Below are 288,358 nucleotides of genomic sequence, written 5' to 3' on the forward strand. Positions count from 1 at the left end.
CTGTCAAAGGTTTCAGGTAAAGTCGGCTGACCACAACCATCTTTCATTGTGCCAGATACAACTGCACCCTACTCCCTATTAACTTCAGTTTTGCTGGGACTATTAAATGCCATACTCGGTCAGATACTGCCTCGTCTTATCTCACCTCTTCTCAGCTCACTGCTGGAATTCAGCTCTTTTGTCCATTCATGCAACAAGGCTCAATTGAAGTTTGGAACCAAGTGATCCTGGTGCAACTGAACATCATTGTGAAGGTTACTTGTGGGCAAGTGCTGCATGATAGCACTATTGACAGCTCCTTTCATCATTGATGAGTTTAGTGTAAGCTGATCGAACAGGAATTAGCAAGATTGAATTTGGTGGATAGGACATGACTGAGCAATTTTCCATTTGTTGGATAGATGCACCTGAATTTAAATAGCCTGGCTGCAATGATGCACCTTGTTCTGGAGCACAGGCCTTCAGTACAATAGCTAGAATGTAGTCAGGATGTCTGGACGTTAGTCTGGGTGTTTCATTAAATATCCCCGTTGTTTATGGTGTGATGATAAACAATGTGGGGGTGTGGAGTGGAACACATTTCATGCAGTTACAGCATTTTCCCCTGAGTAGCATTTATTGTCCAGAGCTCACCACTACACAGGAGTGCTCTGAGGAGGCAGATTGGTAGACCCCCAGTTTGGTGTTCTCAATTGGGTCGCTGTTCTACATTCTCTTCCTCAGCTTGGACAGAACAGCGGCAGATTTTGCAATATTGTATTGATTTCAGCATCCAGAGGGAAGCTCCAGAGGGAAAGCAGCTTCAGTATGCTACAGTGTAGATGGTATGCTTGAACCCTTGAGGGTTTATTATTACCAGAATTTAAGGTAATATGATGATTTTAATTTAGCAGCTCCAAGAGAAATGCCATGGATTAAGGGGACCACATTGATCTCACCAAAGTTCCGACTATTTGAGCGTCGGCAGCCTATTTAAGTTGCTGAAGAAAGCTGCTGGCAGAAGCTGCTCTGTGTGACCTTCTCTTTCTATGGCATTATGTTTGGTAAGTTTAGCTATGATAGGGCAACATTAGAACTTTGCGATCCGCAGTTGGGCCTAACAAGGTTGTGTTCTACCACCGACATATTCTTCTCTTTGCTCTTGTCATATGCATTCAGGTCAGCGACATGTCTGCTTGCATACCAGAACTGGCAGAACATTGTTCAGCCTTGATCAAGATTCAAGACAAAAGTCTGCCCAGCCCTCCTCACAGAGTTGCTCTACACTGAGTATGCCGCACTAACATTCCATCATGAGGTACACCTTCAGTGGAATATGGACAGACTCTCAAGCCTGTAAAGAGTTTTGTTTGACCGTCAGCATCAGGAAGACAAATTTCATGGTTCAGGGTGTTGTCATATTGCCATCTATCAGCAATGACAATGTGACACCGGAGGTTGTTGATAGCTTCCCATATCTAGGCTCTACGATCTACAAAAAGCTGCTGCCGTTGTGTCCAAGCTGAGTAAGAGTGTTAGAAGAAAAGCATCCTGACTGAGAAAATAAAACTGTGAGTCTATCAAGTTTCCATCCTTAGAGCACTCCTCTACAGTGGTGAGCCCTAGACAGCGAATGCTATTCAGGAGAAGAAGTTGAACAGTTTCCAGCTTTGCTGTAGATCATATATCATAGAATTTACAGTTTCATTCGGCCCATCGAGTCTGCAACGACCCTTGGAAAAAGCACCCTACCTCTACCCTACCCCCGTAACCCAGTAACCTATCTAACATTTTTGGACACTAAGGGCAATTTAGCATGGCCAATCCACCTAACCTGCACATCTTTGGACTGTGGAGAGAAATTGGAACACCCGGAGAAAATCCACGCAGACACGGGGAGAACGTGCAGACTCCGTACAGACAATTACTCAGGCCTGGGACCCTGGAGCTGTGAAGCAGCAATGCTAACCACTGTGCTATCATGTCTTAGAAGTATCCTTGGCATCTCTTGGCAGGACAAGGTCAGCAACTCAGAGGTCCTGTGTTAATTCCATCAGCATCCACACATTACTAAGCTAACAATATCTAAACAGGCTCAGTTATGTTCATTGGACGGATGACGGTCGTACACCCAAAGGCCGTCCATACAATGAACTGGCCACTGGGCCATGACTTGCTAGGCCTCTGTTACAAGTACACCCTGAAGCCAGAGATGAGAATGGAAGACATTGACACTGATAACTAAGAGACAGTTTCCATATGACCTCTGAAGGCTGACCGTCTGGCGAGGCATTGGAAGTTGTGAGATAAACGGAAAGCTCAGCTGACCGAGAAGAGGACCCAGAGAAAACAGAGGCCAGTCAATCCTTCACTTGCCCAGCGCACTGCCGTCTTCAGCAGCAAATGCAGCACAAAACATCGTGGCAGAGTGGGATTTTTGAGCCACGCCAGGCAATGCTTAACAGAGTTGGCCACCACGGCCCAAACTATTTTCTTACAAAATGGAAGACAGCCCAATGTCACAGTGAAAGGTTTATTTATTGAGCATACAATACTGTCCTAAAGACCAAATTCAATTTGGTTTGTGGAAAAGCCGACAGATTGCTTGAAAAGGCTGGTAAACTGCTGCATTGCAGAGATTGAAGATGCTGAAATCTGTAAATTGGATATTGCAATCTGTGTCCCTGTAACTCTGGATTGCCTGAGGAACCACACGCTCAGGAAAAGGTCAGACTCATGGCAGGTAGAATGCAAGGTGCATAAACTGATCCCACTGCGATGAGGTCCCCAGTTGTAGATGCCGCTACCTGGACTTGACTGAAATGAATTAGGAAACTTGGTATTTAAGTAGTGATAGGTCTGAAGTCTGTTATTTGCCACAGAGTACCAGCTCTTGTAGCCACAGTATTTATCTGGTTGGTCAAGTTAAGCTTCTGGTTTGATGATAACCCCCATGATGTCGATGGTATCCAATTAAGGATAGGGTACCCTCTGGATAATGATCTACAAACAAGATGAGTGTTCAAATCAAGGCCAATGCATTCATGTCATTCATTTCTTGGTGTTGAATGTTGTCAGCATGATTCCTGCTATCAAGACCTGAGACTGTTGTGACTGGTGCTGACTGATTTCTGACACTCTATTAGCACTTGCACACAGATGCTTGATGGACCAGATGCAGAGTTGCCTTGAAAGACAGCTGTCTTATCCGTTTCCACTAGACATGCCCTTGCTGCTTATCACTCCCCTCAGCATGTCACATAATCTGTGAACAGCACTGAGGTTGTTGAATCCTGCCTGAAGGCTAATTGTGGTCTTGCTTCATAGAAAAGAGCAGGGCAGTGGCAATTACTGGATTGTTCTTCAAAAGAGCTGGTGCAGACTTGATTGGCAGAATGGCCTCCTTTGGTGCTGCACTATTCTGTAATTTTATGATGAAACTGACCAAGAAAGCATCTTCACAATGTCAGCTTGAAGTCTTGTAATACAGTACCAGCATTTAAGAGAAATGTTCCCGTTGTGTCAGTTGTCGAACGCAATGTGATGCATTTCAGCGTGTTTCTATAATGGCAGGTTCAGTGCTGTAGCTCTCCATACTCCTCAGCGGAACTTGCAACATATTTTTAAAGACACAGATAACCTGTAGGTTCTCTTCAGCAAGTACGTTGGCTTGTGACATCCGCATACTAGTTGCTGCAACTGATCAAGGAACAATGCTGAATGCCCAGTGAGCAAGAGCCTGGTCCAGATAGCCACCATCACACACTGCCCCTCAGCTGAACACTGTAATCCGACTGGTGCTGCTTTCTCAACAGGGCGGCACGGTGCCATAGTGGTCAGCACTGCTGCTTCACAGTGTCGGTGTGGAGTTTGCACTTTCTCCCCGTGTCTGCGTGGGTTTCCTCCCACAGTCCAAAGATGTGCAGGTTAGGTGGATGAGCTATGCTAAATTTCCCTTAGTGTCCAGGATAACTGGAGTTACCAGGATAGGACCGGAGTGTGGGCCTAGGTAGGGTGCTCTTTCAGAGAGGCAGTGATGGGCTGAATGGCCTCCTTCTGCACTGTAGGGATTCCATTGATTATCTTGACTTACTGTCTCCATTTTTCCACATTGTTGCTTGCAGAGACGGCAATAGTAGTAGCTTACTGAGGGACACTTGCTCCTGTTCTTCTTGGTGATAGGGAATTTTCCAATCAGAATGTGGGTTCCCTGGCGAGGCCAAAACTCAACCAATGAATAGCGTCAGCCTGTCATGGCCACAGACAAATGGGCTAGGCCTCAATTATTAAAGTTAATCCCCAGGCAACCCTGTGAAGAGATTGTCCCGCCCCAATGAGGTCAATGAGGTTAACTGTGGTCACTATTATTTTCATATTTTGAAGATTCTTCAGAGGGTGCCCCTATCCCCTCACTTTCTCCTACCTCCATACCTTTCACTGCTGGAGGGTCTTCTATTGGCCCTCCAGCCTCAGGAGTCTGTACCCTATCCTTAATTGGATACCATCGACATCTTGGGAGTTATCATCGACCAGAAACTTAACTTGACCAACCAGGTAAATACTGTGGCTACGAGAGCTAATGCCCTGTGGAAAATAACTCATCTCCTGACTCCACAAAGCCTGTCTGCCAGCGTGAGATCAGGTGTAATGCCTGGATATGGTATATCGCTATTGTGGGGGACCATGAATTGGATTCAATTGAATTGGTTTTTGGAGCAGGCAAGGAGCTGGATTAGGGGTTTGTCCCTGTCCATACTCTGAGCTCTGGCTTTGTAACTCTGATAAAGTAATAAAAAAATACTAATTGTAAATGGAACGACAATTTATACTGTATAAGAGAATGCGGATTGGATGGAAAGTGGACTCAGATTGGTCAGGACCCACATTGTCCCAGTGTCTGTGTGGGCCTCATGCCCACAACCTAAAGAGTTGCAGGATAGGTGGATTGGCCACACTATATTGCCCCTTAATTGGAAAAACTAAACCAAAAAAATTAAAAATGATTGGTCAGGGCCTTGCCCTGGAAAATGCACCAGTTGATAGTGACTGACAGCCAGGCACAGTTTGAATTTAAACTAAGAAGTTTGATTTTGATTGGTCAAGACATTGCCGTGAGGAATGAACCAGCGACTTACTCTCATTCAGTTTGCTTTGATGGCCCCAACAATATTTCTGCTTAATTTCCACCCCACCTCACTGACAGTGCCACACCACACATTTTATGTCAGGGAGGAGTCAGGACTGAGTCATCGCTGCCAAAATGTTACCTGCCATCTCTCTTCGCTCCAGCTCACATGAGCCACTAATTATAATTGCAATTTCTAATAGCCAACATAACACAGATTATAATTAAATATGATTTCCTTCCAAAATCAAATTTCATGTTTGTTTTTAGAAAAATGAATTCAAAATTAGAAAGAGGAAATCATCTCTCTTTGTAGACACACACAGACACACATCAATCCCTGTTTTTACAATAACATTCAAATTAAACTTGACCTGAATAAGACTTCAGATGCTGTTCCAGATAAATACTAGTTTTTATTAATTTTCTCTGGATTTACCCAGTTTCTAGGGTTACATTTTGGATTCTAAAAGTGACTGAATAATACCAGGGCCCATTACTTCCTCAGAGTGACAATCTCCAGAGGATTGTTACTCTCGACGGACTTTCCACATCGATATTCCAGAGTCCCTGTCCCATCCAATTTGCTGTCCCAGGCTGGGTGAGACAGGAGCAGCGAAACGCACTCCCAGCTGCATCGGTGTGGAGTAACTGGGGTGCAGAGAGGTAAGGAATGCCCCCTTTGTATGGTACTATTGCCAGCTGCCATAAAGGGAATGTTTAAGGACACGATTAAATGGTAAATTTTTCAGACAACAGGAGTGGGTGGTGAGTAGGGTCGGATGGGAGAGCACGGGGGGCAATTGGGTTGGACCAGATATGGAGAGATCAGGTCCGGCCAGAGTGGGGTGGTTTTAACAGAGAACATGTGGGGAGGGGAAGTGCGGGGGAGGGGGTGTGTCGGGTGGGACCAGAGAGAGAGGGGTGGAGTCATCGGATTGGACTGGGGAAGGGGAGTTGGGTTAGTCTGGGGGGGGGGGGGGGGTGTTGGGACAGATTGGAGAGCAGGAGTTGGATCAGACCAGAAGGAGGTGGAGGGGGTGGGGATTGGGACCAACTGGAAAGGAGGGTTGATTTGGACTGGGGGGAGGCAGTTGAATTGAACCTGAGGGGGAAGGTTGGGTCAGACCGAAGGTGGGTATTCCGACATGGAGGGGGTTCAATCCAGGAGGAGAGGGGTCAGTCTGGGAAAGGGGTAGTGTCAGCCCGGGATTGGGGGGATTTCAGTCCAGACCGGGGGTGGGGTGGGGGGGAGGGGAGGGGGGGGGGGGGGGGGGGGGGGGGCTCAGTTCGTTAGGGGGATGTCAGTCTGGAAGAGAAGGCGATCGTAGAAACATAGAAAATAAGGGCAGCGGGTGGCCTGCTCCGCTATTCATTATGACCATGGCTGATCATGAAACTCAGTAGCCTAATCCCACTTTTCCCCCATATCCTCTGATCCCTTTCGCCCTAAATGCTATATCTAACTGCTTCTTAAAAACATGCAATGCTTTGGCCTCAGTTACTTCCTGTGGTATCGAATTCCACAGGCTCAGCACTCTGTGTGAAGAGATTTCTCCTCATCTCTGTTCTAAATGGTCTGCCCTGTATCCTCAGAAGGTGACCCATGGAGTCACCTGAGGAAGGAGCAGTGCTCCGAAAGCTAATGATTTGAAACAAGGGGCAGCACGGTGGCCAAGTGGTTAGCATAACCGCCTCACGGCGCTGAGGTCCCAGGTTCGATCCCGGCTCTGGGTCACTGTCTGTGTGGAGTTTGCACATTCTCCCCGTGTCTGCGTGGGTTTCGCCCCCACAACCCAAAAATGTGCAGAGTAGGTGGATTGGCCACGCTAAATTGCCCCTTAATTGGAAAAAATAATTGGGTAATCTAAATTTATAAAAAAAAAAAAATGATTTGAAACAATTCTGTTGGACTTTAATCTGGTGTTGTAAGACTTCTTACTGTGCTCACCCCAATCCAATGCCGGCATCTCCACATCATCTCAGAATGTGACCCATGGTTCTGGACTCCTCTGCCAATGGGAACATCCTTCCTGCACCTACCATGTCTAGTCCTGTTAGAATTTTATAGGTTTCAGTGAGATTCCCCCTGTGATCAGTCTGGGAGAGGGGGCGGTCAATCTGGAAGGGGGTGGTGTCAAACTGGGAGGGGGGGGTCAGTCTGGGAAAGGGGGCAGTCAGTCTGGGAGAGGGGACAGTCAGTCTGAAAAGGGGTGGTGTCAGCCCGCAAGGGTGGGGTTTCAGTCCGAGAGGGGGTCAGACCAGGTTGCACCGAGAGGGAGGATTGGACCAGTCTGCATCGGGAGAGGGGGCTGAGTCGGGCCGTGAGGGAATTGGGTCAGGGTTTTGGGTGGTGTGATGGGCCCCTGGGGCGCCATGTATGTGTGGGGTGGCCCATGCACGACTAGGTCTCTGTTTTGTAAATCGCTAGTCAAGCGTTAGAAGTTATTTTTTTCCTCTAACTCTTTCAGAGTAACGATCAGGGTAAAACTGGTGGAACCATCTGACGTTAACGACTTAAATCATTTCTGGGTTCCCAGCCCAGTGCAATTGTCCAGAGGAAGTTAGCACTTCCGGGCAAACCCTTACCGGGTAAACCCTGACCTGGGAACTTGGATTTTGTGAGGACCACAAACAGTCTAACAGGAGTTTGTGAGTCAAATGAAACTTAATTTAATTTACATTAATATTTACACAGCACCAGTACTTCACTCCTGGGCCCTGATTCTCCTCTACCCGGTGGGGCGGGGGGTCCCGGCGTAGCGGAATGGCGCCAACCACTCTGGCGTCGGGCCTCCCCAAAGGTGCGGTATTCTCTGCACCGTTAGGGGCTAGGCCCGCGCCGGAGTGGTTTCCGCCACGCCGACTGGCACCAAAACCGGCACCAACGGCCTTTGGCGCCTGACGCCTGGTGTCGGGGCTGGCCGAAAGGCCTTCGCCGGTCCGCGCATGCGCTGGTGCGTCAGCGGCTGCTGGGGGGGTCTCTTCCGCCTCCGCCATGGTGGAGGCCGTGGCGGCGGCGGAAGAAAAAGAGTGCCCCCACGGCACAGGCCCGCCCGCCGATCGGTGGGCCCCGATCGCGGGCCAGGTCACCGTGGGGGCACCCCCCGGGGTCCGATCGCCCCGCCAATCCCGCCGGCACCAGAGGTGCTCCAATTCCCGCCGGTGGGAGAGGCCTGTCAGAGGCGGGTCTTCGGCCCATCGCGGGCCGGAGAATTGCCGCGGGGGGCATGCCAATCAGCGTGGGGGGCACGCCGATCGGCGGGGCGTGATTCCCGCTCCCGCCAATTCCCGGGTGGCGGAGAATTCCGGCCACGGCGGGGGCGGGATTTACGCCGACCCAGGGCGATTCCCCGACCCTGCGGGGGGTTGGAGAATTCCGCCCCTGGTCTCTCTAGCCAGTATCTAACTAGCCAGCTCTATTTATACAACAGAAAGGTTAACAATTGTCCTACCCCCTTATTGAAGGAGCTCATATTCCCGAGATCCATGGGGTAACAAATTGCCACTATCCAATAGGACCTGTGCAGGTTATAACATTGAGATACCCTCCAAATGCGACGTTTTGGGCTCAGGATTTAAATTTGCAATAGAACTGACTGGCAAATCATTTTTGAACACATTGAATACAAAAAGATATATAAAATAATACCACACCAAAGGAGGTCATTTGCTCCATTATGCCTGTGCTAATTTTGGAACAGTTATCCAATTAGTCCTTGTGATTTACAGTACCTTATTGTTTGTGGTTTGACCAGGCCAATTAAGATTCCATCTGATATTCCAGATTTGTTTTGTGGAGGTTGGTGGGAGGTGGTGGATGGATAAATTCTACACTATTATCACAACAGAATTAAGTCTGCTTTCAGAATTTTCTCTCTTTTCACTTGTCCACCCTTCCTGCCAAGAAAGAGCTTGGAAAGTCGAGAACGTGCTTTGCACAACTTTCAGACCAATTAAAATGATCGGGATACATTTTCATCTCCAATTCATGGACAGTAATCTGGTGTGTGGGTCACAAAGCTCTCATAGAAATTGGTCTATTCGCTTGCTATTAAATCAAAATCGGGCGGGTTTTGCAAAGATTGGGTGTTTTTTTCCTGTCAGATTATCACCCATGTGGTGAAAATGAACATTTACCTCATGTTTTTGAAAAAAGTGAGTAGAATTTGCAATGTGTTCTCGGCAGGCAAGGCTCCATACTGGGAATACAATTTCATAAATGACCCTTTAATGTTGGATGGAAATTTTGGAAATCTGAATCAGTAGCAGCATGCCAGCTGCATAAAGACAGATTTTATGTTCAGTTTGTCTCATGCAGAGGTCTTGGATAAATGATAGCAACAAAAATAGAATATTTGCTTCAATGGGATTTGGGTTTCAAAAGGCAATAGAAAAATGGCTTCCAACATGGATGTTATAAAAAATCGGGATTTTATCCAATCTTTTTTGAGTGCGACTGCTGATTTTGGTAAATGCACAAACATGCCCTACAATTTTCTGTTTCACTTAGGTCATGTTTAAAAACCAAAGTACTGGCCACATCGCTTAGTAACTGATGTACCATCAATTCGACTCAAGACACATTTAGGATCCGAACTGTGGCTTTAATCAGCTAGTTGTTAGCCCGGTGGTCGACTACAGAGAATGGCCAACCGCCGGGAACTCTGGGTACTTATACCCCACCTCGGAGGCTTGCCTCTCGACCAATTGGAGAGCAGTCACATGATTAGTCCCAACCAATCGGACAAGAGGCACATGACCAGCCAGAGCCAATGGGAAGCCAGTGCTCTGCACCAATGGCAATGCTCATATCCATACCACCACATTCACCCCTTGTGGAGAAAGAAGGGGGTAAGTGGGAGAGGGGGGGGGGGGTCCGAGGACTGGTGGTATGAGCAGCGAAAATCGATAGCGGTGAGCTGCCCACTGGCTCGTGGCAAAACAATACTACTACCACTAATAACAACAGAATAACACAAAATGTCCCAAAAAAATGGCAAAACAATACTACTACTAATAACAACAGAATAACACGAAATGTCCAAAAAAAATCCCATGGCCGCATTAGATGGAGACGATCAGCCTGTCGGGTGCCCGTGGTGTTCTGGTGGACCGTCACAGTGGAGCCGGTGACGTCGGGCCGATGGTCGTCTTTGCCTCCGGGAGCGTCGGTCGTAGATGTGTCTCCCTACCCCGGGCCGGTGGTGGAGACGCTGTAATCGGGGGAGAGGGGGCATGTGCGCTGGGTCGTGGGGGCGAGTGGGGCGCTGGGGGGAATTGGGGTTGGGGGGGGAAGTGTTGGTGTAGGGGAAGAATGCCGCACGCCGGCGGGTGCCAGGTCCCGGAGTGAGACCGTATCCTGCCGACCGTCGGGATACTCCACGTACGCATATTGCGGGTTGGCGTGGAGTAACTGGACTCGCTCAACCAACGGGTCGGACTTGTGCACCCGCACATGCTTCCGGAGCAAGGTGGGCCCGGGGTTGGCCAGCCAGGTCGGGAGAGGGGATCCTGAGGACGACTTCCTGGGGATGACAAGAAGACGTTCATGAGGTGTTTGATTAGTGGTAGTACAGAGGAGAGACCGGATTGAATGCAGGGCGTCTGGAATGACTTTTTGCCAACGGGGAATAGGGAGATCTCTGGACCGTAGGGCCAGCAGGATGGTCTTCCAAATGGTGCCATTCTCCCGCTCGACCTGACCGTTACCCCGGGGGTTATAACTGGTCGTCCTGCTAGAGGCTATGCCCCTGCTGAGCAGGAACTGACGCAGTTCGTCACTCATAAAGGAGGACCCCCGGTCGCTGTGGATGTACCCGGGGTAACCGAACAGGGACAAGATGGATAGGAGGGCCTTTATGACAGTTGTTGTGGTCATGTTGGGACAGGGAATGGCGAAAGGTAATCGAGAGTATTCGTCGATAACACTCAAGAAATATGTGTTACGGTTGTTGGAGGGGAGGGGACCCTTGAAGTCTATACTGAGACGTTCAAAGGGACGGGATGCCTTGATCAGATGCGCTTGTTCGGGGCGGTAAAAGTGCGGTTTGCACTCGGCGCAGAGGTGGTAGTCCCTAGTGACAGTCCTGACTTCTTCAACAGAGTAGGGCAGGTTGCGGGTCTTAATAAAACGGTAGAAACGGGTGACCCCTGGATGGCAGAGGTCCATGTGGAGGGAGCGGAGGCGGTCAATCTGTGCGCTGGCGCAGGTACCATGGGATAGGGCATCGGAAGGCTCGTTGATCTTCCCAGGACGATACAAGATATCATAGTTGTACGTGGACAACTCGATCCGCCACCGCAAGATCTTGTCGTTCTTGATCTTGCCCCTCTGTGCATTGTCGAACATGAAAGCTACTGACCGTTGATCTGTGAGGAGGGTAAACCTCCTGCCGGCCAGATAGTGCCTCCAGTATCGCACAACTTCGACTATGGCCTGTGCCTCCTTTTCCACCGAGGAATGGCGGATTTCGGAAGCGTGGAGGGTCCGGGAGAAAAAGGCCACGGGTCTTGGTTCAGGGTGGCCGCCAGAGCTGCGTCAGACGCGTCGCTCTCGACCTGGAATGGGAGGGACTCATCGATAGCATGCATCGTGGCCTTAGCGATATCCGCTTTGATGCGGCTAAAGGCCTGGCGGGCCTCCATCGACAGGGGAAAGGAGGTGGACTGGATGAGGGGGCAGGCTTTGTCGGCGTAGTTGGGGACCCACTGGGCGTAGTATGAGAAGAAGCCCAGGCAGCGTTTGAGGGATACGGTGGAGGTGTGGACCTTGGGTAGGGTGCTCTTTCCAAGAGCCGGTGCAGACTCGCTGGGCCGAATGGCCTCCTTCTGCACTGTAGATTCTATGACAAGCTCTATGACTATATGCTGGAGCAAGTGCTGGCATGAGGCCTCTTTCAGATGAGGTGCTCAGCGTTTCACACACTTGCCTGCCTATAAAGTTGTTTAATGGCACAAAGAATCATTATGTGAAGACTGCATCATAGGGTCTGTACAGTTTGTAGAATTGGTGGATGATGCTACCAGGCACAGCACGGTGGCACAGTTGTTAGCACTGCTGCCTCACAGCACCAGGGACTTGGGTTCAATTGGGTGACTGTGTGGAGTTTGCATGTTCGCCACGTGTAACCGTGGGTTTCCTCTGGGTGCTCCTGGTTCCTCCCACAGTCCAAAGATGTGCAGGTTGGGTGGATTGGCCATTTTAAATTGCCCCTTTGAGTCCAGGGATGTGCAGGTTAGGTTATGAGGTTGCGAGGATAGGGCAGGGTGGGCAAATGAGTGGACCTGGGTAGAATGCTCTTTCAGAGGGTCAGCGCAGACTTGGTGGGCTGAGTTGCCTCCTTCTGCACTGTAGGGATTCCATGATTCTATGAACCAACAGCTATTCATTTCTATACGCCAAGCAGCAGCTTGGGCAAGGATCCGTTAGTCTGGAGACCATGAAAAACTAAGTGCAAGTAAGCAAGAAAATATGTAAATGAAATTGCCAGAAACACTGTATGCTGGAGCAAGAGCTGTGTACAATGGCATGCTGGGCAGATAGTCTTGCTGATCTACAGACCATAATAGAAAACGTGGTCACACCAGGACTCTCTGTGGCAGGAAGTTTTGTGACTGAGGTTCTAAGCTTAGGCTTTGATGTTCTTTACAATGCCTAAGCTCTTTTGGAGATTCTGAGCTTTAGTCTGTCGCAGACTGCGTCCTCTGGATTAACCATGTTGGAGAATAAAAATTAAGACAGTCATAATAGCGGACTTTAATTACCCATTTTTGCCCAGAGGTCTGCCTTTACATTGATATCTGGCTGTCTGATTTCCAGGGGTTGCAATGGATAATGGAGTTGTCTCTTGGGGTAATAGTTTATGGGTGAGTTTGGAATGTGCTAACTCAAATTACCACTTCAGCAGTAGTTGTGATGCCATCACTTTCATGCCTTCCAGGTACCACTGATGCATCACAGCCATCAATGCCCCTTCCTCCTCCCATGGTGGGGGAATTTGGAAGTTCACCTCCAAGCCACTCACCATTCTGACTTGGAAATATATTGCTGTTCCTTCACTGTCGTGGAGTCAAACTTCCCGGAACTCCCTCCCTAACAGCACTGTGGGTGTGCCTGCACCTCAGTGAAGGCAGTGGTTCAAGAAGGTTTGTAGTAATCCACGGGAGGCAGGAGTTCCGTCACCACACCAATATTTATGTACAGTAACAATATTACAGGAGCAGCTACAAACAGTGCTGCGAGCAGTCCAGTCAACTTAAGACTGGCTCACAAAGCCTACAGAGGTGATTATATGGGCCCCCTCAATGAGCTATCATTGAGGGAGCTCATACTCCAATTGGCCAACCAATAAAGCCAATTGGAGTTCATTACAAGGTTCATCACCACCTTCTCAAGGGCAATTAGGCAATTAGCAATAAATGCTGGTCTAGCCAGTGAAGCCCACATCCCGTGAATGAATTTGTTTTAAACCCACCAAGTTAGGCTGCATAAGGTGTACTGCAAAAAGCACTGAATGCATTATACATTGCAAGGCTTAATCATTTTTATTTGTTCTGAGACCAAGTCATGCTGGAGAAATGAGGTTGCAATTGTGGATGCTGATGAACTGTGAGAGCCAATGGAGGGAAGGCATTTTTATGCAAGGGGTTTGAGCACATTATCAAATGTTATGCACTGCTGGAAAAGATCATTATTAAAATGTTTGTGCTATTAAATCATGTCCAATGATTGCAACAGATTTTGCAGCTCATCCAGCCAGAAATTCTGTTCTCTCACACTCAGTCTATATTTTTTTGCCAGCACCTTGCTGCCTTTATTTTCTTAGCTTTTCCATCATTAGCATTTTTTACATTCCAACAGTGACTACATTTCACAATATTTTATTTTCTGTAAAGTGCCTTGGGATGTTTGTGAAATGTGCCATATAATTAGACCCTTTTCCAGGTCAAATTTTGGAGCACACAGCAGATGGGCTATATTGAAGAAATGGGCTATAATGCAGAAATCTCTGGTCACTTCAACAATGTAGCTTTTAAAGGAGACCCAAGGTTCAACAATGAGTCTGGTGGATGCACAGCAATATTTCACTTCCCTTGCACTCCAATACCACAATAATGTCATGAGCTTTGGCAGCAAAGTTTTATTCCTCCAAAAGCCATCCCTTAGAATCTTCTTGACTATTCAAATAAGAATGACAGAGCTGATGGCTGCAGATTGAAGGAATGTTGGAAACATAAATTAAGTTGTAATTACAGACCACGGGCTGGATTCTTCGATTGTGAGGCCATGTCCTCACGCCAGCGTGGGATCTTGAACGCTGAAAATCTGGCGCAAAACGACCACCAATTCTCTGTCGCTGGGGGTTAGCATGACGGCAGCATACAGTACCCGGCTCTAGCTGCTGATATGGCCTGGAGAATTGCTGGGTCCGTGGCCGCGCATGCGCACGATGGCAACCTGCAGCAGCCGTGCTGTGCAACATTTCGCTGGCCTTGGGCGGACCCAGCCAGCAAAATAGTGATCCCCGATGGCCGGCTGGCATGCCCTGGACCACCCCCCAACAGTGCCCGCAGCCCCTGATAAAGTTCGCCCTGCCCGCGGACCGACCCTCCCCCGACTGTGGCAGTGCTGGACTGAGTCCCCGGCCGCCACGCCAAGTGCCCGACGGATGAAATCACACGCAACCGATGCCATCGGGAACTCGACCAGTCGGGGGAGGAGCATTGGGGGATGTGCCTCAGGCAATGTCCTGAGGCCGTCAGTACTACTCCTCTTTAAGTAAGCCACTTTGGAGGGAGCGGAGCGTCGCAAAAGAGGCACCGCCACCGATTTGGTCATGAACGGGGATTTTCCGGCCGATCGGCAAACGTGATTTCAGCGTCGTCGACCGGAGAATCCCGCCACATGTATCAACATGGAATGGTAAGTCTTTCTTATTCATGAATGGTTCAGGGTTGGCCTGACAGCCACATCTGTGCAGTTAATAATAACCTTAGAAGGAATCTTTCATTCTGAATTCAAAGTTTGGTTGCGAGTGATTTCTACTGTATTACTGCACCCTGGGCTAGTGCACGGTCAATTGCAGCCCCACAGACACCAGAGTTCCAGCATAAGTGAATTAACCAATAATTCATACAAAGTTTCTTGACTGCTCCAATTACTTACAGGCACCAGATTTGTAAGTGAAACACAACAACTGTTTATTTATAAACAACTGTTTATTTACCGTGGGCAGCACGGTAGCACAAGTGGATAGCACTGTGGCTTCACAGCGCCAGGGTCCCAGGTTCGATTCCCTAATGGGTCATTGTCTGTGTGTTGTCTGCACGTTCTCCCTGTGTGTGTGTGGGTTTCCTCCAGGCGCTCTCGTTTCCTCCCACAGTCCAAAAACGTGCAGGTTAGGTGGATTGGCCATGATAAATTGCCCTTAGTGACCAAAAAGGTTAGGAGGGGTTATTGGGTTTCAGGGATAGGGTGGAAGTGAGGGCTTAAGTGGGTCGATGCAGACTCGATGTGCCGAATGGGCTCTTTCTGCACTGTATGTTCTATGTTCTATAACAAAAATATAGATAAGCAATAGAGATAAAAATAGAGGCAATACTTCATCGAATAATGACCAGATTATCTATTGCTCCCTATTTTACTGTCCCACCCTCTACTCAAACACACACAAGACAGACACACAAGGAGGGAGGGGGAGGGTAAAAATAATAAGAGGATTAATATGGAATGGAAGATGAGTGCCCTTGCTTTGGATGTTGATGTCGGTGAAGCTGTCTTCCCAGGAAAGTGGAGTGATTGGAACTACCGGTTTGATCTCTAACGAGTATCTTCAGTCAAAACTTCAGTCAGAACTCCCAGGATATAGTATTTCCTCTGAAGAGTCACTTTAATTTTTATTACCCTGGGCCTTCACTCAAAATAACAGCCTCAGACCTGTGTAATTCTTATTTGTTTCCACCTCCACGAGAATGACCAACTGATGAATGAAAATCGCTTATTGTCACAAGTAGGCTTCAAATGAAGTTACTGTGAAAAGCCCCTAGTCGCCACATTGTGGCGCCTGTTCGGAGAGGCTGGTACGGGAATTAAAAGGGTTTTTAAACTACTGACTCTGCTTTAAGCTGGTGGCTTGACTGGATTCCCTTAAGATTTATTTGTCTCCCCTCAAACCACTGACAGCTGTCTCAGCCTGAGTCTTATTCTTACTTGGTTTCCAGTCTCACTCGAATGTCCTCCAGCTGTGCTGAGGAGAAAACAGTCTCCAACCGTGGGTCTGAGAGAGGTTTACCCCTTCAGGAAGAGAGAAACTCAAAATAACCTCCTTCAGCTCTGAGTTCAAACAAAACTAACCAAGATGAAGCCTTTCTGCCTTTGCAGAACATTCCAGATTGGTCAGCACCAATCAGCGTAGATTATCAGCTGAGCCCCGGCAATTGTAAAACAGGGTACGTGTACAGGAGGGGCAGCTTCCTGTATCCCTGGGGAGGTTGCCACTCTGTGTGTGGGGGACAGGGGGGTGAGGATGAGGCAGGCTCCCTGCATCCCTGGTGGGGTTACCCTGGTGCATGTGGGGTGGGGAGTTTTCCATATCCATAGGGGTGGGTGTTGCCCGGTGCTTGTGAGGGGCGGGGGTTCCCCCTGTCCATGGAGGATGAGTGAATGCATTTTCTTAAGATCTGGGCATCTCTTATCTGTGGAGCCGGCATTGCCAGCTCTATCAGGCCCCGCCCCACCAAATCGGTTTTCTTACCTCAGTCAGCACTCTGTGCACTGAGTGGAAAATTCCACCTGAAGTGTGTGAGTGCACAGGAATGTCCCACAGGGTCAAAGAACTCACAAGCAGATGGGACATCTGCACTGAGTGTATGCCAGCCACTTTATGATCTCAATCTTGTATCAATTTCAGGACAGCCCACTTTAATCATTTCATGGGAAGGACTCAGCAGCTGCCAGAGACATGCATGTTCCTGAACAACTCATGCAACCATTGAGATGATAATCAATCCTTCTGTCTTTCTGCAGGACAACGAATTTCTGCCCATAACAAATGCCAGACCGGAGGACCGATTCCTAATCCCTTTCAGGGCCTGACCGTAGAGATAGCCGGAGAGGAGAGGAACCATGCTGTGCTGAGTGTGAGAAAAGGCTCCCCAGGCAGCTAGTGACGGTGCCTCCAATCTGCAGTTATCAGCTGTGTGAACTGACATTATGTTAATTAAGGAGGCAGTTTAGTCAATTATTAACTCTTTCTTTTCTCCATTCCAGTTATCAACAGGAAGTGGGAGAGGCAAGCAATCTGGGCCAACGACAGGCCCAGCCCCATCTCTGAAGCGGTTGACTCAGAGTCCTCGAGGATGATTCAGAGTCCTCGAGGATGCGCCAACACGGCATTCACCTGCATCCTCCACCAGCACAGGCACATTCACTTGGGTGATTTCGACTTCTAGAGTTGGCGTAGGGTGATAATCTGGGAAGTACATCACTGACATGGGTTCACAGCTGGTAGAGGAAATGACAGCCAATGTCTCTGACACTTGGAGGAATTGCTGGAGACCAGGACCCTGCTGAGCCCCATGCAGTTGACAAATGTCTGGACTTGGCCCAAAGAAACCTGATGGAGATGCAGAGACAGGCAGGTGAACAGCACACAGAAATGCTCGAGTCCATGCACAGACTGGAAGAATTCATCAATATTTTGTCTGATGCCATGGCTCTGGCACATGAGTGCTTGGCCACCTCCATAGAAAAGGCGGTAGCTGCCTCGGCGACCCAGGTTCAGCAGAATGCAGTGGCTGCTGGATATGTGCACTGATGCCCACAGTCAACAGGGCAAGCAGGCAGCAAGATACCTCCACCTCAGCTGCAGATGTTGGGGCTGTGCCTCGATATAGTGGCAGGCAACGAAAGATTAAGAAGCACTGAAGGTGCATAGGTGGCATGGCTGTGCAATCATTGTATAGACTTTTGACACCTATAAATAGATTTTAACTTGCACTGTTTGGAAGTCTTATCGATCCATCTTGCTGCTGGTTGCTTCAATGTCCGCGGCCATTTAAGAGTCTGGAAGGTGGGCCCCATTAGCGTCTGATCATGAAATTCCACAGATTCCGTTCTCCCATATTATCAACGTAGTGATAACTCAATAATCCCACATGTGCACGATTGAACAGTGGTCATAAATTGTGAGAGTTCTGCCTTGCCAGGCAATATGCAAGCCATTACCTGTAGCTCACCGTGTTCTAATCTCTGGAAATGAGTCAATCAAGATCATTGCAACTCCTGCTGCTGTTGCCCTGATGCGAGGTGTGGCTGGATGCCACAAATGCTCAAGGGGAGTTTAATCTGCTCTGAAAAATGAAAAAAAAAAAATTAAAAATCGGATATTGTCACAAGTAGGCTTCAAATGAAGTTACTGTGAAAAGCCCCTAGTCGCCACATTCCGGTACCTGTTCGGGGAGGCTGGTACGGGAATTGAACTCACACTGCTGGCCTGCCTTGGTCTGCTTTAAAAGCCAGCTACTTAGCCCTGTGAGTGGTAAGGGACACTAGAGATGAAGTTTTAGGGCTGAGAGAGTGAAGCTCTCCACTGTCTTCTTAACAGTAGAACAGCAGAGGCTGCCCCACATGCCTGGAGGAAGCTGTAGTGGGCATGTTCAATCATTAATGGCCTTCCTTCGTGACACATCACTTTGAGCTGAGATGCAGATGAAGGTAGCAAGGAGGTAAGGGATACATTAGTCTTGACTGTAAAAGGGATTTGAGTGTAGGATTTTAAGACCTGTGTACAGCTGCATGAATGCTTTGTCAGACCTCACCTGGAGATTTGTTTGGTCTGCTCATCTCCTTATCAAGGGTGGCAGCAGATATCATAGGTGAAATCTTACCAGAATTTGACAAAATGCCAGGCTCGGACAAAAAAAGCGGTTTGTGACTCTCCAGGTGCACGGACCTGTTTTCTCACGAACCTTAAGCCGAAGCGAAATGAGTAGGCGTAGTTTACACTGTCACTCTGGCAGGAGAGGGCCTCATAAAGCTTGGAACTAGCTCCAAACAGATCAGGCCACAATCTTTAAAGGTCGCCCCGATCGGCGCTGCAGCCTAATGGCCTCCAGTCCCCATCACGGATGTATCAGGGGTCCCTCCACCTCCCCACAATCTTCAACGGCGTTCCCCTCCCTCCACACCCACCCCCCATCACATCCATCATTGGCATTGAATTCCCCCCACCTTGGAATCATAGACAGCGCTACCCTGCACCACACATCTGTGCCCACCCCCCGCCCCCTATAGGACTCCCACTGGGCCCAACCTGGCAATGCTCCCCGGCATTATGCTCCAGGACTAGCCCTCCCATACCCAAGCTGTTCCAGTACTGCTACAACATTGGCGTCTACCTGGCAATGTGGAAAATTGCATAGATATGTCCTGCCCAAAGAAAGCAGGACAAATCCGGTGGTGATATGCCTGTGCACAGTTCTGGAAAAGTGTGCAATGCGACCTCCAACCAGCTGATGGTGCTAGAGGTCAATCACGTGACTCAAGACACCCACCAGTTGGTAGCAAGTCGTACAAGAAGATAGTCGCACTTAGAGTAGCTCCAGGAGAATTCACTGAATTTTTTTAGTAGCCATCGTCTGTATTATAGTTTGTTAGTTATCTTTCCACATGTTTGGCCAGAGGTCATCAGGGAGAACCTAGCAGATGTGAGCAACCATATTTCAGGACATCTGAAGGTGCCTCCAGCATCGCCTTTCTTTGATCTGCAGATAACTGTGATACACCCATGCTCAGGTTTGCACTGGACCCTGGTCCCGTGCCGGCCTCCCCGAATAGGCACTGGAATGTGGCGACTAGGGGCTTTTCACAGTAACTTCATTGAAGCCTACTTGTGACAATAAGCGATTATTACTATGTATTATTGTCAGCATCCTGACCTTCTTGAGGCCCTGCTACCTCTTGCTGCTCAAATTGTTGCTCCTCCTGGCCCTGTGCCAACCTATGAGGGTCCTCCATTCTCCTGACCTGGATGAGACTCGGTACAAAAGCAATATTGCCTGTTGCCCGTATCATATGGGCTTCAGTAGATCTGTGAATGAATTGAAATCATATATCGAGTGAGCATATTCTTTACAGAGTCACAGAGTCAGCAAGCATGCACTAAGTCTGGCCTCCATCTAGACATGGCATTCCCACCCCATCCCTTCCATGTGAAGGACATCCTGGAGGAGATAGATGTTCCCCCTGTTAATATATGATTGCACGTGAAGACATTGCTCTTTGACTAGGGTGATGAGAGGAGTGTGTAAGAAGTCTCTCTTTGATGCTATTCTGCATGCCTCCACTACCCTCGAGATTGTATAGAGCACGGGTTTTCAAACTCAAAGGTCGCAACCAGCGGTTGGGTCGGGGGGAGGTTTCGGGAGGGTCGCGGTGCTCAGTCGCGGCATTCCCAATCGCGGGAGGAACGTCCAACTGCCGCACCAATCTGTCCAACTTCCCAATCTGTCCAACTGTCACAAGTAGGCTTACATTAACACTGCAACGAAGTTACTGTGAAAAGCCCCTAGTCACCACATTCCGGCGCCTGTTCGGGTACACAGAGGGAGAATTCAGAATGTCCAAATGACCTAATAACACATCTTACGGGACTTGCGGGAGGAAACCGGAGCGTCCGGAGGAAACCCACGCAGACACGAGGACAATGTGCAGACTCCGCACAGACAGTGACTCAAGCCAGGAATCGAACCTGGGATCCTGGAGCTGTGAAGCAACAGTGCTAACCACTGTGCTAGGGTAGAGTGGACGTATCTGTTTGCGTTTTGCAGTGGTTCGAGATTTGACCCAACTTTGTGTCATGGGTGAGACTGTTACACAAGGAAACCAAGGACTGGATTCTCCGATTTTGAGGCTGTGCCCGGAGCATGTGTCGAGTCTTACGACTATAAAGTCAGTGGCGCCCCCGCTTATCCCTTGGGGAGCTAGCAGCCGTGCCACATAAAGCCCCCTTTACCTGCAGATACTGACGGAGAACTGCTGGGTCCATGGCCGCGCATGCGCACGGTGGCAACCTGCAGCGGTCTCGCTGTACAGCATCGCGCCAGCCGCGTGCGGTCCCGGGCTGTCAGATATTTCCCCCCCCCGTCAAACACCTGGCCACCCCTGAACCACCCCCCACCGGTCCCCTCAGCCCCTGCCAAAGCCACCCCGGCCAGAGGAACGGCTCCCCCCCCCCCAACTATGACAGCGATGGACACAGTCTGCAACTGCCACGCAAAGTTGACGAAACCTCAGACCACAAGTGTTCCTTGTGGTCAGGAGTTGGCCCTTTGGGGGTGGAGCATCGGGTGAGGGCCTTCAGATGACGTCCTGAGGCCGTCCCAATGGTGTGCAGCGTACTCACCGATGACACTGTTTTGGAGGGGGTGGAGTATCCGAAAAACAGTGCCGCCCCCCGATTTCAGCGTCAAAAGTGAATCTCTGGCCAATTGCCGAATGCGATTTCACCGTCGGCAATCGGTAATTCCCGCCCTGAGGCTAATGTTCGCATGAATAAAATGATTTCAAGGTATTTTAAGCTGTACAGAGGAACTAGGGCTCTCTGTGTCCCGGCTCTTATTTGCGTTGGCAATAGAGCCTCTGGCAGTCAAAATTAGGAATTTGGGTGAGTGGGGGGGATAGTAAGGGCAGGAGGGATGGAACGTAGAAGGCTGGATTCTCAACTGTCGGAATTCTCTGTTGCGCCTGCAGCGCACCCACGCCCGGGATTTCCAGACCCAGAGGAAACCCACGCAGACACGGGGAGAACGTGCAAACTCTGGACAGACAGTGAACCAAGCTAGGAATCAAAGCTGGGACCATGGCGCTGTGAAGCTATAGTGCTAACCACTATGCTACCGTCCTGCCCCGAAGATGAACTTAATTCTGGCAAGGTAGCCTTTTAATTAGCGTGCTTGGGATTCTAATGTGCAAAGTGCTTCCCGACATTGTTCATCAAGAAGCTCAATCTTCCTTTCACTCATCTTTAAAGTCTGGAGATTCAAATTCCGGCAGTCCATTTCAATGGGAAACTGATTTTTGGCTTCTTGCCAAATTGAGTTCTCCTCCTGCTGAACCTACTGTTGTTGGTGGGAGCAGATGATTCCATCCGTAGAGCAGCTGATGATCGTTACCACAGATGGTGCAGGTGGAAATCAGAGGACCAGGTGATATGGATTCCTCAAGACTGATATGCCTTCCTGTTTGCATTTTTTTCCTCATTCAAACAGCTCCCTTTTAAACCTGCTCCTGTCCTGGCAAAACTTGCCATTAACGGGGCCAGGCAGCAGGCGATCGAGGGCAGCATGGTAGCACAGTGGTTAGCACTGCTGCTTCACAGTGCCAGGGACCCCGTTTCAACTCTGGCCTTGGGTCACTGTCTGTGCGGAGTCTGCACGTTGTCCCCGTGAGTGCCTGGGTTTCCTCCGGATGCTCCAGTTTCCTCCCACAGTCCAAAGATGTGCAGGTGAGGTGGATTGGCCATGAGGTAAATTGCCCCTTAGTGTCCACGGAATTTGAAGGCTAGGTTATGGGGATAGGGCGGCGTGGACATGGATAAAGTAAACCAATTAAACTAAATAAATTGAGGGACAAATTAAAAGGGGCCGCTCTTTAAAGGACACTGCCCGACACAAAAACAAAGAGCAGATGAAACTTAAGAAACACCGAATCAGAAGGTGATTAAAAGGGTAGATAAAGCACTGCTAACCCTGTGGTGGATGCCCACCAGGCATGGAAGGCCTTGGCGGTGCCCATAGATACCGCATCCTCCCTCTCCAGGGACACAAGTCTGTGAATGAAGCTGTGAATGAAGCCGTGGAAGAGGACCAGATAGTCGGGCTGGGCAACTCACGCAATCATAGAATTTACAGTGCAGAAGGAGGCCATTTGGCCCATCGAGTCTGCACCGGCCCTTGGAAAGAGCACCTTACAGAAGCCCACACCTCCAGCCTATCCCCTTAACCCAATAACCCCACCTTTTTGGACACTTAAGGGCAATTTAGCATGGACAATCCACCTAACCTGCACATCTTTGGACTGTGTGTTCAGGATGCATATTTGGTAGAACGGAAAGTTAGTGCTCAGTATTACCCCACACATTCTTTGATTGCCACCTCGTTGAGGTGGAAAGGTTTGAACATTCTATTGATCTTTAGAGCAATACTATCAGGAGTTTGAAACTCCTGGCAGGATCAAGTATGGCAGGAACGTCAGAGGGGAGAAACCATACAAAGTGCAATCCAAAACAAGTCCTCAATGGTGGATCAGGCTGAAGGTACTCTTATGGTAACAACAGCTGTAATGGTGGATGAAGACTGCAACAGTAGAGATCTCCAGTCATCGAGGTTCCTTGCCACAGGAACTGGACCAACCCTCTGTTTAGGACCATTAGCCGCATTCCCTGTTCCTGAGACTAAGTGTTGATGCCAGGGCTGGATTTGTGGAGTTTTGCGACAGCAAAACCTAGACCAATTCAACACCCGTTATGGGGCTAGCACCGGCACCTCGTGGAACACAATTGATTCCAATGAGAAACGGTGCCGGATTCACCGGGTTCGAGATTGACACTCATGAAGCTGACAAGCTGCAGCCGCATACACACACTCCACTCCCCACACACACCATCCCAGCCAACAAATGGCAGTGCGGAGTGCAGCCCCAAGGTTCACCGTGCTGTGGAGGAGAGGTGGGCGACCCTGTACCCCAGGGTGGCAAGGGGGCTGCCAGCCACCACCGTTTGCCGAAACTGGATGCAGGCAGCAGAGCTGGCCAGTGCCATGGGAAAAACCATCTGGATCGGCCAGCATTGCCGGAAGAAATTTCACAATCTCTTCATGGCTGCCAGGGTGAGTAGGCAGCACTGTGGCCCTGGAACTAACCCCATTTCCACAAACCCGTAACCCCACCCCACCACGACCTGATGGGCAGCCGAACCCCCACCCTGCACCCGGTACCCATACCGGTCGCCATGGCCGGATGCCCTGGCCACTGAAGCCACCAGCTACCCACCCCATCGGACTGTCTAATGCTCTGCGTTTTCTGATCCCCCCCCACCCCCCACCTTCTGGAGAAGGCCAAGCACAACTGCCAGGAGTGGATTCCATAACATGCGTCTTGTCTTGTGTCTTGCAAGAGATGCTTGTGATGGGGCGGGCCCTTCTGGTGTCCGCAACCCCAGGCACAGTCAGAACCTGATCTGTCAACCAGCGACGAGGACGAGACCGACATGGACAGCAGCCATCGACCTGAATCCAAGATAACCCAGAGCACAAATCCCGGGTTGATACTGACTTACCGTCACAGCTGTCACCAACGCCCTCCACCATCCCAGCGGCACTCATCTTGGTTGGGCACTTTAGTGAAGAGTCTTTTGGGACATTATTGGTGTACACCACACACATGCTCCGGTACAGCAGGTGGAGGTACGAACTCATGAGGGGGCGGAAGATCGGAGGGGGGGCCGACCCCAGGGCCTAGCTGCTGTCCAGATGGGTTTCGGACTTCTGGACTGGACGGTCCCATCAATTGTGGAGATGCAGTCACAGAGCCAGGGACTATATGAGGGATTGCCGGCAAGCATCCAGCACTGCAGATGCAGTTGGAGGAGTCCAACCGTGTGCAGGAGCAGGAGGTGGTGCGGACCATGTGTGCCACTCAGGCCAACACCGTACGGGTGGTGTGCGTGGTGGAGGCCTTGGGGCAAAGTTTTCGGCCATGGGTCAAGAGGTCCAAGGCCTGGGGCAGTCTTTGCAGACAGTGGCCATGGCCCAGGACAGGGTTGCCCTCTCACAGGCAGTCATGTACCAGGGCCACATGGACATTGCAGCTCCTGAGCATAGCCCAGTCACAGTGGGCCATGGCTGAGATCATCAACAGCATTGGCCAGGTGCTTGTCGACATGACAGAGATCCAGAGGGAGGTGGCCCAGTCACCGGCTGATGTGACACAAACCCAGAAGGTGGTGGCACAGATGCTGCGGGACGTGGCGCAGTCCCAGGCGGAGGTGGTTCAGACAGACCCTGGCTGGGACGAGAACGAGCCTCCAGAAATGGCAGTGGCAGGTGGTGGGGGAGCCTCAGGGGTTGGCTCCACTTGCACCCACGTCCCATGGAGTAGCCCTGGGGTCATCGGGCATCGGGCACCCTGAGGGAGGAGGAGGTGATGGGGCCCGTGCCGGTGACTCTTGTAGGTGAGGTGCCGGAACAGCGCAGCACCTCGGACTCCTCCTCCCCCCCCCACCCCACCCCCTTGACCCATGGCGCATCACATGGGCAATGGGTAGAACAGAGCAGCGCCACGCAGCCTGGGACACCTGAACAGCAGCCAGGCCCACCCAGGCCCGGTCACCCAAAATGCAGCTGCCAAAAGGTTCCAGGTCACAGGAAGGGAATCACAGCTGGCCACCTCCACTCCTAATGTTCCATCTGGGGATCCATCTAGATGCAGTGTTAGGGCCCATAAGGCCAGATAACTAGACACCAGTTAAGTTGGCATGAGTGCAGGGCATAGTGTAGCGTTAGGGGCTAGGGCACAAACCTGCATAATGTTCTATGCAGAACATTACAACCTGCCTTGGTGCTCTGTCGGAAGGGTATGATTGGTGGACTGCTCTGGGCTGACCGCTGAGGGGGCATGGGGGGTGGGGTGCGTATGGGCAGGGGTTGATGATAGGCCTGGCCCAGGGACCACAGTTCCACCAGCGCTCAGCACTCTGTTGTCCCACCCTCTCCAACGTCATCACCTCTGCCACCCCAGGGATTTGATGGCACCATGGTGATGGAATGGCCAGCTCACATGCAGGGATCACCCAGGTGGACAGTGATAAGTGCTACCGTGGGCAGGAGGCAGATGTTACTGAATGATGCAGAGCACCAGAGCTCATCCAGGAGTGGGTTGTTATCATCCTCCATCCCATGGGCCTGACCCGCTGTTACTGCCAACCCAGGGCCCTCACCCCGTGGTGAGGCAGGTAGGTATCATGTTTGCAAGCGGACGAGTGAGCGGGGAGCAGGTGGAATGCAGTATCTGTGCCCCTCCTCCAGCACGTCGCCCCTCTGCTGCGTGATGTTGTGGAGGGTGCAGCAGGTCACCACGATGGGGGTGACCCTCTCAGCATCATATCGGAGGGCCCCTCCAGAATGGTCCCGACATCTGAACCGCATCTTTAGAATGCCAAAGCACCGCTCGATCACACCCCTGGTCGCTGCATAGGTGTTGTAGCGGATCTCTGTATTGGTCGGCGGCCTCCGGATAGGTGTTATCACCGCAGTTGATAATCCCTGTCACCCAGGTGCCAACCCCGCAACCGGGGGTGTGCCTCAAAGAGGCCAGGAACTGTAGAGTGTGCCAGGATGAAGGTTTCAAGCACACTGCCCGCGTATCGTGCGCAGACGTGTATGATGCGCAGCTATACGTTTATCGAGTGGAACCCCTTTTGGTTTGTGTAGAGAGGCCTGTCATCTGCAGGTGCTCGTAGGGTGACATGCATCCCTTCGATCATCCCCTGGACCTGGGGCATCTCAGCGATGGTGGCGAACCCCATTTCCTAGGCACACTGGTGGGCTCAGTCCACTTTACAACTGGCAAAACAACATAACCAGCAAGGCGAAGAGGAGACCTTATTAATCAACCAAGGCAAAGGTACAAAGAAGAACTGGGGAAATCAAGAACAAATGGGGGACTGAGAAAACTAAGGAGCTTCAATTCCTCACCGACAAGCACAACACCCGGTCTTCTTCAGTGCCAGCAAGGCAATATATGGACCCCACACCCTGGGCCTCAAATGGTACAGAGTAAGGATGGAAACCTCTTGAGAGAAAGAGAAAACATTGGCCTTCGATGGAGAGAACACTTCAAAGAACTTCTAACAATGATACAATCATAGATGAGGACATGTTTGAGGAAATCTCCCAAATCCCATCAAAGATGAACTTGGACTCCCACCAAGCATAGATGAAATCGAAGCCACCATTAAGCGGGTGAAGGATGGAAAAGCCGCAGGAGTGGATGGGATCCCAGCGGAGATTTTCAAACTTGGAGAGGAAGATGTTCACCCATTATCTCCATCAGCTGTTCCTGAAAATCTGGGACAGAGAAGAAATTCCTGCTGACCTCATGTTGCTATTATCACCACCATCTTAAATAAAGGAGACAATGTGGAGTGTGGGAAGCAACAAGGAATTGTCTGTGTGGAGTCTGCACGTCCGGCCCATATCTGTGTGGGTTTCCTCCGGGTGCTCCGGTTTTCTCCCACAGTCCAAAGATGTGCAGGTTAGGTGGATTGGCCATGGTAAATTGCCCTTAGTGTCCAAAAAAAAGGTTAAGTAGGGTTACAGGGATAGGGTGGAGGTGTGAGCTTGAGTAGGTGCTCTTTCCAAGGGCCGGTGCAGACTCGATGGGCTGAATGGCCTCCTTCTGCACTGTAAATTCTATGATTCTATGAATCTCCCGACTCTCAATCACCAGGAAGATCAACACCCGAATCCTCACTTGCCGCCATAATCTAGTCTCTGAAGAAGTCCTTCTAGAAAGCCAGTGTGACTTCCAATCAAACTGTCGGACAATGGGTATGATTTGCACTACTCAGCAACTTCAAGAGAAATGCTAGAAGTAACATCAACCACTCTACATAGCCTTCATCGATCTGACCAAGGCTTTTGACTCAGTCAATCAGGAAGTGCTTTGGAAGATCCTGTCAAAGATTGACTATCCAGAGCAATTCATCAATATCCTCCCACTCCTCCATGATAAGATATCGGTGACATTCCTCACCGATGGAAATAAGACAGACACCTTTAAGGTCAAGACTGGAGTCAAGCAGAGATGTGTCACTGCCCCCACCTTTTTCCTCCATCTTCATTGCCATCACCCTTCACATTGTCAAGAGCAAGCTTCCCAGTGGAGTAAAAGTCGTCTACAGGATGGCATCCGTGCTGACGCTAAGATCCACTTGCACAAGACCTCCCAACTTTTCTACATGGCTCAGAAATTTGGATGACGTACAGATGCCACCTCAAGGCCCTGGAGAGGTACCATCAACACTGATGGATTCTCCACATCACCATAATAACATCAGCGTCTTTGAAGGAGCCAAGAGCACCAGTACCGAGGCCATGATCATCCAAAACCAACTCTGTTGGGTCGACTACATGCTTAGGATGCCAGAGCCATGACTACCAAAGCAAAGCTTCTTCGCCCAGTTCAAGGAAAGCTCCCCAAACAAGAGGAGGACAAAGGAAGTGCTTCAAAGACACCCTAAAGGCTCACCTCAAGAGATGCAACATAGACGTCAATGCCTGGGAGCCCCTTGCTCAGGAGAGACCTACTTGAAGGAACCTCCTGTTTGAAGGGACACAATTCTTCGAGGACACCAGTTGACAACAGAAGGTCCAAAAATCCAAGGACCGATCCCACCTCCCGGAAACATCTTCCAAGTGTGCGGTCGAAGATGCAGTTCTAGAATCAGGCTCATTGGCCATGCAAGGACTCACTGAATCCAAGACCAGTAAATGGAGTTTCTTAGTTAGACAAACATACTCGTTAATGAGTGGATGCCGAAGAAGAAGAGTGGATTGCAAATGTAATTGCTGTCTTTCAATGCAAAAGCTTAACTCATGATCTAGAAAGAGGTACCATTGATCCTAGATTGAAAAACGTAGATACAGCTTGTTGCATGGTGTTAGTTTCCTTAGGTTCTGCAGAATAGAAACAAGTCATCCTTGATCCTGAGCCACTGCCCAATAAGAAAAAAGTGTTAAATATCAAAATTTCATGTGCACCCAATATACCATGATCACTCTCTTCTTTAAACTGATGATTAGTTGAAATTCATTGCACGATAATGAATTGCAGTTTGCAGAATTGTGTAAGTTTCACTTCACAGTACAAGCACTGCATTGTCAGCCAAAAAAAGTTTGTACTAATTGATGTATAATTTTACTTTTTTGCTCTTGAGGTTTGCAATAATAGAGATTTTCATTTCACTCTTATCAAGTAATTTATCTTTGTCACTAGATCAGAAATTATAACAATGTAGCAGAGAGAAGAATATACCAGTGCTTGTGCCAAAACAGATTCTATAGATTTCAAAACTGTAAGACTGGTTCCCATTGTGCTGGATTATATCGTTCAAGCTATCATTGGATGGATTGAATCAGCTGAAGAGGACTGGGGGTGTCAACCAATTTTGCTTCAGCAACTGTAAAACGGTTATTTCTGTTGATCAAGTCAAGAGCCTTTGTTTGATCTATAAAGGCTTTCCCTGTTACTGATAATGTATTAGTGCAAAGGCTATGTTGATAGTGATCATCCAACACAGAAGCCTCACTGACATTGTGTAAACATTAAAAGAGGTTACTTCCAATTTTATAAGGATGATCTATTGAATGGCCTCCCCAGCAACCGTCTCATTGATTCAGGTTAAACACATACCATCCTTTCAGTCTACCCTCTGTCGTGATATGCAAGGAAACCACCTGCTAATTACCACGTACCGGCCACCATCAGCTGATGAATCAGTACTCCTCCATGTTGAACACCACTTGGAGGAAGCACTGAGGATGGCAAGGTCACAGAATATGCTATGGGTGGGGTGCTTCAATGTCCATCACCAAGAGTGGCTAAGTAGTACCACCACAGACCGAGCTGGTGGGGCCCTAAAGGACAGAGCTGCTAGACTCAGACTGCAGCAATTGGTGAGGGAACCAACATAGAACATAGAACATAGAACGATACAGCGCAGTACAGGCCCTTCGGCCCTCGATGTTGCACCGACATGGAAAAAAAAAACACTAAAGGCCATCTAACCTACACTATGCCCTTATCATCCATATGCTTATCCAATAAATTTTTAAATGCCCTCAATGTTGGCGAGTTCACTACTGTTGCAGGTAGGGCATTCCACGGCCTCACCACTCTTTGCGTAAAAAACCCACCTCTGACCTCTGTCCTATATCTATTACCCCTCAATTTAAGGCTATGTCCCCTCGTGCTAGCCACCTCCATCCGCGGGAGAAGGCTCTCGCTGTCCACCCTATCTAACCCTCTGATCATTTTGTATGCCTCTATTAAGTCACCTCTTAACCTTCTTCTCTCTAACGAAAACAACCTCAAGTCCATCAGCCTTTCCTCATAAGATTTTCCCTCCATACCAGGCAACATCCTGGTAAATCTCCTCTGCACCCGTTCCAAAGCTTCCACGTCCTTCCTATAATGAGGCGACCAGAACTGTACGCAATACTCCAAATGCGGCCGTACCAGAGTTTGGTACAGCTGCATCATGACCTCATGGCTCCGGAACTCAATCCCTCTACCAATAAAGGCCAACACACCATAGGCCTTCTTCACAACCCTATCAACCTGGGTGGCAACTTTCAGGGATCTATGTACATGGACACCGAGATCCCTCTGCTCATCCACACTACCAAGAATTTTACCATTAGCCAAATATTCCGCATTCCTGTTATTCTTTCCAAAGTGAATCACCTCACACTTCTCCACATTAAACTCCATTTGCCACCTCTCAGCCCAGCTCTGCAGCTTATCTATGTCCCTCTGTAACCTGCAACATCCTTCCGCACTGTCTACAACTCCACCGACTTTAGTGTCGTCTGCAAATTTACTCACCCATCCTTCTGCGCCCTCCTCTAGGTCATTTATAAAAATGACAAACAGCAACGGCCCCAGAACAGATCCTTGTGGTACGCCACTCGTAACTGAACTCCATTCTGAACATTTCCCATCAACTACCACTCTCTGTCTTCTTTCAACTAGCCAATTTCTGATCCACATCTCTAAATCACCCTCAATCCCCAGCCTCCGTATTTTCTGCAATAGCCGACCGTGGGGAACCTTATCAAACGCTTTACTGAAATCCATATACACCACATCAACTGCTCTACCCTCGTCTACCTGTTCAGTCACCTTCTCAAAGAACTCGATAAGGTTTGTGAGGCATGACCTACCCTTCACAAAACCATGCTGACTATCCCTAATCATATTATTCCTATCTAGATGATTATAAATCGTATCTTTTATAATCCTCTCCAAGACTTTACCCACCACAGACGTTAGGCTCACCGGCCTATAGTTACCGGGGTTATCTCTACTCCCCTTCTTGAACAAAGGGACCACATTTGCTATCCTCCAGTCCTCTGGCACTATTCCTGTAGCCAATGATGACCTAAAAATCAAAGCCAAAGGCTCAGCAATCTCTTCCCTGGCTTCCCAGAGAATCCTAGGATAAATCCCATCCGGCCCCGGGGACTTATCTATTTTCACCTTGTCCAGAATTGCCAACACTTCTTCCCTACGCACCTCAATGCCATCTATTCTAATAGCCTGGGTCTCAGCATGCTCCTCCACAATATTATCTTTTTCTTGAGTGAATACTGACGAAAAGTATTCATTTAGTATCTCGCTTATCTCCTCAGCCTCCACACACAACTTCCCACCACTGTCCTTGACTGGCCCAACTCTTACCCTAGTCATTCTTTTATTCCTGACATACCTATAGAAAGCTTTTGGGTTTTCCTTGATCCTACCTGCCAAAGACTTCTCATGTCCCCTCCTTGCTCGTCTCAGCTCTCTCTTTAGATCCTTCCTCGCTTCCTTGTAACTATCAAGCGCCCCAACTGAAACTTCACGCCTCATCTTCACATAGGCCTCCTTCTTCCTCTTAACAAGAGATTCCACTTCTTTGGTAAACCACGGTTCCCTCGCTCGACCCCTTCCTCCCTGCCTGACTGGTACGTACTTATCAAGAACATGCAATAGCTGTTCCTTGAACAAGCTCCACATATCCAGTGTGCCCAACCCTTGCAGCCTACTTCTCCAACCAACACATCCTAAGTCATGTCTAATGGCATCATAATTGCCCTTCCCCCAGCTATAACTCTTGCTCTGCGGGGTATACTTATCCCTTTCCATCACTAACGTAAAGGTCACCGAATTGTGGTCACTGTCTCCAAAGTGTTCACCTACCTCCAGATCTAACACCTGGCCTGGTTCATTACCCAACACCAAATCCAAAGTGGCCTCACCTCTTGTTGGCCTGTCAACATATTGTGTCAGAAAACCCTCCTGCACACATTGTACAAAGAACGACCCATCCAATGTACTCGAACTATATCTTTTCCAGTCAATATTAGGAAAGTTAAAGTCTCCCATAACAACTACCCTGTTACTTTCGCTCTTTTCCAGAATCATCTTCGCCATCCTTTCCTCTACATCTCTAGAACTATTAGGTGGCCTATAGAAAACTCCCAACAGGGTGACCTCTCCTTTCCTGTTTCTAACCTCAGCCCATACTACCTCGGAAGAAGAGTCCCCATCTTGCATCCTTTCTACCACCGTAATACTGTCCTTGACTAGCAGCGCCACACCTCCCCCTCTTTTGCCCCCTTCTCTGACCTTACTAAAGCACCTAAACCCCGGAACCTGCAACAACCATTCCTGTCCCTGCTCTATCCATGTCTCTGAAATGGCCACAACATCGAAGTCCCAGGTACCAACCCATGCTGCCAGTTCCCCTACCTTATTTCGTATACTCCTGGCATTGAAATAGACACACTTCAAACCACAGACCTGAACACTGCCGCCCTCCTGCGAAGTCAAAACTGTGCTCCTGACCTCTCTACTCTCAATCTCTCGCACCCCAAAACTACAATCCAGGTTCCCATGCCCCTGCTGAATTAGTTTAAACCCCCCCAAAGAGTACTAACAAATCTCCCCCCCAGGATATTGGTGCCCCTCAGGTTCAGATGTAGACCATCCTGTCTATAGAGGTCCCACCTTCCCCAGAAAGAGCCCCAGTTATCCAGAAATCTGAATCCCTCCCGCCTGCACCATCCCTGTAGCCACGTGTTTAATTGCTCTCTCTCCCTATTCCTCATCTCACTATCACGTGGCACGGGCAACAACCCAGAGATAACAACTCTGTTTGTTCTCGCTCTGAGCTTCCATCCTAGCTCCCTAAAGGCCTGCCTGACATCCTTGTCCCCTTTCCTACCTATGTCGTTAGTGCCAATGTGGACTACGACTTGGGGCTGCTCCCCCTCCCCCTTAAGGACCCGGAAAACACGATCCGAGACATCACGTACCCTTGCACCTGGGAGGCAACATACCAAACGTGAGTCTCTCTCGCTCCCACAAACTAGAGGGAAAAACATACTTGACCTCATCCTCACCAACCTGCCAGCTGCAGATGCATCTGTCCATGACAGTATCGGTAGAAGTGACCACCGCCAGTCCTGTTTTCACATTGAGGATACCCTCCATCGTATTGCGTGGCACTACCACTGTGCTAAATGGGATGGACTTCAAACCGATCTAGCAGTTCAAGACTGGACATCCATGAGGCGCTGTGGGGCCATCATCAGCAGCAAAGTTATATTCAACCACAATTTGCAACCTCATGGCCTGGCATATCCCCCACTCTACAACACCACCAAGCCAGGGGATCAACCCTGGTTCAATGAGAGCCAGGAGAAACATCAGGTATACCGAAGAATGAGGTGTCAACCTGGTGAAGCTACAACACAGAACTACTTGTGCATAAGCAGTAAGTAATAGACTCAGCTTAGCGATTACACAATGAACACATCAGATCTAAGCTCTGTAGTTCTGCCACATCCAGTCGTGAATGGTGGTGAACAATTAAACAACTCACCGTAGGAGGAGGCTCCACAAATATCCCCATCCTCAATGATGGAGGAGCCCAGCACATATGTGCAAAGGATAAGACTGAGGCATTCGCAACAATCTTCAGCCAGAAGTGCCAAGTGGATAATCCATCTGAGTCTCCGCCGGAGGTCCCCAGCATCACAGATGTCAGTCTTCAGCCAATACGATTGACTCCACGTGATATCAAGTAACGGCTGAAGGCACTGGATACTGTAAAGGCTGTGGGCCCTGACAATATACCGGCAATAGTACTGAAGACTTATGCTTCAGAACTTGCCACACCCCTAGCCATGCTGCTCCAGTACAGCTACAACGCTGGCATCGATCCAGCAATGTGGAAAAAGTACAATGAAAAGTATTTTTCTGCGACCAAGCGAATGTACACAGTACATACATAGCAGACAAAAGAATAATCAACAGAGTACATTGACAAATGGTACATCAACAAATAGTGATTGAAGAGCATCATAGGGCGTCGTGAATAGTGTTCTTACAGGGAGCAGATCAGTCCGAGGGAGAGTCGTTGAGGAGTCCAGTACCTGTGGGGAAGAAGCTGTTCCTATGTCAGGATGTGTGAGTCTTCAGACTTCTGTATCTTCTGCCTGATGGAAGGGCCTGAAGGAGGTCAAAGCCTGGGTGTGAGGGGTTTCTGACAATGCTTTCTGCCTTCCTGAGGCAGTGGGAGGTGTTGACAGAATCAATGGGAGGATAGCAAGCTTGTAGAAGAAGTTGTAGTGTTTGTGATTGTTCCAGTTTGTTGGTATTAGTTTCCAACACACAGTTTGTTGTACAATAATAAATTTGACTAGTCTAGAACTAGATATTCTTTGGTGCATTGACTCAATCATTGTCCATGCACTAGACATAACATGGTACCAGAAGTGGCAATCTACAAACTGAAGATCTGAAGTGTAAACATTTGAAAGACACAGGGCTGGATTCTCCATTATCGGGACTACGTCCCCACGCCGGCGTCAAAACTATGGAACATTACTCCTGAAAATCCTGGAAAAAAGGGACGCAAATTCATAGCCCTGCAGGGGGCCAGCAGGGACCCAGAGTAAATCTCGCGGCTTTTGCTGCAGATACGGGCCCCCGCTCTTCCGGGTCAGAGGCTGCGCATGCGCAAGGTGGCGTCTCTAGCGGTCGTGCCATGCTCCATGGCGGACTCGGACCGTGGAGCCAGACCGAAGAAAGAGACCGTCCGATCGGCCGCGCGCCCGAACATCAAACCCTGCACAAACATTCCCCGGCCGCCTATAAGGCCCCCCCCCCCCCCCCGTCCCCGGCCTTCGATCGGCCCACCCCCGACCAGGGCAGCCGCGGACTGAGTCCGCAGTCGCCACGCGAGTATCCTGACCGGCAATACCAGGTTAGTTCCACGCCGTCAGGAACTCGGCCAGTCGGGCGTGGAGAATGTCGGAGCAGGCTCTGGCAATGGCTCCCGATGGCACCCGTGCTCCCCGGTGACACCACTTTTCGGTGCCTGGAGAATTGCCGAACCGGCACCGGGCCCGATTTTGCCGTCAAACTGTATTCTCCGCTCCGGCACCGGCCGTGATTTCGCCATCGGAGTGCAGAGAATCCAGCCCACAGTTTTCAAATTCGGAAACGATGCTACAAGAAAAAAGACAAATGGGGAACATCGAAAGAAATCTCTCAGAATGCTAAACCGGCAACAGAAGAAGATGGAAAGTTTAAAAATGCCTCAGTATCTTTGAGTAACTGGTAAGGTAGATGGCAATTGGTGCGCATTTAAACAACAGTTCATGTTGTATATGACAGCCTTAGGATTACAACCGCAGCCTGATGAATAAAAAATAACGTTATTGCTAACTGTAGCAGACCCCCAGGCGAAAGAGATTTACAACACATTTGTTTTTGACGGGCAAAAGATGGTAAAAGCTTTGATGCCATCATGAAGAAATTTGATAAGCATTGAACATCGAAAAAGAACAAAACTTTCGGGCAGTACATATTTATAACGCGCATACAGAAGACAGGTGAGTCCTTTGATAGCTTTCTTATCGACCTCAAGTTGAAAGTACAAACTTGTAACTTCACGACATTAAAATCCTCGATGATTCGAAATCAGATTGTCTTCAGAATTAATAATGATAAGGTGCGTGAACGTCTATTACGTGGAATGAGTTTCAGTTAGAAGACGCAATTAAAATTTGCCATGCGAGTGAAGTAGCTGCGCAGCATTTAAACACATTGAATGCACGGAATTTTGGCGAGAAAATTGGGAACGATGCCTACGCCATTGATGTTGTGACGCACTCGAAAGTAAAACGTGGTCTCAGCAACAGTGGCCATTTTAAACACTTGCCAGAAGCAGCCATTATGTGTAAAACGATGTGGAAACAGTCACCGACCGAGGCAATGTCCAGCATATGGAAAAATGTGCACGAAGTGCAAAGGCAAAAGCCATTTTGCCAAACAATGTTTTACAAACAAGAAAGTTAATCTAGAAAAGTCTATCGATACTATTGATGTGATTAACTTAGAGAGCACATTTTTCATCCATATAGTCTCGAATGAAGATAGGGCCAACAAAGGCAAACAGAGTAAACTGTCACCTATAGATTCAAAAAGTTATAAAAATGATATTACAACAGTAACAAAAGATAACTGGACAATTTTGTTAATAAATAAATCACTCAATGTTGAACTAGACACAGGAGCAAGACAAAATCTCATCAGCATCAATGATATTGAAGTTATGAAACTAAAACCCAGAATATTAAACAAGCCAGTCTTCTTGAAGGACTATAATGGTCAAAAAATTGACACATTAGGCATGTGTGAACTCAAAGTCCAAGTAAAAGATAAAGTTTGCAAAGTCAAATTCTCCATAGTAGCTAAAGATCATGAGTTGCTGCTAGGTATTGAAGCATGTGAAGCACTGGAACTGGTTAAAAGCACTGACTGTGTACTGAGCACACACAGCGGATTGGTGGAATCCATTGTGCAGGCTTTTCCAGAAATTATCCCGGGTTTTGGTGTTTTGCCTTTCACCTGCAAGATTCAACTCAAGAATGATGCTCAACCAGTGATATATACTCCGAGAAGAGGTCCAACACCATTATGTGACCATCTAAAAGCTGAATGAGACAGAATGATACATCTTGGTGTGATCAAAAGGATCAAAGAGCTGACAGATTGGGTCAATTCGATGGTGCGTGTTAAAAAATGAAATAATCTTCCGGTGGCGGCGATGTCCGAGTGAGCCGCACATTCGGCGGGCTCTAATTCCGGTGGGCGTTTAGGGGCTGATTCCCCGTGATAGCGGGCCACGGAACTGAAGGAAGGCGGCAGTGAAAATGCTGAGGAGCGGGCTGCGGCACATGGCACAGCGGGAGTCCAGGAGGCAGAAGAAAAGAGAGAAAAAGGGACAAAGACAAGGAGCTGAAGAAACTTACCTGGAACCTAAGATGGCGGACACACGGACCTCGTACTCAGCAATCCAGCAGGCGCTGGATAACATGCTCCAGGTAATGAAATCCAGTTTTGAGTCGCTGAAGCGGGACAGCTTGGACCCACTCCAGAAGGCAGTGGATCAGCTGAACCAGAGGCTGGATGCGCAAGATGTTAAAGTTAAGGAGCTGGGAGAGGCGGATGCGCAGATGGTCGCAGCGCTAGAAGTTGACGGGCTGAAGGAGCGGCAAAGAAGACTGCTAGACTGGGTAGAGGAGCTGGAGAATAGAGGCCGCTGGAACAACCTGAGGATGGTCGGCCTCCCGGAGGGGGCAGAGGGAGCTGATGCCGCAGCGTTTGTAGCAGACCTATTGATGCAGCTGATGGGGGCCGAAGCCTTTCCGTGACCGCCGGAGCTGGAGGGGGCATACAGAGTGCAGGCGAGGCAGGGACGGCCAGGCGGACCCCCCCCCCCCCCCGCCCGATGGTGATTAGGTTCCACAGGTTCGTGGACAAGGAGCGGGTGCTGCGGTGGGCAAAGAGCGCCAGGAGCAGCGCGTGGAACAACAGTGTCCTCCGCATTTACCAGGACCTAAGCCAGGAGGTGGCTCGGTGGCGAGTAGTCTTTAAAAAAAGTCAAGGAGGTGCTGTTCAAGAAGCACGTGAAGTTTGGTTTGCTGTTCCCGGTTCGTCTATGGGTCACGCACCAGGGTCAACACCACTACTTCTCCGAGCCTGAAGAAGCGATGGACTTTACGAGGGATTGGGGCTGGTCCCGAAAAGAGGCCCCACGGACGTGAATTAGGGCCCGAGGACTACCGTGGGAAGGTACGCCGAATGGGCCTGGACTGCTGTTCAATGGTTTGCTAGGTCAAAGGTGCCAAACGGAACATTTGGGACTCTTTCCTTTGTTCATGGACACTGGTTTGGTTTTTGTTTTTTTTCTCTTATGTTTTTGTTTTTTCCTCTTTTTTCTGTTTTTTCCTTTTCGGGCGGATTTGCACTTTTTGTGCGGCTCGCAGAGGGCACTGGAGCCGGCACAGTAACGAAGGGGGGCCGGTCAGCAAGGGGGGCCAAGGACGTGGGTTGGGGGGTTTTTGTTTTGTTGATGTCCATGCCTTCCTGTGCCAGTGAGTTTGCTCCAGTGAGTTGAAGAGGGGAATGGGGCGCCGGGGAGTGGGGATGAGGACGGGGAAACAATGGGAATGAGACAGGAGGGTGCCGGAGTGATGAGTCACCGGGCTAGCAGATTGGCTAGTCAAGGGAGTCAGGTGGGGGGGGGGGGAGATCACAGCCAGTGGATGGCAGGGGTGGTGGTATCGGGGGATGTTGTTGGGGGGGGGTTGTTCTGCTGACGTGGGAGGGACTTGAAATAGGCACTGGAAAGTAGGTCGAGGGTGGAGGCAGCAAAGAGGCGGGCCAGGAATGGCGCGGCGCACGGGCCGGGGGCCTGCCCCAGAAAGGCTATGGCTGACCGGGGGAGGGGGGGGGGGGTGTGCCCCCCGACCAGGCTGATCACCTGGAACGTCAAGGGACTGAATGGGCCGGTTAAGAGGGCGCGGGTGTTCGCGCCCTTGCGGGCTCTGAGGGCGGACGTAATTATGTTGCAGGAGACACATCTGAAAGTGTCTTACCAGACCAGGCTTAGGAAGGGCTGGATTAGCCAGGTCTTCCACTCGGACTTGGACTCGAAGTCCAGGGGGGTGGCAATCATGATCAACAAGCGGGTGCAATTTGAGGCGGAGGGCATAGCCGCAGACAGGGGGGCAGATACCTGATGGTACGGGGCAGACTGGAGGGGAGAACAGTGGTGCTGGTGAATATATATGCCCCGAACTGGGATGACGTGGACTTCATTAAAAGAGTGCTGGGAAAGATCCCGGACCTGGACTCTCGCAGGCTAATAATGGGGGGGGACTTTAACATGGTCCTTGACCCGGCTTTGGATCGGTCGTGTCCCAGAATGGGTAGACTCCCAGCAATGGCAAGGGAGCTGAAAGGGTTTATGGAGCAAATGGGGGCAGTGGACCCCTGGAGAGCCTGACAGCTGACAGGAAGGGGCTACTCGTTTTACTCGCACGTCCATAAAGTATATTCTTGGATAGATTTCTTTGTACTAAGCAGGGATTGTATAGGGGAGGTAAAGAACACGGAATATTCGGCAATTACTATCTCAGACCATGCCCCGCACTGGGTAGACCTGCAGATCGGGGGGGCGAACTACCAACGCCTGCAATGGAGGCTAGACGTGGGACTGCTGTCGGAGGAGGGAATCTGTGAGAGGCTTCGGAGGTGTATGCAAAATTACTTGCAGGTGAATGACATGGGGGAGGTCTCAGCGGCGACCCTGTGGGAGGCGCTAAAGGCAGTAGTGCGGGGGGGAGCTGATCTCAATTGGGTCCCACAGAGCCAAGGCAGACAGGGCAGAGATGGATAGATTGGTCAGGGAAATGGGCCGGATAGATGAAGAGCACGCGGAGTCCCCGGGGGAGGTTTTACTCAGGGAGAGGCAGGAACTGGGGGCAATATCCACGAGTAGGGCCATGGAACAGCTTAGGAAGGCGAGGGGCGTGGTGTACGAGCATGGGGAAAAGGCTAGCAGACTGTTAGCGCAGCAACTCAGGAAGAGGGAGGCGGCCAGGGAAATAAGTAGAGTGATGGATGGGGAGGGGCGCAAAGTGGAGGACCCGGCAGGATTGAATAAGGTATTCCGGGACTTCTATCACAAGCTGTATACTTCGGAGCCGCCGGAAGAACCGGAGGAGATGAAAAGGATTCTGGACGGGTTAACATTCCCAACAGTAGGTGGGGGGGCGAGTGGATGAGCTGGGGGCCCCGATTATAGTGGAGGAGGTATTGGGGGGCCTAAAGGCCATGCAGTCGGGGAAAGCCCCCGGGCCGGATTGATACCCAGTAGATTTCTATAGGAAGTTCTCTGAGCAGGTGGGCCCGGTCTTGGCGAGGGTTTACAATGACGCAAGGGACAGAGGGACCCTGCCGCCGACAATGTCGCAAGCCACTATATCACTGATATTGAAGCGGGGTAAAGACCCGGAGGCGTGCGGGTCCTATAGGCCAATCTTCCTGATTAATGTTGACGCCAAGCTCCTGGCAAAGGTACTGGCGGTTAGAATGGTAGACTGCGTACCGCAGGTGATTGGGGAGGACCAAACTGGGTTCGTGAAAGGTAGGCAGCTGGCGGCCAACCTGAGAAGATTACTTAATGTGATAATGATGCCCCCGGCGGGCAGGGAGGTGGAGGTAGTGGTGGCGATGGACGCCGAGAAGGCCTTTGACTGGGTGGAGTAGGACTGTCTATGGGAGGTGCTCGGACGGTTTGGGTTCAGGGGGGGACTGGTGAATTGGATCAGATTATTATATCAGGCCCCAAAGGCCAGCGTCAGGACGAACAGAGAAGTGTCGGAGTACTTTAGGCTGTAGCGAGGGACCAGACAGGGCTGCCCGCTCTCCCTTCTGCTGTTTGCGCTGGCCATAGAGCCGCTGGCGATTGCGCTGAGAGCCGCAGAGGGATGGAAGGGGATGGTGAGGGGCGGGGTAGAACATAGGGTCTCTCTTTATGCAGACAACCTGCTCCTGTACGTGTCGGACCCAATGGCCGGGATGGGAAATATACTGGGAATGTTGAGGAAATTCAGCCAGTTTTCAGGATACAAATTAAATATGGCCAAGAGTGAAATGTTTGTGGTCCAGGCAAGGGGCCAGGAGAACAGATTGAGAGGGCTACCATTTAGGCTGGTTGAGGAAAATTTCCGGTACTTGGGAATCCAGGTGGCGCGAGACTGGGACAGGCTGCACAAGTTAAATTTGGCCAGGGTGGTGGAGCAAATGAAGGGAGAGTTTCGGAGATGGGATGCACTCCGGCTGTCGCTGGCAGGGAGGGTGCAGACTGTAAAGATGACAATCTTCCCTAGATTTCTGTTTGTTTTTCAGTGCCTCCCGATCTTTGTCCCACAGTCCTTCTTCAAAAGAGTTAACAGAATGATCATGAGCTTTGTCTGGGCAGGAAAATCCCCGCGGGTGAAGAAGGCGATGCTGGAGAGGAACCGCAGCGAGGGAGGGCTGGCTTTGCCGCGTCTGATTAATTATTACTGGGCGGCCAACATCGCTATGATAAGGAAGTGGATGGTGGGTACGGGGTCTATTTGGGAGCGGGTGGAGGCGGCTTCCTGCAGGGTCTCCAGCTTGGCAGCCCTGGTCACGGCTCCTCTACCGCTGCCGCCTGCCAGGTACTCCACCAGCCCGGTAGTGGGGGCGACCCTGCGGATATGGGGCCAATGGAGGAGGCATGTAGGGGAGATGGGGGCGTCGGTTTGGGCGCCAATCTGCGACTACCATCGGTTTTCCCCCGGGAGTATGGATGGGGAGTTTCGAGCATGGCGGCGGGCAGGGGTGGGAAGGGTGGGCGATATGTTCCTGGAAGGGAGCTTTGCGTGTTTGAGGAGCTTGGAGGAGAAATTTGGTCTGGTAACGGGAGATGATTTTAGGTACCTACAGATGCGGGACTTTGTCCATAGACAGGTCCCATCCTTCCCACGCCTCCCACCAATGGGGATCCAGGACAGAATAGTCTCTAGGGGGGAAGAAGGGGAGGGTAGAGTCTCTGATATTTATAATGTGCTCATGAGGAGGAAGGGTCCCAGACGGAGGAACTGAAACTCAAATGGGAGGAGGAGCTAGGCGGGGAAATGGAGGACGGGCTGTGGGCAGAGGCCCTGAGTAGGGTAAATTCGACCGCAACATGTGCCAGGCTCGGCCTGATTCAATTTAAGGTCGTTGACCGGGCCCACATGACGGTGGCTCGGATGAGCAAATTTTTCGGGATAGAGGACAAATGCGCTAGGTGCGCGGGAGGACCAGCGAACCACATTCACATGTTTTGGGCATGCCCTAAGCTTAGGGGGTACTGGGAGGGATTTGCGGGCATCATGTCCCGGGTGCTAAAAACAAGGGTGGCGATGGGTCCAGGGGTGGCAATTTTTGGGGTTTCAGAAGACCCGGGAGTCCAGGGGAAGAAAGAGGCCGATGTTTTGGCCTTTGCTTCCCTGATAGCCCGGCGACGAATACTATTGGCATGGAGGGACTCAAAGCCCCCGAAGACTGAGTTGTGGCTTGCGGACATGTCGAGTTTCCTGGGTATGGAAAAAATTAAGTTCGCCTTGAGGGGATCTGTACAGGGGTGTGCCCGAAGGTGGCAACCATTTATTGACTTCTTTGCGGGAGAGTGAGCGTCAGCAGGGGGAGGGGATGGGGGGGGGGGGTAGAGTAGAGTAGAGTAGGAGGGATAAATTGGCGGGTAGTACCGGTGGGAGAGGAGCAGTCTTGTGCAGTATGTTACGATTGAAATATTGAATGTACATGGATGTTTGCACATTTTTGCCTTTTTTGCTTTCTTTCTGTTGATGTCCGTAACTGTTTACAAAGCCAAAAACTACCTCAATAAATTGATTCATTTTATAGGTCAATTTATTCCAAACCTCTCAGCATGTTTTTGAGAAGTTCCAAAAAAGTGAAGAACTTCACTTGGCCAGACAAACATGAGCAAAACTGGATCACATTGAAAACAGCTCCAAGAGTAACTCCAGTTATAAAATTTTTCGAACCAACCAAGAACACCAAAATTCCAGCAGATGCATCGAAGGATGTTTAAGGTGCAGTTGTGCTGCTAAAGGAAAATGGTAGTGATTGGAAGCCAGTAGCATATGCATCCAGATCAATGACAGAGTCTGAGTGTCGCTATGCTCCAATTGAAAAAAAATGTCTAGGATTAGTCAATAGATTAGAGAAATTCCACACTTACATGTATGGTCTACCTACTTTCATTGTAGAGACAGATCACAGACCATTAGTACCCATCGCCAAGAAAACCCTTCGTGAAATGTCACCTCACATCCAAAGGATGACGATGATGAAACTTCAGAGGTATGACTTTGAATTGATCTATACACCGGGCAAGCACATTGTAATAGCTGATGCGCTAGCCAGAGCTACAGCAGCACTGGGTGACAATTCCATGGGAGAGGATGTGCAAGTGTATGTGGTTATGATCGCAGAGACACTACCAATGTCAGATGCAAAGTCAAAACTGATTATTGCAGAAACGGAAAATGTTGAAGTTCTGTAAATGGAGATAAATAATCTCAACAGTGGATGGCCAAAAGGTTCATACTCCAAGTATCATAATATACAATCAGAGCTAAGTGTAGCAAATGGTTTGTTGCTAAGACGACAGAGAATCATTATTCCACAGTCTCTGCGCAACAAAATACTACAAAAGATTCATGAGGGTCATCTTGGAATCATAAAATGCAAGAGAAGAGCGTGAGAAACGGTATATTGGCCAGGAATAAATAAAGATATACAGCAATGGTGGAAAAGTGTACCACTTGTCAACGATCCCAAGATCGACAAGGAAAGGAACCGATGGATATGGTCGAAATTGTATCAGTTCCTTGGCAAAAGATGGGGATTGACTTATTCTACCTTGAAGGTAAAGAATATTTGCTAATAGTCGACTACAATTAAAACTATCTTGAAGTGGCACAGTTGTCAAGCTCATCAGCCAATTGTGTTATTATGCACAGAAAAGCAATTTTTGTACGTCATGGCATTCCTCAGGTCGTCAGAAGTGACAATGGCCTGTGTTTCAATTGTAACAAATGGAAGGCATTTGCACTGCATTATGACTTCAGATATGGAACATCGAGTCCATTGTATCCTCAGTATAATGGAAAGGACAAAAAAGGTGCGCAGATAGTTTTTAAAAAAAAATAATTTTTATTGAAAAATTTTGAATTTGTACAACAACATCGAACCATAATAAAACACCAACAATAAGAATAATGATAGCAATCATAAACATTCGCCCCTCCTCAATGAACAACACAACATATCAGTTTTTTGAGAAGGTGACCAAACAGGTGGATCAGGGTAAAGCTGTTGATGTGGTGTATATGGATTTCAGTCAGGCGTTTGACAAGGTTCCCCACGGTAGGCTATTGCAGAAAATAAGGAAGTATGGGATTGAAGGTGATTTAGCGGTTTGGATCAGTAATTGGCTAGCTGAAAGAAGACAGAGGGTGGTGGTTGATGGCAAATGTTCATCCTGGAGTTCAGTTACTAGTGGTGTACCGCAAGGATCTGTTTTGGGGCCACTGCTGTTTGTCATTTTTATAAATGAACTGGAAGAGCGTGTAGAAGGATGGGTTAGTAAATTTGCAGATGACACGAAGGTCGGTAGAGTTGTGGATAGTGCTGAAGGATGTTATAGAATACAGAGGGACATAGATAAGCTGCAGAGCTGGGCTGAGAGATGGCAGATGGAGTTTAATACGGAAAAGTGTGAGGTGGTTCACTTTGGAAGGAGTAACAGGAATGCAGAGTACTGGGCTAATGGCAAGATTCTTGGTAGTGTAGATGAACAGAGAGATCTCGGCATCCAGGTACATAAATCCCAGAAAGTTGCCACCCAGGTACCTCCGCACTCCAATCCTGGTAGATCCGTACTACCCCATTCTCCCAGTTGCTGCTCTTCACCTTCTTGGCCCAGCGCAGCACACACTCCCGATCACTGAACCGGTGGAACCTCACCAGCACCGCACGCGGGGGTTCATTCTCCTTAGGTCTCCTGGCCAGTACCCTGTGGGCTCCCTCCAGCTCCAGGGGCAGATGGAAAGATCCGGCCCCCACTAGCGAGTTCAGCATCGTGGCCACGTAGGTTGTCAGATCCGACCCCTCCAGCCCTTCCGCAAGGCCCAAAATCCGCAGATTTTTCCGCCTCATGCGGTGATCAAGCTCCTCGAAGCGGTCCTGCCACTTCTTGTGGAGTGCCTCGTGCCCCTCCACCTTACTCACGAGGACCACGGTCTCCTCCTCTCGTTCAGTGGCCTGCGTCTGCAACGCCCTGATGGCAGCACCCTGGGTCGTCTGAATCTCCGAGAGCCTTTTGTTCGTTTCCTGCAGAGAGCTCAGTACCTCTCTTGCTGCTCCTGGGCCCACTGCTTCCACTCCTCTGGTGCTCCGCCGGCCGCCATCTTGGATTCCTTCCCCCGTTTTTTCTGGGGAGCTGCTGCCGTTTTTTCCCCCTTTCCACTCCGAGTTCGAGTCATGAAATGCGGAGAAAGTCGATCAGCACACCTTCTCCCATCGGGAGACGTCGAAAAAATTCCGTTTTGGGCTCTAAAAAGAGCCGAAAAGTCCGTTTGAAATGGGAGCTCCCAAATGTGCGGCTTCCTACATCATCGCCGCCACCGGAAGTCCATCAGGTGCGCAGATAGTTAAACAACTACTGGAAAAATCCAAGGACAGTCAATATGACCCATGTCTAGCATTGTTCAGCTATCGGGCATCACCTTTAAGTAGTGGTTTGATGCCATCGGAACTGTTAATGAGTTGAAAGTTAAGAACAACTCTGCCATGCCATACCAAACAGCAAGTAAATCACAAGATAAGGAATTAGATGCACTCTCAAAAGAAGAAGCAGAAGAGTTACGATGACAAGTCAACCCTGAAACCTTTAAATCTGAATGATGAGGGTCCTGCTGGCTGGTCAAAATGTGCAACAGTATTACAGAAAATAGGCCTGAGATCTTACACTGTAATCACGGAGCAAGGACAGGTACTAAGGATAAACAGACGGGCACTCCTAAAAGGTAAACAACCTGTTATTCAACTGCAAATGGATGATGTCTATGAATACTTATATTCTTCAGAACCAATACAACCAGAGGACGAATCAAATCACATTGTACAGTCTGAAGTTCCGGAAAGTGATGTGGCCATTAAAGTTGCACCTACAGAAATGCAAGACTGTCAAGCAGATTCATTAGATCTACTGAAACTAAGAAGATCAATAAGGCATAGAAAGAAACCTAAAAAACTAAATCTGTAATTGGACAATATTACATGATATAAATTATTCTGCTATGCATACCATATATAATATTTATTGAAATGATGTATGTATGTTTTGTTCAAAATCTCATGGAAAGAGGATGTAGTGATATGCATAAGCAATTGTACATGTAAATATGTTTGACCTCCGACCACTAGGTGGCTGACAAGTTACACCATGTGACACTGCATCTTAGGGGGAGACTGTGGAAGAAGTCCTCGTGCTTAATTGTGTTTCTGATTGTTCCAGTTTGTTAGTATTAGTTTCCAACCCACAGCTTGTTAGACAATAATAAATTTGACTAGTCTTGAACTTGAACCAGGGTCAGCACGGTAGCACAGTTGTTAGCACTATGGCTTCATAACACCAGAGCCCCAGGTTCGATTCCCGGCTTGGATCACTGTCTGTGCGGAGTCTGCACGTTCTCCCCGTATCTGCGTGGGTTTCCTCCAGGTGCTCCGGTTTTCTCCCACAAGTCCTGAAAGACCAGCTATTAGGTAATAGGGACATTCTGAATTCTCCTCTGTGTACCGGAACAGGCGCCGGAATGTGGCGACTAGGGGCTTTTCACAGTAACTTCATTGCAGTGTTAATGTGAGCCTACTTGTTACAATAAAGATTATTATTATTATTACTAGCTGTTCTGTGGTGCAGACTCAATCATTGTCCATGCACTAGAACATAACAGTCTCCATTTCGAATAGCCAATTATTTTTTTCCAATTAAGGGGCAATTTAGCATGGCCAATCCACCTACCCTATGCAACATTAGACTGTGGGGTGAGACCCATGCAGACACGGGGAGAATGTGCAAACTCCACACGAACAGTCACCCAGGATTGAACCCGGGTGCTCGCCACCATGAGGCAGCAGTGCTAACCACTGCACCATTGTGCCGCCCTGAATAGTCTATTTCTACCTAAAATGAGTAAATCAATGTCTTCCAGATTATTTTTAAATATTGAATGTAATTATTGTGCTGTATGACATTTATCTATATTCTTCTGTAAATCATGTATTTAATTGTAATTTCCATAAGCAACTGTAGTCTGAACAAAGTCGGTTTAGCTTTCTGGATTGCTGAAACGGTTAACTGTTAGCCGTGTGTCATTGCCAACTCAGTACAAAAGCAGGTAATAGATGCAGGCTTCAGATTATTTTAAAAATGGAGTGCATTCGCAGAAACTGTTATCAGACTGTATGAGTGAGAAACCGGCATTGGAAAAAGATTGAAGCATCTGCTAACGATTCAATGCCACTGGGAGGAACAGTAAAGAAAGCACATGTATTAATGTATTCCCTGATGTCATTGGAATTGTTTGACATTATGTTATTTAAATATAAGGAACAGTATATACATTCTTACCCACTGGATACAACCATGACAGACAACAAAACATTGTTGATCGATGTCTGTATTGTAGATTCTATCCAATTAAATATTTTTAAAAAAGTAAATGAGTAAGTTTTCCAGCAGTGTCAGATCAAAAAGTTGCTTTGTGCATAATTTGAAATAAACAAATATCCATGAGTTGGCAACATTTGGGCAGCACGGTAGCACAGTGGTTAGCACTGTTACTTCACAGCGCCAGGGACCCGGGTTCAGTTCCTGGCTTGGGTCACTGTCTATGTGAAGTTTGCACGTTCTCCCCGTATCGGCGTGGGTTTCCTCCGGGTGCTCCGGTTTCCTCCCACAGTCCAAAGATGTGCGGGTTAGGTGGATTGGTCACGCTAAATTGCCCCTTAGTGTCCAAAAAGGTAGGTGGGGCTGCTGGGAATAGAGTGGAGGTGTGGGCTTAGGTAAGGTGCTCTTTCAGGGGCCAGTGTAGACTCGATGGGCCGAATGGCCTCCTTCTGCACTGTAAATTCTATGATTTCTACGATTTGATTTTTCAGTTGGTTCAAAGACATTGCACAGTGCAGGCATCCCTTCATTAGAACATAGAACATAGAACAGTACAGCACAGAACAGGCCCTTCGGCCCTCAATGTTGTGCCGAGCCATGATCACCCTACTCAAACCCACGTATCCACCCTATACCCGTAACCCTACAACCCCTCCCCCCATACCTTACTTTTATTACAGTAAGAAGTCTTACAACACCAGGTTAAAGTCCAACAGGTTTGTTTCAAACACGAGCTTTCGGAGCACGGCTCCTTCTTCAGGTGAATGGAAAGGCTTGTTCCAGAAATGTTTATATAGACACAGTCAGAGATGCCCCGGAATGCGAGCACCTGCAGGCAATCAAATCATCAAAGATGCAGAGAGAGAGGTAACTCCAGGTTAAAGAGGTGTGAATTGTCCCAAGCCAGTTCAGTCGGTAGGCCTCTGCAAGTCCAGGCTTGTTGGTGGGGGCCGAATGTAATGCGACATGAATCCCAGATCCCGGTTGAGTCCGCATTCATGCGTGCGGAACTTAGCTATAAGTTTTTGCTCAGCAATTTTGCGTTGTCGCGTCTCCTGAAGGCCTCCTTGTAGAATGCTGACCCGGAGATCAGAGGCTGAATGCCCTTGACTGCTGAAGTGTTCCCCAACTGGAAGGGAACAGTCCTGCCTGTTGATAGTCGCACGATGCCCGTTTATTCGTTGTCGCAGTGTCTGCATGGTCTCGCCAATGTACCACGTTTCGGGACATCCTTTCCTGCAGCGTATGAGGTAGACTACATTGGTCGAGTCGCACGAGTATGCACCTCTTTAACCTGGAGTTACCTCTCTCTCTGCATCTTTGATGATTTGATTGCCTGCAGGTGCTCGCATTCCGGGGCATCTCTGACGGTGTCTATATAAACATTTCTGGAACAAGCCTTTCCATTCACCTGAAGAAGGAGCCGTGCTCCGAAAGCTCGTGTTTGAAACAAACCTGTTGGACTTTAACCTGGTGTTGTAAGACTTCTTACTGTGCTCACCCCAGTCCAACGCCGGCATCTCCACATCATTACTTTTATTAGGACACTACGGGCAATTTAGCATGGCCAATCCACCTAACCCGCACATCTTTGGACTGTGGGAGGAAACCGGAGCACCCGGAGGAAACCCACGCACACAGGGGGTCACTGATCAGGGTGCAGACTCCACACAGACAGTGACCCAGCCGGGAATCGAACCTGGGACCCTGGAGCTGTGAAGCATTTATGCTAACCACCATGCTACCCTGCTGCCCTATCGTTAATCAGCAATGAGAGAAAAAACATGCTGAGAAACTCATTGTTGAGGCCTGCTCAAAGGCTGCTTGCAAGTGTTTCCTCATTTTGCTCAGAATCTTTTGTAGAACATCGTATTATAGCCAAATAACCATATTATCTTGTATTCCTTTACCAATTTCCGGCTGACCTGTCAGTTCACGAGGATATGTAGTTTTAAAAGAATCCAGCAGAAGCTTCCAATTCTCTGAGTGTGTGTGTGCCATGTATGTATGTGAGGAAAAAGCATTGAAGCCTAGATTCATTGGCAGGCGGCATGATTTAATAGGTGCTTTAAACTATGAAGGGATTTAATAGAATAAATAAGAAAACACTGATCCTACTGGAGGGATGTTGGTAACCAGGGTACATAGATAGAAAATAATTAACAAAATAATCAGTGAACTGATGAGGAATATTCTATTCTATGCAACACGTTTTAAACCTGGAATTCACTGGCCGAAAGGACGGCGAAAGCAGATTCAAACTTTCAATAGGGAATTTAATATTTTTGGAAGAGGAAGATTTGCAGGGCTATGGGGAAAAGAGTGAGGCACAGGAATGATGGGCTGAATGGATACTTGTAATGCTGTATATGATTCAGTGAATTTCTAATGGTTTAGTAAGGGACACCCTTCTGATAGTATAGTGAGAACACATTCAATTTTTGATTTATTTTGGTAAAAGAAATATCCATTTCAACATGGGAAATTAACCCTCTGGAAACTGTTCAACCATTAAGTGAGATTATGGCTAATCTGCAACCTAACTCCATACATATGTATTTATCTCATATCCATTAATACCTCTGGTTAACAAAAATGTATCAATTTCAGATTTAAAATTGACAATTCAGCTGGCTATTTGTGAAAGGGAGATCCAAACATCTACCATTTGTGTATATAACTGTTTCCAAATTTCACTCCTGAAAGGTCTGGATTTAATTTTCAGATGATGCTCTCTCGTGCACTTCAACCAGCTGAAATGGTTTCTGTTTCGCTATACAATCTGGCCATGTTAATTTCAAACAAATCATCCCTTAAACTTCTAAATTCCAAGGAAACAGACCTAACTTCTCTTTGTAATTAACCCTTGGAATTTGGTATTATTCTAGTATATCTACACTGCGCTCCCTCCAAGACCATTATACCTTTCTCAGGTGTGATGTCCTGAATTGCTCACAGTGCTCCAGGTGTGTAAAGATGAAACAAGTGGGTCAGTGCAGACTCGATGGGCCAAATGGCCGCCTTCTGTACTGTATGTTCTATGTACTACTCTGTCCTATTCTAGCCCTCTAGATATAAAGGCCAACATCCCATTATCAATTTTGATTATTTTCTGGATTGGATTTGTTTATTGTCACGTGTACCGAGGTACAGTGAAAAGTATTTTTCTGCAAGCAGCTCAACAGATCATTCAGTACATGGGAAGAAAAGGGAATTGAACAGAATTCAAGAAAATACATGAGAATACATAATAGGGCAACACAAGATATACAATGTAACTACATAAGCATTGGCATCGGATGAAGCAGACAGGGTGTAGTGTTAATGAGGACAGTCCATAAAAGGGTCATTTAGGAGTCTGGTGACAGTGGGGAAGAAGCTGTTTTTGAGTCTGTTCGTCCGTGTTCTCAGACTTCTGAATCTCCTGCCCGATGGAAGAAGTTGGAAAAGTGAGTAAGCCGGGTGGGAGGGATCCTTGATTATGCTGCCTGCTTTCCCCCGGCAGCGGGAGGTGTAGATGGAATCAATGGATGGGAGGCAGGTTCATGTGATGGACTGGGCGGTATTCACGACTCTCTGAGGTTCCTTGCGGTCCTGGGCCGAGCAGTTGCCATACCAGGCTGTGATGCAGCCCGAGAGGATGCTCTCTATAGTGCATCTGTAAAAGTTGGTAAGGGTTAATGTGGACATGCCAAATTTCCTTAGTTTCCTGAGGAAGTAAAGGCGCTGTTGTGCTTTCTTGGTGATAGCGTCGACATGAGTGGACCAGGATAGATTTTTGGTGATGTGCACCCCTAGGAATTTGAAACTGCTCACCATCTCTACCTCGGCTCCGTTGATGCTGACAGGGGTGTGTACAGTACTATGCTTCCTGAAGTCGATGACCAGCTCTTTAGTTTTGCTGGCATTAAGGGAGAGATTGTTGTCATTGCACCACTCCACTAAGTTCTCTATCTCCCTCCTGTATTCAGACTCGTCGTTGTTCGAGATCCGGCTCACTATGGTCGTATCGTCAGCAAACTTGTAGATGGAGTTGGAACCAAGTTTTGCCATGCAGTCATGTGTGTACAGGGAGTAGAGTAGGGGGCTAAGTACGCAGCCTTGCGGGGCACCGGTGTTGAGGACTATTGTGGAGGAGGTGTTGGTGTTCATTCTTACTGACTGTGGTCTGTTGGTCAGAAAGTCAAGGATCCAGTTGCAGAGTGGAGAGCCAAGTCCTAGGTTTTGGAGCTTTGATATGAGCTTGGCTGGGATTATGGTGTTGAAGGCGGAGCTGTAGTCAATAAATAAGAGTCTGATGTAGGAGTCCTTGTTTTTGAGATGCTCTAGGGATGAGTGTAGGGCCAGGGAAATGGCGTCTGATGTGGACCGGTTGCGACGGTATGCGAATTGAAGTGGGTCAAGGCGTTCCGGGAGTATGGAGGTGATGCGCTTCATAATCAGCCTATCAAAGCACTTCATTACAACTGACGTCAGGGCCACCGGGCGGTAGTCATTGAGGCACGTTGCCTGGTTCTTCTTTGGTACCGGTATGATGGTGGTCTTCTTGAAGCAGGTGGGGACCTCGGAGTGGAGTAGGGATAGGTTAAAGATGTCTGTGAAAACCTCTGCCAGCTGGTCCGCGCAGGTTCTGAGTGCACGACCAGGGATCCCGTCCGGGCCCATCGCCTTCTGTGGGTTCACTTTCAGGAAGGCCGATCTGACTTCGGAAACTGTGATGGTGGGTATGGGTGAATTATGGGTTGCTGGGGCACTCGATAGCGGGTTGTTGGTTACCTGCTCAAACCGAGCATAGAATGCGTTAAGTTCATCGGGGAGGGGTGCACTGCTGCCAGAGATACTGCTCGGCTTCGCTTTGTAGCCCGTTATGTTGCTTAGTCCTTGCCACAACCGCCGAGAGTCTGTCTGTGACTCTAGCTTAGTTTGATATTCTCTCTTGGCATCTCGGATGGCTTTGCGGAGGTCGTACCTGGATTTCTTGTATAGGACAGGGTCGTCTGCCTTGAACGCCTCAGATCTGTCCTTCAGTAGGGAGTCAATCTCGCGGTTGAGCCATGGTTTCCGGTTGGGGAACGTACGTACTGCTTTCTTTGGCACGCAGTCGTCCACACATTTGCTGATGAAGTCTGTGACGGTGGTGACATACTCATTTAAGTTAGTCGCTGAGTTCTTAAATATGGACCAGTCCACTGTCTCCAAGCAGTCACGTAAGTGTACTTGTTCATGACATTTTAATGATCTATGTACCTGAACCCCTCCTTTTCGACTGCCAATGTTTCTGTTTTTTTCCCTTTTTAGAAAATACCATGGTCAATCCATTTTGGGTCTAATGTTAATGACCTTACATTTGCTTATTATGAAATCTGCTTGCCACAGCTTTGCCCATTCGCATAATCTGTAATCTCTTTGTAATGCTATGCTTCCATCCACACTGCTTACCAAACCACCTAACATTGTGCCATTAGCAAATTTGGATAAGTGACTTTCTATCCCATCAACTAAGCTATTGATAAATACAGATGTAGTTGAGATCTCAACACAGATCCTTGTGGGCATCAATAATCATCATGCCATTGTCCCTACTCGTTATCTCCAGCCACTCAGCCTAATTCCAAAATGGTTCAATAATTTGCCTTTAATTCCATAGGTTACATCTTAAGTTGACAGGGACTTTATTAAATACCTTATTAAATACATTGTGATGAATGTGGGAATTTCACATATATATTGTATTATATGTATTTGGTGCAGTCAGGGTTAAAAGCCTGAGTTAGTGGATGTATGATTGCTGCGGTAAGGGCTTTTTAAAAGTCCTGGTTTACAAGACCAGCAGAAATATTGGCTATAAAGATGCAATTAAAGCATCATAAAAGTAAGACCATAATTCATTCCAACCATGTATATTGTTTCCCTGAAATTGAGCTGATGGAATTTTGTTTATATACAGAAGATTCCTTGGGGAGTAGATAATTAAATACTATGGGTGTGATACAATGGCTGTGTCACACTGGACATGACTCCGAATGAGCTTGTTAGATCACAGAGAGTTCATAATCAGGAATCGTGCCGGGCACCAATCGGTTTTCGATCCAATTGGCCCGCCCCAATTGGAGAGATCCGGACCCTGCCTCTGCAGGGCGAGAAAGCAATAATGATCAATTGAACCCAATCGCCATACATTAATGTGAAGGAGCCCCTATCTAAGGGCCTCATGTGATCAAACTGGCTCCCCAGCAAGCGGTCATGTGGGCACCCTTTAGCACACCTATGTAAAAACATGAAGCCAGCGAAATGGCTGCTGTGGGGACTTCTAGTGTTGGGGATGTGCTGAGCTGGCACACATCAGGTGGCTCTCATCCAGAACACAGCAAAATAGGCACTTTTGGCCAAATGTAGCCAAGAAAATCGGATACATTCATCCCCTCACCCACAAAGACAACAGACAGGAAAAGAATGCCAGGAAGCAATAGTCCGGGAGGCCACAGGGAAGCCAGAAACTGCAAAAAAGGGCAGCAAACGTGAGTAAGCGTGTTGGCGGACCCACAAGGCAAGGGTTCAAAGCCACCCCTGAGAGAGGGAGACTGGTGACCCGGACAGCGGGCTCCCACCCCTCCACCTGGAGATGATTGGAAGACATTTCTAACTAAGGATCTGACAGCAATGAAGGACGATATCAAGGCAGGGATCCAAATAATGGTCAAGGTGGCGGCAGCACTGGGCACAATGCAGGTAGTGCTCGATGGGAAGGGAAGGAAGCTGATAGCCCAAGAACTCTAAAAGGCATCAACGGACCAGAGCAACCGAATCGTTGCCCTGGAGAATGAGATAAAGAGGCTGGGGATGACCCAAGGGAGCCTTGCAGGAAAGGTCAAGGACCAAGAGAACTGATCCAAGTGACATAATATTCGAATAGTGGGCCTGCCAGAGGGAATTGAAGGCAGAGACCCAGTCGACTACGTGGCCCAGATGCTGGAAAACATAGTTGGAAAGGACAGCTTCCTCAAGCCACCAGAGATCGACAGGACCCCAGATCACTCTGACCAAAGCCCAAGGCTGGCGAGCAGCAGAAGGTGATGATAGCCAAAATGCACAGATGCAGGATGGAGAGAAAATCCTGAGATCCCAAATATGGAATGGGTGAGGAAGGAGGATCGACCCTCCGAGCCTGTTAGACGTTTAGCTGCTGCTGTATAAAGAGTCAAAGGTTCTGCTCCTTTTCCGCAAACACCTTTAATTTACTTCAACAGACTCTGCACAAAACTCCAACATCACATCATATGGCCCAAAGGCCACCTGAAGCCCCTTTACATATCAGTGTCAATTATTGGATGCTTAGCATAAATGAGATAACTAATTGGAATGTCTCTTAACCCATTACTTAACAGTCTCCCCTTCCTTGGAAAAAAAAAATAATTAGATGAAAACAAAATTACAAGAAACCCAGAAACACACATGCAATTCCCCCCTTCTTTTTTCCATTTTTGGAAAAAAAGCAGTCACAGAATCAGGTGCCCTTCATGAACAATATCCAAAAGTTTCTGTGAGCGAGCCCCTCTTTTTCTAAAACAGTCTGACAATTGATAGCTTCTGTCAACCCAATTAATTTTTGATCTTTCCCCTCTGCCCAACATCTGCTTCAAACCTGCGATGTCTATCCTTAACCTTTTTTCATTGACACTTTTTGTAGAGTGCACATTTTCCCACAGGGATTTATTGTCAATGTGACATTAAATAGGTATCTTAATAAAATCCCCTAATCCCAAAATTTCTGTCAATATCTGAGATATATCAAAGGCCATATCCACCGCCTTTACAAGGCTTAGCGTCTCAGTGGCCAAAGTGCTTTTGACCACTCTCCTTATTTTCTTTGTTTCCCATACAAGAGGGCAACATTTACCATTGTTCCCCAAAAGGAAAATTATAAAACCTCCTGCGCTTGAAACCCCATCACATAAATTTGCATGAGATACATCACTATAAACTATGAGTTTCAAGTGCCTAAGGTCACCTAAAACAGGGAACCTCAAAACACACTCCTGCATTTTTAGTTCGATCAACGCTTTATTTGCTCTTATTATGTCTTCCACGTTGGGATCATTCATTTTTGTACTCAACTCTAAGACATCAAAACTCACATCCGGTCTAGCCTGTCTCCCTAACCAATTCAGTTACCCAATTAAACTTCAATGTTGCTCTTTTTCCATCTTTGAAACCATTGCGTCTTTTTGTGAAACCCGGCCATGGCTAATTGCTATTGGGATGATGCCTTCCAAATAAGATTGCTGATGTAAAGTTGCCCCTAACTTAGTCTGTCCGATTTCCAATCCAATATATTTAAATGCACCGGAAGCCTGACTTCCAACCCTGAATTCTTTCCTCAAACCAGAGATTACAGTAGTTTTGAAATCACTAGTCCCACCCCACAAAAAATCATCGACATGCATCATAAAGATGCCAGAAAGATTTCCTTTATAGTGCCAGTAAAACATTGCCGGATCTGCTTTCAACTGGCAACAGCCTAACTTTAACAAAACTGACCTTACCGAAAAATACCAGACTCTAGACACATCATTTAATCCATATACAAATTTGGTCAACTTCCAGAGTACCCCTTCTGTGTTAGCTGCCTCTTTAGGAGGATGGAGAAAATGTCTCTCTGGAGCTGATGCCCCTGCAAGAAGGCAGATTTTATATCTATAGATTTGCATTCCCATGCCTTTGTGGCTAATAGAGCCAAGAAGATTTTTAAAATAACCTTTCCTGCCATAGGTGAATCGATCCTTAAATCCTGATCTTTTAAGTTTTCTTCAAATCCCCTTGCCACAAGCCTGGCCTTGCCTTATAAGTTCCATCCGGAAGAACCTTTTCCGTACAAATCCATCTGTGGGATAGAGCTCTTTGTCCCCTATCCGGTACCCGTGTATACCCCAAATTTACTCCAACTATGCAGTTCTTGCTGTTTGGCACCTTTGATAACTTTTTCATCGAATGTATTGGAAGCCACCAAAATCTCACGTGCATATGGGCTTCTACTCTTATTAGCATTCGTAGTCTTACTCATGTTCCGAGACCTTGATAAACTACGTCCCCTCTCCCGCCTGGTATCTCGTTCTGTACTGCTACTGCTTGATCTTTCCCTTCTGCTGTGGGATGTCCTTTCATGACCCTAATGACTCTGACTCCACGGAGACACGGGGAGAACATGCAGACTCTGCACAAACAGTGACCCAGCGGGGAATCAAACCTGGGACCCTGGCACTGTGAAGCCACAGTGCTATCCACTTTTGCTACCATGCTGCCCAGGGAATAGGGAAATCCCTGGAAATTACAGACCCATCAGTCTTATGTCTGTGGTGAGCAAAATATTGGAAAGGATTCTGAGAGATAGGATTTATGATTATTTAGAAAACATAGTTTGATTAAAGATAGTCAGCATGGCTTTGAGAGGGGCAGGTAATGCCTCACAAGCCTCATTGAATTCTTTGAGGATGTGACGAGACACATTGATGAAGGTTGGGCAGTGGATGCGGTGTATATGAATTTCAGTAAGGTATTTGATAAGGTTCCCCCGGTAGGCTCATTCAGAAAGTTAGGGGGCCATGTGATATAGGGACATTTGGCTGTCTGGATACTGAATTGGCTGGCCGAAAGAAGAGAGCGAGTGGTAGTAGATGGAAACTATTCCGCCTGGAGGTCGGTGACCAGTGGTGTCCCGCAGGGATCTGTTCTGGGACCTCTGCTCTTTGTGGTTTTTATAAATGGCTTGGATGAGGAAGTGTAAGGGTGGGTTAGTTTGCCGATGACACGAAGGTTGGTGGAGTTCTAGATAGTGTTGAGGGTTGTTGCAGGTTACAACAGGACATTGACAGGATGCAGAGCTGGGCCGAGAAGTGGAAGATGGAGTTCAACCTTGATAAATGTGAAGTCATTCATTTTGGAAGGTCAAATTTGAATGCTGAATACAGAGTTAAAGGCAGGATTCTTGGAAATGTGGAGGAACAGAGGGATCTTGGGGTCCACGTACATAGATCTCTCAATGTTGCCACCCAGGTTGATAGGGTTGTTAAGAAGGCGTATGGTGTGTTGGCTTTCATTAACAGAGGGATTGAGATTAAGAGTCGGGAGGATTTTCTGCAGCTTTAGAAAACTGTAGTTAGCCACACTTGGAATATTGTGTCCAGTTCTGGTTGCCTCATTATAGGAAGGATGTGGATGCTTTGGAGAGCGTACAGAGGAGATTTACCAGGATGCTGCCTGGACTGGAGGGCATGTCTTATGAAGAAAGGTTGAGGGAGCTAGGGCTTTTCTCACTGGAGCAAAGAAGGCAGACAGGTGATTTGATAGAGGTGTACAAGGTGATGAGAGGCATGGATAGAGTGGATAGCCAGAGACTTTTCCCCAGGGTGGAAATGGCTGTCAAGAGGGGACATAATTTTAAGGTGTTTGAAGGAAGGTATAGGGGAGATGTCAGAGGTAGGTTCTTTACACAGAGAGTGGTGGGTGTGTGGAATGCACTGCCAGCAGAGGTGGTGGAGTCAGAGTCATTAGGGACATTTAAGCGACTCTTAGACAGGCACATAGACAGCAGTAAATTGAAGGGTCTCGGTTAGATTGATCTTAGATTAGGATAAATGGTCGGCACAACATTGTGGGCTGAAGGGCCTGTACTGTGCTGTATTGTTCTATGTTCTATGTTCTATGGTAAGGTAGATGACTGAGGGCAATGATTAACACACAGGAGTATGATATTATTGCTGTCACAGAGACATGGTGGGGGGGGGGGGGGGGGGGGGGGGGGGGGGGGGGCAGGACTGGCATCTCAATATTCTCGGGTATAGAATCTTTAGGCGAGACAGGGCGGGGTGTAGAAGAGGAGATGGTGTAGAAATATTGATCAAGGAGTCAGTTACTGCAGTGAGGAAGGTGTTATCTTCACACACTCCTCAATTGAGGCCATATCGGTGGAACATAAAACAATAAGGGGGCAGTCACGTGTTGGGACTGTACTGTAGGCCCCAAAACAGTCAAGTGGAGACAGAAGAACAGATATGTAGACAAATCTCAGAAATGTAAAAACAGTAGGACAATCATAGTAGAGAATTTCATCCTCAATCTGAATTGGGATCGGTAATGTGTGAAAGGCTTAGATGGATAGAATTCCAGGAGACCGTTTTGAGCCAGCACGTAGAAAGTCTGAAAAGAGAAGGGGGCGATACTTGACCTAATTTTAAGATATGAAGATAGGCAGATGGTAGAAATGTCAATGGGGAAGGAAGCTTTTTGGTGATAGTGACCATAACTCAGTAAGGTTTAAGGTAGTTATGGAAAAGGACAAAGATGGACCAGAAATAAAGTTTCTAAATTGGGGGAAGGCCAATTTTAATAGGATAACACATGATTTCGCCAAAGTGGACTGGGAGCAGAACCTTGTAGGAAAATCCACATCAGAGCAGTGGGAGTCATTCAAAAAGGAAAGAGAGAAAATAGAGTGCCAACATGTTCCTGTAAAAGTAAAGGGTGGGACCAAACCATCCAGAGAACCCTGGATGGCAGGGGATATACAGGATTGGATAATGGGGAAAAACGAAGACGTCTGGCAGGTACCGGGGGCTCAAAACAGTGGATCCTCTCAAGCAGCATTGAAGGTGCAGGAGTTACTTAAAAAAGAAATTAGGAGAGTGAAAACAGGCATGAAAAACATGTGGAGAATTGTTACGGGCCAGCATGTTTGCAGATGACACGACAGTTGGTGGTGTGGTAAACAGCAAGGAGGAAAGTATTAGATTAGACGATGATATAGACAGACTGGTCAGATGGGCAGAGCAGTGGCAATTGGAACTTAACCCTGGAAAGTGTGAGGTGATGCATTTTGGGAGGATTAACAAGGCTAGGGAATGCACAATGAACTGTAGGACTCTTAGATGTACAGACGATCAGAGGGACTGTGGGATGTGTGTCCAAAGATCCCTGAAGGCAGAAGGACAGGTAGATTAAGAAGCATATGGGGTACTTCCTTTATTAGTCTAGAAGAGGCATAGTATATAAGAGCAGGGAGGTTATGATGGAGCTGAATAAAATGCTGTTAGGCCACTAGCAACTGTGTACAGTTCTGGTTGCTACACTATAGGGAAGGTGTGATTTCACTCGAAAGGGTGCAGAGAAGATTCACCAGGATATTGTCTGGGCTGACGAGTTTCAGCTGTTTTGTTATGCTCTTGACGTAGCATAAGCTGCTTCCTTGATGTGCACTCTGACAAAGGAAGGTTCAGACTTGGAGATAACTTTAACACATTTATTAAACTGTTAACAATTCTCCTACATGGATTTGACTCTCCTGTTAATCCTGCTATAGCTACTCAGACTGACGAACCAGTCTGCTACAATCCACGTGGTGGGTATGATGTGTTTCAAATCAACCTGTGTACTCACTGAGAGTCTCCACAGGAAAGAAGAAGATCATATGTGCTGTATCCTTTTATATGGGTTGGTGTAATGCCCCCCCTGTGGTAGTGTCACCTCTGTGTGTGTCGTGAATGCCCATTGGTCGTGTCCTATCTTACTGACCTATTGGTTGAATGTCTGTGTGTCATGTCTCTGGTGCTCCCTCTAGTGTCTATCTAGTCTACGTGTACTTACATTAACCCCTTGTGTATTTACAGTGATGCATATCACAACATCAGCTACCATGAGAGACTGGTTCGTGTGGGTTGTTTTCCTTCAAGCAGAGAAGGCTGAGAATGGTGGAAATCTGGAACTCACTGCCTGAAAGGGTGGTAAAGGCAGGAACCCTCATAACATTTATTTTTGATTTGATTTATTATTGTCACATGTATTAGTATACATGAAAAGTATTGTTTCTTGCATGCTGTACAAACAATGCATACCGCACATAGGGAAGGAAGGAGAGACTGCAGAATATAATGTTACAGTTATAGCAAGGTGTAGAGAAAAGATCAACGTAATACGAGGCAAAAGTCTGATGGCAGTAGGGAAGAAGCTGTTCTTGAGTCGGTTGGTGTGTTACCTCAAACTTTTGGATCTTTTTCCTGACGGAAGAAGGTGGAAGAGAGTATGTCCGGGGTGCGTGGTGTCCTTAATTATGCTGGTTGCCTTTCTGAGGCAGCGGGAATTGTAGACAGAGTCGATGGATGGGAGGCTGGTTTGCGTGATAGACTGGGCTACATTCATGACCTTTTGTAATTTCATGCTGTCTTGGGCAGAGCAGGATCCAAACCAAGCTGTGATACAACCAGAAAGAATGCTTTCTATGGTGCACCTGTAAAATTTGGTGAGAGTCGTATTGACATGCCAGATTTCCTTAGTTTTCTGAGAAAGTAGAATCATTGGTGGGCTTTCTTAACTATATTCTCAGCATGGGGGGGACCAAGACAGGCTGTTGGTAATCTGGACACCAAAAAACTTCAAGATCTTGACCCTTTGTACTTCATTCCCATTGATGTAGAAAAGGCATGTTCCCCACTAAGCTTCCTGAAGTCAATGACAATCTTCTTTGTTTTGTTGACATTGAGGGAGAGATTATTGTTGTCGCACCAGTTCACCAGATTCTCTATCTCATTCCTGTATTCTGTCTCGTCGTTGTTTGAAATCTGACCAACTTAAGTGATGTCACCAGCAAATTTGAAAATCGCGTTGGAGGGGACTTCGGCCACACAGTCATAGGTGTACAAGGAGTATAGTAGGGGGTTGAGAACACAGCTTTTTGGGGCACGGGTGTTGAGGATGATCGTGGAGGAGGTGTTGTCACCTATCCTTACTGATTGTGGCCTGTGGGTTAGGAAGTTCAGGATCCAGTCGCAGAGGGAGGAGCCAAGGCCCAGGCCACGGAGTTTGGAGATGAGTTTCGTAGGAATGATGGTATTAGTCAATAAATGGGAGTCTGACATAGGTGTCTTTGTTATCAAGGTGTTCCAGGGTTGAGTGCAAGGCCAGGGAGATGGCGTCTGATGTGGACCTGTTGCAGCGGTAGGCGAACTGTAGTGGATCAAGGCAATCCGGGAGGCTCGAGCTGATTCATGCAATGACTAACCTTTAAGAAGAATTTAAATGACCACTTGAAATACCACAGAACATAATAATACAGATTAATGAGATTTGGATAGAATCACAGAATCTCTACAGTGCAGAAGGAGGCCATTCGGCCCATCGAGGGTAATGGTCAACAGTTGCTTTTGTGACTGGAAGCCTGTGTCCAGTCTGCAGCAACCCTCCAATAGAGCACGCTACCCATGTCCACTGCTTCGCCCACCTGACCCTGTCCCCATAACCTAACCTGCACATCTCTCGGTATTAAGGGGCAATTTAGCATGGCCAATCCACCTAACCTGCATATCCAGTCCATGAGCACTGGGAGGAAAACCACACAGTCAGAGGGAGAACATGCAAACCCAACACAGTCATCCAATGCTGGAATTGAACCCGGAATTAAATAGATAGGTTCTTGGTGGCTGGCACAAACACAATGGCTGAAGGGCCTCTAGCTGTGCTGTAATTTCTATGACTCGACCTTCTATGATATATAGCAAGGCAAAGAATAAACAAATCCTCAGCTAAATTTGATTAGGGCAGCACGGTAGCATTGTGGATAGCACAATCGCTTCACAGCTCCAGGGTCCCAGGTTCGATTCCGGCTTGGGTCACTGTCTGTGCGGAGTCTGCACATCCTCCCCGTGTGTGCGTGGATTTCCTCCGGGTGCTCCGGTTTCCTCCCACATTCCAAAGATGTGCAAGTTAGGTGGACTGGCCATGATAAATTGCCCTTAGTGTCCAAAATTGCCCTTAGTGTTGGGTGGGGTTACTGGGTTGTGGGGATAGGGCAGAGGTGTTGACCTTGGGTGGGGTGCCCTTTCCAGGAGCCGGTGCAGACTCGATGGGCCGAATGGCCTCCTTCTGCACTGTAAATTATATGCTCTATGATGAAGTTTTGAAATAATTTGATGCATATTTTACCCTGAGAAGCAATAATATTTTAGAGAGAGTGAAGTACAACAGATGTGTTCAACAGCCAGGAGAATGGATTGACTCTTTTATTGGCAAAAAAATACAGATTGCCTGAAGACTGTGACTATGGCGACCTTAAGTCAGTCCTGCAGGCAAATAGAATAGAAGATACCGCACTAGAAACCTGCCACAGTTATACAAAGGGGTCAGGGTGTAAATCAGAGACCTTGGATAAGAGGGCCACATTGACCAGAGAGATGATTACCAGCCAAGGTTATACTTCATCCATACTGGGTAAGTACCGTCCACAATGTGGTGTAGAGAAACACTCTCTGTTTTAGACCAGACAGAAACCTGTTTGGAAGCAAGTATGGAGTTACCTCCGAGCTTGGACTATAACCTCTATATATGTATACGCTTTTGTGTTAGCGATGAACAGATAATATTCAATCTTATAAGCCTTATTGAATATATATCACTTACTTTCTTTAAAACCGTTGAATGGAAACAAAACCTTTAAATGGAAACTATCTGCTCCAAGGGACTTGTCACTATTGCTATTACTTTCTTCATTTCTGTTGTTTTGCTTGTGCTAATTTTTGTGAGTTGCCGATTCTACTTAAATATTAGGTGTGATGGGATTTCTGGCATGCTAATCTTTTTCTCAATTGTAACTATTTGTGTAAATCATTATTTAACAACTCTGCCATTTCATATTTTAATTGCCAACATCACCGCTATCTGTTTTTATATGATCCCATATTGCTCCTCTCCTTCTTAATATAATTGGAAAAATATTTGTGTTGATTTTGAAATTAATGCAAGTTTATTTTCATATTCCCCTTTGTAACACTTGCTAATTGTTTAGTCATCCTTTTATGAAAAATATTTCATTCAAGGCATTTTCATATAAACAAACAAAAACAGAAGAACAACCACAGGACATTATGAACAGGCCATCCCCATTGATCGCCTCTCTCATCCCTGCGCGCTGCTCTGGTGCCGAAAGGTGGCCCTGCATGGCCGGCGTGTGTCTGCGTATGCACACGGTGACCGACTCCCCATCAGCGATTGCGCGTGGTGGGCGTCTCCACATCGGTGCGCGGTGGCCGTCTCCGCGCTGGCGCCGAGCAACATGGCGGAGACCATGGTAGCCCCCGATCGCGGGCCTGGGCGCCGTGGAGGCCCGTCCTCGAGTCAGATCCCCCAACCCCCCCCCAGGATGGCCCCCACAGCCCCGACCGGCGGCACGATTGGCGCCGATTCTCCGGTCACCAGAGAATCGCGTCCCGGTGTTGGAGCGGCGTGGCGGGAATTTCCCGCGTCACTGGTGATTCTCCGACCCGGTGCGGGCTCGGAATATCCCGGCCAGACGTCCGCAAACCCCTGCCAGAACCCTTCAGCCTTAGACATGCCCAAAACATGTGGACGTGATTCGTGGGCATCCCCGCACATTTGCCACATCTATCCTCTACCCCCTCAAAGAACCTACTCCTCCTTGCTACCGTCATATGCGCCCTATGTATTACTTTAAACTGGATGAGGCTTATTCCTCGTGTGATGTTCTCTGTTGAGTCCCACAAGATGGCTAAAAGTCGTAGTGCTGACAAAGAACATCCAGCTCTGTATTTCAAACAAAGCTAGTTTATTTACACTACTTTAAAATGATTCACACACCTCACTAAGTAATAGCTAAGAAAATAACAGTATTAAATCTATGCTACAGGAATCTATAATATCTAACTATGCTGTCTAATCTCTCTCTAATACAATGAGCACCCTATCTTAACCTGCCACTAACACCTTCTCCCAGAATCCCAGGAGTCACAGTATAATTGTATGACTACTCTGTGGTGCCATCTAGTGTTGAGATACATGAATATCATCTTGTTAACGCTTTACATTCCCTACAGTATACAAATCACTACACCTTGCACACGGCGAGGACTCATTCAACCTCCGCAATGCCTCTGCCCACGTCTCGGCCTCCACCTCCCCTCCCAGCTCCTCCTTCCACTTGTGCTTTGTGCACTCCACCAGGGCCCCCTCAAAATCCATCAACTCCTTATAGACATCGGAGGCCTTCCCCTCCCCTATCTCGCATCTTGTCTTGCAACCCCAGCTGAGGCAGCCCAGGAAAGGACAGCACCTTTCTCCTTACAAAATCCTGGACCTGCAGGTACCTAAAACTGTTCCCCCTGGGCAACTCGTACTCTTTCTCCAGGTCACAGTTTTGCCCCCTATGAACAGATCACCAAATTGCTCAGCGCCTGCCTGCCACCACCCCCAAAACCTTGCATCCAACCCCTCCGGCACAAACCTATGGTCGCAGATAGATAACCACACTGAAATAAAAGCGACTGTTTGACCGGCCATTCAGCCCTCTCATGTTCCTCGTGACTAGCCTGGTCAGGGGGCTCCCTGTCCCCTCCCCTGCTGATCAGCCTTGTCCCTTTTTGAGCCAGTCCCCGGCCCATGTCACGTGACCCCCCAGGCCCGCCCTCGGATGTCCACCATCATCGATCCCTTCCCAACTGCACCAAACCAACCACACCCTTGTTAGTAACACTCCCCCCACTCCCGCCCCACCCTCAAACAAAGAACCATCCCAATCCCCACCCCTGTGCTTGACCCCTGGGAACCCCCTCCCCCACTTCACTCCCATTAACTCGCCGCCCAGCTCGCATGGCCCAAGGCCTCCAATCTCCCTACCTCCCCTAGTTCCCCTCCCCCACAACCACACATTCCTAAAGAACAAAAAAAGGTGCACACATCATTGTTCCCCCATGGATTAAACCTGCTCTCTAAACAACCCACCATCTAAAACTTTAAAGAATACACAAACTCCTCCAAAGTTCAATGTCCTCACACTCCTCCAAGTCCATTGTCCCTCATAATACTCTCGCTTCTAGCAAGTCCCCCAAAGGCAGGTAGGGTACAATACTCAAAACTTCATCCCCTTTTTAAAGAGGGCAGCCTTAACCCGGTTAAACCCAGCCCTCCTCTTCACCAATTCTGCCTCCAAGTCTTGGTACACCCGGAGCTTCAACAAAGGGTCATCTGGACTCAAAATGTCAGTTCTTTTCTCTCCCTACAGATACTGCCAGACTTGCTGAGATTTTCCAGCATTTTCTTTTTTGGTTTCAGTTTGTTCCCTTCCCAGATACATTTCCTGGTCTGCCTCGCCCATCGAAGAATCTTCTCCTTGTCCAGAAAGTGGTGCAACCACTGCCTGCTGCAGCCTCTTCATCAGCACCCTGTGTGCTTGGTTGACACCTAGGGTACGGTCAAAGGTCCCCTCCCTCTTCAATTTCTGAAGCACCTTTGCCACGTACACTGGCCTCCGGACCTTCGATATCTTTGGGCATCCCAACTATTCTGAGGTTTAGCCTTCTGGAGCGATTCTCCAGATCCTCTACCTTCTTCCTCAGCCTCTTCTGGGTCCCCGCATCACTCCCATCTCAGCCACCAACATGGCCAACTGCTCCTCATGCTCCCCCACCACCTCCTCCACTTTCTGGATCGCCAGGCCCTGTGTCTCCAGTCTCGACTCTGCTCTCTCGATCCCCGACTTAATCAGTTCCACCACCTTGGCTAGGTCTTCTAGGGCCTCTTTCCTCTGCTGCCAAAACTTATAATTGAGGAACTCTATTAACTGCTCCATCAACCACTGGGCAGGCAGAACAGCTCTCTTGCCATCCACATCTTACCCTGTGGCACACCACAGAGACTCTCCTGCTCCAGCAGCTCTTTCCTTCTTGCACCACTCCTAGTCCGTGAATCCATCCACCAGTCACACCAGAGGAGCAAAACATTCCCGAGGCACTCCTGCAATTCTTGCTCTCAAATGCTTCGCCCTTTGGGTGGGGAAAAGACTGAAAAACTCCACCTTGAGTGGGAGCCAACAAATTTGCGCCCGCTCACTCTATGGCCACCACGAGAAGTCCCTGTTTGTCATCCTTTGCTGTATTTCTTTTTATTCATTCATGGTGTATGAATATTTATGGCAAGACCATAATATCTGGCCCTTGGTCTGTACTGAGTGCTGTCTTGTTGCATACAAATGTAACTGGCATTTGGTAAACCATGGAGTTAGGTGAAAGGGGGAGGAGCGGAGACAGTCAGACCTGCGAGGCACACCTCTACTGAGGCAGAGGATAAATACAGCGCAAGGCTCAGGGCCTTCACTTACCTTCCGGGGAGCAGAGTCAGCTGGGCCTGCGAGGGACAGCTCTACTTGGGCCAGAAGCGGAGACCACTTGACCTGCAAGTGACACCTCTACTCGGCAGAAGATAAATACAGCATGAGGCTCGAGGCCTTCCCTTACCTGCTGGGGAATGGAGAGTACCTGACCTGTGAGTTACACCTCTACTTAGCAGAGGATGAATACAGCATGAGACTTGGGGCCTTCACTTACCTTCTGGGGAATGGAGAGGAGCCGGACCTGCGAGGGACATCTTTACTCGGGTAGCGGGCTGAGTTTGAAAGCCAATCCAAGAGTAATGTCACAGGAAAACGGTAAGTTCATTGATCGGCATTACCTATTCTAAATTGTTTTCCAATTACAGGTAAAAAGGAGAAATGTTTTACAAACGACAAGGTTCGCATTCATCTCCCGGATGGTGGCTGGTCTGCACCTGCTGTTGTCCTTAGGCAGGTGGCCCCCCGTTCCTTCCTGGTTAGGTTACCAGACGGATCCATTCGGCACCGCAATCGCCGTGCCCTTCGCCTTGTTCCACACTCGTCACGGGATCCTCCGGATCGCTCCTCTGCTGACCCTGCCATGGACTGTGCAGAGCTTCCGGTCACTCTGCCTCCCCCTGACTGTGTTACAGCCCACCCAGCCCCTCTGCTGACCCTGCCATGGACTGTGCAGAGCTTCCGGTCACTCTGCCTCCCCCTGACTGTGTTACAGCCCACCCAGCCCCTCTGCTGGCCCTGCCATGGACTGTGCAGAGCTTCCTGTCACTCTGCCTCCTCCTGACTGTGTTGCAGCCCACCAAGCTCCTGACCTGGCGCCTATTGACCCACCCTTGAGGCGGTCAACCAGTGTTCGTCGCCCACCTCAGAGACTGAATTTATGAACTTTGCAAATTTATGGACTCTCCGAGATGTTTCCTTGCTTGTTTAATCGTTTTCTATTGGTTTGTATGTAGCACTGTTCTTGTTCAATTTGTCTCATACTACTTATCTGCACCAGGCACCTTCCCTTGTGTATAGCTTTGTTTCCTGTATATAGATTTGTACATATGTCTTCGCACCTCACATGTCGTTAGGAACATTCTTCACACACCCACACTATTTATTGTCACACATTCACATCAAATTTTTTTTAAAAAGGGGGGATGTTATAATATACACCAGTATATCGTGGTGCAGACACATACTGATGGACATACACTAGGACCAATCAACATGCACAAAAACCGCAGCCAATCACCAGCTAGAACACACGCACTATAAAGGCAGAGGGCATCACTTTTCCCACGGATTCTGGATGCTGCCTCTCAGAAGCACAAGAGCTCATCAAGTATAGTACAGACTCTCACCACGTGCTGAGAGATTCAACTGGTTCGGACAGGCGCAGGTCTCTAGCTAAACTAGCATTGTGTAAACCCACAGTTATAGTATGTCTATTATTTTGTAAGAGTTAATAAAATAGTGTTGAACCGTCTTCAGTGTTGGTGGCATATATCTGCTTCACAAGTCCACGGTGCCCAACACTTCATGCATGACTCATTCAACTTGGCAAACTTGATGATCCACGACATGTTTGAGGGGCACCCTCACCCATTGTGTGATGCATTGGGCTAAATTCACCACACTCCGCAGTTTCTTGCGATCTTGGTTTGAGCAGTTACCATAACAGGCTGTGATGCAGCCGGATAGGATGCTCTCTGGGGCACCTCTGTCGAAGCTTGTGAGAGGCGATGCAGACATGCCAGATTTCTTTAGCTTCCATAGGTAGTAGAGACGTTGTTGGACTTTCATGACCTTTGCATTAACGTGAGTGGACCAGGACAGACTGTTGGTGATGGTGACCCCCAGGAACCTAAACCTATCGACCATCTCTACTTCGGAGCCATTTATATAGATATAGGTGTGTCGTACTATGCTTCCTGAAGTCGATGATTAGTTCCGTAGTTTTACTGACATTTAGAGGTTGATTTCGGTACACCATGCAACCAAGTGATCTATCTCCCTTCTGTAGTCTGACTCGTCTTTGGTTATAATTGGTGATAATATTCCAAAATTTCTTGGATGTGGGAAGGTTTCAGTGGATTTGAAAAATGCTGTTACAACTCCCTGGGTTAGTGCTTGGTCAATTCCAGTTCTACTTGACCCGGAGTCACAACACAATTGAAATTAATCAATATTTCTTTGAAAAATACCTGAAGTCTTTGGCCCTTGGCTACCCAATAACTATAGTCACCAGTTTTGTAAATACAAACATTGATGTTTATTAATAACAATAACTTTAATAAAATATTTTTATAATAAAAGATTCACCTGAGGAAGGAGCAATGCTCCAAAAGCTAGTGATTTGAAACAAACCTGTTGGACTTTAACCTGGTGTTGTAAGACTTCTTATTATAATAAAATATGCATCAAACATAACAGGTTAACTATTATCCAATTCCTAACCCCCCCTCCCGCCCCCCACCACTTAATGGTGCTTTTCACACTTGACAGTCTTCCCCCAGTCTCCCCTGAATCAACCCCCTGCTCTCCACTGAGACAACCCCCTGGTCTCTCCGAGTCAACCCCCAGTGGGCTGGAGTCCTCTCCTGGTACCCTGGAGTCTTCTCCCTAGTACTCTGGAGTCTTCCCTCTAGTCTCCACAAACTAGGCCACCGGTATGTTGGTGTCTTCTTACCCAATACCCTGGAGTCGACCTCCCTGGTACCCTGGATTCAACCCATTGGTGCCCATTCAGTGTTATCCTGCTATCCTTCCAGCATTGCTCCGGTTCCCTTCCAGTTTTGCCATCCTCCTCCAGTGTTACCCCGGTCTTCCTCCAATGTTACCCTGGAACTCTTCCAGTATTACCCTGGTTTCTCTACAGTATTACCCTAATCTCCCTGCAGTATTACCCTGGTGTCCCTGCAGTATTACCCATACACTGTGATCCTAGTCTCCCTCCAGTCATGATGTGGAGATGCCAGCGTTGGACTGGGGTGAGCACAGTACAACTTGTAAGACTTCTTACTGTGCTCCCTCCAGTCAGGCCAGGTTACCCCCGAGTCAAAGCCTCACCCCTCCCGAGGAAAGTCAGATCACCCTCAAGTGAGGAAGGTTGCCCCTGAATCAAAGTCTGGTCACTTCCATGTAGAGTCTGGTCACCACCGAGTCAAGTCTGTTCAACCCTGAGTCAAAAGCTTGACATCTACAAATCAGAGCCAGTGTCTCCGTGTTAAAGTCAGTAAACCTGAGTCAAAGGCTGGTCATCCTGAGTCAGAGCCTCTGCGAGTGCAGTGCTCACCTCTGTCCTCCCCTCAGAGGGGTCCTTGTCAGGTGCAGGCGTTTTGAAGCCAGTCATGATTCGCACTATTCTGTCATCACACCGCCATGAATGGATTTTTTCCAGGGGTATGATTTTGTCAAATGTGCTTTATAATGAGATGCAAATGTCTTTTAATTATGTCTCCGCCATTCAACACAGGATACGCAGCTCACCACTGACGGGGGAGGGGATGATTGCTGCAAACACGTAAAACACGACTTTGGACGTGCTGTAATTTTTTCCGTTCTTGTCATCAAACCTGCCCGACATTAACGGAAGCAAAAAATCCCAGCAATGGTTTCATGGAAGCATTTACATTATGATACTTAAAGCGGTAACATTTGATTCCTCCAAAACTTAGGATAGATTTTTGATTCATGCTGATCCAGTTAGGACTGTTACAAATGTTCTCCTGCAGCTGGAGTTCTCTCAGTTCTGATAGTCTGATCAGTGCTTCAAACAGATACTTGTGACGTCACAAATTTGCATTCTCCCTGAACTGCAGAATCATGTGCTTTTTCACACTCCCTGCCATTGTGACGACATTGCATTCACATTAGTAAAAATGGCCTGATTTAATATGAAATCTTTGCAAACCTTTTTCCTCAGAATGTGAAGACAGTTTCACTTGTCATCCCAGAATTTCAATAAAAACAAAGGCCAAACTATTGCAGGATCTTTATCACCTTAATACACATCCTTAACGCCAAGATACAAGACAGAGTCTGTTGGAGATAAGAAGCAACAGGTTGGCTCTCTGGTGCTGATCATAGAGAGAGATGACAATATCCATCCCAGCTCAGAAAGGCTTGTCTATGGTATTTCATTTTAAACTAAGTAAAAGGATCAGTAAGCAAATATTTATAGGCTATTTCAGGAGTGACAAGACGCACTATGTGGTAAATGCACTCTTCATGATATCCTTAATGTGAAAATCAACAACAGCTGTGCCACTGCCTCTTCAATTATTAATACGCATTGCCTAGATATTATCTGCATATTTGTCCCACACTGGTTATGATGACTTTGTTTAACCCTCCAATGACCTCACTATAAAGAGAATGAATAAAGTAATCAGCAGTGCCATCAGCATAATTGCATCTCATTAATAATAATGATTGTGGTACTCTTAAAGATTGAAAATATAATTTTGCCAATAGAATAATGGACAGTGGTTCTGAACAAGGGATGCTCATTGGATGCCAATCAGCTGGTGAGCAATGTAAAGTCTTTCCAACAAACCTTCCCCATTGCTCTGATTTAAGACAGAAAACTTGCCAATTACGGTGCTCACTTCACTTGCCATTTAAATGGTGAATATTTTGTTCAGTCTGTGGAGCCAGTAAAGCCTTGTAACGGTCCAATCTGTAAATACAAATTTACAAATTGAAATAAGGAGGTTTTAACGGTGGAGCCAACTTTGTGGTCATGTTGCAGGACTGTATTCTTCAAGTGATGTGTTATAAAGTGAGGTCAGTTAATTTGTATGACTTTGTAGCAACTGCAATGCACATTGGATAACGTACTGCGAGCACACTGCATCAACAAATGAGACTCTGCATCAGGAGTTCTTAAAGCCATTCTGCCACTGAAGAGGTAGAAATGGCCCCAGGAAAACTGTGGTACTGGCAGATCATCACAACTGACTGCTCGTGTTTTAAGTGATCAGATATCCGTCGTGTCAACACAACACAGAATGGTGTGGACTGAAGTCCCAGAAGTAAATACAGTGACAAGTTAAATGATCATGGGGGCAGATGAGAAAGAAATTTAACCACCATTGCAATATACTTCATAAGCTCGTCAATAGGATTTCAATATAAACCAGTGCAGCATATAAACATGGATTGCATTCTGACCAATGTTCGTCTTATTTCCAAATACACAAATGTATCCATGTTTCTGCAGTCGCATTTTGTTTTATGATGGGCGGCATGGTAGCACAGTGGTTAGCACTGTCGCTTCACAGCTCAAGGGTCCCAGATTGGATTCCCGGCCTGCCACTGTCTGTATGGAGTCTGTACATTCTCCCTGTGAATGTGTGGATTTCCTCCAGGTGCTCCTGTTTCCTCCCACAAGACCTGAAACACGTGCTGTTAATTGGACATTCTGAATTCTCCCTCCGTGCCCAAACAGGCGCCGGAATGTGGCGACTAGGGGCTTTTCACAGTAACTTCATTGCAGTGTTAATGTAAGCCTACTTGTGACAATAAAGATTATTACTATTAATTCAAGGGATGTGGCCATCGCTGGCGAGGCCACCATTTATTGGCCATTCCTAATTGCTGTGGCAAAGGTGGTGGTGAGCTGCCTTCTTAAACTGTTGTAGTCCATGTGGTGCAGGTACATTCACAGTGCCGATAGGGAGAGGGTTCCAGTATTTTGACCCAGCGACAGTGAAGGAATGATGGTGGGCACGATTCAGCGGACCAAAGTGTTTCATGACAGCCGCATTGGCGATATCATGGCCCATATCTAAAGGCACTTAGTGCCAAAAATGAAATTCTCAACATTACTGGACCCAGGCCATTGGATTCGCCCAATTCAGCAACTCACCACTAACAAGGGGAAACTGCTTTTAACCTCTCCCTCACCACTCACTCCCCATCAACACCCTAGCATGGCAGCGCACAGACCTGCTCCTTGCTTTGGGCATTCCCAATCTGGCCAGGCTTCTCAACACTGTGGATAAGAGGTGGGCCACCCAGTTCCCCAGAGGGGGGGTCAGAGGACCAGCAGCATGATCAGCAATGTCACCTGGGAGGCACTGGCAGCAACTGTCGGTGCGGGCAGCATGACAAGGAGGACCAGCGTCCAATGTCGAAAGAAGACCAATGACCTACAACAATCTGCAAGGGTAAGTTACCACCTCTCCCCTGGCATCAGTTCTGCCTGCCACCCTTTAAATTCCCAAAACCATCTCCTCCCCCCAAATAACTGGCTGACACCTCACACCCTCCCCACATCGATCTTCGTGCTTGTTCCTCAGAACCCTCGGGCACCCACCAGCACAACCACTTCATGTCCAGGTGTGATGCCCACACATGCCACCTGCTACAGACTCCCCGACCCATCAAGCATGCGGCTAACAATGCCCTCTCTTTGTCCCTGCAGAAGAAGACAGTCCATATTGAATGGAAAAGGGCCAAGATGGGGGCGCGGGGTCCCAGATATTTGAGTCCTCACCCCTATCTGGAACGGGCCCTGGAGATTGTGAGGTTACCCGAGGAGTGGGTAAATTGTTAGAAGGTATGTTGAGGGGACAGGTTTTGCAGGCATTTAGACAGGCAAGATTAGGGAAAGTCAGCATGGCTTTGTAAGGGGAAAGTCATGTCTAACCAAATTGATTGAGTTTTTTGAAGGGGTAACCAAGAAGGTAGATGAGGGCAGTGCCATCGACTTTGTCTACATGGATTTTAGCAAAGCCTTTGACAAGGTACCGCATGGTAGGATGTTGCAAAAGTTTAAATCTCACGGAATCCAGGGTGAGGTAGCCAATTGAATACAAAATTGGCTTGGCGACCGAAGCCAAAGGGTGGTTGTGGAGGGTTGTTTTTCAAACTGGAGGCTTGTGACCAGTGGTATGCCTCAGGGATCGGTGCTGGGTCCACTGTTATTTGTTATATATATATATTAATGACTTGGATGAGAATATAGGAGGCATGGTTAGTAGGTTTGCATGGTTATGTAGATGACACCAAGATTGGTGGCATGGTGGATAGTGAAGAAGGTTATATAAGATTGCAACAGGATCTTGATCAATTGGACCAGTGGGCCGATGAATGGCAGATGGAGTTTAATTTGGATAAATGTGTAGTATTGCATTTTGGTAGATCAAATCAGGGCAGGACCTACTCAGTTAATGGTAGTGAGTTGGGGAGAGTTACAAAAAAAGAGATCTAGGAGTACTGATTCATAGCTCCTTGAAGGTGGAGTTGCAGGTGAACAGGGTGGTGAAGAAGGCATTCAGCATGCTGGGTTTTATTGGTCAGAATAGTGAATACAGGAGTTGGGATGTCTTGTTGAGATACTGGTAAGACCACACATAGAATACTGGGTGGGATTCTCTCAGCCCGGGGCAAGGCCAGAGAATCGCTGCAACCGGCGCGAATCGCGCCACTCCGCCCCGACATGATTCTCCACAGAGAGAATCGATGCCATTGGCGCCAGCGTGGTCGGCGCAGCACCGGTAGAGCGGCCCCCCTGACAATTCTCGGCACGGGATGGACTGAGCGGCTGTCACAAAAAACCCAAGTCCCGCCGGTGCCATCCACGTGTGGTCTTACCCGGCGGGACCTCGACGTGGAAGGGTCCAAGGGTGGCCCGTTGGGGGGGGGTGTACTGGTCCAACCCCGGGGGGGCCTCCGCTGTGGCTTGGCCCGCAATCGGGGCCCACCAATTGGCGGGCCAGCCTCTCGGGCTGGGGGCCTCCTATCTTCGGCATCGGCCCCTACAGCACTACGTCATGTTGCATCAGAGCCGGCGCGGAGAAGGGAGCCACTGCGCATGCGCGCATTGGCGCCGGTACCACTGCACATGCGTGTGTTGCCGCCGGTGCCATTGCGCATACGCGGACCCCACGGTGCCCAGTTGACGCCAGGATCAGCAGCTGGAGCAGCGTGGGTCGCTCCAGTGCCTTGCGGCCCCCTGTAGGGGCCAGAATTGCTGATCCTGAGACCATGTTGACGCCGTCGAGAAACGCGACGGCATTTACAACGGCGTCAACACTGAGCCTCATGATCAGAGAACCCGCCAACTGTGTTCAGTTCTGGTCACCTTATTATAGGAAGGATATTGTAAACTAGAAAGAGAGTAGAAGAGCTTTCCGAGTATGCTACCAGGATTGTATTGGATTTTGTTTATTGTCACGTGTACCAAGGTACTGTGAAAAGTATTTTTCTGCGAGCAGCTCAACAAATCATTAAGTACATGTAAAGAAAGGGAAATAAAAGAAAATACATAATAGGGCAACACAAGGTACACAATGTAACTACATATGCACCGGCAATGGGTGAAGAATACAGGGGTGTAGAGTTAATCAGGTCAGTCCATAAGAGGGTTGTTTCGGAGTCTGGTGAAGAAGCTGTTTTTGAGTCTGTTTGTGCGTGTTCTCAGGCTTTTGTATCTCCTGCCCGATGAGAGAAGTTGGAAGAGTGAGTAAGCTGGGTGGGAGGAGTCTTTGATTATGCTGCCCACAATGGATGGGAGGCAGGTTTGTGTGATGGACTGCGCTGTGTTCACGACTCTTTATTGTGGTCTTGGGCCGAGCAGTTGCCATACCAGGCTGTGATGCAGCCAGATAGGATGCTTTCTATAGTGCATCTGTAAATGTTGGTAAGAGTTGACTTGGACATGCCGAATTTCCTTAGTTTCCTGAGGCAGTATAGGAGACGTGGGTGGGCCAGGACAGATTTTTGGAGATGTGTACTGCTAGGAATTTGAAACTGCTAACCATCTCCACCTCGGCCCCGTTGATGCTGACAGGGGAGTGTACAGTACTTTGCTTTCTGAAGTCAATGACCAGCTCTTTAGTTTTGCTGGCATTGAGGGATAGATTGTTGACGCTGCACCACTCAATCTCAATCTCCCTCCTGTATTCTGACTCGTCGTTATTCGAGATCCAGCCCACTATGGTTGTATTGTTAGCAAACTTGTAGATGGAGTTGGAACCAAGTTTTGCCATGCAGTCGTGTGTGTACAGGGAGTAGAGTAGGGGGCTAAGTACGCAGCCTTGCGGGGCCCCGGTATTGAGGACTATTGTGGAGAAGGTGTTGTTGTTTAATGGACTTGATGGTCTGAGCTATAAGGATAGGCTGGGAAATTTTTCCCTAGAGCGTAGGAGGCTTATGGGTGATATTATAGAGGTCTATAAAATAGAGGAGCATAGATGAGGTATATAGTCAACATCTTTTCCCAAAGATAGAGGAGTCTAGAACTAGCAGGCATAGGTTTAAGGTGAGAGAAGAGAGATACAAAAAGACCAGAGGGGAAATGATTTCACACAGAGGGTGGCGAGCATCTGGAACGAGCTGCCAGAGGCAGTGATCGAGGCGGGTACAATTTTTTCCTTTAAAAGGTAGGGTGGGTATAAAGGGATATGGACAAGTTGGACTAGCTTAGCCATCCGGAGCCATACCTTCCTGCAACCCAAGAAAGCACCTCAGAGAAGAACTCCGAGGAGGCCACCAGCAATGCGTTACAGCTGTAACCCGCATCTTCCATCAGTGCAGAGACACACGCTTTGGCGGGTAACATTAATGGGCAGGCTTCGGGCCCACAATCTGGTGAGCACCACACAGTTGCTGATGCACATCAGGTGGAGGGAGGAACATCTGAGGGAGACAACAGCCAGTGGTCTGCTGGATTTCAGGACACAGCTGCTGGATCCCAGCCAGATGTTGTGCTTCTGGACAAGGCTCTCCCTGAGCTGATGCAGATGATAGGCCAGAGCCATGAGATTCAGGAAGGGCTTTCAGTGACATTCCAGAGACTGCAAGGCTGATTGAAGGAGTCCCAAAGGCTTTGGGCGCAAGAGGTTGTGCCGACAATGCATGGCACCAAGGCCAACATGGCTAGGGTGGCAACCGCAATGGAAAATAACATCCAGGTCTTGAGTGGAGGTGTCCAAGGCACAGCACAGTTTGTGACAACCATGGCTGAAGGCCTCAACATTATTTCCCAGTCACTGAGGGACGTGTCCCAAATGCATGTGGGCATTGCCAAGACACTGCAGAGCTGGGCCCAGTCACTGATGAGTATTGCTGAGGGCTTTGACACCAGACATTGCAGACAATGGGGAGCCTCCAAGATTGGCAGTGCCAGACAACTGAGGCCTTAGAGCTCATTCTAGCTGCTCCTCCATCCCATGGAGTTCCCCAGGGAACTAAGGGCAGAGAGGAGAAAGCGCTGGAGGCCAACCTGGGGCCTACTACCAAGGAGACCACAGCGGCCTCCATTTCTTCCGAACCAAGCCGCCCCCCCCCCCCCCCCCCCCCCCCCTTCTGGACACCAGTGCATCACAAGGGCAGTGGGCAGAATAGGGTGGCGCAGCAACACCATGTGACACTGTTGGCCGAGGCCCCCAGCTCCAGGCCCTCCTGAGGTCTGCCAAGGGCATCAAATACCACAGGGCACAGAACTCCTCCTCTGATATGCATCCTGGGGGCACACCTAACGTAGCACTGGACCATCTGGTGGTGGAGGGTGTTGGAGACAGCTGTGATGGGAATTCAGTGCCATTCCCCAGTCTGTCCCTTGCCTCCTTGTTACTGGATTCTGCTTTGGGCTGGGGTCAGGGATGGGGAAACACTAGCAGGGCCCGCCTCGTCGCCAGGTGATCCTGCAACATCCAAGACATGGCGCATGATTGGATCACGAGTTGGGGTGGTGAGGAGCTGATGAGGGTGTGATGAGTGTGTGGCGTGGGGGTGGTGTGGTGTTGGTGAGGAAGGGTTGCCTGATGCCGACCTCCGCCTCAGCAACTGCCCTCTCTCCAGATCCACCGACCAGGTCCTATGCCTGCCACACTCTCGCTCTCGCTCTCTCTCTCTGGTTATGTGCCACCCTCTCCTCGGGGAGGGGGAGACAGAAAGCACACAGTGTTAGATTGTCGGAGGCGGGCAGCAGAGAGGGTGGGCAGCTGGTGGCCTTCGTGGCCAGGGCACCCAGCCATGGCGGCCAGTATGGATGCTGACATGTGGTGCAGGGTGGGAGCGAGCACACTGTCAATAGATGGGGTTTGGTCGCCCTCCGGGTTGGGGCCGGGGAGGGGATACAGGTGTGTCGGGGGCAGGGATTGGTGGGTTGGTGCCAGAGGCACAGTGCTGCCTACTCACAAAGGCCGCCCTGAGGTGGCTGTTTGCGACACTGCTGTCCGTTTCTGGCAAGTGGGGCCACGGTGCTCATGGACTCTGCCACCTAGGCCCAAGCCTGATGTATGGCAGTGGGTGGCAGCCTCCTTCCCACCCCAAGGAAACATGGTGGCCCACCTCTCCTCTGCGGCATCTAGCAGGGTCTCCAGTTCTACATCCGTAAACTGGGGTGCCGGTTCTTTTTAAATCCCCACCCCCATGATCAACTCGTGAGAGCCCAGGTACGGAATTGCCCCAGTAACCTCTTTATAAAACCAACATCATCCCAATTAGGTGTATACACACTTACCAACCAACAGCATGCCGTCTAACACCCCATTCACTATTACGTACCACCCACTATGGGTCCTGCACCTCCCTGGTCCCCTTAAACCCCGTTCTCTTGTTCAACAAAATGGCCACCCTCCTTGACTTCGAATAAAACCCTGAGTGAAACACTTGTCCCACCCATCCCTTCCTCAGCCTCATCTAATCTTTCATCCAGAGATGTGTCCAGGTTCTAATTCTTGCAGTCGACATACGCAAATGATTGGTGAGCTCGGAAGCAGACATGATATGCGCTTCTGGCCGTGATCGGACCTCAATCGCAATTTCACGCAATTAACTGCCAGCCAGCGTGAAATGCATGCAGTGAAACACTCATTGTTCACTTGACAACAAACCTAATAGCATCTCAACCCTCAAACATCTTATTTTATTTTATATCATCGCAGACTTTTTATCCCCACCCCGGAATGTATCTATTGTGAAAGCGTAAAGACCACCTGGCCGATTGGCCTGTCTGTCAACTGTAAAAGTGGACAGGCCACATAAAATTGCCATTGTTTGCCTCCTTAATGGACTTAATTTCCCCCTTAATTGTTGGTGGGTGTGTTTCAGACCCCTGCGTGTGCCCGCTAACCGTAATGTTGCATGCGAGCGTGATGACATTGGGACGCGTGCAAGTAGACATACTTGTGTAATTTCATCCGTTCCAGGATCAATGTAAAATTCAGACCCAGGAGACTTGCACATCGAAACTCGTTCGGCTTACAAAGCTGCTAACAAACTCATGCCATATCTGAGACTGTCCAGATGCATTCCAAAAGAAAACCAAAGGGACGCTCTTTGCATCTATCTGATACATTCACCTTGCTAGCAAAGTCAGTGGGTCTGTCTAGACAATGGCTTCCTGACACCAGACCCTCAATATGGATGGTAATTCTTTCAACATCAAACATCTGGGACACTGTCAGTCCTGCAAATCAAAGCCAGTTCCAGACACGGAAAAACATCCCATTCGGAAGTAATTGTGGAGCAAGAAGATCACTTGACTTGAGACCATTTTGGAATCGATATGCATTTGAGAATTGAGAAATCCTTAGTTTGGTGTTTTAACAACAACTGGAAAGGACTCTGGCTGCCTGCTTGAGCAAGCAATCGGTTACCAGCTCTCAGCTCTCAGCTTCTCCAGGCCTGTCTCTGCTGGAAGATTTTCTCTCATTGCCACAGACCAGTCGCTGTGTACCTATTTCATCTGCGATATCCATGCTCACTGCAAAGTGAATTCCACGACTCCTGTCTTCAGCTGAACTCAAACGCCTATGTGAAAGAAATCCTCATTGGCTCTGGAAATACCGTGAACTAATATTCATTTCTGTGCTCCTTCTACTGTTAATTTCTGTAATTGTATACCTCCTTTTTAAATTTCCACATACTCCCTTTACTGTGTGTGTGTGTAGTGGACAGGGAAGTTACTCACACTCCTCCCGTGGGTATTGAATGTGAAATAAACTAACCTTCTAAGTTAATCATAAGACAAATTTGCTGAGGTGTATTCTTAAATTGGGTCACACAAACCAAGGATTTGGGAAAACATGCCACTACACACTTTAAAAATAATTCAAAGCACCTTCTGCTTACGGACAGGCGGTGAGAGGAAATCAGTGCAGTTTGCCCATCTCTCTCCTGTTCGTAACACTAGAGTGCTACATGTGATTCTTCTGTGGTGCTGAGTCAAGCTAACAATGAAGTGACATAAAAATGCTTTGTAACACATTATTACTGAGGTAACATTGTTAAAATAGGCAAAGTGGTCTCACTTTCTAACCTTTCGGAAGCTCGAAAATGTAACTTCTCACACGATTGAAGCAGATGCAAGACTATTCATCCTTTCTGCAACCTCTAATCAAGCTGCTGGAGTTGCAGATTCGGACAGCATAGGAGGTAATTTGAAAGAGCCATGCAACATAGCCCCATATCAATTGTTTCCCCATCAAGTATACCTCCAATTCCCATTTGGAAGTTACTATTATGTCTGTTTCCACCTGTGCATTCAAGATCACTCATTATGCAAAAAATACCTTCTGGATATCCTGCCCATCGACTGCAGCACACTTCCAGTTGACAGCTCCATTGAGTTATGTGAGCTGACCATTCTTTGTAGGAGGGGTTCAGTGCTGCAGGTGCACATAGCCAAGTGCAGCAGTTATACTGCTACTACTACAGGACTGCATTATCCACACCACTGCTGATTCATTATTTTCTATAGATGGGCATAACAAAAGGCCTGCACAATCATTGACAAGCCCATTTTATTCCATTTTCCTATATCCATTTCAGACTGAATAACAGTAATAATGGACAAGAGGTTCAACTATTGTTTTCTGATGACCATCTCTATTATTTTCTTCAGATTTACACGCGGACATGTCTCTCAAACTATTTCCCACACGTCTTCAGTTGCCTGAAAAAACAACCTGTGTATTTATACTCATCATCAGGAAGCACCAGCTGTCGTCATGGCAACTTCCTCAGACTGACTGCCCCAAAGCATTCGGCAGCATTAACAGAGAAAATACTAATATACACTAAACATTTGACCCACAAAAATATGTTTACAATCACAAGATGTTCATACAAAACCCATATAAACACAACTGAACTAAAATTAATACCTCAAGCTTTCGAGACAGCACAAACAGGCAATCTTCCACTCTTTCACATTCCTATTAGTCAGCACACATAAGCTCATTCAGTGCCTCCTGTTCCTGATAGCTAGTGTCCAGTCATAGCTTCACTATCTCTTGTTCCTAATAGGTAACACACATGTACTCATTCACTGTCTCTTCATCTTAATTGCCAGTGTCCATACTCATTCCTCTCCGGTCTCCTGTTCCTATTAGTCAGCTGATGAGCTGATTCACTGTGTCCTGATCTTAATAGTCAGTGTCCATACTCATTCCCGCACTATATCCTGTTTCTAATAGGTAACAGGCATCAGCTCCTTTACTGCCTCCTTTTTATAATAGCTGATATTCACCCATACGTGTTTACTGTTTCCATTAGTCAGGAAGCTATCTTCTAGCACCAAACTCAGGGATTGAGGAAACAGAGTCGGACTAAACGGGACATTTTTGAAACAGCAGAGTGCAACAATTGGAGTACTGTAAGATCAGTGGTTGGGCTTCAGCTGTTTATAATCTTTACCAATTACTTAGATGAGGGGACTGAGTATAATATCTAAATTTGCTAATTATGCAAAGCAGGTGAGAAAGTAAGCTGCAAGCAGGACGCAAAGAGGCTCCATAGGACGCAAAGAGGCTCCATAGGACACAAAGAGGCTCCATAGGACACAAAGAGGCTCCATAGGATGCAAAGAGGTTCCAAAGACAGGTTAAGTCATTGAGAAAGAAGATAGCAGATGAAGTATAATGTGAGTTTAATAAAGGACAGGGGGAGTCCACAACAAGTCAAATAAAGAACAGAAAATCCCGCTGCCGGCAGGGGCGCACCACACCAGGAAACACGGCTGGCATACCGCAGAATCCCACCCACAATCCTTTAGCCTCAATTGCTTTCTGTGGTCGGGAATTCCACAGCCTCACCACTCTCTGGGTGAAGAAATGTATTCTCATTGTTGTGGCACCCTGGGCTAGTGCACTGTCAATACCAGCCCCACTGACGCGGAGTCACAACACACGTGAATTTACCAATAATTCTTAGACAAATACCCAAATCTTTGCCCCTTGGCTGCCCAATAATTAGTCGCCTTGTCAATGGAAACACAATTAATGTACATTTATAACAAGAACTATCATGAAATATGTAGCAAATAAAACTAGTTAACTATTATCTAATTTATAGTTCCCCACTTTAATTTGCCCCCACCCACACACACAAGACGAACACAGAGGGGTGAAAAGGGATAAAAATCATAAGTGAAAGGAAAAATTATTTGTTTCAGATGGTGATTTTTAGCAGACCTTCCTACCAGCAAGCTTACAGATTAAAGTCTCTGTTTGCAGCTTGTAATGGTCCTTTTTGTTAATTTTTTTATTCAGGTTATTTGCAAGTTTTGAAATACAGCAGCCACAGCCTTTCAGGAGAGAGAAAGCAGGTCTTGGTCTGGAGTGGCCTCCTGTAATGGTTTTCTTGTAGGTAGATTCATTCAGGTTCTCTGCAAGTTCAGAAATACAACACTCACACCTTTACTGGAGAAAGAGAGAGGTTTCTTGTCTTTGTGCTGCCAGGAGCACCTTGGGACTCTGAAAATCATTCCATTGGGATAGGGTCTAATCACCACCTGTTACCCGGCAGAGTATGTCCTTTTGGGCCAATTCATTGGCCACTAACCAATCAAGCCAGTTCATCCATCTCTCTCTCTCTGGTGCTGACAAGTCTGCAGCTCTTGTTCAAACCAGCAGAGACTAGCAGAGTGTTCCCTCCTGCAACTTCGGAATTCTGCTGCTTTCCTTAAAGATGCATGTCCATTAATCTTGCTTGACTTAAAGATACATATCCATTAATAATAATAATAATAATAATAATCACTTATTGTGACAAGTAGGCTTGAATGAAGTTATTGTGAAAAGCCCCTAGTTGCCACATTCCGGTGCCTGTTCGGGGAGGCCGGAATGGGAATTGAATCCGCGCTTCTGGCATTGTTTTGCATTACAAGGCAACTGTTTTGCCGACTGTGCTAAACCAGCCCCTGGTTTATCCATGGATTAAAATAATACATCATAAACCATAATCCATGTATTATAAAGAAGAACGGCAAAATAAAAGAAAGGGGAAATAAGAGAATAAACAGGAAGGACCCTTACATCAGCTCAGTCCTAAACGGCTTACTCCATTTCCTTATGCAGTGATCCCTGATTCTGAAATCCCCTGCCATCGGGACCATCCTCCCTGTCTAGTTCTGTTAAGATTTTATAGGTTTCTGTGAGATCTCTCCCTCAATCTTCTAAATTATAGCAAATATAATCAGATTGACTCAATCTCTCTTCATACTTCAGTGTCGCCAGGAATCAGTCTGGTAAAGTTTTGCTGCATTCCGTCCATAGTAAGAACATCCTTCCTTAAATAAGGAGACCAAAACTGCACACAAGGTGTGAACTCACCAAGGCCCTGTATAATTGCAGCAGGACATCCCTGCTTCTATATTCGAAACGTCTCACAATGAAGGCCATCATACCATTTGTCTTCTTCACTTCCTGCTGCATCAGCATGCTTACTTTCAGCGGCAAGTGTACAATGACACACAGGTCTTGTTGCACATTCCCCTCTCTCAATCTATAGCCATTCAGATAATAATCTGCCTTCTTGTTTTTGCTATCAAAGTGGATAACCTCACATTTATCCACATTATACCTCACGGTAGCTGGGGGCCTCACGGTAGCATGGTGGTTAGCATCAATGCGTCACAGCTCCAGGGTCCCAGGTTCGATTCCCGGCTGGGTCACTGTCTGTGTGGAGTCTGCACGTCCTCCCCGTGTGTGCGTGGGTTTCCTCCGGGTGCTCCGGTTTCCTCCCACAGTCCAAAGATGTGCGGGTTAGGTGGATTGGCCATGCTAAATTGCCCGTAGTGTAAGGTTAATGGGGGGATTGTTGGGTTACGGGTATACGGGTTACGTGGGTTTAAGTAGGGTGATCATTGCTCGGCACAACATCGAGGGCCGAAGGGCCTGTTCTGTGCTGTACTGTTCTATCTATCTTCTTCTATACCTCACTTGCCATGTATTTGCCCACTCAACTTGTCTAAATCACACTGAAGGATCTCTGCATCCTCCTCACAGCTCACCCTCACAGCTTTGTGCTATGTGCAAATTTAAAGATATTACATTTAATTCCCTCCTCTAAATCATTAAAATATTTTGTGAATAGCTGAGATCCTAGCACCGATCCCTGTAGTACCTCACAAATCACTGCCTGCACTTGGAAAAAGTCCCATTTATTCTTACTCTTTGCTTCTTGTCTGCCAACCAGTTTTCTATCCACCTCAGAACAGGACCCCAATTCAATACGATTTAATTGTACACGCTAATCCCTTATATGGGACCTTGTCGAAAGCCTTCTGAGTGTCCAAATAAACCACATCCACTGGCACCCTCGAATCAACTCCACTAGTTACATTCTCGAAGAAATCAAGTAGATTTGCCAAGCATGATTTTCCTTTTGTAAATCCATGCTGACTCTGTCTGATCCTGCCGCTGTTTTCTAAATGCTCTGCTGTAAAATGTTTTACACTGGACTCTAGCATTTCCCCACTACCGACATTAAGCCGACTGGTCTATGATTCTCTGTTTTCTTTCTACTTCCCTTTTGTGGTAAACCACTGTTACACCTTTATTAGGTGATGTATGGTAGGACCTGTACTACAGGTTTGCCGGTAGTCCCTGTCTGCTGGCTCCGCCCAGTAGGTGGCGTATAAATATGTGTGTCCTCCATGCAGCAGCCATTTCGCCAGCTGCTGTGGGAAGCCACACATCTTAGAGCAATAAAGCCTCAGTTGTATCCAACTCTAGTCTTTGTTCAATTGATCGTGCATCACCTTTTTCAATAGTGGGGTTACATTAGCTACCCTCCAATCTGTAGGAACTGTTCCAAAGTCTATAGAATCTTGGAAGATTCTTGGTCCCCGGGTAAGGGTCAGCCATTTAAGACTGAGATGTGACTTCACGCTGAGGATTATGAATAACTTGAACTCTCTATCCCTAAGAGCTGCAAATGCTCGGTCAATAAGTATATTCAAAACTGAGACTGATAGGATTTTTGAGCACTCAAGGAAAGTGCAGGAAGATGGAACGGATGTAGAAGGTTAGTTGTGATCTGACTGAATAGTGGAGTAGGATCAAGCTTTATTACATGCTTGTATTCAAACATTTGATTTAATCTAAAATAGAGTGAACAATCTGGGTTTAAGTCTCTCTCAAATAGTTTGTTGATTCTATTGTTTTTCCATTTTTCTATTGCTGTTTGTTTTTTCTCTTTCATTCTCGCTTCATTTTTCTCTTCCTGTTGCCCAATACCTTTGTCTTTTCCTCTTTCCAATTTCCTTTACTTAATTTATACTTTTCTTCCCAACCTCTTTCCCTCATAATCGTTTCATCGGTGTTTCTCTATTTATTTCATTTCTGTATCACTCTATGGTTTTCACTACTCTTTCTTATTTTCCTGACTGACATTTTGTCCCTCTTCCTGCCCCCCTGTGTTTTGAGGATGTCAAAGCAAGACCTTCTTGGCTCGTAGGCAGAGGTTATTATGTGCCTATCATTGCCAGTGGTCCATCTAATGTAGATTATAATACAATTCTTCTGCTTATCTCTTAATTCTCCATACAATTTCCCAAGTTTCTGATAGTTCAGGGGTATTCCTCTTTTCCTCCCCCTGGTCTTTTTCATTTCCTTCCAAGACATCTTTTTAACATCTTATCCTATGCTAGCTCAACATGTATCCAATCTAATTGATTTTCCTTTTTCAGATGACAAATTACATTGTTCTTGCATTGTTGCCAACACCTCATTACTTGTCTATCCACTTTAATTTATCCATGCATCTTCAAACGCATAAGTCAAAAATCTCTCCATATTCAATTTCTCTTCCCTCAGTGCCCATGTTTTAACAGCATACAGCACCACACTCATAGAGTCATTTTTACAGCATGGAAAGAGGCCCTGTGGCCCATCATTGTCATGTTCTGTAGATTGGCTGAAGTAAATGAAAATCTACAGAGCATCTAATTTAAATAATTTATTATTTAACAACTATGTGATTAAGATAACTGAGATAAATAAAATAATGAACTACCAACATCAATAACTATTGAAGAGCTACTGCAACATACGTCTGTCTCCTAGCACAATCTACTCCCAACTCCCAGAACCAGAGACACGTGGTGGGTTAATACGGCCACCTAGTGGTCAGAGGTCAACATTATGTACATACCTGCTTTATGCATATCATCATATTCCTTTCCTTCAGAGAATGAAATTATTTACATACATTGGAGTGTTCTTTACATTACATCATGATATGCATAACTATTTGCATGGTCAGGATTCTTTTCACAATCTGTCATAAGTCTGCTGAACTTGCAATGGGTCTTCATTTTCTGTATTGGTTGTAGGTTGAGTTTGATGTTCTTCGTGTATTGATGTATCGTCCTCTTGTGTTTGTTCTGTATGTTCTTCAGATGTTTTAGGATTATTGGATGCTTCTTCTGATGGTTGCATATGATGGTTTGAGACATTTCATAGAATCATCGGCAAACCTCTTTACGGATTTGGCTTGAAATCTCTCCCTTACCCTTTTTTTTGACAGAATGGTTGCTTTTCTGCTTCTGGATGAATCGATTTCTCCAACACTTGGAACTGAAGCAGTTTGCACCATGTACCTATGTTTTCTTCCTGCACTGTGTGCAGACGGTCACTCTCCTGCACCATGTGCAGTTTCAAACCATTGTGGTGATATCCTGGAGGATGCCTGTCCGACATACTGTGTCTTCAGCTCTCTTTTTATTCGATTGTGTTCTGCATGGAGTTCGCTTTTATTTTTTCGGAGCTAGACTCCATCTTTGACATTCAACTCTGCTCTTGCATTGGCGCAGGATTCTCTGGGCCATCCTTCATCAAGGTATCTTCCCACCTTCTGCAACATTGAGTCCTTCTTAGTCCCTTTTCTTAGTTAGACACCATCAATACAAGTCATCCATTGTGGAGGTTCCTTTATACATACCATTGAATTAACTCAGACTGTGGGGACCTCAATACGCTTGATGACCGCCAAAGCAGTCATTCTCTTGAGCTCTGCCTTTATTTTGTCCCTTAATGGAGCTGGCACACATCTGGGCGCATGGATCTCCGTCTGTACATCTTCTTAATTTGAATCTTGTATTGTATGGCAGCGTACCAAAACCTTGGAAATTTTCAGGGAAATCATTCAGTATGGAGTCTCCTGAAGGATGAGGGCCTGTTGCAACACTATCTGTGTTAGCTTGTGGCTGATGTTAATTAAAGAGTCAAGAATTCTGCTCCTTTCCCAAGACACATTTATTTTCCTTGAACACACTCCATACAAAAACTCTATCACCACACACCACATATGCCACCTGCAACCCTTTTACATATCAGTGTTAATTATTGGTTACTTAATTTTATGAGGACCACAAAGAATCCGGTACGAGTTTGTAGAATCAAAAGAAATAACTTTATTTATAATTAAATATATACAACAGTACTCCACAACTACTCACTCCTCTCTAGCTGGTTACATACTGGCCAGCTCTATTCATGTTGGTGACTCTGCTAATGATTTCTCCATCCCCCTCATTGGGAAAGCTCATACTCACTAACAATTGTGGGATTGCCATTAGTCCCCAGCCAGTTTATCAGCCAATCAGGCAGGTTATAACACTTAATATCAATTTGACATGCAATTGGAATGTCTCTTAACCCATTCCTAACAGTCTGCACTGTAGACTCATTGGACAGCTGCAGCTCCTTACACACCTCAACTCCAATTAAAGACTCACGATCCGCTGCCACCACAGAGAATTTCAACTTGTAAAGTTTTATTCTTTACCTCAGCCTCCAGCTCACAAGCTCCTAACAATGAGATTTCATAATCATTATAACCCCTTAGCAATACAGATCGGGTGACTATTTTTGGTGCAACCCGCAGCTTTTTTATGTCGGAGAGGTTGATGAGGTTGGCCTGCACACCAGTGTCGAGCTTGACTGTTATCACTGTACCATTTATCTTCAATGGCATTGTCCATTTATCCTCATGATTCTCTGCCTTCAATCCACTATTGCAGTAGATTGGTACAAACCATTGTTATTTGGTGTAACTTGAGTCTCCCTGTCTTGGCTGTCGATCATGTCCACAAAGAATGTGTATTCTAGGCACACTTGATCAATAGTGCTGATACTCTTTGTTTGTTCAGGCCTTCTCCTTGAATAACATTGGGTTGCAAAATGATTTCTGCCATTACAGATGACACGTGTTTTTCCATATGCAGAGCCTTGCGGTAGCAAATGCTGTTTGCCACATCGCAAACATAAAATGGAGGATCGGGTTGGCTGCTCAAAATGGCCGCCCGCACTGGGAGCACGTTTCTTAATCAGCTGCATGACCACATTAATGGTGTCAGCCGCCTCATCTGCCTTCATGCCAAAATGCCTTAGATTCAATGTGTTGAGAGCTACGATGAGGTGATAAAGCGCTTTGATCGACATTGCTCTCCAAAAAAAATGAAGAAAAGATATATTTTCCGTACACATACCCAGAAACCAGGCAAATCTTTCGACAGTTTTGTAACCGAATTGAGGCTGAAGGCCCAGTCCTGCAATTTCAGTGATCTAAAGCCATCAATGATTCACGACCGAATAGTATTTTGCATATCGAATGATAAGCTCCGTGAAAGATTTTTATGGGAGGAAGACCTGAAATTGGAAAATGCAGTTAAGATTTGCCATGCGAATAAGTACACTCACTTTGAAATATTTTTGCGCCAACATGGAAGAAGACCCCAGCGCCATCAGCATTGTGACAAGAAACATGGTCTCAGTGCGGGCGGCCATTTTAAGCAGCAGACTGGAACCATCATTTTATGCCAGAAATGTGACAACTGACATGGCCCATGGCAATGTCCAGCATATGGAAAAGTATGTTCCAGGTGTGGCTGTGTAAATCATTTTGCGAAACAATGCTTTTTGCATCCTACAATGGAGCAAACGGATTCAATAATGCAATTGATGAGATGCCCCTCGATGAATTATTTTTCGTTGATCTAATTTCAACCAAGAACACAATGCATCTGAATACAAAAGAGGGAGATGTCACAATTGGAACAGTAATAATGATCCAGCTGATACCATCAAAAACAGATGGACCATTCCAGTGATGCTGAATGACACACTGATAAAATGCAAGCTCGACATGGGAGCGAGGGCAAACCGCCTCAGTCTGTGCGATTTGCACGGGTTGCGGGTTCCGCCGAAAGTCGTAAATCAACCAAGACTGCTGATAGACTACAATGCAATGAATTTGAGACGCTAGGCAAATGTGAACTAGAAGCATGGGTACACAACAGAAGACACATCATACCATTTTCCATTGTGGACACGAAACGTGAGTCCATTCTAGGGGTGGATGCGTGTGAGACCCTGAACCTAGTGGAGCGGCTGTACGTCCCAGTCAGCGAGGCGACAAAAGATTACTGCGACTCGCAACTTGATACAGTGGCGCAACTGTCCGATGAGAAATGTGCGATAGTGAAAGTGGAGGAAGATCAACCAGAGACAGAGATGGAGGATCCGAAGGACACTGCAGAGTTCTGGTTAGTGGTTTTTGAGAATGAGGATTTGCTCAGTGACATGCTAGAGGAGCATGATGAGCCCATCCAGCAGCATCTACAAGATATTGCCATAAACTTCTCAGATGCCGGACGGCCAATGAGATTCACTCTGGAGTTCAAGTTTGAATTGAATGAACACTTCACAAATGAGGTGCTCGCAAAAACATACCAGATGGAGTCGCGGCCTGATGGGTCAAGTTTCTTTGTATTTACAATCATGGGTTGCACAGGCTGCCACATCGACTGGAAGAAAGGAAAAAATGTCACAATGAAAACCATTAGAATGAAGCAGTTGCATAAGGGTCGGCCCACCCGTAAAGCAGTCATAAAACCTGTACTAAATGACTCAACTTCTTTACTCCTCCTGAGGTTGCAGAACATGGAGTGTTAAATGGAAACTCTGCAGCAAGACTTGCTGCTGATTTGAAAATAGGTCAATTCCTGCATGAATACATTAGTCCACGAGCAGTGTTATTCTTCACTGATGACACCAAGCAAGAAGACGTCGACAATGTGACCGACAGGCCAGAGAACACACAACGCAGCAGCAAAAAGGATCGCGTAATGACACAAAAGAAGCAGGCATGGCCAGGAAGAATACCGGCCTTCAAAAAGCATCGCTTCAGAAGATTAAGGCACAAAAGACCGGCACGGAAACCAGTCTTCCAGAAAGATGACAAGATGCCAGATGATCAGTGGGGTGACCCTATTGGAGATTCACCATGAGCTGTGCAAAAAAGTGGCAGCACAGGTGGAAATGACAGTAAAGAAAGCATATGGCATGCTTACATTCATCGGAAGGGGTATTGAGTATTAAACCTCGCAAATTATGTTACAGTTATATAAAATGTTGGTTTGGCCACATTTGGAATACTGTGACAAATTCTAGTTACCGCACTACCAGAAGGACATGGAGGCTTTGGAGAGAGCACAGAAAAGGTTTACCAGGTTGTTGCCTAGTATGGAGGGTACTAGCTATGAGGAGAGATTGAATAAACTGGGATTGCTCTCCCGAGAGAGATGGAGGGTGAGGGGCGACCTGATAGAACTTTATAAAATAATGAGGGGTATAGATAGGGTGAACAGTTGGAAGCTTTTTCCCAGGGCAGAAATGAAAATTACAAGGGGGTGAGGGGGGAAAGGTTCAGTGGAGATGTGCGGAGGCTGTTTTTTACACAGATGGTGGTGGTGGTCTGGAATGCACTGCCAAGTGAGGTGGTTGAGGCAGATACGTTGCCGATCTTTAACACTTATCTGGATAGACACATGAACAGACGGGGTACAGAAGGATACAGGCGGTTGGTCTAGATAGGGCACATGATTGTCGCAAGTTTGGAGGGCCAATGGGCCTGTTCCTGTGCTGTATTGTTCTTTGTTCTTTGACATACTTAGCAAGCATATCATGTGAACTAAAGCACAGTTAAATCTGTATATACATGCCACATGTGTTAAATAATACCAATCATGTTCTGTACAGAAATGTTAACATCTCCAAAGGAAGGGGGATGTGTTGATATGCCTGTGAATAATATTATATACAATTAGCAGTGCAACCTCCAACCAGCTGGTGGCACCAGACATCTGTCATGTGACATCCGACTATCGCCAGTTGGCAGTAAGGCATACAACAGGACAGTTGCATATCGGGTAGTTCCCGGAGAACCATGAAACTCAAACAGTGACTTAGTCTGTATAGCTTCCTGTATGTTATCTCTCCACGTGTTAATCAATAAATCATCATTCTCGTTAAGTCACCAGAAGTTCTGCATAAATCATTGCAAAGACAAGGTCACAGAACACAACAGGATTGAACCCGGGTCCTCAGCGCCATGAGGTAGCAGTGCTAACCACTGCGCCACCATGCCCCCCCCCCGAAGCTGTAACTGACATAAATCTCTATAGCTATCACTTAATTGGTCAGACAACTTGAAATCACGTTTGAGTTCCAATTGCGGCCAGAAGCCTCCAGGCCATAAGATCATGTGCGCATAACATGTACATTATTCAGGCCCGAGTTTTATTACACCTGCAAATTTTGAAATTGTGCCTTGTCATTAATATATTACCATTATATATCTTCTTCAGTCCAAACAAGACAACTGTTTATGACCACTCTCTCTTACAGTTATTTAGCTCATTTTGTATTCCGGTGGCCACTATCTGGTTTATTCCTTGGACTTCAATTTTATTGGCAAGCCTGTGTGGCACTTTATCAAATGCCATTTTGGAAGTCCCCAAATAAACTGCATTACACAAGAAAGCGAGAAGTCAGCAACGCCACCCAGGGCCTTGGACTAGTTCTCAGACCTGGCCAAGTTCCTGCAAATGGAAAAAATAAGATTCTCAATAAGAGGGTCCGAGGAGAGATTCCACGACACGGACTTGTTCGCAACCAGCAACTAACTGGGGGAAGGGGGGAGAATAGATAGGAAAGCAGGAGGAATGATTGGTACGGAGGGAGCAGGGAACACCACCTGGATGAAAGGGAGCCCATATTTAGCAGAGAAGGAGGCTATTCATAGGCGGACACACAGATCCTTCCACATGGGCCAAATCGGGAGGACAGACAGTCTAACCTCTCCCGAGAACACAAGGGGCGAAACAGGACCTCGCTCCCCAGCAAAATGAATGTAATTATAATTATAAATTGTAAATGATGTAAAGAGTACTGGCAATAATTGTAAATACGTATGTAAAATTGTGTGTAACTCATATATGTTAAAAGCCTCAATAAGAACACGTCTAAAAAAGAATAAATACACACTAATGTAAATAATGTAGGGAAAAGATAGAACTGGGACCACTATCACAAGGGACAGCTTACTGCTACTGCTACAACGGGTTCTTACTGCTACTGTGTTGGTAATTATTGTAGTTTCTGTATTGTTCTGCAAAGTTTGGATATTAAGTGCAAAATACCAATAAAAATACTTTAAAAATAAAGGAATAAGACATGTGGCTGCCCCTCGAGCCTGCTCCGCCATTCAATAAGATCATAGTTTTTTTTTAAAAACAGAGATGACTTCCGGTGACGGCGGGCGGGAGGCAGCCGCACAATGGAGGACTCCCGTTCAGGAAAGGCATTTTCGGGGCTTTAAGCCCGGTCCCAGGGTCCACGGAGGCGGCAAAAGTAGGGAGAAGGCACAGAGGAGGCACAGTGAAGGCACAGTAAAGGAAAATGTCGAGGGTGAGCAAAAAAAACGGCCGTAATAAAAACAGCTGGCGGTCTGTCGGGGAGTGGAAAGGTCACCGTGGGGTCACCAAGGAAAATGGAGGCTGGAGCACCGGGGAGGCTGCATTACTTACGGCTGAAGAAATAACTAAGGTGATGGCTCCGGAATTTGAAAGGCAGTTTACAAAATACATGGAGACAATGAGGAAGGAGATGAGGCAGGTTTTGAGTGTGCTGGTGGAGGAGGCGATTTCCCCGGTGATGACGGCGGTGGTGAGGTGCGGGAGCAACGGGAGGCGCTGAAGGAAGTGGAGGAGACATTATTGCAGCACGGTGATCAACTTAACTCGATGGGGAAGGAGATGTGGAAGGTGATGGAGATTAACAAGGATTTGCGAGGAAAAATGGAAGACCTGGAAAACAGATCCAGGCGACAGAATTTGAGTATTGTGGGGCTGCCCGAAGGAGTTGAAGGGCCGAGGCCGACTGAGTATTTCGCCGTGATGCTGGCGAAACTATTAGGGGAGGGGGAGGATCCCTCCCGGTATGAACTGGATCGGGCTCATCAGTCATGGAGGCCTATACCAAAGGCGAGTGAGCCGCCAAGAGTAGTGACTCTGTGCTTCCGTAGGTACAGTGTGAAGGAGAAGATCCTGTGCTGGGCCAAGCAGAAGCGGGTGGTGCAGTGGGCTGGAACTGGTATACGTGTATATCAGGACTTTACGGTGGAGCTGGCGAGGAGGCGGGCTGCTTTCAACCGGGTGAAGGGGGCACTGTACATTAGCAAGGTGCAGTGTGGCATTGCATATCCAGCGAAGCTGAGGGTGACTTACAAGCTCAAGGACTTTTAATTTGGAACAGTGGAAGCAGCGGAGGAGTTTGCGAAGGCAGAAGGACTGTGGCAGAACTGAGAAATTGAGAAATGGCCATGTGCCGATGTAACCTCATGACTGTATTTTCTTCTTTTTTGTTTCACTGCGTGTGGGTGTATGGGCTAAAGGAGCCAATGTTGTATAAATTTGGACAAGGGAAGTGATGGGACTTTCACTCAAAGTGAGGGCTCTTTTGGCAGCAGGTGGATATGCGGGGTTTGTGTGTTAAAAGGGGATTTCTGGGCTTTCTTCGGGCCGGGCAAGGGGGAAAGCCCGGCCCGACCCGGACGGGGTCCTCCACGCTGGCCGGTTTAAACCGGCCAGTGAACGGGAGTGAGGTGGGGGGAGGGGCTGCGGCCATCGGAGACTGGCAGAACAGGGTCCGAGTGGTCTAGCCAGGGTGGAAAGTTGGGAGGAAGGAACCGAGGTTGGGGGGAGGAGTTTTACACGAGGTAGTGGGTGGGAGGAGTGGGGGGGGGGGGGGTGTTTACAACTCTTGGGTATCATGTACGGTACTCTTTCAGAGGTTGGATGACGTTGAGTGTGTGGGGGTTGGGGGGGTGGAGTGGACTCAATGGTGACCATGGGGGGTCCCGGACTCCTTTTTCTTTTTCTCCTTTGTTTTTTGTTTCCACCGTGGGAGGGTATGTTTTATTGGATGCATATATTGACAGGTGGGTCGTCGTTTGGTGTGGTGGGAGGATTGGATCGTTGTTATTGTTAAGGGAATTGATTTTGTATTTGTTACCGTTTACTGTCTGTGGGTGGGGTGTAAATTTTGAAGGAAAATGTGAAAATGGAGAATAAAAACATTTTAAAAATAAATAAATAATTTTTTTAAAAACAGATTAAGGGGCAATTTAGCATGGCCAATCCACCTACCCCGCACTTCTTCGGGTTGTGGGGGTTCATAGTTGATCAGATTGTTGCCTCAACTCTACTTTCCTGCCTGTTCTTCATAACATTTGACTCCTGTGACAATCAAAAATCTGTCTGACTCAGTCTTAAATATATTCAATGCCCCAGCCTCCATTTCTCACCAGGGAAGCGAATTCCAAACATTAATGACAAAAGTACATCAGTACATAAGAACATAAAAAATAGGAACTGGACTCGACCATATGGCCCGTCGAGACTGTTCCGCCACTCAATATAACCATGACTGCTCCCAGACATCAACTCCACTTTCCTGCCCATTCCCAATATCCCTCAGTTCCCTCAGACACCAAAACTCTGTCTATCCCAGCCCAAAATGTATTCAACTATGGAGCATCCACAACTCTCTGGGATAGAGAATTCCAAAGATTCACAACCCTTTGAGTGAAGTAATTTCTCATCTCATGGAATCACACAATCCCGACAGTGCAGAAGGAGTTTGTAAGAGTTGAGGTCGTTTTACGTAATTGTTCAGCTGATAAAGTTAAATGTTAAATGAAATGTTAACTGGTTTCAAAGTTTTGTATTTATAAAACAATTTTTGTTAATAAATGTTTTCCATTAAACTTTACAAGCTTCTACAAATGCCTTACTGAAACATCAGAGCACAACATTTAATTATGAGATATTTATAAAAGAATAAGATAATTGTGTGCAACCGTATTACCTGTGTTAAATATCTTTCTGCCTTGTTTACTTCAATTATCTTATTCTTTTATAAATATCTCATAATTAAATGTTGTGCTCTGATGTTTCAGTAAGGCATTTGTAGAAGCTTGTAAAGTTTAATGGAAAACATTTATTAACAAAAATTGTTTTATAAATACAAAACTTTGAAACCAGTTAACATTTCATTTAACATTTAACTTTATCAGCTGAACAATTACGTAAAACGACCTCAACTCTTACAAATTTCTTGCAATAAAATATATTTTCTCACTTAAGCACAATGGTTCTCTCTATTTGTAATGGGGAAGGAGGGAGGTGGGCAGAAGGGGAGGGAGGGAAGAGGGGAGGGAGGGAAGGGGGGGAGGGGAGGGGAGGGTTTTGACATATTAATTGTTAATTGAAAAGCTCAACGTCCGAAAGGAGCAGCTGTTGAAGCGCAGTGTCCTGGCACACATCTCCTCTGGCATCATTTTGGAATGTTCTTTTGCAGTGCACTCTTAGAGGTGGGTGATTGATTCGCTGCAATACCTGTCAGGCAGATAGTGCTCATTAGCTTACAGGAGGCTTCTATATGTCAACTAAGGCATTGCTAAACCATTTGAAGTAATCATTGAGGCTTCTAAGGATGAACATTATCTCAGGGAGACTCGTAATCAACGCAGCTTAAAATACTTTGCAAAATCCAAATGTACTTTAGCTCTGAATCAGCTGGGATGACAGAATTGCTAACATTAGTATCCTTGAAGGAGTTAATAGCACCAGTATTGAGGCCATGATCATCCGAAACCAACTCTTCTGGGCTGCCCACATGCTTAGGATGTCAGAGTCCCGACTGCCAAAGCAAATCTTCTTCACCCAGCTCAGGGAAGGATCCCAAACAAAAGGAGGACAAAAGAAACACTTCTAAGACACCTTGTAGGCTTCAATGCCTTCTGAGGTAGGAGCCTCCTGATTGAAGGGTCTCAATTTTTTGAGAACACCCAACAGCAAGAGGTCCGGAAAAGGTGCCTGAAAAAGGAATATCTGTAACTTAGCCTCCAAGGACCGATCCCACCTTTTGGAAACTCCAGCCAAGTGAGTGATTGAAGATGTGGCTCTAGGATTGGCTCATTAGCCACGCAGGGACCCAAGGAATCAGTAACAATAATACGGATTATCTAAGGTGGCCAATCATACCCGTTAGCGAGTGACCACTGCATTCTATCATTACAGTTACTTCAATGGAATTAACAGCCTAATGAGAAACCAAAGTTAAAAAATATATATATATCTTCCTTTCATTTTATTTGCATTTTAAATATATTTATAAACATTATACACTAATAATATAAAACATTAACCCACCAAAAAATATCTCCCAATGTATTCTCCTCTGCTAGACCGAAAAATTTCCATGCACATAAAAAGTTGTAAAAACTCACCAAAAATCCGAGTAACTGGCCCAAGATAGTGCTGTAGCTGGATTTTTCAGGGCAGAAAAGTCAATTACTACGGGACATGGATTTAAGGTGCGAGGGAGGTTTTTTACACAGAGGGTTGTGAGTGTCTGGAACTCGCTACCACGGGAGATGGTGGAAGCAGGTACAATAGCAATGTCAAAGAGACATAGAACTGTACAGCACAGAACAGGCCCTTCGGCCCTCGATGTTGTGCCGAGCAATGATCACCCTACTCAAACCCACGTATCGACCCTATACCCGTAACCCAACAACCCCCCCCTTAACCTTACTTTTTTAGGACACTACGGGCAATTTAGCATGGCCAATCCACCTAACCCGCACATCTTTGGACTGTGGGAGGAAACCGGAGCACCCGGAGGAAACCCACGCACACACGGGGAGGACGTGCAGACTCCGCACAGACAGTGACCCAGCCGGGAATCGAACCTGGGACCCTGGAGCTGTGAAGCATTTATGCTAACCACCATGCTACCGTGCTGCCCCTTCTTGACAAATACATGAATAGGATGGGAATAGAGGGATACGGGCCCCAGGGGCAGGATTCTCCTTTCGCGGGACTAAGTCCCCACGCTGGCGGGAAAACCGGCGCAAACCACTCAGGCGTCAACAGCGTCCGAAAGTGTGGAAATCTCTGCACTTCCAGGGGCTAGGTGGACGCCGGAGGGGTTGGCGCAACGCCAGTCAGCGCCGAAGGGACTGCGCGTGTTCACGCATGTGCCAAAGGGCTGGCGTGATCTTGCGTGGTTCCGCGCATGCGCAGACTGGTCAGCACATTCTGGCGCATGCGCAGTGGGTTGTCGTCTCCACACCGGCCATGGCGGAGCCCTACAGTGGCCGGCACGGAAAGAAGGAATGCCCCCACGACACAGGCCCGCCCGCAGATCGGCGAGCCCCGATCGTGGGCCAGGCCACCGTGGACCCCACCCCGTGCCCCCCTGAGGACCACCCACGCCAACTTACCTGCCAGGTCCCACTGTGTGGGACCATGTCTAACCCACGCCGGCGGGACTGGCTGAAAACGGACGGCCACTCAGCCCATCGGGGCCCGGAGAATTGCCCGGGGGGCCGCTGCCACCACTCCTCGACCGGCGTGGCGTGAACCCATGTGGCGGAGAATATGGCAGCCGGCATCGGGGCGCCTGGGCGGGATTCGCGCCCCCCCCCCCGGGGATTCTCCGACCCAGCGAAGGGTCAGAGAATCCCGCTGCAGAAGGGCATAAGATTTTATTTTAGACAGGCATTATGAACGGCACAGGCTTGGAGGGCTGAATGGCTGTTCCTGTGCCATACTGTTCTTTGTTCAATCCTCTATTTATGCAAATATATTATTCCCAATACCATGAGCTCTTATCCTGTGTAATAAGCTTTTTGTTTTAATTTTTAGAGTACCCAATTCATTTTTTTCCAATTAAGGGTCAATTTAGTGTGGCCAATCCACCTCCCAGCGCATCTTTAGTTGTGGGGGCGAAACCCATGCAAACACGAGGAGAATGTGCAAACTCCACACGGATAGTGATCCAGAGTCGGGATCGAAACTGGCACCGTGGCGCAGTGAGGCAGCAGTGCTAACCACCGTGCTGCCCTATGTAATAAGGTTTTAAGTGGCATTTCATCAAATGCCTTTCGAAAATCCAAGTATACTACAGCAACTGATTTTCCTTTATCCACCTTGCTTGTTGCATCCTTAAAGAACTCTTCAGCAAACACAATTTCCCTTTCATAAAATAAGGTTGACTCTGCTTGATTGCATTAGTGTTTTCTAAATGTCCTGCTACAACTTTCTTAATCAACCTTAATTACACTCATCAATCCTCTCTGGCCCAAACTATCCAATTCCATCATATTCCATGTAATTGATTAAGAGTGTCAGCCCAATCATCAGTAACTAAACATGCTAATTTGTTAAAAAGATAAAAGGAAATCCAAAAGTCTTCTGTGGAAAATCAATCGTAAAAGAGTAGTAAGAAGAGAGGTGGGACCAATTGGGGACTAAAAGCACCTATTCATGAAGGAAGAGGGCATGACTGAGGTGTGAAAAGATGATTTTGCATCTGTTTTTACCAAGGAAGAAGATGTTGCCAAACCCATTGTGAAAGAGGAGGTTGTTAGTTAAATATGATTTGCCTTTAACAAATCGATGCTGGTTTTCCTTAATCCACATTGGTCTAAGTGACTTTTAATTTTATCCCCAATTATTGTTCTGAAAGCTTTTGCACCACTGAGGTTAAAGTGACTGGCGGTGGGCTGGAGAATCCGGCCAAACGTTTTGAGTCCAATATGACTCTTCTTTGCAAGTGGGTTTATTTTTGATTCTGTCATTTCTTCTTTTTCCTCGCTTTTTGTCTCGTTCCTTTTCTCTTCCTCTCTATCACATGTTTTTCTTTTTATTTAATTTTTTCTATTTGTTTGCCATGATTTTTCTCACTGTCTTTCCCTCTGTTTTTCTTTCTCCTTATTTCTTTATTTTTCTTCCTTTTTCTCATTCATTCTTTCACATACCGTGTGGGCAGCACGGTAGCATAGTGGTTAGCACTATGGCTTCACAGCTCCAGGGTCCCAGGTTCAATTCCCGGCTTGTGTCATTGTCTGTGCGGAGTCTGCACATTTTCCCTGTGTCTGCGTGGGTTTTCTCCGGGTGTTCCGGTTTTCTCCTACAGTTTTCTTTCACTGCTTGTTTTATTTATTTTACTGCTTGTCTTGATTGAGTCCAAACCTTAGCCACACTGGAATGGCCTTACAGTCAATTGGGCTGGATTCACTACCTAAATTCAAGAACAGATCGCGAGCCTCACCCAGACAGTCACCCAGCCGGGAATCAAACCTGGGACCCTGGAGCTGTGCTAACCACTGTGCTACTGTGCTGCCTGGAACTTGCTTATCTGGAACTTTCTTTCACTTTGCTTTTTGTCCCTCATACTTTTTCTTTCCTCAATTCTTTTATCTCACTCACTTGCTCCATTTCTATGTGTTGTAACTCCCACGGGGATAGCCTGATCAATCTCCCTGCGGGGCTCGTGGAATATGCGCCCCCCCCCCCCCCCCCACTGAGGGGCGGAGGCCTAACAACGGGGCTCGTTAATTCCTCGAGAAAGAAGCCGGCCCCTTTCAGGATGATCCCAACTGGATCTTAGAGCGTTGCCTAGTTGCTGTATTTACCAACTGTGAGTGGGAAATAAACCACTTTTGACTTACCTTTTTGGGGCTCCTCACTGACTATAATACTATGTTTCACTCCTTTCTTTGTCTGCTGGAATCCCTGGATATGGCGGGAGGCTACAGTGGAGCTCAATTTCACTCATTTGAATAGAAAGGCTTGCAATCTACTCAGGCACCTTGGAGCTCCATCACATGCACAAAATCAACTTTGTGAAGTATCTGAGAATGCCATTGTTCTGGGCTGTTCCTCAACTCCAAGGTTACCTCAACTACAGAAGTTCATCAAGAGGTTTGGGAGGAAGTCTCCAAAATCATTTCATCAACCCCTTCCACATCGCTGCTTTCTTCCAACACCGTGGAGCTCCCAGTGGAACAAAAAAAAATAATAGGATAATTATATTAGAGGATTTAAACTTCCCCAAAATGAATTGTGATATTTATAATGAGTTTAGTGGGGTAGATTTCTTGAAATGGATTCAGGAGAGCTTTTTATGTCAACGTATAGAAGGTTCAACAAGGGATGGCACAGTGCTGGATCTAATTCTGGGGAAGAAAGCCAGACAGGTGTTCAGATGGCAGCGGGGAAGCATTTTAGTGATAGCGACCACAACACAGTACAGTGTAAATTTATTATGGATAAGGAAAAAGATGGTCTGCAAAAAAACGGTTTGGGGGAAAGCTGATTTGTTTTAAAATAAGGCAGAGCTCTCACAGATACATAAAGGGTAAAAGTGTGACGAGGGAGAGGGCAGGGCCTCTTAAGGATAAGCAAGGTCATCAATGTGCAGATCCACAAGGGATGGGAGAGGTCTTAAATGAATAGTTCTCATCAGTATTTACTGTTGAGAAAGGCACAAATGTTAGGGAAATTGGGGGAATAAAAAGCGAGGGGTGTACATATTACAGAGGAGGAGGTGCTGGAAGTATTAAAGCGCATCAAGATAGATAAATCCCCGGGACCTGATGAAATATATCCCAGGATGTTGTGGGAGGTTAGGAGGAAATTGCCGCCCCCCCTAGCTGAGATATTTGAATCATCGACAGACACAGGAGAGATGCCTGAAGATTGGAGGGTAGCAAATGTTGTGCCCTTGTTTAAGAAGGGCTGTAGGGATAATCCTGGGAACTACATACAGGTTAGCCTTATTACTGTAGTGGGTAAATTGTTAGAAGGTATTCCAAGGGACAGGATCTACAGGCATTTAGACAGGCAAGGGCTAATTAGGGAAAGTCAGCATGGCTTTGTCAGGGGAAAGTCATGTCTCACCAATTTGATTGAGATTTTTGAAGAGGTAACCAAGAAGGTAGATGAGGGCATGCAGTCGACATTGTCTACATGGATTTTAGCAAGGCCTTTGACAAGGTACCACATGGTAGGTTGTTGCAAAAGATTAAATCTCACGGAATCCAGGGTGAGGCAGCCAATTGGATATAAAATTGGCTTGGCGACCGAAGTTAAAGGGTGGTTGTGGAGGGTTGTTTTTCAAGCTGGAGGTCTGTGACCAGTGGTGTGCTTCAGGAATCGGTGTTGGGTCCACTGTTATTTGTTATATATATTAATGATTTTGATGAGAATGTAGGAGGCATAGACAGTAAGTTTGCAAATGACACCAAGATTGGTGGTATAGTGGATGGAGAAGAAGGTTATATAAGATTGCAACAGGATCTTGACCAATTGGGTCAGTGGGCTGATGAATGACAGATGGAGTTTAATTTGGATAAATGTGAGGTGATCCATTTTGGTAGATCAAATCAGGACAGGACCTATTTGGTTAATGTTAGGGAGTTGGGCAGAGTTACAGAACAAAGAGATCTCGGGGTACAGGTTCATAGCTCCTTGAAGGTGGAGTCGCAGGTGGACAGGGTGGTGAAGAAGGCATTCAGTGTGTTAGGTTTCATTGATCAGAATATTGAATACATGAGTTGGGACATCTTGTTTAAGTTGTACAAGATATTGGTAAGACCACACATGGAATACTGTGTTACAGTTCTGGTCACCCTATTATAGCAAGGATATAACTAAAAAGAGTGCAGAAGAGATTTACGAGGATGCTACCAGGACTTGATGGTCTGAGTTATAAGGAGAGGCTGGATAGGCTGGGACGTTTTTCCCTGGAGCGTAGGAGGCTTAGGGGTGAATTTATAGAGGTTTATAAGATAATGAGGAGCATAGATAAGGTAGATAGTCAACATCTTTCCCCAAAGGTAGAGGACTCTAGAACTAGAGGGCATAGGTTTACATAGAATTACATAGAATTTACAGTGCAGAAGGAGGCCATTCGGCCCATCGAGTCTGCACCGGCTCTTGGAAAGAGCACCCTACCCCTACCAAGGTCAACTCCTCCACCCTATCCCCATAACTCAGTAACCCCACCCAACACTAAGGGCAATTTTGGACACTAAGGTAAGAGGGGAGAGATACAAGAGACCAGAGGGGAAATGTTTTCACACAGAGTGGTGAACATCTGGAACGAACTGCCAGAGGCAGTGGTAGATACATAGAATTTACAGTGCAGAAGGAGGCCATTTGGCCCATCGAGTCTGCACCGGCTCTTGGAAAGAGCACCCTACCCCCTACCCAAGGTCAACACCTCCACCCTATCCCCATAACTCAGTAACCCCACCCAACACTAAGGGCAATTTTGGACACTAAGGGCAATTTTATCATGGCCAATCCACCTAACCTGCACATCTTTGGACTGTGGGAGGGCACCCGGAGGAAACCCACGCACACACGGGGAGGATGTGCAGACTCCGCACAGACAGTGACCCAAACCGGAATTGAACCTGGGACCCTGGAGCTGTGAAGCGATTGTGCTATCCACAATGCTACCGTGCGGGTACAATTTGTTTTCCTTTAAAAAAATTAGACAGTTACATGGGCAGGGTCGGTATAGAGTGACATGGGCAAATTGCAGTTAAGTGGGACTAGCTTAGTGATAGAAACTGGGCGGCATGGACAAGCTGGGTCGAAGGGCCTGTTTCCATGCTGTAAACATCTGTGACTCTCTGACATTAGGATCTGGTCAAAGCAGACTGGAACAGCTTCTTGTGGGGAAATTTAAAGCAGAGTAGTCAAAGGGATTCAAAAAGGAAATGGGGGGAGAGTACAGGAGCAATATGTATCTTTTAGGGTGAAATGTAGAGCAACAAGCCCATACAACTCTGGATATCTCGGAATATCCAGGACTAGAAAAGAAAGAAAAGCCGCTTTTAGCAGGTACAAAGGGGGCAAATCAGCAGAGGTCTTAGTGGAGTATAGAAAGTACAGGGGGCAACTTAAGAAAGCAATTAGGATAGCAAAAAGGGAGCATGAAAAAGTACTGGCAGGTACGATTAGGGAGAATCCCAAGATATTCCAAGTATATTAAGGGGAAGAGGTTAACCAAAGCAAGAGTAGGGTGCATTAGGGACCAAGGGGACAACCTGTGCATGGAGCCAGAAGACATTGGTTGGGTGTTAACTGGGTCTTCACACATAAGGGGGATATAGGTACAGAATTCAGGAAGAGGGACTGTGAGATTCTTGAACAGTTTGTCATAGGGAGTGAAGAGGTACTAGAGGTTTTGGTGGGTTTAAAAGTGGACAAATTAGATTAGATTTAGATTTATTGTCACGTGTACCGAGGTACCATGAAAAGTATTGTTCTGCGTACAGGTCTCCAGATCCGGATGAGTTCTGTCCCAAGCTACTGTGGGAGGCAAGGGAGAAAATTACAGAGGCTCTGCCCAAATTTTTACTTCCTGTCTGGCCACAGGGGAGGTTCCCGAGGATTGGATGAGGACAGCTAATGTGGTTCCATTTTTCGAGAAGGATGGTAGAGGTAAACAAGCGAATTACAGACCAGTGTGCCTCAAACCAGTGGTAGGGAAACTACTGAAGACAATTCTGAAATAGAGAATTAATCTCTACTTTGAGAGGCAAAGTTTGATCAGGAATGATCAACATGTCTTTGGCAGAGGGTGGTGATATCTGGCAAATTTGATTGAATTTTTCAAGGAGGCGATCAATTGGGTAGATTGGGCATTTGATATAGTTTATATGGATTTCAGCAAAGCTTTTGACAAGGAGGCTTCCACAAGCCTTCCACATGGGAGACTGATAACAAAGGTAAAAGCACAGGGAATTCAGGGTAACCTGGCAAGTTGGATTCAAAACTGGTTTTATGGTAGGAGGTGGATGGTGGTGGTAGAAGGATGTGTGACTGCAGGCTGGTGTCCAGTAGCGTACAAAGAACAATACAGCACAGAAACAGGTCCTTCGACACTCCAAGCCTGTACCGGTCATGATACCACTCTTAGCCAAAATCCTCGCACTTCCTTGTGGCATATCCCTCTGAACCCATCCTAGTCATGTATTTGTCAAGATGCCTTTTGAACGCTGTTTTTTTTAGAACACACAGTGCAGAAGGAGGCCAGTTGGCTTATTGAGTCTGCACCAACCCACTTAAGCCCTCACTTCCACCCTATCCCCGTAACCCAATAACCCCTCCTAACTTTTTTGGTCACTAAGGGCAATTTAGCATGGCCAATCCACCTAACCTGCACGTCTTTGGACTGTGGGAGGAAACCGGAGCACCCGGAGGAAACCCACCCAGACACGAGGAGAACGTGCAGACTCCGCACAGACAGTGACCCAGCGGGGAATCGAACCTGGGACCCTGGCGCTGTGAAGCCACAGTGCTATCCACTTGTGCTACCCTGCTGCCCACAATGTGAATGTATCTGCTTCCACAACCTCCCCTAGCAATGCGTTCCAGGCACTCACCACCCTTTGTGTAAAAAACCTGCCTCACACATCTCCTCTAAACTTTGCCCCGTGGACCTTAAACCTATGCCCTTTGGTGACTGACCCCTCCACCCTGGGAAAGAGCGCCTGCCCATCCACTCTATCCATGCCGCTCATAATCTTATAGACCTCGATCAGGTCACCCCTCAACCTCCGTCGTTCTAATGAAAACAGTTTGAGACTATTCAGCCTCTCCGCATAGCTAACACCTTCCAGACTAGGCAACATTCTGGTAAACCTCCTCTGCACCCTCTCCAATGCCGCCACATCCTTCTGATAGTGTGGCGACCAGAATTGTGCGCAATATTCCAAGTGCGGCCTTACTAAGGTTCTACACACTGTCGCATGACTTGCCAGCTTTTATACTCGATGCCCTGTCCAATGAAGGCAAGCATTCATATGCTTTCTTAACTAGCTTGTCCACTTGTGTTGCCACTTTCAAAGATCTGTGGACCTGCACGCTCAGGTCTCTCTGACTTTCTATTTTCCTTTCTTCAAATAAATTTACAGTACCCGATTATTCTTTTTTTTCCAATTAATGGGCAATTTACCATGGCCAATGCACCTACCCTACACATTTTTGGGTTGTGGAGGTGAAACCCACACAGACACAGGGAGAATGTGCAAACTCTACACAGACAGTGGCCTGGGACCGAGATTGAACCAGAGTCCTCAGCACAGTAGGCAGTAGTGCTTCCCACTGCGCCACCGTGCCACCCAACTTTCTATATTCCTTAGAGTTTTGCCATTTACGGTATATTTCTCCTCTTATGTTAGACCTACCAAAATGCATTACCTCACATTTGTCTGGATCCCGTGTGACTTCACCTTTTGTACCAGTCTGCCATGAGGCACCTTGTCAAAGGCTTTACTGAAATCCATGTAATCAACATCCACTGCTCTCCTGTCATCAATCATTTTTGTCACCTACTACAGGGATCAGTGCTAGGTCCCTTATTGTTTGTGATACATATAGACGATATAGATGAGAATGTGGGGGGATGATAAATAAGTTTGGGGATGACATGAAGATTGACAAGGTGGGTAATATTTAGGAAGAAGATCTGTGATGGTCTCCCTCTGTCACTGGCGGATTGGGTACAGGCGGTTAAAATGAACGTGTTGCCGCGATTTCTGTTTATTTTCCAATGCCTGCCGATTTTCCTGCCAAAGGCATTTTTTAGAGATTGAAGGAATGATTACCTCGTTCATATGGGGAGGAAAGGTGGCCAGAGTTAGAAAGGTGTTGCTACAGGGGCAGCACGGTAGCACAAGTGGATAGCACTGTGGCTTCACAGCGCCAGGGTCCCAGGTTTCATTCCCCGCTGGGTCACTGTCTGTGCGGAGTCTGCACGTTCTCCCCGTGTCTGCGTGGGTTTCCTCCAGGTGCTCTGGTTTCCTCCCACAGTCCAAAGACGTGCAGGTGAGGTGGATTGGCCCTTAGTGACCTTAATTGCCCTTAGTGACCAAAAAAGGTGAGGAGGGGTTATTGGGTTACTGGGATAGGGTGGAAGTGAGGGCTTAAGTGGGTTGGTGCAGACTCAATAGGCCGAATGGCCTCCTTCTGCACTGTATGTTCTATGTTCTACAGAGAGGAAGGCAAGCTTGGGTCTTCTGAACCTGATGTATAATTACTGGGCGGCGAATATGAAGAGGGTGCGGAGCTGGTCAGAGGGTGAGAATGGAGGAGGGTGTGTAGGTGGTCGGGATTGAAGGCACTAGCGACAACGCCGCCCCTGGAAAATACTCAGGGAACCGGTAATAATAGCTTCATTGAGAATTTGGAAGCAGTTTCGCCAACACTTCGTTTGAGGGCAGGGTCAAGAGAAATGCCGATTTTGAGGAACCAGAGATTTGAGCCAAGGAAGTGGGAGGGAAATTTTCGGACATGGGAGGAGAAGGGGATTAAACAATAAAAGATTTGTTTCTTGCGGGTCGGTTTGCAGGATTGAAGGAGCTGGGAGCGAAGTATGGGCTGGAGCAGGTGGAAATGTTTAGATACATACAGATTCGAGATTTTGCCAGAAAGGAGATTCGGAGCTTCCCGGTGGAGTCGGCCTTCCCGTTGCTGGAGGAAGTGCTGACGACAGGGGGACTGGAGAAGAGGATAGAGTCGTGGTTTACGGGGCTATTTTGGAAGAGGAAAAGGCACTACTGGAAGGGTTCAAAGCAAAGTGGGAGGAAGAGTTGGGAGAGGGTATGGAAGAGGGGTTCTGGTGTGAGGTGCTCCGGAGTGTGAACTCCTCCACTTCGTGCGCGAGGTTGGAGCTGATACAGCTGAAGGTGGTATGCAGAGTACACCTCACAATGCGAGGATGAACCGGCTCTTTGAAAGGGTAGAAGATGTGTGTGAACATTGCGGGAGGGGGCCCGCAAATCACGTTCATATGTTTTCACCAAAGAGAAGGAAATGAATGAAAACCGCTTATTGTCACGAGTAGGCTTCAATGAAGTTACTGTGAAAAGCCCCTAGTCGCCACATTCCGGCGCCTGTCCGGGGAGGCTGGTACAGGAATTGGTGGATGTTAAGTCTGGCAAAGGGTGTGCAGATAGCCTGGGTCACATTGAGATCCAAAAAGACGAGGTGTTGGGCGTCTTGAAAAATATTAAGGTGGATAAGTCCCCAGGGCCTGATGGGATCTACCCCAGAATACTGAAGGAGGCTAGAGAGGAAATTGCTGAGGCCTTGACGGAAATTTTTGGATCCTCACTGTCTTCAGGTGATGTCCCGGAGGACTGGAGAATAGTCAATGTTGTACCTTTGTTCAAGAAGGGCAGCAAGGATAATCCAGGGAACTACAGGCCAGTGAGCCTTACGTCAGTGGTAGGGAAATAACTGGAGAGAATTCTTCGAGATAGGATCTACTCCCATTTGGAAGCAAGAGGTCGTATTAGCGAGAGGCAGCATGGTTTTGCGAAGGGGAGGTCGTGTCTCACTAACTTGATAGAGTTTTTCGAGGAGGTCACAAAGATGATTGATGCAGGTAGGGCAATGGATGTTGTCTATATGGACTTCAGTAAGGCCTTTGACAAGGTCCCTCATGGCAGACTGGCACAAAAGGTGAAGTTACACGGGATCAGAGGTGATCTGGCAAGATGGATACAGAAGTATACAGAAATATATACAAATGATTTGGAGGAAAATGTAACTGGTCTGATTAGTAAGTTTGCGAACGACACAAAGGTTGGTGGAATTGCGGATAGCGATGAGGACTATCAGAGGATACACCAGGATTTAGATCGTTTGGAGACTTGGGCGGCGAGATGACAGATGGAGTTTAATTCAGACAAATGTGAGGTAATGCATTTTGGAAGGTTTAATACAGGTAGGGAATATACAGTGAATGGTAGAACCCTCAAGAGTATTGGCAGTCAGAGAGATCTTGGTGTACAGGTCCACAGGTCACTGAAAGGGGCAACACAGGTGGAGAAGGTAGCCAAGAAGGCATAGGGCATGCTTGCCTCCATTGGCCGGGCCACGAGTATAAGAATTAGCAAGTCATGTTGCAGCTGTACAGAACCTTAGTTAGGCCACACTTGGAGTATAGTGTTCAATTATGGTCGCCACACTACCAGAAGGATGTGGAGGCTTTGAGAGGGTGCAGAAGAGATTTACCAGGATGTTGCCTGGTATGGAGGGCATTAGCTATGAGGAGATGTTGAATAAACTTGGTTTGTTCTCACTGGAACAAAGAAGGTTGAGCGGCGGCAACCTGATAGCTCTACAAAATTATGAGGGGCATAGACAGAGTGGACAGTCAGAGACTTTTTCCCAGGGTAGAGGGGTTACTAGGGGGCATAGGTTTAAGGTACGAGGGGCAAAGTTTAGAGATGTGTGAGGCAAGTTTTTTACCCAGAGGGTCATGAGTGCCTGGAACTCACTGCCGGAGGAGTTAGTGGAAGCAGGGACGATAGTGATGTTTAAGGGGCATCTTGACAAATACATGAATAGGATGGGAATAGAGGGATACGGACTCTGGAAGTGTAGAAGATTTTAGTTTAGACAGGCAGCATGGTGGGCGCAGGCTTGGAGGGCCGAAGGGTCTGTTCTTGTGCTGTACTTTCTTTGTTCTTTGTTCTTTGTTTTGGTTCTGTCCAAAGCTGGAGGATTACCAGAAGGAGGTTTTTAGGATAATCACTAAAGTGGTGCACGTGAAACTGGACCCGGGCCCTCGGTAGGCCATATTCGGGGTGTCGGACAAGCAGGGTTGGAAACGGATGCGGAGCCAGATGTTGTAGCCTTCGCCCCATTGATCACCCGAAAGCGGATCCTGATGGGTTGGAGAGCAACCTCTCCACCCTGTGCCCTGGCGTGGCGGGTGGACCATTGGAATTCTTGACTCTTGAGAAGGTTAAGTTTGAACTGAGGGGAAGGATGGAGGGGTTCTACAATTCATGGGCGTTATTCATTATGCACTTTCAAGAATTAGATAACATCGAACATTAGTGGGGGAAGGGGATTAGGAGGGTTGGGGGGAGAGGGACTGGCTGTATTAATGGTGACTATGGGTGATTCCTGATTCCTTTTTGTTACTTGTTTATGTTAACATGCGGGCAGTTGTTTGGGGATTGGTGGGAGTATGGGATTGTTGTTGATATGGGGATTGACATTATATTTGTTACTGCTTATTGTTTTCTGTTGGTGGGTGCAAATTTGGGAGAAAATGTGAAAAAGGAGAATAAAAATATATTTTTTTAAAAATGGGTCTTAGGTTGATCAAATGGGTAGATCAGTGGCAGATGATTTTAACCCTGAAAGGTGCGAGGTGATGCACTTTGGAAGGAGTAACAAGAATAGTGAGTACTCGATGAATAGCAGGACACTACTGGGAAGCTCAAAAGAACAAAGGGATCTTGAAGTGCTGGTCCACAGATCCCTGAAGGCACCAGGACATGTTAATAGCGTAGTTTTTAGAAAAATATTTTTATTGAGGCATTTATATAAACAGTAAATCCATAAACAAGAGCAAGAACAGGAACATCATAATAAATAGCTAATCAACACTCAAACCACATGTCCTTCCCCTCCTCCCTTCCCAATTTTAACCCCTTTATTCCCCTCCCCACCCTATGCTGACACTTCAAACCTCCTTGAAGAAGTTGATGAACGGCTCCGACCTCCAGGCAAAGCAAAGCAACTGACCCTATCAAGTCAAACTTGATTTTTTCCAATCTCAGGTACTCCGCCAGGTTGCTCACCCACACCCCCAATTTCGGTGGCTCCAGGTCCCTCCACCCAAGCAAAATCCGTCTCCGGGCTATCAGGGAGGCAAAGGCCAGGACATCGGCCTCTCTCACCCCCTGGACTCCCGGGTCTTCCAACACTCCAAATATTGCCACTTCTGGACTCGGGATCACCTTCACCCTCAGCAACCCGGACGTTACGTCTGAGAACTCCTGCTAGAACCCCCTTCAGTTTCGGACATGCCCAGAACATGTGGACATGGTTTATGGGCCTCCCGGTGCTCTGCCCGTACCTATCCTCTACCCCATCAAAAAACCTAATCTCCCAGCAACTGTCATGTGTTTCCTGTGTACTACCTTAAAGTGGATAAGGCAGAGCATCACACACAAGGACGCATTTACCCTCCACATCTCGGTTTCCATTCCTCCCGACCGCCCAGGGGCTCCCTCCCAGTCCATAGCTCCTTATAAATCTCCTTATCCTCACCTACTTCCTCCCTCGATTGGACATTGCCGTGCAACCCCAAGGGCGGCAAACCGGGAAAGGACGGCACTCACAAAGCCCTGAACCTGTAAGTATCTAAACCCATTCCCACTGGGCAGCTCATAATTCTCCTCCAGGTCCTCTGAACTCCCAAAGCTGCTCCCTACAAACAGGTCCTCAATCCTGCTTGTCACCATCCCAAAACCTTGCGGTCAGACCCCCAATGTAAACGTGTGATTGTCAGAGATCGGTGCCCACACCAAGGCATCTTTCAACCTCACATGCTGCCGTCACTGTCCCATACCCTCAGGGCCGCCACCACCACTGGGCTTGTGTAATACCTGGCCGGCGAGAATGGCAGAGGCGCTGTCAACAGTGCTCCTAAATTTGTTCCCCTACAAGAGGCATCCATGCCAACCCCTTCCAACTACCCACTCCTCAACCATAGCTATATTAGCTGCCCAATAATAATTCATTCTGTTTGGCAAATCCAGCCCGCCACCCAGCACCCGCTCCAAAACCACCTTCTTACCCGTGGGGTTTCCCCCGCACACACAAATCCCCAAATCAAAGCGTTAACCTTCTTGAATAATGATTTTGGGATGAAATTCGGAAGGTTCTGAAAGACAAATAAGAGCCTCGACAGCACCATTATTTTCACTGTCTGCATTCGCCCTACCAGCGACAGTGGCAACACATCCCACCTCTTAAAATCTCCTTCCATTTGTTCCACCAACCGGCCCAGTTTCAGCTTATACAACTGCACCCATCCCTGTGCCACCTGAATGCCCAAGTATCTGAAGCTCCCCCCACACCACATTGAACAGCATCTCTCCCAACCTCCTCTCCTGCCCCCTGGCCTCGATTGGGAACGCCTTAGTCTTCCCAATATTTAGCTTGTATCCAGAAAACAGGCCAAACTCCTCCAGGATACTCATGAATCCCCCAGTGCCCCCCAATGGGTTCAAGATCTACAGCAACAGGTCTTTTGCATACAGTGAAACCCTGCGCTCCATACCACCCTTGCACAATCTCTCTCCAACTCCTCGCTGCTCTGAGCGCCATTGCAGTGACTCTATTGCCAAGGCAAAAAGCAAAGGATAAGTGGCCACCCCTGCCTTGTCCCATAATGTAACCCGAAGTACCCCGAGCTCACCCAATTCGTCCGCACGTTCGCAACCAGCGCCTTGTACAGCAGCCGGACCCAGTCCACAAACCAGTGCCCGAACCCAAATCGTCCGCACACTTCCCACAGATACTTCCATTCCACCCGATCAAAAGCCCTGACCCTCCGGGGGCATCATTATTATGTTCAATAACCTCCTGACATTCGCTGACAATTGCCTCTCCTTTACAAACCCCATCTGGTCTTCCCCTATCACCCACGACACGCAGTCCTCTTTACGTGAGGCCAGGATCTTAGCGTCCACATTTAATAACGACATTGGGCGGTAGGACCCACACTGCTCTGGATCTTTATCTTTCTTTATCTTTATATTCGGGATATGGGCGCATGCGATAATGTGGAGGGGGGGAGCTCCCCCTTTTCCCATGTCTCATTATATGCCCTCACCAGCAGAGGGCCAAGATCCCCCTCCAAACTTCTTATAAAATTCCACAGGGAACCCATCCGGACTTGGGGCCTTCCCTGCCTGTATTGCCCCAGACACTCCATCACTCCACCAGTCCAATAGGGGCCCCCGGTCCCTCCACCAGCTCCGCCTCCACCTTGGGGAACTCCAACCATCCAGGAACCACCGCATTTCCCCCCCGACCCCCCAACCAGGGTTCCAATTCATGAAGCCTCCTGCAGAACTCCTCAAATACCCCATTCACCCCCACCGGGTCAAGTAGCACTCTTCCCATTCTGTCCTTCAGCCTTCCAACACCCCTCGCCTCCTCCTGCTTCCTAAATCGATGGGTGAGCATCCTACTATCCTTCTCCCTGTACTCATACACTGCCCCTCTGGCCCTTAGCAGTTGCCCTACTGCCTTCCCCATTTTTGTGAGGGCCACAAAGAATCCAGCACGAGTTTGTAGAATCGAAAGAAAAACTTTATTTACAATTACATATATGCAACAGCAGCAGTACTCCACCACTGCTTACTCGTCTCTCGTTGGTTCCACACTGGCCAGTTCTATTTACGCAGGTGACTCTGCTAATGATTTCTCCGCCTCCTCTCATACTCCCTAAGGATTGTGGGATTTACATTCGTCCCCAACCAGTAGAAATCAGGCAGTAGCCCCACATCCAGTCTCCACTGCGGGTCCTATGCGCCCCCCACACCCCCCGCTCGTCCACTCGGTAATCCACCCAGTGTGCCGTGTGGTCAGAAATCACGATCGCCGAGTACCCTGAGTCAACGACCCCCGCCAGCAGCGTCTTGTCCACCACGGAAAAAAAACCAATCTGTGAATACACCCGCTGCACATGGGAGACATACAAGAACTCCTTTGCCCTTAGCCTCCCAAACTTTCGCAGGTCCACCCCCCCCCCCCCCCCATGTGTTCCATGAACCCCTTCAGCTCCTTTGTTGTGCCACAGCAGCTAAACCTATGTCAGGCAACCCCGCGATTCAGAAATTCAGTCTCCCAGAGCGATTATTCAGGTCCTCCACCGTCTCCTTTAACTGCTTCCGAGTATCCCGCATTGCACCTATTTTGGCCATCAACTAGGCAGCTCCTTCTCGTGCTCCCCCACCATCTCCCCCACTTTCCGGATAGTCTGGCCCTTGGACTCCAGCTTCTGGTCCACGTGGTCGATTCCCACTTTTAGTAGTTCGAGTGCCTTGGCTAGGCCCTCCTGTGCTTCCCTTCTCTGCCGGCTGAACGTCTCATTCAAAAAGTCCACCAGTTGCTCCGTCGATCACTGGGTGGGCAGGATAGGCCCTTTACCCTTCGCCATCTTGTCCTGTGGCGCACGCAGATTCTCTTGCTCCAACTGCTCTCTTCTTTTCCTCCACCTTTGGTCCGTGGATCCATCCACCAGCCCCACCAGTGGAGTTTAGCTTTCTCCAGTCACTCCTGCACTCTTTTTCACCGAAACATCCATCCTACAAGCGGGAAAATGGCCCGAAGAAAACACCTTGAGCAGGAGCTGCCAAACGTGTGACCACTCCATGGCCACCACCAGAAGTCGTTAATACCGTAGTTAAGAAGGCATATGGGACACTTGCCTTTATCAGTTATAGAATAGATTATGAGAGCAGGGATGTTATGTTGGAGCTGTACAAAACTTTGGTTCTGCCACAACTGGAGTACTGTGTGCAGTTCTGGTCGCCTCACTAAAGGAAGGATGTGATTGCACTGGAGAGGGTGCAGAGATGATTCACCAGGATATTGCCTGGGACGGAGCATTTGAGCACTGAAGAGGCTGGATAGGGCTCAGGTTGTTTTCTTCACAGCAGAGAAGGCTTAGGAGGCACCTGATTCAGGTGCATAAGATTTTGAGGGGCATGGACAAGGTGGATAGAACCCCTTAGTTGAAGGGTCAATAACAAGGTGACATAATTTTAAGGCGAGGGGCAGGAGGTTTGGAGGGATGTGAGGAAAAATGTTTTCACCCAGAGGGTGGAGGGAGTCTGGAATGCATGAGGGTAGTAGAAGTGGGAAACCTCAACTGTTAAAAAGTATATGGTTTAGCACTTGAAATTTCATAACATTCAAGGCTATTGGCCAAGTGGGATTACTACAGATTTAGCGTAGTTTTGTCAGTGCAGGCCCACTTCAGTACTGTATGACTCTATGTCTCCACTGAAGCAAGATAAGCAGCAGGGATCAATGGCATCCATCCTAAATTCCAAAAGAACTTGGGACTTAATGGACATGACTGGTTGGTTTATTTCTTTACTAGCATCCATGAAACTAAGTGACATTCCATCTGTTATGGGAGCGGCATTTTCAGAACCCCAAAATTTATCATGGAGTTCAACCAGCCTCTCCCTTTAATGTATTGTTGCTTTTGAAGCACACTGCTTGTTCCCCAGGTGTGGTAGTACAATTATGGACACATGGGTTTTTAAACACAAAACAATGTTTCTTCCATGAATTCAACTTAATCTTTTTCAATAAACATTGGATCATTTACCACCCCTTTCTTCAAAGATAACCCCAAAAATAATACAACACTAAATAATCCCTCAAAATATTCCTTCAAACCTCCAAAAGACTTAACACCTTTAAACAGAAACACATCAGGTTAAAGACATTACTATTATGAGTTTAAATCACCAAAATTATTCAGAGATAGTCTTTGCTGGCAGAGATCACCGCAGATCTAGCTTTGTTGCAAACACAGACACACCCAAGCTCTTCTCCTCAAAACTGAAACCTAAACACTGAAAAAAGCAGAAGTGAGCTCAGCAGCTCCCCCCACCTGACATCACTTCAGTAATATGAGCTGCTCCATTTCTTAAAAGTACATTGGTTAAACATCCATTTCTTAAAGGTACTCTCACATGACACCTCCCCCCAAGAAAAAAAAATAAACCATCAACTTCAAGATGGTTTAATTTTTCACTTTTGCACCATCCACTAAGAAATGTACATAGTAAATATACTTTTTCGTTTCACAAAAAAAAACAACACACGCAAACAGGCAAAATAATAAAGTCCATCTTTCCCGTTCTTCTTCCTCCAACTGAAATCCTTCTCGATTGACAGTCTCTTTGAACAAGAAAGTCTCTGCAAGATCCATCCATTCCTCTACTCCTCAGCATTTCTCTTTAGAATCAGATACTTTAGTTCAATCTGACCACAGAGCCCCTTGCAATTCTGCAATACAGGAGCATTGGTGATCACAGCTTTCAGGCAGTCAAATGCCTGTTGAAAGTTCGCTGTCCATTGAATTTTTTAACGTTTCTTTAGCAAGTCCATTAGTGGAGTAATCACGCCACAAAACTTTTGCACAAAGGTTCGATCAAATCCACTCATGCTAAGAAATCACATTATTTCCCTTCGTCTTGAGGGTATCGGGTATCGGAAACTCCTCAAGGAAAGTGATTCGAGCTTTTCCAAATTCACTTTCGGCTAGGTTCATCACCAAACCCGCCTCCTGAAGTCGATCAAAAAACTCCATACGATGTTTTAAATGTTATTTCCATGTCTGGAAGTTGGAAATAAAAGCAGATTGTCCCACTTTCTCAATGCAATCCTTCAAACGTGGGATAGGGTAAGAGTCCACTCTTGTAACTTCATTCACCTTTCGATAGTCCACACACAACCGTTAGGTACCGTCTGGTTTAGGTACCGTCACTATGGGTGAGCTCCATTGGTTGCAACCCACTTCAATTATGCCATTTTTCAGCATACTCTCAATCTCTCTGTTAACCTGTGCCAATTTTAAAGGATTAAGTCTAAATGGATGTTGTTTGATGGGAACAGCATTTCCCACATCTACATCATGTATAGCCATTTTAATACTTCCCAATTTATCTCTACAAACTTGCCCATGTGATATCAATAACTCTTTCAGGTCAGTTCATTTTTCCTCTGGAAGGTAACTTAACAATTCATCCCAATTTTTAAGAACATCCTCATTTTCCAATTTAATTTGAGGTATGTCAAATTCACAGTCATCTGGATTTGGTTCGTCACTTTGAGTTAGAATCATTAAAACTTCCTTTTTCTCTCCTTCCCTTTCAAAGTACCTTTTAAGCATATTCACATGACACACTCGGTGAGTCTTCCTTCTATCTGGTGTTTTTACCACATAATTCACCTCACTTAATTTCCTTTCAATCTGACACGGTCCACAAAACCTAGCGTTTAAAGGCTCACCTACCACTGGTAACAACACTAAAACTTTATCCCCACTGACAAAACTACGAACTTTGGATTTCTTGTCCGCTACCCGTTTCATCACATTTTGTGCAACTTTCAAATGTTGTCTAGCCAATTCACCTGCTCTATTTAATCGTTCCCTGCAATTTGACACGTAATCCAATAATGTAATTTCCGATTTCTCACCCACCAATTTTTCCTTAATCAATTTAAGTGGTCCTCTTACCTCATGACCAAAAATTAGTTCAAAAGGACTAAATTTGGTAGACTCATTAGGTGCATCCCTAATTGCAAACAATACGAATGGAATTCCTTTATCCCAATCCTCTGGATAATCTTGACAATATGCCCTCAATATTGTCTTTAATGTCTGATGCCACCTTTCTAACACTCCCTGCGATTCTGGATGATACGCAGTTGATTTAAATAGTTTTATTCCTAAGTTATCCATAACTTCTTTGAATAACTTTGAAGTAAATTTTGATCCTTGATCCAATTGTATTTCTGTGGGTAGTCCATATCTAGTAAAGAATTTAAGTAACTCCTCCACAATCCTTTTAGCTGTAATATTACGTACTGGAATGGCCTCTGGAAACCTAGTAGACACATTCATTATGGTCAAAAGATATTGATTCCCACTTTTTGTTTTAGGAAGCGGTCCTACACAATTGATTAGGACCCTTGTAAAAGGTTCCTCAAATGCTGGAATGGGTATTAAGGGCACTGGTTTTATCACTGCTTGAGGTTTCCCTATCACTTGACATGTGTGACATGATTGACAAAATTTACCTACATCTTTATGTAGTCCAGGCCAATAAAAGTGTTTTTGGATTTTAGTTTGAGTTTTCCTGATTCCCAAATGACCTCCCACTGGTACCTCATGTGCAACTCGCAACACCTCCTTTCTGTACCCCACCGGCAATACTACTTGATGAACTTCTGCCCACTTTTCATCCGCCTGCATATGTAAAGGTCTCCATTTTCTCATCAAGACATCACTTTTACGGTAATAACACTCTGGTATACTCTCAGATTCCTCGTCCGTATATGCTTTCCGATATATCCGTTTTATTTCTACATCTTTCTGTTGTAACTCCGCCAATTTTCCTGAACTAAAAATATCTGCCTCATCCTCCACCTGTTCTTGTTCTTTTTCAACCATCTGATCAAAACTCGTTTCTGATAATTGCACTTCAACTTCATCTTCACTCTTTGATTTCTCCTCTTGTCTTAACCTGTGACTTTCTGACCGGGTAACTACACAATCCGGAAAAATCCCAGGATATTCGTCCTTCAACCTTTAAGTTGTCTGATTTTGCACTGGCTTATCAACCGCAGTAGGCATCACTCCCACCTGCAATCCAGCTATATCATTACCCAAGATAAACTGTATTCCTGGACAAGATAGTTTCTCTTTTACTCCTACTACCACTTCACCACTCTTCACTGGACTTTCCAACCTTACCTTATATAATGGAACGCTACTCCTCTCACCCTGAATTCCACATATCACCACCTTTTCTGGCAACATTCTTCCCAAACTACATAATTCCTCATCTCTTACCATTAAAGATTGACTAACCCCTGTATCTCTTAAAATTGTGACTTATTTACCTGCTCCTCCTGATACACATGAGTAAACTTTACCCACACAAGTAAATTCTTTGAAGACATCTGGCACCTTCTTAACAATTACTTCTTGAACAGGCTGTACAATCGTTTGCACCTCCTTCACTTCCCTTGGGCTTTCTTTTACCACTCCAACAAATCCCACTGTCTTATCCTGTTTTACCACATCAGCCTTCCCAGTGCTTTTCTTCAACCACCAACACTGTGACTTTACATGGCCTAGTTTATTACAGTGAAAACATTTGAAACTTTTCATCTCTTTTCCATCCTGCTGGATTTCTTTTTTAATCTGAGGTACACTCTCTTTATTGTCTCCCATCACATCACCTTTACCTTTACCACTCGAGTAGTCCTCATGCCCCCAGTGTCTATCCCTCACCGGCTGAAACTGATGTCGGAAACCAATCTTTGATTGATGAGCTAATTCATAATCATCTGCCATTTCTGCTGCCAATCTCACAATTTTAACCCTCTGTTCTTCCACTTGAGTTCTCATTACATCAGGAATTGAATTTTTAAGCTCCTCCAAAAGTATAATTTCTCTGAGAGCTTCATACGTTTGATCTATTTTCAAAGCCCTTATCCACCGATCAAAATTACTCTGTTTGAGCCTTTCAAACTCCATGTATGTTTGACCAAATTCTTTCCTTAAATTTCTAAACCTTTGTCTGTAAGCTTCAGGCACTAGCTCATATGCACTCGAGATGGATTTCTTCACCTCCTCATACGTTCCAGATACCTCCTCCGGTAGTGATGTAAACTCTTCACAAGCTCTACCTACCAGCTTTGTTTGAATCATTAACACCCACATGTCCAGTGGCCATTTCATTTGTTTAGCTACCTTTTCAAATGAAATGAAGAAGGCTTCCACTTCCTTCTCGTCAAACTTTGGCAATGCTTGGACATATTTATATAGATTCCCACCAAGCCTTCGACTATGACGCTCCTTCTCACTATCCTCATCACTGTACGTTTCCTTTTATGTCTGCCAATTTTAATTGACTTTCATGTTTCATGGTCATTTTCTGAAGTTCAAACTCCCTCTCTTTATCTTTTTCCCTGATCTGTATCTCCCTTTCTTTTTCTTTTCGTTCTGCTAGGGCTATTCTTTCTTTTCTCCTTTCTTCTCTCTCCTTTTCTTTTTCCCCTCTCTCTCTCTCTCTCTCTCTTTGTTTTTCCTCTCTCTCTCTCTCTTTCTTTTTCCTCTCTCTCTCTTTCGTATTCAAGCTGCTTTAATTCTTTCTCATGTTCCATTTGTTTAATTTGCAACTGAATTTTTACCATTTCCAATGAGTCAGACTCTATCTCAGGCAACTTTAAATGCTTAACCACCGCCATAATTACCTCATCTATTTGCATTTTGTCAGGTAATGTTAACTGCAATGTTTTTGCCAAATCTAACAGTCTGCTTATCGTCTCTGTCCGTAAGGTACTACGTGTGACATTCTCCACCCCCAAAAACTTCTGAGCCTCTGAAAGAGCCATTGTTCACAACACTCTCCCCACTTAAACTAAAATACCACACTAGAAAAGCAACAATCCTTTACTGTCTTTAAGTTCACAAAAGCCAATCCAATAGATAGACTTTTATCCCCTCGAGCCCCCAATTGTTACGGGAGCGGCATTTTCAGAACCCCAAAATGTATCATGGAGTTCAACCAGCCTCTCCCTTTAATGCATTGTTGCTTTTGAAGCACACGGCTTGTTCCCCAGGTGTGGTAGTACAATTATGGACACGTGGGTTTTTAAACACAAAACAATGTTTATTCAATATGAGTTTAAATCACCCAAATGATTCAGAGATCACCGCAGATCCAGCTTTGTTGCAAACACAGACACACCCAAGCTCTTCTCCTCAAAACTGAAACCTAAACACTGCAAAAAGCAGAAGTGAGCTCAGCAGCTCCCCCACCTGACATCGCTTCAGTAATATGAGCTGCTCCATTTCTTAAAGGTACATTGCTTAAACATCCATTTCTTAAAGGTACTCTCACATGACACATCAATCTGAAAAGAGGCAAAAGTCATCACCATCCTCAAGTTGGGAATCTGCTGCTGACTTGGCTAGGTTGTCGATTATATCTCTGACATGTGGCTCTTACAAACTGTTTGAGTGTCTCCCCCTGGCCTGGCCCTCGCCACTGGTGGAGCCTAACCTTCCTAAGGAACAAATTAGTTTTGTGCTCGGTAGGAGTTTTGTTGACCAAGTTCACACTTATCATCCACATTGAAACTGGCTTCCATTGCATGATCTTTACAGGTGTTGCACTCATCAACTTTTCGTCGGTATATTACACTGTGGTGACATAGTATTCTGTCGAAAACTGCCAGACCATTCCAGTGTCAGACTACAATGCGTGCCATTTCTTCAATGCTTCGCAATAAAGGATGCAGGGTTTCACTTGGAAGCCAAATCAGATCCACAATGAACCCTGAATGGTGAACTCTGGTTTAACTGAAATACTCTTCAACATCCATGTGAACAACATGCCTTTAGAGAGTTTGTAAATGATCTGGCCTTTGCTATCCAAGTAACCAACCTTGAGGATATCAGTTGCACCTTGTCCCAGGATTGAGAAATGATGCAGCAATATTTCCATGATTGGCATTTCCGCCCAAACCCAACTAAGACCACAGCCACTGCTTCCCCCAAAGCAACCAACTGGCTCACAACAAACTCCAGGTCACCTTTTGAGGCAAACTGGCCATGAACAAACCATCCCCTTGTATCTTGGAGGTCACCCTGGACTGCAGCTTCTCCTGTAGCATAAATTGTTGTGATATTTAAAAAATTGGCATTCTTCTCCTGATGAGTGCAAGATGAAAAGCAACATGTCTTTTTTTCAGCAATCTTCTATTATTTCTCTCACACAAACTTTCCATGGTCCTTTAATCTTCCATTTTTTTTATTGTTCACTTGCTTTTTTGTGTTCTCTGCTTTTGTGTTCTGTGATTATTTCATTGCTTTTCTCTTTTCTCAGTCAGCTGTTTTCTGCCACTCATTTTGTGCTTCACTATTTTCACAACAGTGTGCTGTATTTTTCTCTATTAGCCCTTCTCACTCGGAGTCATTCAATTTTTCAGCACAGGAATTCATTTGTTCTCAAATAACTATCCCCTTAATATCATTCACCTGTCCTTTGCTTTTCACTCAGTCTCTATTTCTTCATCTATTCTGTCACTCAGTTTCTCTGCCCTCACTTTTCCCTTTTTCGATCTCATTCTATTCCCAACAACCTGCAATTATATAATCTTTAACATCGCAAAACTTCACATGCTGCTTCATAGGAACTGTAACAAAATTTGGCCAAACTCTGCCAATTTCTGTCACTTTTTCACACCTTGTTTGCTCACTGTCTATTTCATTTTCTTCTCTCTGTCACTTCACCTTTAAATCCATAACATCCCCAGCGTCGCATTTAGGGGGTACCTCGATGATGTGCTGGGAATCCCTCTTGGAAGTTCCCATGTAAGGGTTAACCTGGCAATTCCCAAGAAGCCCTAACTTCCCGTGGACAATTGCACTGGGCTGGGAACCAGACGACAGAAACGGTTCAAAGGGCAGCACGGTAGCATGGTGGTTAGCATCAATGCTTCACAGCTCCAGGGTCCCAGGTTCGATTCCTGGCTGGGTCACTGTCTGTGCGGAGTCTACACGTCCTCCCCGTGTGTGCGTGGGTTTCCTCCGGGTGCTCCGGTTTCCTCCCACAGTCCAAAGATGTGCGGGTTAGGTGGATTGGCCATGATAAATTGCCCGTAGTGTAAGGTTAATGGGGGGATTGTTGGGTTACGGGTATAGGGTGGATACGTGTGTTTGAGTAGGGTGATCATTGCTCGACACAACATCGAGGGCCGAAGGGCCTGTTCTGTGCTGTACTGTTCTATGTTCTAAATCACTAACTTTGGATGGTTCTGCTAGCTACTTGGAAAGAGAAAGACGGTAAAAATAATTCTAACTTCAGAGTAACTGTTTAAACACTAGACCCAGCCTCGCAAAAGGCACCCCCTCAAACTCAACACCTCAGGGGACTCACCACATTACACCCGTTTCCCCGACCTGACTTGAACACCTCCTCCCAGTGTGACCCAGTCCGAACCCCCCTCCAAGACTGAGCCCTCTCCAAAATTGAACATTCCCCTCCCGAACTGAGCCCCCTCCCGGACCAACCCACACCACTGACGTGACCTGAAACATCCCCTCCCCCTGGCCCACTCGAACCCCCAACGCTCCCAGTACGATCCGGATGATATTCCCAACCCTCCACCCGGACTGTCGGGACCGCCGGATATTGTCATTCTATGGAAGCTATTTGTATGATAATCAGCACCAGATGGTAGCACAGTGGTTAGTACTGCTGCCTCACATCACCAGGGACCTGGGGCAGAATTCTCCGACCCCCCCGGGGTAAATCCCGCCCTCGCCATGGCTGGAATTAGTTGCCACCCGGGAATCGGCGGGGGCAGGTCGGCGGTCGGCGGGCCCCTGCGGCGATTCTCCGGCCCGTGATAGGCCGAAGTCCCGCCGCTGTCAGGCCTCTCCCGCCGGCGTGGTTGAAACCACCTCTGGTGCCGGCAGGAGCAGGTGGCGCGAGCAGGCCCCGGGGGGGGGGGGGGAGATCTGACCCCGCGGGACGCGATCGGGGCCCATCGATCGGCGGGCGGGCATGTGCCATGGGGGCACTCTTTTTCTTCCACTGTCGCCATGGCCTCCGCCATGGCGGAGGCGGAAGAGACCCCCTCCACTGCGCATGCGTGGACTCATGCCGGCCGGTGAAGGCCTTTCGGCCAGCCGTGGCGCCGGTCGGCGGGGCGCCAAAGGCTGTTCGCGCCAGTCGGCGGAGCGGGAGCCACTCCGGCGCGGGCCTAGCCCCTAAAGGTGCAGAGAATTCCACATCTTTGGGGAGGCCCGACGCCGGAGTGGTTCTCGCCACTCCGGTATGCCGGGACCCCCCGCCCCGCCGGGTAGGGGAGAATCCTGACCCTGGTTTCAATTCCGACCTTGGGTATCCGAGTGTGGAGTTTGCAAGTTCTCCCTGTGTCTGCGTGGATTTCCTCCAGGTGCTCAGGTTTCCTCACACAGTCCAGATGTGCAAGTCAGGTAGATTGGCCAGGCTAAATTGCCTTCGTGTCCAAAGATGTAATAATCTTTATTATTGTCACAAGTAGACTTACATTAACACTGTAATGAAGTTACTGTGAAAATCCCTTAGTCGCTGCACTCCGGCGCCTGTTCGGGTAAACAGAGCGAGAATTCAGAATGTCCAATTCACCTAACAAACACAGTTTTCGGGACTTGTGGGAAGAAACTGGAGCACCCAGAGGAAACTCATGCAGACATGAGTAGGACGTGCAGACTCCGCAGTGACCCAAACAGGAATCAAACCTGCTAACCACCGTGTGTGAGTTAGGTGGGGTTACGGAGTTGCAAGTGCCCCTTCAAAGGGTCGGTGCAGACTCGGTTGGGCCAAATGGCCTCCTTCTGCACTGGAGGGATTCCATGATTCCACTGCTGGAATTCTGACCTCAGATGACTATGGAGTTTGCACGTTCTCCCTGTGTGTACATGGGGTTCCTCCCACAGTCCAAAGATGTGAAGGATAGGTGGGGTTATGGGGTAGAATGGGGGAGTGCACCTGGGTAGTTTTATTTTGTAGGGTTGGTGCACAAACAATGGGTCGAACATCCTCCTTCTGCACTGTAGGGATTCTATGGAAAATTATCTTTGACTCATCATTGCCCTTTTGATCTTCTATTCATCTATTTTCCCTTTCTCTGGTTTTGCCACATCTTTTCTTTCATTTCCACCATTAATCTTTTTAAATCTCCACCCTTTTCCTTTCTAAACACCTTATTTTTCTCTCTTGCTTTCAATAGTTTTAGTTGCTATATCTCTTATCTTCTCTTTACCGTCTTACTCCATTTTTATTTTTCATTCTCTTTTCTTAGTCCTTCTCTCCTTTTTTTTATTTTCTCATTCCTTTTCTAACTCAGCTTGATTTTAATTTTTACATCTTCCTTCCTTCATTTACTCACTTTTGTTTTTCTTTCTCACACTAGTTGATTCTCACTATTTACTTTTATCTTTATTTCTTACTTTATCTTGCTCCAATTCAGTTTTGCTCTTGCATTTATTGTGTCACACACTTCTTTCCAATTTCTCTGCCTCACCCTTTTCATCTTTCCCACCCACTCCTAATAGGTTTTCTTGCTTATTTTCTCCGTGATTTTTTTTCTTGCTTCTTTTGCCATTCACCCCATTCTTCCTATCCATCGCAGCCATTTACTTTTGATCACATAGCCTCTTTTTTCATTCCCCTTTTCTGTCACCATTGATCTCTGTCCCCTCACTTTTCACATTTTCCTCATCATTGTCTGCTATCTGTGCTTTTCTAAAAAAAACTTGTATTTATATAGTGCCCTCCATGATCTCCGGATTTCCCAAAGCACTTTATAGCCAATTTAGGTACTTGAAGTACAGTCATTGCTTTCAGCTAGAAAATAGGACAGACAATTTATGCAGCAAGCTCCCCCGCAAACAGCATTTTGATATTGACCAGATTATCTGGTCTGATTGAGGGACGTCATGTGAGAGGGCAGGTGGGTTTAACCTTCCATCCAAAAGGCAGCTCCAACAATGTTGCACTCCCCAGTGTTGTGCAGGGTTGATGGCTCCTTGTCTGTCTCATGGCTTTTTAGTGGTACAATCTGACTCATTTAGGTACCAGCGGAGGCAGGACTGACACAAGTCTACAGTCCCCCTCATCTCTCTCCTACCCCTCATCTTTCTCTCCTATCTCTCATCTCTCTCCCCTCCCTCCACCATCTCTCCCCTCCCCCTCATCTCTCTCCCCTCCCCCACCATCTCTGTCCCCTCCCCACCATCTCTCTCCCCTCCTGCCACCATCTCTCCCCTCCCCACCTCCCTCTCCCACCCACCCCCCTCTCTCCCCCCCCCCCCCCCCGCCGCCCCACACCTTGCCGCTCGCACACACACTGAAGTCGGCCAACTCTCTCCCGCCCCCATCTCTCTTCCCCCCATTTCTCTCCCGCCCATCTCTCTTTACTCCCATCTCTCTCCCGCCCCCCCATCTCTCCCACCCCCATCTCTTTCCCCCCATCTCTCTCTCTCCCCTCCCATCTCTCTCTCTCCTCCATTTCTCTCTCTCCCCCCATCTCTTTTCATAGGGCAGCACGGTAGCATAGTGGTTAGCACAATTGCTTCACAGCTCCAGAGTCCCAGGTTTGATTCCCGGCTTGGGTCACTGTCTGTGCGGAGTCTGTACATTCTCACCGTGTGTGCGTGGGTTTCCTTCGGGTGCTCCGGTTTCCTCCCACAGTCCAAAGATGTGCAGATTAGGTGGAATAGCAATGCTAAATTGCCCTTAGTGTCCAAAATTGCCCTTAGTGTCGCGTGGGGTTACTGGGGATAGGGTGGAGGTGTGGGCTTGGGTAGGGTGCTCTTTCCAAGTGACGGTGCAGACTCGATGGGCCGAATGGCCTCCTTCTGCACTGTAAATTCTATGATCTCTTCCCCCCTCATCTCTCTTCCCCCCCTCATCTCTCTTCCCCATCTCTTCCCCCTCATCTCTTCCCCATATCTCTCTACCCCCTCATCTCTCTTCCCCCTCATCTCTCTTCCCCCTCATCTCTTCCCCCCCATATCTCTCTTCCCCCCTCATCTCTTCCAGCCTTATCTCTCTTCCCCCCCCTCCCCCCCTCTGCCGCCCCACACCTTGCCCTCGCGCACCCACTGAAGTCGGACAACTCCGTTCCCGCGCAGCTGGGTTGACCAATGAGGTGGGGTGTGGCCGCGCGCTCCTCCCGCCATCGTGCCCGCGGCACCAGCCGGCGTGCCCGCGCAGTGAGGCCCCTCACGCCATCCTGTCAGCGCCACGCGCCCCCTCTGGACATCGTGCCAGCGCCGCGCGCCTCCTGGCCGTCGTGTCAGCGCCGCGCGCCCCTCTGACAGTCGTGCCCGCGCCGCGCGCTCACCCTTACTGTCTGAATGGTGCGCTCTGTCCCTCACACTCAGGGTGTGGAAATGGCGGCTGTTGGCAGCGCCGTGTGTGTGGCGGTGCTGCAGCTCGTGCTGTTGGACGGCGCCGCTTCTTACAGCTTCCCGGCGAATTACACGTGAGTAACCGGGCTGGGCACGGCAGGGGCCGCCCAACATAACAAGGCGGGGGGCGGGTACAGAGTGAGGGCAAACTGAGAGTCCCGCTCTCATCAGGACCGGACTGGCTCCAGGCACAAATCGGTTATTCAGTGGACAGGGACCGAGTGGCACCGGGGTCTGAAGGGAGACACTGGCACCGGGTCTGAGGGGAGACACTGGCACCGGGACTGAGGGGAGACACCGGGTCTGAAGGGAGACACTGGCACCGGGACTGAGGGGAGACACTGGCACCGGGTCTGAGGGGAGACACTGGCACCGGGTCTGAGGGGAGACACTGACACCGGGTCTGAGGGGAGACACTGGCACCGGGTCTGAGGGGAGACACTGACACCGGGTCTGAGGGGAGACACTGACACCGGGTCTGAGGGGAAACACTGGCACCGGGACTGAGGGGAGACACTGACACCGGGTCTGAGGGGGGAGACACTGGCACCGGGTCTGAGGGGAAACACTGACACCGGGTCTGAGGGGAGACACTGGCACCGGGTCTGAGGGGAGACACTGACACCGGGTCTGAGGGGAAACACTGGCACCGGGACTGAGGGGAGACACTGGCACCGGGATTGAGGGGAGACACTGGCACCGGGTCTGAGGGGAGGCACCGGGTCTGAGGGGAGGCACCGGGTCTGAGGGGAGGCACTGTGAGACCGGGCTCCCCACTCCCCGGTGAGACAGCGGCGGAGTCGCCGGCGTTCAGCACCCGGCAACCTGATGCGTGTCTGGCTGTCACTGTGCTGGTCCCGGAGAGACTCCCCTGGACAGAGCCGCCCGGCGCTCAACCTCTTCACTCCTGACTTTGCCGGCGAACGGGAGCTTTCCCCAGCGAGCTGCCCCCGGGACAGGCTCTCTTCCTACCCCCTACCCGTCGGGACAGGGTCTCTTCTTACCCCCCCCCCCCCCCATCCCGACAGGGTCTCTTCTTACCCCCCCCCCCCCCCATATCCCGACAGGGTCTCTTCTAACCCCCCCCCCCCCCAGGGTATTTTCTTACCCCCCCCCCCCCCCCCCCAGGATCTCTTGTTAAATTCCCGGGACAGGGTCTCTTCTTACCCCCCCCCCCCCCCCCCCCCACCTCTCCCGGCAGGGTCTCTTAACCCCTGACAGGGTATCTTCTTATACCCCCCCTCCCCGGGACAGGGTCTCTCCTTAACACCCCCCCCCCCCCCCCCCAGAACAGGGTCTCCCCTTACCCCCCCCCCTTCCCGGACAGGGTCTCTTCTTACCCCGCCCCCTCCTGGACAAGGTCTCTTCTTCTCCCTCCCCCCAGGACAGGGTCTCTTTCCCCAACCCCCTCCCCATCGAAACAGGATCCCTCGCCCCTCTTCCTTCCCCCTCTCCCCTACCTGAGATGGGTGTTGCCCCGCTGGGACTGGGTCTCTTTCTCCTCCCCACCCCCCGAGACAGGGTCTCTTTCCCCTCCCGAGACAGGGTCTCCTTTGCCCCCACTCCCCAGGAGAGGGTCTCCTCTCCATGCCCCCTACGACAGGGTCGCCTCTACCGCTTCCTCCCCCGGGTGTCCCTCCATGCCCACCCGCTCCGCTTGGGACAAGGTATCCCTCATCGCCCCGCTCGCTTCCCTCGGGACAGGGTGTCGTTCATAGCCTGGCCCCTTCCCTGAGGACAGGGTGTCCCTCATCGCTCCACTAGGTCCCCCCGGGATATGGTGTCCCTCAATGCCCGCCCGCTTCCTGCGGGAGAGGGTAGACCTCATCACCCAGCCCGTGATCTCCCTCAATTTCCTCCCAATCCCGTCAAGGCAAGGTGTCCCTCATTGTCCGTCCCTCCCCTCGGGCCAATGTGTCAATCTGCGCCCGCCCCTCCGTTTCGGACTGGATGTCCCTCGTTGCCCCACACCCTCCCCTCGACACAGGGCATCCCTCATCGCCCCGCCAGCTCCCCTCAGGACAGGGTGTCTCTCATTGCCCCATCCACTCCCCTCAGGACAGGGTGGCCCTTTGCACCCTGCCCCCTCCCCTTGAGGCAGTGTCTCTCTGCGCCTCACCCCATCCCCTCGTGGGAGGCTTTTCCCTCTGTGCCCCTACCTCTGAAGACTCGTCTGTGAAACCCCTCAGGATGACATGCCTGACCGCGTCCCATCCTCACTCACACCCCTCCCAACCCAATCCCTTGACCTCCCCTGACTCAGATGGGTCTCTCATCCCTCTTCCCTGCCCCCTCTAGCCACCTTCCTTCCGGTCTCCCACCAGCCTGATCTCCTGCCGACTGCCTTCCCTCCACTCCCCGCAGGCCCTGCCCACACCTCCTCCCCGCACCTCTCCACTGCACACCCCCACAATGCAAATCCACACCCTGCACCCCTCCCCTTGCCCACACATTCCTCTTGCCCACACCCAACCCCTTATCCGCACCCTCCCCTTACCCGCACCCTACCCTTGCCTGCACCCTCCTCTTGCCCGCACCTTCCTCTTGCCCGCACCCTCCCCTTGCCCGCACCCTCCCCTTGCTCGCACCCTCCCCTTGCCCGCACCCTCCCTTTGCCCGCACCCTCCCCTTGCCCGCACCCTCCTCTTGCCCGCACCCCTCCCCTTGCCCGCACCCCTCCCCTTGCCCGCACCCCTGCCTTGGCCCGCACCCCTGCCTTGGCCCGCACCCCTCCCCTCCCTAGGCCCGCAGCCCTCCCTTCCCCTCCCCTCCCCTGGCCCGCACCCCTCCCCATGCCCGCCCCCTCCCTTTGCCCGCACCTCCCTTTGCCCGCACCCTCCCTTTGCCCGCACCCCTCCCCTTGCCCGCACCCCTCCCCTTGCCCGCATTCCTCCCCTTGCCCGCATTCCTCCCCTTGCCCGCACCCCTCCCCTTGCCCGCACCCCTGCCTTGGCCCGCACCCCTGCCTTGGCCCGCACCCCTCCCCTCCCTAGGCCCGCAGCCCTCCCTTCCCCTCCCCTCCCCTGGCCCGCACCCCTCCCCATGCCCGCCCCCTCCCTTTGCCCGCACCTCCCTTTGCCCGCACCCTCCCTTTGCCTGCACCCCTCCCCTTGCCTGCACCCCTCCCCTTGCCCGCACCCCTCCCCTTGCCCGCACCCCTCCCCTTGCCCGCACATCTCCCTTGTCCCGCACCCGTCCCCTGCCCCGCACCCGTCCCCTGCCCCGCACCCCTCCCCTGGCCCGAACCCCTCCCCTAGCCCGCACCCTCCCTTTGCCCGCACCCTCCCTTTGCCTGCACCCCTCCCTTTGCCCGCACCCCTCCCCTTGCCTGCACCCCGCCTCCATGTCCTGCCCTGCCCTCTTCCTTGCACCTCCACCCCATCCTGCATCTCTCCCAGCCCCGCCCCCTTTCCCTAAACAGCATACCTTCCTCCGGCCTCCTCCCCGCCCAGCCTCTCTGCCAAGCAGCCCCTCACCGCCCTGCACCCCCTCCCTGCCCTGCACCCACTTCTGATCTGCCCATTATCGCTGCCCCATCCCTTGCCAGCTTCCGCTCTCTACTCCCCCCCTCTCCCCCCCTGTCACGTCCTGGGCTGCTCTCCCTCTACAAGTACCCTTCCTGAGATATTACGGTCTAGAGGTTCTCACCCAGGCCTCTGCTACTGAGAAACATCAGCGTAAAGCCTGACTTTACTTGATTTATTGGTGATATGTATGTGTTGGGTGGCATCAGCCAGCTTTGTTTATTTGTGAGTCTATTGCAAATAGTTTGAGCTGGTGGTATGTGTATTGAGCTGCGTAGAGGTATATAGCTGCTCTGTGCAGCCTGACCTGATCCCTCTCTAAAGACATCAGTTAAAAAATCTCTCCGTCACTGTTTAAATTTCAGGTTTTTGCTGCCGACTGCCCATTGACGTTTCAACTCACCACTTTTTCAGACTCTTAAATTATTCTATAATTTGTATCCACTAACCACAAGCTAGTAATTGTTCACTGTAACTAACTTGTTAATTTTAAAAACTGACTGGACCAACATGTGATACAACCAACATGAATAACTCGACAGACCTGAGATTGTGGGATTAGAGCTCAATTGACTGCAGATTTCAGGAAGTATTGAATGTAAAACTAACAAATTACCTCAGGAGACAGAAAACCTCAGGAGACAGAAAAAAGGAAAGCAAAGAGGTAGTTGGGGGTGGGGGGTCCGCGGGGGCAGAAGAGGATCCCACAATCAGCTTTGGTAGGCGGGGATTGGGAAAGGGACCTTTTGCAATGAGTTGTTGAGGTTGGTGGGGGGGAAAGATGGGGTGGGGGGGGGTGCAGTGGTCCCTGTCAGGAGCAATAAGGGCAGGGGTGTTTGTGAGAGCCTCGCGAGGAGTAATGGTGGGATTCAGGGGACCCCATGAGGAGAAATGGGGTGAGGGGAAGATGAACCTGCGAGGAGCAATGTTGGGGGGGGGGGGGGGGGATATCCTGCAAGAGCAATGCGAGAGGAGGTCCTGCGAGGAATAATGCGGGGAGGGGAGGGGAGGGGATGGGACGGGACGGGGTGGGGTGGGGTGCCGCGCCGCGCGAGGAGCAATGCGGGGGAGGGGGACCCACGAGGAGCTATGTGCTAGAGGGTCCCGCGAGGAACAATGCAATGAGTGAGGGGGGCCATCCCGCGAGGAACAATGTGAGGGGGGGCCCGGCGAGGAGCAATACAAGAGGTGGTGGTCCCATGAGGAACAAGAGGAGGGGGGCCCTACGAGGAGTAATGGGTGAGGGGGCCCCACGAGGAGAAATGGGGGTTCATAAGGAATTGGGTGGGGGGGGGGGGGAAAGAGCGACAGTGTGCCCCGTGAGTTGCTTGGGGGTGGGGACAGGGAACCTAGTGAAGAGCTGGGGTGTGGGGGATAGGTGGCCCACAAGGAGATTCTCTACCCCTGTAGTCATGTCATTTTGCCATGTATATTTAGATGAGGGCCTCGGAGATAATAGGGAGTGCAGAGAGGGAAAGCTGTATGATGAAAAATATTTGAGCCCCGAGTAAGTAAATGTGATGGCAGCGAGATGCCCAGCTCAAGGTACCTGTCATTTTCTAAAAGCTTTTCATCTCTAAGCTTAGATTGCCCCTAACTCACCCTTTGCCGCCTTCTCCTTTACACATCTGACTGTGGACTTGAGGACATCGTGTCTGTTTCTGACCCTCTGCTGCTCACTTCAGTGTTCAAGGATTCTGTGCCCTGGTTTGTGTCGGTAGAGCTGTGGCTGGAGACTCTGATGAGGCCCATTACTATTGCAGTGACGGTGTTACCTTTCTCTATGTACAGTGTCGGTATCACTTTCCTCATTGTTCCTCGTTGTTTTGAAGTCCTGTGGATAACTGAGAAATAATCTTCTGACTGTAGCTGGTACATTGGTAATTCAAAGTCCCACACTGGTACCTTCAGCATCGATCGTCCATGAGTTTATTAAAAATGCCTCTATTTTTGTACTAAGATTAGCAACACTCTTTTATTTTTGATCATATTGTATCAAAAAACACTTTGGTAAGGTTGTATCAAAAAACACTTGGGGCAGCACGGTAGCATGGTGGTTAGCATAAATGCTTCACAACTCCAGGGACCCAGGTTCGATTCCCGGCTGGGTCAATGTCTGTGCGGAGTCTGCATGTCCTCCCCGTGTGTGCGTGGGTTTCCTCCGGGTGCTCCGGTTTCCTCCCACAGTCCAAAGATGTGCGGGTTAGGTGGATTGACCATGCTAAATTGTCCGTAGTGTCCTAAAAAGTAAGGTTAAGGTGGGGGGTTGTTGGGTTACGGGTATAGGGTGGATACGTGGGTTTGAGTAGGGTGATCATTGCTCGGCACAACATCGAGGGCCGAAGGGCCTGTTCTGTGCTGTACTGTTCTATGTTCTAAGGTTATAGATGTTCCACCGGCTATCTGAAACCACACAATTTCAGTTACTGTATTTCATAATGGATACCACCCCTCAGTTTAACAACGGGCGTTTTGTACACTATCACAAGGCTCCATTGATTAGATTTCTTCACACTAAAGGCAACTCTATGTTTGGACATCACCTTGTGTGTAGGTGTATGTCGGTGTGAAGGTGGGTGTGTGTGTGTGCGTGTGTGTGTGTGTGTTGTGTTTTGTGTAATTTTGGTGTAAATCTGCTGCAGTACATTTTAATGTCAGCCCCAAGCCAGCCTCTGCTTGGCACTTTCTCTGGATTAGTTCCTTTTCCTTCAAATTATGCGAGTTTATGTACATTGCAATTCTTTTATTTTAATGCTGTTACATTTAGAATTGCAGATACTGTAAATATGTGATCATTTATTGTTTGAATTCTCTATATTTTCAGTCCTAAGCTATTTGAGATGCCAGATGGCTGTGCAGATATATCGGGCTGGATTCGCCACTGTCGGGATTCTCTGTTGCGCCGGCAACAGAGGATTTCCCGACGGCGTGGGACTTCACACAATGGGAAACCCCATTGGCCGGCTGGCGGTTCGGAGAATCACACTACCGGTGAGGGCACCAGATTCCTGGTGCGGCGGGACGGAGAATCCCGCCCATAATGTCTTGTGATGAAAATGGGCCAAAGGAAAGAGGGACAAAACTCCATTCACAAATGACAGGGGAATGTTAGGTTTTCTCCCTGATCAATGCCACATCCCCAACCCAACCAAGATTAATGTGCCACTTCAGATGCCCTTTCTGAGTGTTTTTAATTCAATAGTAAGCCATGGAAAATGGCTGTCTGGCCATTTTTTTTGTTTGTAATCTAAGCAAGAATTGTGATGATTTCATAAACCGTTAGAGCTAAAGATGTTGTGTCCCTCATTTGAATTGAGATATCGCATGTCCTTTCTCACCCTATGTACCTGATATTACAGGAATTCGTTTGATTGCAGTGGGTAACAGGCTTGTGGTCCTGGTCTGACAACCCAGAAGTTGTGGGTTAATTGGCAAATGGTGAAAATCAATTTGATTAAATCAGTTTATTTTTGACTAGCGTCAGAAATAAAAATGACAATGAAAATTGAAGAACTGTTGCGAAAGGCCAACTGGTTCACTGACACCCTTCAGAAAAAGGTAATTTGCCAACCCTATTTGATCTGACTTACATGAGACTCCATTCCGGGATTACATGGCCGACTTCCACTTCCTAAGCTCTCTGAAGTGGCCAAGCAAACTGCTCATCTGTAAAAATAAGCGTGCTAAACCATGGCCTGTCCCATGGGTCTAAGCGCGGTAGAGGTAGAGCTGGTAGGTTTCGAACCTTTGCACAAACCAAACACATGCCCGCCTTCTCCTCAATTTCACTATTGAGCCCTGGACACCAAAAATAGTTTTTGGCTATCTTCTTCATCCTTACTATCCCACAATGACCTTCATGAAGTAAGCTTAGGATATTTGCTTCACAATGGCGGAATGATAACCTTCATCCCCAGAGGAGACAAATCAGCCTTTACGGATAGTTTGAATCATCCGTTAACATATGGCTTCAGCTCTGGGTTTATTCCTGCAGTCTTGTGATGAAGTACTCTGTCAATAACGTCTGACAGTAGTGGATTATTTCTGGTATACTTTTTAACTTGTCCTGTGGTTATAGAGGCATTATCGGCTTCTTTGAAATAGAAAATATTACTTCTTGAAATATTCATTGACCCGCGGGTGTCAGGAAGGTTGTGGGGCCATCGGTCGCGGCGTTTCCGATTGTGGGAAGAAGCACCCAACAGCCACGACCGGCTTTTAAATATGTCGGCCATCTTGGGTATGCAAGATCCATCAGCAGCGTGCAAGTCTAGGGTCCAGTGAGGCAGGCTGCCTCCTCTTGACATCAGCGTGCTGATCCAGGAGCAGATTATTTTTAAACATCTCTCCTGATGGCAGATAGGATGCCATATGCCACATACACTGACGTTGTGTGCTCTGGGTGCAAGAGAGATTCCTCCATTTTGTAGCTGCCAGCAGTACTAGTGTGAGCTCCAGGGCCTCTGATGAATAACCCATTAAGAAGAACCTGAAATCAGGAACAAACAGCATAAATATGATTTTTGAGGTATCGGCTTATTAATTATGCCACTGCACATGAGTATCCAAAGTTAATGTGTGTTACATGCAGGGAAGTACTAACAAATGAAAGTTTAAAACTCTCAAAACTTCAAAGGCAGTGCGAGTTCTCATAGAATTTACAGTGCAGAAGGAGGCCATTCGGCCCATCAAGTCTGCACCGGCTCTTGGAAAGAGCACCCTACCCAAGGTCCACACCTCCACCCTCCCCCCCATAACCCAGTAACCCCGCCCAACACTGAGGGCAATTTTGGACACTAAGGGCAATTTAGCATGGCCATTCCACCTAACCTGCACATCTTTGAACTGTGGGAGGAAACCGGAGCACCCGGAGGAAACCCACGCAGACACGGGGAGAACGTGCAGACTCCACACAGACAGTGACCCAAGCCAGAATCGAACCTGGGACTCTGGAACTGTGAAGCATTTGTGCTAACCACTATGCAACCGTGCTGCCCATTCAAGGACAAACGTCTTGACTTTATTCAACGGATGCAGCAAAAACTTGCAGAAATGTAAGATTGAATGACAAAACACATAAGGACCAAGAAATCTCATTAAATGTAAGCAAAAATAGTGGATTGCTAAGGTCGGCCGGCGTGGGTCGTGAAGGTTGGCCGCCGTGGATCACGATGGATTGCCGGTTGGTAAAAATGGGTCCCGGGCAAAAAGGTTTGGAAAACACTGATCGAGAAAGCCTATCAGCCTTCCCATGGAAATTTGATTGATGATATTTTAATGTGTATGTGTGGGCTGACAAGAGCATTGCCCATCTCTGCATCCAGCTCGCTGCTAGAGATGGACTACCAGTTTCATTGTCAGTTGCAAATGATCCTTTAGTAAAGTAAATTTCCTTCCATATGGTATTGGTAAAAATGTTTGACTCCAAAAATAATGCCTTGAGTTTCTTTCTCGATCTGTGCATAGTTAATTTCTGTTTTCATCATAGAATCATAGAATTTACAGTGCAGAAGGAGGCCATTCAGCCCATCGAGTCTGCACCGGCTCAAATGATCTTGAATGATTTTCAATGATCTTGATGCAAACGCTATTAGCTTCTCTTCACCATTCGACATTGCGTGAGAAACATACCTGTTGCAATTTTATTCGCTTGGACATAATAATCAAATCCTTCATATATGAGCTCCACTGCTTGGTGTTCTCATCATATGGCCCCATGGCACCAAACATTCCTGCCATTTGTACTGTGGAAAGGGAGCACGATGCGCAACAAAATTTGTAGCACCACCTACCGGGTACCTCTGAGCTCAGCCTGTCTTTTTCCAAGTTTTGGAACACCCCCAACTCTAAACTATTGTTGCAGGGTACGTGTTACTCACAGTGCTCCCTGTATTTTCCAGATCTTTCTCGGCAGAGCACATGGCGAGCTTCTTTTTGATGTTGTTTCCTCTCAAATGTACATTTAAATTTTGGTTCCTTGGATGGTTGCTACAGATATCTGGCACCCCTCCATCGCCAGTCTTGGTGTCGAGAAGCTTTTAACGTCAAAATCATTTTTGGATGTCTGCGCACTACACTGTTACAACCCCTGGGCTAGTGCATGGTCAATTCCAGCCCCATTTGACCCGGAGTCTCAACACCATTGAAATTAATAAATGTTTATTAGAAAACACCCAAAGTCTTTGGCGTTGGCTGCCCAATAACTACAGTCACCAAGTTTGTAAAATTAAGCACAGTTAATTTTATTAATAACAATAACTATAATTAAATATACAGCAAAAAACAGGTTAACAATCATTTAATTCTTAACCACCCCTCACTTAAACTCACCTTACTCTCTACACACACAAGACAGACAAACACAGAAGGAAGAAGAGGGGTGTAAAATAGTAATGAAAATAAAAAGATAAAGGGCTGGATTCACCGTTTTTTAGCCTAGGTGTGGAGGGTCTGGCGTTTTACGTAAAAAAAATTGGCACTTCACCCTCACCAATCCTGCGACCAGTGAGGGGCGAGCAGCAGCGCTGCGTAAAACTCCCGCTCCCACGGTAAGAATATCTGAGTACGGGGCTGCGCATGCGCACAGTGACGGCCTGCAGCGGTTGCGCGTAAAACATGGCATCGGCCGTGCGCGGACCCGACCTGCCAGCTAGTGTCCTCCTGGCCATGCCTGGCCAGTCCCCCCCAGCCCTGTGGAAGCCTTCCCGGCCAGCAGCACGTCTCCCACCTGACTGTGGCGGCGCTGGACACAGTCCACAACTACCACGCTGGGTTTACAACCGCTGAGACCACACGTCAACGCCAGGGCGGGAATTCGGCCCATCAGGTGAGGCCTTCAGATGACGCGCTAAGGCCATCCCAACGGCGATTTCGGAGGGGACGGAGGATACAAAACCTGCATCAAACAGGCGCCGCCCCCAATTTCGCCCTCAAAAGGGATTCTCCGCCTGATCGACAATTATGATTTGATTTTGGGGAACAGTGAATCCCATCCAAGACTTTTTGTTTCAGATAGTTGTTTCTTGCACATCTTTCTTCTGTGCTGGTTTAGCATAGTGGGCTAAACAGCTGGATTATAATGCTAGAACAATGCCAGCAGCACAGGTTCAATTCTCGTACCGGCCGCCCCTAACAGGCTCCGGAATGTGGCGATGAGGGGATTTTCACAGTAACTTCATTGAAGCCTACTTGTGACAATAAGTGATGATTATTATTATTCAATTCAGGGTTTCAGTTCAAAATTTGTTTCCAGTCTGTAATGGTTTTCACTATAGATTCATTCATGTCTCTGCAGTTTCAGAAATACAGCAGCTTTTCTGGAGAAAACCTGAGGAAAAGATAGAGCAGCTTCCTTCCTCTGAGTGTCCAGGACTCTGACTGCTTCCCCTGCCTCTCTGTTACTGGGCAGAATACAGCCTTTTGGCCAATTCATTGGCCAACAGCCAACCAATCAGAGTCCCTCCAATCTCTCGGGTGCTGAAAAGTCTGAATTGTTTTGACCAAGGGCTAGTTTCTGTTTTGTAACTTTTGAATTCCTCACTTTCCCTGCTTGACTTAATGATACGTTCATTAAGGATCTATGGATCGAAATTATAACAACAAAAATAAAGAAAGGGTAAATAAGGGAATCAACAGGAAGGGCCTTTACACCACAGATCAACAAAATTTCTATATATAATTTTTTTTACTTCTCCAGCAGTCTGCCAGAAGAGATCCGACCTCCTCATTGCCAATTTTCTTTGTGGTGCTTTTAAAGGATAGGCTTCCAGACCATGAAGTTACAAACAAGAGCTTTATTTGAAAACTGTTTACTCTACAGGCTGTTATGATAGACTGCCCATTTGCCCGTCCAAACAGCTGATGCACCATCAATACGTCACATGATCGGACTCTTAAAGTGACCTTGTTTCAACTGGGAACAAACATAAATGCACAACAGAGAGTATGGACAAACGTTTCAGCAGCAGATGAGCTGATGCAAGGGTGAAATTGGGTGAGGCTTTGAGGGTGGAAATTGGTAGTCTGTGTATCAGATGCAATACAAATGGTCTTACCTAGCCTCGTAATAGTTGCCTGGGGATCAAAGCTGATGGCTTAAATCTGCCCAGTATTTAATTGCAGAAAAATTCTGCTCATCCCTGCGTGGCTGGTTGGTCTCAGTCATGGCTTAATTGGTAGCACTCTTGCCTCTGCGTCACAAGGTTGTTGGTTCAAGTCTTATTCAAGGACTTGAGTGCAACACTCCAAAATAGTACCATGGGAGTGCTGCACTGTCAGAGGTGCCAGCTCTTGAATGAGGCTCCAAACTGAGAGCTTGCCTATTGTTTCAGGGGAATGTAAAAGGTCTCCGCACTGAAGAAAGGCAGGGGAGCTTCGCCCAGTTGATTCTGTAGTGTATTTGCATTTGCTTTACGCACAAAATATCCCTGGTTCAAAACATTACCGAAACGTGTTCATCTTAGTGATGAAGCTGTATAATTCATCATTCCTGTTGTTTGCCACCTGGGTGGCCGATCAGCAGTGTGATGAATCAGACATTGGAGGGTTCACGAGAGGTGGTGTTGGGGTAGAGCTGGTCTGCCAATGTACATATGGAACCTGACCGTGTGTTTTTGGATTAGGTTGTTGAGGGGCAGCATGCAGATGAGAAATCAGATGGGGCCCAAGATTGTTGGGGGACACCAGAGGTAATGGTCTGGGAATAGGAAGAAAAGCCATGGAAGGTGATAAACTGGTTCTGACTGATTGATAAGAATAGAACCAGACGAGTGCAATCCCACCCAGTTGAAACATGATGGAGAGATGCTGGAGGAAGTTTGGTCATCTGTGTCAAAGGCTGCAGACATGTCGAGAAGAAAGAGGAGGGATAGCTTAACTTTGTTAGAGTCACATAATCATTTCTGACTATGAGGACTGTTCTACTTCCCTGGCAGAGGGAGGGTTTCAAACATGGAGTTGTGGGAAATTTAGATATACAGCCTGCAATGTGAATGATGTTATAAGAATGGTCTTTGAGATAATTTGTGAATGAGTCAATCTTATTTACCCCTTGACAAAAAATTTACATCAATGCGATGTATCCTGGTTGCTCAGTCATACTGACTATCTGCATTTTGTCCAATTCTGAGCTGAAGTTGAAATATCATCACTCTCAATTCTTAATTTCTCCAATGCCCTCTTTGTTGGCCACTTGACCTCAACCCTCCACAACTATCCAAACCTGTGCTGCCTGTGTTCTGTCTCATATTGAGTGCTATTGAACGACAATATCTCAGTCCTCGACAGTCAATTTCTGTCCTCTCACTGTCATTTACAAATCCATCCACTGGGCCTGTGGTTATATCCCATTTTTACCTCTGCAATCTGCACCAGCCTTGTATTCACTTACTCTGGTCTCTGTATTTCCTCTATCCAACCCCGTTTCACATTATCTGGTGGTAGATTCTCTAGCTATCTTGATCCAATCTCTGGAACTACGTCCATAATTTCCTCTATCCTGCTATCTCCCTGCCGTTAAAAGCTTTTTAAAGTAAAGTAATTTTCCTCAACCAATTAGTCATGATGCTACAAAGGATGGCCAATTACTCAATGTTTACTTCTGTTGGGAGCTTTGGCACACCTTTCTTCGTAATGAGCACCAGATTAATTTGAGTTATCATCATCCAAAATCCCCAGATTGTCTACTATGGCTCACTGGAAAGTATTTAGAAGGAGGAATCCTGTCTTCCTGTTTTCTAATCCAGGAAGGCAGAGGCACCCAATTGCTGCATATCAGGGACTGAATTTTGGGTTTTCCTACTGCTGTATGGCTCAGCTATAAACTGCTTAATCAGCTGGGGGAAGTTAACCTTTATTAGTGTCACAAGTAGGGTTACATTAACACTGCAATTAAGTTACTGTGAAAATCCCCTAGTCGCCACACCCGGGGAGAACGTGCAGACTCCGCACAGACAGACCCAAGACAGGAATCGAACCCGGGTCCCTGGCGCTGTGAAGCAACATTGCTGACCACTGACCTACCGTGCCACCTGGTACTTTCAAGCACATAGCATACAAACTTGCAGCATAATTTCAACTCTTGGGGTGTCCACCTTTAAGAGCAGTGGGACATAGGTCCATGACCCAACTGTGCTCTCTTGGGGTATGATTCATGTTGAGGAGAAAATGAATCGAGCAGAAACACTTTCTTCTGATTAGGGCATCTTCAGTGGTCCCATAAACAAACAGCAGTGTGATAATCAGATTTTGTAGATAACTATTGGAAGAGCACAGGGGTGAAACTCCCCTGCTGTTCTTCAGTGCTGTGAAACATTTTTTGTCCACCTGAGACTCTCAGTTTGAGGTCTCATTCTTCAAGAGCTGGCACCTCTGACAGTGCAGCACTCCCTTGCTACTATTTTAGAGTGTTGCACTCAAATCCCTGAATAAGACTTGAACCAACAACCTGTGACTCAGAGGTAAAGGTGTTATCAATTGAGCCATGGCTGACACCACCAAAAAACTAGGAGCAGAAGTGGGCTATTGGTCTTTTGAGCCTTCTCCACCATTCAATAAAATTGTGGCTTATTTACTTCAACTCCATGTTCCTTAATCCACTTACTCTTCAAAAATCTATTGACCTCTGTCTGTCTTGAATATACTCATGTCTGACTGAGCATTCGCTGCTCTCTTGGGTTGATTATTCTAAAATTCCATACTCTTTTGCGTGAAGAAATAGCTGACCACTTACTCTGAGAACCTGTCTCCTAGTTATCGACTCCCTGGCCGAGGAAAATAGCTTTTCCTGTGTAATCCTTGTTGTTGTGTGATATTATTTCATGCAGCGGTTACACTCCTGTTATCCTAACTAATCCTCAACTCCACAATGCCCCAGTTACGATAATTACCATTCATGTACATAAGTGCACCTCTAATCTCTCAATGTTACTACATCTTGGTTATTTAACAATCTGTGTATACACCCACATACTACTTGTAATTCTCACCATCTCTCTACCATACTGCAGCTTCCTAGTTTACATTTCTGCGTTCCAGCTGGCAGCTACACCATCTCTGTTACTTTACAAGACTCTGATTGCTATTTTCACCATACACAACACATTCAGATTCCAGGTCCCAGCTGCACTATGTTAGTTGACACATGACTGTTCCCTCAGGCCAATCATAGGCACCATTAGAGTTCTAAATTGCTACATTTAGTATACCCTGTATCTTTGCCCTTGTCCTGAAGCTTTATCTGGTACATTTTTATTAAATTATTTAGAAATGTAGAGCATTAAATTCCTAATGATCTCCACAGCACTCAGAACCACTTACAAATTGTGTCTGGTATTGTACCTAGAACTGGAATAGCCATTCAGCTCCTTGAGCCTCTTCTGTTATTCAGTTAGACTATTGTAAACTGTACTCAATGCCATTTATTCAGCCTTGTCACATATTCCTTGATATATTCACCCAACATCTATCAATCTCAGACTTCAAAATTCAATTGATTCCGAGCATTCCCAGCCTTTGGGAGGAAGATTTACGTTAAACTTTGGGTGAACTTGCCCTCCCAATTAGGGAGAAAGTGCCCCTGAATCTTCAGATATTTGTTCCGGGGTGGGAGGGAGGGGGGGTGGGGGGGGGGGGGTGGGAAGAGGGAAGCGTGCTAGCTGGAGTTGTGTGCACAAATCCCAGAAAGAGCAGAGGTGAGCTGTTTAAAAGTCCTGTCTTGGTGCTCATCCCAGTTACAAGAAAAAACAGTGAAACAAAAAAAAGACTCTCTAGTCCTCACACACTCCTTATGCCCCATCCATGCCTACTCATAACATCTCGTTCCCCCATTAATCCCCAATGGTCCCTCATATCCTCCCTGCCCACCTATGCCTCTCTGTCCACCATCCTTTGCCCTCATACACACCATGGCAACTCACTCTGTCTGGCAGACGTCCGGAACCATGATGAGATGAAATACCATAAAGTTTCCATAAAGAAATACCATAAAGGGCAGCACGGTAGCATAGTGGTTAGCATAAATGCTTCACAGCTCCAGGGTCCCAGGTTCGATTCCCGGCTGGGTCACTATCTGTGTGGAGTCTGCACGTCCTCCCCGTGTGTGCGTGGGTTTCCTCCGGGTGCTCCGGTTTCCTCCCATAGTCCAAAGATGTGTGGGTTAGGTGGATTGGCTATGCTAAATTGCCCGTAGTGTCCTAAAAAGTAAGGTAAATGGGGGGGGGGGGGTTATTGGGTTACGGGTATAGGGTGGATACGTGGGTTTGAGTAGGGTGATCATGGCTCGGCACAACATCGAGGGCCGAAGGGCCTGTTCTGTGCTGTACTGTTCTATGTTCTAAAGTTCTTAGTGTCTATTGCTGACTTCAGTATATTTTAAAAAAATACTTTCATTGATAATAGTTAGATACCTTCAGGTACTTAATCCATTATGAAAAGAAACGTGTATTCATAGCCCCAAATCAGGGTCAGCGTATCTCTTTATAACCACTTGGAGCAGCCAGTAAAACTGTGAATTTACAGGTGCCCACAACTCCCACTGTGATAATGTTCAGTGTGGAAGCAGTCAAGCAGCACTAATACTGCAAAGATAACCCTCAGGCTATTGTCACCAAGCAGTAAAATAACATGCACCCAGTTTTTCAACTGCAGGCTGGATGGTTTTCTTCAAAAAAATTAAAGGGCCTGGGGATTTAAATGCCTTGACACTGCTTGAGTGTTCCACTGAGCTGATCCACTTGTTACACATTCATGTCTACTCTTAGCAATTGCAAAAGGGTCTCCTGACCTCTCTGAAAGAGAACCTGATGTCTGCAAAAGGGTATCTTATTTTTCCAAATAATTTTGCCAGCTTTAGACCTTTTCCTCAAATGTCTAAAGCACACAAGCTGTGCTTTGTGACTCCCAGCAATGAAAATTGGGTTTGTTTGAAAGCAGCTGCATTTTTATATGTGCAGCTGACTCTGGGAACCACAGATGTGCAAACTACAACCCATCTTGTTTTCCACACCTGCCCCACCTCCCTCCCCAATGAAAATGATGGGTTCTGAGACTCCTGGCAATATGGCCCCGGCACCATTTTAGTTAGCGTGCAGAACTCTTCCAACTTTGCAAAAATTCAGGTTCTCACTGATTTCACTCCAAAAATGGCCAAGCTCTAAATTTAGGGTTGTTCTGCATTTCCCTTGAGAGAAAATAGTTTCTCTGTGTACGTATAAAAATTTATTTTTAAACACTCAATTATATTGCCCCTCAAACTTCTAACTCAAGGGAATTTGAGTCAAACTAATGGAGCATGTTCTTTTAACTTAACCCTTTAAGCTCTGGTATAATTCTGGAGAATTTAAGTCGTACCTCCTGCAGTAATACTTCATGAATTGCAGAGCTGAAAACTGAAGTTAGTACTTCAAGTGGGGTCCGCCCAAGGTTACCACATGATCTTACAGATAATGGCTGGAGGTACTGCGAAGAGAGGGGTGTGGGAGGTTCACAGGGAGTCGAAAGAGATGGACCGTGTGGCGTTGGGTGGTGGGGGCCGTGCGGGAGGGAGAAGAGAGATAGACCTGTTGTGGACAGGGGAAGAACACCTGTGTTGTGGAAACAACAAATGATGCTGGGTGGAATCCAGGCAAGACTAGCTTGAGAGCAGGGTCAACTCCAAAGTGCAGAATACTGCCCCTGCCCTCTCCCACCTCTTTGTCCCCCGCCGTCTCCCTCCCCCCTGAACTCCCCCACCCCACCTTCACAAAATCTCTCGCCCTGCTCCCGCATGAGGTATCCCTCTCCCATGGTCTCCCGACCCCATCCCCCTCACGATTTCAGTTCTCCCCCGTTCGTCCTTATCCAGTGCCACCCCGCCTTGCCACCTCTCTCCCCCACAAAGCTGCCTTTCGGTTTCCTTCCTTCTTCAAGGTCTCTCTTCACCCTCAAAAGTTGTCTCTTCATCCTGCACAACCCAGCGCCACATGGTCCATCTATTTCTATTCCCTGTGGACTCCCCAAATCCCTTCCTCCGTAGCATTTCCAACTCTCACTTTCACCTTGTCCCTACAGCTCCCCCCACGGTTCCTGTATCACCCTCCCAGTGTTCCCCCCACCCCACCGAGTGGTCTTCTCCCCACCCACAAGTCTGTCACTTGCTTCCAACCACACCTGTGCTCTCCCTCCTCTTCCTTCCTGCTCTTCTCTCCTCCTCCCCCATGCCCTCCCTCCTCTCCCCGATGCTCCTCCTCCTCTTCCCCGCACTCTCCCTCCTCTCTCAGTGCTCTCCTTCTCCCAGTGCTCTCCTTCCACTCCCAGTGCTTTCCCTCCTCTCCCCGTGCTCTCCCTCCTCTCCCCGTGCTCTCCGCCCTCTCCCTCCTCTTTGCCCCCGTCTTCGGCCCTGAACTTCCCCACCCCACCCTCACAAAATCTCTCTCCCCACTCCAGCATGAGGTATTCCTCCCCCATGGTCTCCGTATCCCACTTCCCTCACGATTTCAGTCCCCCCCCCCATCATCCTTACCCAATGCCACCCCACCTTGCCAACTCTCTCCCCCACAAACCTCCCCTCGGTTTCCCTCCGCCATCAAGGTCTCGCTTCACTCTCAAAGGTTGTCTCTTCATTTTATCCGCAGTTTCTTTCTCCCCACACAGAGTCCACTTCTTTGTGTCTTCCCCCCGCTGCCCCATCCCCAGGAAGTGCCCATTCCACCAGCTTGTCAATCTTCTTTTATCTTCTTCACTGTTTATTGCACTTCCTCATTTCATGTCATCCAAAGATGTGTCCCTTATCCCCAAGTGGCAACAATGAAAAGCACCTTAACTTGGCCTTCTGCCTCCATCAGTCAATCTCCATTTTTGTTCCCTATTTGTTCTCACTACTCCTTTGACAATTCTTTTAAAGTTGAAGTGCTTTTAGAAGACCTCTTGATTTCCTTTTTATGTTCGCAGCCAATCTGTTCTCATATTGTCTCAGCCTCGCCTATTTCCTTTTTCATTTCTCTGTACTTTTGATATTCAAACTGATTCTCCTTTGTATTACCAAGCCAACTTTTGTTGTACTCCCCCTTTTTTCTGCTTCATACTCTGTAACTGCTTCATTATCCAGACAGCGTCTGGCTTTTATTGCCCTCCCTTTCTTCTTTATGGATCTTCACAGTAACCTCATTGCAGTGTTACTGTAAGCCGACTTGTGACACTATTACCGAGACGGTACCTGAACCTTTTCCTTTTTAAAGACCGTCCATTGCTCTGTTACAAATCTATCTGACACTTTTTGAATCTATTTCTCCTATATTTGCTGAGATTGACTCTCTTCCAGTTAAATATTTTTGTTCTCGATTTTGAAAAAAGTCCTGCTTTTTCATTTCTTCCCTACTTCTACGCTGAGCCAGAAAGTCGAGGAAAGGTTGCCACCGCCTAAGGAACCCTTGTATCGATCCTCTCAGGGCGAATTTGACCTTCTCCAGCATAATAAAACCCGCCATGTCATTGATCCAGGTCTCCACGCTTGGGGATCTCGCATCCTTCCACTGTAGCAAGATCCTCCGCCGGGCTACTAGGGACGCAAAGGCCAAAACACCGGCCTCTCTCGCCTCCTGCACTCCCGGCTCCACCGCAACCCCAAAAATCGCGAGTCCCCAGACTGGCTTGACCCTGGATCCTACCACCCTCGACACCGTAGGGAGCAGTAGGGTAGCATGGTGGTTAGCATAAATGCTTCACAGCTCCAGGGTCCCAGGTTCGATTCCCGGCTGGGTCACTGTCTGTGTGGAGTCTGCACGTCCTCCCCCTGTGTGCGTGGGTTTCCTCCGGGTGCTCCGGTTTCCTCCCACAGTCCAAAGATGTGCGGGTTAGGTGGATTGACCATGCTAAATTGCCCGTAGTGTCCTAATAAAAGTAAGGTTAAGGGGGGGGTTATTGGGTTACGGGTATAGGGTGGATACGTGGGTTTGAGTAGGGTGATCATGGCTCGGCACAACATTGAGGGCCGAAGGGCTTGTTCTGTGCTGTACTGTTCTATGTTCTATGTTCTTAAACTCTCTCTGCAGGACCCAAACCTCTTCCTTCCTATGTTTCTGGATCCAACAAGGACCATGCCTTCTCGTTCTTTCCCTCCTTCTGCAGAATGTTTTGCATCTACTTGATTTCTCTTATCCTTTTTTTTAATAAATAATTTTTATTGAAATTTTTTACAGAAAATATAACAACAAACAATGAAAAGCAACAATAAAGCACCATGGTAACTGTAACACCCCCAATACCGTATCAGCGCATGTATCTCACCCCCCCACCCCCCCAAACCACAACAAGAGAACTTAAAAATAAATTTAAATTAAATAAACATAGTCAACGCCCCCCCCCCCCCCTCTTTTTTCCCCCCTCCCCCCCGGGTTGCTGCTGCTGCTGACCCAGTACCCTATCGCTGACGCTGAGCCAGAAAGTCGAGGAAAGGTTGCCACCGCCTAAAGAACCCTTGTATCGATCCTCTCAGGGCGAATTTGACCTTCTCCAGCTTAATAAACCCCGCCATGTCATTGATCCAGGTCTCCACGCTTGGGGATCTCGCATCCTTCCACTGTAGCAAGATCCTCCGCCGGGCTACTAGGGACGCAAAGGCCAAAACACCGGCCTCTCTCGCCTTCTGCACTCCCGGCTCCACCGCAACCCCAAAAATCGCGAGTCCCCAGACTGGCTTGACCCTGGATCCTACCACCCTCGACACCGTCCTCGCCACCCGTTTCCAGAACTCCTCCAGTGCCGGGCATGCCCAGAACATGTGGGCATGGTTCGCTGGACTCCCCGAACACACCTGTCTTCGCCCTCAAAGAACCTACTCATCCTAGACCTGGACATGTGGGCCCGGTGCAGCACCTTGAATTGGATGAGGCTAAGCCGCGCACATGAGGAGGAAGAGTTAACCCTCTCCAGGGCATCAGCTCATGTCCCATCCTCCATCTGTTCCCCCAGTTCCCTCTCCCACTTAGCCTTTAGCTCCTCTACTGACGCCTCCTCCACCTCGTGCATTACCTTGTAGATATCAGATATCTTCCCATCCCCGACCCAGACCCCCGAAAGCACCCTGTCACTCACCTCCCTCGCGGGAAGCAAAGGGAATCCCTCCACCTGCCGCCTAGCAAACGCTTTACCTGCAGATACCTGAACATGTTCCCCGAGGGGAGCCCAAATTTCTCCTCCAACTCCCCCAGGCTCGCAAACCTCCCATCAATGAACAGGTCCCTCAGCTGTCTGATGCCCACTCTGTACCAACCTGGTTTAGCTCAATAGGGGCTGGTTTAGCTCACCAGGCTAAATCGCTGGCTTTTAAAGCAGACCAAGTAGGCCAGCAGCACGGTTCGATTCCCGTACCAGCCTCCCCGGACAGGCGCTGGAATGTGGCGACTAGGGGTTTTTCACAGTAACTTCATTGAAGCCTACTCGTGACAATAAGCGATTTTCATTTTCATTTCATTTCATGTTCCCCGGGACGAACCGATGGTTCCCCCTTAACGGAGCCTCCATCGAGCCCCCCTATGTCGCCTCTACTGCCCCCAAATCTTGAGGGTAGCCGCCACCACCGGACTCGTGGTATACCTCATAGAGGGAGCGGCCACGGCGCCGTTACCAGGGCCCCCAGGCTTGTGCCTCCACAGGACGCCATCTCCAACCGTTTCCATGCTGCCCCCTCCCCCTCCATCACCCACTTGCGCACCATCGACACATTGGCCGCCCAGTAATGCCCCGAGAGATTGGGTAACGCCAGCCTCCCACCATCTCTACCCCACTCCAAGAAGACCCTCTTTACCCTCGAGGTCCCATGCGCCCAAACAAACCTCATGATGCTGCTAGTCACCCTCCTAAAAAAGGCCCTAGGGATAAAGATGGGCAAACACTGAAAAAGGAACAAGAACCTCCGGAGAACCGTCGTTTTGACGGACTGCACTCTACCCGCCAACGATAGCGGCACCATGTCCCACCTTTTGAATTCCTCCTCCATCTGCTCCACAAGCCTGGTAAAATTAAGATTATGGAGGGTCCCCCAACTCCTGGCCACCTGCACCCCCAGGTATCTGAAACTCTTCACTGCCCTCTTAAACGGGAGCCTCCCAATTCTCTCCTCCTGATCACCCGGGTGCACTACAAATACCTCACTCTTGCCCAGATTCAACTTATAGCCCGAGAAGCTCCCAAACTCAGCCAACAGCTCCATCACCCCCGGCATTCCCCCCTCTGGGTCCGCCACATACAACAGCAGGTCGTCCGCATACAGCGATACCCTATGTTCCTCCCCACCCCGCACCAGGCCCCTCCACCTCCCCGACTCCCTCAGCGCCAAAGCCAGAGGTTCTATCGCCAATGCAAAAAGCAAGGGGGACAGGGGGCACCCCTGCCTGGTCCCATGGTAGAGCCTGAAGTACTCTGATCTCCTTCCATTGGTAACCAAACTCGCCATCGGGGCCTCGTAGAGCAACCTCACCCATTTGGTGAACCCCTCCCCGAATCTGAACCGCTCCAGCACCTCCCACAGGTACCCCCACTCAACTCTATCAAACGCCTTCTCTGCATCCAGCGCCACCACTATCTCCGCCTCCCCCTCCACCGCCGGCATCACAATACAGTAACATTTAACAATCTCCGCACATTCGTGTTAAGCTGTCTTCCCTTGACAAATCCTGTCTGATCCTCGTGTATCACCCTGGCACACAGTCCTCTATCCTGGAGGCCAGGATCTTCGCCAGCAACTTAGCATCCACATTGAGGAGCGAGATTGGCCTGTATGATCCACACTGCAAGGGGTCCTTATCCCGCTTCAGGATCAGAGAGATCAGCGCCCGTGACATCGTCGGGGGCAAAGCCCCCCCCCCCCCCCCCCCCCCCAAATGCCTCATTGAAGGCTTGCACCAACAGGGGGCCCACCAGATCCGCATACTTCTTATAAAATTCCACCGGGAACCCATCCGGCCCCGGCGCCTTACCTGACTGCATTTGACCAATCCCCCTGACTAGCTCCTCCAACTCTATCTGCGCCCCCAGCCCCTGCACCAGCTCCTCCTGCACCTTTGGGAAGCGTAGCCTGTTCATGAAGCTTCCCCCCCCCCCCGACCGGTACAGTTCCTCGTAAAAGTCCCTAAAGACCCCGTTCATTTCTGCCACCTTCCGCACCACATTCCCACACTTATCCGTCACTCCACCAATTTCCCTAGCCGCATCTCGCCTGCGGAGCTGATGCGCCAACATCCTGCTCGCCTTCTCCCCATACTCATATACCGCGCCTTCCGCCCTCCTCCACTGTGTCTCCGCCTTTCTGGTGGTCAGCAAGTCGAACTTGGCCTGCAAACTTCGCCGTTCCCCCAGCAGCCCCTCCTCCGGGGCCTCCGTGTACCTCCTATCCACATCCAGGAGCTCCCCCACCAGTCTCTCCCTCTCCCTCCTGGCCCAGATGGAAATCAGCTCCCCCCGGATCACTGCTTTCAGAGCCTCCCAGACCATCCCTACCCGGACCTCCCCCGTGTCGTTGGTCTCAAGATACTCCTCAATACTTCCCCGGACCCTCCTACACACCTCCTCATCAGCCAGCATCCCCACATCCAGCTGGTCCCGCGCCTCCCCCATCTCCAGATCGACCCAGTGCGGAGCATGGTCTGAAATTGCAATGGCCGAATACTCGGCATCCTGCACCTTCGGGATCAATCCCCTGCTCAGGACGAAAAAATCTATTCGGGAGTAAACCCTATGCACATGGGAGAAAAAGGAATACTCCCGCGCCCTCGGCCTCCCAGACCTCCAGGGATCCATCCCTCCCATCTGGTCCATAAACCCCCTCAGCACCTTGGCCGCCGCCGGCCTCCTACCCGTCCTTGAACTGGACCGGTCCAGTCCCCCTGTTGGATCTAGCACCGTGTTAAAGTCTCCCCCCATGATCAGGCCCCCTGCCTCCAGGTCCGGAATGCGGCCCAACATGCGCCTCATAAAGCCAGCATCATCCCAATTCGGGGCATACACATTTACCAGCACCACCTTCTCTCCCTGCAGCCTACCCTTCACCATAATAAATCTGCCCTCCTTGTACGCCACCACCTCAGACGCCTCGAACGCCACCCTCTTCCCCACCAGAATCGCCATCCCCCGGTTCTTCGCATCTAATCCTGAGTGGAGAACCTGCCCCACCCACCCCTTCCTCAGCCGAACCTGGTCCGCCACCTTCAAGTGGGTCTCCTGGAGCATAGCCACGTCCGCCTTCAGCCCCTTCAAATGAGAAAATACCCGAGCCCGCTTAACCGGCCCATTCAGCCCCCTCACGTTCCAGGTGATCAGCCGGATCAGAGGGCATTCCGCCCCCCTCCCCCGCCGACTAGCCATAGCTCATCGACTGCTCGCCCCAGGCCAGCACACCCCGCCCAACCCGTTCCCCATGACGATACCTCCTCCCCTCTACTACCCCCCCCCGGCCCACAACAGCTCTCTCCTGGCCCTTCCAGCATCAACCCGGTATTCCCCCCCCCCCCCCAAGTCTAGGACCCCTCCTAGCCGCGATGCAACCTCCATGGTACTTCCGTGAGTCAGCTGACCCCGGCAACTCCCGCCAAAACCCGACCCCTCCCGACATGGGGTCATCCCCCCTCCTGCCACACCTCCTTGGCACCGCTTCAGCGTGGGAAACAACCACTAGAGGCCACGCCCCCACCGCCAGCTCCACCCCTCCTGCCCGCAGCACGGGAAACCAGAGGAAAGCCCGCGCTTTCACACTGCCCCACCCCACCCTTCTGACGCAGCTCCCAAATTTCAGCTCCACCCCATCCCCCAACAGAAGAAAAGAAAAAACAAACCCCCAACATTCCCCACATAACACAAAACCATACCCAACAGACCCACCCAGAAACAGAGCAAAAACCAGCATAGAAAACACATGTCAAAATTACAAAAACAGCAACAGCAAAAACAGCAACGACCGTAGTACACGTAGTACTGCAGCCCCCAGACCCTAGTTCGAGTCCAGCTTCTCCGCCTATACAAAGGCCCACGCCTCCTACGGGGACTCGAAGTAATGGTGCCGGTCCTGATATGTCACCCACAGACACGCAGGCTGCAGCATTCCAAATTTGACCTGCGTGGCATGCAGCACCGCCTTCGTCCGGTTAAACCTGGCCCACCGCTTAGCCACCTCCTCACTCCAGTCCTGGTAGATTCCCACTACCGAATTCTCCCACTTGCTGCTCCTCTCTTTCTTGGCCCAGCGCAGCACACACTCCCGGTCACTGAATCGATGGAACCGCACCAGCACCGCCCGCGGGGGTTCATTCGTCTTGGGCCTCCTGGCCAGCACTCTGTGGGCTCCCTCAAGCTCCAGGAGCAAATGGAAGGACCCCGCTTCCATCAATGAGTTCAGCATCGTGGCCACATAGGACGGAAGATCCGACCCCTCCAGCCCCTCCGCCAGGCCCAGGATCCTCAAATTCTTTCGCCTCGTGCGAAAGTCCAGCTCCTCCAAGCGGTCTTGCCACTTTTTGTGAAGTGCAACTCCACCTTCCCCACGAGGACCACGGCTTCCTCCTCCCGCTCAGCGGCCATCCGCTGCAACTCCTGAATGGCCGCCCCCTAGGCTGTCTGGGTCTCAAGCAGCTTGTTGGTAGTCGCATTCAGGGAGTCTAGCAACTCAGCCTTCAGCTCCGCAAAACAGCGCAGAAGAGCAGCTTGCTGCTCCTGCGCCCACTTCCACTAGTCCTCGGGTGCTCCGCCGGCCGCCATTTTGTCCTCCTTCCCCGGCTTTTTCTGGGGAGCTGCTGCAGCCTTTTCCTTTGCCCCACTCCGGTTACGCACCATAAATTTCGGGGAATGTTCCTCCAAACACCTTCCCCCACCGGGAATCGTCGAAACAGCGCCGTTTGGGGCCCTAGAACAGGCCCGAAAGTCCTTTAATAGCAGGAGCTGCCGAACGTGCGGCTTAGCTCCACATCACCGCAACCGGAAGTCCAATTTCTCTTATCCTGACACGAAAGGAGACGATGTACCGTACGGCTGTGACATTAATCGAAGCAGAATTTCACCATCTGCCCATCTTTTGAATCTCCATTTACTATTGGAATTTTGCAAACTTTGTTATTCAGGCCTTTGCCTCAAAGTGTCAAATTCAGACTCTACACTGTTTGAGGTGTCATTATCTTCACTGGTACACAGTGTTGAATAATGGAACGATTCCTGCATGATCTGCCTCTTCCTACCTTTAAGGTGGCCATTCATTCACAATTCTGAACTCTAACTAGCTGTGGAATGACCACTTCCTGGAACCTGCTATCCAGGAAACATTCAGCCTTCCATATGTCCTGCAGTAAATTCAGTTGTCCCTAAGTCTCAGAAACTCTGAGTGAATTTGGGAAATGAGAGGCACTTCCTTTAAAGTTCGGCATCCAGGACACATGACGATTCCAGATGGTGCAGGAATTGCAGGCTCCACATCACAGCTGTCCCTCCATTCTAATTAGAAATTTAAAATAAACTCCTTAGGCACAAGGTGATTAATGTATAATTGCTGTTAACTAGGTCTAAACTACGCAATGGAAAGTACTGCAGGTGAACAAACATTGCTAGTTTGTTATCCGCTCTTCAAAGCAAACAAACCAAAAACTAACTTATTTACTCCTGTTTAACAAGAACCAGTGAGATACAAAACACAAGGAAATTAAATACTAGTTATCTGTATACCTTACCTGGATACCTATCTTCAAATTTTTTGTTGCTGTGTCTCTGTTCCTTTTGAGTTGGGTGTGAGAGGCTTCCATTATCCACTCCACCATCCTCTCAAAATGTGATTCGCCTATGATGTGGAAATGCCGGCGTTGGACTGGGATGGGCACAGTATGAGTGGAGTGAGTGATAATCACAGGTAATTGAGGTGTGAATTGTCTCAAGCCAGCACAGTGAGTAGGATTCTGCAGACCCTGGCAGCATGGTGGGGGTTACACGTAATGTGACATGAACCTGAGATCCCAGTTGCGGCCGACCTCATGTGTGCGGAACTTGGCTACCGGTTTCTGCTGGGTGATTCTGCGTTATTGTGTGTCTTGAAGCAGCCTGGTAACCCCCACCCTGGCTTGAGACAATTCACACCTCAATTACTTGTGATTATCATTCACTCCACTCACTCTGTTCCTGTAAAGACCCACATACCAACCATTCTTCACATTCCAATCTGTAATTATCTTGCAATTGTGTTATACTGTGATTGTGAACCTACCTCTACTTCATCTGATGAAGGAGCAGCGCTCTGCAAGCTTGTGATTTCAAATAAACCTGTTGGAATTTAACCTGGTGTTGTGAGACTTCTTACTGTGATTCACCTCGATCTGTCTCCAAGGTCTCTGCTCAAGTTACAGACTCTGCTAGCAACATATTTAGGAGAGAACTGACAGATGTTTATCACATATGGTGGAAGGCATATAGTGAACCATCATCCTCTCAAAGCTTGGACCATTAGTTGGAGATCAATGAGATTAGGTAAAATTTACTTGTGAGAGATGGAGCTATGAGCACAAAAAATTCAAAATGTTAAACACTGATCAACAGTTGCAAGGACAATGGCAATGGATAGTTACCAGAATGATTTCCTCTGCAGCTCTGTAAAGGCCTGGAATTAAATGGGGCGATGGAATAATAGAGATAGATAGAGAAATACAGCACAGAACAGGCCCTTCAGCCCACGATGTTGCGCCGAACTTTTGTTCTAGCTTAATCATAGAATTTTGGACAATTTTTCATGGCTAATCCACCCAACCTGCACATCTTTGGACTGTGGGAGGAAACCGGAGTACCTGGAGGAAACCCACGCAGTCACGAGGAGGATGTGCAGACTCCACACAGACAGTGACCCAAGTCAAAATGGAACTTGGGACCCTGGAGCTGTGAAGCAATTGTGCTATCCACAATGTTACCGTGCTGCCCTTAAGAAGTTAACCTACACTCCATTATTCTACCCTAATCCATGTACCTATCCAATAGCCGCTTGAAGGTCCCTAACGTTTCCGACTCAACTACTTCCACAGGCAGTGCATTCCATGCCCCCACTACTCTCTGGGTAAAGAACCTACCTCTGACATCCCCTCTATATCTTCCACCATTTATCTTAAATTTATGTCCCCTTGTAATGGTGTGTTCCACCCGGGGAAAAAGTCTCTGACTTTCTACTCTATTCCCCTAATCATCTTATAAACCTCTATCAAGTCGCCCCTCATCCTTCTCCGTTCTAATGAGAAAAGGCCTAGCACCCTCAACCTTTCCTCGTATGACCTACTCTCCATTCCAGGCAACATCCTGGTAAATCTCCTTTGCACCTTTTCCAAAGCTTCCACATCCTTCCTAAAATGAGGCGACCAGAACTGCACACAGTATTCCAAATGTGGCCTGACCAAGGTTTTGTACAGCTGCATCATCACCTCACGGCTCTTAAATTCAATCCCTCTGCTAATGAACGCTAGCACACCATAGGCCTTCTTCACAGCTCTATCCACTTGAGTGGCAACTTTCAAAGATCTATGAACATAGAGCCCAAGATCTCTCTGCTCCTCCACATTGCCAAGAACCCTACCGTTAACCCTGTATTCCGCATTCATATTTGTCCTTCCAAAATAGACAACCTCACACTTGTCAGGGTTAAACTCCATCTGCCACTTCTCAGCCCAGCTCTGCATTCTATCTATGTCTCTTTGAAGCCGACAACAGCCCTCCTCACTATCCACAACTCCACCAATCTTCGTATCATCTGAAAATTTACTGACCCACCCTTCAACTCCCTCATCCAAGTCGTTAATGAAAATCACAAACCGCAGAGGACCCAGAACTGATCCCTGCGGTACGCCACTGATAACTGGGCTCCAGGCTGAATATTTGCCATCCACCACCACTCTCTGTCTTCTATCGGTTAGCCAGTTTGTTATCCAACTGGCCAAATTTCCCACTATCCCATGCCTCCTTACTTTCTGCACAAGCCTACAATGGGGAACCTTATCAAATGCCTTACTAAAATCCATGTACACTACATCCACTGCTTTACCTTCATCCACATGCTTGGTCACCTCCTCAAAGAAATCAATAAGACTTGTAAGGCAAGACCTACCCCTCACAAATCCGTGCTGACTATCCCTAATTAAGCAGTGCCTTTCCAGATGCTCAGAAATCCTATTCCTCAGTACCCTTTCCATTACTTTGCCTACCACCGAAGTAAGACTAACTGGCAGGGTTATCCCTATTCCCTTTTTTGAACAGGGGCACGATATTCGCCACTCTCCAATCCTCTGGTACCACCCCTGTTGACAGTGAGGACGAAAAGATCATTGCCAACGGCTCTGCAATTTCATTTCTTGCTTCCCATAGAATCCTTGGATATATCCCGTCAAGCCCGGGGGAGTTGTCTATCCTCAAGTTTTTCAAAACGCGCAACACATCTTCCTTCCTGACAAGTATCTCCTCGAGCTTATCAGTCTGTTTCACACTGTCCTCTCCAACAATATGGCCCCTCTCATTTGTAAATACTTAAGAAAAGTACTCGTTTAAGACCTCTCCTATCTCTTCAGACTCAATACACAATCTCCCGCTACTGTCCTTGATCGGACCTACCCTCGCTCAAGTCATTCTCATATTTCTCACATATGTGTAAAAGGCCTTGGGGTTTTCCTTGATCCTACCTGCCAAAGATTTTTCATGCCCTCTCTTAGCTCCCCTAATCCCTTTCTTCAGTTCCCTCCTGGCTATCTTGTATCCCTCCAGCACCCTGTCTGAACCTTGTTTCTTCAGCCTTACATAAGTCTCCTTCTTCCTCTTAACAAGACATTTAACCTCTCTTGTCAACCATGGTTCCCTCACTCGACCATCTCTTCCCTGCCTGACAGGGACATGCATATCAAAGACACGCAGTACCTGTTCCTTGAACAAGTTCCACATTTCACTTGTGTCCTTCCCTGACAGTCTATGTTCCCAACTTCTGCACTTCAATTCTTGTCTGACAGCATTGTATTTACCCTTCCCCCAATTATAAACCATGCCCTGTTGCACGCACCTATCCCTCTCCATAACTAAAGTGAAAGTCACAGAATTGTGGTCACTACCTCCAAAATGCTCCCCCACTAACAAATCTATCACCTGCCCTGGTTCATTATCAAGTACTAAATCCAATATGGCCTCCCCTCTGGTCGGACAATCTACATACTGTGTTAGAAAAGCTTCATGGACACACTGCACAAACACTACCCCATCCAAACTATTTGATCTAAAGAGTTTCCACTCAATGTTTGGGAAGTTGAAGTCACCCATGACTACTACCCTGTGACTTCTGCACCTTTCCAAAATCTGTTTCCCAATCTGTTCCTCCACATCTCTGCTGCTATTGGGGGGCCTATAGAAAACTCCCAACAAGGTGACTGCTCCTTTCCTATTTCTGACTTCAACCCATATTACCTCAGTAGGCAGATCCCCCTCGAACTGCCTTTCTGCAGCTGTTATACTATCTCTAATTAACAATGCCACCCCCCCCCCCCCCTCTTTTACCATCCTCCCTAATCTTGTTGAAACATCTATAACCAGGGACCTCCAACAACCATTTCTGCCCCTCTTATATCCAAGTTTCCGTGATGGCCACCACATCGTAGTCCCAAGTACCGATCCATGCCTTAAGTTCACCCACCTTATTCCTGATGCTTCTTGCATTAAAGTATACACACTTCAACCCATCTCCTTGTCTGCAAGTACTCTCCTTTGTCAGTGTTACCCTCCCCACTGCATCACTACGTGCTTTGGCGTCCTGAATATCGGCTTCCTTAGTTGCTGGACTACAGATCCGGTTCCCATTCCCCAGCCAAATTAGTTTAAACCCTCATGAAAGGTACTAGAAAACCTCCCCCCCAGGATATTGGTGCCCCTCTGGTTCAGATGCAACCCGTCCTGCTTGTACAGGTCCCACCTGAGCCCAGAGAAATGTCAGCCCATTGAGTTGCTCAGCTGGAGGTTGTACACACTGAGCACTCGATCAGGGAAATGGTGATTGCCTGTTGAGGAGAATAGGTCAGTTTAAAAGTAATTTTGCTTTTATAAACATCCTGAACCAGTTCACTGTGGATTTTACCTACAAGTGACAAATGATTGAGAATAGCCTCTGCTACATCTCTCAGGTTGGATGTTGAGTTAAGAGTGCACCTTAATTGAAGGACCGATGTAGAAGTAGATATATAGTTAAATAGAGGACCAAAGAATAGAGTTATTTCCATACTGAGCAGTTATCATCTTTGTCCAGGTCCTGTTAATTACCCTGCCCCAAATGCTTGGAAATGTTGCTGGACTAGCTGCAAAGTTTACACTCAGTGTTAGATCAGTGATGGGTAACTAAACTAGTGAGTGAGCCGCATGAGTGGCCCTTCTTCATCTCAGTGAGCCACGAGATTTAAATTGGGCATGTTCACTAACTATGACCCTTCAATAAAATTTAATACACGCCCAATATTTCACAAGTGAAAGACAATGCTTAATCATTCACATATTAATATTAAGGGCCTCACGGTAGCATGGTGGTTAGCATCAATGCTTCACAGCTCCAGGGTCCCAGGTTCGATTCCTGGCTGGGTCACTGTCTGTGTGGAGTCTGCACGTCCTCCCCGTGTGTGCGTGGGTTTCCTCCGGGTGCTCCGGTTTCCTCCCACAGTCCAAAGATGTGCGGGTTAGGTGGATTGGCCATGCTAAATTGCCCGTAGTGTAAGGTTAATGGGGGGATTGTTGGGTTACGGGTATGTGGGTTTAAGTAGGGTGATCATTGCTCGGCACAACATCGAGGGCCGGAGGGCCTGTTCTGTGCTGTACTGTTCTATGTCTATGTCTAATAGAATTGTCACCAACTTCAAGTGATAAAAACAAAATTAATATTTATGCTTGATTGGATACAGAGGGAGCGCACGGCTCTCCCAGTCAATGTTGTGTGCAATTAGCATGCATCTCACTTCACATGCCCTTGTGTTACAAATGTATCACTTCAGTTATACCAGTAGGAAAAAAGCTGCGTGAATGGAAACCAGCGGAATTTGGCAACTCTGTGCAGGGGCAACGGTCAACAAAATGCCTCGTGGGTCATGCAGGTTGCTCACCACTGTGTTAGATGGTTAATTGGGATAGGAACAGGCAAGAATGCTAGATGGGTGCCTGTTTTTCAGGAGAGAAATAAGCAAGTGGCATTTGAAATGCTCCCCAGTAAGAGATGTCTGCTCATCGCAAAATGCTGTGCGTTTTCATGAGCACTTTTTAAAATCCACAATAAGAAGGCGTGCCTTAAAATTCTATTGTCGTAGTTCATAAGGAGAACGGCATAAAAATGCACAATAGCTGAAAAGTTGGAATGGGCTTATGAACACTGGAGAAAAGGTTGTACCCCACTTTGGGATGTTTTGGCCCTAAATGGTAGCATGGTGGCTAGCATGAATGCTTCACAGCTCCAGAGTCCCAGGTTCGATTCCCAGCTGGGTCACTGTCTGTGTGGAGTCTGCACGTCCTCCCCGTGTGTGCGTGGGTTTCCTCCGGGTGCTCCGGTTTCCTCCCACAGTCCAAAGATGTGCGGGTTAGGTGGATTGGCCATGCTAAATTGCCCGTAGTGTAAGGTTAATGGGGGGATTGTTGGGTTATGGGTATACGGGTTACGTGGGTTTAAGTGGGGTGATCATTGTTCGGCACAACATCGAGGGCCGAAGGGCCTGTTCTGTGCTGTACTGTTCTATGTTCTATGTTCTATGTTCTAAACTTGTTCAGCTCCATTGCACTGCGATCTGGGATAATCATATTTTGGTTGGATCTGACATTATTCTTGTTCTTTACCCCTTCAATGACAATCAAATTACAGGAAGCATTAGAGGCAAGGATTGTGGAAGAAGAATGAATTGTAACTCCCATGAGGGTTTATCGGTGGTCACAGAAACTGAAAGATCACATAGATGCTTCAGTGGTACTCTGGCACCTCACTTATTGCTTCTGGCTGTATTAAGATGGATGAATGTAATATGATAGATGAAAGTAAAGTGTTTGACCTATTCTTGTCATTAAAATTAAAACAACCTCTTTGCTGTGACTTTGGGGGGGAAGTTGAAAAGAGAGACTGGACGTCCGAAACATTGCAGCCGAATTCACCCCACAGAGGAATTTGTTTATTTCAATAATGATAATCTACTGGGAGGCCTATTGTGGGACATATGGGCACTACTACACTGGGCAGAGAGGATTTCATAGATTTCATAGAATTTACAGAATTTATTTCATAGAATTTACAGTGCAGAAGGAGGCCATTCGGCCCATCGAGTTTGCACCGGCCCTTACAAACAGCACCCTACTCAAGCCCACGTATCTACCCTATCCCATAATCCTGTAACCCACTGCGGTTTGTTTTGATACTAAGGGCAATTTAGCATGGCCAATCCATCTAACCCGTACATCTTTGCAATGTGGGAGAAAACCGGAGCACCCGGAGGAAACCCACGCAGACACGGGGAGAACGTGCAGATTCCGCACAGACAGTGACCCAAGCCGGGAACTGAACCTGGGACCCTGGATGAGGATGAGGGAATGATAATATGTTAAAAACGTTTGAGGGGAGTCTGGGTATCAGTCTCCCACCATGTTATGCCTACATTCAGACAGGTGACGGTGCAAAAGCAGTTTGGTGTAAAATGGAGGCAGGAGTCACAAGTGAGATTTTGGAGCAATCAGTTGAAAGGTATTTTCGAAGGGATGATCAGTCATGGGGACTACAAGATTCCAGTAAAGCAGCTGCATGAGAGATTCCACAACGACAATCAGCACTTGTGTAACTTAGAGCCAGGAACATAAGAACAAGAGTTGTAAACATTGAGCCCCTGAAGCTTGATTTTGCCATTTAATTCAATTATGACTGATCTCAAGTGTTTACTATCACTTGATAGCCAAACACAATAAAGATCTATCCAGAATAAATGTTGGGAATGCTGGAAATCTGAAATTAAAGCAGAAAATGCTGGAAATATTCAGCAGGTCTGACAGCATATGTGGAGTGTGAAGTAGCGTTAATGGGCGTGGTTCATTGGCATCGTTATACTGTACTCTCGCTCAAGTGAAACGAGGCCGGTGAATAGCGGGAGGGGCCGAAAACGAGAACCGTGCCAGGCAGCAAACAGTTTGCGATGCAACCGGCCTGCTCCCATAGGTGAAATTGGGATGTACGGCGAGAGACGAAGTATCACCACTTCAGCCTTATTTCCATACAGTTAACGAGAGCCACCCCTTATCCAATGTCCTCCCGTCATTCAGTGTCCTTCCCAGCAAGTGGTCACACTGGCGCCGATTAGCACTCCTTTTGAAAAAAGTGAACCTGGCGGAAGGGCTTCTGTGGGGAGCCGAGGAGGTGAGTAGCCATTTTTGCTCACAGGCAAAGGGCCCGGGGCCTGCCACCCCAGTGATCATTGGGGTTTGGGGGACCCTCGGCTGGGGGGAGGGGGGGGGGGGGTCAGCCCCGGCTAGGATGGCTGCCATGGGAGTTGGACAGGAGGAAGGGGGGGTGCACTGGGGGGGGTCAACCAGGGATAACTGCTCACGGTGCGAACCCCTGTATTGTGTTTACCTGTTCCGGGGAAACTCTTGTCCCTGCCTGTCTGGCCCACCGACCACTGATAACCCCCAACGACTGCCGAGGCAGTTGGCAATGCGGCTAAAGGGAATTGGCATTCGTGGCTAACTGAGCACTTCACATAACTCAAGTTGATTCCCGTGGGTGGGCGGGCCATGTAGCATGTGGGAGTCATTGCCGAGCATGCCAATCACACTGCGATTCCTGGATACTGTGCTTGAACACTGCGGAGGCAACATCGCACACGCAGCAGCCAAAATCCGAACACCCAGGGGATGGGATACAGCTCCGGAGACATGTTCACGACCGGAGGGTGGTGAGCGCCACAGGGAGGGGATCAGTGCCAGGTCCAGGTGACGTTGTGAGTGGGTGCCCGGGGTATAGGGTCTGGAGTCCGGTGAGAGGGGTCCACTGCGGTCGGGAGTGCATGTGCAGGATGTTCTGGGTGAGAATGGGATCAGTGAGGGAATGGAGGTTCCCAGGGTGGGAACACCCTCTCCAAATTCTTCACAGATATTGAACACTGTGGCAGGTGTATTGGAACTTGCCCTCGTGGTGCTGCTGTTAGTCTGGGCGGCCATACGCCAGAAACGGTGGCAGGAACAGCTTCTGCAGATGCTCGAGGCGGTGGCCCATGTGTCAGATCCCGTCCCACTCCCAAGGACCAGGCCGCCCATGAGGCTAGGGAGGCATCCAGAGGGAGAGTCCCACGAGGACCCAGAGTATGCAGGTGTCGCTGGTCGCTCGAGCCGATGACAGACAGTGTGTGCCGCATGAGACTCCGCATCAACAAGGAGAAGGTGCGGCATCTTTGCCATGTCCTCGTGGACTTGGCCCCACGTGGAGGAGGAGGACACCTGCTCCCGTTGGCCATCAAGATCATCGCAGCCCTGAACTTCTACGCTTCAGGATCATCCCAGGACTTGAGCGGGGACTTATGTGGTATCTCACAAGCCACAGCCCACAGGTGCATCTGACGGGTCATGGATGGAGAACTACATCGTCTCTGACATGGGCCAAGCCCAGCAAGATGACCGGGCTATAGGTTTTACCGCCATTGCCGGGATGCTCCAGGACCAGGGGGAATAGATGCCATGCATGATGCCTTGTGCTCGCCAGGTCATCTGGGGGTGCCCAATGTTAACCGAAAGAGTTTCCACTCCCTCAGCATGCAACTCGTGTGCGACTACCAGATGAAGATGATGCACGTGTGTGCTTGCTTCCCGGGGAGTGTCCATGACAGCTACATCCTGGGGCAGTCAGTCATCCCTGGCCTCTTCGAGGAGCACCTCAGGATGGGTGGCTGGCTCTTGGGGGGATAAGGAGTACGTGTTGAGGACCTAGCTAATGATGCCAGCACGGAGACCGAAGGGGAGACCTGCTACAACGAGGCCCATGCAGCCAACCAGGCTGTGATTGAGCGGTGCATCGGACTCCTCAAGATGCGGTTCCGATGCTTTGACTCCTCCGGTGGTGCATTCCTGTACACCCCTCCGAGGGCCGCCTGCTTTGTGGTGGTCTACTGTGCCTTCTACAACCTCGCACAGCAGCTGGGTGACGTGCTAGAGGTTGGTGATGTGGCCATCTCCGAGGAGGAGTACGAGGGTGATGAGGTGACGCCGTACCAGCAGGGGCTGGAGAATGAGTCAATGAAGGAACCTGAGGACTAGCAGGAGGCTGCAGGACAGGCGACAGCAGTGAGGGTCCAGCGATGACTCTCATACTCGCCTTGCCTGTCTGCTAAAAGCTCACTCACATCCATCACCTGCACACAGTGTGCCCTGGGAGAGGGGGGGGTGGGATGCCTGGAGAGATGGGCCAAGGGTTCGGAGGTCGGCCCGCATTGCGAAAGAAAGTGACAGACGTCATACTGGTTGTGCACATGGGTATGTATTGTATTTTACAAATGCCCACTCTACCAAAGGTAATGCCCACTCTACCGAAGGTGTTGCCCCACCATCCCCCCACCCCGTTCCCCCTCCCTCGTTGCCCTCAGTGATCCTCAATGTGTTTTGCCTTCCTAGCTCTACCACTACGTCTAGGGTCTGCCCAGGATACACATTTGAAGTAGAGGCAGCCAACTAAATCCTTCATCCTGTGGCCTTCGATACCCCTGGAGGGCATCCTGTGGAACCGGAGGGCCCCGGCTCACTTGTCGGAGGCAAATGCACAGCTGTGCCGCACTGTCCCGTGTGCTAACTGTGAGACACGGCCTCATCAGAGGGGTGGAACTCAGCAGCGCTGATGGCCACCATTCCCACTCCATGGGACGGTACAGGGTTGGCACCCAGAGCCCCCTCCTCCCATCCGGGCCCATGGGGCCCTGTGGTTTACCTTGGTATGGAGGGGTCGTTGGTTCGAGCTCTGACTGCCCCTGGCGGTTCCCCCTGGTTCGCATCATCGTGTCGACGCCCACGGCGATGTCCTTCAGTGACTGGGACGTGCTCTGCAGCGCCTCGGCAATGCCCATCTACGACTGGGACAAGTTCAGTAAGAAGTCTTACAACATGAGGTTAAAGTCCAACATGTTTGTTTCAAACACTAGCTTTCGGAGCACTGCTCCTTCCTCAGGTGAATGAACAGGCATGTATCTCTTCATACCTCTTCATTCACCTGAGGAAGGAGCAGTGCTCCGAAAACTAGTGTTTGAAACAAACATGTTGGACTTTAACCTCGTGTTGTAAGACTTCTTACTGTGCTCACCCCAGTCCAATGCCGGCGTCTCCTCATCATGGGACAAGTTCCACAGTGCCTTGGCCATACCCATCTTAGAGAGGGACAACCTTAGAGAGGGTTGTCCCGCACAACCTCATCAAGGTCAGCCTGGTATTGGGTCATTTTCCCCAGCGAGGTGGACATTCTGTCGAGACCTTCCGTCATGGCCGTCATCGACTGTGCGTCGCCTTGGACACCTTCATTAATGATGCCAACGGCATACACCGGGCTTTCCACTGCAGTCGCTACCATAGCAGTGTTGGCCTCGGTGCTATGCATTGCCAGCTACACCTCCAGCGCCTGTTACCTCTGAGACTCCTCCAAACGGCTATGGGTCCGCTGGAGTGATGCTGATATCCTCCTCTGAATGTCCTGGCTGCTCCCTCATGTCCATCAGCTCCGTGTGTGCCTCTTCCAAAGGCTCAGCATCAGATTGTGACCCAGCTGGTCCTGGGATCCAGCAGACCTCTGACTGCTGTCTCGCTTGAGGGTTCCTGCCTCCACTTGATGTACATCAGCAGCTGTGTGATTGTGCCCCAAAATTCTGACCACTAACGTTTCCCACCAAGGTGCGTGTATCTGCGTTGGTGGAGGTTGGGGATAACAGCTGTGAAGCCTCGATTGTGTCATCCTCGGAGCTCCCCTCCGAGGTGGTCTCATGGGTGGCTGGAAAGGGGCCACCTGGGATGGGCCGGCGCGGTTGGCTGGAGGACCTGGGACAGAATGGACATGTGGTCAGTCAGAGAGAGGGGTCAGTCAGTAAGGCCCTAACAACTCACATTTGACAGGCCTTTCGGGTGGAGCCCGGTGGTTCCTCACCTCTGCAGCGTCTGCCAACCTCAACGTGGGTGACCGCCCTGTCCAAGACTACTCCAGTCACCTCAGGTAGTGTGACCAGAAGGGCTGGCCTCTAGTGCTGAAAAAAGGTCAATGACATACATGGGGAACCACGTGCCAATAGACACCAATGCAATCCCTCCCCCCACAAGACCTTTCTGCCCCCAAGGGAGCATCCGCCCCTCCCTCAATTCTTCATGTGACCCCCAACCCCCCCTCCATGATAGGGAGCAGTCGGGACATTCAGAGGGAGATGTCAGAGACACTCCAGCAGATCCAGAGCCAATTTGAGCAGTCCCAGAGACCAAGGGTGCATGAAATGTTGCCGGGAATGTGTGTCACCGAGGCCAACACTGCTAGGGGGACGAGCGCAGTGGAGTGCCTGCTGCACCATTAGTGAAGGCGCCCAAGATGCCGTGCATTCGCTGAAGGTCTCAGCGGACTGTCCAACTAACTGGGGGTATGACCCACCACCAGTTGATCGTGAGGTTCTGTGGGACATGTCCCACTCTCAGATCGGAATGGCCGAGGTGCTGCAGAGCTTGTCTCAGTCGCAGGTGGGCATCGCTGAGCTGCTGCAGAGCATGGCCCAATCACTGAGGAGCATTCTCGAGGGCATCAACACGATGTTGCAGGCATTGGGGAGTCGCCAGCGCTGGCAGAGCCAGATGACGCAGTGACAGCCGGGGCTCAAACCAGCTGCCACTCCATCCCAAGGTGAACCCCAGTGCCCACCATCGGGAGAGTGAGGAATTATAAAACACAATAAACATCCTTGACAACTGTTGCTCTGTTTACTTGCTATAAATATGGTGGTTAATAAGGTCGCCTTTCTTAATCCTAATTATGAGTATACTTTCAGAGTCGCCAGGTATCTCTCGATACCGCCACAAGGTTCAACCCGAATACCGATCAAAGAGCCAGTACACCAGTTAGTTAGTTTAAAGTCAATACTATTTATTTACACACAGTATGATTTACTCATGCACAATAACACTGCAGGCTAAACCATAGCTATCACTAACACCTATACTTAACTTCGGGTGCCCACTTAGGTCAGAGGAACAATGGCCGTTGTTCGGATCTGAGGCTGTTGGGTTCGAAGAGGTAACAGGAGTACAGCTAAGGTCGTCAGTCTGATAGCGAGCGTTGAACTTGAACTTACTTGCTTCTGGTGGTGCTGGTGGAAGTGTCTCTCCGCTTGAGAGCCAAATCCAAGAGGCTGAACCTTTGGCGGAGGTTCCTTCTTATACTTGGAGGGGCTTTGCGCGCTTTTAGGCGGGACTTAAACTTGGTCCCAATTAATTGGGCAGCTTCTTGATCACTGCCATTAATCTAAGCCAATAAAGGGGCGGGTGCCTTGATGTCTGGGCATGCCCTAGGTGGCTGTTGGCCTTGGTTTGTTTGTGTCTTCTTGCTGGGGTAGTGGCGCCGGACTGTCTGGAACAGTATCGGCTACCTAAGCACTCGTTCTTTGTTTCCCGGAGATGGGCCATCAATATGTAAATCGACCCAGAGTTTCGGTTCCGTCTACAGTCTGTCTTCCAAATATACATTCAGGCTCTGTGCCTGCTTGTTTGCTTTGCATTGTCCATTTTCCCTATAGGCTCTGCGAGTGTCCATTTTATATACTGAAAGTGGCCATCCCAGATGGCTACACCACAATCCATAATGACACGTTTGTCACTTTCTTCTGCAGTGCAGGCCAACCACCAAACCCTTTGCCCATCTCTCCAGGCATCTCCCCCTCCCTGAGGCACTCACCCACAGTCTGGCCGTGGACATGTGACCTGGGTGTTCGGATGCTGGCTGCTGTGTGTGGTGATGCCCCCCGCAGTGTTCAGGCACGGTGTCCATGCATCAAGGTGTGGTTGGGATGCTCGGCAATTACTCCCATATACTACATGCCCGCCCATCCACTGAAATCCACTTCGGTTGTGTGAAATGCTCACTTAACCACGCGTGCCAATTCCTATCAGCAATAGCCTTCAGCCGCCTCGGCAGTCCGTGGGGTTATGGGTGGTCATTGGGGCAGACGGGCAGGAACTAGGGACGGGTACACACAATCCTGGGGTTGGAATGGTGGTGCCGTGAGTGGTTGCCCCCCCCCCCTCCACTAGTGCCTCCCCCTCCCCCCTTCCCATGGCGGCCCATCCCTCCGGAGGGTCCCCCCCTCACCCAGTCGAGGGTCCCCAACCCCTGCCGAGCACTCGGAAGGCAAGCCCAGCACCCCTGGGTTCTTTGCCTGTGAGCACAGGTGGCTACTCATGTCCTCGGCTCCCCGCAGGAGCCCTTCCGCCAGGCTCATGTTTTTCAAAAGGAATACGACAGAGTGAGCACTTGCTGGGAGGCTGATGAATGACGGGAGGCCGTTGGATATGGGGTGCCTCCTGTTAATTGTATGTAAAGAAGGCTTAAGTGATGATAATTGGTTTCTGGCCACGCTACGGCGAGATCCCGATTTTGCCTACAGGAGCCTGTTTGGCAGTTCTCATTTTCGACCTCTACCACTATTGACCGGCTTCTTTTCGCTCGGAGAATTGCACCCTTAGGCTTTAAGGAGTGTCTTAAAGGTGTAAGAGGTAGAGGCAGAGATGCTTTGGGAGACAATTCCAGAACTTAGAACCCAGGCAGCTGAAGTCATCTCTGTGAGTTATGATAGCAGAGGAGATTACTCTGATTTTAGGAGATGGACATGGTACAGCACTCACTGTTACCACTTTCATTGTGCTCTTGGTTCCTGGTATGGTTCTTGCTGTGCCCGCAGACAGCTGCAGTTAATTGCTGGTCCAGCTCATTTTTATTTAACTAAGTTAACGCCTCTTGATATAATGAACAGAGGAATGCCGTACATATTTATATCATTAACATTTTTATTTCTGGCTTTATATTTTTTGCAGAAATTCATTTTAAATCGCTAACATTTCAAACATTTCTTAATTTTAATTTTGAATTGCAGCCCTGTTATTGTGGTTTGGGCACAACCGATGCTGCACAGGAGTTTAACATATGCTGAACTCTGACATCAGCTGGACTAAGAGTTCCTTTTAAAATGAGCTGGGTTATTGAGTGTTTTTAAAAGGAGCTAAACCAAGGAATGCCTAACATTTTGAATAGGAACAAGTGAGGAAAGAAACCAAAGTGGCAAAGTTAAATTTCTGTGTGTAATATTATGAAATGTGGCACAGCTATTCTTGCCTGTAACAATTAGTATCAATTCTGTGAGAGTATCTGGGACAGCTATCATCACACTGCAATGCTAATATCAGGTATGGTCCAGTTATCTCACGTTATATGGACATTTTTAACATTAACTCTTGGAATACCAGCTGCACAATAATACTTCCTCCCATTGGGCTTTGTAATAACTGCAGACCATCTGTGTCAGTAATTATTATGATTAACCAGTGCCACCTATTATAGTAAGAAGTCTTACAACACCAGGTTAAAGTCCAACAGGTTTGTTTCAAACACGAGCTTTCGGAGCACGGCTCCTTCTTCACCTGAAGAAGGAGCCGTGCTCCGAAAGCTCGTGTTTGAAACAAACCTGTTGGACTTTAACCTGGTGTTGTAAGACTTCTTACTGTGCTCACCCCAGTCCAACGCCGGCATCTCCACATCATGGCTACCTATTATAGTCATTGGGGAACTGAAGTGTTGTTATTGACTCATCCCATTAGTCAAATATTAGTGTAACGTACATTATGAATGTCTGCAAACTATTAACATCTGTGTCAGGATCTCTGTCCCCTATCTATTGACCATTCTCCCTCAAAAGTCTGTGAATGCTTGGACAATTGGAGCTTTCAAGACTGAGATCAACAGATTTTTGGTTGATATGTGTATCGATGAACTGTAGCAGACTTTGGAAATTGGAGAGGGGTGCAGATCTACCATGATTTGTTTGAATGGCGGAACAAACTCATGGGGATGAATGGTCTACTCTTATTCCTCTGATGCTTCTGCCTTCATGTACATTTTTTATTGGACAGGCGGAAGGGGAGTGAGGACCGCTGTTCAGTGAGCTGAACGACCTTTTCCCATTCCATACTTCTGAAATGAATTCATAGGATGTGGCTAGGTCAGTTTCACTCTCCCACACGCCAGCCCACAATTTTGGTCCTTAATGGTTTTCAGAATAATTTCCTCCTCATTTTGAACAGTTTAAATAACCTTTGATTAATGATCAGAAAAAAGTGGAAATAATTGGGTAATTTTTGATTAAACTTCCCAGATTCTGGAACAGTTTTTTTTTTGTCCTGCAAAGATATTACATTTACAACCCGGGAAAAGTTTATTGACCTTGGAGTAGTGCAGAATTTTGGTTTCCATACTAAGGAAGGAGATACTTGCCTCTGAGGGAATACCACAAAGGTTTATTAAATTGATACTCAACTGGAATGAGGAGAGATTGAGTCAATTGGGCTTATATTCCCTGGAATAGGCTTGTTCAACTGGCCCCCAAGCCCATTCCAAGCAGCCCGTGGAGCCAGTTTTCAAAATGCCGGTCTAACAGTGGAGGATTCTGGAAGAAACTACTCTTCCGATCACGGGCCATTACTCTCCCATGTATGTTTTAGATGGACTCAAGAAGGTTTGCTGGAAAGAGAATTACATTTGGGGGAGGAGCAGGGGACCTGAATGGCAGCCCCCTGAGATGAGAGGGTGGCTATCAGGCCCGGGAGTGAGATGCCACCTAGCTGCAGGTCTGAGTAGGTGGGTGTGAAGGTAGCCGATTGGCATGTGTGGGAGAGTGAGTAAGTGTGGGCGTAGCGGTGAGTGTGGGGGTGAGTGAGTGAGTTTGTGCTTGGGGGAGAGTGAGTGAATGTGGATGAACTTGGAGGAGACTGAGTGAGTGATTGTGGGTGGGCGTGGGAGAATGAGTAAGTAAGTGAGGGCGGGCGTGGGGGAGAGTGAGCGTGTCTACATAACTTCCAGTCTCATGTTGCACATTCACTCCCACCACAAACGGAAACATGCTCAGGTGAGTGTGACTGAGTGTGCACCCTGAGACTGGGTGTGAGCCTGTCGTGCACACACTGACGTTCTCACACCCTGGCCACTTTTATTAATTATTCTTTTGAATTACATACTATTGCCATGTCATTTGTTTGTTTTTGCAATTATTTCTTTTCTTATTCCTTTTTTAAAAAAATTCAGTTTATAGTTGTGTCAAACCCTGGCCTAGATCCTCCCTTTCAGTGGCTAAGTCCAGGCTGAAATGGCAAATTCGGGGGCACTATACGACGCCAAAATCAGCACGGAAACCCTCAACGATTCTGGGACCTGTGAGAGGCTAGCAGCGGCGCCGGGTGAAACTTCAGGCTCCCGCGCCGGAAATGGTTGGAGAATGGCAGGGTCCGTGGCCACGCATGCGCAAGGTGGCGATTTTCAATGGTCGTGCCATACAACATGGCAGCGGCACGAACCTGGCTGAGTGTGGCGGCACGGGACACAATTCGCAATCGCCATGCCGGGTTCCAGACTGCTCAGATGATACATCAACCGTGCGGTCGGGAAAGGGCTCATTGGGGGCACAGAATCCTGGGAGGGCCTTCTTATGACCCTCCAATGCTGTTGCAACGGTGTGCAGTGCGCAACGCAATTACGTGGGAACGGAGCATGGCTGGCTGGCGTCAAATCGCGCCGGCCCCGATTTGGGTGTCGGAATGGATTCTCCGCCTGCCCGCCGATTACGATATTGGCGTCGGGTAACAGAGAATACCGCCCCCTATCGTTCAGAAATTTGTTGAAGCCACTAATGTGGGAATAAAATGGAAATGTGCCCCCCCCCATGCAGAAAGGTTGGAGAGGCTTGCCCTGGAATTTAAAAGAATGAGGGATGATCAAAATGAACCATACAGAATTCTTAAGGTGCTTTAAATAGACTTATAAGATACTGGCAGGCAGTCACTGGGCTGGAGAATCTTCAACTAGGGGTCACAGACCCAGAAGAAGGGGCCGGATTCTCTGACCCCACGCCAGGTTGGAGAACCACAGGGGGGGCGGGGCGCGCGCGCCGCCGCTCCGACACCGGTCCGCTGATTCTCCGGCGACCGGAGAATTGCCGCTCAACGTGGCCCCCCCCCCCCGGCAATTCTTCCCGAGCGATGGGCCGAGTGCCCGCCGAGTTCAGCTGAGTCCCACCGAGTCTCGTGTGTTCCTACCCGGCGGGACCTCGGCGTTCATGCTACGGGTGGCGGCCTGGTGAGTGGGAGGGGGGGATCCAACTCTGGGGGGGTCTCTACGGTGGCCTGGCCCGCGATCGGGGCCTACCGATCGACGGTGGCGCTTATCTCAGTGAGGGCCTATGTTCCTCCGTGTGGTCCCCTGTAGGTCTCCACCATGTTGCATCGGGGCCGGTGCTGAGAAGGATACCCGCACACATGCACAAACTTATGCCGGCTGTGGCATGCATACACGGACCCGCAGTGCCCGTGCTGGTGCCAGTATCGGCAGCTGGGGTAGCGTGAGGCGCAGGATCACTGATCCTCGGGGCCAGATGACGCCGTCGTAAAACGCTCTGGCGTTTACAACAGCGTCAACACTTAGCCCCAGGATCGGAGAATTCCGCCTAAGGAGTCAGCCCCGTCAGACTGAGGTGTACAGAAAGTGTTTCACACAAAGCGTTATAGACCGTTGCAATTTGAAAATCCAGAGGGTAATGGATGTTAACCTATTGTGTATATTGAAAATAGAGATCATTGGATTTTTGAATATAAAGGGGTATTGCGATCGTGTAGGAAGGTGAAATTGTGACCTGAAGAGCAACAAGGTACATTTGTGAACAACATAGGTTTTTATGATAATCTGGTAGCTTCATGGTCGCTATTACCAAGTCTAGCTTTCTTTTACGGGTTCATTTAACTTAATTTAAATTCTGCATGGTGGGATTTGAACTCATGTCTCCAGAATATTAATCCGGGCTCTGGATTGCTAGTCCAGTAGCATTACCACTATGTTACCAATTCATGACCTGAATCATGCAAACTCAACTGGGGTGATTTTCAGGCCGCATTCGACGTCGGAGAGAATGGCGATGCAGGCGGAAAATCCGGAGAGAATTGGGAAACGGATGTTTCCCTCATAGGGGGCCAGCACGGCGCTGGAGCGGTTCACGCCACACTGTCCCTTCCCGGCGCCAACTGGGAGCCGTGCCAACTCGCGCATGCGCAGTGGCGCCGTCCCAACCCGCGCATGCGCGGGGGACTTCCTCAATGCGCTGGCCCCGAAGCAACATGGTGTGGGGGTTCAGGGGCCGGTCGTGTGACAAAATAGGGCTGGGGCTGGAGAGGCCGGTCCGCCGATCGGTGGGCCCCGATCGCAGGCGAGACCCCATCGGAGCCCCCCCCCCCCCCAAACAGGCTGCCCCCCCCCCCCCCCCCCGACCCTGCGCACAGAGTTCCCGCCGGCTGCGAGCAGGTGTGGACGGCGCCGGCGGTTCTCTGCTGTTTCCGTGCGGCCGCTCGGCCCATCAAGGCTGGAGAATCCGCGGACAGTGGCCCCCTACCGCACCGCGCCAAATGCGCCGGCGCAAATGGGGCCAATTCCCCGCACCTCGGAGAATCGCATGCCGGATCGGGGTGGCGTGGCGCGGTTACGGCGATTCTCCGGCCCAGCGCAGGACTCAGAGATTACCGCCCAAGATTCTGTCCGGAGAGATTCTGGTTTCCAATTTTCCCTGCCCCTCGCCGGTGACATCATGAGGTTAACACCCACAAGAGAACCCAATTTAATGAATTTGAATAAATTTAAATGTGATTAGCCAGCCCTCTCGCCACATAATTCCCCCCCTCACTGAATATTCATACCTCTAAGGCGTGACGCCACATCTGAGAGGTTTACAACAGCTTTTAAAAAACGGGATTCAGTCAATGGGATCCCTCTGGGGCTGCAAAGGTAAGCATAGCCCTGGGGGGTGGAGGGACATGCCCCTTGGCACAGGTTGGCACTACCAGGGCAGTGTCAGGAGTGGGCCCTCGTGGGAGCCCTATGGGGGGGTTCTGTTCCATTAATGTGTGGTGGAAGGAGGGGGGAACTTGCAAGTATGGGGGGGGAATTGGGGATTTGGTGGGGGGGGGGGGGGTCGTGGAATGCCGTTGATTGCTCCATGGTGTGGGGAGAAGCCCTGATTATTGTCAGGGAGTGTGGAGGGGGAGAGCCCCTGAACTCAGTACTCATCAGGACGCCCTTTAAAGATGGCGTCCCTATCCCTGTGGCTCCATCAGAATGATGGTATACACCACACCACTCTTTTGTTTTGTCAGAGTCTCAGAATCTGGAGAGAAAACTGGTTTGTGCAACTGGAGAGCTATATGCCACTTTTCAGTCTGAGCTTGACACTTTTTAAAAAGTATGGTACGATTCCGCCCAACAAGTGTAACAGATGGGGGAAAATGACTCTGGGTTATCTTTCTGAGCCCCTGCTGAAAATGCAGGTACTGATGTTGCACGTGGAGAGAGTTGGACTTGCTGAGATGGTCTGTATAGTTGAAGAGTCTCTCCAGGTTCACACTTGAGAAATGTGGGTGAGATGTTCAGAGGCTGCCGTCAATCTATTGGATGCACAGCAACACCAAACATCACAGAGGAATTATAGCTTTATTCTAATGCAGTGGCACTCAACCTTTTCCTTTATGCGGACCATAGATCGTCATCAAAAGCTTTTGTGGACCGCAACGTACATTATGAATGTCTGCAAACTATTAACATCTGTGTCAGGATCTCTGTCCCCTATCTATTGACCATTCTCCCTCAAAAGTCTGTGAATGCTTGGACAATTGGAGCTTTCAAGACTGAGATCAACAGATTTTTGGTTGATATGTGTATCGATGAACTGTAGCAGACTTTGGAAATTGGAGAGGGGTGCAGATCTACCAGGTTGGAGAACCACAGGGGGGGCGGGGCGCGCGCGCCGCCGCTCCGACACCGGTCCGCTGATTCTCCGGCGACCGGAGAATTGCCGCTCAACGTGGCCCCCCCCCCCGGCAATTCTTCCCGAGCGATGGGCCGAGTGCCCGCCGAGTTCAGCTGAGTCCCACCGAGTCTCGTGTGTTCCTACCCGGCGGGACCTCGGCGTTCATGCTACGGGTGGCGGCCTGGTGAGTGGGAGGGGGGGATCCAACTCTGGGGGGGTCTCTACGGTGGCCTGGCCCGCGATCGGGGCCTACCGATCGACGGTGGCGCTTATCTCAGTGAGGGCCTATGTTCCTCCGTGTGGTCCCCTGTAGGTCTCCACCATGTTGCATCGGGGCCGGTGCTGAGAAGGATACCCGCACACATGCACAAACTTATGCCGGCTGTGGCATGCATACACGGACCCGCAGTGCCCGTGCTGGTGCCAGTATCGGCAGCTGGGGTAGCGTGAGGCGCAGGATCACTGATCCTCGGGGCCAGATGACGCCGTCGTAAAACGCTCTGGCGTTTACAACAGCGTCAACACTTAGCCCCAGGATCGGAGAATTCCGCCTAAGGAGTCAGCCCCGTCAGACTGAGGTGTACAGAAAGTGTTTCACACAAAGCGTTATAGACCGTTGCAATTTGAAAATCCAGAGGGTAATGGATGTTAACCTATTGTGTATATTGAAAATAGAGATCATTGGATTTTTGAATATAAAGGGGTATTGCGATCGTGTAGGAAGGTGAAATTGTGACCTGAAGAGCAACAAGGTACATTTGTGAACAACATAGGTTTTTATGATAATCTGGTAGCTTCATGGTCGCTATTACCAAGTCTAGCTTTCTTTTACGGGTTCATTTAACTTAATTTAAATTCTGCATGGTGGGATTTGAACTCATGTCTCCAGAATATTAATCCGGGCTCTGGATTGCTAGTCCAGTAGCATTACCACTATGTTACCAATTCATGACCTGAATCATGCAAACTCAACTGGGGTGATTTTCAGGCCGCATTCGACGTCGGAGAGAATGGCGATGCAGGCGGAAAATCCGGAGAGAATTGGGAAACGGATGTTTCCCCCATAGGGGGCCAGCACGGCGCTGGAGCGGTTCACGCCACACTGTCCCTTCCCGGCGCCAACTGGGAGCCGTGCCAACTCGCGCATGCGCAGTGGCGCCGTCCCAACCCGCGCATGCGCGGGGGACTTCCTCAATGCGCTGGCCCCGAAGCAACATGGTGTGGGGGTTCAGGGGCCGGTCGTGTGACAAAATAGGGCTGGGGCTGGAGAGGCCGGTCCGCCGATCGGTGGGCCCCGATCGCAGGCGAGACCCCATCGGAGCCCCCCCCCCCCCCAAACAGGCTGCCCCCCCCCCCCCCGACCCTGCGCACAGAGTTCCCGCCGGCTGCGAGCAGGTGTGGACGGCGCCGGCGGTTCTCTGCTGTTTCCGTGCGGCCGCTCGGCCCATCAAGGCTGGAGAATCCGCGGACAGTGGCCCCCTACCGCACCGCGCCAAATGCGCCGGCGCAAATGGGGCCAATTCCCCGCACCTCGGAGAATCGCATGCCGGATCGGGGTGGCGTGGCGCGGTTACGGCGATTCTCCGGCCCAGCGCAGGACTCAGAGATTACCGCCCAAGATTCTGTCCGGAGAGATTCTGGTTTCCAATTTTCCCTGCCCCTCGCCGGTGACATCATGAGGTTAACACCCACAAGAGAACCCAATTTAATGAATTTGAATAAATTTAAATGTGATTAGCCAGCCCTCTCGCCACATAATTCCCCCCCTCACTGAATATTCATACCTCTAAGGCGTGACGCCACATCTGAGAGGTTTACAACAGCTTTTAAAAAACGGGATTCAGTCAATGGGATCCCTCTGGGGCTGCAAAGGTAAGCATAGCCCTGGGGGGTGGAGGGACATGCCCCTTGGCACAGGTTGGCACTACCAGGGCAGTGTCAGGAGTGGGCCCTCGTGGGAGCCCTATGGGGGGGTTCTGTTCCATTAATGTGTGGTGGAAGGAGGGGGGAACTTGCAAGTATGGGGGGGAATTGGGGATTTGGTGGGGGGGGGGGGGTCGTGGAATGCCGTTGATTGCTCCATGGTGTGGGGAGAAGCCCTGATTATTGTCAGGGAGTGTGGAGGGGGAGAGCCCCTGAACTCAGTACTCATCAGGACGCCCTTTAAAGATGGCGTCCCTATCCCTGTGGCTCCATCAGAATGATGGTATACACCACACCACTCTTTTGTTTTGTCAGAGTCTCAGAATCTGGAGAGAAAACTGGTTTGTGCAACTGGAGAGCTATATGCCACTTTTCAGTCTGAGCTTGACACTTTTAAAAAGTATGGTACGATTCCGCCCAACAAGTGTAACAGATGGGGGAAAATGACTCTGGGTTATCTTTCTGAGCCCCTGCTGAAAATGCAGGTACTGATGTTGCACGTGGAGAGAGTTGGACTTGCTGAGATGGTCTGTATAGTTGAAGAGTCTCTCCAGGTTCACACTTGAGAAATGTGGGTGAGATGTTCAGAGGCTGCCGTCAATCTATTGGATGCACAGCAACACCAAACATCACAGAGGAATTATAGCTTTATTCTAATGCAGTGGCACTCAACCTTTTCCTTTATGCGGACCATAGATCGTCATCAAAAGCTTTTGTGGACCGCAACGTACGGTTGAGGACTCTGGGTCTGTACTTGTTGGAGTTTAGAACGATGAGGAGGGATCTTATGGAAACTTACAGGATACTGCGAGGCCTGGATAGTGTGGACGTGGAGAGGATGTTTTCACTTGTAGGAAAAACTAGAAGCAGAGGACACAATCTCAGATTAAAGGGACGATCCTTTAAAACATAGATGAGGAGGAATTTCTTCAGCCAGTGGGTGGTGAATCTATGGAATACTTTGCTGCAGAAGGCTGTGGAGGCCAAATCACTGAGTGTCTTTAAGACAGAGATAGATTAGTTCTTGATTAATAAATGGATCAGGGATTATGGGGAGAAGGCAGGAGAATGGGGATGAGAAAAATATCACCCATGATTGAACAGCGGAGCAGACTCGATGGGCTGAGTGGCCTAATTCTGCTCCTTGGTCTTATGGTCTTATGGTATACAAGCCATTTTTAACACTGTTTTTATATAGCCTACATTTTACATAGGCTAACAGGAGTCAAACTTATATACCAATGGGTGTTAAAAAATGCTATTTCTACACTCACAAATACACTGCAGATTATGATTGTAGAATTTACAGTGCAGAAGGAGGCCCTTTGGCCCATCGAGTCTGCATTGGCCCCTGGAAAGAGCACCCCACTTAAGCCTATCCCATCCCCGGAATCCAGTAACCCCACCTAACCTTTTTTGGACACTAAGGACAATTAATCATGGCCAATCCACCGAACCTGCACATCTTTGGACTATGGGAGGAAAACGGAGCACCCGGAGGAAACCCACGGGGAGAACGTGCAGATACCGCACAGACAGTGACTCAAGCCAGGAATCAAACCAGGGACCCTGGTGCTGTGAAGCAACTGTGCTAACCACTGTGCTACTGTGCTGTCCATATTATATTACACAAGGATGTTTGTGAAGCAAATTACATTGTAAATAATAATGTAACATTGATAATAATACATAGGAGGAACATGTAATTGTATTAATTTTTCCACGGATCCTCTGCAGTACTCTTGCGGACCACAAGTTGGGAACCACTGTTCTAGTGTGAATACACAACAGCTGTATAGTGACCACAACATACAATACATTCAGAAATAATAACAAAGATTTTATGAATTTCCAAATACTACAAGTTGTATCAAGTAATCTAACAACTGAAAATCAATGTAACATAGCAACCGCAAATAGATTACAATTTCTGAACCTTTTTAAAATTAATTAGAGTACCCAATTAATGTTTTCCAATTAAGGGGCAGTTTAGCATATTCAATCTACCTACCTTGCACATCTTTGGGTTGTGGGGGCGAAACCCACGCAAACACGGGGAGAATGTGCAAACTTCACACGGACAGTGACCCAGAACTGGGATCTAACCTGGGACCTCGGCGCCGTGAGACTGCAGTGCTAACCACTGCGCCACCGTGCTGCCCTCCAGTTTCTGAACCATAAGATATACTGTTACACTTCACTTTTTTTCTGACCTATGTTATTTCAATACTTTTTGACTGGCTCAGGTATAATAATCTTGAGTGAAGTCATGTTCTTTAAAGCTCTGCATTTGGGGGAATGTGTGGACAAAATACTTTTGGAATTTCAGCAGTAAGAGTTTCATTGAACATGGCACAAAAAAATAGATCTTTGCTTAAACCTCCCGAGGTGGATAAGTAGTTGGATGTTCAGTACCTCAGACTTGGGTTTCAAGATCTGTCTGTAGAATCAAACTGTACAGAGCTTGTTTGTGACTTCAACTTTTAGAACTGGTTAATTTTAGGAAAAGCAGTAAACAACAGTGACTGCTTGCCTCACTGGCATCTAATTCACAACCGTAGTCCCACCAATTTGTGTCATTAAGGTTTAGATTGCTCATTGAAACTAGCGGGTCTCCTGTGGCAGTACTCACAGGAAGTTAGATGATGTTTGGGGATTAGAGGGTTAAACCATATAATGCAAATACATAGTTCAGTCATTTACCTATGTGAATTTACCAAATTACTGCCAGTAAAGTGAATTACGTGACTGTGCACCACAGACTTGGAGAGAGAAAAATATTGTTCTAACAGTTTAAATTTCCTGGATAGTTAGCCATTGTTAATGTAGGAGACTCATATAGCACAGCAGGAGGCCATTCGGCCCATTATGCCTATGTCAGCTCTTTGAAAGAGCTATCCAATTAGTTCTATTTCCTTATTTTTTGCCCAAAGCCTTTCAAATATTTCCTTTGCAAGCCTATATCCAATTCCTATCACAAGTTACTGTTGAAAGTTCGTATTGTGTCAGAGTCCAGAAGATGGTAGAATTTGAACAAAGAACAATTTAGACCCAAAGTTTTAAATTTACCTTCTGGAATAATGCCAAATGGGTTGGGAGGGAAAATTCACCAATTTTCTCGACTTTTATTTTATCTACATTGTGACATGGGATCACTGACATAGGAAAATCAAATGGGAAATGTAGATATGTAATTTACAATGGAAAATGGTGAAACAAAAAATATGACCAAGAAACTTGACAACAACGAGGTAATGTTTTAGACAGTACATTGCAGATGCAAAATGGTTTATATCCATATATGACTTGTACTGCTGATATTTTTCGCCCACACAATCCTGTTGGGCTGTTGTTATTTCTCTGAAAAATATACACTGGACTAATCACTATGGGCGTAACTCTTTACTGGCACCCAAAGGTTGATGAAGCATTTCACCATTTTCTGTTTTTAATCCAGACTAAAACTTTTCCCATATGGTGCCACACAACAAACAAGTGAGCAAAATTCTAGCTCATGGAATGAAAGGGAAATAGGCAGTTGGATAAGAAATTGGCTGAGTGACAGCAAACAGGGTTATTTTTCAGATTGGAGGGAGGTTTGTAGTGGAATTCTGCAGGGGTCAATGTTGGGACCCTTGCACTTCCTATTAATGATCTATACTGTGGTGTGCAGCGCATTATTTCAAAATTTGCAGATGATACAAAGATTGGAAGCTGTGATGAGGATATTCTAACTTCAAAAGGATATAGACATCTTGGTGTATGTGGCAGGCAAGTGGCAGATGAAGTTCATGCAGAAACGTGTGAGGTGATATATTATGGTGGGTAGTATGTGGAGAGACAATACAAAATAAAGGAGAAACTCTAAAGGAGGTGCAGGAACAAAGGGACTTTGGTCTAAATGTGCATAAGTCATTGAAGGTTGCAGGAAATGTTGCGAGCAGTTAATAAAGCATATAGTACTCGAGGTTTATTTGATTTGATTTATTGTCACATGTACCGAAGTACAGAGAAAAGTATTTTTCTGCGGCCACTATGTCTACTATGTACATAGTAGACAAAAAAAGAATAATCGACAGAGTACATTGACAAATGGTACATCGACAAACAGTGATTGGTTACAGTGCGGAACAAGGGGCCAAACAAAGCAAATCCATGAGCAAGAGCAGTTTAGGGCATCGTCAATAGTGTTCTGACAGGGAACAGATTAGTCCGAGGGAGAGTCGTTGAGGAGTCTCGTAGCTGTGGGGAAGAAGCTGTTCCTATGTCTGGATGTGCGGGTCTTCAGACTTCTGTATCTTCTGCCTGATGGAAGGGTCTGGAAGAAGGCAAAGCCTGGGTGGTAGGGGTCTCTGATAATGCCGTCTGCCTTCCCGAGGCAGTGGGAGGTGTAGACAGAATCAATGTGATGGTGGCAAGCTTTTGTGATGCGTTAAGCTGAGTTCGCCACAATCTGCAGTTTCTTTTGATCTTGGGCCGAGCAGTTGCCATACCAAGCTGTGATTCAGCAGGATAGGATGCTCTCTATGGCACATCTGTAGATTGCAGCATTGAGTACAATAGTATGGAGGTCATGCTGAACTTGTTTAAGACACTAGTTAGGTCTAAATTGGAGCTCTGCGTCTAGTTCTGGGCACCATATTTGAGGACGGATGTGAAAGCATTGGAGAGAGTAAAGAGGAGATTCACAAGAATGACTTCAGGGATAAACAAGTGTAGCTCTGAATAGATTGGAAAGGTTGGGTCTGTTTTGCTTGGAGAAAAGAAGGCTGAGAGGAAACTTCAAAGAGGTATTCAAGATCCTGAGGGGTATGAACAGAGTAAATAGTGAGAAATTGCTCAGAAATACATCAAGAACTAGAGGGCACAGATTCAAAATAATGGGAAAAAGGAGTAAAAGTCAGATGAGGATTTCTTTCCCACCCAGATAATGGTTGGAGTCTGAAACAAAGTTAATGAAAGGGTTGTGGAGGCAGGTTTTGTCAGGGTATTTAAATAGGAATGGGATTGTTATCTGAAAATTAATAATGTGCATGGTTACGGGGAGTGGTATGAGGTGGAGTGCTCTTTCGGTGAGCCAGTGCAGACTCGATGGGCTGAATTACCTTCTTCTGCACTGCTAAGATACTGTGATGAAGAGGTTTGTGAGCAAATGGAAACAAGTGGCATGAGGATCTAGTGGAATGATAACGAGAAACCAGAGTGCAGGGACAGGGTAAGAGAATGAGCAACAAGAAAATATCAAGGCTCATTGCTGAATAAGAATCACAAAGTGGATTAAAGAATGAAGAAAGAAGCTTGTAATGGATTAAAAGAGTAGGAGTGCAGGTGAAATTGGCATTGATGGGTATTGGTTTTGTTCACAGGCGTTGTGAAGATTAGTTATTTTGTCCGTATACTCTTGTTGGTTGAAAGACTGCTGGCATTTTTTTTGGCATCATCTGATTGCATTTTCCCAACTGAAACCCGATCTGTGCACAAAATTGGGATATGAAGCCAATTATGAAAACTCAGGAGGCAGATGCAGAACACAAAATTATTATTATAGATTTTCAACAATCAAGGGTGTGATTCTCTGGAAATATTTCAAAGTGTGGTAGCGCGAGGGAACTGCTGCGAGCTCCCTGAGGTCAGCCCAGTGAGGCTGGCAGCGCTATTCAACGTTATTTGGTCCACTTAACGAGGCCCCAGGCTGCACGCCGCAAATGAAGGCTCGCCAGCTGATTCGCCGGGACCATGCCCGCCAACCCCCGCCCCCCCAACAAGGTCGAATAGCACTTAAAGAGCACTTGCACTGCCAACCCCAGACAAATCAGCTCGCAGCCTAGGCACCGAGAACGGCCCTAAGATTTGGAGACACCGACCTGGAGAGGCTGCTAAATGCGGTCCAGGCCAGGAGGGATGTCCTGTTTCTCCAAGGGTCCCAGAGAGTCAGTCACAGGGCAGCCAGTGCTACCTGGCACAAAATGGCAGTGGCCATCAACTTGGGAAGTGTGGCCAGGAGGACTGGCCTCCAAAGCTGCAAGAAGATCAACGACTTACATCGGGCAGCACAGGTGAGTTGACACCAACGCCACTCCGCCACCCCCCAACCCGAGACTTTTCTGCCCCCACGCGAGCATCCACCCCCCCAACTCTCCCTTCAACCCCACCCACCCTTCCTTCACCACCCCCCTCCACCACAGTGAACCACGCGTGCGGCTAATGATGCCCTCTCTGTGCCTCCGCAGAAAAAGCTCACCCACAATCACAGGGAGAGGGCCAAGTCTCGCAGAGAAGTGCCGGACATGAGGGGCGCGATTCTCTGCACTCGCGGAAAATCGCGAAGTTGGCCGTGAAAACGGCTGACTTTTGCGACGGCCCGACACGGCCCATTTCCCGAGGTATTCACGTCCGGGAAATGGGCTAGGATCGGGGCCGCGTCAATCACGTGCGCGATGACGCCGGAACGTGGCGACGCTCCGAACACGCCCACGTGACGCCGCCCGACGCTGTAAAAGGGCGCGGGCGAGCACAGAAGCTAGGCCAGGATGTCGGAGCTCAGGAGAGCAGCCCCGTGATTCGTTGAGGCTGACGTGGAGACGCTGCTCGAATCAATCGAGCAGAGGAGGAGCATCATCTTCCCGCGTAGAGGGCATCGCCACCCTGCCAGCACGGTGCGCCAGGCCTGACGTGAGGTGGCTGCTGCCGTTAGTGCTGTGGGGCAAACCCCTCGCTCTGCAGACCAATGTCGGAAGAAGATGCATGACCTCACCAGAGCTGCCAGGGTAAGTGCCAAGAGGGTGGCCCCGGGTGACAACCATCCCTCCCCCCTGAACTTAATCACCCCCCCCCCCCGCCCCCCCGGCACGGGGGGGTGGAGGGGGATTGGGGCAGAGTGAGTTGAGGGTGGTTCACAAAGTAGTCACAGACCCAGCGCTCTGGCCCCCGTGGAGAGATGCAATGGTCTTATTACAACTTGACCCCCAAACTGTGCCAGTATCTGAACGGCCTGCTGATACCTGCCGTATTGTAATGATCTACCTATGCCCCCTCCCCCAACAGGACAAGACCGCTCACAACACCCGTGAGCAGAACAAGACTGGAGGGGGTTCGCCCATCCTGCACCCCCTCACCACGTTTGAGCAGATGGCACTGGACCTTGTTGGGGGATCTGCCACCCGGGAGATCGCGCAGTGCGAGGTTGGCGGAGCTGCAACAAGTGAGACAGCCCTGCATGACAAACAACCCCCCCCTCCCCCATCCTCTGTCCCTTCACACTCTGCCCACTGGAACACCTCCCCCATCCTCTGTCCCTTCACACACCCTGCCCACTTGGACACCTCCCCCATCCTCTGGCACTTCACACACCCTGCCCACTTGGACACCTCCCCCATCCTCTGTCCCTTCACACACCTTGCCCACTTGGACACCTCCCCCATCCTCTGTCCCTTCACACATCCTGCCCACTTGGACACCTCCCCCAGCCTCTGTCCCTTCACACCCTGCCCACTGGGACCGTCCAGCGCCCGGCCGAGCGAATCTAAATAACCCGTTTCATTCTCTTCCCTAGGACGTGATGCCGAACGACCAGGGCCGTCTGCCTCCAGGCAGACACAGGTATCTGCCCCCACCTCACCCAGGGCTGCACAAGAGAGAGTGCCCGATCAGCGGGGAGTCCCATCCTCCCTAACCGAATCTGTGGAGCAGGACGCCCAGAGGGCGGCGACAGAGCAAGAGAGAGAAATGGCCCGCGAACGCCCTGTGGCCTCTCAGCGGGCCGATGACATAGAGGAGGCGTCAACCCAAGACGACCTCGAGCTTGCGGCACAGCTATCTCCCACACCATCCACCATCCCAGAGACACTCACCCCGGTTGGATTATTTAGTGATGAGGCTCCTGGGTCACAGTCTGGGTCGCACATCACAGCTGAGCAGGTACAGCAGGTGGAGGTCGGAGCAGCCGAGGGCCCGGACTGGCGGAGGCCAGGCCAGGCCCAGCATGCAGCTGGCTCCCAGACGTTTTCCGAGTTCCTGGACTTTCTCAACCCACCCGCACAGCCGATGCATCAAGAAACCCAGGGAAACAATGACGGGATGAGGGCTGTCTTCCAGACTCTGCAGAGTGCGGAGAATCGCACCCGAGAATCCTCACAACCTTCGAGTAGCGGGCCCTGGAGGTAACGGGTGGCCAAGGATAGAGTGGTCACCAATGTGGAGGTTGGTGCACGCCGCAGGGATAAAGTTCTACCAGACCCCACCCAGAGGACCTGTCACATGTGAGTTATTGCCATACAGACTGACCCATCCCTTCCACTGACCTTGTGTTCATTCTCCTCCCAGCCCTTCCAGAATAGCCCCTTCCCCTGACTCCCATGAGACCACCTTGGAAGAGAGCTCCGAGGATGCTACAATCTATACATCACAGTTGTCTTCCCCACCCTCCAACAGCACAGATACACACACCTCGGTGGGCAACGTTAGTGGTCAGGCTTCTGGGGCACAATCTGGGGACCACCACACAGTTGCTGATGTACATCAGGTGGATGTAGTAACGCCCAGGTGAGACAGCAGTCGGAGCTCTGCTGGATCCCAGGACCCAGCTGGGTCCCAGCCCGATGTTGAACCTATGGACCACGCTATCCTGGAGCTGATGGAGACATTAGGGAGCGGTCAGGAAATTCAGAGGAAGGTGTCAGTGGCACTCCAGCAGGTCCATAGCTGATTGGAGAAGTCCCAGAAGCAAGGGGTGCAGGCGATGTTCCGGCACCGAGGTCAACACTAGTAGGGTGGCGACCGTAGTGGAGAGCGTGGGGCACAATGTCAGCAGCAGGATTGAAGGTGTCCAAGGCATTGTGCAGGCGGTGACGGCCATGACTGAGGGCCTGAGCAGAACGGAGGATGTGACCCAATACCAAGCTGGCCTTGATGAAGTGCTGCAGGACATGTCCCGCTCTCAGGTGGGCATGGCTGAGGCACTGCGAACTTGTCCCAGTCGCAGGTGGGCATTGCTGAGGTGCTGCAGAGCATGGCCCAATCACTGAGGAGCGTCACCAAGGTCGTCGAAACGATGGTGCAGACACCGGGTAGCTTTCAGGTCTGACAGAACCAGATGATGCAGAGGCAGTCAGGGCTTTAAGCAGCTGCTCCTCCATCCCGAGGTGAACCCCATGCCCTATGGGCACCTACCTGGAGAAGGGGTTACTGGGTGCCAACCCGGACCCATCCCATGGAGTGGGGATGGTGGCCACCAGCTCCTCCTGGTTCCTCCCCTATGATGAAGCCACATCTCGCAGTCAGCACAGGGTGGCACGGCTGTACATGTGCTGCCAACAAGTGCCCCGGGGTCCTCTGGCTCCAGAGTCCCAGAGGATGCCTGCCAGGGGTATCGAAGGCCACAGAATGTAGTAAGCAGCTAGCTGTATTTACCTCTGATGTGCATCCTGGGACACATCTAGACGTAGTGGTAGAACAAGGAGGGCAAAGCAATCTGAGGATCACTGAGGGCACCAGGAGAGGGGGCGGGGGAGTGGGGGAGAGAGAGGAGAGGGTGATGGGGAGGTGAGGGGGTGGTGGGTAGAGTGGGGTGGCACCATTGGGGAATGGAGCATTGCCGGACACCTGTGAAACATGAAAAACCCTTGAGCACAATCAGTATGACGCCTCTGTCACTTCCTCCTGCATTGCGGGCTGACCTCCGAACCCTTGGCCCATCTTTCCAGGCATCCCCCCCCCCCCACACACACACACACACACCGGGAATACCAAGTGCAGCTGATGGATGTGAGCGAGTACGTGCAGGCAGGCAGGGGTCAGACTATGGCAGAGATTGAGGAGCACCGGCACTCAGTGCTCTGCGGGTTATCATCACTCCCCTGCCCTTGACAGTGACCCCACTGACCGTGCCGGCATAGTCCCAGCATCTTGGAGTGATGTCACACATACCCTGGGAGGGTAGGAAATAGCAGGGGGAGAAAGGTAGCGATTACGGACCAGGCCACTTCCTGAGGGAAGCAGGCGAGTATGAGAGCCTCCCTGGCCCCGGACCTTCGCCGCTGCTGCCTGTCTTGCAGCCTCCGGCTGGCCCTCTGGTTCATCCGCAGGATCATCCTCCAGCCCCTGCTGGTTCGGCACCTCCTCATCATTCTTCTCCTCCTTTGAGGTGGGCACATGTTCCTTATATCCAGCACGTGACCCCACTGCTGTGCTAGGTTGTGGAGGATGCAGCAGGCCACCACAAAGCAGGTTATCCTCTGGGTGGTGTACTGCAGGGCATCACCGTAGCAGTCGAGGCATTGGAACTGCACTTTGAGCAGTCTGATGATTTGGTCTCCAGCCTCAATACTGGAGTCATTGCCAGGTCCTCAGCAGGTACCACTTATCCCCCAAGAGCCAGCCAGTCATCCTGGGGTGGTCCTTGAAGAGGCGGGATATGGTTGACTGCCCTAGAATGTAACTGTTGTACACACTCCTCGGGAAGCGTGCACACACGTGCATGATCTTCATGTGGTGGTCACATACGAGCTGTATGTGAAGGGAGTGGAACCTGCTGCCTGTGTATCTTGTTGGGCTTTGTCATGTCAAAGCTCATACAGTTTTCCTTTCGGGCAAACAGGACATCCATGACCTGTCGGATGCACCTGTAGGCTGTGGCCTGCGAGATGCCACACAGGTCCCCACTCGAGCCTGGAATGATCCCGAGGTGTAAAGGTTCAGGGCTGTGGTGACCTCCTCCATGTGGTGCCACGTCCGCGAGGATATGACACAGGTGCCGCACTGTCTTCTGCTGCACGTACTGTCCTTTGTTCAAAGGACTAGGGAACCCTGTACTCACTGAGCCGACGTGGGCCTCCCCTCTGCACTCACCCTGGCCTGATGGCCGGCCGGGTCCTCAGGGTATGGGGCGGGTTCTTGAACATGGGCCGCTGCCTCAAGCTTCTGCAGACACTGCTGCTGCTGCCGTGTCCGGCGCCTGGCCACCTGGGCTAGCAGCACCACTAAGGCCGGTTCTGCAGGGTCCAAATTACCGTCCATAGTGTTCAATATCTGTAAGGAATTGAGAGAGGGTGATAGACTGACAATTAGCGGTAGCTCCCACCCCGGGACCCTCCATTACGCCATTTATTTTCCTCAACCCCCTCCCTCACAACGCCCTGGCCACGTACTCCGGCCGCAGTGCCCCCCCCCCCCCCCCCCCCCCCCCCCCCCCAATGGACCCCAGAAACTTTACCGCAGACACCCGCAAACAACTTCACCTGCACCGGGCGCTGGTCCCCTCCCCATAGCGCTCACCCACCCTCTGGACATGTCCCCGGTGCTGTGTCCCATTCCCTGGGTGCTCGGATGTTGGCTGCTGATGCTGTGGCACAGTGGGCAGGCATCGCGGTCTGATTGGGATGCTCGGCAATGACTCCCACATGCTTCATGGCTTGTCCACCCACGGAAAACCATTTGGGTTGTGTGAAGAGCTCACTTAACTATGATTCCCAATTCAGCAGCAGCCTTCTGTCAGTGCCAGAGGCCTCAGCAGTCGGTGGATGTTATGGTGATCGGTGGGGCAGACAGGCAGAGAAATGGATTTCCCTGCGTCATCGCGAAACACAATCTAGGGGTTGGCATGGTGGAACCGCACGCGGTTCTCCCCTCCCACCCCCCACCCCCCCAGCACCCTCCCCTTCCCAAGGTGACCCAACCCTGCCAAGGGTGCCCTTTTGAGTCGTCAGTGCTCCACTGCCCCGCTGAGCACTGGGGCGGTACGCCCAGTGGCCCCTGGGCTCTTTGCCTGTGAGCAAAGATGGCTACTCACCTCCTCAGCTCCCTGCAGAAGCCCTTCCACCAGGTTCATGTTTTTAAAAAGGAGTATTAATCGGCGCAAGCGTTACCACTTTCTGGGGAAGCCGCTGAATCAAGGGAGGCTGTTGAATATGGGGTGGCTCCCGTTCATTGTAAGTACATAGAGCTTAAGTGGTGATAATTGTTTTCTCGCCATGCTACAGCAGGATCCCAATTTCGCCTACAGGAGCAGTCCAGTTGAATCGCAAACTGGTTCCTGGTGCGGTTCTTGTTTTTGGCCTCTCCCGGTATTCACCGCTCGAGTGCAACAAGGGCGTAGATTCACACCCTATATTTCTCTTTGTTCCCTTCACTGACACAGTGAATCTCTGGGGCATGAATCTCAGGCCACGTTGGGGTCTTGCTTGAGCACAATGCGGCTGGAGAATGCCAGGAAAGCCTTCGAACGAGCCTGCTGACAGGCTATGCGCCTCGCGAGATTCTCCAGAGTCCTGCGAGACGTTGGAGTCGGAACCCCGCTCCAAATGGGCGACACCTAATGATGCTCACCGAAATAGGTCGTAAACCTACTTACGACCTACATGCGCTGCACTGACAAGGGTCAGAGGGCGAGGGGGCCCTGCCCATAAAAGTAGGGTGGAGGGGGGGTTTGAAGGGTGGGAGAGTGCAGGGCAGGTAAGGAGGGGCCTCTGGCAGGTTGGGGGGGTGGGGGGGGTGGGGGTGATGGATGGGGGTCCTGGAAGGGAGGGGATGCTGTAAGAGGGCTTGAGGGGCCTGAAGCGGGAGACCGCCGGGAACCCCCATCGCGGTGTGTCCTCACTTGGGGGGTGAGATGGGGTGTGGTAGTGTCCATGTGTGAGGGTGGTGACATTGCCCATGGGTGGGGGTGACACACAAGTTCAGTTGGAGATCGGGCCACCCTTTCAAAACGACAGCCCGATCTTTGGAGTTCAACTCCCCAGGGCTAAAAAAAAATTCGAAGTGTGGCCTGAACCAGTGAGAAACGCCCCAATACACAGAAAGTGACTAAGTGTCATTGAATAGCGATGGAGAACTCCCTGACAAACCCACCACATGGGGCTGGATTCTCCGTAGCCCCCCTGCTGAAATCGCGTTTGGCGTGGGGGTAGAGAATCGGCGTTTACCCGAGAATTGGGCTGGCGCCACTTCCGCGATTCTCCGGTACAGGAGAATCGCAAACGCGAATTGCGCGGCTGGGGAACCATTGCGGGGGGCCCTCCCAACGATACTCCGGTCCTGACCGGCCGAATTCCCAACGGCGTGGTTCTAACCACGTATGGCCTGTCGGGACTCAGGCGCGGCGGCTGCAGACTCAGTCCGTGGCCGCCCTGGCGGGGGGTGGGGGTCCTTATGGGCAGCCAGGGCGGCGATCGGAGCAGCTCGGAGCAGATCTGTGGGACCTTGTTTGTTGGTCCAGGTCCGCCGGCTGAGTTCGCCATGGCGTTTGGCACGGCCGCCAGAGACCGCCGCCATGCGCGGACCCGGAACTGTAAGTGCAGGGGTCCATATCCGCAGCCAAAGCTGCGTGAAGCACTCCGGGTTCCTGCCAGCACCCTGCAGGTCGGTGAATAACTATATTTTTTGAAGGAACATCTGGAGTAGAATGCCGGCGTGGTGACGTACCCCCATTTTTTGAGAATCCAACCCATGAACTTCCAAGATTTTTGGGAGAATCGGGCCCCTTGTTAGTGTTGTAGGGTCTGACCACCGTATCACACATACGCTGTGCATTAGTATGTCATGGTTAATTTTTCACTGTTATGTTGTATTTGTCATGCGAGAGTCCCTTTAAGAAAAGTGTGTTTTATCAAATGGCTCCAATGATGTAATTGTGTGGGTGGAGCTGGAATGTGATTTTGTCTTTTACTTTTGTTTTGAGCTGGAAGCTGCTTTGTGTTTTGCTTTCATCTTAGTTAGTTGGGAGCTGCATTCAAACTAAAGAGGTATTCTCGCTCTCTCTCTCTGCAATCTAAAGAATGTCTTCAGCTCACTTGATAATTTAAAAGTTATACCTGCTTTCTGTCGAGAATTCAAACCAGCTGTCTTTGTTAAAAAGGGTATTTGACTTATGGATGTTGCTAGGAAAGTTATTAAGGGTTACCAATGGAGTATTGTATCTGTGGGGATTATCCGTGTTGGTAGTTGATAAGATGTTTACTGTGTGTTTATAAAATGGGAACTGGATTCATTGAATAAACATTGTCTTTGTTTAAAAAGTACTTTAGATCTCTGTTGCATCACAACTGTAAAGTGGGCCCTTGTGCTCCCCATAACCAAAATCTATTCAAAGTTGTGGGTCAGGTGAACTCCATGATATACTTTGGTGTTCTCTAAACCCTGGCCCATAATACATTACATGCCATTTTAAATGCTTTTTGATGTTCTCGCCTTGTGACTACCTGCATTGGTTTTTACCTTTTTTTGCTCCAGTCTCAATGTCGTGATGTCACAATTGCTGAAAGCTAACTTCTGTTCCCACTGCAGTGTCTGCGTTCTCACTGTATTTAGCCTGCACTGTCGCTGTATTTACTCCAATGTCTGAATACGCTCCTGCTGCATTTACACGAATATCTGCACTCTCGCTGTATTTACCAATGTCTGTGTTCTCGATGTATTTACTCCAGTGCCTGCACTATCGCTGTATTTTCTCCAGTGTGTGCGTTCTCGCTCTATTTAGTCCAGTGCCTGCACTCTCGCTGTGTTTACTCCAGTGTCTTTCTGAACTCTCCCTGTATTCATTCAAGTGTCTTTCTGTGATCTCGCTGTATTTATTCAAGTATCTTTCTGAACTCTCCCTGTATTTACTCCAGTGTCTTTCTGCACTCTCGCTGTATTTATTCAAGTATCTTTCTGAACTCTCCCTGTATTTACTCCAGTGTCTTTCTGCACTCTCGCTGTATTTATTCAAGTATCTTTCTGAACTCTCCCTGTATTTACTCCAGTGTCTTTCTGCACTCTCGCTGTATTTACTCGAGTCTTTCTGCGCTTTCACTGCATTTACTCCAGTGTCTTTCTGCACTCTCGCTGTATTTACTCCAGTGTCTTTCTGCACTCTCGCTGTATTTACTCCAGTGTCTTTCTGTGCTCTCGCTGTATTTACTCCAGCGTCTTTCTGAACCTTTGCTATATTTACTCCAGCGACTTTGAGTTCTCGCTGTATTTACACCAGCGTCATCCTGAGCTCTCGCTGTATTTATTCAAGTGTCTTTCTGCACTCTCGCTGTATTTACTCCAGTGTCTTTCTGCACTCTCGCTGTATTTATTCAAGTGTCTTTCTGCACTCTCGCTGTATTTACTCCAGTGTCTTTCTGCACTCTCGCTGTATTTATTCAAGTGTCTTTCTGCACTCTCGCTGTATTTACTCCAGTGTCTTTCTGCACTCTCGCTGTATTTATTCAAGTGTCTTTCTGCACTCTCGCTGTATTTATTCAAGTGTCTTTCTGTGCTCTCGCTGTATTTATTCAAGTATCTTTCTGTGCTCTTGCTGTATTTATTCAAGTGTCTTTCTGCACTCTCGCTGTATCTATTCAAGTATCTTTCTGTGCTCTCGCTGTATTTACTCCTTTGCTCTTGCTGTATTTACTCCAGTGTCTTTCTGCGCTTTCACTGCATTTACTCCGGCGTATTTCTGTGCTCTCACTGTGTTTACTCCAGCGTCTTTCTGAACTCTCGCTGTATTTACACCAGTGTCTTCCTGAACTCTCGCTGTATTTACACCAGTGTCTTCCTGAGCTCTCGCTGTATTTACACCAGTGTCTTCCTGAGCTCTCGCTGTATTTACACCAGTGTCTTCCTGAGCTCTCGCTGTATTTACACCAGTGTCTTCCTGAGCTCTCGCTGTATTTACACCAGTGTCTTCCTGAGCTCTCGCTGTATTTACTCAAGAGCCTTTCTGTTCTCTTGCTGTTTTTACTCCAGCGTCTTTCTGTGCTCTTGCTGTATTTATTCCAGTGTCTGCGCTCTGACTCTATTTGATTCAGTGCCTGTGCTCTTGCTGTATTTACCCCAGTGTCTTTCTACACTCTGGCTGTATTAACTGCAGTATCTATGCACTCGGTGTATTGACTCCTCCGGTCTCTGCCCTCTCACTTATTTACACTTGTCATTACACTGTCGCATTGTCCTGTAGTTACCCATTTCTTTGAAGACAGATGGAAATTACTCGATCACTAACTAGATCACATCCTCTGCTTCCACAAGACAGTTTTGGTTTAATTACCTAAATTGCCGCAGTGTGGCTTTTACTGAATAATTTTCCTATTAATGTTTTTGTTTCCTATCCTGTTTACCTAATGTTTTGTATCTCATACCCTATCATGGGCGGCACGGTAGCACATGGCGGCTAGGTAGTACAGTATTTAGCACTGTTGCTTCATAGCTTCAGGGTCCCGGGTGGGATTCCGACTTGGGTCACTGTCTGTGTGGAGTCTGCACATTCTCTGTGTGTCTGCGTTGGTTTCCTCCAGGTGCTCTGGTTTCCTCCCACATGTCCCGAAAGACCTGCTGTAAGGTAATTTGGACATTCTGAATTCTCTCTACGTATACCTGAATAGGCGCTGGAATGAGGCGATTAGGGGCTTTTCACAGTAACTTCATTGCTATGTTAATGTAAGCCTACTTGTGACAATAAAAAAAAGAAGATTGTCCTTGTATCATTTTATATTTTGTTCTGCCTTGCTTTACTTCAGTTATGTGATGAAGGATGAAACTACAGGCTAATCTTCCCACATGTATAAGCTTTTATTTATAGAGGCATAAATTATAAACAATACCTCACTACACTCCTTCAGTGCTGCTTTTTCTGCATCAGAGTGCAACTGGAGTTTGGTGGAACATGGAATCTCAAGGGGTAAATTTTAAGGAATAACTTAATTTCAAGGCTAATTTAAACTAAAGTCTAGTTTGTTCTTTCTTTTAGCAGTTAACTAAAAGTTGTTCTTTTGTTGAGGTGAAATTTAGTTGCAGCTTTAAAACTGTTTTTTAAGGCCCTCAGCTGAATCTAGTTAATTAGACTATTGGTTTAATACAGTTTCAGAAGCCTTGAATTAGGGACCATAAAAGGAAGGCTCCTTCAGTGCTGGCTTATCTGCTCTCAGTGCTGTCTATTGAATAAGGTTGCAGCTGGAGTATGATGAAACAGAGAGTTAGGTGAATAAGGGAAGAGTGGAGACAGCAGGACCTGTGTGGAACACCTATACTCGGGCAGTGGGCTGAGTTTGAAAAACAATCTAGGAGTGATGTCACAGGCAAACGGTCAGTTCATTGGCTGGTATGTAACTGCTAATTTGCATGAACTGTTCAAACTTGCTTTCAGAGCAAAAAGGAGAGATATTTAACATATTACAGCTAAAAGAAAGTTGGAAATTAAAAAAAAATCAAATTAAATAAAACAGAGTTGTAGGGCCAGGCGATACATTATACCTGCATGATGTGGGAGCCAGCAGACCCGATTGTCATTTCCAGTGAACACATCTATAACAAGTGTTGGCTTCTTGAGGATCTTCGACTCAGAGTTGATGAGCTGGAGTCTAAGCTTCTGATGCTGCGAGACATCAGAGACACTGTGTTTCAGGAGGCAGTCTCTGAGATTAACTACCTTGAATTCGATCAGGGACAGGAGGGTGTGACTATGGGTGAGGCAGGTAGTGAGATCCAAGAGGTAGGGTTGCAGGAACCTCAGCCCTTGTCCAACAGGTTTGAGATTCTTGTTCCCTCTTATGGACAAGAACGGGGAGGACGGGCAAACTGACCACAGCACCGAGGTACAGGGAGCCAATCAAGTGGGGGAGGACAAGACGAGAAATGTAATCGTAATCGAGGATAGTATGTTTAGGGACACAGAAACTGTTCTCTGTGACCAGGATTGAGAGTCCTAAGGGCTCTGTTGCCTACTTGCCAAATTAAAAAGCAGAATCAACAAGGTAATAATCCCTGGATTACTACCTGATCCACAAGCTAATTGGCACAGGGTCAATAAAATTAAAGAGGTAAGTGTTTGGCTCAAAGGTTGGTGTGGGGGAAATGGGTTCAAATTCATGGGACAGTGACACCAGTACAGGGGAAGGGGGGAGCTGATCCGATGGGATGTTCTTCACCTGAATAATGCTGGGACCAGAGTCCTGGTGAATCGCATAACTAGGGCTGTGGATAGGGCTTTAAACTAAATAGCGGGGAAGGAAGTTCAGTTTTCAATTAGAAAATCAAAGTTAAAGGAGAAGATGGGAATGCAGTTTAGTGATGAAACTGATTGTTACCTGAAAATAAGATAGAAGTCTTACAACTCCAGGTTAAAGTCCAACAGGTTTGTTTCAAACACGAGCTTTCGGAGCGCAGCTCCTTCCTCAGGAGCTGCGCTCCGAAAGCTCGTGTTTGAAACAAACCTGTTGGACTTTAACCTGGTGTTGTAAGACTTCTTACTGTGCTCACCCCAGTCCAACGCCGGCATCTCCACATCATGAAAATAAGATGAAGGGACAGAATGTGTAAGTGTCATGTTGCACCAAGTAGTCAGACAAGAGAATGGAAATTTGATAATAGAACACACTTAATGGCTTTCTGTCTAAATACCCGAGCATTCAGAACAAAATTAATGAGTTAACTGCACAAATAGAGACAAAGGGGAATGATTTGGTGGCACTTACTGAGACATGGGGCGCGATTCACCGGCTGCAGTGCACTCTCACTTGCCAGGAGAGACCTCTCATGGTTTCCCGGCAGTCTTCACGCCTCATGGGATCCAGCCAAGTCTGCGAGACGTCGAAGTCGAGATCCTGCCCACAAGTGGTGGGACTAAACGGGGCGTACCAAAGCCTGTTTTAAACTGACTTTGGCGAACTCACCCGGGATCCAACGGCCTTCCCAGCGAGGTCGCAGCCAGGCGCCACTTCGCACTCATTGACACAAACATGGAACAGCACCTGGGGGGTCTCCCATGCCATTGGAGACTCCTGGGTGGCCAGGGATAGTGCAGGGTGGCCACCGGCCTTCCCTGTGGTACATGGGCACCTTGGCACTGCCCCATATCACTGCCAAGGTGCCGAGGTAGCACTGCCCAACTTCCATGGTGGCAGTGCCAGGGTGCCCAGGTGCCAGGGTGGCACTGGCAAGGGTCCAGGCCTGAGGGGGGTAATGTCCATGAAAGGTGTATGGGGGTCTTCAGAACAGGTATGGAGGGTCCTCTGGAAGGTTGGGGAGGGTGATGGCTGGGGTCCTGGAAGAGAAGGGGCCTGTAAGTGGGTGTAGGGAGACCTGAAGAGGGGGGGGGGGGGGGGTCCTTTGACACTGTAAAGCCAGCTGGAGCATTCTCAGGGTGCCAGTGAACCAGGGTGACACTGTCAAGGGTCAGGACCTGAGCGGGGCCATACCCATGAAAGGAGGGGGGGGGGTGCAGGGCAGGTAAGTAGGGGCCTCTGCAGGGGTTAGGGAGGATGAATGGTGGGAGTCCTGAAGGAGAGGGACGAAAGGCAGCATGGGAAGACCCCATTGTGGGGTGTCCTCACTTGTGGGGGTGTGGGGTAATGCCTGTGTGTGTGTGTGTGTGTGTGTGGGTGGGGGGGGGGGGGGGGGGGGGGGTGACAAGCTCACTTAGAGATAGGGGCACCCTTTCAAAATGGTGGCCCGATCTCTGAGTTCAACTCCCAAGTGCTTAAAAAATGTTTTAAATGTGGGAGAAACCGGTGAGAAACTCCCCAAGGCCCAAAAGCGTGATGTAAGTGTCATTGAAGGGCGGTGGGGAACTTGCCGACGGGAAACTCCCTTAAAAACCCACCACAAATGAACTTAGAATTTTTCAGGAGAATCGCGCCCATGATTTGAAGGAGACCAGGTGCTGGATTCTCCGTCGGCGGGATCCTCCATTTCGGCGGCAGCACACTCGCCTGCGGATTTCCCGACAGTGTGGGGGTACCACAATGGTAAACGGCATTGGCGCTGCCAGCGGGGGTGCGTCGCACCAGAAAACAAGCCTAGGTCTTGCAGTTGAAGATCCAAGGGTACTAAGTATTTTGGATGGATAGACCGAAAGGAAGAGGAGGTGTGTAGCTTTGCTAGTAAAAGGTGAATCAGTGCTGTCGTGAGAAATGGTATAGGCACTATAGATCAAGACCTGGAATCAGTCTGGGTAGAAACAAGAAATAGGAAAGGAAAGAAATCTCCGAAGGTCGTAATCTATATGTCCCCTAACAGGAGTTTGCAGTGAGGCACAGTATAAACCAGGAAATATTGGGGGTTCTAAGAAAGGTACAACAACAATCATGCGTGATTTTAATATGCAGATAGACTGGATTAATCAAATTAGGAAGGGTAGTCTCGAGGGAGATTTCATTGTATTGTATTGTTTCTTGGAGCAATATGCTGTGATACCAAGCAGGGATCTAGCTTTTCAGGATTTGGTTTGTGTATTGAGGCGTGATTAATTAATGACCTCATAGTTCAGGATCCTTTCGGGAAGAGTGATCATAGTATAATGGAATTTAAAATTCAGTTTGAGGGAGAGAAACTGGAATCTCACACAAACATTCTGGAGTTAAATGAAGGTAATTTCATGGCATGAGAACAGATTTGGCCCTGGTGGACTGGGCAGGAAGATTAAACAGTAGGACAGTTGATGAGCATTCTCTGAGCGGCACGGTAGCAAAGTAGTTAGCATCTTTGCTTCACAGCGCCAGGTTCCCAGGTTCGATTCCCAGCTTGGTCACTGTCTGTGTGGGTTTTCTCCGGGTGCTCCGGTTTCCTCCCACAAGTACTGAAAGACGTGCTGTTAGGTCATTTGGATATTCTGAATTCTCCCTCCATGTACCCGAACAGGCACCGGAATGTAGTGACTGTGGGATTTTCACAGTAACTTCACTGCAGTGCTAATGTAAGCCTACTTGTGACAATAATAACCTCATGTGAATCCCTCTTGCAGGCTTGAAAACTGGCCGTTGGAACATTCACCCATAATAACAATAGAGTGCTAAAAGAGATGGCTAGGGAAATTGCAGATGCACTAGTGATGATTTACTAAAATTCACTAGACTCTGGGGTGGTCCCGGTGGATTGGAAATTAGCAAAAATGACACCACTGTTTAAAAAAGGAGGTAGGCAGAGAGCAGGAAATTATAGGTAAGTGAGCTTAACTTCGGTAGTAGGGAAGATGTTGGAATCTATCATCAAGGAAGTAATAGCGAGGCATCTGGATAGAAATTGTCCCATTGGGCAGACGCAGCATGGGTTCATAAAGGGCAGGTCGTGCCTAACTAATTTAGTGGAATTTTTTGAGGACATTACCAGTGCGGTAGATAACGGGGAGCCAATGGATGTGGTATATCTGGATTTCCAGAAAGCCTTTGACAAGATGCCACACAAAAGGTTGCTGCATAAGATAAAGATGCACGGCATTAAGTAGTAGCATGGATAGAGGATTGGTTAATTAATAGAAAGCAAAGAGTGGGGATTAATGGGTGTTTCTCTGGTTGGTAATCAGTAACTAGTGGTGCCCCTCAGGGATCCGTGTTGGGCCCACAATTGTTCACAATTTACATAGATGGTTTGGAGTTGGGGACCAAGGGCAATGTGTCCAAGTTTGCAGATGACACTAAGATGAGTGGTAAAGCGAAAAGTGCAGAGGATACTGGAAGTCTGCAGAGGGATTTGGATAGGTTAAGTGAATGGGCTAGGGTCTGGCAGATGGAATACAATGTTGACAAATGTGAGGTTATCCATTTTGGTAGGAATAACAGCAAACGGGATTATTATTTAAATGATAAAATATTAAAGCATGCTGCTGTGCAGAGAGACCTGGGTGTGCTAGTGCATGAGTCACAGAAAGTTGGTTTACAGGTGCAACAGGTGATTAAGAAGGCAAATGGAATTTGTCCTTCATTGCTAGAGGGATGGAGTTTAAGTCTAGGGAGGTTATGTTGCAATTGTATAAGGTGTTAGTGAGGCCACACCTGGAGTATTGTGTTCAGTTTTGGTCTCCTTACTTGAGAAAGGACGTACTGGCACTGGAGGGTGTGCAGAGGAGATTCACTAGGTTAATCCCAGAGCTGAAGGGGTTGGATTACGAGGAGAGGTTGAGTAGACTGGGACTGTACTCGTTGGAATTTAGAAGGATGAGGGGGGATCTTATAGAAACATTTAAAATTATGAAGGGAATAGATAGGATAGAACAGTACAGCACAGAACAGGCTCTTCGGCCCTCGATGTTGTGCCGAGCAATGGTCACCCTACTCAAACCCACGTATCCACCCTATACCCGTAACCCAACAACCCCCCCCCCCCTTAACCTTACTTTTTAGGACACTACGGGCAATTTAGCATGGCCAATCCACCTAACCCGCACATCTTTGGACTGTGGGAGGAAACCGGAGCACCCGGAGGAAACCCACGCACACACGGGGAGGACGTGCAGACTCCGCACAGACAGTGACCCAACCGGGAATCGAACCTGGGACCCTGGAGCTGTGAAGCATTTATGCTAACCACCATGCTACCGTGCTGCCCTAGATGGGATACAGGATAGATGGGGGCAGGTTGTTTCCACTGGCGGGTGAAAGCAGAACTAGATTTAGGACTGAGTTTAGGAGGAACTTCTTCACCCAAAGGGTTGTGAATCTATGGAATTCCTTGCCCAGTGAAGCAGTTGAGGTTCCTTCATTAAATGTTTTTAAGGTAAAGATAGATAGTTTTTTGAAGAATAAAGGGATTAAGGGTTATGGTGTTTGGGCCGGAAAGTGGAGCTGAGTCCACAAAAGATCAGCCATGATCTCATTGAATGGTGGAGCAGGCTCGAGGGGCCAGATGGCCTACTCCTGCTCCTAGTTCTTATGTTCTTATAATTAGTTCCTAACTTTTTAACGTATAATGTAACAATATATCATATCCCTGTTTCTTTAAAACGGGGAGGAGGTGACACAGTGGTATTGTCACTGGACTAATAATCCGGAGACCCAGGGTAATGCTCTGGGGAGCAGGGTACAAATCCCACCACGGCAGATGGCAAAATTTGAATTCAATAAAAATCTGTAAGAAGTCCAATGATGACCGTGAAAGCATCGTTGATCGTTGTCAAACCCCATCTGGGTCACTATGTCCTTTAGGAAACCTGATGTCCTTACCTGATCTGGTCTACATGTGACAGCCCACAGCAATGAGGGTGACTCTCCACTGCCCCTGAAATGGCCTAGCAAGCCACACCACTCAGGGCAAAATAGGGATAGGCAACAAATGCTGACCCAGCTCACATCCCATGAAAAAATAATGTATCGATGTAAGCTAGTCCAGTCATTAACTTTTTGAAAATAAAAATTATCAATCAGCTTTTCAAAATGAACTCTTCTTAGAAATCTTCTTCATTTCCCTTCCTGACTTATATTTCAGAGTGAAATCGCAAATCTGAAGCCTCAAGAGCCTCTGTGGTTTTGCTGGTGCTTTACACAGATCAGCGTCCACTCTGACCTTTCTCCCATAGAGATATGTATGGAACTTCTCACATCCATACATGATTGACAAAAGCTTTCTTTCTATGTTTGCATATCTTGTTAAGTCAAATGCTAGTGTGTGATGGAGGAACAACACAGCAGCTTGTCTCTCACATTCAGCAAGTTTATTCTGCTCACAGCTTGGCGGGGACATAAACTCCTTATGATTTCCCCACCACAACTATTCCAGCTGTGTCCATTTGCATTCTTTAGGAAGTTGAGCCAATAACCATTACCTGTCTTAAATAAGGCAATTAGCTTAACAATGTAATTACCAAAGCATGTACTTGCTGATGGCTGGAGGTTGTGTTTCTCTGAGCTCTTGTTGTTTTGGCTGTAACCCTGTTTCCAGACCTGGTGTTTTATTTTGGATGCTGGCTGCCTTTTTTGGACTTTAAAGTCTGGACTGAGGCAAAGGGGGACAATGCTGCTACCGGTTGGATGGAGGGTAAGAGGAGCCTGCTGCTGCAAGTTGTTATCATGGGAGAGAGAGGAGAGAACCTGCCAGCCTGTAGCTGCCACACTGAGACTGTGTATCTGCTAATGGCTGCCCTTATGCTTGACGACTTGGCGTGAATTAAGGGTGGATTTTGGTTGGTCTGCTGCCGGACTGGAGGTGGAGGAGAAAGAACTTGCGCTTGCAGTCTTTGAACTACATGGTGTCTGAAGACCGAATGTGGGTACTATGGGAGAGGCAGGGCGGTGGCCTGATTGACTGTGTTACCTTTTGCACTGATGTTGGTCAATGTTGCACTGGTGGGGACTTGTATGTTTGTTATTCTTGTGTATTGTTTTTGTGCCTAGCGGCTGGGTGCTCACCAGTGGCGGCCCCTCATGCTTTTGTGCACTGGTGGTTCAGGGACGCTCCTGGTGCTGGTGAGGGGTGATCGATCTCTCTCCTCCGCTGTGCTCACCTGTCCTTTTCTGGTGGACTGTGATGCTTGCGGGCACCATTCCACTGACGTGGAGCTGTTGCTAGAGCCTGGGGGGCGGGGGGTGGCAGCGCTGGCTTGAGTGCTGGTGGCTTTGTCTCCTTCTTGATTGTTTGTTGGCTTTTGTTCTTTGGCTTTTTGTGGTTATCCTGTATTTTGTCTGACTTTTTGTGTAATGGAGCTGGTTCTCTTTGGGTTGAACTATGCCCCCTCTTGGGAGGGAGGGGTCTTTTCTCCCTCTACCTTCCGCCGTGCCCTACATCGGTGTGCCCTTTCTGGTGGTCTGTGCTGCTCATTTGGGTGGCTTTCCACCGATGTGGGGCTACCGTTGGGGGGGGGGGGGGGGTGTTTTGATGGTGTTTTGATGATGGAACTGTTTTTAGGTTGAACTGTGCCCCCTCTTGGAAGGAGAGGGGTCTGCTCTCTCACTCTTTCTCTTGGACCAACATCATGCCGGGTGCGAGGGCATACTAAGTGCGAGGTTCAACGCTATGCGAGGCATACCCAGTGCAAAGGAGCACTGAGTGCAAGGGCCCTGTTCACTATGTATTTTTTTATTATGTATTTGTTTTCCTTGTGTAACTGTAATGTTGTGGTTTCCATTTGTATAGCTATATCGTAATGCTTTGGAGCCTGTATGAAGGGCACGATGCCATCTCCTTGTACTTTTACAGTTTTTGTGCTGTGGAGACTGTTCGTGGACCATGTTTGGTCTGTCTCTTTGCAATGGTGAAATGCTGGTGATCTTGCTATATTTTACCGGCTTACTGTTTCAAGTTGTTGTTTAGTACTTGTTTTTTGTGTACGGAAGAATTGTTATGAAATTAAAATATGTGCACTATTAAATGTGCGCATTGCTGATACACTGACATACCTGGTCTCAGCTGAGCTTAGAGCTTTGGATGTGCATGCTATTGCCTTTCCTCAGTTAACTAGGGGCTGTTTCCAGTCCTTTCGTATAAGCATCTACTTGCAGAGTGACAGGTTTATTTCTGTCATAGAATGACAGACTTATCTTCTAAGTTTGTTGAAACTCCTGTTGTGTGATTGGTACCCTACGTCTTTCATCACCTCTTGCTGTGTTTATAGAATCATAGAATCCTGACAGTGCATGAGGAAGCTGGAGAATCCGCCAAAGTAGCACGCTTGAACCAGCAGGTAGAAAACAATAACTAGGTTTATTTCATATACAATAAGTCTCCACTCCCCGAAGGATCTCTCTCCTCGACCTGCACCCAGGAGTGATGCCAGAAGCAAATCCACAGCACTATGGGAGGCTCGACTGCACAGGGATGCAAAAGGGAGTGTGGAAATACAATTGGTATCATGAATCCGATAGTCAGTGAGACAGACAGGTGCTTCTGCACATGTACACACTAGTACTGAATGATGTATTGTTTCTGTGGTGCCAAGGTGAAGACATTCCAGGACGGTTGTGGGACATTCTGTGACAGGAAGGGGAACAGCAAGAACATGAAGAAAAGGGGGGTGGCATGGTGGAGCAGTGGTTAGCACTGCTGCCTCACTGCCGAGGACCAGGGTTCAATGCCAGCCCTGGGACACTATGTATGGAGTTTACACATTCTCCCTGTGTCTGCATAGGTCTCACCCCCACACCCAAAGATATGAGGTAGGTGGATTGACCATGCTCAATTGCCCCTTAATTGGAAACATTTTGAAAAAAGAAAAGGGTTGAGATTCCACTCGCAGAGTTTCAGTAGTGAGGAAGAGGATTAAAGAACAGAACTTCAAAAAATGGGAATCTGTGAATTAATTCCAGCATCATGTGCTGATCAATATAGAAACAGATAACTAGGCCAGATCAATGCATGACAGGAGAACTGGTACAAGAGTGAGAGCCTTGGATTCCTGGGGCATTGGGACCAGTACAAGCTGGATGGCAGCTGAAATAGGGCTGGGACCAATATCCCTGCAGGGAGATCAGCTGCTATTTTGAGAGAGTGGCACCAGGACGCAACAGCAGAATGGAGAGACAAGGTGCATAGAATTAGAACAGATCAACAGCTGCAGGACAAAGAATAGTATAGAAAGAACAGGTATTGTTCAGATAGGAACAAGTATTAGATGAAGGGGGAAAAAAAATAAAACTGTGAACGTGTTGGAACGTAAGGATTGTTAATGCAAGGATTGATGGAAGAAAGGTTAAAGATCTACAGAAGCAAGTTGTCACATGGGGTTATCTTATTGTGACTACAATGGAAACCTGGATGAAGCACGGGCAGGAATGAGAACTGAAAATTCCTGTGTACGTTGTGTTCAAGAAAGATAGAGAAGGAAAGAAAGGGCAAAAGGGGTGCCAGTATTGATCAAAGATAAGATTACAATGCGACAGAAGGAAGATATACTCGTGCAGTGTTTCTCAAACCTTTTTGCCCAGGACCCATTTTTACCAACAGGCCATCCTTTGGGATCCATGTCAGCCAACCTTTGTGACCCACCATTTTTGCTTACCTTTACTGTGATAGGTGAGCCTTTTTGCTTTGCCATTTGTCATGAGAATGCCGCTTTAAGAAATGTTTTGCTGCTCATATTACTGCAGTGATGTCAGTGTGGGTGGAGCTGGGCTGTCTGTCAGCTTTTAACTTTTGTTTTAGGCTGTTTGCTGCAGGGTGTGTTTTAGTTTTGTTTATGTGTTGGAGCTGAAGCCAGACAGAGCAGGTGTACTGTTGATCTCTCTGCCATGAAAAGACTATCTCTTGATCATTTGGTGAATTCAGAATTCTAAATGTTCTCAGGAATGAATGTAAACCTAATGTGCTTTTGTTAAAAGGTGTTTCTTTTGTCTTCTGGATGTTTGGGAAGTTATTAAGGATTACTTAGTGTTGTATTCTTTGGGGGTTGTATTTGAATTGATGGTTGCTAAGATGTTCACTATGTTTTAAAAAGGTTAACTTGACTTCATAGAATAAACATTGTTTTGCTTTAAAAAATACTTTTCCATTTCTGCTGTATCACACCTGTAGAGTGGGCCGTGTGCTCCACATACCACAATCTATTAAAGGTCGTCGGTCAGGTGAACTCCATGATACACTTTTTGGTATTCTCTAAACCCTGGCCCATAACACATTAAATGTTACATTTCTGCTCAGGACTTCAGCTGATGATTTAAGTTCTCACTTTATCCATTGAAAAAAATGAAGAGGTTTGTCCTCAAACTTGCACTGCTTAAGTCGTCAAACATCTTGAAGTTTTGAGGGTTTTAAACTTTAATTTGCCAGTACTTCGCTGCATATAACACATGAGCTTTGGATACTGATTTGCAATGGAATAATTAATAAACCGATACCTCAAAAAATCATCTTTATGCTGTTTTGTTCCTGATTGCAGTTTCTTCTTAATGGGTTGTTCATCAGAGGCCCTGGAGCTCACACCAGCACTGCTGGCAGCTACAAAATGGAGGAATCTCTCTTGCACCCAGATCACGTGCCATCAGTGTATGGGGCACGTGGCCGGCTCCCTGCTGTCGCTTCTGGAGAGACTTCATCGATGTTTAAAAGAATCTGCTCCTGGATCAGCATGCTAACATTATGAAGAGGCAGTCTGACTCGCTGGGCTCCGGGTTTGTGCACTGCTGAGGGGGCACGCAGACGCGAGATGGCTGGCATTCTGAAAGCGGGTCACGGCTGTTACACACTTCTTTCCGCGATCAAGACCGATGGCCCTGTAACCCTCCTGACACCTGCCTGCAACCCACCTGCGGGTCGCAACCCTATGTTTGAAAGTGACTACTGGCAAGTTTAAAGACGATCTATTTGGTTAGAGTTAAGGAACAAAAAAGGAGCTGTTATATTATTGGGTGCTTACTGTAGACCCACAAATAGCGAGAAGGAGCTGGGGGTGCAAACCTGTGGAAAAAGTCAAGAAATGCCAAAATAATAAAGCAGTAATATCAAGGGACTACAATTTCCTGATATGGATTGTGAATAAAACAAGATTAAAGGGAAAGGAGGGTGTTACATATTGTTGCATTATTTGTAAACAGCTGGAAACTGAAGGCTAGAAATTAATGTGCAAGTGTTCCAGAGGACACTTTTATGACTGCACTTGGGTGTCATGTGATGTCTTTAAGACAGAGACAGATAGGTTCCCGATTAATAAGGGGATCAGGGGTTGCTGGGAGAAGGCAGGAGAATGAGGATGAGAAACATATTAGCCATGATTGAATGGCGGAGAAGACTCATTGGGCTTAATAGCCTAATTCTGCTGCTACATCTTATGGTCTTGTGTACAAAGAACAAAGAAAAGTACAGCACAGGAACAGGCCCTTCGGCCCTCCAAGCCTGTGCCGATCATGATGCCCTAACTAAAAACAAAACCTTCTTCCCTATCGTTGGTCAGTATCCCTCTATTTCATCCCTATTCATGTATCCATCCAGATGCCCCTTAAATGTTTCCACCACATCCTCCAGCAGCGTCTTTCATGCATGAAAAACCTACCCTGCACATCTCCTAAACGTTCCCCCTCTCACCTTGAACCTGCGTCCCCTTGTGATTGACCCTTCCACTCTTGTAAAAAGCCTCTGACTATGCACCCTGTCTATTCCTCTCATAATTTTGTAGACCTCTATCAGGTCTCTCCTCAGCCTCCGTCTTTCTTGTGAAAACAATCCTAGTTTATTTAAGCTCCCCTCATAACCAACACACTCGAGACCAGGCACATCCTGTTGAACCTTCTTTTCACTCTCTCCAAAGCTTCCACGTCCTTCTGATAATGCGGTGACCAGAACTGCGCGAGATACTCCAAATGCGGCCTAACCAAGATTTTATACAGCTGCAACATGATTTCCCAACTCCTGTACTCAATGCCCGGCTTATGAAGACAAGCATGCCATATGCTGCCTTAATCACTATGCTACCTGTGTTGCCACTTTTCGGGAACTGTGGACCTACATGCCCAGATCCCTCTGTATGTGGGTTCTGCCATTTACAGTATAATTCATACCTAGATTTGATCCTCCAAAATGCGTCGCCACGCATTTGTCTGGATTAAACGCCATCTGCCGTTTCTGTGCCCAAGTCTCCAACTTTTATTTTTGTTTGTTTAAAATTTTGAGTAGCCAATTAAAGGGCAATTTAGCATGCCCAGTCCATCTAACCAGCACATCTTTGGATTGTGGGGGTGAAACCCACGCAGACATGGGGAGAATGTGCAAACTCCACACGGCCAGTGACCCAGAGCCGGGATTCAAACCTGGGTCCTCAGCGCCACATGGCGCCCTCCAGGTCTCCAACTTATCTATTTTTTGATGTATCCTCTGACAATCCTCGGCACTATCAGCAACTCCACCAATCTTCATGTCATCCGCAAACATACTAATCAGACCACCCTCATTTTCCTCCAAATCAATTATATATATATATATATATATATATATATATATATATATATATATATAATATACCACAAACAATGGAGGTCCCAGCACTGATCCCTGTGGAACACCACTAGCTACAGATCTCCATTCTGAAAAACGCCCTTCCACCACTACTCTCTGCATCCTATAACCAAACTAGTTCTGTATTCATCTAGCCAGCCCACCCTGAATCCTATGTGATTTTAGTTTTTGTACCAGTCTGCCATGTGGGACCTTGTCAAATGCATTGCTAAAGTCCATATAAACTACATCCACAGCCCTTCCCTCATCAATTTTCTTTCTCACCTCTTCAAAAAGCTCAACCAAGTTGGCGAGACATGACCTTACCTGTACAAAACCATGCTGTCTGTCACTAACTAGTCCATTTTTCTCCAAATGTGCATATATCCTGTCCCTCAGTATCTTTCCAAAAGCTTCCCCACCACTGATGTCAGGCTCACCGGCCTGGATTTTCCCTGCTTCCTTTCTTAAACAAGAGAATAACATTGATATTCTCCAGTCCTCTCAAACTTCGCCTGTGGTCAAAGAAGATGTTAAGGTACCTGTTAAGGACCCAGCTATTTCTCCCCTTAGCTCCTGCAGTAACCTGGGATAGATCCAATCCGGCCTGGGGACTTGTCTACCTTTAATGCAATTTATGATACTCCACACTTCCTCCTTTGATATATTGACATTCTGCAGATTGTTCACACACCTATCCCTGACCTCAACATCGGTCATGTCCTTCTCCCTGGAGAATACCGATACAAAGTACTCATTAAGGATTTCAGCCACTTCTTGTGGTTCCAAGCATAACTCCTCCCCCCCCCCCCCCCCCCCATTTCCCTGAGTGAGCCTACTCTTTTTCTTGCTACCCTCTTGCTCATAATACATGCATAAAAAGCCTTGTGATTCTCCTTGACCATGTTTGCTAAAGACATTTCATGGCCCCTTTTAGCCCTCCTTCTTTCACGTTTAACTTCCTTCCTACTTTCGCTCTGCTCCTCAAGGGCTTCATCCGTTTTTCGATGCCTACACCTATCGTATGCTTCCTTTTTCCTTTTGACTCGGTTTACAATTTCCCTTGTCATCCATGGTCCCCGAATCCTGCCATTAATAGCCTTCATTTTTGTGGGGCCATGCCTGTCCTGCACTGCAATCACCAGGCCTTGAAAAGCCTCCCACACGTCAGATGTGAATTTGCCTTCAAATAGCTGCTCCCAATCCACATTCCCCAGTTCCTGTCGAATTCAAAACCCTGACCCGTGGGCCACTCTTGCCCTTATTCATGACTATTCACAATCTTATCGAATTATGGTCTGCCTGGGTTTCCTCCCACAGTCCAAAGATGTGCAGGTTAGGTGGATTGGCCCCGTTAAATTGCCCCATAGTGTCCAAAGGTTAGGTAGGATTACTTGGTTACCGGGATAGGGTTGAGATGTGGTCTTAAGTACGGAGCTCTTTCAAAGGCCGGTGTCGACCCGATGGGCAGAATGGTCTCCTTCTGCACTGTAGATTCTATGATGATGGAGAGATCAAGGATGATTATTTTTGAGGAGGGATGATAACAGCTGATTTGAAGTGGGATCACAGAACTGTTACGGCACAGGTGGAGGCCATTTGGCCCATCGTGTCTGTACTGGCTCTCTGAAGGTGAAGGTCACCTGGCACCATTCCCCTGCCTTCTCCCTGTAATCTTGCACATTCTTCCTTTTCAGAAAACAGTATAATTCCCTTTTGAATGCTTCAGTTGAACCTGTCTTTGCCACACTCTCAGGCATTCGAAACCTAATTCTTGCTGCCTAAAACAATTTTGCCTCGTATTACTTCTGCTTTCATGAATTACTTTAAATCTGTGCCATCACGTTCTCAATTCTTTCATGAATGGGATGTGTTTCTCCTTATCTACTCTGTCCAGACCCCTCATGATATTGAATACCTCTATCAAATTCATCTCAGCTTTGTTTTCTCTAAGGAAAACAGTCCTAACTTCTCTAATCTATCTTCTACAGTAAATATACCTGTGGAGAGGAAACTGTTAACAACATCAACTAACATGGGGACCAGAAAAGGAAGTTGGGTGGTTAGCAATTTAGTGGGGTAGGATTGAGTGAGTAGGAGAGGGTGGAGCTTCAATATCTTTCCGATAGTGGAGCTCAATGCGAAAAGTACTTTCTCTAACTGAACTCGTTAAGGTTTTAGCATTACCTCTTGGCTTTTATTTTCTACACTTGATTTCTATTACTAGTCAAATAATTGATAGAAACAGTGAATGACCACTGTTGCGACCTGTTCATTTGAATTTCTTCCTTGGTGCCTGTCTCAGTTTCTAATCCTCAGCTGTATTGTTTCAACCTTGGTTAATATTATTTCCTTCCTCCCATTTTAGCTGAACAGAGTATCCAGTCTGCTGTTAGTCAACCATTTTGCAGTCTTAGTTGTCATGGTGACAAAATTGGTGACATTAAATTATTCCTCAAATTGCATTCAGTAGACATTGAAGCCTGTATGAATCATGTTAAACAAGCTGCACGTCCCAGGCTAGTGATTGATGGAAACATTGTGGAATATTTAGGTGAAGATAATCATTATTTTATGAAGTTCGGTACTTATGGGATAACAGTCAGTAAATATTTATGGCTTTGTTGCTGAGCTGCCTGGCCTGGAAATGCTACAGTGCCATTGTATAGGTTAGCTCACTTGGTATTGGGTATTCAATATTGCACCAAGTATTCTGGTCTTATTGGATTGCTGGATTGTTACAATATATTATTTGTATAGAAATAGGAACTAATTGTTAAACTAATTTCCATCTGGGGTGCCACATTTCACTGCTGCACTGCTGTCATGCGCTGAGTAGCAATGTATCAGCCAGTGAGCTTAAAGATTAAACTTCAGCACTTTGAGTCTAAAGTGTGATTATTTGGGAACCAGAAGACATTACATGGTGTCAGCGTATGTCCGTGAATAAAAAACAAAACATTTCACACAAATGTAATGGTGAATTAGATTGAAAAATCATGCTAAATTAGTGCCATGGAGAGAGGAAAACTGAGTGGATCGTCTGATAGAAGGGCCACCATCACAGCAATAAACACACAGTTCCAGCTCATCATGAATTGGGGGCTGATGTTGTAGAGGGATTTTAGCAGTTTATCCAAAGTGTGGACTCGTATTCGATCAAACGGCCATGCTGTGCTCAAAAAGAAGCTTGCCGTGGTGCGGCAGGGCCGTTGAAAGTCGGGAGACCCTGCTCCCAGCATTTAACCAGCTTGCAAGATTCAACGCAATCGCGCGAGATGCTGCGATGTGCATCCCGCCCACAATGGCCGGGATCACTTTTTGGCAAATCTGCATATTAGATTAGCCTCAATCTAATGTGCAGATTCCCGAGGGACCTGAGGCTTTAGGATTCAATCCCTTCGCCTCAGAGGCCTCGGGTGAGCCCTGCTCAGCACTGTCCCCTCAACCGGGGACCAGACAGAACCGCACTTGTGGGGGTCTCTAAGGGGATCGGAAGCCCCCCAGCTACATGCCTTTGGACAGGATGGTGTCCTGGCACTGCTGGTGCCACCTGGGCACTCTGGCAGTGCCACCTGTGTGCCAGCCTGGCACTGCCAAGGTGCCCAGGTGGCACTGGCAGGTTGGCATTGCCAAGGTGCCAAGCTGGCATTGTTTTTGCACATGTGATTGGCCGGGATTGCCCGGTGTGGGTGTTTGGGGGGTGGGGGGAGAGAGGAGGTGCAGGGGAGAGAGGAGGTGCGGGGGACCCTTCTACACTGCATTAGGGTTGTGGGGGTGGTTGGGGATCGTTGGGGGCCTCGGAGATCGGGACGCCATTTAGAAATGACGTCCCGATCTTTTGCTACAATGGTGAGTTCTGGCAAACGGAGCTCCCTACTGTACAAATGGGGCTATGTGTGGTCTTGGCCGTGCATTGCCCGTTCAGGTCCCTTATTCAACAGGAGTCCACTGTGAGCACTGGGAAACATTTGGCTAAACGTGCTCGCGAGGGACTTTGTTCTGTTTTGGGAAAATCCCGCCCAGTGGCTTTCTAAAGAGAAAGAGAAGAGAAAGGGTGAACGACATCCTTTTGTGAGCAGGAGAGAAAGGGTTAAATTTGTTTAATAGCTGAGAACTGACTAACCAAACGGCTGGCTTTCACTAAGAGAAAGGCAATAGGGTTGATGCATTGAAGCAGCAACAAAGGCATGCATACCAGACAGAGAGAAAGATGTGCAAGAGTTGTCGACTACCAAATGAGTTCATAGACAGAAAGAAATGCCCTGTATTGTCCTGATCTTGCTGTATTTGGACATGCACTGTTTCAGTATCTGAGAAGTCACAAATGGTACTGAAGCAGTCCATGTTCAATGCAGCAAGACCTGGACAATACCCAGGCTTGGGCTGACGAATGGCAAGTAACATTCACGCCACACGAGTGCCGGACAATGACCATCTACAATAAGAGCAAATCTAACCATCGCGACTTGGTATTCAATGGCATTACCATTGCTGAATCAACCGTTATCAACATCCTGGGGGTTACCATTGATCAGAAACTGAATTGGACTAGCCATACAAATATTGCAGCTACAAGAGCAAGTCGAAGGCTTGGAATCCTGCGACAAGTAACTCGCCTCCTGACTTCGCAAAGTCTATCCATCATCTACAAGGCACAAGTCTGGAATGTGATGGAATTCTCTCCACTTGCCTGGATGAGTGCAGCTCCAGCAACACTCAGGAAGCTTAATACAATCCAGGACAAAGCAGCCTGCTTGATTAGCATTCTATCCACAAACATTCACTCCCTCCACCACTGAAGCATAGTTGCAGCATTATGGATCATCCACAAGATGTACTGCAGTAACTCACCAAGGCTCCTTCGGCAGCACCTTCCAACACCACGGCATTACCATCTAGAAGGATAAGGACTGCAGACACATGGGAATACCACCACCTGGAGGTTCTCCTCCAAGCCACTCATCATCCCTAACAACACTGTGGGTGTACCTACAGCACTAACAATGCATTGGTTCAAGAAGGTTGCTAACCACCACCCTCTCAAGGGCAATTGGGGATGGGTAAGAAGTGCTGGCCAGCTAGCCACACCCACATCCTATTAACGAATGAATCAAAAGAAAACTTTTCAAGAAAGAGGATTTTTTGTCCATTTGTAAAGAAATATGCACTAATTGTCAGATGATCGTACATCTGGGGTACCACGTTCCACTGTTGCACTGTAATCATGCACTGTAATCATGTGCCGAATAACAAGCAACAGTCAACTATTTGGCTATGCCATTAGATTTTGTTCCCAGGCCTTGGGAGAATCAGGCTAACGGCTCACTTAAATATGTAAATCTAGATCTTGCTCAGTGAGGGCGAAATCCAGATCGTGATGTCTCGCAAGAACCCGTTAGATCCCATGAGACATTCCAAACGTCGCAAATCTTATGATAGACTTCTCATGAGATTTAACGGCTTTGTTGCGTAACTGAGTTGGGCACGGCAAGACCATTTGATCGCACCCAGATTTTCCTTATCACAGGTATAAATGGGAGACCCCCAATTTTTTAACTGTCCCTTTGTTCTTGACTCATCTCAGTATTGACTCTGTCAAGCCTGCTCAGGATCTTGTATTGTTCCAGACAGATCGCCACTCATTCTTCTGAACTCCAATGTGGACAAGAGCAAAGGAAATCAATGTTTTGATAACAAGCTACAGGCTTCCCTACAAATCAATGAATACCACAAAAAGACAGCAGAAGTTCTGTATGATCTGCAGATAAAAAAGTCTGCTTGACTTTGAGCTACATTAACCAGATGCAGTCTCTAGTCAAAGAGATATTTCCTGTGGTCTTCTACAGATTCCGAGAGATTTGTTCTGACATAGTCAGGTGAAGAAGAATCATTGGAACAAACTTTACTGCTGGTGTTGAATTTATGAACCTCTCCGAAAACTGAGGAAACCACCTAGTCTTGGTGATTTAAAGTTACTACTCGGCAAAGCAGGAATATGAGAACCCATTGGAAGTTTTGGACTGTTATAAAGACTTAATTTCATGGAGAGAGTGATGCGTGATTAGTTTAAAAGGGGGAATGTTTTTCTCTGTAGTTGGAAGTATAAGTTACTTACAAAAGGTAAATAGTGTTTAGTTAACAGTGCTTTTAACCATTTGTTACAGTAAAAGTTTTAAAACATAGTCTTATCATTCTTTCAGCTATCAAATGGAAGTTTGAATCTTTTAAAAAGTTATTGGTCTCTATTGAGATTGTAACACACTTTACATGTCATGTATCAAATGACTCATACTGTATCTATTTAAATGAATCAGTTCTATTTCCATCATCTCCCTCTGGAGACTGTTCCAAATATTTCCCACTCACTAAATTATTATTTCTATCATATTTGTGGAAGAGAGTTCTAATATTGTAGCCACAGTATTTGTATGGCTGGTCCAGTTCAGTTTCTGGTTAATGGTAACCCCCAGGATATTGATAGTGAGGGATTCAGCCATGCCACTGAATGTCAGGGAGAGATGGTTGGATCCTCTCTTATTGGAGATGGTCATTGCCTGGCAATTGTGTGGCGCAAAAGTTATTCAACACTTATCAGCCCAAGCCTGAATGTTTTCAGGACCTTGTGGACACTAACTGCTTTCGTAACTGGAGAATCACAAATGGTGTTGAAGTGTGCAATCATTATCAAAGAACTCCATTTCTGACCTTATGATGGAGGGAAAGTCGCTGATGAAACAGCTAATTGTGGTTGGGCCTAGGAGAACTTCCTCATTGATATTCTGAGACTGGGATGATTGACAAAAACCTATCTCCAAACCTTTCCAGCTATTCCTTCTCCATACCTTATATGATGAGTCTAAGCTGGACGGCACAAACCTATGGTTTCTACAGATCGAGCCAGAAGAGACATGGAATCCAGCTTATAATGCTGCCTAAACTGATTCCAAATCTGCAAGGTAGCGACAGGACATACCTGAGCAGTTTTCCACATTGCCAGGTAGATACCAGTGTTGTAGCAGTACTGGAACACTTTGGGTGCAGCTACTTCAGTAGCGCAAGTCTTCAATACCACTGCTGGAGTGTTGCCAGGGCCCTTAGCGTTTTCAGTATCCAGTGCCATCAGCCGATCTCATGTAGTGAGTCAAATTGGCTGAAGACTGGCATCTGTGATGCTGGGAACCTGAGGAGGACACCGAGATGAATCATCCACTCAGCACTTGTGGCTGAAGATTATTGCGAATGCTTCAGCTTTATCTTTTGCCCTGATGTGCTAAGCTTCCACCTCATTGAGTAAGGGGTTTTTGTGGAGCCAACTCCTCCAGTGAGTTGTTTTAATTGTCCATCACCATTCCCGAGTGGATGTGGCAGGACTGCAGAACTTAGATCCAATCCATTGATAGTTGCCTTAAGCAGGGTTTTGTATAGCTGAAACATTTCCCTCTTGTATTCTATTCCTTCAGATATAAAGGTCAGCATTCCTTTCACCTTTTTGATTATTTTCTGCACTTGTTCATGACATTTTAATGATTTTACCACTGGATCCCGTAAGTCTCTGGTCATCCACTGCTTCGAGCTTTTCACCATTGAGGAAGTACTGTATTCTATCCTTTTTTAGGTCCTCAGTGGATGATTTTGCATTTGTCCAAATTGAGATCCAATTAATAATACAATAATAATTGCTTATTGTCACAAGTAGGCTTCAATTAAGTTACTGTGAAAAGCCCCTAGTCGCCATATTCCTGCACCTGTTCGGGGAGGCTGGTATGGGAATTGAACCCGCGCTGCAGGCATTGTTTTGCATTGCAAGCTCACTGGGATAAACCAGCCCCTGTTTTATCCATTCACTTAAACTACCCAGATGGTATCCAACAGGTTTGAGGTTTTTGCAGCCTGTCTGACGAGAGTAGTAGGAACTGCAAGTAGTAGGATTAGGAAACTGACCAAAGCACCATAGTACGTGATTTGGGGGAGGGCGGGCATATTTTAAGTGGAGGATGTATAAATTAATATAGTAAAGTCAGTGACAAAATAGTTAGGGGGATAGACAAGAGAATCAGTCCTGAAGGTCGAGTTGCCTCCCAGGTGCCAAGATTAAGGAGATCTCGGAGCTGGAGAGGAACTTGGGGAGTGCAAGGATCCAGTTGTTATGGTCCAAGTAGGTACCAATGACAGTGTTAGAAATAATAAAGAGCTAAGAAATAATTGCTGAGGCAATATGAGCAGCAATGGGTTAAATTATGAAGCAGACCCATAAAAATAATCTCTGGATAACTAACTGAGCCACAAGCTGATTGGTGTAGGGTAAACAAGATATGAATGTGTGGCTCAAAGACTGGTGTGGGAGAAATGGATTTCAATTTATGGAACATTGGCATTGGTAGTGGGGAAAGAGGGAGCTGTACAATTGGGGTGGTCATTAATTGAGCTGGATCCTGTCAAATCATATAAATAGGGTTATTGTCATGTGAGTGTACCTTAAAGAAATGGGTGTTTTTACAGAATAACTAGTGGGTGTACCTTTAAGAAATGGGTGCTTATTACTGCAGTGATATCAGTGTGGGTGGAGCTGGGCTGTCTGTCAGCTTTTAGTTTCACTTTGAGAAAAGCTTGGGTGTGTCTGTGTTTTTTTGGTTTTGTTTCAGTGTTGGAGCTGCAGTCAGCCACAGAATGTGTAAATGTTGTTCTCTCTGCTATGTAAAGACTATCTCTTGATCATTTGGTGAATTCAGAGTTATAACTGTTCTCAGTAGTGAATTTAAACCTGATGTGCTTCTGTTAAAAGTTTTTTTAAAAAGTCTTCTGGATGTTAAAAGGAAAGTAAGGATTACTTAGTGTTGTATTCTTTGGGGGTTGTATTTGAATTAATGGTTGCTAAGATGTTCACTATGTTTTAAAAAGGTTAACTTGAGTTCATAGAATAAACATTGTTTTGCTTTAAAAAATATTTTTCCATTTCTGCTGGACCATACCTGTAGAGTGGGCCGTGTGCTCCCCATACCAGAATCTATTACAAGTTGTGGGTCAGGTGAACTCCATGATACACCTTGGGGTTCTCTAAACCCTGGCCCATTACATTATAGAGAGGGCTTTAAACTAAATAGTGGATGTGGAAGGCTAACATTAGGAGAGATTTAAAAAGTTAACGAGTAAGGATGAAACAATGGTGCAAGATAGCAAAATGGGTCATGATAACCAGAGTTGATTAGAAGGAACAGATAATAAAGGTATAAGAGTATATCAGTAAGTAAGATCTGAGTAGGGACTTCTGGTGATGGTGATGTGCTGAGCGGACGCACATCAGGTGGCTCACTTCCAAACCAGAACTAAAAAGGGTACTTTTAGTCATATTTTGCCCGAAAGTCAAAGACCAAAGTACCTCAACAATGAGAAAAAACATCCATGAAAGTATGCCGGCAAACGGGAGCTCGAGGGGCCGAAAAGACAGTCAAAGTGGCAGAAAAAGGCACGAGCAGTAGGCGGGCGAGGTGGTGAACCCAGCAGGCGAAGGAGCCCTGGCCTCCAGGAGCGAGGGAGTCCAATGACCCGAGCATCAGCACCCCCACCCACCCCACCACCACCACCAGCACCAGGAGATGGATGGAAGAACTTCCTCATGAAGGAGCTGGCCGCCATGACAGAGGCAATCAGAACAGAAATCCAGGTGGCTGTCAAGGTGGTGGTGGCATTGGTGATGGCCACCATCGATGGGCTGTGGAAGAAAGTGGAGACACAGGAGAAGACGATCCTCGACCTGGAGAAGGCCTCAACGGACCAGAGCGACAGAATCGTTGCCCTGGAAGCTGAAGTAAAAAGGTTGGTGGCGGCCTAGAAGAACTTAAAGGGAAAGTTGAGGACCAAGGGAACAGGTCGCAACGACAACATTCAGATTGTGGATCTGCCGGAAGGTATCGAGGGCAGTGATCCGACGGCTTTGTGGGTGACTTAGCCAGGAGAAACAACCCCCCCAGCCGCCTAGAGCTCGACACCCTGGAGGAAGCTAATTCATTTGTAGAAAACAACGGCCTGGACAAGGGACAGGCAAAGCAGCCGTGAGGGTTGTGCAGAGAAAAACTGTGAGGGAAAATCAAAGACTCATTGGACTGTGAGCATGTTTACGCAGGACTGTCCTGCCTCGCTCTGATAGTAAGGGGAACACTGGATTGCACAAGGAAGTAAGGACAGGGGAAGGCAGGTGAGACGTTAGATAGGGGAAACGGGCAGTCAGCGGGGCATAAGATAGGGGCTAAATTAGCCCCGGGAGGGGAGCCACCACACTAGCAGATATAGCTAGCACGGGAAGACAGAAAGCAAGGAGGACCGCAACGCACCTCCCAGTAGGGAGGGAGCGCCTGGTCAGAGGTAGGTGGGCGCACAAGGGCGGGAAAGGGGAAAGCGCAGGGGGAGACAGGGAAATGATGATGTAGGAAGGGGGATGGGAGGGATGGAAGAGCACAAAAGAAATAGCATAGTTGGTTTTCGCATGGCCTTCGGCGAGTGAACAAGGGGCAGAGGAAACAAGATGGCGTGCAAGCAGCCACTTTGGAGGGTCCCTGGGCAAAGGGAAACTCTGGAGTGCAGGGGTGCTCCCATGTGACATACACACAGTTGGCCGCCATGTTGGGTGCCCTCTGGACAAAGGGAAACCCCGGAGCATAGGGGCCCGACTTCATGGTGAGACTGGTGACCGTGGCCATTTTAGACGGCCCCCTAACAAAGGGAGACCCTGGAGTACAGTGGCACGTCCACCAGGTAAGTATGGTTTATCCCGCAGGAGTGGGGGGACAGAGAGCCCTCACTGGGATTATCACCTGGAATGTCAAACGGTCCAGTGAAAAGACCCAGAGTCTTCACCAACCTAAGAAGTTTGAAGGCCGTCATAGTCTTCCTGCAGGAAACACACCTGAGGGATAAGGACCGACTGTGGCTAAGAAAGGGCTGGGTGGGACAGACATACCATTCATGCTACGGGACGAGGGCAAGGGGAGTAGTCATACTGATTAGCAAGAGGACCAGATTCACGGCGACAAGGACGATTACGGACCAAGGGGGGGGGCGAAACGTCATGGTCAGAGGTGTCCTGTACGGGGCACCGGTAGTTCTCGTAAATGTGTACGCGCCAATTGGGACAACACAGATTTCATAAAAAAGACCATGGTGGAATTTCTCGACACTGATACGCACAAACTGATCATGGGGTGACTTTAACTGTGTACAGGACCTGTTGATGGACCAATCGAACCCCAGATCGGGGAAAAGGGCGAGCATGGCGAGGGAGCTGCGAACATTGATGGAGCAGTTGGGGGTGGTGGACCGTTGGTGGTTCTTACATCCCGGTGAGAAGGAATTTTTGTTCTTTTCACCGGTCCACAAAGCGTACTCAAGAATAGACTTCTTTGCAGTGGGGAAAGCGACGCTTCCAGGAATAGTAAGAGTGGAATATTCCGCGATAGTTATCTCTGACCACGCTGCACACTATATGGAGTTGGAGACAGACCGTGCCCAATGCCCCACGTGGAGGTTGGACACAGACCTACTGGCCGATCAGGGCTTCTGCCTGTAAATATCACAAGCCACAGACGAGTACATCACAAATAACCAGAACTGAAGGCGGTGATTAGGGGAGAGATTATAGCCTAGAGACAGGGAAGAGCCGGTGGCCTAGCAACAACTGATCGACTCCATTCTGGAGGTCGACAGTAAGTACTCCGAGGCCCGACAGTAGAGCTTCTGACAGAGAGAAAAAAGCTACAGATCGACTTTAACCTGCTATCCGCCAGGAAAGCAGTGCACCAACTCCCGCAGGCGCGGTGAATCTTCTACAAACACTGGGAAAAGGTTGGCCGCCGACTGGCTCACCAGCTGAGAAAGCAGACAGCCACGAGAATGCTAGCTCCGGTGAGGAACAGCAGAGGCAGACTGGTAACTGAAAAAAGAGGACAACCGACCATTTGAGATCTTTTACCGAGGACTGTACACCTCAGAACCCCCTGACGGGGACGTGGGGATGAAATGGTTCCTCGATGGACTGGAAATGCCAGTCGTGGGGACGATATATGGAGGGGACTGGAAGCACCGAGAGATCATGGACAGTAGCGGTTCGATGCAGGTGGGGAAGGCACCGGGACCAGACGGGTTCCTGGTGGACTTCTATAAGAAATTAGCACCAGCCCTGGCCCCACACCCACGGGACATATTAGCAGACTCGCCAGTGAGGGGCACCGTGCCTCCTCCGCTAACACTGGCCACAATATTGCTGATACCCAAAAAAGATAAGGACCCGTCGGAATGCGCATCATACAGACCCATTTTGCTACTTAATGTAGACGCGTAGATACTCGTGAAAGTCCTGGCCAAGAGATTGGAAAACTGCGTACCAAAGGTGGGCGCAGAGGACCAGCTGGGCTTTGTCAAAGTTAGGCAGCTAACTGCGAACATCAGGCGGCTGCTTGAATGTAACAATGACCCCATCCGGGGAAAGAACACCAGAGGTGATCGTCTCCCTGGACGCAGAAAAAGCCTTCGACAGAGTCGAATGGAAGTACCTCATAGGGTACTAGAGCAGTTTGGACTGGGGACGGGTTCACCTCATGGGTGAAAGTCCTGTACAATGCCCCCAAGGCAAGCGTTCGGACAAAAAGCACCAGCTCTGAATATTTCCAGCTACACAGCGCCACAAGGCAGGGATGCCTACTGTTTCTGCTTCTGTTTGCCCTGGGAATTGAAACCCTGGCAATTGCCCTTCGAGATCCGAAAATTTAGAAGGGCATCCAAAGAGGAGGCAGAGAGCACAGAACATACAAAAATCCATACATAGAGTGCAGAAGGACGACATTTGGCCCTCACTTCCACCATATCCCAATAACCCCCCTAACCTTTTTGGACACTAAGGGCAATTTAGCATGTCCAATCCACCTAATCTGCACGTCTTTGGACTGTGGGAGGAAACCGGAGCACCCGAAGGTAACCCACGCAGACATGGGGAGAACGTGAACACTCCGCACTCTATGCGGATGACCTGCCCCTCTACATCTCAGAACCACAGAACGGCCTGAAAACAATCATGCAACTGCTGGAAGAGTTCAGAGCCATTTCGGACCACAAACTCAACCTGGGCAAGAGTGTGTCATTCCCGGTGAACCCTAACGGGGGGAGGGACAGAGGTGAAGGGACTACCATTCAAACAAGCCCAAAAGAAATTCTGCTACCTGGGGATCCAGATAGCCTGTGACCGGATTCACAATTGGAATCTGGCCAGCCTGGTGGAGAAAGGCTTTCCCTGGTGGGGAGGGTGCAAACGATCAAAATCAACGTACTGCCGAGGTTCCTCTTCCTGGCCGATCCATACCGATCTTCATCCCAAAGTTCGATTTCAACCAAGTGGTCAAAATGATCATGGCATTTGTGTGTGTGGTGGGGGGGGGTGAGGGGATGGACACGAGAGCCGCCAAACACGGAATGAGTAAGGCTGGAGGAGTCCTCTTGTAAGGAAACATCCCTTCGAGCCCTTGACACGGCAGCATTCCCCCCACCCCCCAAACAAAGGACACATCCTGCCCAAATGGAACCAAATGAGGCAGCATTTCGGATTAATCGGGATGCACACCCCATGGCCTCCATCTGTGGCAACCACAGATTCCCACCAGCCATGCTTGACACCACATTTAAAAAATGGAGACAGCACGGGGGGTTTTTCGCAGTCCGGAACTTTTACAAAGGAGACAGGCTTGCGACCTTGGACGAACTGACCTGCCGACACCTCCAAATTAAACACTTCTCTGCAAGGAGACGGCAAGATACCCCAGGGCCCCAAGAGACACACGACTGGAGGAACTAATAAACACGGACAGCAAGGAGTGGGGGGGAAACTGCGGGAACATATACAAATGGTTACTGGATTGGGCAAGTCTACCACTGGACAAAGCCAGACGAAAATGGGAGGACGAATTGGGGATGGAAATGGTTTGGGGGCTCTTTAGCAAAGCACTGAGTAGGGCCAACCCCACCTCCTGTGCCAGGCTAGGCCTCGTGCAGTTTAAAGTGGTTCACAGAGCTCACCTAACCAGAGCCCGAATGAGCAGGTTCTTCCCGAAGGGAGAGGACAAATGTGAACAATGCCAGGGGCCCGAGATCAACCACACCCACATGTTCTGGGACTGCCCCAGACTTGACGGGTTCTGGACAGCCTTCTTCGAGGCGATGTCCAATGTTGTGGGGATGAGGGTGGAGCCGTGCCGCGATTGGCAGTCCTTGGGATATCGGACCAACCAGAACGACATACGAGAGGAGGACGGATGCTCTAGCTTTTGTTTCCCTTGTCGCACGCCGGAGAATCCTGCTCGGCTGGTCATCGGCAAACCACCCACAGCTGCAGACTGGCTGGCAGACCTCTCGGAATTCCTCCACCTGGAGAAGATCAAGTAACCATCCAAGGGTCGGGTGAGGGCTTCCACAAAGCATGGGGGCCATTCATCAGCCTGTTCCAAGACCTGTTCTAGGCCAACAGTGACTAGGGACAGAGGGAGTGAGGAGGGGAGGGAGGAAGACAACGGAACACACACAGATGAGAAAGAGGCGACGGAAAGGAAGAAACCCAAGGGGGCCACAGAGTGGAACACGGGGGGCAAAAGGAGAGGAGGAGAGGGGACAAAAGACTAAAGACCCCAACGGAAAGAAGCGGAACGCAGTGTGTGACGCCAGAGGCAGAAAGCATCACAGAGAGATTCTGAGCCACCAACAAAGGAAGGGGGGATGGATGGGGAGGGGAGGCAGATGGGAGAAACCACATGTAAAAGCTGTTTAAATAAAAACAACTTTATTTGTAAATATCACGCACACCTGAGCCGTTCCTTTATTAAAAACTGGAAAATACCTAGGGCAGCATGGTGGCGCAGTGGCTAGCACTGCTGCCTAATGGCGCTGAGGCCCCAGGTTCAATCCTGGCTCTGGGTCACTGTCCGTGTGGAGTTTGCACATTCTCCCTGTGTTTGAGTGTGTTTCGCCCCCCACAACCCAAAAGATGTGCAGGGTAGGTGTATTGGCCATGCTAAATTGCCCCTGGGAAAAATTAATTGGTTACTCTAAATTATTTTTAAAAACTGGTAAATACCAATAAAAACACTTAAAAAATAAATAAATAAGATCTAGTTGGATGAAAATGGGGAAAAAAACAGAATTGATGGCTCTTTATCATTCACAACAAGATGAACGAAATGATAGCATAAATAGAAGTAACTGGTTTGTATTGATGAGCATTACAGAAATGTGGGGCTGGTTTCTCCGTTTGGTGGACTAAGTACCCACGCTGGTGTGGAAACGTTGGTCTTTTACGCCAGGAGAGCAGGCGTAAAACGGCCACTGATTCACTGCTTTGCTGGGGGCTGGCAAGGAGGCAGCTTAGAGCTTGCAGCTCTAGTTCCCGATACAGCCTGAACATTTCCAGTTCCGTGGCCGTACATGCGCATGGCGGCAGCCTGCAACGGCCGTGCTGTGCTTCATGGCGGACTCAGCTCACGGACTTGGCCCACAAAAGTATGGTCCCCCTTCAGCTGCTTTCGCGCCTGGGACCGCCCGCCCACAGTGCCCCAGCCCTGAGTGAAGCCCCCGTGACCGCGGATTGACCCTCCCCTGACTCTCTGGCGCTGTCGGACTGAGTCCGCAGCCACCACAGGCGTAACCCATGCCGTCGGGAACTCGGCCGGTCGGGGACGGAGCACCGCGGGGCGGGCCTCAGGCAGTGGCATGAGGCCGTGTCGTGGATACGTGCCGCGGTGTACTTCCAGAGCACGCTGCTTTTCAGGTAGCGGAGAATTCGAAAACCGGCGCCACTCCCGTTTTCGGTGTTAAAACGGATTCTCCGCCCCATCGCCAAACGCGATTTCGGTGTCCGGGGGTGGTGGGGGGGGGGGGGGGGGGGGGGGGGCACGGAGAATCCAGCCCATGGTTTCAAGGTGACCAAGGCTGGTACTTAATTTTCAAGGGTATTTGCCATTTTAGAAGGACAGAAAGAAAAGGAAAAAGAGTTAGGTAGCCCTGTTAATAAAGGATGAGATAGGTACAGTAGTGATAATTATCTTGACTACAAAGATCAAGGTATAGGATCAGTTTGGATGGAGATAAGTAAAATAGCAAGCGAACAAAGTCACTGATGACAGTAGTAAATAGGCCACTTAACAGTAGCTACAGTTGCTACTCTTTGTATATATCAAGAAGTGTGAGGTGATGCCTTTTGGCAGAAGGAATGGGAAGAGGCAATATCAATGAAATAGCACAATTCTAAAGAGTGTGCAGGAACAGAGGGACCTGGAATAGAGGAAAATGTACATTGATCTTGAAGATGCCAGAACATATTGGGAGAATAGTTGGCAGAACACAGAGGATCTTGCCCTTCACAAATAAAGGCATTTGAGCACCAAAGTCCCAACTGGGATATTGCCTCCAGGTTCCGATTGCCAAGTTTTAGGAAAGATGTGAAGGTCCTTGAGAGGGTGCAGAAGAGATTTACCCAAGTGATTCCAGGGATGGGGGAATTTTGGAGGAAGGGAGACTGAGAAGTTTGGTGGAGGAGTGATAGAGGAAGGATTGGTGACGTTGGAGGCAGTTCAGAGGTGCTTCACCAGATTTTATTCCAGGCATGAAAGGCTCAATTTATGAGGAGAGATTGAATAGTTTGGGCTTATACTCGCTGGAGTTTAGAAGAATGAGAGGAGATCTGATCTAGGCATATAAAATACTAAGAGTGGTTGATAAATGCAGACCAAATGTTCCCCCTTGTGGGGCAATCTAGAGTGAGAGGCCACAAATATAGGTTGAGAGACTGCTTTAGCACAGTGGGCTAAACAGCTGGCTTGTAATCCATTTCCGTAACGGCCTCCCTGAACAGGCACCGGAATGTGGTGACTCTGGACTTTTCACAGTAACTTCATTGAAGTCTACTTGTCACAATAAGTTATTATTATTATTATTATTATTATCAGTAGATTTAAAACCGAAATGAGGACAAACTACTTCTCGCAGAGGGTGGTGAATTTGTGGAACTTGCTGCCCCATTGTGCGGTGGAATCTCAATCATTAAATGGTTTCAAGAAGGAGATAGATATATTTCTTATTTTAAAAATGGGTTAAAGGGATATGGGGAACAGGTAGGGAGGTGGATTTGAGACCAGGAAGAGATCAGCCATGATCTGATTGAATGGTGGAGCAGGCTCGAAAGGCTGAATTACCTATTTCTGCTCCTAATACCTATTTACCGATGAGTATAAGATTAGTACAGATTTAGAAAAGGGAGATAAGAACTCTTCACGTTGGCTGATTGTGCAAGGACTACAGGACACTGATTTAGGATTTTTGATGTAAGATATAAGGGGAAATGTGAAGAACCTTTTTTACATAGTGAGTGGTAATGACCTGGCGCTTGCTCCCCACGAGAGTGATGGATGCTGAAATAATCAGTGATTTCAGAATCAAATTGAAAGGGCACGTGAAGGAAATAAATTTGCAGGGCTGCGTGAATCAAGACTTATTGAATTATTCTGTGGAGAACCGCATGGATCCGAGTGGCTGAATGACCTCCTTCTGTGCTGTAACTGACCCTATGGGTGGAATTCCCCCATCCTGCCCACAACAGGTTTAATGGCGGGTGGGAACAGAGAATCCAGCAGGAACCAAAAATCTGAAACCCACTAGCATAAAATCATGTTGCAATTCCGCAGTGGCAAGTCAATGGTGGATTATTCAACCCGGTGGTTGGTGGCATGAAGCCATTTGCATTAATTTGCATCTCATGAATGTTTATTAAAACAACTGGCTGTCAGTCGCTTTAATTTTGTGTCACGTCAGTGTGAAATTATGACGGTCTAAAACCCAGTAGATAAAGAGTGGTGTGTACAAGGTGGTCCTCGGTTCGCAAGAGACATTGAGGTGAGTGGAACCTAACTAATTCTGAGCTACTCCTGATAGGCTGGACACCACTCTACCAGGGCAGACAGATTCCTGCCCTCCATTTCCATGCCAAGCTTGTCTTCATGGACAGAGCCGTGCTGTTGGACACACGGACTCTCCTGTGTCACTGAATCAGACAGGTACTCGGCCCGGGGTGGGGAGTACAGGGGTCTCCTTCCCCCTGGTGCCACACGCCAGATAGACACCCCCTGGTGACAGAAACCATTGTCTATCTGGACAGCACTGTGCTGTGGGATTCATTCAGCCATAGGAACGAAGGTCCGAAGTTTGACTAGGGTAGAGTGCGAGGTGAGGTCGGGTAGGGGGGAGGAAAGGAAGGATGGCCTCACAAAGACAAAGGGGTGACATTGTGGACGGAGGGCTGTGCAAGGAGCAGGGGTGAAAGCAAGGGCTCAGGTGACAGGCAGGGAGGTGGATGAAGACAACAAACAATGGAACGTAGAAGGGAGACAAAGGGGAGAGAAGCTGGACCCTGATAAGGCGACATGAGAAGTGAACAAACAAGGGGTCCAAATAGAAACCACATCATTTAGTGGAAGGGGATGCACAAAGACTCCGGATGCAGTAGGTAGAGATCTAAGTGGGGCATGGGAGCCTCGTAAGCGATAGGCTTGGTGGCGGTGGGTAGTTAAATCAAGGAACAGACTTCCCTTTGAGGCTGTTAGCCTTTTCCCTCTGTGTTGTGAATGTACTATTGTATTGTGTCCTTGTGGCCTCTGCCCACAGGGGGAGATGAGGAGCTTGTACAGGGCTCTACCCTCGGCTCCGCCCATGGCCCCTCCCATAACTGGAAGTATAAAGTGCAGCCGTGTGAGCCTTCCCTCAGTTCTTCTGGTCGCAGGCAGGCTCAGTTGTAAGTCTATTAAAACCACAGTTTACTTCCAATCGTGTCTCGAGTGAATTGATGGTCATGTCAATTTAATAGACTTGGAAAACTTTAAGAAAACTACTATGGAATCAGCCCTCAAACCTGATCGACCAGAACTCGACCCGCAGGCTGCAGAGGCGAAGGAAATCTTCCTACACTGGCTTCGGTGTTTCAAGGCCTACCTGGCTGCATCGACTACAGAGACTACAGACGATCAGAAACTCAGCCTACTGCTCGCACGGGCGAGCCATTGCATCTCTACGCAACTCAACTGCACCGACTCGTATACCGAGGCCCTCGCTATGCTCGACCGATTATATGTGAGGCTGGTAAACTAGGTCTACGCATGGCACATTTTCGCTACCCGCCGCCAGCGCCCCGCAGAGTCGCTAGAGGACTTCCTGCGCGATTTAAAAGCCCTTGCTCGGGCTGCAACTTTCAGGCTGTAACTGCCTCCCAGCATATGGAACTCACTGTCCGTGATGTGTACGTTGCGGGGGTCCGGTCTAACTATATGCGCCAGCGACTACTCGAAAAGGGGGCCCAGAACTTGGAGGACACGGTAGCGCTAGCAACCACTATAGAGGTCGCGTTTCAAAGTCTCAACTCATTCCCCGCAGACCAAGCGACCCCATCGTGGACCCCCGACCAGCGACTGCCCCAGGCCTGCGCCGCGTGGCCACCCACCCACTATGGAGTGCCAGCGTGCCATTTCTGTGGCCAGCCCCAACACCCACAGCAGCACTGCCCGGCCCGCAACGCGACCTGCAGCAGCTGCGGTCGAAAAGGACATTATGGTAAAGTATGCCTGGGGAAATCAAAACCCTCTAACTCCTCTGCAGTCCAGAACAATCGATCCCCCAACCCGCAGGCCCCGCAACATTGCTACGTGTCTGCCTACTCCGCCTCCGCCAGACATGTGCGACTCATGGGGGCCGCCATCTTGGGGGCCATCTTCCTCGCCGCCCGCCACGTGCGTTCCACGGGGGTGGCCATGTTGGATGCTATCTTCTTCATCGCCCGCCACGTGCCATCAGCGGGGGTGGCCATGTTGGATGCCATCTTCTTCATCGCCCGCCACGTGCCATCAGCGGGGGCCGCCATCTTGGCCATCACCCGATGTTCACCTCGACGACTACGACGTACGCGGACAGTCATCACGGGGCCAATCCAGCACTGCTGATCGAGCCACTGACTACCCACAACTCAACGCAGTCACGTTGGACCAGTCGCGTCCGAAACACCTCAGGAGCTCAATGATGTCCGTTCAAATCAACGGATACAGGACACCGTGCCTCTTCGACTCCGGGAGCACCGAGAGCTTCGTACATCCTGACCTAGTAAGACGCTGTTCGCTCCCTATCTTCCCTGCACGGCAAATTATCTCCCTTGCCTCGGGCTCGCACTTGGTCCAAATACAAGGGCGCACCATTGCGACCCTAACGATTCAGGGCGCCAGCTACTCTAATTTCCAGCTGTACGTACGCCCCGACCTCTGCGCCCCACTCTTACTCAGGCTCTACTTTCAATGCAACCTCAAGAGCCTCACACTCAGCTTCGGCGGACCCCTACCTCCTCTCACTATATGCAGCTTAGCGACTCTAAAAATCGACCCCCCTACATTCTTCGCTAACCTAACGGCTAACTGTAAACCAGTAGCCACCCGCAGCAGGCGGTATAGCCTGCAGGACAGAGTATTCATTAGAGCCGAAGTCCAGCTTCTCCTACGTGAGGGAGTCAGAGTGGCCAGTAACAGGCCCTGGAGAACTCAGGTGGTGGTCGTCAAGACCGGGGAAAAGTTCCGGATGGTGGTTGATTACAGCCAAACCATTAACCGCTTCACGCACCTCGATGCGTACCCCCTCCCCAGAATTGCAGACATGGTCAACCAGATCGCCCAGTACCGCATATTCTCCACGTGGATCTGAAGTCTGCATACCACCAGCTCCCAATCCGCCCGGAGGACCGCCACTACACGGCGTACGAGGCAGGTTGCCGCCTCTTCCATTTCCTCCGGGTCCCCTTTGGCGTCACGAATGGGGTCTCGGTGTTCCAACGAGCAATGGACCGAATGGTGAACCAGTACGGGCTGTGGGCCACGTTTCCGTACCTGGACAATGTCACCATCTGCGGCCATGATCAGCAGGACCACAACGCCAATCTCCACCGATTTCTCCAAACCGCCCTGAAACTAAATCGCACCTACAATAAGGAGAAATGTGTTTTCCGCACTACCAGACTAGCCATCCTCGGCTATGTCGTGGAAAACGGAGCCCTGGGCCCTGACCCGGACCGACTCTTACAACTCCCTCTCCCTCATTGTCCCAGGGCCCTCAAGAGGTGCCTGGGATTCTTCTCTTATTAAGCCCAGTGGGTCCCCCAAATGCGGACAAAGCCCGCCCACTATTTAAGACCACACTCTTTCCACTGTCAGCTGAGGCCCGCCAGGCCTTCAACTGCATCAAGGAGGACATCGCCAAAGCCGCCATGCGGGCGGTGGATGAATCCGTCCCCTTTCAGGTGGAGAGCGACCCCTCAGAGGTCGCTATCGCCGCCACTCTGAATCAGGCAGGGAGACCAGTAGCCTTCTTCTCCCAAACCCTCTCCGCTTCGGAACTTCGACACTCCTCAGTCGAAAAAGAAGGTCAAGCCATTGTGGAAGCCGTACGGCACTGAAAGCACTACCTCGCAGGTAGGAGGTTTACCCTCATCCCGACCAAAGATCGGTGGCCTTCATGTTCAACAACTCGCAAAGGGGCGAAATAAAAAATGATAAAATCTTGCGGTGGAGGATCGAACTCTCCACCTATAATTATGACATCATATATCGACCGGGGAAGCTCAACGAGCCCCCAGATGCCCTGTCCCGCGGCACATGCGCCAGCGCCCAAGATGATCGCCTGAAGGCTATCCACAACGACCTCTACCACCCGGGGGTCACCCGGCTCGCCCACTACGTCAAAGCCCGCAATCTGCCTTTCTCCACCGAGGAGGTAAAAGCCATCACCAGGGATTGCCTGATCTGCGCGGAGTGCAAACCGCACTTCTATAGACCAGACAAGGCCCACCTGGTAAAGGCACCCGGCCCTTTGAATGCCTGAGCATCGATTTCAAAGGGCCACTCCCCTCGACCAATCGAAATGTGTACTTCCTCAACGTCATAAACAAATTCTCCTGCTTCCCCTTTGCCATCCTGTGCCCTGATATGACCTCCCATACAGTCATCAGAGCCCTGCACAGTATCTTCACCCTGTTCAGTTTCCCCAGCTACGTACACAGCGACAGGGGTTCGTCCTTCATGAGCGCTCGTCCGCGTCTTGGTTGAGGACACCGGGCCCAGTTCTCCTGCTCGACAAGGGCATCGCCTCGAGCAGGACTACCAGCTACAATCCCAGGGGGAACGGGCAGGTGGAGAGGGAGAACCCGACGGTATGGAAGACCGTCTTACTGAATCTCCTGACCTCCCACTGGCAGGAGGTCCTCCCAGACGCGCTCCATGCAATTAGGTCCCTCCTGTGCACCGCCATCAACCAGACCCCTCACGAACGATTATTTGTTTTCCCTAGGGGCACTACCACGGGGGCTTCGCTCCCGTCTTGGTTGAGGACACCGGGCCCGGTTCTCCTCCGGAAGCACTTCTGGACACACAAAACGGACCCACTAGTAGAGAGGGTACTACTGCTACATTCAAACCCACACTACGCCTTTATTGAATACCCCGACGGCCGTCCGGACACCGTTTCCCTCCGGGACCTGGCGCCTGCAGGATCCACCACTACCACCACCACCACCGAGGTACCCCTCACACTACACCCCACCCAACCCCCACGCCCTGCGCTGCCATGCCTATAGGTTTCCTGCGCCTCCCTTCGCCCGTCGCACCGGTCAGGAACGGAGCTCGGACCGAAACACCCCCGGAGTCCACCCTCGTACCCACACTGACCGTCACCACCCAGCCACCCGAAGAGGCTGCAACCCCGGTGCTCCGCCGATCCCAAAGGACGACTCGGCCACCGGACCGGCTCAACCTGTAGACCCGTCACCCCCGCCGGACTTGACTTTTTACAGGGGGTGAATGTGGTGAATGTAATTCACACTGTATTGTATTGTGTCCTTGTGGGCTCTGTCTGTGAGCCGTTGCGCGCCTCTGCCCACGGGGGGATGAGGAGCTTGTACAGGGCTCCACCCTTGGCTCCGCCCATGGACCCTCCCACTACCGGAAGTATGATGTGCTGCAGCCGTGTGAGCCTTCCCTCAGTTCTTCTGGTCACAGGCAGGCTCAGTTGTAAGTCTATTAAAACCAGTTTACTTCCAGTCGTGTCTCGAGTGAATTGATGGTCACATCACTCTGCATGGTGAAGACAGGTGGGCTGGAGATAATAATGTGAGTGTGCAGGACTGGTATTTGAATATGTCGCCAGGCCATTCAGGGGCTGTGGGCTGTTTAGCTCACTGGGCTAAATCGCTGGCTTTGAAAGCAGACCAGGGCAAGCCAGCAGCACGGTTCGATTCCCGTAACAGCCTCCCCGAACAGGCGCCGGAATGTGGAGACTAGGGGCTTTTCACAGTATCTTCATTTGAAGCCTACTCGTGACAATAAGCGATTTTCATATTTTTTTCATTTTCAAACCCACCAGCTGACTGTGGGCTGGCGAATCAGCTGTCGGCCCATCAGCAGATTAGGAGGGGAACTCCACTGTGTGTAATAAAATAAGTTCCAAGCACAGAACCTGACACTGGATCCCACCATTCTGACCAGAGGGAAAGGCCCTCCCAGAGAAACCCGCCACCGCACTTAGTCTCAACAACAGAGAATTCCACCCTATGACTCCATCAATATATCTTAGTAATTTTATGTCTCCATTTACAAAGCTGTTTATCTTTCTCATTGGCAAATTTTAATCCGTGGCTTTCCATCCCTGGCTTTCCATCCTATCATCTATGCTGTTGATTAATATAATTGATACCCCAACACCGATCACAACCTTTCAATCAGAGTACAATAAGTCCTTACTTAAAGTTGTGGTTGCGATTCTGAAAATTGTGACTTATGTGAATAATAGATTGCTATAGGAATCAATGATTAGATTCCAGGGTTATATTCTTTCAGACATTTCTTGCCCAGAAATACCAATGTATAAGTTAAAATACTGTACTGTAAATGTGCAAGACTGTGCATTCCCAACCAAAATAACTTGCAAAATAAGTCACTAAATATAAAAGAAATGCTGTATAAATTAATAATAAATAAATTGCAAGGCTATGGGAACGATCAGGGAAAATGACCCTGCATGTAGTTGGATAGCTATTTCAAAAAGCCAGCAAAGACATGATGGGCTGAATGGCTTCATTCTGGGTTATACCATTTGATTATTCTATGATTAAAAGCTGAGGAGAGGCCTCTAAATCTGTTCTTCTGACCCTTTTCCGAAACTCCAGAGAAAGTCTCTGCCATATTTTCCTCTGTAAGGTTCAGAAACTTTGTCCCCTTAAATGCTTTCTTCTACAGCTCTTCCAGTCTTACAGCTAAACGCATGGAATAATTTGGAAACCTTTCAGTCATGAAATGCTGCATTACATTTTCAAATCCCCTTTTACCTCTGCACATTGCATTTAGTTGCCCCAATGATTTTCTTCTCAAGCATTTTTCATCCTTTGAAGAAAACATTTAATCCTGTGTCACAGCTGGCTACTCAAGCCCCTCAATCACCTTCAGGTCGCTTTCCAATATTCTTTGCCTGAATTTCCAGATACATAGGGGGCTGGTTTCTCCACCAGTACGATTCTCTGTTCTGCCGGCAGCGCACACAGGCCCACAGGTTTCCCGGTGGTGTGGTGTGGCCACAATGAGAAACCCCATTGGCAGGTGGTGGGAATGGAGAATCCCACTGAGGGAGAGAAAAAACATGATTGGCGGACCGGAGAATCTCGCCCGGGATTTCTGTTCACTTGCTCTGTATTGATCTGTGACTCCGATGCACAACTCCAACCTTGATGCGCCACTCTGATGATGCACACAAACAACAGAAAAATCAAAATGGCGAAGCTCAACAACGTTAAAATGAAACAGCATTAAGCAGGGTGACAAAGTGAGAGCTTATTGTGCCTGCCCCTTGTTTCTACTCTCTGCCTCCTGCCACTGCGCCATCTTCTTACCCAGATGAATAATTTAAATTGATCTTCAACTCTGAGAGTTTCCAATTTAGCTAAAAGCTTCTTCTGAGAGTCTTCAACTTTGGAAGGCCATACAAGTAAAGTCCAGAGATATTCCACAGATACATCACGCTAAATAGTGGAATATAAGTGGAATATTTATTCACCTCTTAAAATAACTCAATCAGATTTGTGAAACACAACCTACCCTTTACAAGTCGGTGCTGACTCTCAGATCAGCTGAAAGAATTCAAGGTGTTCAGTCATCCCATCCTTAATTAGACTGGGAACTTTGTGACAACAGATGTTAGTCTAACTGGCCTACGATTCCCTGGTTTCCCTCTCTCACCTTTCCTAAATAACAGAGTGACTTGCCCATTTTTTTCAAAATATAAGAATGAACCAGAATTGAGCGATCTTTGGAAGATTAAATTTAGGGCATCTGCAATGTTCTCACCTGCTTTCTTTAAAATACTGGAATGAAAACGACCTGGTCCTTGGAATTTGTCTCTTTTTTTCCTTTACTGTATTTTGCTTATGTTAATTTTGATGAGTCCCTGATTCAATATTCTTTTCCTCAAGATGTCCAAAATGCTGACCTCTTCACTACTGCAAATATAGATTATTATGGACAGGAGGGGTTAATTTAAACAGCCCTGATTTCTCCTCTTGCCACTCGTCCATAAACAGAAAAGTGTTTTTGATTTGCTTCCCCCTTTATAAGCAGTGGCTTATTTCCCAACCCCTCAGTTTTGGTGTGATCCAATTTTCTATTAATAGCCCCACAGCAAACTCGAGATATCAAAGTGTCTTTGACAAAGGGTGTGTATCCCCTGTCTGGGTTTCCGAGATGGTTAAATGTTCCAACCATTAAGACTTAAAAGGAAGGTTATGGGTTCCTTTGTCCTAGCAGATGGATAGGCTCCAGTTGGCTATTGAGATACGGATGGCCTTTGTGTAGTTCGCATTGAATTTGGTCTCTGCAGCCCCACAGGGGGGTCATTAGTGTCACTTCAGAGATAACGAAGTGCAAGAGCTTGCGATACTGCCATGGTAGCTCCTTTTGTTCGAGGGTCACAGGCAACCAGTTTAATAGGTCTCTGTCAAGTTTAACATTTTTATAAATAGCCATCGGGATACTCATATCTATTTTGTGAAAATATACAGGATGAGGTCTTAGTCCCTTGAGAAGATGAATATCCGCTTCTCCCTGAGACAATATCACTATATCAGTTTTCAAGGGACCCAAGTTACTCCTGCCCACCTTTTTTTCCTAATGTAATTGTGAAAAAATGTTTGTGCTCATTTTTGATATCCCTTGCATGTTTATTTTCCCTTTTTGTAGCTCTTATTACCTGTTCAGTCACACCTTGCAGCTATTAGTATCTTTCCAATTCATCAGGTTTTATGCATTTTGTTTAGCATTTTAATGTTTTTTTTTCCCTTTTTAGCTTGATGTCGTCCTCTGTGGCTGTTTATTTATTTTTCTCCAAGCAAGTGAAACTTGCCCCTTAAGGAGAGTAGAGGGAGAACTACATGTTGGGTCGGGCGTGGCGCAGAGAAGGAAGCTACTGCGCATGCGCGCAATCGCGCCGGGCGCAGTGCGCATGTGCAGACCCGCGGCGTCCATTTGAGGCCGGTATCGTCAGCTGGAGCGGAGTGGGTCTCTCCAGTGCCGTGCTGGCCACTTGCAGGGTCAGAATCGCTGCTCCGGGGGCCTGTTGACGCCGCCGTAAAACGCGACGGCGTTTACGACAGCGTCAACACTTGGACTCAGGATCAGAGAATCCCACCCATGGAAGTTTGAGTTCACCCCAATTGCCAATTTTCAATGATTAATTACAGTTCCCGATTAATCCCGTCTATACAGACGTAATTTAGCCATTTTCATTTTGATCTCAAAACATGTTGATAGATATTTCTGCCTTAAAGTCCCTTGTCTAATTTAAAGTATTTAATTTTTTTTAAATTTCCAATTAAGGTGAAATTTAGCATGGCCAATAATATAATAATAATCTTTATTGTCACAAGTAGGCTTACATTAACACTGCAATGAAGTTACTGTGAAAAGCCCCCAGTCGCCACATTCCGGCACCTTTTCGGGTACACAGAGGGAGAATTCAGAATTCCCAATTATCTAACAGCATGGGAACGATTCTTCCAAATGGAGCCCAAGTGTTGGTACCGTCGTGAACGCCATCGCGTTTCACGACGGCGTGAACCGGGCCAGGGTACGACCAATTCTGTTCGCCACAGGGGGCCAGCACGGTGCTGGAGAGGTTCATGCCGCTCAAGCCTCCCTTCCCGGTGCCAAATGGGCGCTGTGCCAACCCGTGCATGCGCAGTTGGGCCGCGCCAACATGTGCATGCGCGGGGACTTTTCCGTGTGCCGGCCCCGACTCAACATGGCGTTGGTGTTCAGGGGCCAGACCCCATCGGAGATTCCCCCCGGCGACGGAGCCCCCCCCCCCCCCCCCCCCCCCCAAACCACAGCCTGCCCCCCCCCCCGACCGTTCTCGCAGAGTTCCTGCCGGCAACGACCAGGAGTGAACAGCGCCGGCGGGATTCTATAGTATCCGTGCGGCCACTCGGTCCATGCGGGCCGGAGAATCGGCGGCCTTGCCATATTCCAGCGGCCCGCGGCCGGCACCGTGCCAACCACGGCGGCGCAAATGGTGCAGATTCTCTGCACCTCGGAGAATTGCGCGCCGGCGTCGTGGCGAGGCTGCACCGATTCTCCGGCCTGGCACGGGGCTCTGAGAATCGCCCCCCATGTTTTTGGGACTTGTGGGAAGAAAGCCGAGCACCCGGAGGAACCCACGCAGATACGTGCAGAACGTGCAGACTCCACACAGACAGTGGCGCAAGCCGGGAATCAAACCTGGGACCCTGGAGCTGTGAAGCAATAGTGCTACCCACTGTGCTACCTTCCTGCCCAGTGGCAATCTACTTACCCTGTGCATCTTTGGGTTGTGGGGTGAGACCCACGCAGATATGGGGAGAATGTGCAAACTCCACACAGACAGTGACCCGGGGCCAGTATAGAATCCGTGTCCTCGACGCCAGAAGGGAGCAGTGCAAACCACTGAACCACCATGCCACCCATGATTTAAAATGGCACTGTGAAAAGATTATTTCATTGGAATGAGTACAATGATTGTGAAGTATGGAGTCTCCATCATAACGACTGGCTAACCATTCCTATTTCTGACTGCTGGGGTTGGGCATAGCATAAGTATTGTAGCAGCATCCCAACCTGACACTATGAGAGATGGCTTTTTCAGAATCCTGTGTGAATGGCTGGCATTAATTGCTTACTTAAGAGCCTCAATTGGCCATGAGCAGGCGTGCTGCCTAATGTCCCCACTGGTATAATTGCAATGGGGGCTGTGGTTAGAGGAGAGGTGATGAGCAGGCCACATGAAAGCGTTAAATCCAGTTCATAGGGTGTAAGAAGGCCGATGATAAAGCACCACATAATAGAAGCACATTACATTAAGTGGTAACTTGTGTATGTAATTGGTTTAGGGATATATTGTTCTTTTTAATGAATGGAATACTATCCCACCAGCATCACCAATAATGTTGCCAAATTCACTAGATATGCCAGTTATTATTGATAATATTGCTTTTCAGAATCGCCAGGGATCAAATGATACAACCACAAGGCATTATCGGATATCGATCAAAGACCACACAACCAGTTAGTCAGTTCAAGTTCAAAGATAGTTTATTTACACACAAGGATTACTTCGACATGCAACATAAAACACTACAAGTTAAACTACACCTAACAACTACAATAACCTGTACTTAACTTCAGGGCAACCAGCTCTTTGCAGATGAACAAGGCCTTTGTTCGGATCTTGCGTGGCTGGGTAGAAGAAGTGGCTTTGTTTCTGCTGGGCTCATCCGTCTGGTAGCGATCGTTGGTCTTGAACTTGTCTTCTGGTCGTAATGCTACACTTGGTTTTAGGCATAGGCTGGGGCCAAGAGAGACCGAACACATGGCTGTGTCTCTTTTTATCCCTCTGGGATTTTGTGCTCTTTGGGGCGGTCCTTAGCTTTGGACCCAATAATTCGACAGGCTTCGATCACTGCCTTTGATTTTAGCCAATAAAGGGGCGGGTGCCTTGATGGCTGAGTGTGTCCAGAGCGGTCATTGACCTTGGCTGTTTGTGCTTTTTTAGCAAAGGGAGTGGTGCCGGTTCGTTTGCATCTGTATCGGTTACCCGAGCACAGTCTTTTTGTTCTGGGGAAATGGGTCATCAGAATGCAAACGAGCTGGAGGTTTCGAATGCGTCTAGCTATCTGGGTTGCAAATACACACACAAGATCTGAGTGTGTCTGAGTCCGGGGTTGGCCATAATTCCCATGGTCCTTTGCAGATGGCTATCTGAGATCCTACAGATAGGAGGCAGAAAGTGGTGAAGAGATGCTTTTCTGCTGATAGAAGAATTAGGATCCCCCAGTGATTTTTATTAGGACCATTGCTTTTCTTATACATAACTGATTTTTATTTGGTCATAGAGAGTACAATTTCCAAACGTCCGGGTCTCAGCGTCCGCGAGTTCAACATGCCACTCCCCAAATCATGTATACCCATATCAAGGGAAAACTCCAGTCACTGCCTGTCATCCCACCGAACAGCCCAGAACAGAACCCTGTGCATGGTAATATTGGTAGCCATTCACCTGATGAAAGAGCTGTGCTCCGAAAGCTAGTGATTCCAAATAAACCTGTTGGATTTTAACCTGGTGTTGTAAGACTTCTTACCATGGTAATATGATGCAGGTCACTTTAACTCCCACTGACCGGGCAGCCTCTGGCTGCACAGCTGAAGGCTATTGTGAATAGTGAATTGGCAATGTTAATGTGAGCACTCCACAACTCGTAGTGGATAGACGTGTTATGCCACACGCAAGTGTTACTGCCTGGCATCCTATTGAGACCATGCAGCCATAGCTGATTGTCGATCTCCCACTCACATTTATTCCTTTCAGATACCACAGTATGGATGATATTGTGGACCCCACAACAGCACAGCTGACCTCGCGGTAGCAGTAGCAGTCCATACGGCCAGTCACCAGAGAAGGCAGTGGCAGCAGCATCGAAAGAGCCTCAAGGCGGTGGCCCATATGCAGGGTCCCGCCCCACACTCTGAGGACCTGTCCGCTCATCAGGACAGGGAGGAACTCAGAAGGGGAGGCCAGCGACGGCTTAAGATGTCCAGGCATTAGCTGGTTGTTTGTAGAGATATCAGACAGTATGTGCTGCAGGAGGCTCTGCCTCAATAAGTGGAAGAATGCACCACCTGTGCCATGTCCTTGTGGACTTGGCACCATGTGGAGTAAGGTTGTGTGCTCCTGGTGGTCGTCAAGGTCACTGCAGCCCTGAAGATTTACGACTTGGGTTCATTTCAGGGCATGAGTGGGGACTTGTATGCCATTTCCCAACCAACAGCCTACAAGTGCATCTGTGAAGTCGCAGGCAGTTGACTATATAAACTTTGACCTCGACCAGGACCATCAAGATTCTCGGTCAGCAGGATTCTCCGCCATTGTCGGGATGTCCCAGGTCCAGGGGGAAATAGATGACACGTATGACTCGGTGACGCGACAAGGCCGTTGTATCTCGAAGAAGCTTCTTGCAGATTTGTGATGCTTGGAACACCTCAGGAGATCTAGCGAGACGTCGCGACCCGGATCTCGCCCTCACTGGTTGAGATTCAGAAATATATTTGAAAATATGTCTGCGCCATATTCTTCCGAAGCCTGGGGACTAATGCCTGCACCTGGGAGACATAAGAGCATAAGAACTCGGAGCAGGAGTAGGCCACCTGGCCCCTCGAGCCTGCTCCGCCATTCAATGAGATCACGGCTGATCTTTTGTGGACTCAGCTCCACTTTCCGGCCCGAACACCATAACCCTTAATCCCTTTATTCTTCAAAAAAACTATCTATCTTTATCTTAAAAACATTTAATGAAGAAGCCTCTGCTGCTTCACTGGGCAAGGAGACCTCGACATGGCGCAGTTTAGAACTGCTCCACGCAACCGGAGACCAGGCTTAATGTCACCTGAGGAGATCTCCCAGGCCATCGGAAGTTCCCAGGTGGTCGGGTTCTGGGCAGCGTAATACTCTGGCACTCCCATTGGCACCCAGCCACCTTGGCACTGCCAGCCTGGGGCCTTGGCACCCGTGAAGTTCTACCATGGCACTGCCTGGGTTGCACTGCCAGGCTGACAGTGCCAAGATTCCAGGTTACCCGTGTCTGGGGTCGGGGCCGGGGGTGCCCTGCCTTAAGGGGTGGGGTGAGAGGGGACAGAGGACTCCCTAAGAGGTAAGTTGGGCAGTGGGGAGGGTCCGGAGGCCGCGGTGGAGCATCTGAGGGGGCCTAGAGTTTGAGTCAGCATTTTAAAATGGCATCCCATTCTCTTCCTACACTGATGAGTGCAGGAAGTGAGACGAGTGCAGCCTCAGCAGTGCGTTCCTCACCAAGGCCAAAAAAAAGTACCGTTTGATAGCGGGGTCGTTCTCAGCACTGCAGGCCAAAACAGGACTCTTTTCTTGCAGGCTAAATCACGCTCCTGTATTCCGGTATCCAGGGTATTTTACTTTTATTTTGCCAATAGAAATGCTGCATTGCTGTTATCTACATTGTGGTGACACAAGGACTACCAAAGGAAAACAGTAAAGAAAGGAGACTAAAGGGCAGCACGGTGGGGCAATGGTTAGCATTGCTGCCTCACGGCGCCAAGGTCCCAGGTTCAATCCTGGCTCTGGGTCACTGTCCATGTGGAGTTTGCACATTCTCCCTGTGTTTGCATGGGTTTTGCCCCCACAACCCAAAGATGTGCAGGGTAGGTGGATTGGCCACGCTAAATTGCCCCTTAATTGGAAAAAATGAATTAGGTACTCTAAATTTATTTTTAAAAAACAAAAATAAAAGAAAGGAGACTGAATGCGGAGAGACCAAACAACATCTGAGAGGTAGCTGCAACACCTTGTGAGGAGTACAGTGTTCTGTATCCTCTCTCTACCTCTCATTCTTAGAGTTGGGATTTAATAATCTCACGACACATTTTAAAAAAGTTCCTGCCAAGTGCATCTGTAATCCGTTCCACAACTGTTCGGAAACACTTTCCTAATTTTCAATTTCCTCAAAATACAAAGCCCTAACCTAAAATGACACACTATTCACTTTCCATTATATTCATCATCCTTTTTCTAAAAATCCAAACAGTAGCTGCACCTCTGGCAGCAACAGAAGATGATTTTTCAACTCTAATTTTTGGAACAGTATAAATGACTAATCACTGAGATGTCCATCTCAAGACATGAAACTGAGATTGTTTGTGAAGTGTGATGAATATACGAAATTGTCGTACTTTATAGTTTGTATTTTTGAAGTAATATTATTAAAACCTCGGTTAAAATGTTTACAGACTGAATGTCTGTTCGAGCTGTGATTAAAAGTCAGGTAGTCAGTGATTTTTCCAGGGGAAGTGTTTGCGAAGATATTGAAAGCCATTTTAACTGTTTGCAGATAGAGAGCTACTGTAATGTTGTAACAGTTTGAACCTGGCCAAACAAATCAAGGCACATCTTGAAACAAGAGTCACTGAATGGTGTGTGCTTTGAGTGTAGCTGGTGGAGCTAATGGGAGGGATCGGGTCCGTCTGGAAAAAGGAATTTCTTCCAGGGCTCTAAGCTGTGCTGCAGGTTTTCAGCTTGGTCTTTTAAAAAAAAAAAGGTTTCCTCTCTAAGGACTCTGCACATAGAAAAGCAAGTAAAATCTGGTTGTTAACTTTATAAGTAAGTGTTTTTTGAAATATGAGTTTGTTTAATTGGAATGCAGAGGCAGACTTCAGGAAGCAAGTTAAGATGTTGTACCTGTTAATTGTAAAGCTCCTTCTTTGTTGAAAATATGCTCAATTCTGTGTTCAAATTGAAGTCTGTTTAAATATAAAATCTGACGACTGGTAAATATTATCACTCCTGTAGTGGAGTAACATTTTCTCACAGATAGTTGGGTTCTAAAATGTGAGCTTAACCAAAATTGGGGTTCTGGTCCGGACCCATAACAAGAGACCTTCAGTTACGCACAGTAAGGGACTCACTGCAGGTAGCACCATTTATAATTTGATATTTCAATTCCTTGTCCAGTAGAATTGTAGATCAAGTTTTTGCTGGATCTACAAATCTGCTATCTCTGGTTCTTTTGCCAATTGATTTAAATCTGTGTCCTCTGATTACTTAGTTTTCTGCCAACAGAAACAGTTTCTTCTGATTTATTTAATCAATATGCTTCATGATTTTGAATCCCTCCATTAAATCTACTCTTTCTTTGCTCCAAGAACAACCCAGCTTTTCACATCTCTTACTGAAGTGTCATTCCCTTCCCTGGTGTCATTATAAATGTGGCTATTGAGGGAAGCGCGGTGGCACAGTGGTTAGCACTGCGGCCTCGCAACGCCGAGGTCCCAGGTTCGATCCCAGCACTGGGTCACTGTCCGTGTGGAGCTTGCACATTCTCCCCTTGTTTGCGTGGGCTTCGCCCCCACAACCCAAAAAGATGTGCAGGTTAGGTAGATTGGCCACGCTAAATTTCCCCTTAATTGGAAAAAAATGAATTGGGTATTCTAAATGTATATAAAAAAAATAAATATGGCTATCAGAATTTATAATGTAAAAAGTGGAAAAGTAGACAGGTGAGAGAATGAGAAAATTTGGGATACAAAACTGTACCAGAGTTGACTTTTCATGAAGTGCATTAAAACCTAAGTAAAAATTAAGTTGAAGATTTGAATCACTATGCATATACTTGCAAAACCAAAATGCAAATCAAAACCGCAGTAATCTAATAAGTAATCTTGAATGCACAGTTATGTTGTGTGGCACTCACTGCTTCTCCATATGCGTTCACCTACTTTAATATAGTAGCTGTCGGTCCTCCCAAAATAAAACCCATCTCTGGCCTCCGATCATTGGCCAACTCCAACTTACATGGAAGTACTTCCCTTGGCCTTGAAGTAACTTGAAATTCTCCATAAAAATGTTATTTTCAGTGCAACTCTTGATACCAGTTGGCCAGGCTTGAGGAACGTTACTGGCTCACATAGATATACTCATATTCATCAGTGCCAGTCACACGGTTAACCAGTCTGATTGCATTCTTTCTCTGGGGAAGCTGTGGGATGGAATGGAAGCTGAATGGCACTTATTTTAATGCAAAGAGTCTTAAGTAAGACCGATGAGTTGAGGGTGTTGGTTAACACATGAAAATATGGTATTATTGCTATCATGGAGACATGGTACAATATTGACCAAGGAGCCAATTACTGCAGTAAGGGGGCTGATATCTTCGAAGGTTCCTCAAATGAAATCATTTGAGTAGAGCTTGGAAATAAAAAGGGGGCAATAACATTGCTGGGAGTGTACTCAAGGCCTCCAAACAATCGGGGAGAGATAGGAAGGCAGATATGTTGGTTAATCTCTGAGAAATGTAAGAATAAATGAGCAGTAATAATAGAGGATTTCAACTTCGTCAATGTTAACTGGGATAGTCAAAGGACGTGGTTCTCTGCTCTCCCAGCCGCATGTTTCTTAGCGGCGGGAGGTGGCGAGCTGTTTGCTGGTGGCAGGATTCTTGGTGCCCGCCACTGTCAACGGGAATATCCTTTGAAGCCACCGCACACTGCTGGGAAACCCGTGAGCAGGGATGCAGTGCCAGAGGGACCAGAGAATTCCAGCCAAAATATGAAAGGCTTAGGAAGGGGCGGAATTCTTAAAATACATCCATGTGAGCTTTTTATTCCAGTACGTAGAAAGTCCTACGAATAAGTGCTGGACCTAGTTTTTGGGAATAAAGCCAGGCAAGTGGTAGAGATTTCAGGGGAGGGACATTTTGATGACAGTGACCATAACTCGGTTAGATTTAAGGTAGTTTTGGAAAGGGACAAAGATGGACTGGAAATAAAGGTTCTGAATTTGGGGAGGGCTAATTTTAATAGTATAAGACAGAACAGAGAGTGGTGGTGGATGGTAAATATTCAGCCTGGAGCCCAGTTACCAGTGGCATACCACAGGGATCAGTTCTGGGTCCTCTGCTGTTTGTGATTTTCATTAACGACTTGGATGAGGGAGTTGAAGGGTGGGTCAGTAAATTTGCAGATGATACGAAGATTGGTGGAGTTGTGGATAGTGAGGAGGGCTGTTGTCGGCTTCAAAGAGACATAGATAGGATGCAGAGCTGGGCTGAGAAGTGGCAGATGGAGTTTAACCCTGACAAGTGTGAGGTTGTCCATTTTGGAAGGACAAATATGAATGCGGAATACAGGGTTAACGATAGGGTTCTTGGCAATGTGGAGGAGCAGAGAGATCTTGGGGTCTATGTTCATAGATCTTTGAAAGTTGCCACTCAAGTGGATAGAGCTGTGAAGAAGGCCTATGGTGTGCTAGCGTTCATTAGCAGAGGGATTGATTTAAGAGTCGTGAGGTGATAATGCAGCTGTACAAAACCTTGGTCAGGCCACATTGGAGTACTGTGTGCAGTTCTGGTCACCTCGTTTTAGGAAGGATGTGGAAGCTTTGGAAAAGGTGCAAAGGAGATTTACCAGGATGTTGCCCGGAATGGAGAGTAGGTCTTACAAGGAAAGGTTGAGGGTGCTAGGCCTTTTCTCATTAGAACGGAGGAAGGATGAGAGGCGACTTGATAGAGGTTTATAAGATGATCAGGGGAATAGATAGAGTAGACAGTCAGAGACTTTTTTCCCCGGGTGGAACACACCATTACAAGGGGACATAAATTTAAGATAAATGGTGGAAGATATAGGGGGATGTCAGAGGTAGGTTCTTTACCCAGAGAGTAGTGGGGGCATGGAATGCACTGCCTGTGGAAGTAGTTGAGTCGGAAACGTTAGGGACCTTCAAGTGGCTATTGGATAGGTACATGGATTAGGGTAGAATAATGGAGTGTAGATTAATTTCTTCTTAAGGGTAGCACGGTAGCATTGTAGATAGCAAAATTGCTTCACAGCTCCAGGGTCCCAAGTTCGATTTCGACTTGGGTCACTGTCTGTGTGGAGTCTGCACATCCTCCCCGTGTGTGCGTGGGTTTCCACCGGGTACTCCGGTTTCCTCCCACAGTCCAAAGATGTGTAGGTTGGGTGGATTGGCCATGATAAATTGCCCTTAGTGTCCAAAATTCTATGATTAACCTAGGATAAAAGTTCGGCACAACATCGTGGGCCGAAGGGCCTGTTCTGTGCTGTATTTCTCTCTCTCTCTCTCTCAGTGATGCATCATGGCTGTCTGGTTTGTCAGATGGGTGGCCTCTCGATTTTACCTTTTTGTGAAGGCAACTTGAAGGGCTAAAGAGAGAAAAAAAAAGAACCTGGCAAAAGTCACCTGGAGGCTGCTACTTGTAGGAAAATCTACATCAGAGCAGTGGGATTCATTGAAAAGAAGAAATAGAAGAGCACATGGCCAACATATTCCCAGAAAAGTGAAGGGTGGGAGCAACAAGTCCAGAGAACCCTGGATGTCAAGGGATATCCAGGGTTGGATCACGAAAAGAAGAGAGACTTGCGGCAGATAGCGAGGTCTCAAAACAATGGAAGCCCCAGAGGAATATAGAGTGCAGAGGATTACTTAAAGAAGAAATCAGGCGAGCGAAGAGGGGGCATGAAAAATCACTAGTGGATAAAATAAAGGAAAACCAATGGTGTGAAGTATATTAAGAGCAAGAGGATGACTAGGGAAAGAGTAGGCCGGATTAGTGTGAATCTGTGTGGAGCTGGAGGATGTAGGGGAGGTTTTGCATGAGTACTTTGCGTCTGTGTTCACTATGGAGAAGGACGATATAGGTATATAAATGATAAAAGGGGACTGTGTTGCACTGAACAAATTAACATCGAGAGGGAGGAGGTATTAATTGTTTTACCAGGCTTCAAAGTGGAGAAATCCACAGGCCCAGGTGAGATGTATCCCTGGCTGTTGTGGGAGGCAAGGGAGGAGATTGCAGAGGCTCTGACAATTTTCAAATCTCCTCCAGCCGCAGGAGAGTTGCTAGAGGACTGGAGGACAGCTAATGTGGTATCATTATTCAAGAAGTGAAGTAGGGAAAATCCAGGAAATGCCAGGTCAGTGAGTCTAACTTCAGTGGTCGGGGAACAATTGCAAAAAATTCTGAGGGACAGAAATCTCCACTTGGGAAGGAAAGAATTCATCAAGGATAGTCATCATGGCTTTGTCAAGGGAGATCGTGGGATGGACTCTTCGTCCACCGAGCCGCATGTTTCTCAGCGGTTCGCAAGCGGCGGGATTCTTTCTTCCTACCACTTGTCAATGGAAATTCCCATCCAAGTCACCCCAAGCTGCCGAGAAACCCATGGGCCAGGATGCGTTGCTGGCGGGAAAATAAAATCACAACAGCTGGAGAAGTCTGGCCCATAATCTTACAATTTTGATTGAATTTTCCGCGGGGGTGACAAGGTATGTAGATTAGAATAGTGTAGTTGATATCATCTACATGGATATCAGTAAGGTTTTTGACAAAGTCTCACATCGGAGATTGATCAAGAAGGTAAGAGGCCATGGGATCCAGAGCAATTTGGCAAATTTGATCCAAAATTGGCTTTGTGGCAGGAGGCAGAAGGTGATGGTCACCCGTTGTTTTTGTGACTGTGTGTCTAGTGGTGTTCCCCAGGGATTGGTGCTGGTTCTCTTGCTGTTTGTAGTATGCATTAATGACCTGGATGTAAATGTAGGTTGTATGATCAGTAAGTTTGTAGATGACATAAAAACTGGTGGTGGGTTAAATCGGGAAGAGAAAAGCCTCAGAGTACAGGATGATATATACGGCCTGGTTAGATGGGCAGAACAGTGGCAAATGGAATTTAACCCTGAAAAGAGTGAGATGATGCAAGGGAATATACAATGAATGATGGGACCCTAGGAAGTACCAAGGATTAAAGCGACCTTGGTGCGCTTGCTCATAGATCGCTGATGACACCAGGACAGGTATATAAGATGATTAAGAAGGCATACGGGATTCTTGCCTTTATTAACTAAGGCATAGAATATAAGAGCAGGGAGGTTGTGATGGAGCTGTATAAAGCACTGATTGGGCCACAGCCAGAGTACTGTGTACTGTTCTGCTGGCTACACTATAGGAAGGAAGCGATTGGACTTGAGAGGGTGCAGAGGAGATTCAGCAGGATGTTGTCTGGGCTGGAGAGTTTCAGCCAGCAAGAGAGACTGGATAGGCTAGGGTTGTTTTCCTTGGAGCAGAGAAGACTGAGGGGTCCTGATTGTGGTGTCTAAAATGATGAGGGGCATATATAGGGAAGGAACGTTTCCCCTTAGCGAAGGGATCAATAACCAGGGGGTTTGGCTTTAAGGTAAGGGGCAGGAGATTTATAGGGGATCCGAGAAAAATATTTTTCACCCAGATGGGTGGGAATCTGGAACTCACTGCCTGAAAGTGTGGTAGAGGCAGGAACCCTCATAACATTTAAGAAACATTTAGATGAGCACTTGAAATGCCACAGCAGACAAGCTACGGGCCAAGTGTTAGAAATGGGATTTGAGTATAGAGGTGCTTGATGGCTTTAGCACGGTGGACCAAGGGGCCCCTTTCTGAGCTGCAAAACTCTACTTCTGACTCCCACAGGCCTTGGTTTGCTCAAGTCTGATGCAATAAATGTAATGTAACTAGATTTCCGAAAGACCGCTTAACAGACTAATGAATCAGGTCAACGCACTAGCTGGCTGCAAGACAAAAAACAAAGAATAGGGATGAGGGTAGCCATTCAGAATAGCAGAAGATCGGAAGTGGTATTTTTTGAATGGGGAAATGTTTTGGAAATCAGAAGCACAAAGGGACTTGGGAGTCCTTGTTCATGATTCTCTTAAGGTTAACGTGCACGTTCAGTCGGCAGTTAAGAAGGCAAATGCAATGTGAGCATTCATATCAAGAGGGCAAAATACAAGACCAGGGATCTACCTCTGAGGCTGTATAAAGCTCTGGTCAGACCCCATTTGGAGTATTGTGAGCAGTTTTGGGCCCCTTAAAAGAAAGATGTGCTGGCCTTGGAAAGGATCCAGAGGAGGTTCACAAGAGTGATCCTCGGAATGAACAACTTGTCGTTTGAGGAACGGTTGAGGATTCTGGTCTGTACTCGTTGATGTTAAGGTGGATGAGGGGGGATCTTATGGAAACTTACAGGATACTGCGAGGCTGATATAGTGGACATGGAAAGGATGTTTCCACTTGTAGGAAAACTAAGAAGCAGAGAACACAATCTCAGACTAAAGGGACAATCCTGTAAAACAGAAGAGGAGGAATTTCTTCAGCCAGTGGGTGGTGAATCTGTGGAACACTTTGCCACAGAAGGCTGTGGAGGCCAAATCACTGAGTGTCTTTAAGATAGTGATAGATAGGTTCTTGATTAATAAGGGGATCAGGAGTTATGGGGAGAAGGCAGGGGAATGAGGATGAGAACAATATCAGCCATGATTGAATGGCGGAGCAGACTCGATGGGCCTAGTGGCCTAATTCTGCTCCTATGTCTTATGGCTTATGGTGTTCACAAGATTCAATGCGAGGACCAATAATTCTAAAGTGTAGAATAACACTGAATTGAGGGGATTGTCAAAACTCAGGAGGCCTGTATTGAGACAACATTAATAAACTACCAGAATGTGCAAATAATTGGCAAATTAATTTGAACTTGGGTAACTGAGGAAATTATAATTTGGTAACAGAAAGAAAGTGCATTGGGATCTGAGTATATAAAACTACACAAATTGTTGAAAGGAGTGACCATCTCAATCATGATGTGGAGATGCCGGCGTTGGACTGGGGTGAGCACAGTAAGAAGTCTTACAACACCAGGTTAAAGTCCACAGGTTTGTTTCAAACACGAGCTTTCGGAGCACGGCTCCTTCTTCAGGTGAATGGAAAGGCTTGTTCCAGAAATGTTTATATAGACACAGTCAGAGATGCCCCGGAATGCGAGCACCTGCAGGCAATCAAATCATCAAAGATGCAGAGAGAGAGGTAACTCAGGTTAAAGAGGTGTGAATTGTCCCAAGCCAGTTCAGTCGGTAGGCCTCTGCAGTCCAGGCTTGTTGGTGGGGGGCCGATGTAATGCGAGATGAATCCCAGATCCCGGTTGAGGTCCGCATTCATGCGTGCGGAACTTAGCTATAAGTTTTTGCTCAGCATTTTGCGTTGTCGCGTCTCCTGAAGGCTCCTTGTAGAATGCTGACCCGGAGATCAGAGGCTGAATGTCCTTGACTGCTGAAGTGTTCCCCAACTGGAAGGGAACAGTCCTGCCATCTCAATCAGGCATGAACAAAGGCATGAACAGTCCATCTCAATCAGGCATGAACAAAGCAAGCTAGGCTCAGGTTTATTTCTACAGCAACAGAACCGAAAAATGAAGTATTCTAACTTTGTGTTGAATCTCGATTAGATCACACCTATATTACTTTGTGCAGCTCTGGTCATCATGTTAAGAAAAGGATGCACTGACAAAAAAAATTTGCAAGGATAATCCCAAAGCTGTGAGGTTATACCCATCAGGAAAGGCTGAACAGAGTCTCAAGGCTGAGGGATATAGGAGTGACTTGATAGATGCCTTTAAAATTAGGACAATATTGAGTGGAATTTGTCACACAGGGAGGAGTTGAGTGATATTAGAGATGCGTTCAAGGTGAATCTAGATAAGCATATCAAAGAGAAGGTAATGTAGTCTTCTGTGATAGTGAGATGAAGAGGAATGGGAGGAGGCTGGTGTGGAGGATAAATGGAGACATGGTCAGGTTGGGCTGATGGTCTTTTTATGCTGTATGTTTATGTATTTAAACTCCGGATGGTAGCATTGTTGCCTCTATTGGGGATTTCTAAACCTTGGCCCTTGCCAACCTGTAGCTAGGTTCTCTGGTCTTTGCTTTCTTGCAATATGCCCCTACAGGACAAGGAAGATAAGTCATGGGCACTGGTGGTACTTATGTTTCTGGGCTCTTTATTCTCCACCACCCACCTCCCCTCTGCCCCATTTTAACCCTCTCCCTCAATCTTGGATGATATTTTTTCACTTTTCAAGATCATCACTCAATTCACCAAACAATCACAGAACATAGAACAATACAGCACAGAACAGGCCCTTTGGCCCACGATGTTGTGACGAACTTTTGTCCTAGATTAATTATAGATTATCATAGAATTTTGGACACTAAGGGCAATTTAGCATGGCCAATCCACCTACCTGCACATCTTTGGGCTGTGGGAGGAAACCGGAGCACCCGGAGGAAACCCACGCACACACGGGGAGGATGTTCAGACTCCACACAGACAGTGACCCAAGCCAGAATCGAACCTGGGACCCTGGAGCTGTGAAGCAATTGTGCTATCCACAATGCTACCGTAGGCCCAAGTAAATGATAACACCATTGTTGACATCTGGTTACAAGTGTCATCTGATATATATGCAGCATGGGTCATTAATATTAACAGCAGGAATGATATAATGCAGTGTTAATTTCTATGCACTATTTCAGTGATCCCACCTTGACTATTAAACAAACTAGAGAGTACAAATTTTACTTTAACAGCATTATGCAATTTGTGAATTTGTCAGGAATGTATCCAATTAGTTATTTATAACACTGTGCAGATGATTGCAATGATTTTGGTGACTGCCTCAACCCTCATTAACATGTTCTGCACATTGGACATGGTGATGGAAAATTCATATTTGAGAAATGATTCAATACTTGCATCCCAGATAAACTGCACAAGATCTTTTCCATTCTGTAGGAGTAGAAGAAACTTTATTCTGCCAAAATGTATGACCACCCCGACCCTTAGTCCCCTTTCCAACGCCTCCCTCTCACACTCCTCCCCCCCCCTCCCTCCAACCTCACCCCTCCCACCCCCCCCAATCCCACATCACACCCTACCCATCACATCTACACCCACACCTGCAATCACCCAACCCTTAGATGACTTGAGAACTCAGTTTAAAACATCGAGCCTGGCCCCAGAACCACGGTGTTTGGCACCGTCTGAATCCCCCATAGGCAAATAGCAACTCTCCTGTGTGGATTTGTCAGTAGGCTGGCTTGTAGAATTTTATGCACAGTGGCGCAGTGATTAGTATTGCTGCCTCTCAGTGGCAAAGAACTGGGTTCGATTTTGGCCTTGGTTGATGTCAGTCTGGAGTTTGCACATTCTCCCATGTCTGCGTGTGTTCCTCCGGGTGCTACGATTTTCCTCCCACAGTCCAAAAATGTCCAGGTTCTGTGGATTGGCCATGCTAAATTGCCCCTTAGTGTCCCAAGATATACAGCTAGGTGGGGTTTTGGGGATAGGGTCGGGGAGTATGCCCAGGACAATGCTCATTTGGAGGGTTAGTGTAGACGTGATGGGCCAAATGGCTTCCTTGTGCACTGTAGAGATTTTCAGGATTTCTATGTTTGGAATTGGCAGAACTCTCAAATAATTGCAGTGTCAGTTAATGTGCTTTATTGTATGGCAGTGAATTGACTCAAATTGTTTGTGCGTGATACTGACTGAGGTTAGTTGTATTGATCACCAGACCACGTAGGTGGTCATAATGTGAGGCTGATTATAATGTTGGAATTTGGTGGTTCTTCGTGTTTGATTATGATTTTGAAAAATGACACTAAAACATGAAAATCACCACCTTTCCCTTGAAAGCGAAATATTCTCCGTTGCCAGATTATAGTGCTTTGCATAATTAGATTCTCAATTATTTCAACTTTCTCTTTTCTAGGATTCAGTACTGGGCTGGGAGGATCGAACAAGAGTTGGATCAAAGTAGTCCGACAAGTCAGTGGGATCCAAACAGCTTAAAGCGGTAAGTGTTACAAATTTAACACCTGTATTAGGTAGAATGTCAGGTACTGCTTTTACACAAAGGGTGGTGAGTGCCTGAATGCGCTGCCCGGGGGAGGTGGGTGGAAAGCAGATATGATAGCGGCGTTTAAGAGGCAGTTTGACGAATACATGAATAGGTTGGGAATACAGGGATACGGACCCCCAGAAGTGCAGGTTTTAGTTCAGACAGGCATTATGATTGGCACAGGCCTTAGAGGGCGAAGGGACTGTTCCTGTACTGTTCTTTGTGGTTTCCTACATAATAACAGACTACACTTAAAAAGTACTTTATTGGTTGAAAAGCTCTTGCGATTTTTTAAGATTCTGAAAAGCATTATGTAAATGCTGGTCTTTTTGTCTTGGTGTTGACTGGTATGTTGGGTCCTGTGTTTTGGCTGGAATATCAAGTTGCATGTATGGGTTGGCTTGTCGGATACTGAATTCTGGCTCAGGTACGACAGTAGATCTTCTATTTTGGCCAGTGTGGCAGTTTTGGTGTCATTTCAGCATATGGGCAGATACATGCGATTAACTTAAATAACCTCTGTACCAAGCACTATCCAGTCTTTCAGATTTAAATGTGTCCTTTCTCCAATTTATTTTCGAGTCTCTCCTCTGAACTAAGTATCTGAATCCCAGAATCATCATGCTTTCCTCAGATCTCTTTCTAATGATTTTCTGTCCTTTCCGTGGCAAAATGCCCAAAATACCTTAATACTCAGGCTCCACCCTGAATATACCTATGATATACAGTATAAATGTATTACGGATATTTGGGTTTGCACAGTGGTAGCACTGCTGCCTTAGCCGCAGGAGCCCGGGTTCAATTCGGCCTTGGGTGACTATGTGGAGTTTGCACATTCTCCCAGTGTCTGCGTGGGTTTCCTCCAGGACTCCAGTTTCTACCCACAGTCCAAAGATGTGCAGGTTCGGCGGACTGGCTATGCTAAATTGCCCCTTAGTGTCCAAAAAGATGTGTCAGTTAGATTCCGGGGTTAGGGCGGAGAAGTGAGCTTGGATGAAGTTCTGTTTCAGTGGGTTGGTGCAGACTTGGTGGGTCGAATGGCCTCCTTCTACACTGTAGAACAAAGAACAAAGAAAATTACAGCACAGGAACAGGCCCTTTGGCCCTCCCAGCCTGCGCCGATCCAGATCCTTTATCTAAACCTGTCTCCTATTTTCCAAGGTCTACTTCCCTCTGTTCCCGCCCAGTCATATACCTGTCTAGATGCTTCTTAAATGATGCTATCGTGCCCACCTCTACTACCTCCGCTGGGAAAGCGTTCCAGGCACCCACCACCCTCTGCGTAAAAAACTTTCCACGCACATCTCCCTTAACCTTTCCCCCTCTCACCTTGAAATCGTGACCCCTTGTAACTGACACCCCCACTCTTGGGAAAAGCTTGTTGCTATCCACCCTGTCCATACCTCTCATAATTTTGTAGACATCAATCAGGTCCCCCCTCAACCTCCGTCTTTCCAACGAAAACAATCCTAATCTACTCAACCTTTCTTCATAGCCAGCACCCTCCATACCAGGCAACATCCTGGTGAACCTCCTCTGCACCCTCTCCAAGGCATCCACATCCTTCTGGTAATGTGGCGACCAGAACTGCACGCAGTATTCCAAATGTGGCCGAACCAAAGTCCTATACAACTGTAACATGACCGGCCAACTCTTGTACTCAATACCCCGTCCGATGAAGGCAAGCATGCTGTATGCCTTCTTGACCACTCTATCAACCTGCGTTGCCACCTTCAGGGTACAATGGACCTGAACTCCCAGATCTCTCTGCACATCAATTTTCCCCAAGATCCTTCCATTGACCATATAGTCCGCTCTTGAATTTGATCTTCCAAAATGCATCACCTCGCATTTGCCTGGATTGAACTCCATCTGCCATTTCTCTGCCCAACTCTCCAATCTATCTATATTTTGCTGCATTCTCTGACAGTCCTCCTCGCTATCTGCAACTCCACCAATCTTAGTATCATCTGCAAACTTGCTAATCAGACCACCTATACCTTCCTCCAGGTCATTTATGTAGATCACAAACATCAGTGGTCCGAGCACGGATCCCTGTGGAACACCACTAGTCACCCTTCTCCATTTTGAGACACTCCCTTCCACCACTACTCTCTGTCTCCTGTTGCCCAGCCAGTTCTTTTTCCATCTAGCTAGTACACCCTGAACCCCATACGACTTCACTTTGTCCATCAACCTGCCAATGGAAACTTTATCAAATGCTTTACTGAAGTCCATGTATATGACATCTACAGCCCTTCCCTCATCAATTAACTTTGTCACTTCCTCAAAGAATTCTATTAGGTTTGTAAGACATGACCTTCCCTGCACAAAACCATGCTGCCTATCACTGATAAGTCTATTTTCTTCCAAATGTGAATAGATCCTATCCCTCAGTATCTTCTCCAAAAGTTTGCCTACCACTGACGTCAAGCTCACAGGTCTATAATTCCCTGGATTATCCCTGCTACCCTTCTTAAACAAAGGGACAACATTAGCAATTCTCCAGTCCTCTGGGACCTCACCCGTGTTCAAGGATGCTGCAAAGATATCTGTTAAGGCCCCAGCTATTTCGACCCTCGCTTCCCTCAGTAACCTGGGATAGATCCCATCCGGTCCTGGGGACTTGTCCACCTTAATGTCTTTCAGAATACCCAAAACGTCCCCCTTCCGTATGACAACTTGACCGAGAGTATTTAAACATCCATCCCTAGCCTCAACATCCATCTTGTCCCTCTTCTTTGTGAATACCGATGCAAAGTACTCATTAAGAATCTCACCCATTTCCTTTGAGTCCACGCATAAATTCCCTCTTTTGTCTTTAAGTGGGCCAATCCTTTCTCTAGTCACCCACTTGCTCCTCACATACGAATAAAATGCTTTGGGATTTTCCTTAACCCTGTTAGCCAAAGATATTTCATGACCCCTTTCAGCCCTGTTTATTGCACGTTTGAGATTCGTCCTACTTTCCCGATATTCCTCCAAAGCTTCATCAGTTTTGAGTTGCCTCGATCCTATGTATGCTTCCTTTTTCATCTTAGCTAGTCTCACAATTTCACCCGTCATCCATGGTTCCCTAATCTTGCCATTTCTATCTTTCATTTTCACAGGAACATGTCTGTCCTGCACTCTAATCAACCTTTCCTTAAAAGACTTCCACATTTCAAATGTGGATTTACCCTTAAACAGCTGCTTCCAATCCACATTCCCTAGCTCCCGCCGAATTTTGTTATACTCTGCCTTTCCCCAATTTAGTACTCTTCCTTTCGGACCCGTCTTGTCCTTGTCCATGAGTATTCTAAAACTTACGGAATTGTGATCGCTATTCCCAAAGTAATCACCGACTGAAACATCAACCACCTGGCCGGGATCATTCCCCATACCAGGTCCAGTATGGCCCCTTCCCGAGTTGGACTATTTACATACTGCTCTAAAAAACTCTCCTGGATGCTCCTTACAAACTCTGCTCCATCTACGCCTCCAACACTACACGAATCCCATTCAATGTTGGGGAAGTTAAAATCTCCCATCACAACCGCCCTATTGCTCCTACATTTTCTATAATCTGTCTGCATATTTGTACCTCTACTTCATGCTCGCTTTGGAGGCCTGTAGTAAAGTCCCAACAATGTTACTGCACCCTTCCTATTTCTCAGCTCCACCCATATTGCCTCAGTGCTCGAATCCTCCATCGTGCCCTCCTTAATCACAGCTGTGATATCATCTCTGACGAGTAATGCAACTCCTCCACCCCTTCTACCTCCCTCTCTATCCCTCCTGAGCATCTATACCCTGGGATATTCAGTTGCCAGTCCTGCCCTTCCCTCAACCAAGTCTCAGTAATACCAATAACATCATATTCCCAGGTACTGATCCAAGGCTTAAGTTCATCTGCCTTACCTGCTACACTTCTCGCATTAAAACAAGTGCACCTCAGACCACCGTTGCGTTCAAAATCTCTTCCCTGTCTACTCTTCCCCTTAGTCACATTGAGTTTATTGTCTCGTACCTTACTGGCTTTAGTTGCTGCTTCTTTACTGACCTCTAACTTCCTAATCTGGTTCCCATCCCCCTGCCACATTAGTTTAAAACCTCCCCAACAGTGTTAGCAAAAGCACCCCCTAGGACATTGGTTCCAGTCCTGCCCAGGTGTAGACCATCCGGTTTGTAATGGTCCCACCGCCCCCAGATCTGGTTCCAATGTCCCAAAAATCTGAACCCCTCCCTCCTGCACCATCTCTCAAGCCAAGTATTCATTCTGACTATTCTTGAATTTCTACTCTGACTGTCCCGTGGCACTGGTAGCAATCCTGAGATTACTACCTTTGAGGTCCTACTTTTTAACTTATCTCCTAACTCCCTAAATTCTGATTGTAGGACCTCATCCCTTTTTTTTACCTATATCATTGGTGCCTATATGTACCCCTCCCCCTTCAGTATGTCCTGCAGCCGATCGGAGACATCCCTGACCCGAGCACCCGGGAGGCAACATACCATTCGGGAGTCTCGTTTCCGACCACAGAAACGCCTGTCTACTCCCCTTACAATTGAATCCCCTATGAACTATAGCCCTGCCAGGTCTTTTCCTCCCGCCCTTCTGTGCAGCAGAGCTAGCCACGGGTGCCATGAGCCTGGCTACTACTGCCTTCCCCTGGTGAGGTCATCTCCCCCAACAGTATCCAAACGGTATACCTGTTTTGGAGGGAGATGACCGCAGGGGACACCTGCACTGCCTTCCTGCTCTTTCTCTGCCTTTTGGTCACCATTCCCTGTCTCCGTCACCAATCGTAATCTGCGGTGTGACCAACTCGCTGAACGTGCTATCCACAACCTCCATCAGCATCGCGGATGCTCCAAAGCGAGTCCATCCGCAGCTCCAGAGCCGTCTCGGTCTAACAGGAGCTGCTGCTGGACACACTTCCCGCACATGAAGAAGTCAGGGGTATCGGCCGCGTCCCTGAACTCCCACATTGCGCACGAGGAGCATAACAACGGGTCTGGGATCTCCTGCCATTTTTACCCTTTACCCTTAACTGATTACAAATATAGTATCAAATAATCATAATTAGGGATTTAATAATTCTCTGATTCTATGATAGATACAGCTGAATAGTCAGAAATTATGCTCAGATTGCTACATTCCATTGTTAATGCAGCAGAGTTAGACATGACTCCCAACCATTTGTTGAAATGGATTGAGATCATGATATTATCATGGACACATATATACTTAATATCCATCTGCTATTCCTCTGTCTATTTGTTTAATTGATTGAGATTATGTTAATTGACTTGCACTGCTCACCTGGCCACTTTGCTTCCTTGAATAACAAATGTTTCAAGCTTACCAGAAGCCACCACTTGTGTCGTCACTTTTAAAACCGATCCTGCAGAAGTTTGCTGCTATTCCACACAGTGCAACAAAAAGCAATGAGTGATGCCAAATAGACAAGCCTCTTTTCGATGAAGTTGGCTAAGTTTCAGTGGCAATAATCTTCTAAGAAACTTCATCAAATATTTCTATTTTTCTTATCAGCTACATTTCACCGATTCACATTGTACGATCACATGTGAATGCTGGCAGGTGATACGGTTGAAAGGATGTCTGAGTCAATATGTGCTCAGCTGACATGCGGTTGCAACGTGCACACAGGATGGAGGCACACATTTGCACAAGTTTAGGTTGCTATTGGGAGTGCAAGCTGCTGGCTTATTCCATTGCTCCTCGCTTTGCCGGCATCTTTACCTCCATGACTTTAATTTGCTGATTCAACACATAGTGGATGAGCATTTCCAGGTCACTGTGCATTAACCCACATTGGGAAATTATTTCTATCTATGTTGGCGAAGCAGAGAAAGCTCCTATCTACTGTTAGTTTACAGACAGGAGATACAACACAGATATCTGCACATTCTCCCCGTGTCTGCATGGGTTTCCTCCGGGTTCTCCGGTTTCCTCCCACAGTCCAAAGACGTGCAGGTTAGGTGGATTGGTAATGCTAAATTTCCGTTGGTGACCAAAAATGTTAGGAGGGGTTATTGGGTTACAGGATAGGGTGGAAGTGAGCGCTTAAGTGGGTCGGTGCAGACTCGATGGGCCGAATTGCCTCCTTCTGCACTGTATGTTCTATCTCAGTGGGATCTTAAAAATGCAGGATTAGCTCCAAATGTGATTGTATTTTAATGCCTTCACCATTAATTATTGTGCAGTGTTTCTCTCTCAACTTATTTATGTATACTTGCTCATTGACTGCTGATTAACAACTTTGTTGGTTAGTAAAATGGTATTGTAGGGCTTCCGGTGGTGGCTATGAAGGAGTAAGTCGCACATTTGGTGGCTCCAGCTCTGGTCGGATTTTTGGACCTTTCCCCCGTTTTTCTACCGGACTTGAATTGTAAAACGGATGTTAGTGGCAATTGTTTACTGAATTCCAACTTCGGTGCATGGAGAGAAGGACTAGAAGTGTTTGTAAGGGCAGAAGAAAAAAGATAGAGAAGGCTTGGGCTGTGGCTGCAACAGAAGACAGCATGGCGGAGGTTCGGACCTCTGGCTTGTCGACCCAGCAGTCTATGGAGCAGCTGATGCAAGTCATTCAGGAAGGCTTCGCTACGCAGAAACGGGACTGCTAGGACCAGATAAGAGTTGATTGAGCATAGATTGGATGCCCAAAATCGGGCGATCCAGAAGGTGGTGAAGGCGCTGGCTGAGCAGGAGGAACATCAGACTGTGGTGGAGTTGGAGGTGGGGATGCTGAGGGACCAGCAGAAGAAGCTCCTGGAGAAGGTTGACGATCTAGAATATAGGTCTCGCCGGCAGAACCTAAGAATCATCGGGCTTCCGGAGGGGTCCGAAGGAACAGACGTGGCGCATATATCGCAGACATGTTTGTGAAGCTGCTGGGGGATGGGGCGTTCTCTCGGCCCTTGGAGGTGGTTAGATCTCGGTGTCCATGTACACAGATCCCTGAAAGATGCCACCCAGGTTTATAGGGTTGTTGAGAAGGCGTACGGTGTGTTAGCTTTTATTGGTAGAGGGATTAAGTTTTGGAGCCATGAGGTCATTTGCAGCTGTACCAAACTCTGGTGCGGCCGCATTTGGAGTATTGCGTGCAGTTCTGGTCGCCGCATTACAGGAAGGATGTGGAAGCATTGGAAAGGATGCAGAACATAGGATTCACCAGGATGTTGCCTGGTATGGAGGGAAGATCTTCTGAGGAACGACTGAGGGACTTGAGGCTGTTTTTGTTAGAGAGAAGAAGGTTAAGAGGTGACTTAATTGAGGCATACAAGATGATCAGAAGATTAGATAGGGTGGATAGTGAGAGCCTTTTTCCTCGGATGGTGATGGCTCGCACGAGGGGACATAGCTTTAAATTGAGGGGAGATAGATATAGCACAGATGTCAGAGGTAGGTTCTTTACCCAGAGAGTAGTAAGCGTGTGGAATGTCCTGCCTGCAACAGTAGTGGACTCGCCAACATTAAGGGCATTTAAATGGTCATTGGATAAACATATGGATGATAAGGGAATAGTGTAGATGGGCTTTAGAGTGGTTCACAGGTCGGCGCAACATCGAGGGCCGAAGGGCCTGTACTGCGCTGTAATGTTCTATGAACAGGAGCAGGCCATTCAGTTCCTTGAGCTGTTTATCCATTCAAGTAGATTCCAACAGCATTTTAACTCTATTTTCCTGCCTTGGTACCCATAATGCCTCAACAAAGGTCTTCCAATTTTTGTAGGAAGAGTTCCTGGTTTCACTTTTTATGAAGTGCTTCCTGACATCGTTCTTGACTGATCTGGCTCTAATTTTAAGCATTAATCCTCTTGTTCAGGCCTCCCAAATGAAAAGATGAACCACCCACCATTTGAATGGCAGATTGTTTTAGTTATGTGACAAAAACTGATGGATATAACGTACTTTGTACTCAAGGCTAGGAAATTGAAAATCATTCTGACTAGTGTCAGAATCTCTGATGTGCCGTAGCTCCTTGAGACCATTACAGGATAAAATGAGTGATTTGTGGCAAAAGTGATTTGTGGCAGTCAAATCCAATCATGGTGTAATTAATAGTAAGAAGTCTACAACACCAGGTTAAAGTCCAACATGTTTGTTTCAAACACTAGCTTCGGAGCACTGCTCCTTCCTCAGGTGAATGAAGAGGTATGTTCCAGAAACATCTATATAGACAAATTCAAAGATGCCAGACAATGGTTAGAATGCGAGCATTAGCAGGTGATTAAGTCATTACAGATCCAGAGATAGGGGTAACCCCAGGTTAAAGAGGTGTGAATTGTCTCAAGCCAGGACAGTTGGTAGGATTTCGCAACCCCAGGCCAGATGGTGGGAGATGAATGTAATGCAACATGAATCCCAGGTCCCGGTTGAGGTCGCACTCGTGTGTGGAACTTGGCTATAAGTTTCTGCTCAGCGATTCTACGTTGTCGCGCGTCCTGAAGGCTGCCTTGGAGAACGCTGACCCGGAGATCAGAGGCTGAATGCCCTTGACTGCTGAAGTGTTCCCCGACTGGAAGGGAACATTCCTGCCTGGTGATTGTCGCGCAATGTCCGTTCATTCGTTGTCGCAGTGTCTGCATGGTCTCGCCAATGTACCACGCTTCGGGACATCCTTTCCTGCAGCGTATAAGGTAGACAACGTTGGCCGAGTCGCACGAGTATGTACCACGTACCTGGTGGGTGGTGTTCTCGTGTGTATTGGTGGTATCCATGTCGATGATCTGGCATGTCTTGGAGAGATTGCCATGGCAGGGTTGTGTGGTGTCGTGGTTGCTGTTCTGAAGGCTGCGTAGTTTGCTGCAAACAATGGTTTGTTTGAGATTGCGCGGTTGTTTGAAGGCAAGTAGCGGGGGTGTGGGGATGACCTTGGCAAGATGTTCATCTTCATTGTGGCCACGCCGTAACCCTCTCTAAGCACAATTGAATCACAGTTGGAATTGAAACCAACCCTCACACATACAGGCACCTTTGTCCAGCATGAATCTAACTATAGGTTTTATTCTTCCAGGCACAGAAACATTAAATTAAACCCACTTAAAACTATACTTTATTTCTAATGTTTGCCAATACAAATATTAATCCCTTAAAACTACCTTGTTTCCCTAACTTGGGGTTGGATTCCCAATTGCCCGACACCGGTATTGTAACCAACGATCAGGCGGTGAATCCCATCCGATGCCCAAATCGAGTCTCTGTCCTCTCTGAAATGGCATCAGCGCGTTGCATGCTGCATGCTGTTGAAATGGCGTTAGTGCATCATTGGAAGCTCCTCCCTCGATGCTCCACACCTGATGGGTTGAGTTCCCGACCGTACGGCTGACGGTGTGGTCTGAGCGGTCGGGAACCTGGCGTGATGTCTGCGGACTATGTCCAGCGCCGCCACAGTCGGCCAGGATCCGTGTCGTTGGTCGGGGGGCTTCCACGAGGGCTGGGATGACTGGTGGGGAGTGGCCAGGTGGTGGCCTGTGGGGCCGTCTTTGGCGGGTTGGGTCCGTGCACGGCTGGCGCCGTGTTGTACAGCGCAACCGCTGAAGGTCGTGTGCATGCGCGGCTAGGGACCCGGCCATTCTCCTGCCGTTTGTGGTGCGGAAGCCGGGAGTTTTACCCGCCGCCGCTGCTAGTCCCTCTTCGATCCTGGAATCGTTGAGGGTTCGACACTGTGTTGTCATAAAACGCCCAAAAATCCAGCCCATGATCTCTCTGTGACACTTGCTGAAATGCTTCTGTGTGGTGAATGTCTGGTGAGGACAAGACAGACCTGGTTGTGAGCCATTTTGTGGTTGAATAGCTGAAAACACTCATTGGCCGGGATTCTCCGCTATCTAGCGGGGCAGGCCGTAGTGGTGCCGAAGAGTGGAGTGAACCATTCTGGCGTCGGACCGCCCGGAAGGTGATCCCAGCGCATGCGCAGGGGGCTTCTTCTGCGCGCCGCCCATGGCGGACCGTTACAGCGGCCGGCGCGGAGCGAAAGTGTGCCCCCACAGCACAGGTCCGCCCGCAGATCGGTGGGCCCTTATCGTGGGCCAGATCACCCCCACTCCGACTCCGCAGGCCGCCTGAAGAGCCAGGTCCCGGCGGTCAGGACCTTGTTTGATTTACGCCGGCGGGACTGGCCGAAAACGGGCGGGCACTTGGCCCATTGCGGAGTGGAGAATCGTCAGCGGGGGGGAGGGGCACTGTCAACGTCCCCCGTCCGGCGCAACGCAATTCCCGGCCCCGCCAAAAAACCGGCGCCAGAGATTCCTGCAGCCGGCAGCGGGGCGGGATTCATGTCACCCCCGGCGATTCTCCGGCCTGGCGGAAGGTTGGAGAATCCCACCCATTGTCTTTCTGTCTACATTCACAAATGAAGGCCATTTGGTTAGCCAAGATCCCATGGAGATATTCTGTGCTTGTCGAACAGTAACGGTCAATTCAAGAAAAATAGGAAAGAAATTTCCAGAAGAAGTTGTCCAGAAGATTAAACCCAAAAGAAAAGCAGGAGAGTGGTACTTGAGCTGCCATTTGTAATATGCGGAGACTTGTGACTTGCATTGTGTGTTGTACCTTGCCCTTGCAGGTTTCTTCATGGCCTTATCTGTCACCTGTAACTGTGCTTCCAACTGCCTTGAAATATAGCCCCCACCACACTGCCAAACTGCCAATTATAGGGCTAGTTATGTTAGGAGAGCACAAGGACGAGGTGGTGATTGTACCTCCAGCTTTCTGTCACTCTGCTGTGTCATTGTCACAGTGAAGCTGAACAATTCTTCCACCGACATGCTGCCAGATCATGTCTCGCACAAAACCTGCCTCAATAGTTCGCCTAAACCTTGGACATTGAATTCAGGAGCATCTAATCACACAGGGTCACTGACCACTAGTCAGGTGTGTCTGGAACTGGCAACATGTAGCAGATGGCAGATCATTTCTGCATATAGTGGTCCATTAATTTAATGATGCAGCGATGATCACCCTTACTGCTGCTTACTGAGCTGCTGTTCTGTGTAGTGCCAGACTCTCCAATCTGGCAACGCACCAGAAAAGCCTGCACACCAGGCTGCTTCTCAGCTACTCTACACCTGCAACTCTACATGTCCTATACTTTTTGTCGCAAAACCATTCTTCCCAGCGGGGCTCCCCTTCATGTTTTTCTTCTTTGTATTACATATGCCTTTTTTAACCGTACCTTTTGCTGCAGAGACTTGAAGACAAAAATCTATGCTGACACTCTTGTGCAGTACAGAATATTGCCCAACTCTTCGACTGTGGAAGCATACAGCAACTATGATCCTTTGAGGTTATTTCCACAAACAAGCAGGGCTTGCTACGTAATAGTGAGAAGCAGAAACCCCAACTGACTTTAAAATGTGCTTCTCTACCACAGATTGTCTGCAGCGTCCTTTCACTGCTTTGTCTGGGATCACATAACGCAAGTGCAGATTGGTTATTGAAACTAGACTATTTCAGTTTGTATGGCTGAATATCAAATTTGCATGTTGGGGCACTCCTGAATTGTAGGCTCGATGGACACTTGCATATTTAGTTAAGAGTTTTTAATCTTTCTCGCCCTGTGTTTGCAGTGTCTGTGTCTTCAATTAAATACACGCTAAGCTTTCGAATTCCGTTCCTGAACTTCACCATTTCTGAGCTCCTTCAAGACACTCCTTAAAATCTATCACTCTGAAGATTTTAGTCACCTATCCTAATGTTTCCTCTTAGGCTCTTATCAATATTTGTATGATTACGCTCCTGTGAATTGAGTTATAATGTTATACGGGCTGTTAGGTAATTTGGACATACTGACTTCTCCCTCTGTGTACCGGAACAGGCGCCGGAAATGTGGCGACTAGGGGCTTTTCACAGTAACCTCATTGCAGTGTTAATGTAAGCCTACTTGTGACAATAAAGATTATTATTAAATGCAAGCTATTGTTGGGCTGGAAAGTTTGAAACCCCACTTGCTATTCTTTTGGGTGGAAAATTATGGGTTCCGAAGCACAGAATTAGACATTTTTTAAACTCACCCAGAAGGAGAAAATTGTTGGGACCAGTTTTCTAATTTCTCAGTTTTACTGGTGTTCCATTTTAAGGTGTAACAGACCAGTTGGGACCAGTATTCTTATTTCCCTGTCTTTACTGTTTTTCACATCTGGGCAATGATTAGGACCTGCAGATATAGATCTCCTGGTTAAAGTGGTGTGTAAATGAGCCCTGCAGGCCAGCAAAACAAATGGTTCAATCCCTGTCTCTGCTGTGTTCACCTGGTCTCAACTGGGTCTGTGGTACAAGTGACCACTGCTCTTTTTTATTACCAAATGGAAAACTAATCCTGATTCCCACTCCGAATTGATTTCCTTGCTGGAAGTGCCTGCAACCCAAAGAACAAATCAGCACTATCAAGAAGAATGGAGAAAAAGGTTCTGTGAATCCCAATAAAAACACACTCGTATGGTTTGCGGCATCCAGGGTATCAAGAAAACTCTCATGCATTCTCACTTTTCATCTCGCACCTGTTACAGTGGTGAGAGGAAAAACCAAAAAGGTTTAAATTGAGTAGAATACCTACTGTAGGAGCAGCGACAGATGGAGAGCAGCAGGGAGCATAGGCTGCTGTGTATCACAGCTACATCAAGTGAGAACTACTTAAACCAATTAATTAGATCATCTGTTAGTCTCCGAGTCCCCTGGATCATGTTGTAACTCTGGATTCAGGTTCCTATTCATGTGGGTGTAAGTGAGAAGGTAAACATTTCCAAGTGGTAGTGAGTTACAACAGCCCAGTCCTTCAGCTGTTTACCATCTGAATCTTGTGCAGTACTCATGAATATGCAGCAAGACCAATAGTGAGGTTGCCTGTGAGATTTGTCTGGTTTCAGGAACATGAGGGAAGTGCACGTTGAGAATTGAGTGTAGAAATTTCTGTGTAGATTAATTTAGCAAGTGACTATCATACTGTTAACAGTTAGCATTGTAGAAAGGGATGACAAAAATGGGCTCTTTCACCTAAACTTATCTTGTAATATGTTTATCGACAATAAAAGGTCAACAGTATCTTTTTTCATAGATCAAGCTCAACTTTGCACTGGATATCTCCAGAAATACATTCAATTTGTCTGGAGCTGACTGATAGGGCTGGGGTAGGTATCTTGAGTCAGGAAATATCCCGGCATTGCAGACCTGCTTTGGGAATAGGTGCCCGAATGGTGTAACTTTCTCGCCCAGGTAACAGGTGTGGGACGGAGTTGGCCTGTGCTCCTGGACACAAATCAGAAATGACCAGAGGCGCTGAAGTTGGCTTCTACCCCGGATACAAATCGGAGGTGGCCTGAGGGGCTGCTAAGTGTCAAGGCAGGCTGTTTGAAAGGCCCACCTTGGTTCTCTGGGACTTAGTCTCATTGTTTTCTTAAATTTTAGGCCCTTTGGCCCTCGCCTCCCATACCACATCACCTCTGCCCACCACCCCGTATACCCTATCCATTCCCCAGGGCCCCTCATACCCCCCATGCCAACTCACTCAGCATCCACCATGGATAGACCTCAGAAGCCATGCTGACATGAAGTAAAATAAAGATTTAATATTCTTTTTCACTTATAATATAAAAACACTTCCATTCATAAAAACCCATTTAAAACTTTAAAAAGCCCCCTCAAGGACGTAATCACTCATCAAAACAACAGAGAGATTTATATTCATAATCTCACATTAAAGACCTTGTTAAACTGTCAATAAAGCTATGAATTTACAACAAGCTGAAAGGTGTTTTCTTTATGGGAGAGAGTAGAACTAGGGAATACATAGAACATAGAAAAATACAGCACAGAACAATACAGTTTAAAAATAAAGGGAGTCTCCCATTTATGATGGCGATAGGGATAATTTTCTTCTCTGAATGAGTTAGTCTATGAATTTCTCTCCCCCCAGGAAGTAATGGAGGTAGGGTCATTGAATATTTTTAAAGCTTGGTTTAAGGGACCTTTCTGCTGATACCCTTATTTGCCTTTTATTTTTGCTGTTATCATTTTCATCCATGGTTGCTTAATGGACATGTATCTTTAAGTCAAGCAGCAGAGAGAATGAGGAATTAAAAAGTTGCAACAAAATATCTGGTGCTGGTGTTTGAACAGGAGAACTCAGACTTCGGCACCCGAGAGATGGGGTACGTCTCCGTTCGATTGGTTGGCTGGTGGGCAATGCATTGTCAAAAAGGTTGTATTCTGCCCAGTAACAGGTGGTGACAGGGTCCTACTCGAGTGCAATAATTTTCAGAGACCCAAGGATCTCAGCTTTGAATCCTGGACACTCAGAGGACGGACCTGCCCTTCTTTCTTTTACTTTCTTTCTCTTTCTCTTTCTCTCTCTCTCTCTCTCGTGAAAACCATTACAGGCTGCAAACAGAGACTTTTGACAGCTTACTTTAAAGGAAGGTCTGCTTAAAGACAACCACTTTTCCTTTTAATTACTATTTTCACCTATCTCCTCCCCTCTTGTGTTTGTTTGATCACTTATGTGTGTAGAGTCTGGGGGCAAGTGAACATAGAACAGTACAGCACAGAACAGGCCCTTCGGCCCTCGATGTCGTGCCGAGTCTGAAACCAAGATCAAGCTATCCCACTCCCTGTCATTCTCGTGTCCTCCATGCACCTATCCAATAACCGTTTAAAAGTTCCTAAAGTGTCCGAATCCACTATCACAGCAGGCAGTCCATTCCACACCCTAACCACTCTCTGAGTAAAGAACCTACCTCGGACATCCCTCCTATATCTCCCACCCTGAACCTTATAGTTATGCCCCCTTGTAACAGCTACATTCACCCGAGGAAATAGTCTCTGAACATCCACTCTATCTATCCCCCTCATCATCTTATAAACCTCTATTAAGTCGCCTCTCATCCTCCTCCGCTCCAAAGAGAAAAGCCCTAGCTCCCTCAACCTTTCCTCATAAGACCTATCCTCCAAACCAGGCAGCATTCTGGTAAATCTCCTTTGCACCCTTTCCAATGCTTCCACATCCTTCCTATAGTGAGGTGACCAGAACTGCACACAATACTCCAAATGTGGTCTCACCAGGGTCATGTACAGTTGCAGCATAACCCCACGGTTCTTAAACTCAAGCCCCCTGTTAATAAACGCTAACACACTATAGGCCTTCTTCACGGCTCTATCCACTTGAGTTGCAACCTTCAGAGATCTGTGGACATGAACCCCAAGATCTCTCTGTTCCTCCACATTCCTCAGAACCCTGCCATTGACCCTGTAATCCACATTCAAATTTTTCCTACCAAAATGAATCACCTCACATGTATCAGGGTTAAACTCCATCTGCCATTTTTCGGCTCAGCTCTGCATCCTATCAATGTCTCTTTGCAGCCAACAACAGCCCCCCACCTCATCCACTACTCCACCAATCTTGGTGTCAGCAGCAAAGTGGGAGGTCAGGAATTAGCTGAAAGTTAACCAGTTGTATTTGGTGCATATTTCATCATAGTTCTTGTTCTAAATAAAAAGCACTTGTGTTTAAATTTACAAACTTGGTGACTGTAATTATTGGGCAGCCAAGGGCCAAAGACTTTGGGTATTTTTCTTAGAATTATTGATTACTTCAATTCTGGGTCAAGTTGGGCTATAATTGACTGCACACTAGCCCAGGATGTCGTAGCATAAGTTAGATAGTTCTTAACTGACAAGAGAGTCAATGGATATAGGCATGGACAGGAATTATAGAGACCACAATTAGTTATCTTACCAGCAGAGAAAGGCTTTTTTATTTTTTATTTTAAATGGCTGGGGATTTAAATAACTTTACAGCTTCTTTTTCAACTCACTGACACAGGCAGGTATTTATTTTAATTTCCAAAGAATTGGTAATTTAAATGACTTGACCAAGAAAGCACAGCTTTCTCGGGAATCTAAGGAAATTCGGCATGTCCACATTGAGTCTTACTAACTTCTACAGTTGCACCATAGAAAGCATTCTATCTGGCTGCATCACAGCCTGGTGTGGCAATTGCTCGGCCCAAGACCATGAGAAACTACAGAGTTGTGAACACAGACCAGTCCATCACGTGAACCCGCCTCCCATCCATTGACTCAGTCTGCACCTCCCGCTGCCTTGGGAAAGCGGACAGCGTAATCAAGGGCCCCTCAAACCCGGCTTATTCACTCTTCCAACATCTTCCATCAGGCCGGAGCTACAAAAGTCTGAGAACACACACACACTAGCTTCCCCGCTGTTACCAGACACCTAAACAACTCTCTTATGGAGTGATCTGATCTCCTCACACATCTTCTCTGCTGAGTATACTCCACTCCTTTATGCTTCACCTGATGTCTGTGTCTATGTATTTACAGTGCGTATTTATGTTTGCCCAATGTTTATTTTTTATGTATGGAATGATCTGTCTGGACTGTACGCAGAACAATACTTTTCACTGTACCTCGGTACACGTGACAATAAACAAATCCAAAAGTTTGTCAGTTCTACATACCCATCATGAGCATTTGTGACTCCTCCATAAATTCATGACTCCCACACTGGCGTGTGTTTGAACTCAGCACTGAGTTTAAATGGCTCTGCTGAATTCACGTTTACCTCATGTGTGAGTGACACCGTTCCCCCTTTCCCCTAATGGCAATAATGGGTGAGATCTCTTGGAAATTGGTGTGGCACTTTCAGATCTGGGTTCCATTCCCTATTTTTAAAGAAGAATCTGGCCCATACCTTCCATTTTAATGTAAGAACATTAAATGGAAATTTTCATCATCAGAACAGATACAGCGAAGAATGTGGCGTCCAGCAGACTTTAACTTGGGCAGCACGGTAGCATTGTGGATAGCACAATTGCTTCACAGCTCCAGGGTCCCAGGTTCGATTCCGGCTTGGGTGGAGTGGAGTCTGCACATCCTCCCCGTGTGTGCGTGGGTTTGCTCCCGGTGCTCCGGTTTCCTCCCACAGTCCAAAGATGTGCAGGTTGGGTGGATTGGCCATGATAAATTGCCCTTAGTGTCCAAAATTCTATGATAATCTATGTTTAACCTAGGACAAAAGTTCGGCACAACATCGTGGGCTGAAGGGCCTGTTCTGTGCTCTATTTCTCTATGTTCTAACTTGAGTCCGGTGAATCGTGTCCAATAGGTGCTTCAGTTATGATTTGAAGTATAATTCGAAGTGCCCACAAACAAAGAGACAAAATGACACATGACAAAGAGAATTCTGATGAAGTGTAATGATGAATCTGAATAAATTACATGGATTAAAAGGAACTTTAGTCCTATGATGAATATGTTACTTGCATTGTGAGATAGTACTTGTACTTCAACAGTATGTGCAACAGATTTAAGTGTAAACTTGATTCACTAAGTAGTGAAGATCAGTTCAAGGTTAAGGAATATAAATGTAGTACTTGCTGGCTTGCATTTACAGCTCATTGATAACTCTCTTTGGTGATGATAATGTGTTGTCACCGCCAAACTTAAAGAAAAAGTCATACTTTCATATTCCTTAATCTTGCAACTAAAATAGCTGGAGTAAGCTATTTTTTGAGTACTGATGTATTTTCTCCTGTGAGATACCTATGCTGTTGAGCAAAACTTTGAGGAAAAAGGCACAAATGATTCTTGACGTAGGGCATGATACGGTAATTATTTTTGGAAAGTCAGTGGATGTGCAGCTTACCCCAGTCAGGACATGATTTTATCTCTTTAACAAAAGCTGTTAATGACATCAGGTGGATATAAATCAGAGAGAGAGAAACAAACTTTCTTAAAAGTTACATAGACAATTTGCTCCCCTTCATTGTCAAAGGTTAAAAATCATTCTAAAAGAGGCAGGTTTAAAAAAAAATTAATTTACAGGATATGGGCATCGCTGATTAGGCCAGCATTATTGCTCATCGATATTTGCCCTTCAGAAGGTGGTGGTGGGTTGCCGTCTTGAACCGCTGCAGTATCTGAGGTGTATTTACACCCACAGTGCTGTTAGGAAGGGAAATGCAGGATTTTGTGACAGTGAAGGAACAGCAATATATTTCCAAGTTGGGGTGGTGAGTGTCTTGGAAGGTTCCCAGGTATCTGCTGCTCTTGGCCTTCTCGGTGGTAGTGGTTGTGGGTTTGGAAAGTGCTGCCGAAGGAAACTGATGAGTTCCTGCAGTGTGTCTTGCAGATGGTACACTCGGCTGCCACTGTTCTTTAGTGGTGAAGGGATTGAATGTTTGTGGAAGGGGAGCAATCAAGTGGGCTGTTTTGTCCTGGATGGTGTCGAGATTCTTGAGTGTTGTTAGAGCTGAACTCAGCAGGCATGTGGAGAGTATTCCATTACACTCCTGATTTGTGCCTTGTAGATAGTGGACAGCTTTGTGGGGTCAGGAGATGAGTTACTCACCGTAGGATCCCTAGCCTTTGACCTGCCCTGGCAGCCACAGTATTAATATGGCTAATCTAGTTCAGTTTCTGATCAATGGTAACCCCCAGGTTGTGATTGTGTGGGACTGAGTGATGGTAATACCATTGAATGTCAAGAGGCGATGGTCAGAGCCTTTCTTGTAGGAGATGGCCATTGCCTGGCACTTGTGTGCCACAAATGTAGCTTGCCACTTGTCATCCCAAGTCTGGATATTGTAATTGATGAAGACTAATACAAGGCAAAATGAAGGGATTAGGGAAATCTGCAAAAACACTAAAGAATGCTGCAACATCCTTTTATAAGCTGTCCTTCAAGATATGAGTTTAAGGCAGTTGTCATAGATCTAAAGCTTTGTGAAAAGACAGAAAAATGTTCATCCTATATTTTATAGATCTGATACTAGATTTAGGCTTTTGGAGTCAAACATAGTAAGTTATTACAGGCAAAAGCATGGATTTATTATGTCTAGCTACCAAATTTGGGATTCCAACGAAGCTTCTGACTGACAATGGATGGGAATTCGCCATGTGAACACACAGACATCATAGTCATGAATATCACTGCTGAAAGTCCTTTCAGCTATGGGCCTGCAAAGGGAATCATTTGGATATCAATGAAATGTAGCCTAACATGTCAGTTGATCAACCAGACTGCAAATGGACAAAGGCACTGGCATGGGCGGTTTATGCAAATAATTCACTCGATAGTTGGAGGACATAATCCCTATGAATTAGTCTATAAAGGCAAAGTACCAAGTTGCCCTCTGTTCTGTGCGATACTTTCCTCTGTGAGAAGTTACTACAATTAGTTCAGTCTTTCTGCCATTTAAATGTTTTATTTGCATAGAGATGGGCTTTCATCAAGGCTGAGATTTAGAAGAAAATTTGGAGAGTACCGAGACAAGGATTTAATTCAGGAGATTTGATACACTATAAAGTAGATTTGATTTGATTTATTGTCATTATGTACTGAGATACAGTACCTCTGTACATGTGAAAAGTATAGTTCTGCCTGTAGTCCAGATAGATCATGGTGTCATGTGAGAGTACCTTTAAGAAATGGATGTTTAAGCAATGTACCTTTGAGAAATAGAGCAGCTCATATTACTGAAGTGATGTCAGAGTGTGGGTGGAGCTGGGATTTTAGCTCAGCCATTTTACAGTTTCTTGGTTTCAGTTTTAAGGAAAAGAGCTTGGGTGTGTCTGTGTTTTGCAGTGAGCTGGATCTGCGGTGATCTCTGCCATGAAAGACTGTCTCTGAATCATTTGGGTAATTTAAACTCATAATAGTAATGTCTTTAACCTGTGTTTCTGTTTAAAGGTGTTAAGTTTTTTGGAGGTTTGGAGGAACATTTTGAGGGATTATTTAGTGTTGTATTATTTTCGGGGTTATCTTTGAAGTAAGGGGTGTTAAGGGATCCAATGTTTATTTAAAAAGATTAAGTTGAATTCATGGGAATAAACATTGTTTTGTGTTTAAAACCCCCTGTGTCCATAATTGTAATACCACACCTGGGGAACAAGCCGTGTACTTCAAAAGCAACAATACATGAAAGGGAGAGGTTGGTTGAACTCCATGATACATTTTGGGGTTCTGAAAACGCAGCTCCCATAACAATTGGGGGCTCGAGGGGGATAAAAGTGTATTGGATTTATCTATTGGATTGGCTTTTGTGAACTTAAAGACAGTGAAGGATTGTTGCTTTTCTAGTGTGGTATTTTAGTTTAAGTGGGGAGACTGTTGTGAACAATGGCTCTTTCAGAGGCTCAGAAGTTTTTGGGGGTGGAGAATGTCACATGCAGTACCTTACGGACAGAGACGAAAAGCAGACTGTTAGATTTGGCAAAAACATTGCAGTTAACATTACCTGACAAAATGCGAAAAGGTGAGGTAATTATGGCGGTGGTTAAGCATTTAAAGTTGCCTGAGATAGAGTCTGACTCATTGGAAATGGCAAAAATTCAGTTGCAAATTAAATAAATGGAGCATGAGAAAGAATTAAAGCGGCTTGAATACGAAAGAGAGAGAGAGAGGAAAAAGAAAGAGAGAGAGAGAGGAAAAACAAAAAGGAGAGAGAAGAAAGGAGAAAATAAAGAATAGCCCTAGCAGAACAAAAAGAAAAAGAAAGGGAGATACAGACCAGGGAAAAAGATGAAGAGAGGGAGTTTGAACTTCAGAAAATGGCCATGAAACATGAAAGTCAATTAAAATTGGCAGACATAAAGGGAAACGTATAGTGATGAGGATAGTGAGAAGGAGCGTCATAGTCGAAGGCTTGGTGGGAATCTATTTAAATATGTCCAAGCATTGCCAAAGTTTGACGAGAAGGAAGAGGAAGCCTTCTTCATTTCAATTGAGAAGGTAGCTAAACAAATGAAATGGCCACTGGACATGTGGGTGTTACTGATTCAAACAAAGCTGGTAGGTAGAGCTTGTGAAGTGTTTACATCACTACCGGAGGAGGTATCTGGAACGTATGAGGAGGTGAAGAAATCCATCTCGAGTGCATATGAGCTAGTGCCTGAAGCTTACAGACAAAGGTTTAGAAATTTAAGGAAAGAATTTGGTCAAACATACATGGAGTTTGAAAGGCTCAAACAGAGTAATTTTGATCGGTGGATAAGGGCTTTGAAAATAGATCAAACGTATGAAGCTCTCAGAGAAATTATACTTTTGGAGGAGTTTAAAAATTCAATTCCTGATGTAGTGAGAACTCAAGTGGAAGAACAGAGGGTTAAAATTGTGAGATTAGCAGCAGAAATGGCAGATGATTATGAATTAGCTCATCAATCAAAGATTGGTTTCCGACATTAGTTTCAGCTGGTGAGGGATAGACACTGGGGGCATGAGAACTACTCAAGTGGTAAAGGTAAAGGTGATCTGATGGGAGACAATAAAGAGAGTGTACCTCAGATTAAAAAAGAAATCCAGAAGGGTGGAAAAGAGATGAAAAGTTTCAAATGTTTTCACTTTAATAAACTAGGCCATGTAAAGTCACAGTGTTGGTGGTTGAAGAAAAGCACTGGGAAGGCTGATGTGGTAAAACAGAAGAAGATAGTGGGGTTTGTTGGAGTGGGAAAGGAAAGCCCAAGGGAAGCGAAGGAGGTGCGAATGATTGTACAGCCTGTTCAAGAAGTAATTGTTAAGAAGGTGCCAGATGTCTTTAAAGAATTTATTTGTGTGGGTAAAGTTTACTCATGTGTATCAGGAGGAGCAGGTAAAGAAGTCACAATATTAAGAGATACAGGGGCTAGTCAGTCTTTAATGGTAAGAGATGAGGAATTATGTAGTTTGGGAAGAATGTTGCCAGAAAAGGTGGTGATATGTGGAATTCTGGGTGAGAGGAGTAGCGTTCCATTATATAAGGTAAGGTTGGAAAGTCCAGTGAAGAGTGGTGAAGTGGTAGTAGAAGTAATAGAGAAACTATCTTGTCCAGGAATACAGTTTATCTTTGGTAATGATATAGCTGGATAGCAGGTGGGAGTGATGCCTACTGTGGTTGATAAGCCAGTGGAAAATCAGACAACTGAAGTGTTGAAGGACGAATATCCTGGGAGTTTTCCGGATTGTGTAGTTACCTGGTCGCAAAGTCACAGGTTAAAACAAGAGGAGAAATCAAAGAGTGAAGTTGAAGTGCAATTATCAGAAACGAGTTTTGATCAGATGGTTGAAAAAGAACAAGAACAGGTGGAGGATGAGGCGGATATTTTTAGTTCAGGAAAATTGGCGGAGTTACAACAGAAAGATGTAGAAATAAAACGGATATATCAGAAAACATATACGGAAGAGGAATCTGAGAGTATACCAGAGTGTTATTACTGTAAAAGTGATGCCTTGATGAGAAAATGGAGACCTGTACATATGCAGGTGGATGAAAAGTGGGCAAAAGTTCATCAAGTAGTATTGCCGATGGGGTATAGAAAGGAGGTGTTGCGAGTTGCACATAAGGTGGGGGGTCATTTGGGAATCAGGAAAACTCGAGCTAAAATCCAGAAACATTTTTATTGGTCTGGACTACATAAAGATGTAGTTAAATTTTGTCAGTCATGTCACACATGCCAAGTGATAGGGAAACCTCGAGCAGTGATAAAAACCAGCACCCTTAATACCCATTCCAGCATTTGGGGAACCTTTTACGAGGGTCCTAACTGATTGTGTAGGACCGCTTCCTGAAACAAAAAGTGGGAATCAATATCTTTTGACTATAATGGATGTGTCTGCTAGGTTTCCAGAGGCCATTCCAGTATGTAATATTACAGCTAAAAGGATTGTGGAGGAGTTACTTAAATTCTTTACTAGATATGGACTACCCACAGAAATTCAATCGGATCAAGGATCAAATTTTTCTTCAAAGTTATTCAAAGAAGTTATGGATAGCTTCGGAATAAAACAATTTAAATCAACTGCGTATCATCCAGAATCGCAGGGAGCATTAGAAAGGGGGCATCAGACATTAAAGACAATGTTGAGGGCTTATTGTCAAGATTATCCAGAGGATTGGGATAAAGGAATTCCATTCGTATTGTTTGCAATTAGGGATGCACCTAATGAGTCACCAAATTTAGTTTTTTTGAGCTAATTTTTGGTCATGAGGTAAGAGGACCACTTAAATTGATTAAGGAAAAATTGGTGGGTGAGAAATCGGAAATTACACTATTGGATTACGTGTCAAATTTTAGGGAACGATTAAATAGAGCAGGTGAATTGGCTAGACAACATTTGAAAGTTGCACAAAATGTGATGAAACGGGTAGCGGACAAGAAATCCAAATTCGTAGTTTTGTCAGTGGGGATAAAGTTTTAGTGTTGTTACCAGTGGCGGGTGAGCTTTTAAAAGCTAGGTTTTGTGGGCCGTATCAGATTGAAAGGAAATTAAGTGAGGTGAATTATATGGTAAAAACACCAGATAGAAGGAAGACTCACTGAGTTTGTCATTTGAATATGCTTAAAAGGTACTTTGAAGGGGAAGGTGAGAAAAAATAAGTTTTAATGATTCTGACTCAAAGTGATGAACCAAATCCAGATGACTGTGAATTTGACATACCTCAAATTAAATTGGAAAATGAGGATGTTCTTAAACAATGGGATGAATTGTTAAGTTACCTTCCAGAAGAAAAACAAACTGACCTGGAAGAATTATTGATATCACATGGGCAAGTTTGTGGAGATAAATTGGGAAGTACTAAAATGGCTATTCATGATGTAGATGTGGGAAATTCTGTTCGTATCAAACAACATCCATATAGACTTAATCCTTTAAAATTGGCACAGGTTAACAGAGAGATTGAGAGTATGTTGAAAAATGGCATAATTGAAGTGGGTTGCAGCCAATGGAGCTCACCCATAGTGATGGTACCTAAACCAGACAGTACCCCACGGTTGTGTGTGGACTATCGAAAGGTAAATGCAGCTACAAGAACGGACTCTTACCCTATCCCACGTTTGAAGGATTGCATTGAGAAAGTGGGACAATCCTCTTTTATTTCCAAATTGGATTTACTGAAAGGTTACTGGCAAGTACCCTTTATCTGATGGTTTCCTGCTCGAAACGAACATAGAATGCATTAAGTTCATCGGGGAGGGGTGTGCTGCTGTCAGAGATTCTACTCGGCTTTGCTTGTAGCCCGTTTTGTTGTTTAAGCCTTGCCACAACTGTCTCCTGTCCATGACTTTAGTCTGTGACTCTAGCTGAGGCTCTAGCTTAGAGAGGCTCATAGGAAATGAAAAAACTTAGTGCTGGGACAGTAACTGCCAAACACTGCAATCAGATTGTTAATATTGCTCGTGATTAATCAAAATGTGTTACAATATCTAGGACTGAGCAGCTGATAGAAATAAACTAGGTCTCAAATAGAGGAGTGTCCCGGAGGTAATCGGGGAGAATCAGATGGGATTTGTGAAGGGCAGGCACCTGACATCCAATATTAGACGGCTGCTTAATGTTATAATGATGCCAGCGGAGGGTCGCGAGGTTGAGGTGGTCGTAGCCATGGACGTGGAGAAGGCTTTCGACCGGATGGAGTGGAAGTACCTATGGGATATTTTAGGCAGGTTTGGGTTTGGGCAGGAATTTGTGGATTGGGTCTGGCTGTTTATCAGGCGGCGGTGGCAAATGTAAGAACCACCGGTCAGTCCGGTCAGAATACTTCTCTCTAGGGGCACAAGGCAGGGATGCCAGCTCTCCCCATTGCTGTTCGCCCTGGCCATAGAGCCTTAGCAATGGCCCTTAGATCATAGAATGCCTGGCGGGGATAGTGAGGGGGGGGGGGGGGGGGGGGAGCACTTCGTCTCTCCCTATGCAGACGATTTGTTGCTCTATGTCCCTGTAAAGATCTACCATGCGGTTCAAGTGCAGTCTCGCATACACTTTAAAACTCGGTAGAAATTTGAGTTACACTTCTCGGATGCAAAGTAAGAATCTTTTGTTGCTTCTATTGATTACAATTGAGAGAAACTCAAATCTATTCTCAATAAGGCCTTGCCAGCAAAAGACTTAAAGAGAAGTAATTTATAAAACAATTTTAACTTTCAAAAATAGTACAGAAATGGTTTCTTGCTGAAAGCAAAAGCAGGTTGCGCAGACATCGAGTTTTAGGAGGGAAAATATGAAAATAAGGGTAGCGAATAGTCAAGTAAATGTATAGATTGATCCGGATAGAAAATGGGCTGTCCGAACGCTCATGTTTAAGGAAAATGTTATCAGTCTGATGCCATCTGTCCCTACCTCTATGTTGTCCTGATTGGTTTGGGTGAGTTTCAGATACATTTGATTGGATAGTTAACTGTCAATCCTCAATGTGCAACATGAGTTTTAAATGTTTCATGTTTGAATTTTTATGTGTGCTATGGAATGTGATTTTACGCTGTAATCCAGTCTGGTTCTTACTGGTTTTCTGCTGACTCACATTTTATCCATATTCTGAACAATGGTGGATTCATTTTGCTATTCTGACCTTGATCTGATTACTGGTGCAGCTAATTTTTAATATGAAGCTAATTTTGAATTCTGTTCATTAGAACAATAGTCAGTTCATATTGTCAGTAAAAATGTTGCATTTATCTCCAGCTAGTTTGTGGATGTGTCAAATTCAGTACCTCTGTTCAAGTTATGTGTTTTGTCACGTTCTCCCCGTGTCTGCGTGGGTTTCGCCCCCACAACCTAAAGATGTGCAGGATAGGTAGATTGGCCACGCTAAATTGCCCCTTAATTGGAAAAAATAATTGGGTACTCTAAATTTTAAAAAAAAGTTGTGTTTTGTCATAACCTAAGGTTATGAATACTGAAATCCTTATTTTAAAATGGGTTTTAAATACTGGGCTTTAATATTACATTAAAATGGCCTTTTACCTATCAGAAATAGCTGATTTCTTTGATAAATTGAAAGATTAAGTAAGATATACCACAATAAGATAAAACAAAGGAGTAAAGTGATAGGATAGGTAAAAGCGCAAAGAGGAACTACTTCAACAATAGAATGGGCAAGCTTTGCATTTCAAGCATAACGGCAAAATTTAAAAAATTTTTGCTCCCTCAGCCCACAGAAGCTCCCAATTAGGTTTGATTGTTGAGGTGGATGAGTGGATATATATGCTTAAATAAACTTGTGTAAAATTAAGAATTTTCGATATGCCGTTTAGTTTCTTGCTTCCCATGGTATTTTTATAACCAGTGCCTGTGTGGTACAGTCTAATAATAATAATAATCATCACTTATTGTCACAAGTAGGCTTCAATGAAGTTACTGTGTAAAGTCCCTAGTCGCCACATTCCGCCGACTGTTCGGGGAGGTCGGTACGGGGAATTGAACCCACGTTGCTGGCCTTATTCTGCCTGACAAGTCATCTGTTTATCCCACTGTGCCAAACCAGCTGCTAAATCAGTCTGAGTTGTGAAGGACCTCATTTTCATGAATATATTATTTATTTTAAAATCTACCAATGTTGTCGTCTCACCTTTCTTTCACTGTCCACTCTGGTTGAGTCACAATAATTGCCAGAACATAATTCCATAGTCGAGGACCCAAAAGGAATCAGAGTGCTTCAAACACGCTCACTCAATAGAACATACAGTGCAGAAGGAGGCCATTCAGCCCATCGAATCTGCACCGACCCATTTTAAGCCCTTACTTTCATCCTATCCCCGTAACCCAATAACCCCTCCTCACCTTTTTGGACACTAAGGGCAATTTAGCATGTCCAATCCACCTAACCCGCACGTCTTTGGACTGTGGGAGGAAACCGGTGCACCCGGAGAGAACGCACACAGACACGGGGAGAACGTGCAGACTCCGCACAGAGAGTGACCCAGTGAGGAATCGAACCTGGGACCCTGGTGCTGTGAAGCCACAGTGCTAACCACTGTGCTGCCGTGCTGCCCAAGAGAGGCTACTGTTTAGGGATAAACAGTGGTCCCTCTTTCTCTCTCTCTCTTGTGAAGTTTCAGTAATGGGGCACTTCCAGGTGACATTTCACCATCAATAGGAGAGAGATTCACACAGGCGTAGGTGGCAGTCAGGGTAACTGGTGTGGCATAAGGACACCCCACTGGTGAAGCATAAACAGTGAGGCCTGTTCCCTCTCTCTTGCTAAGCTGTCCCAGTGTGACAATTCCGGGTTGTGGCTTCAACACCTGTGAAAGAAACACCTGCACTTATCTCTGCCACTCAATACCACTCTGTTGTGGAGTAAAGGAAACCCTTCTACACAAGCTTACTGATTGTGGTTGAATACAATTCTGCTATTGCTGGTGGCCCACAATGCCTCATAGATGTTCAATTTTGAACTGCTCAAACTGTTCTGAACCTATCCTATTTAGCAAAATGATAATGCTACAAAACATGATGGGTGGTGCCCTCAGTGTGCAGATGGGACTGTGTCTGCAAGACTATTAAATGGCCATTCCTACCAGTATTGTCATGAAGTGACAGATAGATTAACAAGGACACGGTCAAACAGATTTGTCTCTTTTGTTTGTTCTCTCACCACCTGCTGCAGACCTAGTCTGGCAGGTATGTCCTTTAGGACTCAACCAGCTTGGTCAGTAATGGTGCCCTCATAGACATTGAAGTCCCCCATCCAGAGTACATCTGTGCCATTGCTACCCTCAGTGCTTCTTCTAAATGATGTTCAACACAGAGGACTACTGATTTATTAGAAGGCTAATGAGCAGATGGGAATCAGCAGGAGGTTACCTTGCCCATGTTTGACCTGTTGCCATGAGACAATGTTGGGCAGCACGGTAGCATTGTGGATAGCACAATTGCTTCACAGCTCCAGGGTCCCAGGTTCCATTCCGGCTTGGGTCACTGTGCGGAGTCTGCACATCCTCCCCGTGTGTGCGTTGGTTTCCTCCGGGTGCTCCGGTTTCCTCCCACAGTCCAAAGATGTGCAGGTTATGTGGATTGGCCATGATAAATTGCCCTTAGTGTCCAAAATTGCCCTTAGTGTTGGGTGGGGTTACTGGATGGTGGGGATGGGGTAGGGGTGTTGGCCTCAGGTAGGGTGCTCTTTCCGGGAGCCGGTGTGGACTCGATGGGCCGAATGGCCTCCTTCTGCACTGTAAATTCTATGATAATTTATGAATTCCCAGGGTAACTCCCACCCCACAGTATACCACTGTGCTGCACCTTTGGTGGGTCTGTCCAGCCAGTGGTACCAGGCATTTCCCTTGGGATGGTAATGGAGGTAGTTTGGGACAATGGTTTCAAAGTGTCCTTTGGTGAGTAGGACCATGTCCTCAAATGTTAGCGAGGAGAACTTTGCAACTGAAGCACAGCCTCCCTACTTTTGTAATTAATTCCCCTCACAATAAACGATAACGTTCTATTACTAATTACTTGCTGTACCTGCATGCTAACTTTTTGTGATTAATGCAGGACACTCAGACCACTCTGCATCTCAGTTCTCGGCAATCTCTCACGATTTGGATAATAAGCTTCTTTTTTATTCTTCCTGCCAAAATGGACAATTTCACATTTGCCCATATTGTACTACATTTGCCAGATCTTTGCCCACTCACTTAACCCAACTGTGTCCTTTCATCACCTCGTTACATCCTCTTCACAACTTACTTTCCCACCTATCTTTGCATCATCAGCAAACTCAGCAACCAAACCTTCAGGCTCTTCATCCAAGTAATTTATATGAAATGAAACCAGGGGCTGGTTTAGCTCACTTAGCTAAATCGCTGGCTTTTAAAGCAGACCAAGCAGGCCAGCAGCACGGTTCGATTCCCGTACCAGCCTCCCCGGACAGGCGCCGGAATGTGGCGACTAGGGGCTTTTCACAGTAAGTTCATTGAAGCCTACTCGTGACAATAAGCAATTTTCATTTCATTTCATTTCAAAATTGCTTATTGTCACGAGTAGGCTTCAATGAACTTACTGTGAAAAGCCCCTAGTCGCCACATTCCGGCGCCTGTCCGGGGAGGCTGGTACGGGAATCGAACCGTGCTGCTGGCCTGCTTGGTCTGCTTTAAAAGCCAGCGATTTAGCTCAGTGAGCTAAACCAGCCCCTATATATTGTAGAAAACTGAGGACCCAGCACTTATCCCCGTGGCACACCACCTATTACATCCTGCCAACTAGAAAAAGTCCCATTTATACCAACTCTGTTTACTGTTAGCCATCCAATCTTCTTTCCATGCCAATATGCCACCCCCTCCCCCCCAACCCCCCCTCGACCTACACAGCAACATCTACAGGTTTTGACAAATACATTCCCATATTTCACCTCCACAAGAATCAGCATTTCGTCAACAAGTTATTTTAACATCTTTTCTTAGCTTCCCAATATTTCTCATTCTCACTCATAAGAAATATTATGAAATCATTTGCACTAAAAACCCCATCAGAAAAGTGAGCATGTAAAGCATCATTAAAAATGAATAGCTTCATGTTCCTCGAGTCAACGAGGTAATTTGAGTAGACATTTATCCAGATTTATTTTTTAATGGTTTATTTGCCTGAAAACATTCTGTCCTGTCAGGATATTTAATTTCAGGATTAATTCCAACAAAGCAAACCTAGCACCTGATCCAGCTTGAGTGCCCAACCAGTTTAACTGACTAATCAAGTTCACAACTGTTCTGCCTCTTCTTTAGATTATCTTTGTGTGATGACTTAGTCCTGTTAACTAGGGTAGAAGTATTGCTGTATAAATGTTTATCTAAAGTTATCGACACCTACTTTGCAAATATCTGAACCAACATATTTTAAATCCCCCAACCCTTTCTCCCAATTTTAAATTCTATTCTAATCTTACTTTTAACACAATTCCACAGTGCAAATATGTACATGCATCATTGAGATGCCTGAAGGTTTTTATTTATACCAATAAAACAATGTTTTACTTGAACATAACCAATTTTTAGCAAAATGGGGCTTTGCAAAAAAACGCCAAACCCTGAAAGAGTCAATCAGGCCATAGAGGCGTTTGTTTAATTTCTATAGCCTCCTTTCTCCATCAGCTTCTCTTTGCATTGTTTCACAAATACTTCTCTGTGAAAAGAATTATCCTGAAGAAATTAACCTACACACCCATGAATATATGGGCATAAAAGCTACGAATGTTTTTAATAATAATAATCTTTATTGTCACAAGTAGGCCTACATTAACATGGCAATGAAGTTACTGTGAAAAGCCTCTAGTTGCCACTTTCTGGCGCCTGTTCAGGTACACAGAGGGAGAATTCAGAATGTCTAATTCATCTCACCGCATGTCTTTCGGGACTTGTGGGAGGAAACCGGAGCGCCCGGAAGAAACCCTTGCAGACACAGGGAGAACGTGCAGACTCCGCACACTGACCCAAACGGGAATCGAACCTGGGACCGTGGCACTGTGAAGCAGCAGTGCTACCCACTGTGCTACTGTACTGCCCACAAGATTCCTTTTCCAACTATAGAAGAATTCACTCCAATATCTGTATCACTCAGTTGCTCTCCAAGCCTCCTCGGAACTAGCCTCACCCAAGTGCCATCTGTAAGGACCTTTTGAGTAAATTCCAACTATGTGACAAAGCTGATGGATCTTTATCTGTACCTTATAATAAACTCCAAACTCTTCCCAACTAAACCTTTGTTTAGTCTCCCTTGTTATCTAATCCTCAAATTTATTTGGCAGCCACCAAAACTCATGATCAGGAGGATTTCTGCCCGAGTTTTCGCAGCATTTTCTTTTTTTTTAAATTTAGAGTACCCAATTATTTTTTTCCCAATTAAGGGGCAATTTAGCATGGCCAATCCACCTAGCCTGCACATCTTGGGTTGTGGGGGCGAAACCCACACAAACATGGGGAGAATGTGCAAACTCCACACGGACAGTGACCCAGAGCTGGGTTCGAACCTGGGACCTCGGCGCCATGAGGCAGCAGGGCTAACCCACTGTGCCACCGTGCTGCCCTTTCCCAGCATTTTCTGTTTTTATTTCTGCCTCGTGTTTTGTTATGTTAATTTGTCTGTGGTATTTATTTCATTGTCTAATCTATTCAAACTATTTATGTTTGTTAGGACTATTACTGTGGAATCTCCCTCTTGCACTATTGGAGGTTCTTTCTACGAGACATGATCATTTTCTGACAAAGAGTCACTTCCGGACCCACTACCAATATTTGCATTGCACTTTCTTACTCTCCACTCTTTCACCCCATTTTGCCAGTCTATGGACCTCACTTCATGGAAACATAGAAACATACAAATGTGAGCAAGGGGCTGGTTTAGGTCACTGAGCTAAATCGCTGGCTTTTAAAGCAGACCAAGCAGGCCAGCAGCACGGTTCGATGCCCGTACCAGCCTCCCCGGACAGGCGCCGGAATGTGGCGACTAGGGGCTTTTCACAGTAACTTCATTGAAGCCTACTCGTGACAATAAGTAATTTTCATTTTTCATTTCATGTGGAGGCTATTCGACCTTCGAGTGCTCCGCCATTCATGGCTGATCGTCCAACTCAATCCCACTCCCCCCCCCCCCCCCCCCCCCCCCCCCCCGTATCCCTTGAACTCCTTCCCCCAAGTGCTATATCTAACTGCTTCTTAAAAACATGCAATGTTTTGACCTCAACTACTTCCTGTGGTAGCGAATTCCACGGGCTCAACTCTCTCTGGGCGAAGAAATTTCTCCTCACCTCCATCTTCAATGGTCTACCCCGTATCCTCAGACTGTGATCCCTGTTCTGGACAACCACAACATCAGGAACATCCTTTTTGCAGCTATTCTGTATAGTCCTGTTAGAATTTTATAGGTTTCTATGAGATCCTCCCTCATTCTTCTGAACTCCAGCGAATAAAATCCTAACCGACACAATCTCTCCTTATACGTCAGTTCCTCCATCCCAGGAATCAGCATGGTAAACCTTTGCTGCACTCCCTCTAAAGCAAGAACATCCTTCCTCAGATAAGGAGACCAAAACTTCACACAATAATCTGGGTGTAGCCTCACCAAGGACCTGTATAATTGCAGGAAGACATAATAATAATAATAATAGCTTATTGTCACAAATAGGCTTCAATGAAGTTACTGTGAAAAGCTCCTAGTCACCACATTCCGGCACCACATTATCGTGGAGGCCGGTACGGGAATTGAACCCGTGCTGCTGGCTTTGTTCTGCATTTCAAACCAGCTGTTTAGCTCCCTGTGCTAAACCAACCCCATCCCTGTAATCGAATCCTCTCGCTATGAAGGCCAACACATACTATTTGCCTCCTTTACCGCCAACTGTGCCTGCATGCTTACCTTTAATGGCTGATGTAAGAGGACACCAAAGTCTCGCTGCACAGTCCTCTTTCGGAATTTATGGCCATTCAGATAATGGTCTGACTTTTCATTTTTGCGACCAAAATAGATAACATCGCATTTATCCAAATTATACTGCATCTGCCATTCTTTTGCCCACTAACTCAACTTGTCCAAATCACACTGAAGGATCTCTGCATCCTCCTCACAGCTCACCCGCCCACTCAACTTGGTGTGATCCGCAAATGTTGAGATATTACTTTTGTTCCCTTATCTAAATCATTAATACATAGTGTGAATAGTCGAGGCCCGAGCACTAATCCCTGCGGCACCCCACTAGTGCCTGCCAATTTGAAAAAGGCCATTTAATTCCTACTCATTGTTTCCTGTCTGCAAACCAGTCTTCTATCCATCTCAGAACACCGCCCCTAATACCATGGGCTGGATTCTCCGCACCCCTACGCCGAAATCGCGGCCGGGCGGAGAATCCAGTTTCTCCCATGGAATCGGAACGGCGGCGGTTCCCCAATTCTCCAGGCCCAGAAAAGCCGTTGCACCGCATATCACCTACCTGTGGCCATTGCTGGAGACCCGCGCGCCATTCTCCGTCGCCAACTGGCCGAAGTCCCGACGGCGTGCATCTAACATTGCCCTGCCGGTCGGGATACTAGCGTGGTGGCTGCGGACTCAGTCCGCGGCCTCCCTGGTCGGGGGCAGGCCGATCGGAGGGCAGGGGGGCCTTATACGCACCCGGCAATTTTTGGGCGGGTAGACAGGATCGGGTGCCCGGCCGATCGGGGGCACTCCGACCTGGTAGTGCGGGGGCCCGTTTTTGTAGCAAAAGCTGCCAGATTTATGCCGAGTCCTTGCTAGCCCCCTGCAGGGCTAGGAATATGTGGCCCTTTCACGCCAGTTTTTCTGGCGTGAAAGTCCACAATTTTTACGACGCCGTGAGGTCACAATCCCAAAAACAGAGAATCCAGCTCCCTGTGCTTTAATTTTACACACTAATCTCTCATACGGGACTTTGTTAAAAGCCTTCTGAAAATCCAAATAAACCACATCCACTGGCTCCCCCTCATCAACTCAACAAGTTTCATCCTTGAAGAACTCCAGGAGAGTAACACTTGAGCAATTGGCCTGTTCATGTGATAGCTCTATCATGTGTATAATGACCACGTGACAACTATTCATCCCATGATCTACTGAATTCTTTTCCCCAGGATCTTCATTCACAAAACATGTCAGCATTTGAGGTAATAATAATAATAATCTTTATTAGTGTCACAATTAGGCTTGCATTAACACTGCAATGAAGTTACTGTGAATATCCCCTACTCTCCACATTCTGGTGTCTGCACGGGTACACAGAGGGAGAATTCAGAATTTCTAATTCAGTTAACAGTACATCTTTTGGGACTTGTGGGTGGAAACATCTTGAGGAAACCCACGCATACACAGGGTAAACATGCAGACACAGACAGTTGCCCAAGCGGGAATCGAATCCGGGACCCTGGTGCTGAGAAGGTTTGCTACTATGGTTGAAGGTATCGGTTTATTTCTTTTTTTTAGAAAATATTTTATTGAAGAATTTGTAATTTTCACAGTTTAACACATTAACATTTCTTAAACAACTGCGCAGGCCGACACATGCAAAACACCTAAAAGACAAAAAACAGCAAACAACGTCCACTACTACTCCCACCCTATGCCCCAATTACCCGTATACGAAGTTCCCTGTCCTTATCGAACATTGCCATGCCTCCTGTTTTCCCCCCACCTTTTCCCCTCCCCCCGCCCCCTTACTGCTGACGTTCAATTTTCCTTGAAGAAATCGATGAACGGCTGCCATCTCCGGGCGAACCCTCGAGTTGATCCTCTCAAAGCAATACCCCAAATGTTGCCACTTCTGGACTCGGAGTTATCCTCCCTTCCAGGACTTCTGACATAACGTCTGCAAATCCCTGCCAGAATCCCCTCAATGTCGGACATCCCAAAACATATGTACATGGTTCGCCAGGCTACCCCCAAACCTCCCACAACTATCCTCCACCTCCTAAAAGAACCTGTTCATCCGGGCTACCGTCATGTGGGCCCTGTGGACCACCTTGAACTGGATCAAGCTAAGTCTGGCACACGGCAAGGATGAATTGACTCTCTTCAAGGCTTTTTCCCCACAGTTCAATTTACAGCTCTCTTCCCAGCTCCTCTTCCCACTTACTCTTCACCTCCCTGATAGGGGTCCCTTCTCACTTCATCAACTCCTTGTATATCTCCGAAATCCTCCCCTCTCCAACCCCTGTTTTTGACATCACCTCAGCGGGAGACGAAGAAAGCTTGGAACCTGTCTCCATACAAAGCCCCGTACCTGAAAGTACCGAAACCCGTTCTTACCCAGCAGCTCGAACTTTCCTTTATTGCCTCCAACGTCGGAAAGCCCTCCTGGATGAATAGGTCCCCAAATCTCTCAATCCCTGCCCGCTGCCATCTCATAAAGCCCCCATCCAGTAACCCCTGGGGCAAACCGGTGGTTGTCACAGATCGGTGACCACACTGACGCCCCCTCCAATCCCATGTGCTGCCTCCATTGTCCCCACACCCTCAGGGCTGCCACCACCACAGGGCTTGCAGAGTACCGTGCTGGCGAGAACGGCAAAGGCACCGTTAGTAAAGCCTCCAAACTTGTATCCTTGCAAATAACGAATATTCGTGGTGGTGTGATTGTCAGAGTGCACAAAACTTCATTGACGACCAAAAAATTGGGTGTAAGGCTGAGTTTATGGCGGACAAAAATCCTAAAATAGATTCAGTTCCTTCAAAAGGTAGAGAACAACTTACCACAACTTCAAGGGGAGGTCGCGCTGTACCAGTTGTCTCTGTTGACGATATGTTGGGAGACCTTAGATCTTCAGTTTATCGACATTTTGGATTGTCTGAAGTAGCTACGAAAATTGGATCAAAATCTGACACCCCTAAAGGACAGTGGTTCCTTGCCGACATCAAAAAGGTTTGGGGGAAAAAAAAAACACGACTGACCAAAAAGAAACCTATGAAATGGTCTTTTGCAGTAATGGCACAGCTCCAACTGCAGCAAGAAACAGACACAAACACAAAACACAATTGCAAACTTAAAACTGCCAAAGAAACACTAGTGGCAGCCATTGACCAATTGCGTGCTGCAAAATCTAAACTTGAGAAATCTGATCAAACTGAAACACTATTGGCAGACTCAAAATGCAGGACTCAGCTATTACTATTACAAATTGATGAACGCCAAAAGAGAAATACTGACTCAGAATCCAAACTTCAACAGTTAATATCAGAAAATGATGGTCTTAAAAGTCAAAATTGCCAGTTACTTGAGGAAAAATGTATTTGGAAAGTGACATGGACACCATGAAATGTCATAACAAAATTACTGGCTGACAAATTAACAGCTTAAAAGCCTTCAAATCTGTCTTTAAACCTCAGCTCAAATCTCCAAAGCAAACAGCTCTACCAACGGCAAGAGTTGAAATGGTTTTAACTAAGGCCCAAGATGCACCAGCGGTATATAAATCAAATCCTGCATCATTGCAAACTGCTACTGAGATGAAAACAATGAATACACTGATCGGAGTTCTACAGGGGGAGTCTGGCCAAATGAACTATCTGTCCGTTCCGGGTTCAGGAACCTTTTTTCCCCCAGAACAAACCGTTATCTCACTCTGAAACCGACCTAGAAATGCTGCTGTCCCCGATACAAAAGCCTCTCATGGCAGCTTTAATAGATTGTGAGATTGTTAAACAAAAAAAGCCTGTTCAGTTGAACAACAAGCCTGTTAGCAAACAAAGTGTCATACAACTTAACCCATTAAGCACCAAACAGCTTGGAGTTGAAGTGATAAAGACAACAGCCTGGGTTTTAAACCATTTAACAGATCTCACAAACTACAATGAAATGTTTGAAACAGTTTGGAAGGGGTTTTCTGAAATGGAACTCCAGCCAAAAGAGGAAAACTGTGAAATAAGTTCACTAGGATCATTTAAAACCCATTTTGTCACTGGTTTAAGACCAGAACTGTCTGCAGGTTTAAACTTGATCCTACCCAGACCTCAGTCCCAGTCCCAGTCCGAAACAGCAATTGCTAAAAATAGCACATCAATCGTTGCTTCTCCTCCTCCGTTAACAACAAATCTGATGCCTGTACTCACTCCGAAAAAGAATTCCAGAAAGATATGAAATTCCTTTCCCATGTTGAATTTTGCATATTTCAGATTTCATAATTACAAACTGGCCTGCTACGATGAAGACCCGCCTCCTGGCTACAAGGACATGCCCCAAGTCACGTAATTGCCAATACGTTGCCAAGAACTGTTAACTTGAGAAAGAAAAAACTGTCATTATTTTGAATGATGCTTTATTAACTTTAAAAAATTAACAAATCTTGTTAGCTGTGCTTTCTTTAACACAGCCAGCGAATTCATCTACAGAAAACCAAGTTCATTCAGCGCAAGATTGATTCAGTCATATATCCACTAAGTTATTGTGTTTGATATTTTAAAATAAATGTTTAAAATTAGCTTGGAAATTAAAACTTCAGACAATGTGGAAGCTGTTTTTTAAAAAAAACAAAATCTGATTAAAGCAAATCCATGAAGAGAACACACCGTTCTAAGACAGTTGATAAGAATACATTTGGCAGCAATCCAACTTTTACTCCCAGTCCATTTGAGTGACATTTACAAAAAGTTTGAGAAAGGTGAAAATGGCATAATTCCAAGCTATACGCCCCTTTTTGTTTCTGCAGGAAAATTAACACTTTCAACAGGCTTTTGTGTATAATCCAGAAGATGTCAAAGGCTTGGCAATACACATCCAATCAAATATGATCCAATACAAAGTTTAAAAAAAAAACTTGAACAACCCTTTGATTACACTCTTTGGGGTTGGCTTTCCGGATGGTTGGGTGGCACAGGAATTATCATCATTCAGGGACTTTTCCTATTTTGCATATTTGGACTTACCATTTACGTACTAATGTTGCTGATCAGGTACTTTGGCTAATGCATGCGTACCCATAATGCCCCACCAATCCACATGGCTCATATTAATTAATATGCACCACAAGCCAATAACATCAAAATGGAATGTTTCTGTTCAACTATTATTTACTGCATTATTATTCTTCATTTATTAGTGAAGTATTATTCATAATTTTATTACTGAATTATAGTCAATTTTGATAATCATTTTACCATTTATTACTAAATAATATACTCAACTTCAGTTATTTTGCTGTATAATCATTTTATTTGTACACATGAAATTATTATTAATTGTTTATTACTGAATTATGTAATCATGTCGTCAATTTTTAATCAGTATATCAATGCGTTAAGCAATTTATCAATTTTTAAAAGTCATTTCCCTCATCTCCCTTCTTTATCAGGACTACCCACTCAAAGAAATAAACGTAACCTTTGAGCACGGAACACAATCTTGGCAACAAATTAAATAAAATAACAACTATCATACAAAACGTTGTTGATTATACCGCCACTGCCCTAGATAAAGTTTCTGATGAAATGCGAGCAATTTGTACCGTGGCACTACAAAATCGAATGGAACTTGACTATGTGCTAGCCAAGAAAAGTGGCACCTGCGCCTTGATTGGTGCGGAGTGTTGCACTTTCATTCCAGATAATTCAAAAGGTCTAGCAGCACACATGCAAAAAGAAGTCAGAAAGCTTGGCAGACCCTCAGATGTCTCTATCTGGTCAAAGCTTTGCAAATGGTTGGGACCCACGGGAATGTCCACAGTACGATTTATCTTTTTCTCCTGTGTAGGAGCATTAATTATCTACATAACATACCAGTGTATCAAATGCGTTAGCTAACTATTCACCAAACACAGTGCCCCACCAAACAGAATGATTCACACTAATCCCACTGCACAACCATACAATGAAATTGAACTAAAGTATTATTGTTGAACCGTTACTAACCAATCAATTATTTGATTGTATTACTAATGTTGGGGCAGCACGGTAGCATGGTGGTTAGCATAAATGCTTCACAGCTCCAGGGTCCCAGGTTCGATTCCCGGCTGGGTCACTGTCTGTGTGGAGTCTGCACGTCCTCCCAGTGTGTGCGTGGGTTTCCTCCGGGTGCTCCGGTTTCCTCCCACAGTCCAAAGATGTGCGGGTTAGGTGGAATTGGCCATGCTAAATTGCCCGTAGTGTCCTAAAAAGTAAGGTTAAGGGGGGGGTTGTTGGGTTACGGGTATAGGGTGGATACATGGGTTTGAGTACATAGAACATAGAACATAGAACAGTACAGCACAGAACAGGCCCTTCGGCCCTCAATGTTGTGCCGAGCCATGATCACCCTACTCAAACCCACGTATCCACCCTATACCCGTAACCCAACAACCCCACCCTTAACCTTACTTTAATTAGGACACTACGGGCAATTTAGCATGGCCAATCCACCTAACCCGCACATCTTTGGACTGTGGGAGGAAACCGGAGCACCCGGAGGAAACCCACGCACACAGGGGGAGGACGTGCAGACTCCACACAGACAGTGACCCAGCCGGGAATCGAACCTGGGACCCTGGAGCTGTGAAGCATTTATGCTAACCACCATGCTACCCTGCTGCCCAGTAGGGTGATCATTGCTCGGCACAACATCGAGGGCCGAAGGGCCTGTTCTGTGCTGTACTGTTCTATGTTCTAATGTATTGCTAAAAGATTAATACTGAATCAGTATAATCAAATTCAATTAATTGATTAATTGTTGTTGTAAAATAATAATTTAAAAAGATTTTTATTAATTTTTGCCGTTACAGGGCAGCACAGTGGTTAGCATTGTTGCCTGTGGCGCTGAGGACCCGGGTTCAAATCCCGGCCCTGGGTCATTGTCCGTGTGGAGTTTGCACATTCTCCCCGTGTGCAGGTTAGGTGAATTGGCCACATCAAATTGCCCCTTAATTGCAAAAAAAATAATTGGGTACTGCACTCTTGAGGCACTCTCAATTATGACGCGAGAGCGAGGTCGGTAATCAAAGGCTTTAATATACAGAGAACAGGACAGCATTCGAGAGAAGTGTGCTCGCCACATGGAGCCTTGTATACTGTTTCCTGGGGGCATAGCCAGAGGCGGAGTCCCCCAGGGTTCCAAGCCTCTTAAAGGGGCAAGGTATTAAAGGTAAATACCGTTCATCACAACTCTGTTCCCAAGAAGTTAAACCGGCATGGATGTCTCTGGCTCTTCCTCAAAACTGACTGGTTCGTTTGGCTGCTGGGCCTTGATCCTGTGTAGTCTGGTTCGTGACCTTCTGTCTTGTAGTCTAGTAGAAGCCCCGTAGCAAGTGAAGAGAGAGTGAAGCAGGAGAGAGCGAGAGCCTCTAATCCTGTATTTTTAAGGGCACAAACCTGAATGGAGGTGACTGACCCCTCCCACAGGTGAGTTCCAGGACAAAGGCCTGCTAACTGCTGGTAGGATTAAATTGATTTGACCAGTTTCTCCTCAAAAAGTTCCATAATGTCACTGGAGATCGCTGATCTCTTGAAAATGGCTCAAGTGGACGTTGGGGACAACTTTAATCATTTTCCCATTAGTACAGTGTGATTTCGTCTGACCAGGACAAAACTTATTTACATCCCACTGTTTCTCCTGGAGTGAATTCAGGCCATGCAGATCTTCCCACATAATCTCTCCGTTGACCCTGTCATGACTCATGGCCCTCCTTTGTTCCCATCCGAGATGAGTCTTGGGGATATATATTCTGCTGTCTGCCTGCAGACATGGTTTATGTATTCTGTACAGCATTTGTCCTTTTAAAATGGAATATATCCTTTCCAATTGTTGTCCAGTTTTGTTCAGTTATGTTCAGTTTTTTTTTATTCAGCTGATGAGTTGCAAGAACGTACACATGGCCCAGCTTTATAAATGGGCTCATGGAGTACAAAAGCAAGGAAGTTTAGTGAATATTGTAGAAACACTAATTCGGCCTAAGCTGGAGTATTGTATCCAGTTTAGAAGGATTGAAGGCATTGGAGAGAGTGCATAAAATATTCACAAGAATAGTCCCAGGAGGAGGAACTTTGGTTACGTCGATGGGTTGGAGAAGTTGGGACTGTTTACTTTGGAAATCAGAAGATTGAGAAGTATTCAAAATCATGAGTTGTCTGCAGTGAAAATCTTCTCATTGGTGGAAAGATCGAGAACAAGAGATTTAAGGGTAATTGACATTTAAAAAACTTATTCGTGCAATAAATGAGCTGCCGGAGAGCATGATGAAGGCAGATTCAATTGTGGCTTTCAAGAAGGAATTGGATTATTTGAAATCAAAGAATGTGCAAGGTTAAGGGAAGAAGATTGGGGGGAATGGCACTAGGTGAATTATTCCTTCAGAGACACGGAAGTCCAAATGGCTTCCTTCTGTGCTGGAACAGTTCTGAGGTTCTATTCTGAGAGTCATCAAACTTGCAAATTTTCCACATTGTTTGGTAGATACCAATGTTATAGCTGTAAGAGAACAGCTTGGCTAGGGGCATGGTTCGTTCTGGAGCACAAGACTTCAGTACTATTGGAAACATGGATGAAAATTGAAAGTCAAGACTGCTTTACCGGGAGTCATTGTAGGTCACTAAGCACAGGGATAATTGTTGAACATAACTTGTGCCAGTAAAGCCATTGTCAGCAGTTTGCGATTACCTTACATTTAGACTTTCTGCCTACAATGATTTTCACTGTCGATTCATCCAGGTCTTAAGACCTCTCTGGAGGTTCAGAAAAACAGCAGACAGGCAGTATTTCTGGAGAGAGGGAGAAAGAGAGACAGACACTCACAACTGTTCCTCTAAGCCTCCAGGATCTGACTGTGCTTTTTTTAGTTCTCTGAAAAAGCAATCTACTCGGGTAGGATCCAGTCACTGCTTGTTGCTGGGCAGAATACGACCTTTTGGCCAATTCATTGGCCACCAGCCAACCAATTGAGCTGATTCCCACCAATCTCTTGGGTGCAGAAAAGTCTGAATTCTGCTGTCTGAAGGCTGGTGCAGTGTTCCCTTTTGTAGGTTTTGGGTTCCTCACTTCTCCTGCTTGACTTAAAGACATAAGTCCATTAATCATGGATCAAAATGATAATGGCAAAATAAAGAAAGTGAAAATAAGGGAATCAACAGGAAGGGCCCTTACACAGGTAACACAGGCATGGATATGGGTTCCAGTAACACATGAGCTGAAGCAGGGATGAAGTTACATGATTTCCAAGGTGGTCACAGAAATTCTTAGTGATGGCACAAAGTTCACCTCGAGGTCAATTACGACAGTAAGGTTGCGAACAGACTGGTGTAGTTCTGAACTGTTGCCAGCGAGAGGAATCATGTGCAAAGCTAGGTGGCAGAGTTTGGAATGGGGAAAGAAATTTGTGGCTTCTGTCTTTCAAATATTTAATTGGAGGAAATTTCTGCTCAGTCAGTACCAGATGTCAGGTAGGCATTTTGATAATTTGCTCACAGTTGAGGATTCAA

The sequence above is a fragment of the Scyliorhinus canicula genome, chromosome 11, assembly GCF_902713615.1.
Source record: "Scyliorhinus canicula chromosome 11, sScyCan1.1, whole genome shotgun sequence".
NCBI classification, from domain to species: Eukaryota; Metazoa; Chordata; class Chondrichthyes; order Carcharhiniformes; family Scyliorhinidae; genus Scyliorhinus; species Scyliorhinus canicula.